This window comes from Aotus nancymaae, unplaced genomic scaffold (genome assembly GCF_030222135.1).
Source record: "Aotus nancymaae isolate 86718 unplaced genomic scaffold, 86718_ANA_hifiasm-v0.15.2.pri h1tg000015l_0, whole genome shotgun sequence".
Classification (NCBI taxonomy): Eukaryota; Metazoa; Chordata; class Mammalia; order Primates; family Aotidae; genus Aotus; species Aotus nancymaae.
Genome location: NW_026988426.1, coordinates 9,313,029 through 9,601,386, shown reverse-complemented (window position 1 = coordinate 9,601,386; position 288,358 = coordinate 9,313,029). Strand labels below are relative to the sequence as shown.

Here is a 288,358-nt window from a genome sequence, read left to right as displayed (position 1 = left end):
TGATGGTTCTGCTCTAGTTAGAGAGGGATGTTGACAAGTCAGAGCTCATAAAAAGAAGGGTGAAGTGTCATTACAATAGTTGAAGGAATTAGGATATTTTGCCTGCAGAATGAAAGCTTGAGAGAATTATGAAAACTGCCTTTAAATATCTACAGGGCTGTCATTTATCTGGATACACTCCTGTATTATTCTGAGAACAGTCAGTGATAGTTCATGCAAGTTATGCATGACCTTAGGTAAGGAAGATTTTTTCTAACAATTTAGGATAAAAGATGGAGTAAATTGCTTTTGCAAGGAAGTGAGTTCCCTGTTCCTTACAGTGAATTGACAGAAGTTGATTGACCATGTGTCTGAGATGTTCATAGAGACATCTCGTCTTTTGTTTTGTCAGCATGCATCCACCCCTTCAGAATTCTGTTGGTTATTGCACCTGACTTTCCTCTTAGAACTCTTGAAAGAACTCCACTTGCAGTTCATCTGTCTCAGATGAAGTGATGTTGACTCCACCTTTGGCTACAGGGACCAGCCTGTGAAGTTCAGGTCTAGCATCACATTCTTGGCTACGGTAATTATTTGGGATGGGCACAGGACCTGATTCTGGCCAAAGAGAACTGCTGAGCAAGGAGCATGGCTTTCTTTCCCCCTGGGTTTGAAGCAGGAAGGATGTAAGTCAGGGAGAGGGTAGCCCTCTTGGCATCATAAAGAGCTTGAGAATGAAGAAATCAGGGAGAGGGCAGAGTCAAGAGGTGTAGAGGGGCCAGGCCTCGATGACCATCAAATCATGCCTAAAGTTAGTGCCCCTGCAGGGCCACCTGGTCACGTGGACCAGCACATTCCATTTTGTGGTAAGACAGTTGGAGGAGGGCGCTCCATAACTGGCAAGCAAGAGTTCATGATAGTTACAAGATGTGCCATGAGGTTAGAGTCTATAACTTTCCAGATGGTGAGTTACAGTATTATTCATCTAGTTATCTCTCAGATGTATCTGTGGAGGAGCTAAACACCATTGTGAGTTTCACGAGCAAGAAACACATTGCAAGTGGCAGGAAACTGAGCACAGAGTTGGAGTGATTTCTCTTAATTGCTTCTGGAAGTGTCTCCTCTTATACTAGAGGTGAAAGCAGAAGTTAAAAAAAAAAGAAGAGCATTTGATTTTAACATCTTTGGGTGTTGCCAAAGTCATTTAAAAGTCTTAGTTCATACTTACTAATTTTGCCAGAAGTGACCTATGTGAGTACATTCGGTGGTGAGGATGGGGGTAGGAGAAGTGACTGTGATGTGGGAGTTTGCAATTGCATCAAAGGAATTTAATGAGCTCAGATATGACAAGAGCAGAGGGCAAAAAGATTATGGTCATCTAAGCCCACAGGTGAAAAAGACGTCCTTGTGGGTTCCAGGCCGACATGACTTATAGTGTGGGTTTAGTACACTGGGGGCTGTGAGGTGCCCTTAGTCACTTCTAAATTCAAGTTCCAATTTCTTCTTTGTCTTTCATCATTGAAAAAAAACCCAACCACTCAGAGTGGTTGTTTATTCATTCAAGAAATATTCTAGAAGTTGCCTGAGCATGTTTCAGGTGCTGGAAATGCTTCAAAGAACACACTAAGTCCCTGCCCCTCATGGAGTTTGCATTCTTTGGAGGAAAGGATACTGAACAAATAATATGAAATATTAATGTAACATCAGTCAGTGTGTTAGTTTCCTGCTGTTAACATAATAAGTCACCACAAACAGAATGACTTAAGACAACACAAATGTATTATCCTGCAGTTCTGGAGGTCAACACGTGTCACATGGGGTTGAAATCAAGGTGTTTGCAGAGCGATGTTCCTTCTGGAGCCTCTCGGTGAGGACCCATTTCTTGCCTTTTTCAGCTTATAGAAGCAGCCCATGTTCCTCAGCTCATCCCTTCCTTGCATCACTTGGACCTCTGCTTTTATCCTCACGTCTCCTCCTCTGGCTCTGACCCTGCTGCCTTGCTCTTAGAAAGACCCTTGTGCTTACATCAGGATCATGTGGCTAATCCAGGATAATCTCCCTTCCCCAAGATCCTTAACTTAATCACCTGTGCAAAGCCCCTTTTGCTAGGTTAGGTAACATATTCACAGGCTCCGGGGTTTAGGATGTGGACATCTTTGGGGGATGTTATTCAGCCTACTAGAAGTAGGGTTTTTTTTTTTTTAATTATACCTTAAATTCTGGGATACATGTGCAGAATGTGCAGGTTTGTTACATAGATAAACACGTGTCATGGTGGCTTGCTGCACCCGTCAGCCTGTCTTTACATCAGTTGTTTCCCCTAAATTCTCCCTCCCCTAGCCCTCCACTCCCTGACAGGCCCTGGTGTGTGATGTTCCCCTCCTATGTGTTCTCATTGTTCAACTCCCGCTTATGAGTGAGAACATGCGGTGTTTGGATTTCTGTTCCTGTGTTAGTTGCTTTACCAGAGGTAGTTTTAAGGGTTATGAAGAAAAAGAAAGCAAGGTGAAGAAAGAGAGAATGAGGTGGGGAGGAGAAGACCCTCTGTGGTTGTGGTGAGGTTTGTGTTGAAACATAATGGAATGTCTTCCAGGTGGAGGGACCAATGGAGGCAAAGGCATGGAGGCTAAGCTTGGGCTGTTTGAAGGACAGCAAGAAGGGCTAGGGTAGAGTGAGTGAGGAGAACGGTGGTGGACGATGGGGTTGACAGGTAGACTGAACCTGGAGTGGGGCTTTGCTGTTCCTGATAAAGGCTGTTGACTTGGTCCCAAGCGTGATGTGAAAGTGATGGTCAAGGAAACGACGTGATCTGGATCAGTGATGGAGAAGGCCACTCTGGCTGTTGTGTGAACAGACCAGGGAGAGGAGCTGAGAAGCTCCTGGAGTTGTCCAGTGGAAGGATGAAGGGCCACAGTGTGGGTGGAGGTGATGAAAAATGGTCGGATTTAAGATGCATTTTGATGTTGGAGCCTTGAATTGCACAGGAACCACTGTGAGATTGGAGGTGAAGTGTGAGGGAAAGACGTGTTAGGGATGACACAGTTTTAGCCTGAAATTCTGGGTGAATCGGGTGCCATTTGCTACAAAGGAAAGCACTGAGGGAGGCGCATATACTTTTAAAAATGGGAGTGAGAAAGAGAAATTGAGAATTTGATCTGGTTTGCACATACTAACTTTGAGATGCCTGAAAAGATGTTCAAAGGGCTATGTTGATGAGAAGTTAGATAATCCAAGTCTGGGATTCAGAGGAAATGCCAGAGCAGAAGATAAAAATCTGGGGTGAGTATATGGGTGGTATTTAAAGCCACAGGGCTGGATGAGGTCATCAGGAGAGTAAGGATAGAAGTTGGAGAGAAGACCCAGGGCAGAGCCCAAGGACCCTTCTATATCAAAAGGTCAGGAAGATCTGGTAGCAAAAAAAAATTGACAAGAAAGTCCGAAGAGTTTATAGAGAAACCAGGACAGGGTGAGGTCCTAGATGTCTAGTGATGAAAGCGTTCCAAGAAGGTGGGGTGTGATCAACTGTGCCATGTGCTAGCAGCACAAGTAAGCATTATGGGGGCAAAGCAGTGGCGACCCATTGGGTTGGTGACACGAGTTGGTTGGGGACCTTAGGAGGAGATCTTTCAGTAGAGTGGAGGATTGGAAGCCTTGCTGAAGACGATGGCAAAGACAATGAGTGGGGGAGGGATTGCAGGTGGCAAGAAGACACAATGTTTTCAAGGAAGTTTGCACTAAGGGAGGCAGAGGAAAGAGTATGGTAGCTGGAGGGAGATGTGGGTGTGAAGGCGGTGGGAGATATTACCATGAGTCTCTATAGGCTTAAGGAATGAGCCGTCAAAGAAGGAAAGGCTGTTCACATAGGAGAGAAAGGGGAGAAATATATCAGCAAAGTCTCTAAGTAGGAGAGAAGCAGCAGGGGTCCCCCAACATGGAGGGTGTCATTGGCTTTAGTCTAAGGATCAGTGGGAATTTGAAATTTGTGGCCTGAAAAAGTTAAAGTGAGACTAGTCATCAGTGTGTGTGTCTTCTGTAGCCACAATGTGAGCTGCTAGGGGTTTTAGGAAGGGACTTTATTTAGGGCTGGGGTTTTGCCAGCAGACTGTGACAGGGTCGGGGTGGGCAAGAAGTTGCTGAGGGTGTCTGCAGGGAGCCCAGTATGAATGCGGCTCCAGGCTGTGCAGACCCAGTGAGTCTCTATTCTTCTAGCCTTCCTCTGGCCTTGTTTCCCACTCCCCAAACCCAAATGCGGCAGTGTTTCTCGTGATGGCAGAAACACCTGATGCTCGTTAAAAAGGCACATTCCTGAGCCCTATCCCCAGCTTACTGAACCCAGATCTTTGGGGACAGACCTAGTGTCTCTATTTGAAACTTTGAAGCCAGGGCCCCAGTGGTCTTAGCCTCCCTGGGGTTGAGAGCCAACGCTTTGGGAGTGCCAACTTGCTTTTATAAGAAATCTTTGCTTAATTTTCTGTTGTAGGTGATATTTGCAACTTGGTTTAGATAAACTGCCAGAAATTTAGATTCTTCCATCATTCTTCTTTCTCATCAGCACTGCAACTTTCCCCTTTAAAAAAAAAATTGTACCTCCCTTCCATCCTGACATGCTACCACTAGGCACTGCCTTTCCAGTGGAAATTCTTGAAAGATGCTAATATTTGGTATCTGAAGGTTCCCGGGGTGTGGTGTGTTTGGCTAAGAAAGCAGAGCTTTGTGGACTTACGAATAAACTCAAAGGACATATTCTTCTCTCCTTGAAGTTTATTTCCCAACAGGAAAGCCATCTGTTTTTCCACCACCACCTCCCTCAGCTCCACAATATATAAAAGCTTGTCTGTCCCTTTCTTTTGGCCATGATCATATTCCATTTGGTCTCACAGAGGTATCCATTACACTCAGAAAGTTACTTCATATGAGATGTAAATGTTTAAAATGAAGGCTAGCAGGACACATGTTCAAATGAACTTGTTCCTTGTCAATGGGTCATGCCAGTTCCTATGAGAATTACGATCTCTGCTCCACAGATGCCCCAGCTACCCTGTTCTGCTTCCAGTTTCGTTTTCTGACCAGGCTTTTCCTGCCCCAGGGCCTGTGCATGTGCCATACGTTCTATCTGCAAAGCTCTTCCTTCCACCCCTATTTCACATGGTGGATCCCTTTCTTTCTTCAGGTCTCTGTTTACGTATTACCTCCTCAGAGACGCTTCTCCGACTACCACAGCGACTGCAGGTCTTCCATCACTACCACCTCCTCCATTTCTTATCTCAGCACCACATGTGTTTCCTTTATTGTTCTTGTTACTGTTCGTAATTGTTTGTTTAATTAATAGTCACCTATATTGTACAATATTTTGTAATTAATAAGAGGGCAGCATATAATCTGCTTTGTCCCTTATTTTGTTCTCAGTGCCTGGCACCTTATAGGTCCTCAATCTGTTGATTGAATAATTTAGATATGTCTAACATGGGGAGTGGTGTGATTAAAACGCACTCTGGTTTGTATTCCTTCTCTTCCAATTAGGATTAGGTTCTGCAGCAGGTGACCCAAAACTAAGAATAGAGGCTTGAACAAGATAGGACTTTATTTCTTTTTCTAATAGGGGGTGGTCCCATGGCAATCAAGGGTTCAGATTTCTGGCAGCTTTTAGCTCTATTTAGCCAAGAGTGTGGCCATTGTACTCAGTGTTCAAGATGGCAGCTAGTGCTCCAGCCATCACATCCATATTCTAGGCAGAAGTTTAGAGGAAGAGGTTAAACATGATGGAAAAAAGAGCCAATGCCAGCTGCCTTTTCAGAAAGTTTTTCAGAAGCTGCTACCACAACGCTTTTGCTTTTATCTCATTGTCCAGTACTCAGTTGCATAGCCATATCTACCTGCAAGGGAGCCTGGGAAATGCTGTCCTTTTGGGGAGGCACATATGTACTCTAAATAAAACCAGAGGTTTTGTTAATAAAGATGATGGGGAATATAGATGCTTGGGTAGGCAATTGTCAATCTCTGTGACATGTTTCCTGCTCAAAAACCTTCTATGGTTCCTCAGTATTTATGTCAGGGGTTATTAATACACAAATAATGAAGTTATTTGTGTATTTGAAACACTTTGGAAACTTTTTCAAAGGCATATGCTTGGACTTCAACGCCTGAAATTGGGTAGATCTGGGGAGGGGTTTGCTGTTAGTGGCTTCAGGGACCAACCATAGGTTTCACTGCCACTGCAAGCCTGAGCTCTGAACCAATTGAGGAAACCACTTGAGGCAAGAGAGGAACAAATGTTCACCTTCATTCTTGATTAGGCTGGTTGGAGAATGCAGCTTTTAGGTGTACTGGCTAATCAGGCTTTTAAATAATTCCACCCCTGAATTAGACAGACTTACCTGGTTGCAGAGTGAAGCCACCATGTGCTTTGCTGTGGGGAGGGCCTTTGCCTTTGATGCCATGGCAGGGTCAGCTCAGAGCACAAATTCTCCGCAGTAGGCAGGTCCTCCGGGGCTGAGCCACCCATGCTCTTTCCTCCTCCCAAACCCATCGGTCAGATGAGTTGTACCTATTTCCCATTCCCCCTCTGAGGTGAGGCATGTGTAAGGAGTGGGGCAAGCGGCTAGGAGGGTTATCCTGGGAAAGAATCAAGGAACAATGTGAAAATCTCTAACCTGCATCATAAAGCCCAAGTTACTTTGCAAAGCATCTGAGCACCTTCTTGACCTGCCTGGGATCTGTAGTTCTGCTTTATGTCTTTCTTCTTCATAGTCTCTCTGTGCCATCTTCCTTCCTCAGTGCCTTTGCTTTTACTGTCTTCCTGCCTGGAGGACGCTGCCTTTTAAACTATGCACGTTAGGCCCCAACTCCCTTTCAGAGTCCAGAGCACATGTCTTATTCTCCATCAATCCCATTATACCGAACCATCTCTCTTTGCTCCTGTTCCCATGGCACCCATGCCACTCACGCTATCTTCTCATTCTTTACATATGCCTCCACGCAGACAGACATGACATGTTGCTTAGCAGGGAAAACAGCAGGAGGGAGGCTTGCATGAAAGGAGGTAGGTCAGTTGGAAGGCAGGGAATGGAGGGAGGGAGAAACGTGAGGCTGCAAAGTGACTGCCCCCACCAGACTAGACCTGTGCTCTCTGCTCACCACATCCTGCCACACACCCTGACTACATCACCTGCCTGGCCCTTGTAGGTGTTGGTCTTGGGATTGGTGTTCTACAGCCTCCCCTGGAGGTGGCTGAGGCCACTTTGCCTGCTCCAGAGACTGAGAAATGCCCTTGTATGGATCAGCCCATTGTCTTGCAAACAACGCCCTTAGTCTTCCTGTAACCTGCACTCAGTGACCCCTGTCCTGTCTCTTGGGGGTTGCACAGATTATTCTGACTGCCTCTTGCATGTGACAGTCCCTTTGACATTTAAAGTTCGACATGTCACCGTTATTTCAATCTCCTCTCAAAAGCCAGCATATCATAACTACCGGTTGTTTTTCTAAGTGATGTTAATAAATGATGTTTTGACTGATTGTTAAATGCCAGCTATGAGCTTTTAGCAAGTGAAGCAGGCCCCGGGCAGCAGAGGTAAATCAGATGTTAGAATTTTATGGGCATTTTAGAAATCTTTAGGCTAGGGATAATAGACATGTGCTCATTTTGATAAGTGGAGAGTGGCTGCTTAGAGCACAGTGTTGGTTCTCAGCCCACATCTGGGTTCACTGGGAAAGGCGCTGGCAAGGATGAGGGATGCTGCCAGGAAGAGGAAGGAAAGGGCGGCGGAGGGAGGTCAGTCATTCGCCATCCTTGATTTTACCTAATTTCAAGGGCTCAGAGAGGTAGAAAAAGTCTCAACTGGAGTAAGGAACAGGATGGGATTTAGAATTCCTGATTTGTGTTCTTCAGTTTTCTTCCTTCTGACCAAACTGCCTCATTGCTGTTGGTGTCTTTCAGGGAAATTCAGATTATCAAGACTTTGGATTGCTGCTGTTGTCTCATTTTCTTACCTCCTAGCTGTTTCAACTACCTCCTCCAGAGCCGATTTTTATGCTAATCTGCCTGTGCATCTCCTTCTTTAGTTAAATAAAAAATTATCATCCTGCTTCTTCTACTGCCATTCTTTTTGGAAGGCACAATAATCAGTCTTTAATGAGCCTGTGACTCTGAACCGAGGTATAATAATTTCAGTGACTCTGCAGCTTCCATGGATGGAAATATATTTATTTTAGAAACTGATGACCTGTGGGAAAAGGCTATTATTCTAAATACCATGATGAGGTCATGGGAGTTGGTGGAGGGCTTGGGGAGAGGGGAAGAGAGGGAAGAGAACCAGTGAAACTAGAATTGCTTATGAATGAAAATAGACTGCTTTCTATTCTGAGCAAGAGATCCTAGTTTTGTGATTTTTTTAAAGGGATATTGAAGTAAAATGTGCAGAGATGGGGGAAGTTTCTTGAGCTTGGCTCAACCCTTTGTCTAGAGTTCCATTAGGTGACATGAAAGATGGTTGGTGAGGTCAGCCTTAGGTCCTAGGGTGAAAGACTAGAGGGTGCTAGGAGCAGGAAGTGGGATGGTTGGTGAACATGCTTCGCATTGCGTTTTAGACTTGTTCCTATATTAAAATTTTACATAAAATACTATACTTTTTAATTATGTAAAAGGTAGAAACAAAAACAAAAAAAATGCATAATTATCCAGAATCCCATCCCAGTCATTACACTAAGCAGATACAGTATGTGTACACACACACACATATGTATATATATATTATACATACACATATATGTGTACATGTATACACATGCATTTTGTAAGATGGGAATCGTCTCAGGCATACTCTTCTTCTTTAATTTTTCAATGTATAGTATATTGTGATCATCTTTCATGGTCAAGAAACACAGACCTGTGATGTTGTATTGGACTTTCATTGATTGTTCTCTGAAAAACGAATCCTATTTTGTCATTTCTTAACAGAACACAGAATTTCCAAGCCAGGTGGTTTGTGTGAGTCATTCTACCCTAGCTCCAGGGTGCACTTTGATTAGCTTTGCCAATCAGCTTATCTTATTACCTAAACCTTGGCAATTGGTTCAGGATGGACATTTGACCCATGTTGGCCAGGTTGGTCTCGAACTCCTGACCTTGTGATCCACCCACCTCGGGCTCCCAAAGTGCTGGAATTACAGGCGTGAGCCACCATGCCTGGCCAATATTTTCATGTGTACCAATTTGGTTTTTAAGTAATCTTATGAGTTAAGTAAGTATCTGGCAAGTGCAGAACTAATGGCCAGAGAGACCGATGGGCCTACCCAAGGTCCCCATCTGTCCCGCGTCATACAGCCAGTTAGTGGCAGAATGAAGTTTTCTGATTTTTGAGCAGAATGTTTTTTAATCGAGCAAAGAGATTACGTAGTCCTGTGAATAGAATTATTCTGAAGGATGAGACCACATTATTAGGTTAACAGTAAGGATATAAAAGAGATTTGCCATGTGAATCAGCTGCAATCTAAGATGTAAGACATGAAAAGGTTCAGAGATTAGGCCAGCAGTTCTCAAAGTGTAGACTGGGGAGGTCTTTTTAGGTTTGTAAGGTCAAAACTCTTTTCATTATAATGTTAAAATGATATTTTCCGTTTCATTCTCAATCTCCACAAGTGTACGGTGGAGTGTTCCAGAGGTTACATGATATGTGACACACAACAGACTAAATGCAGAAGGAAATATGAGAACCCAGTTGTCTTCTAAAAAGCCAGACACTAAAGGGAAGTGCAGAAATTTCAAACAATGCCTCTGTCTCACTATAGACAGATACCGCTGAAACAAAATCTGTTTGAATCTTTAATATCTTTAAGCTGTTTTGAGACCAGAAAGTTTGAGAAGGACTGGATTAAAAAATAAATATGATTTTCAATGAAATTTCTTTCAGAAGACTCATACAAGAAAGTCTAGTTTCCTGTTGGCTTCTAACACCTGGACTCAAGGCACAAAATACAATGTGACTTGGAAACTAGGCAATTGAGAGGTAATAGAATCAATATGGTTTAAACCAATTTGTACCACTTTGGTCAACAGTTCACTTTGGGATCTAATAAATTTCTTGTCTATGTTAATGAAATTGGCCAAAAACTGGCCAATAAACAGAACTGTCTGTCAATTGCTTTGTAGTTTGTAGACATGCAAAGCCACTAGAGTTCTGTGTAGTAAGAGGTCTCTTGCTCACTGACAGAGCACACATCTGTCAGGTTTTCTGGGTGCAAGCAACGGAAGCTGACTCTGGCTGATTGGACAGAGAAGGAGTTTATCGAAAGGATATTGAGAGATCTCAGAATTGTCAGGAGAGATGGAGAGGAAGGCCTGAAGGTAAACTTAAGGAGCAATGAAAATGCTGCTCCATATAACTAGGCTGATGGAGAGCCCATTGCCCCTGCTGTTGTCCCACTAAGCTTCTAGGGCTTAGAAACCACCACTGTTGCTGTGCCAAGATCTCGGCCTTGCAAACATTGTCACCCCAAAAGTCAGACCTCTTGCTGCCATCCTTGCCAGCACAGTGGATCCCTGGAAAGTCTCTTTACTTGAGTTGCTCTCTTAATCAAGGTCTTATAGGAGTGCGTCTGATTGTCCAAACCTTGGACACACTTTCATCCAGTCTGCAAAGAAGGCTCAGATTTGATTGAAGTCTTCTGGGTTTTGCCTTGGAGTAGTGGGATGCGCAGGGCTAAAACTATTCCAAATATAGCAAAGGCATTTAACAGGAGCTGAGAGGTCAGAAAATAGGACTGATGTCTGCTGCATATCGTGTATGAAGTCACAGAGTTACAGTTATGCAGAACGTTTCAGAGTCAGGCAGATTTGGGAATCAGTTTCAGAGCTAGGGTTCTGGCTCTGTTGCTGCTAGCAGCTGTGAGATCTGAAGCAAGTCAGACTCTCAAAGCCTCAATGATATCACCTGCCTCCTTGGGTAGATGTGAGGATTAAGCCAATTTCCTGGAGGCAATAACATGTAATATAATATTATGTATATGTAGTAGGAACCCACTTAATGGTAGCCATGAATATTATCAATTTTCGGACTCTGCCATAGACAGTTGCTTTCTAAAGGGGTAAGAAAGAATCGGGCACAAGGAGTCCAAGGGGCTTGCCTATAATTTAAGCAACAACTCATGTCAGGATATGCTTCTGAACTTACTGATTCTGGGTTCAGCTCCTATCCCAGTTCCTGAGCCTCATTACCTTCTCATGCAATCAAAAGGTGGCAGAAGTGACTGGGCACAGTGGCTCACACCTGGAATCCCAGCACTTCGGGAGGCTAAGGCGGGTGGATCACTTGAGGCCAGAATTTCAAGACCCACCTAGCCAGTGTGGAGAAACCCCATCTCTACCAAAAATACAAAAATTAGCCAGGTGTGGAGGTGTGTGCCTGTAATCCCAGCTACTGGGGAGGCTGAGGCCTGAGAATCACTTGAGCCTGGGAGGTGGAGGTTGCAGTGAGCTGAGATTGAGCCACTGCACTCCAGTCTGGGCAACAGAGTGAGACCCTGTCTCAAAAAAAAAAAAAAAAAAAAGAAAAAGAAAAAGAAAAAAATGGCAGAAGTAATAGAGTAATAAAGAAATGATACATGTCAGCTGGTTATTTTAGGGTAGGAAGATTTAAGGTGAGTTTTACTTATTTTCCTGATTCTTTTCTGTGTTGTTTAAAAATGTTACTGAGTACATAATATTAAAAATAATGTTAAACATTAAAAATTAGCAGTAAAGGTGTTTTTATCTCAGGAAAAACCATCTGTCTCAATTTGGGTTTTCTCAAAGCTGAGCCTGAGACAGAGATTTGGGAGCAGGTAAAAGGTGATCTAAGTCTAAATCCTGTTCTCTAATGTGTATTAAAGGGATTACTACATGAGCGTTTTCCAAGTGTAGATCAGTGATCAAGAGGTTGCTACTAGGGATTACCCAAATAACAGGGTCCATAGTGAAACGCGTTTGGGAGATGCTGGGACAAACAAAGGCATCTTTACTATGAGACTTCTCAGGGCCTTCCCTCTGCTAATGCACATAGAGAGTCTCAGAGAGGGACTCACACAACCAGCCCTCCTTTTCATCCCAGGGGACTTTGTAGGATTAATATTCTGGTGAGCACACTTTGGGAAATGTTGGATGATCTCAGAGGCCACTTGAGGCTATAAATTTGGTGATTTCTATGATCTCATTTAATCTTTTCCCAGAGTAAGCAAGAGGAGAAACTGTGGTCAAAATCACTCATCAAAACCAAGTAGCCAGTTGTTGGTAGAACTGGGGCTCAAACTCAAATCTTTTGAGCCCCCGTTTTCCCCCACTAAACACAGTTTGAAGAAGGCAGGTGTTATGAGTTGAATTGTGTCTCCCCAAAAATATATGTTGATATCCTAATCTCCAGTACTTCAAAATGCGACCTTATTTAGAAATAGGACCTTTACAGAGGTAATCAAGTTAAAATGAGATTGCTAGGGTGGGACCTAATCCAAAATAGCTGGTTTCCTTATAAGAAGAAGAAAGGCAGGTACAGGGCTCATGCCTGTAATCCCAACACTTTGGGAGGCTGAGGCAGGTGGATCACTTGAGCTGAGGAGTTTGAGACCAGCCTGGGCAACATGGTGGAACCCCTTCTCTATGAAAAATACAAAAAATTAGCGAGGTGTGGTGGTGTGCACCTGTGATTCCAGTTACTCGGGAGGTTGAGGTGGAAGGATCATTTGAGCCTGGGAGGCAGAGGTTGCAGTGAGCTGAGATTGCACCATTGCACTTCAACCTGGGTGGCAGAGTGAGACCCTGTCTCAAAAAAAAAAAAAGAATTAGGAGTGAATTTGGATACAGAGGTAGACGTGCACAGAGGTAAAGTAGGGAGAACGCCAAGCGGAAACAGTGGCAGAGCCTGGAGTGATTCTGTCACACGGCGCCTGGTGCCACCAGAAGCTGGAAGAGGCAAGGAGGGATCTCTTACCTACAGGTTTCTGAAGGAGCATGGCCCCACCAACGCTTTGGTCTTGGACTTCCAGCCTCCGGAACTGTGAGACAACACATTTCTGTTCTAAGCCACCAGTCTATGGTACTTCGTTATGGCAGCCCTAGGACACTGATTCAGCAAGTATGACATGAACTTACATGCTCCTTTTAAGCCAGGCCCAAGTCTGAAGTCTGAGCAGAGCAGTTCATAGTCTGCCTGTTGGGAAAGCCACCAGCCTCCACCCTGGGGAGACAGTGCTTCTGTTACACAGCAGGAACAAGGAGAGTGTCCACCCTTTAGACCTGGTCTTCCTGTTCTTCACTCCTCTGCCTTGGAGGTTCTTAAGCCTTTTAAAAACAAGCAGAACCCCTAATGTCCACTACTCCTTGTGTCTGGGCAGGGCTGTTTCTTTGTGCTGGGCTGCCGGGTCTTGGAATGTGACCTCTCTCTGTGGAAAGAGCCAAAAGCAAGCACTGCCAGCAGAGTTGGCAGGTACCGAGCTATCCAGGGTGCAGTCACCTGCTGCTTGAATCTATTTGCAGAAACCTCCTGAGTGCTTACTGCCTACAGGAAGGGCTTGAGCCGCTCGACCACGTGAGTCACTTCTGCATTGTCCTAAGAAGACTTTACAGTTATGTGCCCATCCCAGGTTCCTGGGGCCTCAGGGACACACCAATTGACTTAATGTCTGGACTGACTCTATAAGGAAGGAGAAAGGGAAAGAAAAGAAGGAGAAAGAAAAGGAAAGGAAAGGAGTGGGATGGAAGGAGGGAAAGAAAGAAAAGAAAAGAAAAGAGAAAAGAAACCACTCTTCTTCTTTCTGGAATAATTAGTATGGGTCTCCATCCCAAGACAGACTTTTTGATCCTATGGTAAAAAAGATTTCCTGAGCTAATTCATTTCATTTATTTGTAAGTATCTTGTTTTCATCATGCCATATCCTGCAGGAAATGAAAACAGCCAGCAGCTCCAGCATAAAGAGACTGAGAGGTCCCAGCACAACACCTCAGGACAAAGGCAGAGCATTGCAGATTAAATGCCACCATCTCTGCAGTCACTTGCTCTCACTTTTCTCTCCCTGTCAAAGCTAATATTGAGTGTAGTCTCCCTGCAAGTTGAGCATTCTGCCATCAAAAAGCTCAGTGATGAAGCTTTCCTCATTTTTAAAATCAAGACTTGTCTCCTGTCTTTAATACTGGATGAGTAATACCTAGATTATTTTTAAGGTACAAAATTAATCTGATGCTCTGATTCCCTGTTACTGTGCAACAAATTACCTTAAAAGGCAGTGGCTTAAAATAGCCATTTTATTTTGCTCACAATGTTGTCAGGAATTGTTTTTTAAACATGACAAGATGACAAAGTATGGCCAAGTCAGCAAACATGTGTTGAGGACCCACCACGTCTCCACTATACCCATCTTTCCCACAAGCACACACACAGTCGGGTAGAATTTCTGGTTACATCTGGAGAACTGCAAGTCCTGGGTATGGCTGGAGTCTAGGTTCATGTAGAACCCAACAAGGGACAGTCTGCTGAAGTAGACTGAGGCCAGATCCTCAAGGCCCTTGAATGCCAGGGTAAGGAATTTCAACTTCATCCCATAGGGTATGGGCAATAGGGAGCAATGGAAGATTTCAGCAGGGAAGAGTCACTGTCAGATCTATGCTGGGGGATAGGCAGGGAATAGATGCTTGTATGTGAAAAGAGTGAAGAGTCTGGAACTTTGCCCTCTTATTCAATACCTGAGGGGCTCCACAGTTAATATTCACCTTCAGCAGAGCTGCATTTTACCCTAGCCGTGTTTCTTTGCCGTTGGGTGCAGCTCAGCATGAAGAGTGCACGAGGGAGAGCCGGCACCTCCTTGTGGGAACAAGAACAAGTACTGCCCAGGTTGCTACATTGCTCAAGACGCATTCTTACCCTGAAAGGGTCACAGTCCTTTGCCTCTACAGGGAGTGGGGAATGAGGCTGCCTTGGTGTGGCTCAGAAAACATATTGAGGCTTGGCAGCACCTGAGAACATTCTGAAAACTTCTGCCAGGTTTTATTTGTTTTGTTCACAGGCCCTTAAAGTTAGCTACAGAAATCACCTCTGAGGGCTTGGTTCCCGATGGCTCTCCAGTTCCCAACAGCTGTGGAGGGCCTCTCCTGGCCCATTTCCCTGACCAACCACTCCCTGCCGCTGTCAGGCCCCTCCTATCACAGAGGAGGCCATGGCCACCGGTCAGCTCCAGGCCAAGGCACGGGGTAATTAGAGGCTGCTAAGCACCACCACGATCATAATACTGGTGAGTTAGGGGATGAGTCGCAGATACCAGACACCAAGCTAAATACATGTATCTTCTCATCTAATGGTCAGAACAACCCACAAAGAAGGCATAACTATTTTCTTTGTTTATCAGATAAACTGAGGCACACAGAGCCACTCGCACAGTTGCACAGCTAGTATTTGGCAGAACCTGGATGCAGACCTGGCTCTGATTCCAAAGCTGAGGCCTCTTGACCCTCCAGTCTCCTGTTTCTCAGCGCTTCCCTTGAGGAGCTGCCTCTTCTACCGCCCCCTCAGGTACCCAGCCCCCTGCACCTAGATTTTATCATGTAAGCATCCAGTTCTTCCCATATGCAGCTTCTTTTTGAGGGGAGTCTCAGTTCTGTCATTAGCTATATTAATTAATAGAATTAATTAATTAATTCTATTACCTATTAATTAATTAATTCTATTACCCCGGGAAAGTCCCTTCATTCACCGGGGCCTCAGTTTCTGCATCAGTAAAATGGGGATGCCATTCTGCCTTATAGAGTCAGTCCAGACATTAAGTCAATTGGTGTGTCCCTGAGGCCCCAGGAACCTGGGATGGACACATAACTGTAAAGTCTGCTTAGGACAATGCAGAAGTGACTCACGTAATTCATAGCTCTGACAGACTTTTTTTAAAAAATGAAGACAGTTTGTTTACTGAGATACGCTATGTATACACGTTTGAGCCCCAAGTTCTCTACCAAGTTCAGTTTGTGTCTGGGATCCGGGCGTGGTCAAGGGCAGTAACATGGTGCTGCTTTTGCTCTGCTGCTTTTGCTTTTTGCTCTGATTTTCCCACAAGCTGTTGCCTCTCTGGATATAAAAGTTTCTTGTCTAAAGCCAGGAGTAGTGGCGGGTACCTGTGGTCCCAGCTAACCGAGAGGCTGAGGTGGGAGGATCATTTGAGCCCAGGAGTTCAAGGCTGCAGTGAGCCATGATGTTCTGATAGACTTTTATCTAACTCTGCCATACATTTGGATTTTATGGGCTTTGTGTGCCCCTCCATGCCCTACTGTAATCTTTTTGAGATAAGGACTGGACTTTTTACTTGTGGTTATATTTCATGGTTCCCCACCGCCCCCTCACCAACCCTGCCATCCAGGCTGCATAGAATGCAGGGAGCTTTATTCTCTTCGAGCATCGTCAGGGTAGAGATGCAGGCTTTGGCGAAGTAGATTTCACACCTAGTGATTCTCAAACAGACGAGCGATTATTAAGGCAAGAGACGGTTGAGTCAGGCTATTGTTTGAGCTCCTCTAAGTGTATATATTTCGTTCTCCTCCTCAGCAGAACCAAAGAAATTATGAAAGGATATGGAGAGAGCTGCAAACGTTGAAGAATTCCATGCTATCAATGAAATGTAGGTTCTGATCTTCACTCAATTGCTCTTCTAAGCTAGGCCTGAACAATGTTCTGAGACTCTCTTTTACTAGAATAATTCCACCTAAGAACAGTAAGCATTAAATTCAAGAGTTAGAGCTAGAAGGGAAATAATCCAGCCTGACTCTCCTTAAGAAGAGAAGAGGAATCTGAGGCTTCAAAGGAGTCATATTCAACATCAAACAGAGATCAGGGGTGAATGTGGGACATCCACGAGAGGAATCTGAGGCTTCAAAGGAGTCATATTCAACATCAAACAGAGATCAGGGGTGAATGTGGGATGCCCACAGAGACCTCCTGACCCTTCGCCAGTGCTCCTACCATACAGGGTTAGTTCCTTTGTGCTAGCTGCACTCCTGATATTGTCATACAACACTTTTCTACCTGTAAACTTCAAGTTTCAGTTCTTCATGCATCCTCACTGATGAAATGGGGACCCGCCTCCATGGCCTGATTTTAAGGACATCAGAAAAGATCCCCAACTGCTGTCCACCCCAGTCTTCTATCCTGGCCTGTCACTGGTTCCTGAAATTGCACCATTAGAGACAAGACATTTTACGTTTTTCTTTAGACTAAAGGTTGCAACCCCAATAGCTTATAAGGACCAAGCAGGTAATATAAATGGTGAATTTGCACAGGTGGAATTGTGGGGTCTGAGGGGCACAGGCCATGTCTCCAGGGCCTAAAGGGGCAGCTGCCACTCCACCCCAGCCCAGAGGGGCCGTGTCTTCTGTGTTTTCAAGAGTAGCCAGAAATGTGTGTGTGTGTGTCTTTTTAAATTTTGGTTTTCTGAATTTTAAATATTGGCAACATATTTTCAAAAATTAAAGTACCATCTCGCCAAAAACCAGACCAAAACCTCTATAAGCTGGATTTGATCTTTCACATATGTGTGTAAAGCCATGTATAGATTCTTTCCAATAGGACTTTGGGACATGAGGTGAGAGACATCAAAGAAATGAAGTATTTCCCCAGGGATCTGCATGGAAACCTGGGTTTGAGTGGCATGCACAGAGCCCTATGCAGGGTGAGGAGAGTGAGATGCCAAGGGTGCAAAATATAAGAAGGTGCTTGCTTTCAGGATGGACCTTGACCTTGCATGACCCAGAGGATGAACAGCTCCTTAAATTTTGTGTCCAGCGTGGTGGCTCATTCCTGTAATCTTAGTGCTTTGGGAGGCCAAGGCAGGCACATCACTTTTGCTCAGGAGTTCGAGACCAGTCTGGGCAACATAGTGAGACCCTGGTCTCTACTAAAAATGCAAACAACAACAACAAAAATTAGCTGGTCATGTGGCACTGCCTGTAATCCCAACTACTTGGGAGGCTGAAGCAGGAGAATCACTTGAACCTGGGAGGTGGAGGTTGCGTGAGCTGGGATTGAGCCACTACACTCCAGCCTGGGTGACAAAAGGGATACTCTGTCAAAAAAAAAAAGAAAAAAGAGAGAAAGAAAGGAAGAAAAAGAAAGAAATAAGAAAAAGAAAGAAAGAAGGAAAGAAGAAAGAAAGGAAGGAAGGAAGAAAAAGAAAGAAAGAGGGCCGGGCACGGTGGCTCACGCCTGTAATCCCAGCACTTTGGGAGGCCAAGGCGAGTGGATCACGAGGTCAAGAGATCGAGACCATCCTGGTCAACATGGTGAAACCCCGTTTCTACTAAAAATACAAAAAATTAGCTGGGCATGGTGGCGTGTGCCTGTAATCCCAGCTATTCAGGAGGCTGAGGCAGGAGAATTGCCTGAACCCAGGAGGCGGAGGTTGCAGTGAGCCAAGATCGTGCCATTGCACTCCAGCCTGGGTAACAAGAGCGAAACTCCATCTCAAAAAAAAAAAAAGAAAGAAAGAAAGAAAAAAGAAAGAGAGAAAGAAATGAAGGAAGGAAGAAAGAAAGAAAGAAAAGAAAGAAAGAAAAAGAAAGAAAGAAAAAATTGTGCTTCACTGACTTCACCCTACTCCCAGCCCTGATTGTGGAGGGTGAGAAGTGGAGGGGGGCCCAGGTGAGTTGGGAGAATCATACCTATAGGTCAGTTTGAGTGCAGTATAAAGTAGTGTGAAGATGAAGTGCTGTGAAGGCCAGTTTTGCAGGGTGCATGCTTCTGCTGTGACTTTCCTGCCGCGGAGGAAGCTGGGCACAGTGTGTCCCGTGCTTACAGCCTCACTGTTTGCTTCCCTGATATTTCCACACCCTCTGGAAGACTTGACTCAGTCCTGCCCCAAGTGACCTCAGTGGAAAGTGTGAGAAAGCAAGGAGCAGCAGTTGTTTTTATCCCCAAACCAAGCAAGGAAAACAGTTGTTGACATAATGCCTGACTATCTGCTCTCCGCTCTCCTGACTGTCCAGGGGCCTGGCGCTACCGGAGACCATTCCTGGTGTGCGGGGAAGGGGAGTCAGCTGACCCAGAGGCCCCAGGAGTGCAGCACCAGCCTCTGCCTCCTGTGAACCACCCCCATCCCTAGGAGGAGGGCAGGCTTGTAACCCTGGCAGCGCTGTCCTGGTTAATTCTGAGGATGGGAGGCTGGGCCTTTGAGGAGCACTGGCCTCCCTGCCTCTGGAGTGGAGCTTGGCAGGAAGCTGGAGGGGCAAGATTCTGAGCAGTTCCTCCTGCTGCCTCTTTGGTTCTGCAGCCAAACGCCTGTGGTTTCAGCTTAGTGTTGGAGACAGCTGGGTTTGTTTTGGTGTTCAAACTGGGGTGTAGGGGGAACATGGTTTTAATGTTGAGAAAATAAATTGTTTTTAAGAGAGGGAGAGAAGGCTTCCAGCGGGAGCTCTTGAAGGCTTCTAACCCCGCCTGCTCCCCACTGATGTCAGCGAATAAACGCCTGACAGGAGCCAACAGTTAGCAAGCAGCCCTGGGGATATTGAAAGCAATATTGTGGGAGTGAGATCAATTACCCCTAAGATGTCGGGAGGGTTCACCTTACCTTGGCACAGGGATCCTGGGGACTCCCTGATTTCCCTGGATCCTTGCTGCAAGCTGCGTGCTGTTATTGATACCTGCAGCAGATGTCTGGGGCTGCAGATCCCATGGGGGCTGCTCCTGGGGCCAATGGGGAGGAGAGAAATGTGACAGCTATCTGCAAATGTTGGATGTTGGAGAAGCTGGCATTGGAAAGGGAGCAATAGGCATGTCTGGGACCCCAGAATATGTAATTAGGACCAGGAGCAGACCTAAAGGAGGCACATTTTCCTGTTATTAAAAGCACACACACAGACACACACACACACACAGACACACACACAAGAAAGTGTAGTGATTAGGGTGTCTGCCATTGTGTCTCAGGTCTCAGTCACCACCTCAGAGTGAGCTTTCATCAAAGCTCTGTCTTCCTCCAGCTAAAGTTGATCCTCTTCTCAGTGATTCTGTCTCTTCAATCTGTTTCTTTCTTGCAAATTACTTATCAAAGCTTATACGTATCATGCTTCCTGCCTGCCTCCTTGTTCATTTTCTACCCACTAGTCTGGGTGATGAGCTTCCTGGGGCACAGGCCTTTGTGCCTTGCTCATTACTGCTTCCCCGGTGCCTAGCACAGTGCCTGGCATGTAGTAGGAGCTCCATAAAGATGTGTGGATTGAACAAATGAAGAATGAGAATGAGTTAATACTGCAGGAGGAAATAAAGTCCCCACTGCTGGAGGATTTAAGCAGAAGTTGAGTGGCCAAAATCAGAAAGTCCACTGGCTCCTGCTTTGGTTAAAGTTATGCTTGCTGCTGGGACCAACAGACTATATAATGGTTCAATCATGAAAGAGAGTTAGTTTTGCTCATGTAAAGCTCTAGCTGGGTGTTAATGATGGGTAGGCAGCTCTCCTCTAGCAGGTGGCTCAGAAGCTCAGGCCCCTTTCATCTTGTGCCTCCATCATTTTGTATCTGTGGCTTTTTTGGTCACCATGCTCGATGGTACCAAAGAGTTTAGAAAGGAGGTGATTACAGACCAAGCCTGTAAGAGGTGCATATCCCTTCCACTCACATACCATTGGCTAGAATCCGTCATATCTAATTGCAAGGTTTGAGTCATGGTCCAGAAGGAAGAGGAGACAAGTTTGGTTCATAACCTCCCAGGCTCTGTCCCAGGCTCTGACATACCTGCACTGGGCAGGAGGTGGAACCAGATGGCTTCTGGGAGCCTCTCCAGCATTTGTGTTTAACGTTTTGTGCTTTCCTTCTGCAACAACTTAGCCTCAGCACTTGCAGTACTAAGGAGAAGACACTTGTCACCCCTCTTTCTTTTCTAGCTTTGCAATTCATTTTTTTTTTTTTGAGATGGGGTCTCACTCTGTTTTCCAGGCTGGAGCGCAGTGGTGCAATCTGAGCTCATTGCAACCTCCACTTTCAAAGCTCAAACAATCCTCCCACCTCAGCCTCCTAAGTAGCTGGGACCACAGGCGTGTGGCACCATGCCCGGCTCATTTTTGTATTTTTAGTAGAGATTGGGTTTTGTCATGTGGCCAGGCAAGTCTCGAACTCCTGAGCTCAAGTGATCTACTACCCACTTTGGCCTCCCAAAGTGCTGGGATTATAGGTGTGAGCCATTGCACCTGGCCAAGCAATTCTTCTTTCTTTTGCTGAAGAATTTCCTTCAGTGTTTCTGATATGTCATTATGGATGGTGAGACCATCTGCTTAGGTAACTGCAAAAACGTCTAAGTCAGACAGACCTGTCTAGGAATCCCAGTTCTATCATTCCCTAGGTATGCGGCATTAGGCAAGTTACCCAACCTCTCTGGCTCTCAGCTTTTTCTTCTGGAAATGAGGATAATAGCTATGATAATATCTACTTTGTAACACCATGAGGCTTGAAAGAGCAGAGTTGTGTATCGTTTATGGTGCATTTACTCTAGATTGTCGTCCTTATCTTTATTTCTATAGTTTAAAAAAGTTTTCACAGAAACTCTATGGAGTAGATCTATTATTAGTCCTAGTTTTATAAAGGAGAACACAGAATTGCTGAGAGATTAAGCAGCTTGCTTAAAGCCATGCAGCTAATAGTTTGGGAACCAGGACTTGAATGAAGTCATTCAACCCCACTGCCCACAAGCTTCATAATCGACAGTAACAGTTATGAGGATGAAATGGATGATTTTGTTGTTGTTGTGATTTGCTCTAGAGGCTGAGCCAGTCCTAGGCTTACTTATATATAAGCAATGATTTGCAAAACATTTCACAGTCCACAAAGTGTCTCTATGGCTCTTAGCTTGATAGTTCCTCACAATAAATTTTTTTTTTCTTTTTTTTTTTTAATTGCATTTTAGGTTTTGGGGTACATGTGAAAAACATGCAAGGTTGTTGCATAGGTACATATGTGACAGTGTGATTTGCTGCCTTCCTCCCCTTCACCTATATCTGGCATTTCTCCCTAATTTTGAGTTAGTTTTACTGTTGTGTCCCCTTTATAGGGGATAAAAATGAGCCCTACTTTGGGGGTGGCGGAGGTGGTTGGATCACGAGATCAGGAGATTGAGAGCATCCTGGCCAACATGGTGAAACCCCATTTCTACTAAAAATACAAAAATTAGCCTGGCATGGTTACATGTGCCTATAATCCCAGCTACTCAGGAGGTTGAAGCAGGAGAATCACTTGAACCCAGGAGGCGGAGGTTGCAGTGAGCTGCGATGGCACCACTGCACTTCAGCCTGGCAACAGAGCAAGATGCCATCTCAATAAAAAAAGAGCCCCAGGAGGCATGAATCACTGGTCACTGGCTGGGGTCACAGCCAGAAACTGGTGAAGTTGGCTTTCAGACTCTGACTTTGGACACTGCCATTTCTCTAGTTAAATTCAAGTTAATATTTGTTAAACGCTTACAAGGGTGCCTTCATAATAAGCATGAAATGAATGTTTATTTAAAAACTAAATTAAATAAATAGTATACCTCACTTCCGTCTTCAACAACAATTTCTCTAGTACCTGCTACCACCTGCAAAGTTAGGGTGGCTGTGGCTGGGGCCCGGGTCTCCTCTTCCTCCCACCTTGTGCCCAGCGTCCTCAGATTACCCCTCAGTTTGGCTGGGCTGGCCTGCTCACCTTCTCCCTTCACTCTAGTTGGTTTTTTTTTTGGCCGGTCCCTAAGATCTTGGCTTTTCCCTGTAATAAAACAAATATGGTTGCTTATTATTCTTGCTTTTCAGGCCCCTGCTTGGTGGTTTCATAGGATCATCTTGTAGAAAGGTGTTGTTAACTAACAAAGATCTTATGTGTCATAGTGCCCTCTCCAGTAGTTATTTACCTTCCAACGGGGGGATTCAATTAACCTGAAGGAATGATTAGTGGCAGAATTTCAGGCATCTGCACAAGCCAATAGGAGTGATGGTTTTCGAGGAGAGGGCTTGAAGTCACACCACAGAACTCATGAAGAAGGGAGGGCTCAGCCTGCTCTGTTGTGAAGTCCATTCTGCCTGGGAGAAGACTGACAAGGCTTCTCTCTTACTCTGCCCCCTTCTTAAAAAGCTTTTCTTTAAGTTTTAGAAAATTTCTAACGTTCCCCATCAAATTGGGCTCACAATTGTTTCTAACTCATGTTTTTAACGAAATAGACCGAGAAACTCCCAAACAATGAGGAAATCCAATTGGAAAGCATGTAGACACTTATTCAACAAGTTTCATGGAGACTTTGTTGTATGTCAGGGACCATTTCAGGTGCTGAAGGCAAGGATAAGCAAGCTGGTCAAGGCCGCTCATCTTAGGCTATTTGGGCTGCAATAATAAAAATGCCATAAACCGGTGGTTTATAAACAGTAAACATTAATTTCTCACAGTTCTGGAGGCTGGAAAGTCCAAGACCAAGGTGCCTGGGGAGGGCCCATTCCTCATAAATGCACCTTTTAGCTGTGTCCTCACTTAGTGGAAGGGGAATATGAACTCCCTTAGGCCTATTTTATAACAGCATTAATCCCATTCATAGGATGCAATCACCTCCCAAATGGCCCCACCTCCCAGTATCATCATCTTGGAGGTTTTGGTTTCAACATGTGACGTTCTGGGGGAACACAAACCTTCAGACCATAGCATTTCCCCCTGGTCTTCCAAGATTCATATCCTTCTCACATACAAAATGCATTCATTTCATCCTAATAGTCCCCAAAGTCTGAACTTGTTGCATCATCAAGTTTTAAAGTCTAAGTCCCAAGTCTTACCTAAATATCATCTAAATCAGAAATTGATGAGACTTAAGGTATGATTCATCCTGAGGCAAATTTTTCCCCCTGTGAACTATGGAAACAAACAAGTTCTGTGCTTCCAAAGTACAATGGTGGGACAGGCACGGGACAGACATTTCCATTCCAAAGTGAGAAATAGGAAAGCAGGGAGGGGTAACAGATTTTTAGCAGGTCCAAAACCTTAAGTCTCAAGACTAGTCATTGAGTTCAGGCTCTGCCCTCCAGGCCGGAGTTGGGTCCCCAAGTCTCTGGGAAGCCATGCCTCCATTACCTTGGGCTGCCCTGCTCCTCCACAGCTCTCCCGTGTTGGAGTTGAGTGCTTACAGCTCTCCCAGACTGGAATCTCATGCCTCTGCCTTTACTGGTCTGGGATCTCAGGGGCATCCCCATCCCAATGCCTCCAATGGGCTTTGCCCTAATGAGGTCTCTCTGCAGTGGAACTGACCCTGTTGTTGTTCTCTGCCTGGGCCCATGTCTCTATGGGCATCCTTTCAAATCTAAGTGGAGACGTCCACACCCCCTCGGCTCATGAGCCAGCAGAGATGGCATCTCACATGTATCAAGATTTACCACTTGTACCCTGAATGAGGAGGGGCAGTCACCATGGCTAATGAACAACTGGGTCTGCTGGAGCCAAACCTGGGGCAGCCCAGTAGCACAGCCACCCACCGGAGCAAATCTTTGAAATCCTTCTGGCCCACAGGCCCTGACACACTTGGTCTGTAATAGAAGTGCCAATCTTGTGATCTCTAAAAATGCCTTTGGGGTCATTTTTCCGTTCTTGATGAGTAGCACCTGGCTTTCATTGAAAAGACCCATCATACCAAATTTCCTTATCAAAAAGTCACTTGATGGCAACAGGCTTTCTCATTTTTTCCAATATGAATAGGCTGAGAATCTAAATTTTTATGTTCTACTTTCTTTTTGATTAAGAATTCTGTCTTTAAGTCATTTTTGTCTTCCTGCATTTTACTATAAGCACTCAAGGAAAGCCATTTTGCACCCTCAGCACTTTGCTAAGAAATAGCTTCTGCTAAATATCCAATTTCATTGCTCATAAGTCCTACCATTACATAATGAGGATTGCCTTTCCTCCACTGTCCAATAACATGTTCCTCATTTCCATTTGAAACTTCATCAGAATGGTCTTTACCATCCATATTTCTACTAACAATCTTTCATGACTATTTAGATGATCTCTAATAGAAAATAGAAATCTGAAGTTTTCTCTATTGCTCTCCTCTTTTCTTTCTGTGCTCTCATTATCAGAAAGGGGGCCTGATCCAGAGCTCAAGAGAGGGTTACTGGATCTCGCACAAGAAAGAATTAGAGGGGAATCCATAGACTAAAGTGAAAGCAATAAAGAATGGCTACTCCACAGGCAGAACAGCAGCATGGGCTGTTTGGCTAAGAATATTTATTGTTACTTCTTGATTATATGCTAAACAAGAGGTGGATTATTCATGAGTTTTCTGGGAAAGGGGTGGGCAATTCTCAGAACTGAGGGTTCCTCCTCTTTTTAGATCATATAGGGTAACTTCCTGACATTGCCGTGGCATCTGTACACTGTCATGGTGCTTGTGGGAGTTTCTTTCAGCATGCCAATGCATTACCATTAGCGTATAATGAGCAGTGAGGAAGACCAGAGGTCACTCTCGTTGCCATCTTGGTTTTAGTGGGTTTTGGCTGGCTTCTTTACCACAGCCTGTTTTATCAGCAAGGTCTTTATAACCTGTGTCTTGTGATAACCTCCTGTCTCATCTTGTGACTAAGAATGCCTTAACCTCCTGGGAATGCAGCCCAGTAGGTTTTAGCCTTATTTTACCCAGACCCTATTCAAGATGGAGTCTCTGGTTCAGATGCCTCTGACACTCTCACCAGAGTTGCCCTTAAGGTCTGCTCATAGTAATGTAGGCCTCTTATAGTGTGTACCTCAAAACTCTTCGAACCTCAGCCCATTACCCAGTTTCAAAGCCACGTCCATATTTTCAGATATATCTGTATAGCAGCATTTTCATTTCTCAGTACCAGTATTCTATCTTGGTACTTTCAAATAGCTGTAATAAAAATATCACAAACTGGTGGGCTTATAAGCAGAAAATATTTGTTTCTCACAGTCTTGGTGGCTGGAAATTCCAGGATCAAAGTGCCAGCTAATTCAGTGGGTAGCAAAGACCTGGTCCTAATAGACAGCACCTTCTCCCTGTGTCCTCACATGGTGGAAGGGGCAAATGAACTTCTGTGGCCCTATTTCATAAGGGCACTAATTCCATTCACGAGGGCACAACCCTTATGACATAATCACCTCCAAAATTACCCCACCTCCTAATACCATTGCCTTGGGGGTTACATATGAAGTTTTGGGGGAACACAAACATTCTGACTGTAGCACCTCCCCCAAGAACTTAGAGACAGTCTGTAAAATGTGTTTCTACTTTTCACACTGAAAGTGGAAGCTGCACCAAGCGACCCCCTAAGTTTTCTCTGGCTTTAGGATCTACAATCACGTGACATGATCATAGCCAAAAAAAAAAAAAGACCCCAAGACGATAGCAAACCTATTGTTTTGCTAGTTCAAAGAAGTCCTTTCTTCTACAAGTAAAGACATTATGAAAATGAGGTATGTCTAAGACTACTAATCATATCCTGTTATTCCTTCTTCCATCCTTCTATAGTAATAGAACCCCTGATTTATAGAAGGGCATTTAGCCACGGAAAATAAAGACCATGTTTTCCATTCTCTTATGCAGCTCTTATGCATTCTTTTATGCAGCTGGGGGTGGCTATGTGACTCCATTCTGACCAATGATATGTGAGCAGAAACATGTGTGCAACTTTTGGTCATGATCTTAAAGGGACAGGACATGCACTTCCCACATTTCCTCTTCTTACAGGAAGAGTAAACAGCCAGCATGGCCGTGGGGATAAGGGCAATCTCCTGGGGACAGTGGAGCAACAAGATAGAAAGAGAGATGTAAATAGCTTTTTTTTGCTTGTGGTTTTAAGCTCCTTATATTTGGGGGTCCCCATTATAGCACCCAATTCATTTTATCAGTTAGTGAGAAAGTGAAGTTAAAATGTCCTATGATTTGATTTATTAATTTATTCTTTTGATTCTGTCAACTTTTGTTTTATGTGTTTTGAAGCTTTTTATTAGTATTTACATATTTATAATTACCGTATCTTCTTGATGAATTTACCCTTTGTTATTTTGAAATGTCTCTGTTTATCTCTGATTTATTTTTTTGGTCTCCAAATAGGTTTAATTTAATTTACTATAGCCACTCCAGTCTTATGTTTATTGTGTGCACAGTATACCCATACATACCATGGATGTGTATGGGACATCTTCGTTTTTGATCTATATGTGTGTATGTGTCTAAAGTATGTCTTCTGCAGACAGCATATAGTGTAGTCTTGCTTTTATATCCATTCTGTTAATTTCTGGCTTTTAGCTGGAATGTTTAGTCCATTGTCTCTTTAAAAATAAACTGTATCTTCTGTATCAGTTTTAGATTTGCAGAAAAATTACAAAGATACTTTGGAGAGTTGCCATATATCCCACACCCAGTTTCCCCTATTACTAACTTCTTAAGTTACTAGTCCATTACTTTTTAATATGATCATTGACATGATTGGATTTAGATCTATCATTTCAATATTTGATTTCTGTTTTCCCCTGTGTTTTTGTCTTCTTCTGGATTTTTGAATATATTTTAGAATTTCCTTTTAATTTATCTACTGATTTTTTAGCTATGCCTCTTTGTATTATATTTTTAGTAGTTACTTTATAGGACAACAAGATAATTTTTTTTAATTCTTAGAGTTTAATTAGAACTAATATTGTGCCATATCACACGAACTATGTAACACTTGCAAAAATAAAGTTCCATTTAGTTCTGCCCTCCTACTCTGCATTCTTTATGCTATAATTGTTATATGTAGTCTATCTGCTTACAGTATAAACCCAGCAAGATAATACTGAAATTTTTCCTTAAAACTGTCATATGTATTTTAGGGAAATTAAGGGTAAAAATAGCTTTTATATTTGTCCAGATATTTACCATTTCCGATGCTGTTTTTGGTTATTTGGTTTCCCACCGTATCATTTTCACTAGGTTTGACAAAGTTCCTTTATCATTTCTTGTAGTACAAGTGTGGTAACAAAAAGCTGTCTTCGTTTTCTTTTGTCTGAAAATGTTATTTCAGCCTCCTTTTTGAAGTGGTTGAATATAGAATTTATGCCCCAGAACATAGCATGATAGATTGACAGAGTTTTGCTTACAGCATTGTAAAGATGTTGCTCCATTTTCTTCTGATCACCCTGATTTCTGATAAGAATTTTGTGATCATTTCAGTCATCAGTTCCCTATGTGTAATGTGTTGTTTTTCTGGCTTCTTTGAAGATTTTCTCTTTAGGTTTGTTTTACAGCAATTTAACTACAATGTGTTAGGCATATATATTTTTTATTCCATTTGGGTTCTGATGAATATTTTGAATCTGTACATTTATTTATGTCAAACAAATTTGGATAGTTTTGGCCATTATTTCTTTACGTATTTTTTTCTGTTCTATTATTTTTTCCTCCTTTTTCTAAGAAACGACTTATCCATGCTTTAAAGAAACTACTTATACAGTTCTCTGAGGTGTTGTAATGTTTATTAAAATTTATTTTTCTTTTTCTGATTACATAGTCTTCATTGCTCTGTCTTTAGTTTACCAATGGTTTCCTGTAATTTCCATTCTGCTATTAAAACTCATCCAATAATTTTAATTTAAAAAATCAGATATATTTTTCAGGTTTCATTTATCTCACTTTCATTTATTTCTCTTTCATTTCTCTGACTTTCAGAGTATTTCATTATCATTAAAATATTCATTTTTAATCTTTTAAGAATATTAAAAATGTTTTTCATTTATCTGTTTAGAATTCCTATCTTTAATTTATTACAAGTATTTTTTTCCTCTTATCTCATTTAGCAAGGTTATACTGCTTTGAAGTCCTTGTCTGATAATTCCAATGTCTGGATCATTTTAGAGCTTGGTCATCCCTAGAGAATGATTCATTCTTTTTTTTTTTTTTTTGGTTCTTCGTTTGTTGAGTAATTTTGAATCATATACTAGATATTGCAAATGATACATTATAAAGACTGAATTCTATTATATTTCTTGCAGGAGTGTTGATGTTTTGTTTTAGCTGACAATTAACTTGGTTTGACTCAAAGTATAAACTCTTGCCTGTGATAGCTGACAGCTTAAATCTTAATTTGGTTTTAGCTACCGTAGGGTGCACCCAGAGACTTGGACAGGGTTTTTACATATAATTTGGGGCACCCTTTTCTGGACGTCTCTTTTCTGGGATTTTTCTCTTACTGTCTAGTGGCTGTGCTTGCCCAGTCTCTTCTCTTCTGGTTCTTCTGGCCATAAAAATGGTGGATTTTCTTTGAAGTTTTAGCTGCTTAATGTTGTGCTACTATTGTGCTCTCACCTAAGGCGAAAACTACAAAAACCAGACGCTCAGTCTGTACTGGTCCCTTCCTTCAAGTTTCAATTTTCCTCCAAAATACGTCTGCTTATGTTCATTTTCTGTGGCCCTCTGATAGCTTCCCCCTCCTCACATATTCTCCAGAGTTTATAGTTATTTACAGAAGGGTCAGTCTGTTAGCAGCGTAATTTACCATACCAGAAATGAAACTCTGAATGTATTAACTCTTTATACATATCTCAAACTGTTTGAAAGAATCTAAAAATTCCGAATTTATATTATAGGACATCAACTTTATAGCATATTATGCAGTCATTAAAAGCAATTTAGACCAAATAGCAACCAAGAAACATACGTATGATTAAGTAATATTTGCATAATACCAAATCATATGTTCTCTTTAACTGCAGCTGTGTAAAAGTTTGTGAGTACACGTAAACAAGAATTGGAAAGAAACTTAGAAAAGAGTAAAACTCTTTTGTATTTTAAAGAAAACCTGGAAGAAATGGATAAATTCCTGGACAGTTGCCTCCTCCCAAGCCTAAACCAGGAAGAAGTCGAAACCCTGAATAGACCAATAACAAGGTCTGAAGTCGAGGCAGCAATTAAGAGCCTACCACCCAAAAAAAGCCCAGGTCCAGATGGGTTCACAGCCGAATTCTACCAGACATACAAAGAGGAACTGGTACCATTCCTACTGAAACTATTTCAAATAATCCAAAAAGAAGGAATCCTTCCCAAATCATTTTATGAGACCAACATCATCCTAATACCAAAACCCGGCAGAGACTCAACAAGAAAAGAAAATTACAGGCCAATATCCATGATGAACATAGATGCAAAAATCTTCAATAAAATACTGGCAAGCCGATTGCAACAGCACATCAAAAAGCTTATCCACCATGATCAAGTAGGATTCATCCCGGGGATGCAAGGCTGGTTCAATATACGCAAGTCTATAAATGTAATTCACCACATAAACAGAACCAAAGACAAAAACCACATGATTATCTCAATTGATGCAGAGAAGGCCTTCGACAAAATTCAACAGCCCTTTATGCTAAAAACTCTCAATAAACTAGGTATCGACGGAACGTACCTAAAAATAATAAAAGCTATTTATGAAAAACCAACAGCCAATATCATACTGAATGGGCAAAAACTGGAAGCATTCCCTTTGATATCAGGCACTAGACAAGGATGCCCTCTCTCACCACTCCTGTTCAATATAGTACTGGAAGTTCTAGCCAGAGCAATCAGACAAGAAAAAGAAATAAAGGGTATTCAATTAGGAAAGGAGGAAGTCAAATTGTCTCTATTTGCAGACGACATGATTGTATATCTAGAAGACCCTATCATCTCAGCCCAAAATCTCCTGAAACTGATAAGCAACTTCAGCAAAGTCTCAGGATACAAAATCAATGTGCAAAAATCACAAGCATTCCTATACACCAATAATAGACTTAAAGAGAGCCAAATCAAGAACGAACGGCCATTCACAATTGCTACAAAGAGAATAAAATACCTAGGAATACAACTGACAAAAGATGTAAAGGACCTCTTCAAGGAAAACTACAAACCACTGCTCAACGAAATAAGAGAGGACACAAACAGATGGAGAAACATTCCATGTTCATGGTTAGGAAGAATTCATATCGTGAAAATGGCCATACTGCCCAAAGTAATTTACAGATTCAACGCTATCCCCATCAAGCTACCAATGACCTTCCTCACAGAACTGGAAAAAACCACCTTAAACTTCATATGGAACCAAAAGAGAGCCCGCATAGCCAAGTCAATTCTAAGCAAAAAGAACAAAGCAGGAGGCATCACACTACCGGACTTCAAACTCTACTACAAGGCTACGGTAATCAAAACAGCATGGTACTGGTACCAAAACAGAGATATAGACCAATGGAACAGAACAGAGGCGTCGGAGGCGACACAACATATCTACAACCACCCGATCTTTGACAAACCTGATAAAAACAAGCAATGGGGAAAGGATTCCCTGATCAATAAGTGGTGTTGGGAAAACTGGCTAACCATATGCAGAAAGCAGAAACTCGACCCCTTCCTGACACCTTACACTAAAATTGACTCCAGATGGATTAAAGACTTAAACATAAGGCCTAGCACCATAAAAACACTAGAAGGAAACCTAGGCAAAACCATTCAGGACATAGGCGTAGGCAAGGACTTTATGACCAAAACACCAAAAGCATTGGCAACAAAAGCCAAAATAGACAAATGGGACCTAATCAAACTCCACAGCTTCTGCACGGCAAAAGAAACAGTCAATAGAGTGAATCGGCAACCAACAGAATGGGAAAAAATTTTTGCAGCCTACCCATCTGACAAAGGGCTGATATCCAGAATTTACAACGAGCTAAAAAAGATTTACAAGAAAAAAACAAACAAGCCCATTCAAAAATGGGCGAAGGATATGAACAGATACTTTACAAAAGAAGACATACAAGAGGCCAACAAACATATGAAAAAATGCTCATCATCACTGGTCATTAGAGAAATGCAAATCAAAACTACATTGAGATACCATCTCACGCCAGTTAGAATGGCGATCATTAAAAAATCTGGAGAAAATAGATGCTGGAGAGGATGTGGAGAAATAGGAACACTTTTACACTGTTGGTGGGAGTGTAAATTAGTTCAACCACTGTGGAAAACAGTGTGGCGATTCCTCAAGGACCTAGAAATAGAAATTCCATTTGACCCAGCAATCCCATTACTGGGCATATATCCAAAGGATTATAAGTCGTTCTACTATAAGGACACATGCACATGAATGTTCATTGCAGCACAATTTACAATAGCAAAGACCTGGAACCAACCCAAATGCCCATCGATGATAGACTGGACAGGAAAAATGTGGCACATATACACCATGGAATATTATGCAGCCATTAAAAATGAGGAGTTCGCGTCCTTTGTAGGGACATGGATGAACCTGGAAACCATCATTCTCAGCAAACTGACACAAGAACACAAAACCAAACACCACATGTTCTCACTCATAGGTGGGTGTTGAACAAGGAGAACACATGGACACAGGGAGGGGAGCACTATACACGGGGGTCTGTTGCGGGGGAGTGGGGGGGACAGCGGGGGGGGAGTTGGGGAGGGATAGCATGGGGAGAAATGCCAGATATGGGTGAGGGGGAGGGAGGCAGCAAATCACACTGCCATGAATGCACCTATGCAACAACTTTGCATGTTTTTCACATGTACCCCAAAACCTAAAATGCAATAAAAAAAAAAAACATAGTTTCTATTTTTCATCTTTTAAAAAAGCAATTCTATTATTTGTGCAATAAATTTCAATGCTGTTAAAAATAATTCACTAAGAAATATGTTCTCCCAGCTCACAGATTCACTTTTTATTTTGTTGATTGTTTCTTTTGCTGTGCAGAAACTTTTTTTGCTTTATGTAGTCTTGCTTATTTTTGTTTTTGTTCCCTGAACTTTTGGTGTCATATCCAAAAAAATTATGGTGAAGGTCAATGTCAAGAAGTTTTCCCCTTTGTTTTCTTCTAGGAATTTTATGGTTTTTACGTCTTTAAGTCTTTTAAGTCTTTAATAGATTTTGAATTGATTTTTGGTAGGTGTTAAATAAGGGTTCAATTTTATTCCTTTGTATGTGGGTATCTAGGTCTCCCAACATCATTAATTAAAGAGGTGATCCTTTCCCCTTTGTGTATTCTTAGTGCCTTTGTTGAAAATCAGTTGACTTTGTATATTTGGATTTATTTCTCTTTCATTGGCCTATGTGTCTATCTTTATTTCAGTGCCATACAGTTTTGGTTATTATAGCTTTGTAAATATTCTTTTTAATGCCATTGTAAATGGGATTATTTACTTGATTTTCCTTTTTGGGTAGGTAGTTGTTGATGTAAGAAAATGCTGCTAATTTTCATACAATGATCTTTGTATCCTGCTATTTTACCAAATTCATTTATTAGTTCTAATAGTTTTTTTTTTTTTTTGATGTGGAGTGTTTAAAGCTTTCTACATATAGAATCATGTCATCTTTAAACAAGGATTTTACTTCTTCCTTTTTGATTTGGATGTCTTTCATTTCTTTTTCTTGTCAGATTGCTCTTGGAATTAGATTAAAATATGATACTGAATTTGAACAGAAAAGGGAGATAAATTTTAATTCTGGGTGTTGAGAGAAGTGTCACTGCACTGAGGCTTCCATTAGAGGGGTGGAGAAGCAGAAACCAGCCAGGTTTGGAAATCACATGCACTTTGTGGCTTGGGACTTGGAACAGATCCCCTTTCCTCTGAGGCCAAGTCCTCTGCCCTTAAGAAAAAAGCTAACTTCCTATTTTAAATACAAGTAGCTGAGAGCAACTCCAAAGGTCATGGATGTTAAATGGGCTTTACAAAACATGGTGGTAAGTTTGGGAACTGAATCAGAAACATATGAATTAAATTTTGCCTGAAATTACATAGAGATTTTAACAGACAGAGAAGAACATTCTTAAGAGAACAAGCATGTTTTGGCATTTCTCACTCAAATCCCAAACATTTGAGAGATGCCTTCGAATAATTTCTTTAAGAAAAAAAGCAAAACAAACAAAAAAAACCCTCTTGAGACTCCACTTAAAAAGTAGGCTGAATTATAGCAGTAGTAGCAGTAGTAGTAGTAGTAGTAGTAGTAGTAGTAGTAGTAGTCGTCTTTTCCATGACTTATCTCCAACCACTTTTTCCATATAGTAGAGTATGTTCCTGGTATAATACTACATCAGCAGACATCAAAGGAAAAATCAGGTCCTGCATTCAAGATCTGTCCTCTGTCACTTGTTAACCTCTGGGAATGAAGGAAGTTGTTTTTGTTGTATGATTTAGTTTTCTCATGTGTAAAATGGGCTATTATACCTTCTTTGATGAGATGTAAATTAGACATAAAATGCACAATCTCACTGTATAAAATTTCTGATTCAGTCAACCCTTGATAAGGCCCTGGAAATTGTTATTATTACATTGTTAACTAAATCTGCTTATCCAATGTGGAGTTTTTCTTATTAACACATAGTAGTAGTTACAAAACTTAAATTACTACTTAATTTATTGTTGACATTAGAAGAATAGAGAAGTTTAGGATTTAGTTACAGAATTGGCTAAATATGTTATTTTAAAATAATCAAAATTGGGTTCAAATTCTGCCTCTATTCCATATTGACTATGAGACATCATCAAGGGAATTAACTTTTCTGAGCCTAATTTTTTTCTTTTTTTTACATTTTATATATATATATATATATATTATTGCATTTTAGGTTATGGGGTACATGTGAAGAACATGCAGTATTGTTGCATAGGTACATACATGGCAGTGTGATTTACTGCCTCCATCACCATCACCTATATCTGGCAGTTCTCCCCACGTTATCCCTCCCCAACTCCTTACCCCCCACTGTTCCTCCCGTAGTCCCCCCGACAGACCTCAGTGTGTGATGCTCCCCTCCCCATGTCCATGTGTTCTCATTGTTCAACACCTGACTGTGAGTGAGAACATGCAGTGTTTGATTTTCTGTTCTTGTGTCAGTTTGCTGAGAATGATGGTTTCCAGGTTCATCCATGTCCCTACAAAGGACACGAGCTCATCATTTTTTATGGCTACATGGTATTCCATGGTGTTTATGTGCCACATTTTCCCTGTCCAGTCTATCATCGATGGACGTTTGCGTTGGTTCAAAACAAAGTACAAGTCTTTGCTACTGTAAACAGTGCTGCAATGAACATACATGTGCATGTGTCCTTATAATAGAACGATTTATAATCCTTTGTTTATACCCAGTAATAGGATTGCTGGGTCAAATGGAATTTCTATTTCTAGGTCCTTGAGGAATCGCCACACTGTCTTCCACAATAGTTGAACTAATTTACACTCCCACCAACAGTGTAAAAGTGTTCCTATTTCTTCGCATCCTCTCCAGCATCTGTTGTCTCCAGATTTTTTAATGATCACCATTCTAACTGACGTGAGATGGTATCTCAATGTAGTTTTGATTTGCATTTCTCTAATGACCAGTGATGATGAGCATTTTTCATGTTTGTTGGCCTCATATATGTCTTCTTTTGAGAAGTGTCTGTTCATATCCTTTGCCCACTTTTGAGTGGGTTTGTTTGTTTGTTTCTTGTAAATCTGTTTTAGTTCTTTGTAGATTCTGGATATAAGTCCTTTGTCAGATGGGTAGATTGCAAAAATTTTTTCCCATTCTGTTGGTTGCTGGTTCACTCTAATGATTGTTTCTTTTGCTGTGCAGAAGCTCTGGAGTTTAGTTAGATCCCATTTGTCTATTTTGGCTTTTGTTGCCAATGCTTTTGGTGTTTTAGTCATGAAGTCCTTGCCTATGCCTATATCCTGAATGGTTTTGCCAAGGTTTTCTTCTAAGGTTTTTATGGTGTTAGGTCTTATGTTTAAGTCTTTAATCCATCTGGAGTTAATTTTAGTGTAAGGTGTCAGGAAGGGGTCTAGTTTCTGCTTTCTGCACATGGGTAGCCAGTTTTCCCAACATCATTTATTAAACAGGGAATCCTTTCCCTATTGCTTGTTTTTGTAAGGTTTGTCAAAGATCAGGTGGTTTTAGATGTGTGGTGTTGCCTCTGAGGCCTCTGTTCTGTTCCATTGGTCTATATCTCTGTTTTGGTACCAGTACCATGCTGTTTTGATTACGGTAGACTTGTAGTACAGTTTGAAGTCAGGTAATGTGGTGCCTCCCGCTTTGTTCTTTTTGCTTAGAATTGTCTTGTGTATGCGGGCTCTCTTTTGGTTCCGTATGAAGTTTAAGGTGGTTTTTTCCAGTTCTGTGAAGAAGGTCATTGGTATCTTGATGGGGATAGTGTTGGATCTGTAAATTACTTTGGGCAGTATTGCCATTTTCATCATATTGATTCTTCCTAACCATGAGCATGGAATGTTTCTCCATCTGTTTATGTCCTCTCTTATTTCACTGAGCAGTGTTTTGTAGTTTTCCTTGAAGAGGTCCTTTACATCTTTTGTCAGTTGTATTCCTAGGTTATTTTATTCTCGTTGTAGCAATTGTGAATGGTAGTTCGTTCTTGATTTGGCTCTCTTTAAGTCTGTTATTGGTGTATAGGAATGCTTGTGATTTTTGCACATTGATTTTGTATTGACTTCTTCCTTTCCTAATTGAATACACTTTATTTCTTTTTCTTGCCTGATTGCTCTGGCTAGAACTTCCAACACTATATTGAATAGGAGTGGTGAGAGAGGGCATCCTTGTCTAGTGCCAGATTTCAAAGGGAATGCTTCCAGTTTTTGCCCCATTCAGTATGATATTGGCTGTGGGTTTGTCGTAAATAGCTTTTATTATTTTGAGATACATTCCAACGATACCTAGTTTATTGAGAGTTTTTAGCATAAAGTGTTGTTGAATTTTGTTGAAGGCCTTCTCTGTATCTATTGAGATAATCATGTGGTTTTTGTCTTTGGTTCTGTTTATGTGGTGAATTATGTTTATAGATTTGCATATGTTGAATGAGCCTTGCATCCCCGGGATGAATCCTACTTGATCGTGATGGATAAGCTTTTTGATGTGCTGTTGCAATTGGTTTGCCAGTATTTTATTGAAGATTTTTGCATCTATGTTCATCATGGATATTGGCCTGAAGTTTTCTTTTCTTATCGAGTCTCTGCCGGGTTTTGCTATCAGGATGATGTTGGTCTCATAAAATGATTTGGGGAGGATTCCCCTTTTTTGGATTGTTTGGAATAGTTTCAGAAGGAGTAATACCAGCTCCTCTTTGTATGTCTGGTAGACTTTGGCTGTGAACCCATCTGGACCTGGGCTTTTTTTTAGTTGGTAGGCTATTAATTGCTGCCTCAACTTCAGCACTTGTTATTGGTCTATTCAGGGTTTTGACTTCTTCCTGGTTTAGGCTTGGGAGGGTGCAAGTGCCCAGGAATGTATCCATTTCTTCCAGGTTTACTGGTTTATGTGCATAGAGTTGTTTGTCGTAATCTCTGATGGTGGTTTGTATTTCTGTGGAATCTGTGGTGATATCCCCTTTATTGTTTTTTATTGCATCTATTTGATTATTCTCTTTTCTTTTTTGTTAATCTGGCTAGTGGTCTGTCTATTTTGCTGATCTTTTAAAAAAAACCAGCTCCTGAATTTATTGATTTTTTGAAGGGATTTTTGTGTCTCTATCTCCTTCAGTTCTGCTCTGATCTTAGTTATTTCTTGTCTTCTGCTAGCTTTTGAGTTTTTTTGATCTTGCTCCTCTATTTCTTTCAATTTTGATGATAGGGTGTCTATTTTAGATCTTTCCTTTCTTCTCATATGGACATTTATTGCTGTTTTCCTCTAGACACTGCTTTAAATGTGTCCCAGAGATTCTGGTACATTGTATCTTCATTCTTGTTGGTTTGGAAGAACATCTTTATTTCTGCCTTTATTTCATTGTTTATCCAGTCAACGTTCAAGAGCCAGTTATTCAGTTTCCATGAAGTTGTGCAGTTCTGAGTTAGTTTCTGGATTCTGAGTTCTAATTTGATTGCACTGTGGTCTGAGAGACTGTTATGATTTCCGTTCTTTTGCATTTGCTGAGGAGTGATTTACTTCCAATTATGTGGTCGAGTTTAGAGTAGGTGTAATGTGGTACTAAGAAGAATGTATATTCTGTGGATTTGGAGTGGAGAGTTCTGTAAATGTCCATTAGGTTTGCTTGGTCCAGGTCTGAGTTCAAGTCCTGGATATCCTTGTTAATTTTCTGTCTTGTTGATCTGTCTAATATTGACAGTGGAGTGTTAAAGTCTCCCACTATTATTGCGTGGGAGCCTAAGTCTCTTTGTAGGTCGTTAAGAACTTGCTTTATGTATCTAGGTGCTCCTGTGTTGTGTGCATATATATTTAGGATCGTTAGCTCTTCTTGTTGCATTGATTCTTTTACCAATATGTAATGCCTTTCTTTGTCTCTTTTGATCTTTGTTGGTTTAAAGTCTATTTTATCAGAGATTAGGTTGCAACTCCTGATTTTTTTTTTTTTTTTGCTCTCCATTTGCTTGGTTGATCTTCCTCCATCCCTTTATTTTGAGTCTATGTGTATCCTTGCACATGTGATGGATTTCCTGGATATAGCATACCAATGGGTTTTGACTTTTTATCCAATTTGCCAGTTTGTGTCTTTTGATTGGGGCATTTAGCCCATTTACATTTAAGGTTAATATTGTTATGTGTGAATTTGATCCTGCCATTTTGTTGCTAGCTGGTTGTTTTGCCCATTAGTTGATGCAGTTTCTTCATTGTGTCAATGCTCTTTACCATTTGGTATGTTTTCGGAGTGGCTGGTACTGGTTGTTCCTTTCTGTGTTTAGTGCTTCTTTCAGGAGCTCTTGTAAAGTAAGTCTGGTGGTTATGAAATCTCTGAGCAATTGGTTGTTTATAAAGGATTTTATTTCTCCTTCACTTATGAAGCTTAGTTTGGCTGGATATGATATTCTAGGTTGAAAGTTCTTTCCTTTAAGGATGTTGAGTATTGGCCCTCATTCTCTTCTGGGTTGTGGGGTTTCTGCTGAGAGTTCTGCTGTGAGTCTGATGGGCTTCCCTTTGTGGGTAACCTGACCTTTCTCTCTGGCTGCCCTTAGCATTTTTCCCTTCATTTCAACCCTGGTGAATCTGATAATTATGTGCTTTGGGGTTGGTCTTCTTGAGGAATACCTTTGTGGTGTTCTCTGTATTTCCTGGACTTGAATGGTGGCCTGCCTTGCTAGGTTGGGGAAGTTCTCCTGGATAATAACCTGAAGAGTGTTTTCCAGCTTGGATTCATTCTCTCTGTCACATTCAGGTACAACTATCAAATGTAGATTAGGTCTTTTCACACAATCCCACATTTCTTGGAGGTTTTGTTCATTTCTTTTTACTCTTTTTTCTCTAATATTGCCTTCTCATTTTATTTCATTGAGTTGATCTTCAATCTCTGATATCCTTTCTTCTGCTTGGTCAATTTGGCTATTGAAACTTGTGTATTTTTCACGAAGTTCTCTTGTTGTGTTTTTAAGCTCCATCAATTCATTTATATTCCTCTCTAAGCTGTTTATTCTCATTAGCATTTCATCAAACCTTTTTTCAAGGTTCTCAATTTCTTTGCATTGGTTTAAAAAACGATCTTTTAGCTCAAAGAAGTTTGTTATTACCCACCTTCTGAAGCCTATTTCTGTCAGTGCAGCAGACTCATTCTCCATCCAGCCTTGTTCCCTTGCTAGTGAGGAGCTGTGATCCCTTGGAGGAGGAAAGCCATATTGGTTTTTGGTGTTTTCATCCTTTTTGCACTGGTTTCTTCCCATCTTTGTGGATTTATCTACCTGTGGTCTTTGTGGTTGGTGACTTTCAGATGGGGTCTGAGTGGACGTCCTTTTTGTTGCTGATGAAGTTATTTCTTTCTGTTTCTTAGTTTTCCTTCTAACAGTCAGGCCCTCTTGCTGTAGGACTGCTGGAGGTCTACTCCAGACCCTCCTTGCCTGGGGATCACCTGCCATGGCTGTATAACAGTAAGGGTTGCTGCCAATTTCTTCTTCTGTTATCTTTGTTCCAGAAGTATACCTGCCAGGTGTCAACCTTAGCTCTCCTTTATGAGATGTCTCTTTGGTTATATGTGGGTCAGGGAGCTGCTTGAGGAGACAGTCTGTCCCTTATAGGAGCCCAAGTGCTGAGCTGTGAGCTCTGTTGTTCTGTTCAGAGTTGCCGGGCAGGTATGTTTAAGTCTGCTGCAGCAGAACTCATAACCACCTTTCTTCCCTAGGTGCTCTGTCCTGGGAGGGTGGGGCTTTATCTATAAGTTTCTGTCATTCTGCTGCCTTTTTTCAGAGATGCCCTGCCCAGCGAGGAGGTAGCCTAATCACAGCCTGCCAGCAGAGGCATTGCTGAGCTGTTGTGTGAACTTCCTTACAGTTTTTTTTATAGGGGTATAGTTAGAACTGCCTCAGTAATGGCAGTCTGCCTCAGTAATGGTGGACTGCTTCGGTAATGTCGGTAATGGTGATTGCCTTGGTAATGGTAGACTGCCTCAGTAATGGCGGACTGCCTCTGTAGTGGTGGACTGCCTCAGTAATGGTGGATGCCCTTCCCCCAACAGAACTGGACCATCCTGGGTCCAGCTGTGCTTGCTGTGAAACTCTCAATCCAGAGCATTTCAGATTGCTGGTCTTTGTGGGGGTGGGACTGGCCAAGCCAGATCACCTGGCTCCCTGTTTCAGTCCCCTGTTTTTCAGTTGAATGGGTGACTCTGTCTCCCAGGTGTTCCAGTCATCAGTTGAAATGGCACCCGGATTTGTGTGTTTTTGTGTGGAGACCCGCTGCGCCGGCTGAAACAGCCATGCTGGAGACTCGTGGTGCTTTTCTGCCCAGGAATCAACTGGTCTGTGGGCAGTAAAAATTTGTTTGGAAATGTGGTGATCACTCACCCTCTGCATTTTCACTGGGAACTGCAATCCAGAGCTGTTCCTATTTGGCTGTCTTTCACCTCATTTTTTTTCATTTGTAAAATGGAAGCAGTAGAAGCATTTACCTCTTAGTGTAGCTATGAAGATGAAATGAACAATGGTTATAAATTGCTCAGCATGGTAACTTTATGTAGTAATTGCTCATAAAATGGTAACTATCATCATATCATCATCAGTGGTATATTAGAGGCAAATATTCTCTCATTTCTTTACACCTCCTCACCTTAAATATCCAAATCCTCTTAAATACCAAAGCTCACCATCTAAAATAAAACACTACATGCAAATATCCTGGATACTTAGGTTTTTTCTTTCTTCTCTTCTTGGGTCAACTCTACTTCACATTACTCTTCAAATTTGCTCCCAGGAAGCATTTGCAGCTACATTTTTGCTGGAAAGACAGTGTCTAGCCATAGATTCATTACAATTAAATTAATTACTATCTTGGAATTGCAATTGCAAGATTTTGATGTCATAGTGAATGATCACTGAAGGAACCAATTTCATGCTTCTTAACTTGAAACCTGGGATTCTTGGGCCATAATTCTACAAAAGGAACAGATGACTCTAGGTAAAAATTTACATTCTGTATCTCCTTAAGGAGTAGTCTGTTGGAAGTAATTACAGCATGTAAGTCCTGGAAGACACCTTGGAGGCAATCTTTTGGCAGGTGTTTATCAATCACCTGCTCTAAGCCCAGTATTGTGCTAAATGCAAGGAATAAAAAGAAAAATGTCTAAAGTACAATCCTTGACCTTAGGGAACTCACAATGCAATTAGAGTATTAAAAGCTACTAAAATGCAAAATTTTCCCAAAGGAGTAATATCTTAGACAGGTGACATGAACTAACTTGTCCTAAGGGACAAGTTATTAAGTATTTGACATGAATTATTTCATTTAATTTTTACAATATCTTGTGACACACATACTTTATTATCTTAATTTAACAGATAAAGAAACTCAGACACAGAAATCTTATATAATCTCTTCCATTAAAAAAGTCAGACCCAGACAGAAACGAACCTTCTGTTTTACAGGAAAAAAAAAAAAAAAATAGAACAAGCTTTTCCACTTTGTCTATGTGTAAAATGGGTTGATAGCTACTATCAAGCAAGGAACAAAAGAGACAAAGTGAGATCCTCTATAAGAAGTATATTTTTGGCCAGGCATGGTGGCTTATGCCTATAATCCCAGCACTCTGGAAGGCCTAGACGGGTGGATCATGAGGTCAAGAGTTCCAGACCAGCCTGGCCAAGATGGTGAAACCTCATCTCTACTAAAAATACAAAAATTAGCCAGGCACAGTGGCGGGGGCCTATAATCCCAGCTACTTGGTAGGCTGAAGCAGGAAAATTGCTTGAACTTGGGAAGCGGAGCTTGCAGTGAGCTGAGATTATGCCACTGCTCTCTAGACTGGGCAATAGAGTAAGACTCCATCTCAAAAAAAAAGGAAATAAAATCATATATACATATATATATTTTTTTCTGTGACTGAAATCCTACAAAAATATTATAGTTTGTACTCAGTTTTAATTGCTAAGCTTTTTCCTCTTCCTGTAACAACTACCCTAAATCAAGTTGGCTTGTAAAAGAGTACTCTAAATGTAGTAAAACATCTCACTTCACATAAAACATCATCCAGGCTACGTGCAGATAATTTTTCAAATAACATTTTAGTGACAAAAATCAACAAGTTTCTTGTTGGAACATCTTGGTCATTAAAAATACATTAGCAGCTCATTATTCAAGACACTACTAATTCTACTCATTTCCTGTTGAAGCTTATTAAATACTAAGAGCCTAATCAACCAGAAGTAGGGTTCAGTGGCCACAAAGAGTATGCTCCATTAAAGGAAAAAAAGACTTATGACCAAAATAGTAATTATAATACATTGTATTTATCTGACACTGAGCTCCTCTAATAGGTTGAATAGCTTTGAAATTCACACAGAAAAAGGTTGAGGATGCAATTTATTAAAAAGTAAAATTAAAGAAGGGCATGTGAATGTGTTTACAGTGACAAGCAATGAGGTCTTAAGGGCTTTTTAGAATTCTTCAGAAAACAAAGATGGCTGAAAGTACTTGTGCAATAGATTTTAAAAAAGCTATTTTAGTATCTACATATCTAGATCATCAGAACCAATTCTGCGTCACCTCATAACCAGATTTCTCCACTCTACCACTTATTAGCTGGGCATTCTTAACATTTTGTTTGACCTCTAAGTTTGACAATCAGGTTTGAAGTGTCATTCTCCGGGACTCAGTAAAATCATATCAAAGTAATATATCATACTTTCATGGGTTGTACTAAGACTTAAGATTAATGTATATGGAATACAGGCACATAGTAGAGGCTCCATAAATGTTGATATTATTGTTTTCACCCTGCTAAGTGAGGATTTTTAAGGGCAGGGATTGTATTGTATTCAACTTTGCATCCTTAGCACTAGGACTGTGTTTGGCATACAGCAGATATTCAGTATTTGTTTGTTGCACTAAACTAGAGTCTCAAATCTGGAGCAATGTCTGATCTTTAAGATTCCTCTAAGCATCATGGCATCTTATTCTCTGTGGAAGCCCAATAAATATATGCTTTGGACTAATCAATAAGAATATATTGATTATTGCTTAGGTACTGAGTTCCGTTTTCATGAATGAGCTTATACTTGATTTGGGAAAAGCAAGGTTTATATACATATGAAATAATGGTAGAACAATGCTTACTATAGATTTTCATTCACCTCTGCCCACCCCCCCCCCCCTTAACATCCATTTCCTCTTTTGCTGGCAACAGACCATGGTTTTCCTTGGTGGAATCACCACTCCCACACTCCATGCTCTTTGGAGTTGTTCAGTGTTTTCCAGAAGAAATGTAGTATTAAAAGAATCCAACACTGTAATCGTGTCTGCCTTGTGGCCATGTGCAGCAGCTCAGGTAGTCATGTGACCCAGCCCTGAGCAACTGGAGCATCCCATATCTGTGGCTACAGTGATTGGTTCACAGATGAGCATGATGTCATCAGAAACTTGTCAAAAACGCATTTTCTGAACTTCACTCTTATGGAAATTACAAATTACTCTGACAAGCTCAAAGGATATATTATCGGCAGAATATACCAGGAGACGACAGGCTATGGAATGTTCAGAGACTTCAACTTTTTGAGGGGGCTCCAGTTCCTCTTGGAAGATGTTCTTGGGTTGGTGGTGATGAAATTGTCCCTGTCAGACAAAAGTTTCTATCAGCTTTCAGGAAGCTTTCTGTGAGACATACTATAAAACTTCAGCATTATGGTTGCAAAAACTGACTTTAGCAAGTCTTGTCCATGTCTTAGTTTGCCATTAACGCCATCATGCTACATTGTCCACAAGTCATACAATAAGCACCAAGTGTTCCTGTGCCTGCACTTTAACCATTGGATGATGACACCTATCTCCCAGGTCCAGGAGGAGGTGAGCACAGTGGGCTAACAGACAAGTGACCCAATCAGAGCCAATGAGATTCTTCCTGTGTGGGGAATCTATGGAGCTGCCGGGAAAGAGAGCCCCTGCTTTCAGCTGGGGCTGTTAAGAGGACAAAATTCTACGTGGAGCTGCCTGAAGCCATCTTGCCATCCCAAGGGGGAGACCCTGCCTAAGAAAGAGAGGCAGAAAAAATAGTGAGGCTATCATCCTAGCTCATGCCTGAAGGACCCAGTCATGCCTGAAGTGAGATCTACTCCTGGACTTTTCAATTTTGCAGCTAACAAAAGATTCCTTTTTCTTATTGCTTAAGACAATTTAAACTGTAAATTGTAAATTGTCACTTGCAAGATATAACACAAACAAGTGCATGACTCAGATTACAAATGTGGTGATTTTAGTGAACAAAGCAGAAATTATGCCTAGAGTAACTGGGATAACTTCTTCAAAAACACATGGAATAGAGACTGGTCTTTGAAAACTAGGAAGCATTTTCATAAGTACCAACGGGAGAACCCCACGTGCAGGACAAATTAATACAAACAACAAGGAAGAGGATTAAGTGAAGAAAGGGAATATGGAAGTGGTCTGGTGTGATGGAAAGGGCGCTGGAAAGATAGAGTTGTAGTCCTTGTTCTGCCATCAACCATGTGACCGTGTGGGGAAAGACCACTCTTCCGTTTTGGAACTCAGTTTCTCCTATGTCAATGCACAGAATGGGACTTGTACCGCCTCTAAGACCTTCTCCAACTCTACCATCGGTGAGCCTGTAGAATCTTGAAAGGTTGCTCATAGTCCTGTATATTTAAACATCTCCAGAGTTACTTGCCACCTTTGGAATATAGATTCTTTTTGGTTTTCTGCCTTCCCCTCTACTCCCCATTTCTTATTCACTTGGCAAAGAGTAGTCTTTCCCCTTCATGTTCTGAATGGAATGGAAATGGACAAGCTACATTTACTGAAAAGCTGTGACTTTAAAGCTTTGAAAGCACTTGATTGTGCCCCAAAAAGACTCATTCTGAGTAAAGGTGATGAAAGCAATGCGAAGGGGCCACCTGGTTAATTATGCGTCTGTGAAGATGAAAGAGCAAATGAAGAACTTTCAGGCACTTTGCTCTTTCTTAGCCATCTTTCACTGTCCTATTCCCCTTCAGTGGAAAAGACTTTGTCACCCAGGTCTAAATTAAGATCCAAGATGCACTGTATGCAAATCAGGCACTGAACTAGGGCTCTCACTGTGCAGCCTGTAGCATTTGCTGCAGTAGTGTCCTGTGTCCCCAAAATAAACATTTTTATGTTCACAATCCAATGAAGACCAGACACAAATCTCATCTGTGTTCATGTCCTCAGTTAGAATGTGTTTTGGGTTAAAACCGTTGCAGAAAAACTTATAAAACTAATTTGAAATCTTCACATTGGACTTAAATGGGAGACTTACTCTGACGTATATCACCAAATACCAAATTCCCAAGTCAAGTCATCATCTAATACTACTATGCAAATATATTCATCTATTTACTGTTTGTCACCACGTTGAAGGCAGAAATTTTGTCTTATTTACCACAGTATACACAAGCCTGGCATAGAGTAATTGATCAAAAAATGTTTATTGAATGAGTGAATGAACAAATGTTAAGTAATAAGGGATTTATGTAAACTCTTTTATTGAACCAGGAACATAAATAGGCATCTATCAGAGTTTTTGATCAGTGTGAGAAAACCATAGATACTACACAGAACTGATATAATTTTAAACACGAACAGGTTCTACATTATATATACCTTCACTGAAAATAAATGTGCAGAATTTATCTCACTTTTGGAAATACTGACAATAGTTCATGATTCTATGGGTTCATAAAATCCAGTCTGGGTATCTTTGATCCTTTTAACCTCTATATTTTGGATGTTAGGTATAGAAAGAGATTTGTTTTCTTAGCCAATGCCTGAGACTACCATTTAGAGAGAGTGCTGTGTGTTGAGACGATGTTTGATTGGAAAAACCTGCTTGGGTATGTGAGTTCCTATAGTTCATGCATGTTGGGCAACCTCAAAGCTTCCGAAAAGGGGGCAATGCTGCTGCTCTGAAGACATTTTGGGGGTCTTGGGAGAAGAAGGGAGAAGGGAGAAGAGTTGAGAGAGCCAGATCAGATGGGGTGGGGTGAGGGTGAGGTTGACTGTGTGCTGTGATTCCTCCCATGAACTCTGGAATTGTTTTTAAAGTCACTAAACCCATGGACTCCTTGCACTTTTCCTTTTTCTTTTTCAGATGCATAGGCCTGAGTTTCTTATCTGGGAATGGTGCTGTGGAATGGATAGGGACAGTTCTGTACTTGCAGATCCAAAGTCAAAGACGCCCAGGATAAGGCACATCCTTGAAGATTTAGAGAAATTATGGTCTGCTACTGGCAGCGGATGAGATGATGTCTGAGTCTAGGTTGTTTAGATATCTGAGGGATGGGAGGCTTCAGCTGACACCAGGGTTGCATGCTGATGAGGAAGCTACGGTAACAGGACATTGGTAAAAACAAATGCACTTCGACAAAACAGAAAAGATTCAGGTTCTAGGCCAAATGCCCTGTAATCGAGATCGAATTCCAGCTGTCCTATCCCCATGGCCCTAAGCAAGACAAGAGCCCCTGAGTCTCCATTTCCTCAGTCCTCATCTCAAACGAGAGAATATTTGTGAGCTCTTAACACAGAGCTCGGCAAGTATTGTCATTATTTTGAGGTTCAGAATTTGAGACTTTTTTGCCCAAAGCCCCTAGATCAGAGAGTGTCAAAGCAAGGACTACAACCTGACCCTTCTTCCACCCCGTTGGCTGCCCTTTCCCCAGGGCAGGCTTCTGAAAAGGGGTCAACACTGCTGCTCTGAAGACATTTTGGGGGTCTTGGGAGAAGAAGGGAGAAGGGAGAAGAGTTGAGAGAGCCAGGTCAGATGGGGTGGGGTGAGGGTGAGGTTGAGGGATGAGCTGAAGCTCCATCACTATTTTCCAGGTAACAACTTAGACAGAGGCACCAGCTTTGGGTTTTGTAAAAGCCCAGCTGCTACTTAATAAAAAACATCCTGCCCAATGTGGAGTTGTAAAAGCCAGGACTTGACTATTTTAAATAATAGCAGTGAGTTATGACTTCCTTTGTATTTATTAGGACAACACTATAAATGAGAAATTGTTGTGGTTTCCTTGGGGAGATGGAGAATTTAATTCCATGGGAATCCCATTGTATTCTCCCATTAGGGCTCCCTTTGCTGAGGAGGAATCGCATTTATCATCTGACGTCTAACATGACATTTATAGTCTTGTTTAAGCTGTTTGCAGTGTTGATGGGTTGCGGGCTAGAGTTGTCTGAGCCTGGAGCTTTAGCAAGGCAGTGAAGCAGGGATTCTGGCTGCACAGGGAGCCCAGTTATTTGGGTTCAAAAACCAACTGAATTTTTTAAATGGTCATAGAAGAACCATTTCTCATCTTGGGGCCTCCAAGTCCGTGAAAGCAAAGGGTTTAAAGATTGGGCTTAGACAAATTTCAAAGGTCCTTCCAGCAGGAGCATTATATTATTCTAATAATTGGAGCCTATTTCGTAGCTGATCAAAAGCGAAGTAGGGCCTTTGCTGACATGTGCTTTGCCTGCTCTCTGTGTAGGGCTTCCTTATGTCTGCATGCTGACTGCACAGTAGGCAGCTTTCCATTTTCCACATGAAATTCGAGTCAGTTGAGCTCTCAGTTAACAGCTTTAAATTGTCAGCTTTGTCTGGTCACCCAGGACCCTCCTGCTCATTCTGTCCTCCATCCCTGGGATCTGCCTGGGCCTGTCCAATCAGGTTCAGACTTACATGGAATTTACATTAGGTCTTCATTGAAGATGATAGACTTTTTGGAGCCTCAGTGAGGAAAATGCTGGACATCATGTACAAAAACTTGTACATGTTCTGGATGATGTCATCCTTCTCCCAAGATTTTATTTTATTCTGGCCGGTAGTTAGAGCAGGAACAGATTAAGCTTACCCAGCCAGTGACTGAGATGGTTCTAAGCTGGGAGTTAGTGAGGATTGGTCTATTTCCAGTTTCTCCTTGTTCTTGGGACCCTCCTTCTTAGCATCTACGAACTCCCTCCAAATTTTGTCTCTTTTGCTCTGTGAGTTTTTTTTAGCCCCTATGCAGATGCCCTCCACTTGTTCTTGGCCTCTCATTCTCACACAGTTTAAGATTCAGCAAGTACCTGAAGGTATAAAGTGGAACAAAATGCCAGGCTCACTTCTCTCTGAGTCTCTTTTCTCTGAGATCTTGTGTCCTCAAGCCCTGGCTGCCTTGATTGTTCTCTGATGCTGTTAAAAGACTCTTTTTTGGTATTTTACTTTAATCTAACATGTACACTTGTTTTCAGTGGGAGGATGGTCTGAATCAAGCTACTTCATCCTAGTCAGAAGCAAAAGTTATGGAATGGTTTAAGTCATGACCTTCAAGAGGTGATTCCTGTATGCTATGGTAGAAGAACCTCAGACACATGAAACCTAGCTTGAATATCAGCACCAACTTTCATGAATTTATTAACAAATATTTGTTGCATGCCAACAATATTCTAAGCACTGTGTACTCAGCAGTGGGGATACAATGGTGAACCAAAGGTGAAGTCTTCCTTCTCATAAAGTCTCCTTGGGAAGTTGTATAGAGCACCCTTGACATAAGTGATGCCATCTTAGAAAAAGACTCGATTTTTACATTTCAGAGGGCGTCATGGGAACAGGAACAAGATGTTCACTTAATCAATAGAGATAACATCCAACCAGATAAGGGCATAACCCTTTACTATCAGTCCTCACCAGAGGACTCAAGGGCCTTAAAATTAGCAGGACTTCACCAGCTCAAGATGGTTGTCTTGACAGACCCCATCTGGCTGTCACTCATGATTGGCATTGGCTGTGGAAGGCTCCGCCAAAATTAAAGACTCTTCCTTCCAATACATTGATGACTGTCAGGATCAGGCCAGGACACTTTTCTTGTCCACATCACTCTCCTTGGACTGTTTTGTAAACCCCACTCCCCTGCTTTTTTTTTCCTATTCCTGTTTTCTCTTAATGTTAAATATCACTATTTGGTGTGAAATTTTAATCTCCAACATTCATATATTGATTAAGTATACTGCTATATATGGTTTGCAATATTGATTGACCTTTCAGATGGCTTGAGCCTGTGTGCCCATGGCTCTAATACTGAGTGAACAGGTAGTGTCAAGGAGAATTGCCTCCTTGGAGACTCCATGTAGCTCATGGCTTTTATGATTGAGACAGCATCAACATTCAACAAATGGAAAGACACAAATATGTATGGACCTGGTTATGTCTGACCTTGTGCCACTTACGACAGAAGTCTTTAAATAATGTGTTGATACCGAACTGTCATAAGGTCTTTGAAGACAAAACAACATGGTGCCCAGTCAGAGAATAACAAGGTAGAAATCACTTAGAGGGTGACTGTGGCCAGGAAAGGCCTCTTTGAGGAGTCATTGAGGTTGAGACATGAAGGCTACATTGGAGTTAGCCGAAAGGAGAATATGGGTGGAAGGTAGATGGAGAAGCATTCCAAGCACAAGAGCCAGCATGCGTAAAGACCATGAGGTAGCCAGGAGCTTGATCTGTCCAGACTGAATAACCAAACGTAAGTATGAATGAAGAACAGAAGACAGGGATAAAATGAGGTAAGATTGGCATAGGATTGCTGGCCCTGGCAAAGAGTTTTGGTTTCATCCCAAGAGGAGAAGGGGAGGCTTTGGAAGGTTTTTAAGCAGGGGAATAATGAGATCTGATTTATTTGATGAAGATTTCCTGGCGTTTGTAAGAGAATGGATTTGCATTGGGCTAGGTCAACAGTCAGGGAAGCTTGATCCAAAGTGTTTGTGCTGACGCAGCTGAGACATGATGGGGGCTTGGACCGTGACAGTGGCAATGGAGATGGAACGAGGTGACATACCAAGAAGAAAAAGTGTCAGTAGGATTTGGCTGTGGATTGGATTGGGGAGTAAGAGAGAGAGCAAGGAATAATAATAACTCCCAAGTTTCTGGCTTGAATAACTGAGTGACTGTGTGTGTCCACAGTTATTGCATTAGTTTGCTAGGGCTGCCGTAACAAAGTACCACATACTGGTGGCTTAAACCACAGAACTTTATTATCTCCCTGTACTGGAGGCTGGAGGCTGGTTTAAGGTGCTGGCAGAGTTGGCTCCCTCTGAGGGCTGTGTTGAAGAATCTGTTGCAGGCCTCTCCCTAGCTTCTAGTGGTTTGCTGGCAATCCTGATGTTCCTAGGCTTGTAGTCACACCACCCCCAATGTCTATCTTCATCTTCATATGGCATTCTCTCATCCCTCTGTGCCCAAATTTCCCCGTTTTATAATGACACCAGTTATACTGGATTACGGCCTACCCTCATTACCTCATCTTACTTAACCCAATCATGCCTGCAAAGATCCTGTTTACAACTCAGGTCACATTCTGTGGTTCGGAGAGTTAAGATTTCAATAGATGGGTTTCAGAGGATACAATGCAACCCTAAATAGTCTCAGTTTTTTAACCTGCAGATGGGGAACAAAAATACTTACTTCATAGGGAAGCTAGGAAGAATAAACAGGAGAAGATATATTCAACATGCCAAGGCCAGTATTTGGCACATAAGGGAATTCATGGATTGTTGGTCCCTTTCTGCCCTGTTGCCTAACCTAGAGAGAATGGAGAACTTTAGATTAGAAGGGAGAAGAGGAGAATCCATTAGGGAGGCTGGTGGGGCACCTGAGGTCTCAGGGTCTGCCTGATATAACCCAGTTCTAACAGAGCATGATGCCTCAGGGCTGAGCTAGCCCAAGAGTTGGAGGAATGATTAAATTGTACCATCTGGGGAAATAATACTGGCCTGGGAATTGGGACCCCTGAGTTTGAATAACTGGCTGAGTAACTTTGGGCAAACACCTGCCCCCTCTGGGCCTGAGATTTCCATTAAAAGTATCAAGTCATGCTATGTTGGCTAAGCACATGTTGAATGGCGAAATTATAGAGCCTCTGCTAGGTGCCAGGCCCTGCGCTACAGGGTGTATATCTGAGCTTTAATTTAATTCTGTCATTAATCCTACGAAATGTCATAGGTGGGGAGACCGGGTCTGACAGAGGATTCAGTGATTTGTCTAAGACCACACAGGAAGTAGTGAATTAACATCAGGTCTGGTCTCCCTTACAATCTAGTGCCCTAAACGTCTCCTCGGACATGCTCAAGGCTCCTTCTTGGCCTCTGGTGCTCTGTTGATGAGTGTGGGTGCTGGCACAGCACAGTCATGTGAGGGAGAACCCCACACCTGGCTGCTGCACTGGGGCCTGCTCGATTTCCCAGTCTTACCCGGGAAGCCCACTCAGCATGAAAGGAGCAATTAGAAGCTGCAATCAGAGGCATATGAATCAGAGATTCTTTCCTTTTAAATATTTTGACTCACTTGCCATTTATTTGAGCTCTAATCTGTATTTATGTTTCTGTCTTTCTGAAAGAGACTTCAGAAGGAATGGGAAGTGGGAGGGGAGATGGAAGCTTTTCTTTTCTGGACAATTAGCAAGGATTGTTTACTGGAGGTTGATTTTACTGTTGGGTAATTATGTAGCCCCTCCCTTCTTGTTGTTGCCCCTAATAACGTTAATTATGATTTTAGCTGCCGATATTAGGGCAGCCCCTGTAACAATGAGGAATTGTGTGATGATTCTGAGGCAGCAACCACGGCAGTACAGTTTGAATATTAGAACCTGAAAGTTGCTTGCATGGGGTCCCTAGTACGGAATGTGGCTTTCATGGGCATGCAACCCTCATTGTGCTACTTTCCAATAGTGGGAAGGGAACCATAAACATAACAGGATCAAATAAAAGTGAAAGGACAGTGGGAAAGGGGTAACTCCTTGGTTCTGACCTAGGGAGAATACACCCACAATCTCAGAACTGCCTTCTTAATATCAATAATCATGATTTTTTGAGTTTGCTATAAGGTAAGTACTGTCATCATCCCATTTCATAGATGAAAAAAATGAGGCTCAGTGAGGTTATATAATATGTCCCAACTCACTCCTTGGTAGATAGCAGACCTGGGATTCAATCTCAAGCTGTCTATAGTTAATCTTAAGCTCTATAGCCAGAGCTCATATATACTTGATCACTATATTTACAAGCTCAGAGGAAAAGCCTTCTAAGGCTGCAGGAAAGCTGATGAGCATCTCAGGTAAACAGCACTGCCCTCCCTCAATAATCCTAATCACAGCCACAGCCATGTATCTAGGGCTTATGATGAACCACCTCCGTACTTACTAAATACTTCAATACATTCTTTCATTTAATTCCCACTATGTTTCTAATGAAGTGGGCACTATTTTATAGGTGAAGATATTTAGATTCAGAAATAAAAAGTGATGTGCTCAGGGCATGCTGTTAGTAAGTGGTAAGGCCAGGATTCAAAGATGTATTTTATTTCATTTTCATTACTGCACTCAACATCAATGACTTGGAAATTTCTTTGTCAGCTGGAGATTTAAGTTGAGGGCATTTTCACAAATCTCAAAACAACATTCCTGTTAGTAAGTTTTGCAGTCTTGTTTGTAGGAATATGTTTCAAGGAGCGGATTCCTCTTTAGCGTCTTAAATACTATGGCCCTGATTATCATATATTTCCCGGCAGGTACAGAGCTTTTGCTAACTCTGATTTTCTTCCTTTCTGGGTTTAGTTCACACCATTCTGTCCTCGGATCCTATAGGGGATGATTAATCCAGCATGGCTTAAATGGAGCCCTTTGCTGCATCCTCCTCCGCTTCTCTGACCCGGGCCTTTGCTTCTTGTAAACAACCCTCTTTCCACACCAAACTGTCATCGGATCCCCTTCCACCTTCCTTCTCCAACACTCACTTATGCTCACAGCACCAAGAACCCTAGTGTCTACTTTCACTCCCTGACTTTAGTAGTGCTTCATAAAGAAGCTCTTGGTCCTTTAAAATTATAGTTGAATTATTTCATTCATGCCTGGAGAGGGTCTCCCATTCCTCGCCAAAGGGACAGAACAATATAGAAAAGAAAAATGGCTGAACACCCTGCATGATTATGGATAAAGGGGAAAGTCAGCAAAATCTTTTCCTGATATACACCGTAAAACCTGGAGTAAAAGAAAGCCGCAGAATGTGGGATTCTGGATAATGGAATTTTCCGGATATTTCAGAATTAATCTTTCTACAGTGTACAAGTCCTCTTTCTTGCATCTGTAAGAGTAGCACAACAGTCATAATGACTGTTTCTTGATTGGAGATTTTGCATAGTTGCATGGTCATCGTTCTGGGCAGGCATGGGCTTCTACGGTGACTGAGGCAGACTCAAGGCTGGGATTTGCCTTCCCTTCTGAGATGTCCCACATCCAAAAAGTTTTGTCTTCTTTTTTTATTTCTGGCACCTGGAGGTTCTCTCCTGATTTTTCAATAAGGTCAACACATGTTCTTAAAAATTAAAAATAATATCAGTCTGACATTTCTAATGTTGAAGGGGCAGGGCGTCCTGCCTCAGTTCACACTGCCCTCCTGACTAGATGTGGCTCCTGTGTCTCTACCTAGTGCTCAGATATCAGGGCATTAATAAAGGTGGAGGGCTCTCCTATTTTACAGAATTTGCCCAATACTCATTTAACTGAAGTGAGTAAGAAGAGGTAAGGTAGATGATATGTATGTGATGGAATACTACACAGCCATAAAAAGGAATGAATTAACAGCATTTGTAGTATTCTGGATAAGACTGGAGACTATTATTCTAAGTGAAGTAACTCAGGAATGGAAAATCAAACATTGCCTGTTCTCACTGATATGTGGGAGCTAAGCTAAGAGGATGCAAAGGCATAAGAATGATGCAATGGACATTGGGGACTTGGTGGGGAGAGTCGGAGGGGGACCAGGGATAGAAGACTATCAATATGGTGCAGTGTATACTGCTCAGGTGATGGGTGCCCCACAATCTCACAAATCACCACTAAAGAGCTTATGTAACCAAATACCATCTCTACCCCAATAACTTATGGAAAAATTTAAAAAGAAATCCTCACCAAAAAAAAGAAGTAAGCTAAATGCTTAACTTATTAAGTGCTTAGTACTTATATTTTGTAATCCTTATAACAAACCTGATATATGGGCATTTGTTTTCCACATCTTAGAGCCTGGGGAAACTGAGGCTCACAGAGGTTCCCAAAGTAAGTTGTTCAAAGTCAGCAAGGTAGTGACTAAAACTTAGGATTCTTTGCCTTCAATATATTTGCTCTTCCCGCTAGCCCACATCAGCTAGGATACAGTTCAAATCTGGAAAACCCTCCAACTTGTAGCAATCACTCTTCTTTTAGGTGGTAGCCTTGAGCAAGTGTGGGCCATTGGGTGCCTGGAAAAAACACATTAAGGAGGCTTCATCCTCCTTCAAGGTCTAATGGCACCAATACTGTCATTGGCCCTAATGTAGTGCATCACTCCATTTCTTGAGCTCTTCCACCTGCCCACCTTTCTCCCCAGCAAACAGACATTCCTGTAATGAGGCCAACCTGGGAGCAGTTTTCTTATCATCTCAGATGGGAGATCACTTCCCAAACCACAATGTCTGGTTATGCACCTTGGCCAAATCTGGTAACTTTTCTGAACTTAATTTACCTATCTGTATATAGAGATTAATAATTCCATGTTTTAATTGACAATGTCCAAGCATGTCACCATTACCATGGTTTTATTTTTTTCTCCAGGAAGTTAAATTATGTTTTAAAAAACAGCTCACAGTTATTCAGCACTTTTTATGTGCCAAGAACCAAATCTCTTTACATTCATGTTGTGGTTTAGCCTCAGAACATCTTTATGGAGTAGGCATGTCGTTATTCCCATTTTAAGGACTAGGAAACAAAGATGAAGTAACTCATCCAAGAAGTAAAGGGGCCTGTCTGAATGAAGATCTCAAATCCATAACTTCTACCCTCCGATACAGGGGAATAAAGCATTTCTTCCATTGTTCAGGGAAGAGGACTAAGGCAGGGGGCCCAGAGGTATGGCCTCATCAGCAGAACAAGGATAAGAACCAGGGTGGGCTTTACGTTAAGGTTATGATACAATCCTACATCTCTGTTGAAACTAATAGGGATGTGGAGACTCAGAAATGCAGTTCTGGTAACTCCATGAAACAAATTATGTTTGGATGATGACCCACTTCCCAGCGAGGTCTGGAGGCTGCCCAAGGTCTTTCTTAAAGCAGTCCTTCCTCCTGATTGTCCCTGCTCCTCAGGCGAGTCTGCTGGCTCTGTGCCCACACCCAGACCTCGGAATTATAGCCTGGGCTGCCCTCACAGCCCTGGGGAGACCTCCCATAGCCTCCTGACCCTGGACTGTGGCCTGAGGCCCCATGAACCTGCCTTTTTCAGGAGGCAGTGCTTCCTGCCAAGAAGGTGCCTGCTTGGGGCAGGAGAGGAATAAGTAGAGAGACGACTTGATTCTGTGCCTTGATCTTGGTTAGGAGAGGTCTTCAGGGGAGTTTGAGTCCCAGTGACCAGCCCCAGAAGCTTTCAGGAATTTTAGATTCTTGACTTGGCCCCAAATAACACCCTGCTGGATCTGCTGGTGTCTCCACTGCCAAAAAGCCTAAGGAGGACACGGAGGCCTCCCCCATGGAAACCTCCCACCCGCAGCCCTCTTGGATGTGCACACTGGAGCCTCCTCGCAGGGACATGACCTTCAGATGGCGTGCCTCTCTCGGGAAGGTCGACTGAGGCTGGAAGGGCAGCTTGGGGAAAACAACATCAAACTCCTAAGAGTTGATGGTTCTGTTTTGTACTTCAGCTTTCACCCTCTTTCTTTCCTTCAACTTCTTAGTTCTTTTCTCTTCTCTCTCATGAAAGAACCAGTAAATTCCGAGTTCAAATACCAGCTCCCTTACAATCATCTGTGTGACTGTTGGAGAACTACATAACCTCTCCCTGCCTTGGCATTTTTAAACCTGTAAATTAGGGATGATAAAATTTTTGCAGTTTTAAAAAATCACAGAGTATACCAAATGCCAAATATTTAATAAACAGCAATAATGATGATAATATTTTAGCATACTACCATGTGGCATGGTAAAAACAATCAGCTAAAGGGATTTTATTTTATCTCTAAGAATTCTGTGGACCAAGACTTTTAGGAATAGGTCTGTAATCAAGGTTCAAGAGACTTAAGAGTAAAAATATCGGCATCTCAACTATAGAAAAGTATTGCAGAGGTTGCATAAGAATCCATCTCACAGTCACCTCCATGAGTGTCAAGATCTCTCTGTTAATCTGATTTGTCTGTCTTTCTAGGTTCCCACATACCTGTCCTTGTCTCCTTTTACCTGTCACTGGACAGCATACACACACTCAGAGACTACTCCTGCCTTGGGCCCTTCAACCCCAAAGAGAAAAATGGATTGTAAGTTGATTGCCCAAACTCATGGGAAAGCAAGAAATCTGTTATGATGATGGCTGGGCTTGGGGCTCCTGTCGGCAGGAGACTCTACTGGCTGATGAAGCTGATGGCAGGGCCATGTTGGAGGTACACCAGTCCTAGGGAAGGCGGATGGCAACAGTTTCTGGTGGGTATTTTACTGTCTCAGATTAGAGTCTATCCACACGGGGTTAGGCTTCCGGTTCTCCCACTAAGTGACCGTCTGTGTGTCACTTGCTAGCAACAGGCAACCAGATCCTAAAACAGGGACATCAGAAGCTTAGCTCTGCAAACTGTGGGCCTTTTGAAGGTCAGAGAGGAGGGTGATAACACATCAACTACCCAAAGCAGGAGACGACAGAGGCTGCATGCTCCACACATTCAAGGCTAATTATTTAAGCATGCTTCTAGATTGAGAATGGAGGTAAAAAAATGAAAAAGTAACAACAAAAAAAAAAGCAAGCTTCTTATCTGAAATCGCAGTCCTACCCCTGAAGAAGCACACATCTGGAATTCATTCCCTGCGGCAGTGAGCCACAGACCAGCTCTCTACCAGGACCCGGCCCAGACACCAGGCGCTGGTGACTGAGCGCAGGCTGTGCTTTGCGAGGGGTTGATAGAATTTTTCTTGAATAAATATTCCTGCCAAAGTTAGTTTTTGAGCCATGGCTCATAAATATACAGTATTCCAGGGAAAAAGTACAGAATGTCCTCCTGGGGTTGACAAGCAAATAGTTTCATAAATAACCCTCTTGACACGTGCAAGATGTTAACATTTCTGAGGTTTGGGGCAGGGGCAGATGTGGATTTAATTGCTCGATTCAGTCTGGAGCCACAACTGGACTTGGATGTTACTTCTTGGAGGCCCATGGAAATGTTTTTCTTGGCTTGCGAGCGCTTATCCTGGTTGTCAGCCCTAAGGACAAAGGCTTCCTCTTGGAAGATTCTGGGCCAGTGTAGGGTACTGCACAGGTGAATCTGACCAGACTAACAATCAAGGGGACCAGCAAAGGACATCTGATAGATACAATACTTATTTAACAGGAGGGCAGGGCTGAGCCACAATATCGACTGTTTTAGAGGCACCGACAATGCCCAGCCTGGGGATTGTTTTCATAAGAGGGAGAAAGTTCCAAAGAAGCCTCCTATTTTGATAGTGTTTTTTCTTTTTTTTCTTAAAGGTAAAATTTGGACAGATCCTGAATAGGCTAGATCAAACACTAAGTCTATAGGGATTTCAGTCAAAAGCCCAACTGGATCTTTAATCAGTTACTGGGACAGATTGGGGTTTGTCAAAAATGTGTTTCACACTGACCCTATCATATGTCTAGAATTCTCCTCTGTAATGCATTGAGGTCCAACTTATTTACATGCAGAGTGTTATCTGGGCAAAAGAGATGAAGACATTACACTCTTAAGATGCTTGATAATCGTTTATACAGTGCTTTAACGTTTTCCTAAGCCCTCCCACATCTACAATTGCAATTGAACCCTAGAGTAACACTGTGGCACCTGATCAATTGGGCACCTGCCACTATTCCCATTTTACAGATGGGAAGCAGAAGTCAGGTGAGAGGAAGATAATTGGCTAAGGCTTCTTGATAGTAAATGGAAGAACAAGGATTTGAATTTGGGTCCCTGGCCTTTTGAAGCTATGTCAACAAATGGCTTGGTTTATCAGACAGGCTAGGAAAGCAGAGAGCAGGACCTAGAGGAAATGAGCTCTGGGATAAGAAGATTTTGAGGCAGGAACAATGCGAACAATGAGAAGAGGGCTCTGAGCATTTTGGGGACCCTCTTCTGATGGGAGGCCAACAGCATCTGATTTTTATTATGCCTTAACTAGGCGTCGGGAAGATAATCAGCTACACCTGTCCTCACATGCTACCCTCCTGGGGCTGGAGCTGGTGGCAGACACAATGTCACATGATGTTCCCAGGTGTGAGAAGAACCCTTGCAGGTCTCAATTACAATATATTCACAGGCTGCACGGCAGCCTGATTCTGAAGATGGTTCCAAATTCACCTGCGAAAAGAGGAACTTAAAAAAAAATTAAAATAGGTAAGAAGTCCCTCCACTCTCTCATTTACTAGGTATATTATATTTCTGTAGATTAAGTTAAAAGGTCTCATCAGCCTTCAGTGAAAGTTAAGCTAAAAATAATGGTAATTACTGCTGTCATCTGACTGCTGAGCCATGTACTGGTCCCAGAGGTAAGCTCTTGATATGTGGAACCAGTTTATTGAGTGTACTGAACTCAACGAGGACACAGACAGGAAATGATTTCTCTCTCCCTCCAAACGCTGCACTTCCAAACACTCTGCTAACTCCCTCCAGCCCCTTGATGACATATTGGACAGATTCATACTTTGGTTTCTCATCATTTTAGGTTAACAAGTACTGTTTTTATTCAGAACCAAGTTCGGGTCTGCTTGCCTGGCTTAGTAAAACCAGGTATCTACCCCAAGGTTTGTAGTGTTAGAACAAAAGGCTTTTATTGTAGGTCACCAAGTGAAGGGGACCAAACAGTTGAATATTTAAATCCTGACCTTCCTGATGGCTTGTAGGCAAGGATTTTTAAAGGCAGGGGTAAACTACAAGAAAGTGGAAGTCACGGTATGAATCATAAATCAGTACATGAAGGTTACACATTGGTTTAGACCTAAAAGGGTGAGATATATTGAAATGGAACTTACAGGTCATAGGTAGATTTAAAGACTTTATGATCTGTAATTTGTTAGGGAAGAAAAATTCGTTTAAAAATTTGGGGTCAATGGAAGACTGTTAAGTGGCTAGGGGTGTGACTTTTTCTAAGCCCCCCCCCACCTCCTGAGGAAAAACTTAGAATAAAGAAGGATGGTTAAAGTTTAGTCATTATTTTCTCCTTATCCAAGATCTACAAGTCAATGAATCTGTTCAGAAGGGGTTGAGTTTCTTTTTTTTTTTTTTTTTTAATTTCTTTCTTTTTTAGAGACGGGTTTTCACCATGTTGGCCAGGCTAGTCTTGAACTCCTGACCTCAGGTGATCTGCCTGCCTCGGCTTCCCAAAGTGCCGGGTTATAGGCATGAGCCACCGCACCCGGCTGGGTTTGATTTCTGAAAGACAACTCAAGGACACATGTTAAGATATTATTTTGAGGTTCTGTAGGGAAAGCAAAAGTCTCTTGGACTGTAACTTTCTTAGCTATTAGTTTAGGCTACTATTACTTTTTGTTTAAGAAATTATTTACTTCTGGGACTAGCTAGGTGCCTGGGATTTCCCTGAAGGAAATCAGAATTTTCTTTATTTCCATGTTGGGGATCTGTAGGCTCTTAAAAAAGAGCCTGCAGTCTCACTTTTGTCATTTATACTCAATTTCAGATGTTAAATGGTCTCTCAGGGCTATACCAAACTTCAGCCTCCCATTTGATTCAAAATCCCCCCAACCCCAACCCAGGCTATAGGGATCTGTTGTGGGTCGGGAGGGGGCACATGGTCTCTTTCTTCACTTGCACGGAACTTTCTTTCATGTCTCTGTGGCGGGCTCCTTCAGAGTCAGGGTAGGGTGGGAATTAAGGAAGAAGGGAGTCCCTTGCAAAAATGCTGGACTCGGCCATCGGTGCTACTTTGGGGCAGTTGCCCATTTGCTGGCACTCCAGGGTATACTTGCAGATTCTCAAAAGCCTTGAATGAATATTCAGGCATACCTCCTGGGACACTGCTCAAATCTGCATCCTATTATTTTTTTTCTAAACATTGTCATTTATTAGCTTAAAAAAACAATATCCCAAAGCCCTTATTTGGGTGTGTGTCAGCAGTGGTGGGACCAGAAAAGCTCACTTAATTCACATCTTGTGAAAATTCAATCATACTGGCCTAATTGACAAGCATAAATGGCTCTGGCGAAGGTGAGAGAGCCAAGCGCAAATAACAATGCCATCACAGTTGACAACAGAGTGTGATGAAAGAGCATGCTAGCCAGCGTTCCCTGCATGATGGCAGTCCTCTCACTGATCTCCTACTTGTAGTCAGATTAATAATTACGCTCTACCTGCGAACACAGATTTTCCCTTTCAAAATGCATTCATATCTGTGATCACTTTTATTCGGCCCCCTCAATAAGGCAGTCGCAGCAGGATCTGCATTACTACTGGCCCATTTTCACATCAGAAGATCGAGCCTTGTGAAGATGAAGGCATTCCTGAGCTGCCCCAGCAGGTGAATGGCAGAGTAAGAAATGGAAATCCCATCTCCTCCCTCAGAGTCCTTAGCTCCAGTGAGACTCCTCAATAGTATATTCAAAGATGCATCAAAAAAAGCAACTGTCCTTGGCTGACTATGAAGCTGGGGTTCCTGCTGGGCTGCTTCTGCAGGCAGAGAGAAGAGCTCTTTCCACCTCCCGAGGCTTGCTTTTGTTCAGGTTTCCTGTGTGCACACTCACTGTATGTGTTCATTTCCTTGCATATTTCTTTTTTTTCTTTAAGGAGAAGGTAGAAGACAAACTGAGGGGCTTTCAGACAGATAGAACAATCTTGGTCCTGTCTTGCCTGTCTCTAGAGCACCTGAAGGCACTATCTTCCAAATTCCCTTCCCCCCTTTCTATGAGAAGCACAGAGAGAAACAATAATTTCAGCAATAACATCTATTTGTTGAGCACTTACAATGTGCTAAGTATGGTAGTAGGTGTTTTACATGCCTTTTCTCCCCCTCACTCCTTTCAACTGCTGGAGAAAGAGACACTTTGGTACATATTTTTTTTTTTCCTCCAAAACCATTGAGGTCAAATGTGTTTCAGAATTCAGAATTTCTTTTAGTTTTTAGGAAGGTAACATGGGTTAAGTACTGCACATAGTCTCACATGCTCAACAGAACCTGTAACAGCATCTTGTTATCAAAGACATTCACTCTTCTGTGGTAAAACATAGAAATAGTCACAAAAGAAGGATAAAAGACATAAATAGCTTCAGGTCAATGTAGGTTGACTTTTGCACCCAAGTCAATGCATACCAAACTTAACAAAGAAACTTAACCTTTTGGAGCTTTTTAGACTAGAGAATTGCAGATGAGAGATAGTGGGTCTGTATTCTTATGCTCGTTTTACGTTTGTCAAGTTCGGAGAGTTTCTCATCCAAGCAACATGGCTGCTAAGTGACAGGGCTTGGAAACAACCCAGGACTCCTGACTTCAGCACCTGCTCCCTTAACAACAAAGGTTCCCTGAAACATTCATCTCTGGAGGCATCAGACATGACCATCTCTACCAACAAGTTTAACTTTTATTCTTTGAGGGTGGAGGCAGCAGAACCGTTGAAATCTCTTGATCCAGTTTTAAGAATACATATAATTGACATGTCTGGGCACTGCCTGCTCTAAATCCTTGCTACTAAAGTGTGGTTCATGGACCAGTGATATTGGCATTACCTAGGAGCTCATTAGAAACTCAGGATCTCAGGCCCTACCTGTGACTTGTGAATCAGAAATGCATGTTAACAAGTCCCTCAGGAGGCTCACTGTTGCAGCCCAATTTGAGCAGCTCTTGCCTAAAACTCTTTCCTTGTGTGGTCTCATGTAGCAATCCTCACAGCAACCCCGTGAGACAGGCACTATCGTCATTCACCTTAGACAGCTAAAGCTAGGTCCAGAGAAAGTAAATGGAGTTTCCCGATACAAACAGAGGTCATCTTGATTCCATGGCCTAGATTGTTCACCACCATGCTTTCTTTTTTCTTGCAGGCAGAAAGTGAATCCAGAAATACCCTCAGGGGCTCGGGATGGGCCTGCTTCTCTTGATGGCTAAGGAGAGAGTTGAAACTTAAGTTGCAAATTAGTTGCTGAAAAGGGACCTCCCCTCCACTGTCTCTCCTACATCCTCCCTCAGCTCTTTTATCTGACTATAGTAGCCACGGAGCTGTTTACACCAATTCTGGTTCTCCTCCTTCTGAGCACATGTGGTGATTTCACTTTCTTATTGCATTTAAACACAAGCAAGGCCATGTGATGTGCATCAGCCATCAGCCAATGATAGGGGAGTGAAAGCGATCTGCACCATTTCTGAATATTTAATTGCCAGTGCCGGAGGTGCAGCATCCCATGGCTCCCTGCCACAGAGGTCCTAGAAGCATATGTGGGGATGAGGCCTCTACAGCCTGGTCCCTGAGTGATGACAAGGAGCAGAGCCCCCACCAACCCACACTGGTTGTATAACACAAGGGAGAAATAAACCTTTGTGCTTTTAAGCCACTGAAATCTGGGGGGTTGTTTGTTACCCTGGCATAACCTATCCTATCCTGGCTGATTCTCTGACTCATCTTCCTTCCTTCTGGAGGGACTGATTTACTCTGCGGGAATGCCAGCCAGCAGCTCTGTGGGTGGGAAAAATGTACCTGCTTTTATGTGCCCAAGCTAATAGCTTCTTTCTCTCTACTGCCTGTGAGAGCTCGTCTTTCTCTCCCTTTCTTTCTCAGTACCAGATTTATTTCTGATTTGTTTTTCTTGTTGAACCTCTACAACTCCTTATTTTCCAAGGCTATTTTTAGTGGCTCCATTCTACCCTGAAGGAAATAGTTCACATCTTGGTGCCCAGGGCTTTTTTAGCTCCTTTTAATGGGAGAGGATAGCACATATCAACAATTCTTTAAGCCACCATGTCATTTCCCCAAGAGGCTCAGTGAAGAACAAAATGTCTCCATCAAATGAGTTTTCGATGTTAGTCTCCAGCCTTCTCATTGTGCGTGATCCTCTCTGGTGTGAATAAAGAGATTTTAACTTTCCATTGCTTTCTTCCTTTTGTAGGTTAAGCCTGTTTCTTAAGCCTGGTGATTTCATAGGCCTCCTGAATCAGTCTTTGGGAATGGTGTTCAAAAATCTGTTTTTCACAAGCTCCTCGAGTGATTTATCTACGGACTACTTGAGGACAGGTGTTTGGGAAGTCTTGGCTATGTATTATACATACTGAGCTATGCGTTTGTTGTAACTAATCCCTGCTCATCCAAATGTCATCATTGATAAGAACTATAATTAAAAAATACATTCCTCATGTATGTTTATAGCAATTTTATTCATAATTGCCAAAACTTGGAAGCAACCAAGACGTACTTCAGTCAGTGAATAGATAAATAAACAATGTACATTGACTATGAAATATTCAGTGCCAATATTGGAGCCACGAAAAGACATAGAAGAAACTTATGCCTAAGTGAAATAAGCCAATCTGAAAAGGCTACGTACTGTGTGATTCCAACGATATGATATTCTGGGAAAGGTAACATTATGAAGACTGTAAAATAATTAGTGGTTTCCAGGGGTGTGTGGGGAGGGAGGAATGAATAGATGGAGCACAGGAGATTTTTAGGACTGTGAAACTATTTTTCTGTATGACTTTATAATGTTGAATACATGTCATTATATATTTTCCCAAGCCCATAGATAGAATGTACAACACCAAGAGTGAACCCGTATGTAAACTACGGACTTTGTGATAATGATACATCAGTGTAGGTTCAACATTTATAATAAACATACCACTCTTGTCGAAAGTGTTGGTAGTGGGGGAGGCTGTGCAGTGTGTGGGTGGGCGCTATATGGGAACTCTCTACCATTCCACTTAATTTTGCTGTGCCAGCCTGGGAAACATGACAAAACATCATCTCTACGCCTGCCAAAAAATATAAAAATTAGCTGGGGATAGTGACTCTGGTCCCAGCTATTGAGGAGGCTGAGGAGGGAGGATGGCTTCAGCTCAGGAGGTCGAGGCTACAGTGAGCCAAGATCATGTCACCGCACTCCAGCCTGGGCAACAGATCCAGACCATGTCTCAAAAAAATAATAATTAAATAAATTGAAGTGAACCTAAAAGTGCTCTAAAAACTAAAGTCTATTTAGAAAATGGAAAACCAACCAAACAAACAACATTCTCTTCCATGCTTCTGAAATAAATTATGTCTCCCTGTAAGCAAAGCTGAGGGGAGGAGTTGAGTATTCCAGCTTCTCTATGGATTTTCCATTTGCCATTCAATGTCTTCTTCCTTACTGGAATTGCCAATCAAGACAAAACGTGGATCAGTGTGGAGCTGTCGTTAACTAGGAAGTGCTCAGGCCATGGAGTAGCATAACCAGGATGATCAAGGCCTTGTTTGCACCAGGTTGTGACCCATTTCCTGTCTGGCAATTTGCAGCCAGACTTCTACACTCTCTCATCCTGAGGGAATGTCTGGGGAGCGACAGCTTTGTATTCTCTGCATTTGTTATGCAGGAGCTACAATCGTGATGGCTTGTGGAGATCAGGAAGGAAGCTAGGCTTGGGGAAATCAGACAAAAGGGGCAGCGTGTACTTCAGAAGCATCTGGAGGGGAGAAGGCCAAACAGACTATGGGCAAAGAGTGAAGCAATACACAGAATTTAGAAGGTAGCTGATCAGAAGCCACGTGAATAGACCGGGCCATGGGGAGGAGGCAGGAGCACCTGACCAGTGGAAAAGCCTTTTAGCAACTGTCTTCTTCTGGAGAGCAGATGTGAGATGAAGACAGCCATCCTAGGGTCTGGTGCTGGCTTCGGGAGTGAAGATGCAAGTGGGGTAGCCTGACTGTGATGGGAAGGAAGTGCTCAGAGTTAAGGATGCTACTGACACATCACATGAACACATAAGAGAGTTTAACCAGTTTCCACAAAGTCCTCTAGGAAGTCAGCTGCTGAACTGAGGATTTCCCATCCCTGGGAAGGGGAAGAAACTGTTAAAAGACAGCCAAGGAAGTAAGTGGCTTCTTTAGATCACAACACTTATTGTGCTTATAATTCACACACTCATGTGCTTATAACCCCAAAGAAATCCTTTCCTCTTAGTCCCAATTCTATTTAAATTTACTGGCCATCTAAACCTTTCCCTTTGGTACGGCTTGTGAATATTTTAAGAGAGCATCTGTTGACACTTAAAATAAATGAAAACAAAAGGATCAGCTTGGTTTGTGGATAGCTGTGAAAACATAATTGACAGTCAAGCTTACATTTCACGAAAGAAGCTGAAATTTGTTGGACTAGTGTTTATAGAGTGGAAATAATACTAATGGTAATAGTAGGAATGGTAGTTTTAATAATAGAAATAATAATGATACAAATATACAACTATTGAGCTTCTCTACTAAGGTCAAAGATTTGCTGCTGGGCAGGTTTAGCAAACCTGGATTCTCCTGTGGTTTTCCAGCTTTCTTTCTGTTTATTATAACTCATTTTCAGCATAGGCTCTGGTATAATTTATGCAGTAGCGTAAAAAAATTTCAAGGTCAATGTGATGACTGTTTTAGAGAAAGTACTCTCTGAATCTTCTTTTTCTTTTTCTTTTGAGACAGAATCTAGCTCTGTCACCCAGGCTAGAGTGCAGTGGTATGATCTCAGCTCACTGCAACTTCCGCCTTTTGGATTCAAGCGATTCTCGTGGCTCAGCCTCCCGAGTAGCTGGGATTACAGGTGTGCACCACCACCCCCAGCTAATTTTTGTACTTTTTGTAGAGATGGGGTTTCATCATGTTGGTCAGGCTGGTCTCGAACTCTTGACCTCAAGTGATCCGCCCACCTTGGCCTCCCAAAGTGCTGGGATTACAAGTGTGAGCCACTATGCCCTGCCTCTCTGAATCTTATTTTAATGATAGAATGAATATTTAAATCTGCTGATGTTGGACTTTAAGGTTGAGGGTACAGGTTAGGGGGGTGAATTTGGGGTTGGGCTAATATTTGGGAGGGTACAGCCTGGATGATGCTGGAGCTTGTTAGGGACTCTCCCAAAAGTCCTTGAAATCATTCAAGTGAAAACCTTTGTAAACTGTGAAAGACCATTAGATGCCAAAACAAATTAATTTTCTTATTACAGGTGACCAAGAGCAGATGCTGATGCCAGGGGAAGACAAGAGGGAGCTGGAGAAGTGAAGGCAAAAAGATGAATTATTAACAATTTCTAAGTGTATGAAGCATTAGAGTACAAAAGTTGAGAAACAGCTGTTCTTTATAGCAACCAAAGCCAGAAAATAAGCATTAATGACAGCAGGAAGATATAAAAGATATTAACTGCAGAAGAGGGTGGGAAATAGCTTTTATTCATGCAGTCATACAACAAATATTTATTGAGCATCCACTATGCTGCAGGCATTGTGCTAGGTGCAGGGAGTGTAAAGATCAAAGCCAAATCCTGTGCCCACAAGTAGCTCACAAAGTCATGGGTATGCTAGACTGTAAGCCCCTCCAGGGCAGGGGCACATGAACCAGGTTGCTACATCTGCAGATATGCACCTTCCTCCTAGTAGATGACTAATAAAGATTTGTTGCATAAATGATTGAATTAAGGTTGAGCCAGAAGGAAAGACAAAGATGCCATCTGGTATCACAGATCCTTTTATCTAGCCTGAGGCTGATTTATTTCTGCCTAGTGGCAGGAGGGGAGTTGACAGAGATCTATAGTCCCTTGAAAACGATGTGTCTTTACTCTTCCTTGATGTGCTGTTTTTTGGAGAAAGTTGCCTGGTCTTTGGAGAAGGCCAGACCTGAAAGTCCACCAACCATCCGAGTCAAGTTCTTGGGCTCAAGAGTTTTTATTTAATTACATGTTATCACCACTTATCTGCTGTTACAAGAACACAGAACACTGCTTCCAAAGTAGATACCTTTTTCTGGACATCTACTTCCCAAATCTTGTCTGCAGGAGTCATAAGAGCTCCTGGCAGTGTGACTGACAATTGCACATCTGTGAGTGACACGAGTCACTCAGCTCCCTGTGTGCCCTTGGTGGAAAGAGATGAAAGATGTGAGGTTGTCACAAAGTCCCTTATACACTATTTGCATATGGCTGGGCGTCCACTGGATAGAGGAGGCAGCTCTGTCTGTGCAAATCCCAAACTCTTTTCTGCTTACCCAAAGCTGTGCCCAATTCTCTTGAAGCCCACTGGATGACACCCACACAAAGGCCTGTCTGCTCCAAGGAGCTCCTTCCTGTTGCTTTCCTTCACATCTCAATAAACCCTTCTCATCTTATATTTATCAAATGCGATCACAAAGGGACCACTTAATTAACAGGCTGCCATTGTATGGAGAATGATTTGGAAGCTTAAAGCCATTAAAGAAACCTCACACTGTTCCAGACGACAAAAACAGTGGGATGCACCATCTGGGAGGGAGCTTCCTCCGAAACAGATGCCAGTGTTTCCGTGATAAAGAACCTAATATTATAACATCATAGTATATTGTGCCATTTGGTTAGGAGAGGCAGTCTTCCTCTGAGCGAATGTTCTCAGGTCTCGCCAAATCGTTCAGCACCAAAATATTTGCTCTGGCAAGGGGCAATGATTTATTCTTCTCTTGGGTTTATTTCCCCTATGGAGCCCCTGCAGGGCTGGACGCATTGAAGGAGTGCAAATAAAACTTCTGGAGGAATCTGTTGGCTGTGACGGTGGCATATGGTCAGAGTGTGGTCACTACATGCTATGAAGGAAATGGCAGGTGAATTCAGTTCCAAGGGCTTACTTCAAGACTAATTGATTTTTGACACATAGGCTTGAACTTTGCTTCAAAACGAAATGCTGGATTTGGCCTTCTATCATTCTGCCTCTCCTTAACCCTTATCTCCAACTACTTCATTGTTTAGCTTACTTTTACTGAGCCCCTTACTATGTGCCAGGCATTGTGCTAGGCTCTGCAGGAAGATGAAAAAATAAATACAATATAGATACTGCCTGCAAGCACTTAAAAAGCTTACATGATCCCTTTGATATATAACTGCTTTTATTTCCCCTATTTACACAAGAAACATCTACCCATTATAGAAAACTTAGCCTGGGCATGGTGGCTCATGCCTGTAATCCCAGCACTTTGGGAGGCCGAGGTGGACAGATCACGAGGTCAAGAGATCGAGACCATCCTGGCCAACATGGTGAAACCCTATCTCTCCCAAAAATACAAAAATTAGCTGGGCCTGGTGGCTCATACCTGTAGTCCCAGCTACTTGAGAGGCTGAGGCAGGAGAATTGCTTGAACCTGGGAGGCGGAGGTTGCAGTAAGCCAAGATTATGCCACTGCACTCCAGCCTGGTGACAGATTAAGACTGTCTCAATAAAAAAAAAAAAAGAAAAAAGAAAAAGAAAAAGAAAAATTTAAAAAGCACATACAAGCAAAAAGAAAAAAAATAAAGTTGGCTGGGCACAGTGACTCATGCCTGTAATCCTAGCACTTTGGGAGGCCGAGGCAGGTGGATCACCTGAGGTCAGGAGTTTGAGATCAGCCTGGCCAACATGGAGAAACCCCATCAGGGTGTGGTGGAGCATGCCTGTAGTCCCAGCTACTCAGGAGGCTGAGGCAGGAGAATCGCTTGAACCTTGGGGGCGGAGGTTGCAGTGAGCCAAGATCAGGTTGTTGCACTCCAGCCTGGACAACAAGAGCGAAACCCCATCTCAAAAACAAAAACAAAAAAACAAAAAAGAAAAAAGAAAAAAAGAAAAAATTAAAGTTACCCACAACCCTCAGAGATAAGCCTCTGAGAGAAACCTCTTTGTTTAATTCCTTTTAGTATTTTCTTCTATGTAGGTAGCTTCTGTATTGCTTCTCTCTTGCCATCTTAGTCTCATCCCTACATTGCTGATGACATCTTGCCCTTCTGGGAAAGGTCTCTTCACCTTCCTTCTGGCTATGCATATCCTACTTCCTGCTAACTTCCGGGTCGACCTTCTTCTGGGAGGCTGATCTCATCCTCAGTAGAAAGATCATGGGTTATGGAGATTGTGGTTTGGATCTTGGTTTCGTCAACTTAAGTAACTGTGGACATGGGCAAGTCGCTTAATTTCTCTGAGTGTCAGGTTTCTCCTCATTAAGATGGAGGTTAGAACCTTGCAGAGTTATTGTTTTTTCTTTGCTTTCTTTTTTCTGAGACAGAGTCTCCTCTGTCACTCAAGCTGGAGTACAGTGACATGATCTCCTCACTGCAACCTCTGCCTCCCAGGCGATTCTCCTGCTTCAGCCTCCCGAGTAGCTGGGATTACAGGCACTCCCCACCATGCCGGACTAATTTTTGTATTTTTAGTAGAGACAGGGTTTCACCATATTGGTCAGGCTCTTCTCGAACTCCTGACCTCGGGTGATCCACCCGCTTCAGCATCCAAAAGTGCTGGAATTACAGGTGTGACCCACTGTGCCAGGCAGCAGAGTTATTACTAAACAGAAATGAGTTGTGAGGAAGAAAGAGCAAGGCTCTCTGGTCCTGTCTGGTTCTCTGAATCCCCATGTCACTTGTCCAGCTTGCAAGATGACGTTCCATTGTTCCTAGGATAGTCTTATTTTGTACCCAACCCTCTCTCCATTCTTTATTCGAGTCCCATTGACCTTTCCTTGAGGAGTTTGCCTGCCCTATTCCCTCTGCCCGAAGCACGGCCTCTCCTGCCCCTATTTTGTTACTTTCTTCTCATCCTTTAGATCCTATGCAATTGTCACATCATTAAAGCATTTTGTCCATGTCCTTCAGAATAAAGCAGTCCTAACCTGTCTTCTAATAGGAACACTTACCTGTGTCTGGGGCACCCTCATGGTGGGAATTTCAATGTTATTTGCGTCTTTTTAAAAATTAACCTTGTGGCCAGGCGTGGTGGCTCATGCCTGTAATCCCAGCACTTTGGGAGGATGAGGCAGTCGGATCATGAGGTCAAGAGATCAAGACCATCCTGGCCAACATGGTGAAACCCCATCTCTACTAAAAATACAAAAATTAGCCGGGCGTGGTGGTGGACACCTGTAGTCCCAGCTCCTCCAGAGGCTGAGGCAGGAGAATTACTTGAACCCGGGAGGCAGAGGTTGCAGTGAGCCAAGATCACGCCATTGCACTCCAGCCTGGTGACAGAGCAAGACTTTGTCTCAAAAAAGAAGAAGAAGAAGAAGAAGAAAATCTCTATGAGAGTGGCACCATGTCTATTATTGCTCTCCAATGAATTTCTAGTCCCTATCACAGCACCTGGCACACAGTAAATGCTCAATACATATTGTAGAATAATTATATGAATTCTGTTTTTCAGTTGCCAGCACCAATGGATAGAAGCTTCTTAAAGACCAGAGCTGTGCCTCCTCTTCACATGGAGCCCATTGTAGGCCACTTGGTCCATACCCCAAGAAGAAGTTTACTGCATTAGCCCTAGTCTTGCAAATGGCTCTGGCCTTTCAGGAGTGTCCATGAAGAGCCTGGATGAGGCGCTATGGCATCCACGCCACTTCCTAGTTGTTCCCTTTTCCTCTTCTGCAGAAAGTCTATCAACCAGGGCCAGCCTGAATGCCTCCTCCACCAGGAAGCTCTCCCTGACCTCCCTTTCTCATCAGCAGGGCATTCATTTTGCCCTCTTTGGTACCAACAGAACTGATTTCCCTCTGTCCTTGTAAATGCAGCTGGCTATTGTCTGAGCTGATGGCTCATTTGCCATCTGGCTAAGTCACTAGTCCTCAGACAGGTGCCTGGGGTGACCCGAGTCCCAGCTTCCTGTTTTCCACTTTTCCTCCTTTGCTCCCATTGCTGCAGGTATACTGAATGCTTTTCAGTTCTTCAAAGCCATCATGATCTCTGGCACTTCTGGACTAAGGTACATGCTGTTCTCTCTGACTGAAACGCTCTTCCCACCTCTTCTCCATATGCTTAACTTCTAATTAGCTTCCCAGCCTTGGCTTCAAAGTTACTTCCACCAGGAAATCTTTGCCTAGGTTAGTCTGGGCGCTCCTTCGCTGTGTTGTGTGTGCCTCCAGCCCCCGAATGCAGCGTTTCTCACGCCTTGTGCACCCGTCTTTTCTGCTAGAACACGTGCTCCACGAGGGCAGGGACAGGTCAGCGTTACCTCGCTTACCTGGCGTGTTGTAGATGCTTACTAACTACTTGGTGAATGCACAAAAAATGAATGAAGGCTGCCTTAGTCACCTTTGTAACCCTCTATCTGTCTCCTCTGCCATCATCCTCTGTGCATAGCAGGTGTCGAAAAGATTTGTTGGGTGGAAGGGGATGGAACTGAGTCTCCCCAGGGAAATGCTTCCGGTCATATCTCAGAAAAAGTGCTGTACAGTGAGCTCCATGCAGCGGGACCACTCTCGTCCATCTCTATCACCAGCACAAGCCTGGGCACAAGGCAGGGGTTCCACATTGTTGCAACGTTACTATTTTACTGGGTATATTGAGAGCTCTGCCACGCCTGGCAAGCCCCTTTCCCTCTCTGGACTTAGTGTCCCCATCGCAAAGCAGGGATAATCACGTGACCTGCCTTCAGGGCTGTTTTGAGGGTTAAGTGAATGACGACCTTAGCACAGGTAGGAGAGCGATGAGTATGAGCTATTACTCTCCCCTTTGCCACCTGCCACATCTGTTCCCGCCCCCAGTCGAGGACTGGCTTTGAGCTCCAAGCAGTGGAACCCAGGCTGGGCGGCCGAGGCGCAGACCTCGGGTCTCTCCGGCTCCCGCCGACCCGGTGCCACGGTCCTCGCCGTTTTGCTTTCGAGACACACCTGGCCTCCGCCCCGCGCCCCGGGCGCCGCTGCCCTTGGCCGGGCGGGCACCCCCCCGCCCCGCGCCTTTGTGCGGCCGACGCTCGTGGAAGTTTCCGCGGTGGTGAGTCACTGCCCTTTTTTTAGCAGCTGCGGTGGCTGTGCATCATAATTCACCGAGGCTCCCGAGAGCCCGGTCGCTGCCGCCGCCGCCGACGTCAATGCAGAAGAGCCCGGCGCTCGGCCCGGTGCGAGGGAGGAGACCCTGGCCCGCGCCGCTGGGCCGCTGCCCCGCTAAGGCGCCGCGCGACGCCCTCCCCGCGAGCTAGGGCGGAGGGCGCTGGGGGCGGGGACGGAGGGCGCTGGGGGAGCGCGCCCAGGAAGGTCATCCCTCGGGGGCGCCTTGGCGCCGAGGAAGGGCAGGCTGTGAAGACAGAGCGGGGGAAAAGCCAGGAAGCAGGCATCTGGGTGTCCGTCCACCCATCGTTCAGTCACCTGCTCTACCACTAGCCATTCAGGCTCTCATACTAAGTCACTTAAGACCCTCCCATCCATCCATCCATCCATCCACCCACCCACCCAGCCATCCACCAACCCACCCATCCGCCAACCCATCCATCCACCCACCCATCCGCCAACCCATCCATCCACTCACCCATCCACCAACCCACCCATCCACCAACCCACCAACCCACTCATCCACCAACCCACCAACCCACCCATCCACCAACCCATCCATCCACCCACCCATCCATCCACTCACCCATCGGTTCAATCATTCATCCACCCGTCCACTCTTCCGCCAACCACCTACCTGCCTTGCCATCCGGGCATTTGACATACTAAGTTACTTAAGATCTCCTCTATCCACCCGTCGATAGCACATGTTTATTTACATCCCGTCTCTCTACGTGTCTCGATTCATCTATCCATCCATCCATCCATCCATCCATCCACCCACCCACCCAAACCTTCACTCGTTTAAATTAGCATCTGCTATGCTGGGTGCTGGGAACACAAAGATAATTAGGGCAGCATCTCCACCTGACCCTCTCAGAATTAAAGAAATAGGAGTAATAGAATTCTATTATAGTAGGGTAAGAACTGTAGTAATAGTAATTAGAGTAAGATAAAAATAGTAATAATGTAAGATAATGATAGTAACCCTATTACAGTAGGGTAATAGTAGTAGTAGCTAATATTGATTGAGCATGATTTGCTAAGCAGTGTCCTTAGCCTTCTATGTGCATATCTCATTGGAGACTCACTCCTGCTCTGGGAGGTAGCTGCCATTAATTTTCAGATGAAAGAAACCGAGGCTCACAGAAGTTAAAAAAGTCCAGTGCTTACATAGCTATTGAATGACCGAGATGATTAGAAGCCAGTGCTTCTCGCCACCATTCTGGCTGGCATTTGTTACCTGGAGAGGTTAGCATGTTAAAAGGAGTTCAGTAGGATCAGGTATGCCATCTCTCTGAGCCTTGCTTTTCTGTAAAAATAGGGACATCTTTAGAGATAATGTGTACTGTATATTTAGCCTTGCATCCATTTGCAAGGACTGATGTATCTGAAAAACTCATTATCCACTAAGATTAGAGAATAAGAACAGGGCCTGGAGAAAATGAGGTGTGCCTATTATTATTATCTGTGCTCATTCTAGAACAATTAAAAATAATCAAAAAGAAAATCTCTTTTGATTCCATTATCTAGAAATAACAGTTGCTGATGCATTGGTTTATGTTCTTTCAAATGTTTATTATCGATCTATATGCATATACGTGTACATTATTTTTTCTTTGCAAAATTGATCATATTATATATTTTCAAAATTAAAAAAATTTTTATTTTTTAAAAACATAGTATGACATGAACATATTTCCATGGATTTAACATACTTTAAAGAAATCTATGAAGAGAAAATAAGCTATCACCTTGGTTGCTGCTTCTCCCTTCACTTATTTTCCTCCTCTCCTCCTCTTCTCATTCTTCCTTTTCTCCTCCTCCGTAGTGGTTAGAGGTTCTAATTACAACAGAATCCATTCTAGTTAGTTAAGTAGGAAGGAATTCATTAATAAATAGATTGAAGTGTTTATTATTATTTTTGTTGCTATTGTTAGAGTATTATTACTAAATACTTCATGCAATTGTTGGGTGGGCTGAATAAACAGTCTCTAGGGCAAGCTTCCTGGAAGACAGCTTTGCGAACCACCACACAGAACTGGCCACCAAAGGAGCTGCAGGATGAGGAAACTGCTGTCACAGCAAAACAAAAACAAAATGAAAAAAACAAGCCCCCCAAAACAAAGCTTCTCCGCATGTGAAGCTGTTACCAGCCCATTGGCCAAAGCAAGCCACATGAGAAAATTCAGAATCAAGGAGTGGGGAAATAGATTCTCCCTTTTTTTATTGAAACAGAGTCTCACTCTGTTGCCTAGGCTGGAGTGCAGTGGCATGATCTCTGCTTACTGCAGCCTCTGCCTCCTAGGTTCAAGTGATTCTTGTGCCTCAGCCTCCAGAGTAGCTGGGATTACAGGCGTGTGCCACCAAGCCCAGCTAAGTTTTGTATTTGCAGTAGAGACATGGTTTTACCATGTTGTGGAGGCTGGTCTTGAACTCCTGACCTCAAGTGATCCACCTGCCTCAGCTTCCCAAAGTGCTGGGATTACAGGCATGAGTCACCGTGCTGCACCCCAATTCTCCTTCCTAATGGGATGAGCCGTTAAGGGACCCTGCAAAGGGTGAGGATGTAGAAAAGGGCAAAGTATTTAGGCCAGTTGTGCCATCTGCAACATCAGGGAAGACGTTTTGGTGGAGGTGGTAACTGAACTAGTTGTGAAGGCTGAATTGAGGTTGGTTGAGTGAAAAGTGACAGGTGTGCTGCAGGGAAGGGGTAATGCAGAGAAGATGAGGCAGCAAGTGCAAAAGGCAACAGCCCTATCTGGGAATTGCTAGTGGTTCCGTGTGGTTAAAGGCTAAGAGTGCAAGGGGAGAGCAGCAGGAGATGATGTTGGAAAGGTAAGTAGGGAGCCAGGCTTAAAGAGCCTTGAAGTTATTATACATTAATAAAAGGGATAAACTGCTTTTCTCTATACTCCGAGAACATTTAGGCAATTACGTGAGTGAGTTCCCCCCTTACATTAAGCAATATTCCAGCTCTCTGGTCATCAACTGGGTGCCTTATGATTCAGTTATGACACTAACTCTCTGGAGTTGCACAGAACCCAGAAGTTAAGGGCTCAGTCCTACAGCACCGATGCCTCCTTCAGACAAAAGTCACAAGTCCCCATGATCTATATTTTCTGACTGACTATGAATCGGGTTTCCCAGGACCCCCCTCTTTGGGTTTGACAATCTGCTAGAGTGGTTCACAGAACTCAGCAAAGTGCTTTACTTATTATTAGCAGTTTATTACAAAGAATACAATTCAGGAACAGTCAAATGGAAGAGATGTACACAGCAAGGTATGGGGATGCGGGGCTGTCTGGAGCGTTACACCGTCTGGGCTTGCTGCCTTCCCAGCGCCTTCATGTATTCACCAGTCTGAAAGCTCTCTGAACCCTTGGTTTATGTTTTTTTAATGGAGGCTATATTACATAGGCATGGCTGATTAAATCATTGGCAATTGGAAATTGAACTCAGTCTCCAGCCCTTCTCCCTTCTATGGAGGTCTGGGACTGGGGTTAAAAGTTCCAATCCTCTAATCACATGGTTGGTTTCTCTGGCAACCATCCCCTATCTTCCAGGAGTCACCTCATTAGGCTTATTGTGAATAAAAAGACTCTCATCTCTAAGACTCGGGAAATTCCAAGGGTTTTAGGAGCTCTGTGCCAGGAACCTAGGATGAAGACCAAATATATATTTTTATTATATCACAATATTATAATTAAGGAACCTCTTCTATCCTGATAATGGTGGTGGTGGTGGTAGCTGGAGGAACTTTAACATCTGTATTTTCTTAAGAACACTCTGTGGACAGCATTCAGAATGGAGGAGAGGAGTCAAGATCAGAGGCAAGAACAGCAGAATGAAGTGTGTGGCAGTATCCCAGATAAGAAACAGTGGTGGCTCAAATCAAGACTCCAGTGGCAGGGGTGGAGAGATGTGACTCTATTGGCCACATATGAAGAATCTATAGGATTTGCTCATTCATCGGATATAAGGATGAGAGAAAAGGAGTCAGGATGATGCCATGTTTCTGGCTGGCTCAGTGGTAGGGATAGTCATAGCTCATCTTGGTGGGAAAATGATTTCAGATTTGGACATCAACTGAGTTTTAGGGCGATGGTAGGCTGAATAATGGCTGCTCCCAAATGTCCCCATTCTAATTCCAGGACCTGTGAATATCCTACCTTATATGGCAAACGGGACTTTGGAGATGAGATTAACTCAAGTATTTTGAGATGGGGAGATGATTCTGGATTATCTGGGTGGACCCAATGTCTGGCTTCAGGACCTGTGAATATGTTACTTTATATGGCAAACGGGACTTTGCAGATGAGATTAACACAAGTATTTTGAGATGGGGAGATGATTCTGGATTATCTGGGTGGATCCATGCCCAGACAGGGTATGAAGCTCCAGACAGACCCACATCCCCATACCTTGCTGTGTACATCTCTTCCATTTGACTGCTCCTGAATTGCATCCTTTGTAATAAACTGCTAATAGTAAGTAAAGCACTTTCCTGAGTTCTGTGAGCCAGTCTAGCAGATTGTCAAACCCAAGGAGGGGGTCCTTATAAGAGGGAGGAAAGAGGGTAAGAGTCAGAGAAGGAGATGGACAACAGAAGCCTAGGTTGGAGTGTGCAGGGCCGTGAGCCAAGGAATGCAGGCAGCTTTAGAAGCTGGAAAAAGAAAATAGGTTCTCTCGTGAAGCCTCCAGAAAGGACGCAGCTCTACTGCTATCTCGATTTTAGCCCACTTACCACTTGTTTTCGGGCTTCTGACCTCCAGAACTGTAAGATAACAAACTCGCATTGTTTTAGGCTGTTATGTTTGTGACGATTTGTTACAGCAGCAATGGGACACTAATATGAGAGGCTTGTGGGAAGTCCAGGCAGGGGCAGGTGTCCAAGAGCTGAGGAGAAAACATCTGGGATAGAGATATGGACAGTAGAGTGATAGACACACTCTGCCTGGGAGAGAGCGTATCGTCTGGATGGTCACATCGGATCTCCCAGGAAGATGAAGTGAAGTGAAAGTGGAAGACAGCCGAGAAAAGGTTCCATTAGAATAACCTTAGAAGGAAAATGAGAAGGAGGAAAAACACAAAGAAATCTAGGAAATCTCATCCTGGGAAATCCGAGAGTGGAGTATTAAGGAGGCCCTCCCTCTCAACCACCACAGAGCCATTCAGTAAGGTGGCTCCATGTGCCTGTTAGATTGGACCACCAAGAGTATAATCTTGGTGAGAGCAATTTCAGAGGTGGAGCAGGAGTGGAACCAGCCTGGACTGCAGGGACAAGAATGGGAGGTGAGGAAGTGGAGGCACCAGGGGAGACAACTCAGACTGTTGGCTTTGATGGGGAGCAAGAGATCAGACAGTAGCTGGAAAAAGATAAGGGATCAAGGGAGGGGTTATTTTTAAGATGGGAGAGGGGAGAGATGTAGAAGTTTATTTCTGTCAAGGAGCCAGCCAGAGAGTTGAGGACCGCTAAAGATGGACAGAGGAAGAGTTTATGGATAAGGTCAGATACCTGAGCAGTATGTACCAGGATTGAAACCCAAAATGAAGTGCAGGTGGCAAGATTAGTCTTAAATTCTTAGATTGGAGGAGGGTGATCCTTCCACCAGGCCTGAAGGAAAAGAGGCAAAGATGGGGGTGTTATGGTATAGGAATAGGACAGAGGTGGGGGACAGTTTTCCATGTGCTGGTTAAAATGCTGACATTTTAGGACAATTCCTTTCTGACTTGCTGTAGTAAATTGCCACCAAATCTTCACTACTTAGATTAAGAAAATAGAATGTAGAGGGGAAAAAAGGTACCAGTCAGTGCATCATCACAGAAACAAGAGCCTCAGCTAAAAAAATTCTTTTCTCTTAGGAATCATAACAACATAAAATATAGGAATTGCCATACTGGGACAGACACCAGTCCACACAGGCTGACATTCTGCTGCCAACAGAGGTCCCATGGGATGGGCACCCAGAAGGCACAGTCATGCTGTACCCTCTCTTGATCTCGGTTAATAGACAGAGAAGCCATTTTCCCCATGACGTCAACTGTAAAGGTTAGGTATATCTCAGCACCCATTTATGGCTCTGCCATGCATAAATATACTCAAACTCTCTCACTGCTTGCACCATCCCCCTTGGGGTTATGTGTTTCATTAGTTTATTTTCAACCGTGTGACAGAAAATTTTAAAAACTCTGTTTCTAGCTGATTTTGAGGCTCAAAGACTGGCCATCTATCCCGGTAGGCATGAAACTTAATAATGCAAATGAAATACATGTAGCACATGATAAAACCTGACACATCATAAATGATTCATAAAGATAGTGATGACGATGATGATAATGATGGCATTTTAATCCTCAGTAATCCTGCTTGCTCTAAGGGAAGCTTGTCCCACCCGAGTCCTGCAGGTTGCATGCGGCCCAGGACAAACTTTGAATGAGGCCGAACACAAATTTGTAAACTTTCTTAAAACATTATGAGATTTTTTTGTGATTTTTTTTTTTTTTTTTTTTTTTTTTTTTTTTTTTAGCTCATTAGCTATTGTTAGTGTTAGTGTATTTTATCTATGGCCCAAGACAATTCTTATTCTTCCAATATGGCCCAGGGAAGCCAAAAGATTGGACATTCCTGCCTAAGTCCTTGGCCAGTTACTCTAAATTGCTTTATCTTTTCCATTTTACAGAACGGAAAATGGAAAGGAGGGTCCATTTTAAGGAGGGTCCGTTGAGGTTACATGGCTTGATGACAGGAATCAGAGAAGAAAAAAATGGAAGGTCAGAGAGCAGTTCACTGAAAAGTTAAAGCTTAGGGTACGAGCTAGAAGCTTAAGGAGTGACTTTGAGACACGCTGTCCTTATGCGCTATAACCCACCTACCCAGCCCAGCCCCAGGGCTGCATCTGCTGATCAGCTTCCTTTGCCATAGTGGAGATCTGAACCCAACCCAGAGAGCCTCAGGGCTAACTAGCCTGACGCGAATCCTTTAAGTCTAGTGTGTGAAAGGATCCGTTTTATTTATTCTACCCTCACGATGGAAATAGCCCAAAAAATGCCCTTGTGCTTACTAAGCTACTTCCCAGCCAAAGCCAGCCAGAGAATGTTAATTATCTCATCCTTTCCCCCTCTCCATGATGAATTACTGACGTCCGGAGCATGCTATCTTTAATTGTGAGGTATTCCAGGATGAGCAGATTATCAAAAATGTGCAAAGGAGGAGAGATTTGGTTCAGCCCTGAGAGGTTGCTGTGGGAAAATTTATCCTTATTTATTTACATGGTAATGGGCTGAGATTTCGCCAGCTTGCTAATAGCTTCTTAAAGAGAAACAGGCTTCCTGTGGCCTAATTAGAACGATTGGTTGCCCTGCTGCCACATAAAACACCAAACCAAGAAGGCTATGGCTTCCTTTTTCCAGATTCTTCTTCTCTTTGGGGGACCATCCGCCTTATTTGCCTAGGGGAGGCAGGATAGTAGAGTGGATGAAGCTTTCTCTGGTTTCAAGATAGCTACTCTCCATAGCTATTTTGGCCTGAGATTTAATCTTCCCTCAGCCTCAGTTTTCCTACCAATCAAATGGGGATGGTTACGCTTTTCCCCTAAACCAACTTAGCAAGTTTGTTTAGATGACAAGATTAAAACATTGGTTTTAAAAGAGCAATGATCATATTTTGTATCTCTGAATAGTGCACGTGATTTTCTGGAAAGCAAGAGACAGGTCTTAATCATATTTAAAAATAAACCTTAGCATTTTCTAAGTGCTTGGCCAATTACTCCAAATAACATTCATTCCGGAGGTTGCTGGAGGGGTGAGTCACGTGATGAATGTATTAGCTTGTGGAGCAGCCAGAGACAGGCTGCAGCGTCTCATTCCAAAACCAGGCAGGAAACAGCCCGGGCCACAGATAACCCCAAATCCCTCTTGCAGCAGCCATTGATCTCCCTTTCTTACAGATGCCCGGAAACCTCGCTGAGGTCTTCCTACTTTGTGTTTCCCCTTTTGGCCTTCTTTGTTACTCAATACATGTTCGTTGTGTGCCTCCTACGTACCAGGCACTGGGCTGGGCACTGGGTAGAGACACAGTCCAGGGCAGGAGAGAGAAGAAAAACGAACATACAAATAAACATGTAATTACAAAGGAAGGTAGAACTGGAGGCCTTGAGAAGTTACAGCAAGGTACAGCCAAATTATATGAGAGGGTCAGGAGAGGCCATTACATTTGAACCAAGGCCCAAAAGATGCACGCGTCAGATCAAGAGTAAGGGAAGAGTACTCCGGCCAAAGGGAACAGCACAAGGGAGGGCGCTGAGCAGGGAGGAGCTGGAGGTGTGGGAGGACTGAAAGCAGTGGGGTGGGGTGGGTGTGTGCATGCGTGCGTATGCACATGTGCTCACACACACAAGAATGAATCATGAAGAGAGGGGAGGGTGGGGGCAGGTGAAGTAGCAGGGGCCAGGGAGGCCTGGGCCTAGACCCTGGCTCTGCTGCCTGTTATATGTATGCTCTTGGATAAGCCACATCGCCTTGTGGAGCTTCAGTCCCCTGGTTGAGAGAAATGAATGACAGGTAGCTTGTGAGTCAACCTGAGGCTCAGTGTTCACTATAATAGCTTACGAGGCCTCTCTGATCTGACCCGTGTTAGCTCTTTGACTTTCTCTCCCTGTCCTCCTTAGTTCTAGCCGGCTGTCTCAGGCACACGGGACATGTTCTACCTGGGGGCCTTTGCACTCACTGTTCCTCTGCTCTCAGGGCTCTTCACCTGCAAGTCTCACTCCCTCACTGCCCTCAGGTGTTCACTCAAATATTGTGTTCTCAGAGAGTTCTTTCCTGACCACTTTGTTTAAAAACACCACTTCCATTCTATTCCAAACATTCATCCCTGCTCTCCGCTTTATTTTTCTCCATTGCACTTAGCATCATTCGGCACACTCTGTATTTTACTTATTTTGCGCATTGCCTGCTCTCCTTATGATTATGAGGGCTCCATGAGGCCAAGGAGCATTTTTTCACTGCAGTGTCCCTAGCATCCAAGGAGAGTGTCTGGAATATAATAGGTGCTCAATAAATAATGTTAAAAGTTTGCAAAAACTAAGTAGAACAGTACTTCACACAGGGTAGGCGTTGCATCCCTTTAAGCTGCTTTTTCTTCCTGCTCAGAAAGTTCTGTCCCATTTGAGCCCCCTGGAAGCTGAGCTCCTTTGTTGCCTTGGAATAACTCCCAGCTGTGTTAACTCTGTGCCCTTCCCAATAATCCTTTTCTTCAAGGTCTTTTGCAAGCTCCGCCTCCTCCACATTGTTTTCTTCCTGGCTTCCTTCTGCGGGCCTAAAAGATCTCTCCCTCCTCTGATCACTTCTAAGACTTTCTATCCTTACCTGTTTTTTTTTATTTTTTTTATTTTACTTATTTATTCATTTATTTTTTTGAGATGGAGTTTCACTCTGTCACCAGGTTGGAGGGCAGTGGTGCAATCTCGGCTCACTGCAACCTCCGAGTCCTGGGTTCAAGTGATTCTCTTGCCTCAGCCTCCCTGGTAGCTGGGATTACAGGCACATGCCACCATGCCCAGCTAATTTTTGTACTTTTGGTAGAGATGGGGTTTCACCTTGTTGGCCAGGATGGTCTCGATCTCCTGATCTCGTGATTTGCCCACCTCAGCCTCCCAAAGTGTTGGGATTACAGGCGTGAGCCACTGTGCCCAACCCTTACCTCTTATACAATTATTCTTTTCTTTGTTTGAGACAGAGTCTTGCTCTGTCGCCCAGGCTAGAGTGCAGTGGTGCCATCTTGGATCACTGGAACCTCCGCCTCCCAGGTTCAAGCGATATTGTACCTCACCCTCCCGAGTAGCTGAACTACAGGTGTGCACCACCATGCCTGGCTATTTATTTATTTTTTTTGTATTTGTAGTAGAGACAGAGTTTCGCCATGTTGGCCAGGCTGGTCTTGAATTCCTGATGTCAGGTGATCTGCTCGCCTTGACCTTCCAAAGTGCTGGCATCACGGGTGTGAACCACCACGCCCAGCCCTATGATTTTTATTACTGACTCTTTGTGACAACTTCTGCTCTGTCTTTTAAGCTTTTTATCTTCTAAGTAAGACTCTGAATCATAGATTCTTAGGATTTTAGAGTGAGGAAGGGCCTTAGCAATATTTTCTTCACTTTTCCATAGTTGAGGACGTTCTATAAGCTTATTGAGGCACAGGTTTTATGTTCAATTTCTTTAAATTTCCTTATTACATTATTCAAAAAAAAATATTGAATGCTACTATGTGCCAAGTTATGGATTAGGGACGAGGACATGATGGTGAACCTGACATAATTAGAACTTTTCAATTTTATCATCTTAAATTCTGACTTGTTGGTGCTTTGCAACAATAGATGAATAAATTTGTAATAAAGGAATGAATGCATGAACATTCATAACCGATTTGAAGTTGATTGTGGTAAATTGATTTAAAAACAACAGAGTTGCCTTTATAAATACAGGATTTCAGTCTTTTTTGGAAGGGTAGTGAATACTATTCCATGAAGAGTGGGGATGAGTAGAGGTGTGGAGAATATTTCTGAGTGAAATGAGGAGGTTGAATTAAGATTCAGGCCCAAAATTAACCTCCCTGTGGGAGATCCATCAAAATGTAGAGGAAGAGGAAGGGTAGGTTGAGTGGTGGTTACTATTAGATTAGAGGCAAATCAGCTCTTGATTTCAGTATGCTGGATGTATGCTGGATGAGGGAGGCTACACCCTGGCATCTAAGATCTCCTGGGAAGACTGAGACCCACTAGGGAGGTTCTGACCTCTCACTGGGGATCCCTTCTCTAGAGGACAGAATTCTCTTACTGTCTTGCATATGATTGCTTATGGGAAACAGTTTTATGTTTGGTGACAGCACACACTGTCAAATTCATTTATTTCTCTCCCAGTGCACTCCCCCAGAAGGATGTCGTACTGCCAAGTGGCTCTGCCTACGTGCCAGGGTCTAGTAGCTTCCAGAACCTGGGGGTCTGATTCCAATGATGCTGCACTCCATCACTCAGCCGGAGTACATCTTAATTCAGCACAAGGTGTCACTGTGAGGGTGAAGGCTGCTGAGAGCAACGAGTTGTCAGTGGTAGTCACTGCTGGTTGCAAATGTGGTCAGTCTCTGGGTCTTGGTTCCTCAGAGCCTGCTGCTCATTTGAAGCGTTCTTTATTCTAATGTTGTGTTGTCATTGTCATCATCATCATCATTATCATTGTCAATCATTATCATCATCATCATCATCACCATCATCATCATCATCATCATCACCATCTTCAGGCACCAATTATCCCTTAATAGGAGTAATTTTCTGGCTGAAGAAGCCCTAATCAACAAAATCTCCTTGGTCCTTTAGCAACCTTTAGAAGGTTTTTCAACAGAAAAGATGTTTCTATTCTGCCCAAATCAGACTAGGAATCACAGCTCTGGGAATGATGCTACAAACGAGCAGGTGCAGAAATGAAATGTGGGGGAAAATTTGGAGGTAGGGGTGAGATTTAGTACCAGGGCTAAGAATCAGAAGACCTGGGCTCTAGTCCAGGCATTTCTGTTTTTAACTTGGGGACTCCCATTCGGAGCACCAGTAATTCAGCCCCTTTTGGTTAAGGTCAATGCTTCTAATAACCAGGACCAATGATGCTTGTCCAATTTTATTTTTAACTCAGAAAATTGTGGGGGAAATTGAGTGAGGTATGGATGAACAAGCTTTGGGAGAATAGTAGAAGGGTGTAGGGTGACACGTTATATGTGAAGCATGTTAGATGATACATTCAAGATGTTCTACTGAAATATATTCAAGATGTTCTACTAAATGATACTATCATTTATAACTAAGGGTTCTTAGTTATAAAGGATAGAAACCAAATCCACAGTGGATTAAGCAAGAAAAATGACTTGTTGGTGTACGTAATTAAAAAGTCCAAGATTGGATCTTCAGGCACAGCTGGGCTCAGGACAAAAAAATACTCTAGGACCCTGTCTCGGGACTTGGCAATCCTCTCGTCCGTGTGGTGCCTTCATTCCCAGACTTCATACTGACAAGGTGGCTGGAGCAGGTGAAGAGGCTTGTGGCTTTAGCCTCACATGTTAAAGCCTGGTGGGAAAGTGTGAATGATGCCTTCTTCCTTGCCTTGTAAGTGAAGTCCCACAATTAACTAGAATTGAACCTGATTAGTGTGGCGTGGCCACACATCTATCCTGAACCAAGCACTGCGGCCAAGGAATGGAACTGGCTTAGGCCTGGAAAGAAATGGAAAGCTCCATATGGATCATCAGATGACGTGCACTTCAAATATCCACCAGAGAAACTAACCAGTGAGGAATTCTTCAGAAAAAAAATCTAAATCAGTCATCACTACTAGCAAACTGCAATCTATTAGGCAAAACCTGCTTACTGTCTTCTACTCCTCAGAGATGATACACTCACATCTCACAGACATGTATTCACTTTACATCATGCATTTTCTAGCAGGGATCTAAACTCACCAATCATTTCCTTCTAGAGGCAAAAGCAATCAGGGCTGTAACAAATATCTTTATGCTGTCTCTGTCACACTAATTCAAAGCACTCATTTGGCAATTAACCATGCAGTGATTGAAATATAGTTTGCATTTTTATTTGTATTGTTATCCTAACTCTCAAAACTTTTAAAATATTTTAATGAGTTTGTGGCTCATGTTCTATCCAGATAGTGATTTCCTCAAAGATAGAGACTATATTTCATGCTTCTTTGTCTAATACTGTATGCTCAAAGAGTATTTGTTAGTTTTCTTCAAGTTAAATATTATAATTAAATATTCTTTATCAAAGATACAAACTATAATGAATAAAAACACAATTTAAAGGAAATGTAGGTACCAATAGGACTTTAGGCAAGCACACACACACTTTCACATTAAAATCGTGACCATGGAGGCTTATTTGGTGATTATAGAATGGTATTGTAGCTATTCAAATATCTTTGATAAAATGGCAAAATTATGACATGAGTGCTGCTACTCATCTGTCCAGGTTCATGGCAGGCAGAACTGATGTCATACCACCCTTTTCTCTAAATTTGGACATGGCTTTGGAATTTGTCTCCATATAGTACTTTAGGAGGATATTACTAATTGATTAAGGTGTTAGACCAAGAACGAAGCCTGTTTGGCATCCTGCAGTCCTGTTTTATGCTTTGGAGAGTTGCCCTCTTTAACTGAATTGAGAACTTCAGGTGGCACACATGTGGAGCTAGAAGGGATGAAAGGGACTTTTGCTCAGTTAGTAGTCAATTCAGTTCAGCAACTTGGGTGACAGAGTACAGAGCCAAACCATCCTCACAGTTGACATTAAATTGTATATTCATTTTCTAATATTTTTATGGTATATATTTAAAGTATACAACATGAAGTTTTGACATTTACATACGTAGTAAAATAGTTACTACAGTTAAACAAATAAACATATTCACCATCTTCCACAGTTACCTTATTTTTTTTTTTTTGTAGTAAGGGCACTTAAAGTATACTCTCTTAGCAAATTTTCATTATACATATTATTAACTATAGTCCTCAAGCAGTACATTAGATTTCTAGACTTATTTATTCTGCTTAACTGCAGATTTGTACCCTTTGAATACATTCTAATCCTGAGTGCCATGTAAGAGACACATCTCTGATAGCATCATATTCTCTTTTATAAAGAGATAAGATACATTCACTAATACTAGCATGTCTTAGAAAACTCACTCATTGACAAATCTGAAGTAGAATAAACTACATGCTACATTATTTAGTGAAACTGGTTATGGAGGGAACCAGGGGAGCTTTAGCAGAAGAACTGCCTTTCAACTGATCTTTGCAGGGTGTGTAAATTATTTCTGAGAAACAAAGAAAGTATGTGTGTAGAAGAGGAGGGGAAAGATTGTTGGGCAGAGGATATGATAACATTTTTGTAATATTTGTAATGTTTGCAAAGAAAAGTGCATAAGTAAGGTAAGTGAAAGATAGTTTGTAACTAAAGAATAATGAGTCATCCATTGTGGCTGTACTAGAGGGTTCATGAACAGGTGTGTCAGCAGGTGATGTCCAAAGTATAAAGTGACACCAGATTTTGATGAGACTTGAATATCATATTAGGTAGTTAGGATTTGTCCTATAAACAATCACATTATTAAGTAGGAGAGAGGTAAAGGACTTAGATCACTTTGGCTATAGTGCAGAGTATGGTCACAAGTGGTTTCAGACTAGACAACAGGAGATGGGCAGGAAAGTCATAATAAGGACCTGAACTAGGACAGCAGCCTGGTATAGATAGGAGAGAACGGAATCAAGACAGGCATTAAGTTCGTGAGATGCTTAAGGGACAGGGTGGGAATCAGTGAGATATCGGGGCCTGATGATGCTTTTAAATGAGGAAGAGAACATATGAGGAGGAATGTATTTCCAGGAAGGACCTAGTGTGGTTTAAAGAATGTTGAGGTACCAGCTGCATGCAGTGGCTGATGCCTGTAATCCCAGCACTTTGGGAGGTCAAGGCAGGTGGATCATGAGGTCAGGAGTTTGAGACCAGCCTGGTCAACATGGTGAAACCCCGTCTCTACTAAAGATGCAAAAAATTAGCTGGGCATGGTAGCGCGCACCTGTAATCCCAGCTACTCGGGAGGCTGAGGCATGACAATCTCTTGAACCCATGAGGTGGAGGTCGCAATGAGCCAAGATTGTGCCATTGCATTCCAGCCTGGGTGACAGGGTGAAATTCCAACTCAAAAAAAAAAAAAAAGGAATGTCGAGGATAAGATTTTTGTGCGGGCACCCAAGAGGAGATGTTCAGTTAATTATTGGCTATGTCGACGTAATGTTTAAAAGGCAGGATAGTAAATAGAATTGGCAGTGAATATTTGGAAGTCAGCATAAATAAGATGAAACTATAACAGTGGTTTCATGCATAACTGATCCAGAACAGTGGATCAGTTTTCTTAGAGTAAGCAGGGCATTGAAAACATAACCCTGGGAACAACATCTTATGTCCTGGGTTAAAATGGAAGAACCCTTGTGGAGACAGAAAAAGAATGGTCACAGAGATTGGAAGAGAAACATCATTGTACACTGAGATGGAAGATTTCAAAGAACAAAAAGCTGCTGTTGAGATCAGATTGGAAGAGAAGCAAGTTGATAGGATTGTCAGATTTCATAAGTAAAAAATATAGAACAGCAAAACTGGTGAGGGAATCAATTTGGTGTCAAAAGAAGGTGAGAAATAAAAAAGTAGCCAGGGAAGAAGAGAAAATTAGAGATATTTCTTGTTTTGTTTTAGAAAAATAGGGAAACTTATGTGCTTGTAGGGTGACAGAAAAAGGAAGTGGAGAGAAAGATGAAGGAATAAAACAAGAAAAAGAGGTAATTACTGGAGTGAGATTCTGGAGGATAAAGAGAACAGTTGGGAGGTCAGCCTTAGAGAGGCGATAGAACAGCTTTTCCATGGAGCTGAGAGGTGAGGAGTAAGAATAGATAGTGGTATCGATACATCTAGAAATGCAAGAGGGAAGCTGATGGAGTTTATGCATGACAGCCCCTCTTTTTCTTTGTGGGCTAAGGCGGTTCATCATTTTATGAGATCTGGGCACTTGTGTGAGCAAGATATTGAGTCTAAGGAAAATGGTCAAGGAAAATGTCTTGGGTGCTGGAGAGGAGAGTTTAAAGGTATGGATCTGAGAAAGCAGTATTTGCTACTGAGGCTAAAGCATACTGTAGTGAACAGAAAGGAATGTTTGGTGGGGAAAAGGATATTGTATTTGGAGGCAGTTAGGTCTGGACATAGATCCTGGCTCTGAGCATTTGTGTTCATTACCTTTCACTAGCCCATGCTGTGTAACAAATAGCTTCCAACTCTCAGTGTCTTATAAAAATATTTCTTTCTTTCTCATATTACATAGTGGTGGCTACAGGTCAATTATAGCTCTTCCTCAGGCAGCGGTGGGCTCAGATTCATTTCTTACTGCAAAACCCAAGTTAATGGAGAAGCAGCTTTTGGGACACAACTTCTCATAACAGAGTGAACAGAAGCAATAAACGAAGTTGAATCATGCAATCATATTAAAAGCCTTTGCTTGGTTGGATGTAACCTATGCTGTGTTTGCTAATGGTCCATTGGCCAAAGCAAGTCAAATTGCCAGGGCCGACATCTATGTAGTGGGGGTAAATACCAACATGGGGAGACGGAGGTGAAAATGGAAAATAGTAAGCAAGCTACCACATTGTCTAAAGATTTTGAAATTCTGGGCTTCAGTTATCCCTTGTGCAATATGGTGATATCAACATTTGTTTTCTAAAATTGTTGGGAAGAAGAAATAAAATTAAGGTGCGTATAAAACCTACTATAGTGCCTAGCATAAAATAATCTTTTATGCACATAAGATTGCCTTGCCTTGGTGCTCAGAATATTGCATAGCTCCAATATTACAGGGAATTAAATTAAACTTTCTGCTCCATATTTTTCTTCTGCCAAATGACTGGATGATCTGTAGGATCTTTTCTGATGCTGAAGTCCTCTGTTTCTAAAAATCTTATGCTACAGAATCAAATAGTCCTTTACCCTAAAGGTACCCTCTGGCTTAAGAGGAAACTGTAAGTTTGTCAGAGGTTTTATTTGGCTTGCCTTTCCTCGACCCAGTCAACTACCAGGGGCAGAGAAAAGACTTGTTCAAATAAACCTAAGAAATCTATAGGAACTAAAGTGCACGGCAGACCATCTCATCATCCATTAGCAGCACCGTTTGAGCTTACAGAAAGAGTGACCCTTCACAGAGAAAGGTGAGGATATTCTCACTTCACCTGGAGGAGTTTAGCCACCTTGAATAATAAGCTTTGCTGGTGAGTTGCAAGATCTGACAGTGAGTGAGGAAATTGTGGAAGAGGAGGCATTGAAAATGCCTGGAGACTTCCCAGGTGTTACCCGCTGCCTTGTAAATGTGTGAAATCCTTGGAAAGGTGTCTGGCAGAGCCCCGGAACCTACCCACCATATGTCATTGACTGTTTCACAGAGTGGAAGAAGGTACAGGCATGTCTGAACAATGTTCAAGTGATCAATTATATCAATCAGAATTGTGAGTGGCTGCAAGGTACAGAGACCAGAGGAGACAAGAGGAGAATGTCTTATACAAAACAGGGTTTATTTTATCAGGTAATCATACATCTGCAGGTAGGCAGACACTGCTTCACACTGGTATCAATGGCATGACATTTCTGTTGTGAATCAGTCTACAAGAAGGTTGGTATGCAGAGGTTTACTAGGTGACAAACTGAAATGTAGACTTAGACCCCAAAACTTCAAAGGTGCATTCCAAATTTAGTTTATAGTTTGGGGGAGGGGTGGTTTACCAGATGAATAATCTAAATACATAGAAATTTAAAATTAAACAGAGTTGGTCAGGCGCAATGGTTCACGCCTGTAATCCCAGCCCTTTGGGAGGCCAAGGCAGGTGGATCACTTGAGGTCAGGAGTTTGAGACAGGTCTGGCCAACATGATGAAACCCCATCTCTACTAAAAATACAAAAATTAGCCAGGTGTAGTGGTGGGCCCCTATAATCCCAGCTACTCGGGAGGCTGAGACATGAGAATCACTTGAACCCGGGAGGCAGAGATTACAGTAAGCCAAGATCACCACTGTACTCCAGCCTGGATGATAGAATGAGACTCAGTCTCAAAATTAATTAATTAATTAAACAAAGTTAATTGGTTACATATCTAAGAACTTACCACAGATTCTAGTCTGGCTTGGGTTTGTAAGTAATAGAACAAAATACAAGACACATTCCAAGTTTAAAAGCAAATGAAGTTAATATGCATAGAAAGGAGATTATTACGTGCAGGGAAAAGCTGGCAAAAAAAAATCATGACAATCTTTCTTTCATCTTTGTACAAATCTCTATTATTTCTATTGGAATAGCGATCACTCTCCTGCCTCCCTCTAGTTATTCTAGTCTCCACACAAAGGGATTTTTAATAAATATTAATTAGATATCACTCCTATACCTAAAACACTCCAATACTTCCATTGCATTTAGTGTAAAATCCAAACTCCTTCCTCTGGTGTACTTGATAGGCCCACCCTTTCCCTTAAACCCTTTCTTGCACCACTGTGCCCTTACCTCTCTACTGTAGCCACACAGGCCTTCTTTCTGCTCACACCATGCTAGTTTCTGCCTCACAGCCTTTGCACGTATCATACACTTCACCTGGGCCACTCTTCCCTCAGAGGAAAAGTGGAATCCTTTCAGTGCAAATGTCACTTTCTCAGAGATCTTTTCCCTGATCACCCGATCTGAAATAGCTCTCTTAGTCCTCCTATTTATTACATTCCATTATCCTGTGTTTAAAATAATTACTGTCACCACCTGAATGTATCATATTTGTTTGTGGTTTTTCATCTATGGTAGACTGTAAGCTCTCTGAGGGAAGAGTCTGGCAGATTATACACCCAGTAAGTACAGATGCTCGTTGACTTATAGTGGGGTTACAACCTGACAAACCCATTGTCAGTTGAAAATATTGTTAGTCAAAAATGCATTTAAAGGGAACAGTTCTACACTGCTGGTGGGAATGTAAACTAGTACAACCATTATAGAAAACGGTGTGGTGATTCCTTAAAGAACTAGAAGTAGAACTACCATTTGATCCAGCAATAGCATTACTGAGTATCTGCCCAGAGGAAAAGAAGTTATTGTACAAAAAAGATACTTACACATTCATGTTTATAGCAGCACAATTCACAATTGCAAAAATATGAAACAAGCCCAAATGCCCATTAATCAACCAGTGAATAAAGAAACTGCTACGTATATGTGATGGAATATTATTCAGCCATTAAAGGAATGAATTAATGCTATTCACAGCAACCTGAATGGAATTGGAGATTATTATTCAAGTAAAATTACTCAGGAATGAAAAACCAAACATCACAGCTTCTCATTTATAAATGGGAACTAAGTTATGAGGATGTAAAGGTATAAGAATAATACAATGAACTTTGGAGACTCAGGGGGAAAGGGTGGGAGGGGGATGAGGGATAAAAGACTACAAATTGGGTTCAGTGTATACTGCTCAGGTGATGGGTGCACCAAAATTCTACAAGTTTCCACTAAAGAACTTACTCTTGTAACCAAATATCACCTGTTCCCCCAAAACCTATGGATACAAAACATTTTTTTAAAAAACGCATTTAATATACCTAACCTATCCAATAAATGCCCTAGCTTAGCTTTGACAACCTTAAACATAAGCAGAACACTTACATTAGCCTAGAGTTGGGCAATATCATCTAACACAAAGCTTATTTCATAATGAAGTATTGACTATCTCAGGTAATTTGTCGGATACAGTACACTGTAGCATATCAGTTGTTTACCCTTCTGATGGCACAGCTGACTGGGAGTTGTGGCTCACTGCTGTCCAGCATCATGAGAGAGTATCATCTTGCATATTGCTAGCCTGGGAAAAGATGAAAATTCAAAATTCAAAGTACAGTTTTTACTGCATGTGTAGTGCTTTTACACCATCTTAAAGTTGAAAAACCATAAGTTGAATCATCATTCATTGGGGACCATCTGTATATGCTAAGTAAATACACAATTGAGTGTTTTAGGTTTTCTAATCATTCAGAAAAGAGGGATATTATAAGTTCATGAGTCAGGGAACTCATCATGGCAGAGACAGGGATGGGCCGGGCTCAGAAGAAAGAGAAGGATTTAGATTGAGGGGTACCTAGGGGAAGCCATGGGTATGGTTGGGGTTCAAGAGGCAGGGTCTTCATGGTGATTCTGCTTCTTAATTGACAGAAAGAGTGCCCACCTTTCTGTCCCTGGCAGATCACTGAGAGATCAGCTTTCCTTAAGGAAATAGGACCAAGAGCATGGAGCAAAATACCCAGATGACTTCATCAAAAGAAAACATGTTACTCTTGCATAGACCAAAATAAACTCCCCAGACTGAGGGGGTGGGGCCAAGGGACAGTTCTTGAGCTGAAGAGAAACTCCAGGACCTTCCAAGGCATTCTTTGAAAAATGCTCTTTGGATAAAACTGCAACTTAAAAATAACTTCTGTTGGGTGTGGAGAGGAGAACAACTCAAATATTGGGGCCAGAAAACCAGAGTAAGGGCCAAATTTGGGCTAAGAAAATGCTAGATTCTTGAGATCTTTGGAAAGCAACTACTTCCCTCATTTATTTACAATGAATAAAGTTTCTTAAAAACAAATATAAAAATACAAAAAATTAGCTGGGCATGGTGGTGCATGCCTGTAATCCCAGCTACTCAGGAGGCTGAGACAGGAGAATTGCCTGAACCCAGGAGACGGAGGTTGCGGTGAGCCGAGATCGCGCCATTGCACTCCAGTCTGGGTAACAAGAGTGAAACTCCATCTCAAAAAAAAAAAAAAGATATAAGGAACTCAACAATTTGTAATTTTTAAAGTGTCAAACAAGTATGCTAATCAATAAATAGATTATTTTCCAGTATGATGAGAGAAAATAATAAAGGTCTAAGATCCTAGATAAATAAATATGACACCACTGGAGAAAAAGATGGCATATAGAGAAAGGTCAAGTGAGGTGGTTCTAACCCTTAAAGCAAGAGGTGTATGGCATTAAAATGTAGCAGAGATTGCACCAGCCTGAGAAGCAGGCTCTCCTGGAGGGAGAATCCAGCTCTACCACTCTTGCTATGTGATCTCAGGTAACTTACTTCACTTCTCTTACCTTCAGTTTCTTCATCTTTAAAATGGGAAAATTCATGTCTGTCTCTCAAGGATACTTTGGAGATTAGATGAAGTACTGCAGAAAAACTACTTCCTAGAGTACCTGAATGTTAAAGAGCTTGAAATAATCTTGGAATTCCACTTCTCTCATATCACTTTTAGAGGGTTGGAGAAATTGGAGAGCTTCAGAATTTGACACCTTATGAAAGTTGAGAGTCCTTAACATATTTCCATTAGCAAATACTTGTTAACTTCTATTTGTAAGACACAGTGATGGATAAAATGTAGCACAAGATTCTTGGTTTCCTTATCAAGGAGTGAAATAGTTATTGATTACCACAACAAGACGCAGAAAAAAAAAAACCCACGGGAAAACTTAGGGGATTAAAGTGGTGAGCATTTATTTAGCTTACAAATCTGCAAGTTGGAAGTTTAGGCTGGGCTCAGCTGGGCAGTTCTTCTGGTTTAGGCTCATTTGTCTGGGAGTTGACTGATCATTCATTGGTCTATGGTGACCTCAGTTGGCATGACTATCTGGTCAACATGGCTTTTGTTCTATGTGTTTCACCCTCCAGCAGATTGGCCAGGCCTGTTCTCATGGTAAAGGTACAGGAGCAAGAATAAGCAAGCCCAATTGAACTAGTGCTTTTCAAACCTTTGTGTCACATTTACTTAACATACTATCGGCCAAAGTAAGTCAAGTAGTTAAATGCAGAATCAGTATGAGGGGAATATATACTTGCATGTCAAAGGATATGGATGCAGGTAAGGATAAATAAATGGGGCCATTAATACAATTAATCTATTTCAGGGGAACTAGATAAATATATAGGTAATTTAATTTTATATAAACACATTGAACAAACATACATATATAATTAAATAAGATGAAAGATAATAATTCATAATCACACAGCATTTACTGATTCTAAAGAACTTTCCCTCAAAAACTTTTGGTTTAATTACCCACAAATGACTGGAGAACAGGCATTACTGTTCCCATTTTACAGGTAAGGAAAGTCACAAAGACACTAAGGAGTAAAGCCTGGACTTGAACTTCTGATGACAAGCTTCCCCTTTGCCTCACAGCCTCTTAAACCAAGAACTAAATGAGTAAAACACACACAAAAGAGACAGGACTGAACTTACCTCAGATGTAAATGCATGTACAGCAATGAGTTTCAACTTTCCCACTTCTTTTTTAATATATCTTATGTAGATTTCCCAAGTATTTAAATTGATAAAAAGCTATTTTATATCCTAACTTTATTTTAGATTCAAATGCATAATATTTACCTATTATACAATCAATATATAAGAACAATGAGGACATTCTGGGGAACTCAGGTGTTTGAAATCAAAGACTGATATCAAATGGGGACAGTGCAGTCTTGGGGTCCAGTGTGCTCCTATAATTTGTTTAGCCTGCCCAGTAGAGTGGACTGCTGTTGTGGACCTAGTCCCTATTGTCTACTTTCCACACCTCTCCTCACCCCCAATTCTGGTCATGTAGTTCTGGAGTAGTTGGTCCCACTCCCAGCTACAGAAGTGGGTCTGGGAGGCAGGGTTCAGGAGCACCAGGAAACAGAAGCTGTTCCTGCTGCCTTGAAGCTGGAAGGGCATCAGCCTGGAGTTGCTGGGGGCTATCTCAGCACTACATAAAGGAAGAAGCCTACCCAGGGGAATGCGCTACCAAGACGAGCAGGGCCTCAGGACGACACAGGACACCACTGAAGTGTCTGGATCTAGCTGGAACTTAATCCAGTGCTACCCTTAGACTTCTCTGTTACACAAACCAGTAACATCCCTTTTGTCTTTTAGGCCAGTTTGATTTGAATTTCTATCTTTTGCAACCAAAACATATCTAATATATCCAGTATTAAGAAAATCTGACTCAAATAGATTAGTTGTAATAATAATATGGTTTTAAAAGCAGTTCATCTTGTAATGTCAGGAAATTCTTTAATAAAAAGATAGCAGAAGATTTATTCCAAGATTTATATATACTTCCACACAAAAGTGTGAGGTACATTAATATATATATTAGACTCAAAGCATTAAAAATTGATATATGGCACAGTTGAAGGTATGTTTGTTTATTGCAGATTTTAAAGTGGTTTATATGTATTTAAAAATGAAATTTGAGAATATTTTTAGAATCCCTGAGATACCCTTTAGATCTTTTGGGTCCTCAGGATGTGGTTGAAAAAGTATTGATAAACAGGAAGGGGTCTAAAAGAATATTCGAGACCTCTGAAACATGTCTTTTATCACCAGATCAAAACATGACATACACAGTGACTCTGGGACACATTATTGGGACCTAATTAGCATCCTCAGATGGGATCCATCAGATTATTCTCTCCTGGAATAGAATGGAAAGGGAGGGGCTGAGAGAGAGAGAGGCTAACATCTTCTCCTTTCTCCCTCCTCCAACATCAGAGTTCTAAAAAGTTTTGAATATTTTTGCAAAAGGTAACTGGTGAGAGGTGTTCAGCATAATCCTAAAACTCTTCGTTGTATTTAAGTTTTCTTTTTCTATAAATGGGAAAATTCATTAATGCTGATGATCATATAGGAAATTTTCTCCTTGTGCCAAATATTATTTCATGGTTCCTTAAAAGTATAAGGTAAGATAAAGATAAAAACATGGCAGTTTATACTGTTGACTCAGACTGGGAGTTCATGAAAGCAGCAGCAATGCTTACCTCTTTGGATAGTGTCTAATTCAGCTAAGTAAAAATGGGAACTTCCTTTATAAAACCACTTACATACCTATGATGATGAAAATGGAAGTATAGGATTCCAGTCTTGTTCTGGTGACCTTTGGAAATCTCATATTCAAAGCCTTAGAGGTCTAATCCCCGGAGACTTCTGTTTTCTCAGGATAAGATTAATTAGAGGAAGCTGGGAGTGTTTGGTGGGTCCTTCCTGAACTGTCAAGAGACACCAAGATACTAGAGATGGAAGGGATCTTAAATTTCCAGTCCAGCTGCCTCCTACTACAGGATCTTTGATCTCTTCTTTGCCTGAAATCTTCTTTCATGGCTAAATTAAGTTGAAATCTGTTGTGAAGGAATATGAACCTGTCTCTCCTTTTCTGTTGTGAAGGATTATGAATCTGATAGAAAGCAGAGTTCAGTGGATCACGAGGCAGGCCCTTGTAGGGTAACTCTAGTGGTCTTCCATGCACACAAGGAGAAGCAAGATCTGGACAGGATCCTGTGATCAAGGAAGGATCAAGAGTTCTAGGAGACCTTGGTAGATGAGAGTATTGGTAATATCCTTTTTCAGTTTACCCGATATCCACATAAAAACAGACAAAGAAAATATATAACAAAATTTTAAAAAAATTAATGGCAAGGTACTTCCATGAATCCCAAATACAGACTGTGGGGAGAAAGCAGCAGCTTCTCCAAGACTCACACAGTGTTGATGTCTATGCATACAGATGAAAGGGAAGCAATGGGGTATCTAGTAGACCTGAGAACAGGAGAAACCCAAAACAGGAGCAGAAACTTACTGCAGAATGCATGAAACAATTTGAGAGTGGCAGCTAAAACTAGGAGGCATTTGGCATGAGCCATCAGCTGGGGAGCATAAGGGATCCGAGAAAAAGGTGGAGCATCTGGAGCAATTTAGCCCCTGTGAACTCCCCAAACTGACACCCTGGTCTCTCCCCTTCCAGGACAGGGGTTCACACAGGGAAAAACTGCTGGGATAGAATAAAAATTGAACAAGATGCAGACAACAGAGATGAAGAAAAAGAAGCCCAGTTACAAGCAGAGGGGTAGGGAGGAAGAGTGAGAAAATCCCAGAAAGCAAGCCAGGTAAATTGTAAGAAAAAGAAAGAACTGGCTGGGTAGGGTGGCTCATGCTTGTAATCCCAGTAGTTTGGGAGGCCGAGGCAGGTGGATCACTTGAGGTCAGGCATTTGAGACCAGTCTGGCAAACATGGTGAAATCCCATATCTATTAAAAAATACAAAAATTAGCTTGATGTGGTGGCACACAGCTGTAGTTCCAGCTAATTGGGTGTCTGAGGCACAAGAATCACTTGAACCCATAAAGGGGAGGTTGCAGTGAGCTGAGATCATACCACTGCACTCTGGCCTAGGCAACAGAGAGAGACTCTGTCTCAAAAAAAAAAAAAGAACTGGGGGAGGGGTTGAGGTAGGAATGTATGCCTGTAAATTAAGAGACATACAAGATATATACCAAAGAATAAACTATAGTGTCTAGGGTCACACCCTGGGTGATGAAATGAAAGGAAGTCCAACAAAGTTATTCCCCCAAAAGTCAAGACTGTGGTAACTTTTGGTTGAAGGCTGTGATTTGATGGGGCCCATGGTGGGTTTTGGGATGGCTTGGAAAATTCTATTTCTTGACCTGGTGGTGGCTAAAATGGTGTGTGTCATATAACAACTCATTAAGCCAGACAGTAGTGTTGTAAGGTTTTCTATATCTGTGTTTTATTTTACTCTACAATAGTAATAAAAGGAGTGGAAGGTTAAGGGGACCTCAGATCCCAACTAATACTGAATACTAACACTAAAGCCAATGTAACTCTAGCTAAAATCTATTGAACATGTACTATATGCAAGGTTCTATGTTAAGTCCCATGACAGTAATGTTCTCAGAGTCTAGAGTCAAGTGTCTTGCTTAGTTTCCTTTGCTACTGTGTGAATTTGGGCAAGTAACTCATTCTCTTTGAGCCTCTGTATTCTCATCTCTAAAACGGGGCAATGGTATGTTTCTCATAAGACTATTGGGGTGAGATTTGCATGTGAATTCTTTAGCTCAGTGCCTGGCACATAGCAGATGCTTAGTAAATGGTAGCCACTGTTGTATCTATGTGTGTTGCTGTTATTACTCTCACATTGTGAGTGAAAAAAATTAAGGGTCAGAAAGGCTAAGTCATGGAATCATTCAGTGCTAAACCCAGACTTTCAATCTTTCCCTATGCTTCTCCAACTCATTAGCCTTTTTCCTGAAATAAAAATGGTGCAATGGCAAATGACAGTGGCCTGGTCTGGTTCCACAGCTCTGTTTTGAAGGTTATCTGGGATCTTGCTCCCTCACTTGCCCCAACACATGATGTTGCAATTTTACTCCAAGAAACAGACCTCAGTAGTGCTGTCCACTGAGTGTCTGCCTGGAGCATTCTTGGAAGACAGAGAGCAGGCGGGAAGGATGCAGGCAGCGCAGCCTCTTCTGCAGAGGCATAAACAAGTCCCAGCTCCCAGAGGGGCCAGGAGCCCAGTGCGGCAGCTGGCTGGATGCGTCACACATATCATGCTGAGAGAGAAAATAAGTGGCATTCCTCTGTGCTGAATTTTAAGTGTAAACAAGCAGATTCATGATAATTACCAAATATTAGAAACGTATTGTTCCTTCCCCACTCCCCAGACACTTCTAGGATCTCCAGCTGTGCTAATAACGCTAGGTGCACCACTTTCCAGGCCACAAGTATTGTTCCAAGACAAAGGCTCTTCATCTGTGTTTGTCCTTGTTTTCTATCAACACGTGAAACCTAGTTCACCTATGTTTTATTGGGGTTTCCTGCTTTGTCTGCAAGCAAGGATGACTAGAAGACAGCATTTGAAATGAAGAAATTAGATAAGGTCTCAATTCTCTGATCCCCATCTCTCAAAGGGGAAAGTCATATTTACCTCATAAAAGGACTGGTGTGAAGATGACTGAAGGAGTATATGCCAAGAGCCTTATGTAGAGGTTGGCACACAGTAATGAAGGTGCCTTCCTAGCTGCTAGGAAGGTATGCCGGCATATCTTCAACAGAGAACTAAGATGGCAGACAAAGAACGTACATGCTTCTTTCCCCTGTGGTATTCGTGGTGGACATTATTAACCAATTACGATATTCTTTCCTACTTGGATTAATTTTCTATTGCTTCTATAACAAATTACTGCAAACTTGGTGGATTATAAGAACACAGCTTTATTATCTTACAGTTTTATAGGTCTGAAGTCTAACACAGGTTTCACTGGGCTAAAATCAAGCAGGATTGCCTTTCTAGAACTTCAAAAAATGATCTATTTTCCTTGACTTTTCTTTTTTTAAAGCTTTCAGAAGCCTCTGATCCATGCACATAGCCCTGTATGTCTCAGAGCCAGCAACAACTTGCCACATCCTTCCCACACTTCTCGCTCTCTCTCTCTCTGACCACAGCCAGAAAGTGTTCTTTGCTTTTAAGAACTACTGTGATAAGATTGGGCCACTGGATAATCCAGGATTGCCTACCCATCTCCAGATCCCTAACTTTAATCACATCTGTAGAGTCCCTTTTGCCATCTAGGGGTTAGGATATGGACATCTTTGGGGGCCATTATTCTGCCTACACTGCTCAATGCCTATAGGCAGCCGCTATTAGTGGATCAGAGTTTGACCAGAGTCACCAAATCCATTTGGCCTGTGAAGTCAAAGCTATCCATGCTTTGGAGATTGATCAGGAAAGATACAAAACAAAGCCAGTCAGAGAACAACCGGAAGCAAAAGAAAGCAATTACCATGTGCTGAACACATTTAAAAAAATCAAAGCAGCATTATTGAGATATTGTTGACATGTAACAAACTACATGTTCAAAGTGTACAATTTGATAAGCTTTGACTTATGTTACACCTATGCAACTATTATGACAAACGTCATTATGAACATCCATCCCCACCAAGAGGCTGCTTGTTCTTTATAATCCCTCCATCCACTCCATCCCATCTTCTTCTGTTCCCAGATAACCACTGATCTGCTATCAATATAGATTGGTTCCCATTTTCTAGAATTTCAAATAAATGAAGTCATACAATAAGCCCCCGTTTTTATCTTTTTTTTCAGTCAGTGTAATGATTTTCATATTCAGCGATGTTGCTGTTCATATCAGAAGTTCATTGCTTTTTGTTGAGTAGCATTTCAACGTAAAACACAATTTTGTTTGTTTTTTTTCATCTGATGATGAAAATTTGGGTTGCTTCCAGGTTTGAGCTATTATAAATAAGTCTGCTACACACATTCATGCACAAGGTTTTTTTTTTTGAGACAGAGTCTCACTCTGTCACCCAGGCTAAAGTGCAGTGGCGCAATCTTGGCTCACTGCAACCTCCATTTCCTGGGTTCACGCAATTCTGCCTCAGCCTCCCAAGTAGCTGGGACTACAGGCATGCCTCACCATGACCAGCTAATTTTTGTGTTATTATTATTATTATTATTATTATTATTACTAGAGATAGGGTTTCATCATGTTGGCCAGGCTGGTCTCAAACTCCTGATGTGAGGTGATTCATCCACCTTGACCTCCCAAAGTGCTGGGGTTACAGGCATGAGCCACTGTGCCTGGCCCATGCACAAGTATTTGCATAGACCTATGCTTTCATTTCTCTTGTGTAAATACCTAGGATTGCAATGGCTAGGACAGGTGGTAGGCATATATTTAACTATTTAAGAAACTGCCAAACAGATTTTCCAATGTATTTGGGCCATTTGACCAGCAGCATATGAGAACTTCAGTTGCTTTCTGTCTTTGGCAATATTTACTGTGATCAGTCTTTTTAATTGTAGTCTTTCTAACAGGGGTAGTGTGGTATCTTACTGTCTTATTTGCATTTACTTAATGATGTTGAACATTTTTGTAATGTGCTTATTTGTTATCCACATATCTTCTTTAGTAAAGTGTCATTTCAAACCTTTTATATATTTTTTACAAATGTAAAAGGTTTATTTTTTTTTAGTTGTTTTTTTATTACTGGGTTTGAGAGTTCTCTATATATTTGAATACAATTCTTTGTCAGATATGTGATTTACAAATATTTTCTCTCATTCTTTAGCTTGTTTTTTCATTTGCTTAACTGAAATTCAAAGAGCAAAAGTCTTTAATTTTGATGTAATGCAATTAATCAATTTTTTCTTTCATAAATTGTGCTTCTAGTATTGCATCTAAAAAAAATCTCTGCCTAATCTAGGGTCATGAAAATTTCCTCCTATGTTTTCCTCTGGGAGTTTTATAGTTTTAGGTTTTTCATTTAGGTCTATGACTAAATTTGAGTTAACTTTTGTATATGGTTCAAGAGATGAATGAAGTATTTGTTTTTTCCATACAGATACTCAAATGTTCTGCCACTATTTGTTAAAAAGACTATCCTTTCTTCACTGAATTGCCTTTGCACCTTTACCAAAAATCAGTTGTCCATGTATCTATTAAGTCTGTTTCTGGACTCTTTTCTGTTACATTTATCTGCCTTGACGCTAACATCACATTGACTTGATTACTGTATCTTTATAAGTCTTCAAATCAGATAGTGTTAATCATCCAATGTTATTCTCATTAAAATTATTTTGGTTATACTAAGTCTTCTGCATTTTGATATCAATTTTATAATTAGCTTGTACATTTGTACAGTAAGCTGCAAGAATTTGTATTGAATTACACTAAAACTATTGATTAATTTGTGGGAGATTGACATCTTAATAATATTGCATCATTTCATTGATCCATGAACATTGTATATATTTCCATTTTAACAGTGTTTTGTAGTTTTCAGGGTGCATCTTACACATATTTTGTCAAATACAATTCCTATTTCATATTTTTGATTCTACTATAAGTGACATAGTTTCTTAATTTTAGTTTATTTACTGCCATTAAATATATAAATATAATCTTTTATATTGATTTTCTATCCTGAAACCATGTTCTTATTTACAACTTCTAGTAACTTTTTTGGTAGGTTAATAGGATTTTCTACTTAGATGATTAAATCATCTGAGAGTAAAGGCAGCTTTCTTTTTCCTTTCTATTCTATATATTGTTTATTTCTTCTTGCCTTATTTTATTAGCTAAAACATCATTACAATGTTGAATAGAAGAGATAAGAATGGACATATATTTCTTGTTTCTGATTGTAGGGGGAAGCATTCAACCTTTCATTTAATTTTGTTATTGTTGCATACAAAATAGATGTTTTATGGATGTCTTTTATTGAGTTGAGGAATTTTCCTTTATTCCTAGTTTGCTAAGAAATTTTTTTCTTTTATAAATATACATTTGCATATTAAAATGCTAGGGTGGCAGGCCAGTTTTTTCACTGGCTATGTGAATGACATGCCTGGCCAAACCAATCCCCTGAGCTCTATGCAAATCAAACACCACCTCCTCCAGCCATCAAGAATAGCTGGCTGATATTACCTGAAAGTGGTGTTCTATCTCTTGGCTTTAGAGCGCCACTCCTTCTGTCTCTGTACAAGGGAGCTTCTTCTTTCTTTCTTGCCTATCAAACTCCCTGCTCCTTAAAACTACTCCACATGTGCCTGTGTCATTTTTTCTAATTCGACTTGAGATGAAGAACCTGTTCTCCACTCATCGCATCCATATCAATAATATATTATCCTTTTTACATTCATTGAGATTTGATTTACTGTTTTAATTAACGTTTTTTGCTCCATGTTCTTCAAGATTATTGGTCTATAACTTTCTTAACTTGTAATATCATTTTTAATGGTGGGCTCATGGAATAAGTTGGTAAGTATTCTTTTCTCTTTATCTTTCTGGAAGAGTTTGCGTATTATTTATTATATTTTTGATAGGATTCCAAGGAAGTTATCTGTGCCTGGAATTTGGTGGGGTTTTTGTTTGTTTGTTTTTGTTCATTTTTGTGGGAAGGTTGTGGACTACAAATTCCGGCTATTTATCATTGAGTCACCTTTTACAGATTGTGTCTTTCAATATATTTGTCCATTTTATTTGTTGTCAAATTTATAAGCATATATTATTTATTTATTTTATTGGCATAGTGTTGTTCAAAATATTCTATTATTTTTCTTTTAATATCTGTAGAATCTGTAATTCTGCCACTTTTCTCATTTCTGATCTTTTATAATTAATGGCTTCTCTCCTTTTTCCTACTCAGTTTAGTTAGTGGTTTAACAGTTTTATTGATCTCAAAGAACTAGCTTTTGATTTCAGTGATTTTCCTCTATTGTTTTTCTATTTCATTGACATGTTCATTGATTTTTATTATTTCTTTTTTAATGCTTCCTTTGGCTTTTAATGTATTCTTCTTTTTGTTTGTTTGTTTGTTTTTTCAGGTGGAATCTCAGGTCATTGAGAACTTTCTTTTCTTTTTTTTTTAACTTTTATTTTACGCTCGGGGGCACATGTGAAGGTTTTTTACATAGGTAAACTCATGTCATGGGGTTTGTTTTATAGATTATTTCATCAACCAGGAATTAAGCCCAGTATCCAATAGTTATCTTTTCTGTTCCTCTCCTTCCTCCCACCCTTCACCTTCAAGTATACCCCAGTGTCTATTATTTCCTTCTTTGTGTTCATAAGTTCTCATCATTTAGCTCCCACTTTGCAGTATTTGGTTTTCTGTTCCTTTCCTGTGTTAGTTTGCTGAGGATAATAGCTCCATTCATGTTCCTACAAAGGACATGATCTCATTCTTTTTTACGGCTGCATAGTATTCCATGGTGTATGTGTACTGCATTTTCTGTATCCAGTCTACCACTGATGGACATTTAGCTTGATTCCATGTCTTTGCTAGTGCTGCAATGATCATACACATGCATGTATCTTTATGGTAGAAGGATTTGTATTCTTCTGGGTATATACACAATAATGGGATTGCTGGGTAGAATGGTAGTTCTGTTTTAAGCTCTTTGAGGAATTGTCATACAGCTTTCCACAATGGTTGAACTAATTTACACTCACACCAAAAGTGTATAGGTATTTCTTTTTCTCCACAACCTCACCAGCATCTGTTATTTTTTTGACTTTTTAATAATAGCCATTCTGACTGCTGTGAGATAGTATCTCATTGTGGTTTTTATTTTCTAGTATAGGCATCTAGTGCTATAAATTTTCTCCTAAATACTGCTTTAGCAGCATCCCATAAATTCTGATATGACTTATTATCATTTTCATTCAGTTCAAAATACTTTCTTAATTCCTTTTGATATTCTCTTTAATCCAAAGATTATTAAGCAATGTTTTATATAGTTTTCAAATATTTGGGGGATTTTACAGATACCTTGTGTTATTGATCTCTAATTTAATTCTGTTTCAGTTGGAAAACATATTGTATCATTTATATCCTTTTAAATGTATTAAGACTTGTTTTATGTCCCAGAACATGGTCTAACTTGGTAAATGTTTCATATAGCTAAACACCTTAAATGCCTTTTTTATATTTAATCTTTATAACGATGCTACTATTATTTCCACTTTAATAAAGAACAAATAGGTGATACTGTCCTCCTTATTTTAGAATCAATCAACTTAAATAATGTATTCAGTGCCAGACAGCTATGAAATAGGAAAACTAGAATATGCTCTCATCTGACACGAAAGCCAAGCTATTAACCATTCTTTCATGATTACCCCACCCACATCCATTCCTTACAAACTGGGTAAGACCACTCATTCTAAAGAGGCTGATTTCAGAGGCGAATTTTACCCTCCAAGTCTTGAAATCTATCTCCTAAATTGCTCCTTTTCATGTAAACACAATTGCATCAGTTGCTGATACAGATGTAAAGGTGAGTTCTGTCTGATGGTTAGGAATGTGCAAAGCCCAACAGCAAGTCAGAAACTTGCTGCTGAGCCTTGCCGCTGACTAAGGCTCAATTACCCGATCATTCTAATAACACCCAGGAACAAAGACTGACATTAGGTGTTTTTGCCTCTTCCTAGCAGAGGATGGCTGATTGTCCCTTAAAGCCCAATGATGCTCAGAGAGTCTCTGGATTAGTAGGCTTTATTTATATGTCTGTGGAATTTCCATAATAGCTTTTAAGTCAACCTGTCTTGAAATGGCTCTTTCCTTTCTCTTCTCTTGAATTTAATGGTCAGATATTAGAAGCACTATCTTATTCCTATTATATGTAGTAGCAGTTCTTGTTCACTAGGACTGATGCGGATGGGGAGCCTCATGTTCAATTCAACAAAAGAGTTTTTGATCATCTGGCAACTTCAATTATCTAAGTTATCTAGACCCTTTCTTACTCCAGTTACTCCAGTAATTTGAACAAGCCTGCTAAAGATCCTTCTGCCTGCATCTACGACCTTGCACAATGGGTTATTTGAATAAATGTCCTCCAGGAGCATGTTCCTATTACATACAAAGTCAATTTAGCTTCTACAGTTATTTGCAGGAGCTCACATTGTCAGTGATTGACTACTTCCTAATGCCACTTAGGCTAAAATCAGGAAGGGAATGTGCTGCCTGGGTGAGCACTTCTTTCTGAGTGCCATTTCTCCACAACTTGAAATGCTAAATGGCCAGCACCAAAGGAAGGAAAAGAATTCCTGGGGATGTACTTTAGCACCTAAATCTCTAACCTTTCACTGAAATCGACTGGTTTCTACATGCTTATTATTATCCTGGAGATTACTAAGGATTTAATATTCATGGGAAAGCATATACAGCTACTACCAATCAATCTATGCCATATAACATCTGTTTGTTGAATTTCTTCTGAGAAGTGATGCAACAGGTATAAAATGAAATTGTCTGTGCCAACATTAAAGCCTGAAGAAGCCTCCATTCAATATGACCAAAAAAAATCCACTTATATTTCTGGTTTCTACCAAATGGAAGCTACGTGGTTGAAAAAAATAATAATAATCTGTCCTTGAGACCCTACAAACTTTTGACAAGCCATTAGCCAGGAATGGAAAATCAGTTTTGGTTTATGTGTCACTATTGATTGGCTGGCATTAGATTCTGGGAATTCCATGTTGAGAAATGATTCTGAGGCCTTACCCTCCATCAGTGGGAAAAAGCGTGGTGATTGATTAGTGATGTCTGCTATGAACACAGTAAGGAGGTATGGTGGCATTCCCAGAGTGCTAGACAAGAAGCCAGAGTACCAGAGTGCTAGGCACTGGGAATATAGCAGTGAACAAGACAGATTCAGCTGATGAACTCATAAATCTTAGCATCAAAATGATTACTAGAGTTATTTCTTGGTTTGTTATCCTAAAATTTAGTGGTTCTTGCTCTGCCCACCAATCACTATGAATGGATTATTGTAAAATAGCAGCAACATTCATTGGGACCAGTTCTCTAGCAGAAAATCCCGTAAGTTTACTATGTAGACACCTCTCATGTCTATGTAGACAAAAGGTGTCTACATAACAAGACTTGTATTTCAATCATTGCAATATTTTCTCTTCTTGAGCACACTGGCCAAGAAAAACTTCATCTTGAACATTTCTCCATAGTCATAGACAGTGGTCTTGGCCGGGGTCAACCCTTATTTACAAAGAATGGAAAGTAATGAACAAGAGGAAGCCAAGCATGAAGGTGTATGGGGTAAGGAGTTACTGTCTTTTTTAGGCCCCCATGAGAAGGCAATTCCTGAGACAAATTAATCATACCAGGACAATGTGTGTTCACCTTCTTGCTAACTGGGTAGCAGCTGTTTCCAGATACTTCCCATTTTGGTTATGTAAGCCAGGCTCACTCAAATGCACAGACCTTCTCTATGTAGCTCAGCAGATGCTGTCAACTTCTCTTCATTCTGATGGGATCAGGCTCTGCCTGCAAGGGCCTTGTAATTGCAGCTCTGCAATGCTGGCACCAAAGTCAAGGCACAGAGCTGTCTGGAAAGGCCACCCTCTGTCCACAGATGATGCAACGGGTCAGTGTCTTTCTTACCATGGTGACAGCAGTTGACATGGAAATGGTTGTTTTTGCTTGTACATATTCCCATTATGCCTCACCCAGGCTTACCAAATGATGAAAATATTTGCCCGCCCAGCATTCATTTCTTCTACCTCTAGGAACTGCATCAAGATTATCTTTTGGGAAATCATTCTTGCTGAACTCCCAAACCAGTTGCTTTGGATAGTATGTGTTCCACCTCAGCCCCAAGCTGAGCATGTGATTTATACCTGGTCAAACCAAGTCACAGGAAGTTTTTAGGTATAGACATGTTACCCATTCTGCATTCATGAGTGTCAGCGCCGGGATTCTGCTGAAGTGATTAGGAAAGAGACGGGATTTTGCTGCCTATTGTCAAGCTGATGAAATATGAGCCTGGAGCCGTTGGTGTCTTATCTTTCCCACAAGCAGTGTTGAGTATGCTAGAAGATACAGTTCAGAGAAAAAGCAGAGTTGAGGGACTGAGAGGAACACATTTACACTGATATGATTTGAGCATCTGGATCCAACCTTACCTGTACTTAACTATACTTTTAGATCTTTCAGTTATATGAAAGAATTTATGTCCTTTTTTTGCTGAGGGAAATTTTGAGTTAGTTTCTGTCACTTGTACCCCAAAAAGTTCTGATGAATGTACAGAAAGGTCCTGATGAAATGTTCTTCCTTCACAGAGATTTTCATAGGAATTGGGCAGAATTAGATATAACTCTGAAAGTGCCAGCTTTGAGCAACCAATACCTTTCTAGAAGTACTGTTAGGTATCAGTACATCAGCACATGACAATCAAGAGCTTAACTGCTAAGCACTGTACTGTGTACCATGGTGGGGAACAGGACCCCATCTAGGGTCTCTGTTCTCACTGAGTGTGCAGTCTAGCCAGGAACGCTGAATTAACATAGGTTAATACTTCAAGCAGAAGTTCTTACCTTCATGTCCACAGCACATTGGTGAGTCACAATATATTATGAGTTATACCACAAGGAATTTGTGACTCATGAAGCTAAAGTACCAATGTTGGCAGATGATTTAAAAAACAAACATGAATTAGAGTGAATTCAAGGTTATCGCAATAATAATGTCATATTCATTCACTTGGTTCTCCAGAATGCTTTTCTGAGTGGGAGAGAAAGAGTTGGCGTAACAGCTATGGCCCACGCACCCCTGTCTACCGGAGGGTGTTGTTCCCAAGGATGTCATCTATCATATGTGTTGGGGCACTGATAATAATATCAGCATGAAGCAGGAGGAGGAGCAACAGCAGGAGAATTGCCAATGTTTATTGTGCACTGATGAGGCAGTAGGTACTATGCTGAGTGCATTACAAGGATTGTTTCATTTAATCTACATGAGAAACCTCTATGTACTTATTCTCCTGTTTTGTAATTGAAAGAACAACTAGCTGCTGAACAGAGTGAGTCTGTCTCAAGCACTTCTGGAGTTCAGAAAAGGGAACTATCAGTATAAGCTGGAGTTGTTGGGAAAGGTCCCAAGGAGGATGTGTGACTTAAGTAGAAAGAAGTAGAATCTGTACAAGCAGAAAAGCCAAGGAGGACATTGCAGGCTTTGGTAGAAATCAGACAGGTTCAGTACATCGGGTGCCAGTCTCACCCTCTGGACACCTTTAGCGCTGGTACCAGGATGCTTCATTGGTGTTCATCTGTTGCATTGTCTTGCAGTGGCTATTGCACACATCGCATCCCACCTCCAGGGCTTTGTGGAGGCTGCTGCTTTTATTCTTGCCCTGGTGGCTGAGTAGCTCCTGAATGATACTCTGGACCCTCTGAGGTTCTGTCTACCCTCCCTTGAGAAGAGAAGCTGCTTCCTAGGGGAGAAGCAAAGCAAACTATTTTTCCCTTGTCTGCCAGTTCCTAGGACTCTCCACTGTAGTATCCCTCCGGAACCCAACTCCCGCTACAGACTTGTCCCATGCTTCTCCTTGGCTGACCCCAAAATCTAAATCAGCCTCTCCTGCATGCCAAAGCAATTAGGTTGGTGCTAAGTAATTGAGGTTTTGCCATTGAAAGTAATGGTAAAAATCCCCACCTACTTATGCACCAACCCAATAGCTGCCTTGTGTCCCACTCCCTCAGTTTCCTTCACCAAGCCAGCCAGCTTGTCTGGTTAGCCACATGGCTGGCATCCTGAGACAAGACTTGATCTTACTGCTTCCCATGTCAAAAGCTTTAAAATTAAAAAAGAGCATTTGGTAAATGCTTGGTGTGTGGCCAGCCCTGTGCAAGCAGTTGCATGCATTGCTTTATTGAATCTTCACCAGGAGTCTATAAAATGGGACTAGGATCATCTACCTTTTATAGATGAGGAGACTGGAGTTCAGAGATGTTAAGTAAATGATGTCATGTTGGAAGCAAGGGCAGCTGCATGGTGCCAGACAGACCACACTCTTAAGCATGATGCTCCCCTCCCTGTCACACATCAGTTGTTGTCTTCAGGATAAAATCCCACAGCCTTGAGCTGATAAGCCAGGCCCTCCACCGTCAATCCTGATTTAGTTCTCTAGTCTCCACTTCCCACTGTGCTTGACAACACATTTCAAGTGCTGGACCAGACAAGATGGCACACAGTTTCCCACCTCCGTGCCCTCACTTACGCCTGGTTCTCCACCGGGAATGCCATCTCCACTTGCTGATCCACCCTTTAACATCTACCTTTTCCAGGAGTATTTTCAATTCATTCTCTCACTTAATTGTTGCCAAAATTAAACTCTGCCTCTTCCACGTATGTCCTTCATACTGTTATTTGCATACAGTTACTTTATCACAAACCCCCAACAGGCAGGAAGTGGGTTTTACTTTTCGTAAGTTTCACATGGGGACTTAGATCAGAGCCTTGCCCTCATGGATAGGTTCTGTTTCTCCTCTGCCAGAAAGCAAAAGTTTCTTCCCAGAACTTCCTCACACCTTCCTTCATCCAACGTGGAGTCTTTTTTATTCATTTGTTTGTCAAATAAAGTGGATGGGCTTAAGATAGAAGAGAACCATGGATATACCAGGCATATAGGAGTGAAAAAGGTAAGCACTGTTTCTAATCTAAAGTTTTCTCTCTGATATTCCTAAAAGTTGTATCTTATTTATGACCCCTGGCAACTGCTAGCTTCACATCATGGTGAACATTTTCTTATGCAAACCGAAGGTCCATTGTCCTTGTGAGCTAAGAATCCTTAAAGCTAACGTTTTGTAATGATATTGCATTTTAACAAAGATTCCATTTTCCAAAATGATATCATGAGATAGTTTCTGATATCAGAGAAGGAAGTAGCTTCAGGGGGAAAAGTGGGAGGTCTTTCCATCCCTGGAATTGTACCATAGAGGGAAGTGCCCACCCTGCTTGTGAGAAACTCTGATTTTGTCCAGAGCACCCTACTCCCCCTTCGGTCTGTCTGAGCATCCAAGAAGCTCATTTGAATACGATAGTGAGAATGGTCAGGGAACATCTTGACCAGCCTTCCCAGTTCACAAATGGAGAAAATGCCTTCAACTCCCAAAGAGGAGTCACTTTCCAAGCTGACAAGCACCAGCTAGCCCAAATCCCAGTATCTTCTTACATGTACCATCATGCCACTATATCACTCAGTCTTTCTGGATGCCCCTGAAATGCCTCTGAAAAGTCAGAGAAAAGGATTGCCGCATGAAAAGGGAAAGGAAAGCAGGACCATCCAGGGACTTCCCTGGGACTTACCACTTACGATCCTGTCAAAGTGACTTATGATGGACTTGGCTCTGGTGTCCAGGAATTAGAATGAGAGGAGAAAGGGAAGGTGGGGAAGAAAAGGCTTGATGCAAGGCAGGCAAAGACAGTAAAGGTGGTATTGAGTGGAACAAGGGCCTAAGAATTTGTCTTCCACTCAAGAGACAGACAACAGACTAGGTAAAGCTGCAGCACAGTCCTGAAAAGAATAGAGGGCCCCATCAGGGCAGGCCCTTCCCACTGTACTGGGCACCTTCTCTGGAAGGTATACCTTAGCTTAAAGACAAGGCCAAGTGGTGTGGTTAGTCCAGGGCCACATAGTAGGACGAGGGGGCCTTCTGAGTCCTGGAGAGTCTAGAACCTTCTCTCTACATCCCTACATCTAGGGTGCAATAGTAAATGCTCAATCAATATTTATTGGGTGAATGAGTCCCTTGGAAAGGGTAATATGTTAACATATTATCTACCGCTAATAGCTTTGTGCAAACTAATTTAATATGAAAACAAACCCTTCTTTGGTTCTTTGTATCTTATTAATGTAGCGCATGAGGAATCCCACTTTGTTTCCACAGTAATCTTGAGAAGAGTGCATTTGTGACCTTGAGTACATAATCTTTCTGTGCCTTGGTTTCCCCCTCTATAAAACGGAGCTCTATAAAATAGAACTACTAGTTCCTACCTCATAAAGTCTTTGTTGGAATTAAATGCCATGATACGTGTAAAGCACTTAGAGTCCTCCCCTAGAGACTGTGCCTTCTGCATTATTGGGGCCTGTTTCTTCATTCCTAGAAGGCAGGCCAGTAAGTAGTGCCTTGGGATGCAGAGACCAAGCTGTGGCTGCTATCAACTCTCTTCTCTCTCGCAAGTCACCATCTGGGACTGTGACCCGGCTGTCAGACAGTCTCTCCACAGGACAAGATGTGGGCTGGTAGATGCTTCTGGCCTCACAAGCTAAGTCCAGAATTTTGCTTTAGAAGGCATTAGAGATCCTTTTCCTCGGTTGTTTACCTGTTCCCAAGCATGTGGAAAGCCCTCTGGAACTTTCGGACAGTGCTATCATAGAACTAGAGAACTGGCAAGGGAGAAGGTGGAAGGAAAATCAGAGAAGAGTGCAGGATGGGGACTGAGATGGGTGCTGGTCACCCCTACCTTCTTGCCTTGATGTTTATTCTCTACATTTTTATTTTCTAAAACTTTTTATTTTCATTCTACTTTTATATTTGAAGCCAGATACTTTCCCTTTTTAGCAACATTTAGAAGTTATGCAACATTAATGAATACATTCGGGGCATTTTTTTTTCTGGAGGCACTGGTATAAGCAATTAAGCTACCATATTGCATGGAAAGGGGAAGTGGAACAAAGTAAGGCTGGAAGGCTTTATAGGGACGTGACCATGAAGGAGTCTTAAGATCTGTCAAAAAGTTTATATTTATCATAAGGACAATGGAAAGTCATTACAAGATCTAGTAACATGGCAAGAGCTGCTTTTTAAAATGATCACTCTGGTTAGAGTGTAAGATGATGGAGTCAAGTCTTGCAGAAAAGACAGAAGCAAGGAAATTGTTTCAGACATTCAAACAAGAGAGAGTGATGGCTCTCAAGATCAAAAGGGAGATATAGTATGGAAGTACTAACTTGAGAGCCAACATAGAGGTGAGCGTTGCATCTACATGAGGGGTTCAGAGAGCAGAGGGAGTGTATGGAGAGAACAGGCTCGAGAACGCCAATCCTTAAGGGCCTGGCAGAAAATAGAACTGGTGAAGGAAATGAAAGAGTATCAGAAAACAGGTATACAGGGAGAGTGTGATATCACAGAACCTGTATATTTTATACTTTATTTTTTTTTGGTGTGTGTGTACAACTCTGTAATTTAATTTAATTTAATTTTTTCCAACTTTTTTTTTAGATTCAGGAGGTACATGCATAGGTTTGTTGCCTGGTTATATTGCATGATGGTGAGGTTTGGATTATGGATGATCCCATCACCCAGGTACTGAGCACAGTACCCAATAGTTAGTTTTTCAACCCTTGCTCACCTCCTTTCCTCCTTCCTCTAGGAGTACCCAGTTTCTATCATTCCCATCTTTATTCCATAAGTACTTAATGTTTTGCTTCCACTTATAAGTGAGAACATGAGGCATTTGGTTTTCTGTTCCTGCATCAATTTGCTTAGGATAATGGCCTCCAGCTGCATCCACGTTGCTGCAAAGAACATGATTTCATTCTTCTTTATGGCTGTGTAGTATTCCATGGTGTATATGTAGCACATTCACTGTATTCAGTCCACCATTGATGGGCACCTAGATTCCATGTCTTTGCTATTGTGAATAGTGCTGTGATGAGCATGTGAGTGCATGTGTCTTTTTGGTAGAATGATTTATTTTCTTTTGGATATACATACTAGTAATGGGGTTGTGGGGGTTGGATGGCAGTTCTGTTTTAAATTCTTTGAGAAATCTCCAAACTGCTTTCCATAGTGGCTAAACTAGTTTATATCACAGGCAAGCAGTGACTATCTGGGCACAGGGGTAAAAGAATTTACCAAGATGGTTGCAGGTAAAGAAAGGCAAACTCATTAGAGAGTATGAAAATACATTGCAAGGGGAAATGGGTAGAATCAGCAGAAGCAGGGCTGACTGCAAGGAAACAAAGGCTTGCTGGAGATTTAACAGAATGGTGCTGTGTGCTGAAGAGGGCTTGTGCAGTACCAATAACATCAAGGTTGCCGTGAACTAACTTGCAGTTTGTTGTATTAGCCAAGGGTCTGAGGATAGTTGGGTGCAGGAAGATTGTAACTTGTGCAGGAGGGCTATGTGTCCTGGACCGTGAAGAAAGGCAGACTTGTAGATTATCTGCTTTTTCTTTTTGCTTTCCTCTGCTGCCACCAGCCTGATTTCTTTTCCCAATTAGGACTCCACAGTTTACATTCCCACCAACAGTGTAGAAGTGTTCCCTTTTCTCTGCAGCCTTGCCAGCATTTTTTTGTTTTGTTTTGTTTTTGACTTTTTAGTAATAGCCATTCTGACGGGTGTGAGATGGTATCTCATTGTGGTTTTGATTTGCATTTCTCTGATGATTAGTGATGTGGAGCATTTTTAAAAAATGTTTATTGGCCACTTATGTTTTCTTTTGAGAAGTATCTGTTGATATCTTTTGCCCTTTTTTTAAATAGGGTTCTTTGTTTTTTACTTGTTCAATTGTTTAAGTTCCTTATAGATTCTGGATAGTAGATCTTTTTCAGATGTGTAGTTTATAAGTATTTTCTTCTAATCTGTAGGTTGTCTTTACTCTGTTGATAGTTTGTTTTGATGTGAAGAAACTCTTTAATTAGGTCCCACTTGTCAATTTTTGTTTTTGTAACAATTGCTTTTGAAGACTTAGTAATAAATTCGTTTCCAAGATCTGTATCCAGAATGATGTTTCCTAGGTTTTCTTCTAGGATTCTTATAGTCTGAGGTCTTACAGTTAAATCTTCGATCTATCTTGCATTAATTTTTGTATATGGTGAAAAGTAGGGGTCCCGTTTCATTCTTCTGCCTATGGCTTGACAGCTATCCCAGAACTGTTTATTGAACAGGATGTCCTTTCATCATTGCTTAATTTTGTCAACTTCATCAAAGATCAGATGGCTGTAGGTGTGCAGCTTTATTTCTGGGTTCTCTATTCTGTTCCATTGGTCTACGTGTCCGTTTTTGTACCAGTGCCATGCTGTTTTGGCTACTGTAGCCTTATGGAATAGTTTAAAATTGGGTAATGTGATGCCTCCAGTTTTTTTTTGTTGTTGTTGTTTGTTTTTTGTTTAAGATTGGTTTGGCTATTCAGACTCTTTTTTTGTTCCATATGAATTTTAGAATAGTTTTTTCCTAGTTCTGAGAAAAATGATGTGGGTAGTTTCATAGGAATCGCATTGAATCTGTAGATTGCTTTGGGCAGTATGGCCATTTTAATGATATTGGTTCTTCCAATCCATGAGCATGGAATGTTTTTCTATTTGTTTGTGTCATCTATGATTTCTTTTAGCAGTGTCTTGTAGCTCTCCTTGTTGTTCTCTACATTTTTCTAAGATGGGTCTTTGAAAGGGCCCAGGGGTCTGGCCAAGCTAAGTTTCTTCTCCCCACCCTTTCCATGCCACCCCACCTCCCCAGCCTGGTAAATTGGTCCTAATGCTTTTGCCTCCACTTTTCTTCTCCTCTCCACTAACACTGTGTTGCTGATGTCTGAGCAAGCCTTACAGGAGGATATGACTGAAAACATCAGAGCCAATGGAAGAAGAGATGCAGGACACAGAGAGAAGAAAGAGAAAAAGTAAAATTTTCTAGAAAGTAGTAGAGTTGGGGCATGAGGGGAGATGGGGGTAAGAAGGGAAGATGAGTACTCAGGAGGCAGGCAGAGTGGGTGAGCTATGGAGAGAAACTCTGAGCCAGGAACAATTAACATCAGGGGCTGCAAGTGGCAGCCTGTGGGCTGAACCCAGTCAAACACTAATTTGGGGGCTCACACAGGGTTTCAAAATTGGGAAAAATTCCCCTAAAAACTCAGATTTTCAACTTGAAAGATCTGGTCATGCAAGGTTAACATTTTTTCATGGCAACATGGAATGAAGCCAGGTGGCAGTGACTCCCTGTAGAGGAGGCACATGTCCTCTCAAGTTTGCTGCAGTCCCCACCACTCTCTATTGTCACATTCAGACTGCTTCACTTGCTTAAATTATCTGCCTAGGCCCTATAGGTACCTGGGGTTGAGCACCTTTGCTTATTTGTGTAATTTTTAGTATCAGAATTATCTTCTTCTTTTCCAGCTCCTCTCCAAATCTAGACCTGAGCACAGAGGCAGTAACTAAGAAATGATTTTGAAGGGTGGAAAGGAAGGGTAGAGATGAAAGGGGAAAGAAAATTTGAAAGTGGGAAGGGAAAAATACAGGGAAAGGGAGAGGGAAGTTAGACAGGTGGAGAGAACAGGAGGAATTAGGATTCTCCTTTCCCATCTAGTCCAGCTGGCTCCCCTCAATTTCCTTGAAAATGACATGTAATCTTTGTGGGTCAGTAACTTTCCTCATTAGTGCAAGGTTGCGTCAACACATTCATCATCAAATAATGAACTTTCCGTGGTGCTCCTCTGAGAGTGAATCAGATACAGATTCTTAAATAAATTAATCAACTTATTGTTTAATAACACATTGTTTATATTAGGTTTCCAGGATGATTGATGTAATGTTTATTGAACTTAGAATTCACACTACCATACAACAACACCATTATTGCTTTCTTCCAGCTAGTGATGATTTCACAAAACAAGATATTTGGTCCCAAGTGTTTTTGGGTTAAAGTGTTCATAAAAGGTGGTGGAGCTGTGTGGGTGGGGTAGGGAGAGAGAGAAATGTGAAGTTTATTGTCAATTGTTTCATTAAAACATCAGTCAATCTTAACCACCCTTTAAATAGTTCCTGTCTCCCTGACTACACAATGTTTGCTGGTATCGAAGTTGATTTTCTGTAAAAATGCCAAAGTGTACACTATTTCAGAAAGAAAGCACTCGCATGCTAAAGATGTTAAAAGAGTTTCTGTTTATTTGTTTGGATCTATCAGAATTAGCTCTCTAATCAGCTTTTCCTAACTTACTCAAATTGGTGTAGAAACTGTACATTTCATCCATTCCATTAATAATTCTTAAGCCCCTACTATGTGCCAGACCTTCTTCCAGGCACTGGGACATAACAGGAGAAGCCACTTTGCTCAGGAAGTCCTCATCCTAGAGGGCAGAGTTGGGAATGAAAGAATCCCACATGGATCCAGGGTAATTCTCAACAAAAGCTGGAGCTGTGAAATAATTTAAACCAAGCCAAGTAGAGTGAGTAGGAGAGGGGCCTCTTAGAAAAATGCTCACTGAGGAACAAACCTGTCCTAGCTCCTGAGTGATAGAAAGAAACATGCCCTGTGGAGATTTAGGGACCAGTGCTCCTGGTGGAGGGAAGAACGAGTGCAAAGATTTGGAGACAGGAAGGAGCTTACTCTGTGCAAGATTCCAAAGGAATGGCAGCATTGGAGTTGGGAGAGACGGGCTTGCTGGAACCACTGAGATCAATTATAATATAAAATATTTGAAGGGGTATGCAGTTTTCTTACTTTTAAGCACTAATACTAATTGGAAGTAGGCTAATAAATAACTGTATTGTAGAAATCCTTAGGGAACTTATTTTGATGCATAGAGAATGGTAACTATTTGTAATTATCATAACAGAATTGTCTGTAAAAAAATGCTTCTAAATAATTCCTAATTTGACATTTTACAAACAGTTTGTCCTCTTAAGCAGTTTAAACATACTCTCTCCAAAATGTTAACCTTCCATTTGCGTTCTAAATCTTTTTTCTCTTCTGTCCCTCTTGCCCTCAAATAAGTTCTGAACCACTCTTACGAGCTTGAAGATCTTCATAGATTTTGAAAGTCAATACCAGTCAAGTTCTTATCTGAATTATCATAAATTCTTAACAAAGTCTGAGTTTTTGAGCACTCCTAGAATAATAATAGTTGATAATTATTACATTAGTTATATATATTTTCCCATTTGTCAATTTATGTATTTATTTATTATTATTATTTTTAATTTGAGACAGAGTCTCACCTTGTCACCTAGGCTGGAGTGCCGTAGCATGATCTTGGCTTTCTGCAACCTCCATCTTCTGGCAAGTGATTTTTGTGCCTCAGTCTCCCGAGCAGCTGAGATTACAGGTATGCATCACCACACCTGGCTAATTTTTATATTTTTAGTAGAGACAGGGTTTCACCTTGTTGGTCAGGCTGGTCTTGAACTCCTGGCCTCAAATGATCTGCCTGTCTTGGCCTCCCAAAGTGCTGGGATTGCAGGCGTAAGCCACCACTCCTGGCCAATGAGGATATGTTATTAATCTTATTTCGTAAAGGAGGAAAATGAGGCTAAGAGAAGTTATGTAACTTGGCCAAATTTACACAGCAATGATATAGAGGAGTCAAGATTAAAACCCAGGTCCTCTGGACTACCTGGTTATAAGCATTATAAAAATGTTGTATTAGAAGCCAAGTGGTCTGGTTTCCAGACTCTAGTCTACCATTTACCAGCTGCATAACCTTGGGTTAAGTGCTTAACATCTCTAGGGCTTCGTTTTCTCCTTGGTAAAAGTGCCATTCATGATACCTGCATAGTCTTGTCTCCTACATGCCACGAAGGGTGCTGGTGCTGCAGGTACCATGGAAACAGGATGCAAGAGTTAGCTTCATGAAAATTACAGTCTTGTGAAAGGAACAGACATGATTCAAATGATCCCACAAATAAACGTAAAATCCCAATGAAAGCAGGTGTTGGAAACAGCTACCCAGGTGGGCCTGACCTAGCCTAAAAGTCCAGGGAAGACAACCTGTGGAAGTGATCTTTGAACTAAGACCTGAGATTGGATGGAGTTAGCCAGATAAAGGGGAGGAGATAGTTGTGAGATGGGCAATGTTCAAGGGGTGAGGAAAGCTTTGTGCAAAAGTCCTGTGGAAGGATGGAGCTTGGCTCTGAAATAAGGCCAGTGTGTTTGGGGCACAGGATGTTAGGATATGTGAAAGGGGAGGAAGCTGGAAAAGGAGACAGGATCAACCATGCAGGGGCTGTGTTAGGTCCTTAGAGACCTAACGTTTCCCAGATTTTATGACTCATTTTTGCTGACTCCTATCTTTCTCCTTCTTTCTTAAGAATCTGTTTCCCTAACCCAGCTGCCCTCTTTTCTTTCAAAAGAATGAAAAGACCTGCTCAAGGGGATACCGTGCCAAGGGCATGGGCATTGCTCTGGCCAGCCTGCACTGCTGCTAGCCCACAGCCAGCACATACGTGGCTCTGACCTGGTGTGTGGGTCCCCTGTAACCTGCTGCAGGCCAGTGAAACAACACATTCCTTTCCAAGACAAGAAAGCCTTTGACATCCGTTCCTTGGCAAAAGAACCAGACCTGCCAGGAAGGCCCAGTGGCCAAGGCCTCAGATGCTGGAAAGGAAATTAGTTTCGGCTAAAACAGAGCTGAATGTCAGACCTTTACACTCCCTGCCTCAGATGCTAATCTGGCTGGTGACAGTGGGCTATGAGAGACAAAAGTTATTCAGGCACTTTGTATTGGATGCCCCCTCCTTTTCTGTTTCTGATGGTGTGATGAAGGATTCGGGCTGCTGAGCTCCTGCATTAATCAGATTCATTCCATTTTGTTAGGGAGGACTGTTTTCTGATGTCTCTGAGGAAATAAAGATGATGAATAGAGGGAAGTCTCATACTTTATTAGCATGGATGGGCAGACAGATCCCAGTAGTAATTAATCCCAGGATATTTACAAATTGTTTCTTCTTTGTCAACCTAGCGTCAGGGTTTGCTGTTGTTGGCATAAAGAAAGACTGGAAGCTGAACAATCATGTTATCCTCATAGAATTAGAAAAAGAGATTGCAAAATATTGATTAATCATCCCATGATGCTTAATAGACAGTAGTGTCCTAACTCTCAGGACCCCCAAACTGTAATGTAAAGCAAATTTCAGGTATGTGGGACTCTCGTAGGAAAGCTTAGAAAACTCCATAGCTTAAGCTTGTGTTAACAAAGACCCTTCTGTTTGATACGAAAAAGTGGGATACCTAGAATGTAAGGGCTCCCCACACAATGCAAAACAGCTATAAATGCTTGGAGAAATTGAGTTGTTTCAGAACATTAAGAATATTTCAGAGTATTAAGAGTATTTCGGCATATTAAGAGTATTAAGGGTCAAGCAGAAAATGCTTTTGTTCCAATCCTGGGGTTACTCAACATCTTTCCAGAACATCCAAGTTCTTTCTGGCCTAGTAAGGACTGGAGGATGGCTAAAGGTCAGTTGTACTGGTATGATTTGCATCGTTGTGAGGCTTCGGGAACACTGTTAGGAGCTTCCATTCCTTTTATGCTCTGATTCAAGAATAAGAGATTTAAGCTTTGATCCTGCCCCCATAAATCATGAACCATGTGACCTTGGGTAAGTCGATTCACCTCACCTCTCTGAATTTCAGTTCAGTCATCTGCAAAATCAAGGAACTGTGGCCACACAGAGCTTGAAGTTTCTACATGGCTGAATTTAAAGGTCTATACTAACAGCAATTTTAGCATATTAGGCTGAAGGTATGATCAAACCATGATAGACGCCCTCCTGGTTTCTAAATACATTTTGGATCTGAGGGTATATTTGTGGAGTAGTGGTGGAGGGAAAGGATTTATCCATTAATTAAAAACATATTTTGAAACTTTAAGAATAAACAGCTAATAGCTAATGCACGTGAGGTTTTTAACACCTAGGTGATAGTTTGATAGGTGTAGCAAACCATCATGGCACATGTTTACCTATATAACAAATGTGCACATCCTGCACATGTATCCTGGAACTTAAAATAAAATAAAATTAAAAAAAATACATATGAATTATTTGTAATTGTACACTGAATATATAGGTATTTCTGAAGAGTTCTACAGTGCTTAAAATAGTTTGTTCTCTTTGATATTTTATACTCCCCAAAGTTTTTAGTTGTTGCTTTTTTGTACATATTCTCACCTTGTCTTCAGACACTTTATTCCTCAAACATGGAAAAGTCAGCATCAGCCAATAGCTCGAGAATTTGCATTGTCTGAGTTAAGGAAAGCTGCTTGCATTTTCTGGAGCACTGAGCATCTCATCTTGAACCTTCTTAGTTCTGGGAAGCTCCAAATCCGTTTGCTGAGGCAAGAAGGAAACACAGTTCTTGGAGGGGATCCAAAAGAGAATGAGATGGCACTGCCAATGGTCTTCTGGTCAATCCTGGCCTGTGGGACTCCACGTGGGTCCTGTCCATCACACTCTGCTCATGAGAAAATGCCCAAGAAATACCCACAAGTTTTAAGCAAACAAACTCTGCTTCACTGGAGATATGCTGTTATTTGTGAGACCACCAGGCCAAGCTAATATTGCTGAGCAAAAAGTAAGGAAAGGGAAACTTTAAACAAAGTTTGCTTAAAGATGCAAATTAAGAAAGACCATCATTTTCTCTCTTGAGACTCAACCTCCAACGTGAACCAAAACCTAGAGTTCACCACGCTAATTTTCTAAACCTATTGAACCAGATCAAAATCTCTGAATCTAAACATGCTGCCAGCTGAACCTGAACAGGGCCAATATTTCATTTGGTTCAAATCCATGTTTTTTTGTTTTTTTTCTGCTCGCAGAATTACCTAAGTGATTTGGCAGCTGGCATTTTTTTTTTGCTCCGAAAGCTTTTAGAAATGTGTGCGTGTGTGTGTGTGTGTGTGTGTGCACGCATGCACGTGCACACGCTGGTGATGAAATATTGGTGCTTTTTAAAAAATGAAATACCTATTCCTAAAGTTGTAGTTAGTTCCCTTACATGTTTTATATGAGAAAAAAACAATTTTGTGGATTTAAAGGTTTTCTTTCTTTTCTTTTAATTTTTTCTTTTCTTTTATTTCTTTTCTTCCTCTTTTTTTTTCCTTTTCTTTGGTTAGAAAAACCAACACAACTGCGTGGACTTTCATACATAATAACTCCAGATAGTTCCTGTGTGCCCAGTTCCCAGATAAAAGAAAAACAAAACAAGTGTGGGGCGGTTTATCGTTTTTTGAAACAGGATACATTTTTCCCATGTTCAGATCTGAAAATACTAGGCTGTAATTTAATCTACCTTTATTAGATTACCCAGTTATGTTCACAAAATTGTGGAAACCATCTTAAATTAGTAAGGTCAGGGAAGAAGCAGGCTGGATGTGAGAATTCCCGCTGCTCTCATCTGACGTGTCTTCCAAACAAAGAGGCGAGTTGTGGGTGAAGCACTTGGTTCACTAGGGACAGCAGAGCTCACCACCTCTCCGTGTCCCCAGTGGGAGTCTACCTTCTGCTTCTTCCACAGTGACTTCTGAGCAACCCTAGTCCTCAAAGTATGGTGTATAGTTGTAGAATAGGCCAGAAATGACCAAGCTGGCAAAACTTATCCTTACTTGTCAAAAAACAAAAAATGCCTTAAGCTTATAAACTCCTACATAGCGTTGCCAAAAAAAAAAAAAAATACACCCAATTAAATTTCAATTTCAGATAAAGAGTCGTTTTTCAGTATAAGCATGTCCCAAATATTATGCAAAATATACTTATACTAAAAATTATTTATTGTTTATCTGAAATAGAGTTTTAACTGGACATCCTATACATATTTGCTAAATTTGGCAACCAACATCAAGTCATACAAAAAGGCCAGGATAGCATTCATAGTAGCAAAAATAAAATGAAGTACATTAATTATCCATGTAGTAGGTATGAATCTTAGGCCATAAATACAGGTATATGTATGATATATCATCTCCTTCATTTTTCAAAGAGAAACCTATTCTGCCTCTCAGTGTGCAACCGAGCAGGAAATTTAACCTCAGCTGTGATAGGGCCCTGCACCATCCCAGGGTTCCGTCTGAATCCAGGACTGACAGGTAATGTCCAGAGGACAGGGATGGGATCCAAACCCTATGCTATTATCATAGCCAGTGATGTGCTCACAGGCTGGGGCTCAGTGGTCACTGCAGATATGAGGGCTCTATTTTGAGTATTTTGAGCTCCCTATGGGGCTGAAGGATTTTTTTTTTTTTTGAAGATAAAGCAGCTCTGCACTTGGGAGCCATGTTTGGGTGATGATCTCCCCATCCTAACGCTAATCTCTTTTTAAATTTTGCAAACTGCCTTCTTTTCTCCTCTGGGTAACTTCAAAGCAGTTCTCTCATTTCTAGTTGACCTCAAAGGTACAGTTTCTTCAATAATTTCTAAGCTCTTATGAAAGACAGGAAAAGTTGTTGCCTTCAGGTAATTTCAATTCCTCTTCTGCGTCTTCTACATAACATAATCCCCAAGGAAGTAATTCGTTATGGGTCTGACTACCTGCTTGAAATGAAAGAAGGCAAAAAACATACTGTAGTAGATTAGATTATTGTTCAGTAAATATTATCTCCCTCTCTTCCCATCCCACATCCAGAAGAGGAGTCTTCTTTCCCCACCCATTGATGTTGAGCTTTGCCATGTGACTGCTTTGTTCAATGAGATACTAATGGACCTGACCAAACTAGGGCTTCAAATGTGCTTATGTAGCTGGATGTGCCCTCTTCCACCTCTGCCATTGTCGTTGCCACTTGTCCAAGGAGAGTGAGACATGTGAAGCAGTTGTGGACCATCTCACGGCTTGAAGGCAAACAGGAACAAGACTGGTCTAGACCTAAAGAATTCCAGCCATCCCCAGACACATGAATGAGAAATATATATTGATTATTGTATGCTACTGAATTTCAAGATGGTTTGTTATTGCAAAATAACTAACAGGTACAGGTACAAATGAAAATTCCTATTTTGGTAGGTTAGTAGAATTATCGATCTACTTAATACTCAGCTGTGTTTTTTTTTTTTCTTGAGACAGAGTCTCGCTCTGCCATCCAAGTTGGAGTGCAGTGGCAAGATCTCGGTTTACTGCATCCTCCACCTTCTGGGTTCAAGCGATTCTCCTACCTCTGCCTCTTGAGGAGCTGGGGTTACACGTTACCTGCCACCATGCCTGGCTAATTTTTGTATTTTTAGGAGAGACAGGGTTTCACCATGTTGGCCAGGCTAGGCTGGCCTCAAATTCCTGACCTCTGGTGATCCACCCGCCTCGGCCTCCCAAAGTGCTGGGATTACAGGTGTGAGCCACCACACCCAGCCCAGATATTAAAGTACTTATTGCATTCCAAAATTACAAGGGATGAGGCTGAGATCCTGTGGTTAGCAGGCTCTTTCTCTCCATAATATCTGGCATCATTCTCTAAGTTATTTATTCTTTGTAATAGCTGGTATTTATTGGATGTCTTGAAGTTTGCAAAGTGCCTTCATATTCATTATTCTGTTAGATCTGTTTTATTCAATCTTGAGGTGAGGTTGATAGCAATGGCCCCATTTGATGAGAAAACTGTGCCTTAATGAGATCAAGGTTTTTCCCAAGACAGCAAGTCAGTTTTGAGCTCTGGATCAGAGTTAGGACTCTAGTCATGTCCTCCCGCTCCTCTAATCACAGCATGATTGCTCTCAGAGCCTCCAACACAGGACTGAGCCCTTTGTAATTCTCAGTAACCACCTAAGAAGCAATGGAGGGACCAAAACTTTTAACCAGAGTTATCAATGTAAAATCCAAAACTCCCAGGCAGCATTTCACTAGAGATTTCTCTCCATAGCCCTCTATTAATGCTTCTCAAAGTGTGTGTTAACAGGATTTGGGGTACTGAATGGGGCAGGTAGGGGGATGGAGATAGAGAAAAGATGCTATTTTAAATATGTCTTAGAAATTCTGGTTTAAGCAAATTAAATGTCTTTACTGCAAGGCTTTTATTGCATGTGAAAGGCTTATTTGTATGACTTTCTAGATGAGGAATAGAATGTACTTCATTTCTCAAACTTATTTGACCACGGGACCTTTTTATCAGATATCATCGTGCTGAACTAGTGTTTGCGGAAACCGCTTCAGGCAATACCAGCCTATGTCACTGAACTGCTCTGGTTCTGCCCTTTGACATCTTTCTTTTGTGCCATCCAGAGCTGTTTGTGCGGTAGGCACCCTCTGGGCCCTTTGAGTTTTTGTTAAAAACAAAACTTAAGGGGATGATAAAGTGGTGTTTTAATTAAGGTTCTTTTAGTAGCAAACACAGAAAGAAATTGGCTAACTTACTGGAAGATATCAGAAAAGCTCATAGAATTATAAGAGTTGCCCAAGAATTAGGATTTGAAAAGAGCCAAAACCAGAGCAGTTTGGGGGATTTCAGCCCTGGGAGTTGTTGGAAATGCCACTCAAATGACTCTGCTGCAGAGACACCCCTCTGCATCTTTCCACTTGGGTTTTAGGGTTTCAGGTTCCTAAGAGAGAATCTGATTGTTCTGGCTTGGATCAGATGTCTCTGGTTTATTCAGCCATGAAGACAGCAGAGAAGGTGCCACTGAGGTAACTGCTGTGATCTGGGCAGCCATTCCCATTCATGTCTCCTGCATCTGGCGTGCAGGAGAGTCACATCTTTTTTGGGGTTGGTTTGATGTTGGAGTATATAGCTAAAACTACCCCTGAAACCAATTAGCAGTTGCTCAGGGGCAAGCAAAATGGTAGGTGGCCTCGCTTGAACTTTCCTGGTCCTCTCTAGCTACTTCTCTTTTGCCAAATGCACGAAGCTGAATTCATGTAGTCAAATGTGTATATGATGCAACTCCATTGTACACAGAGCTAGATTAATATCATAGCCCTAAACAAATCTAAGGAGTAAGAGCCTTAACAATCTCTTTGATTGTTACTAAGAAATGGAAGTGGTCCTCAGAATGGTGTCCCGGACAAAAAAGGAGCTTTAGGGGCTATGTTTTGTACATTGATTCAAAGGCAATCTAAACTTCTACTTTTTTTTAAACAAGTCAAAACTGAGGTTTATTTCTGCCTTCTGAAATTTCAAATTCAGACGCAAATGAGGCTTAAAAAAAAATAAGTCCCCCAAGGGCACCATCACCTACTACTATGTTGTACTGTGGGGCTTTATTTGAAAATATTTTGTTTTTATTACTTTGTTCTCTTTTCTCGCCGTGATTTACAAAGCAGTGTGGGAAAATGGTTAATACAGAATAAAAGTTAAAATTAAAACCACTTTTTCCACTATAGTGCTGTCTCCTTCCCACTCCCTCATCCCTGGGGGCCTGTTCAGCTGAATTTAGTAGCACAAAGGCTACTGAGTTCTAGAACTATATTCATAATCTACCTAAAATGAATTGATTTCCTAGCTCTGGAGCCAGATACGTGATTAGTTGACTATGGTTGATAATTCGGAGAGAATTGACAATAATGCAATAAACTCATTTTAGTGTGCCTGAGAACTCTGGAAATTTCTGGCGTTTATTAAACTATTCAGATTAGCCCAAATAACTTTATGTTTGAAAATGACACTGATTTGGGTCCGAATAATCCCCAAGGAGGACAACTACTATTGACAGCCTTTGCCATCAGATTTGTTAGATTGAACAAGAATAGGAATGGCACAGGAGAACTCTGTCTCTCCACTCACCTGAGGCATGACACCTGAATCTTTGCACTTTGTCAGAAAAATACTTCCACCCAAACCAGTGACCCAGCCGAGGCTCTTACATCACTCAAATCTTTGTTGAGTACTTACAATGTGTCAGGCTCAGTGTTGGCTGTTTTTATACACACTATTTGTTTAATCCACACAACTTTTTTCTTTTCACAAAGCATGCTAAAATTTTATTTTACATATGAGAATATTGAGACTCATGATGATTAAGAACCTTATCTTAGTCAGATAATCATAATCATCATAATCCCAATCATAATCATCTTAACCACCATCATCCAAGTGAACAGAAAAAAGGTCTCTCAGAATAGGAGATAAATGTGGAAGATTGAACCAGTGCACATGAGATAAATGGGTAAGTACAATAATAACGGCATATTAAAGGCATGGTGCTATGCATCTTTAAGTACCATATTTAATTTAATCATCATATTGATGATATGAAGTAGGTAGGAAAATGAGCCCTGTTTTAGAGGTGGGGAAATGGAGGTCTCAGGGAGCTTAAGGAAATCATTGGCAACTGAGCACTGGGCTTCAGCCCTCGTGTAGGCACAGCTTATATAACAAAGCACATATCAGTGACAAAGGGCATTGAAATAAGTCAAAACAGCTTCAGACTGCAAGTAATCAAAAAGACTCTGAGTGGGACAAAAGCTCTTTTACTTAACAAGTATGCAGGGCTGTAACACAACATCCAAATGTTTGGGGATGTGAGTAGGAAGTTATCTCTGAACCATGACTCTAAGAAGTTGAGGACAAAAGGCTGAGTGGTTGCCATCAGTCAAGAGCTTTTCTAAGAAGAATGAGGTGCACCTCTTCTCTGCCCTCATGCACAGGTGCACTTGACTAGGGGCTGTCTAGTGCCAACCAAACTTCAGTATATTTATGGGGAAGTCAGGAATCCAAAGAGGGTTTGAGGATGAAGTTACCATTACATCTGACCTTCTACTCTGCTGTCTTCTGGCTAACAGAGGGATTCTATTTCTAAGTCAAACTGTGCATTAAATATCTCTCTGAAACACAGCTGTGTTGAATATTTAAAGGGAATCAAAGCCTTTCAATAAGGAATGAACTTTGATGAAACACCAGATTGGCACAAATTGAGAAAGGGACAGGGGGATTTGGATAATGTCTCTTCAAGGTGCTGGAACTTACTGAGACAGATGATAGAATGTCCAGCAATTTCCTTAAAATATGTGGGGGTAGCAAAGCTAGCAGAAGACAAGAAATAAAAATGAGAGCTAAATTGAAGGAAATTGAGATAAGAAAAATAATTCAAAAGGTCAATGAATCCAGGAGTTTATTTTTTGAAAAAAATTAATAAGATGAATAGGACACTAACTAGACTAAGGAAGGAAAGAGGGAAGACCCAAATAAACACAACTAGAAATGATGAAGGGAATGTTACTACTGACCCCACAGAAATAAACCCAACCAACAGAAACTACTACGAATGCCTCTATTTACACAAACCAGAAAACCTAGAAGAGACAGATAAATTCTTGGACACATACACCTCCCAAGACTGAACTAGGAAGAAATTGATTCCTTGAACAGACCAATAATGAACTCTAAAATTGAATCAGTAATAAATAGCCTATCAACCAAAAAAGGACCCATACCAGATGGATTCACAGCTGAATTCTACCAGATGTACAAAGAAGAGCTGATGCCATTCCTATGGAAACTATTCCAAAATATTGAGGAGGAGGAGGGACACCCCTTCAACTCATTCTATGAGGCCAACATCATCCTGATACCAAAACCTAGCAGCAGAGACACAATTAAAAAAGAAAATTTCAGGCCAATATCTTTAATGAACCTTGATACAAAAATCCTCAACAAAATACCTTCAAACAGAATTCAGCAGCACATCAAAAAGCGAATCCACCATAATCAAGTAGGCTTTATCCTTGGGATGCAAAGTTGGTAGAGCATACACAAATCAATAGATGTGATACACTACATAAACATAATTAAAGACAAAACTCACATGATTATCTCAATAGATGCAGAAAAAGCTTTCAATCAAATTTAACATTCCTTCATATTAAAAACTCTCAACTGGGTATTGAAGGAACATACCTCAAAATAATAAGAGCCATCTATGACAGACCCACAGCCAACGTCATACTGTATAAGCAAAAGCTGGAAGAATTCCCCTTGAAAACCAGCAAAGACAAGGACGTCCTCTCTCACCACTCCTATTCAACATAGTATTAGAAGTCTTGGCCAGAGAAATCAGGTAAGAGAAAGAAATAAAAGGTATCCAAATAAAAAGAGAGGTGGTCAAACTATCCCTGTTTGCAGATGACATGGTTCCATAGCTAGAAAACCCCATATTCTCAACCCAAAAGCTCCTTCAGCTGATAAACAACTTCAGCAAAGTTTCAGGATACAAAATCAATGTACAAAAAGCATTCATATGTGCCAACAATAGCCAAGCTGAGAGTCAAACCAGGAATGCAATCCCATTCACAATTGCCACAAAAAGAATAAAATACCTAGGAATACAGCTAAACAGAGAGGCGAAATATTTCTACAACAAGAATTACAAAACACTCCTCAAAGAAATCAGAGATCACACAAACAAATGGATAAAATTTCATGCTCATAGATAAAAGAAGGAATTAATAAAATTAAAATATCTATATTCATGAGGGATATTGTTCTGTAATTTTCGGCTTTGGCATCAGAATAATACTGGTCTCATAGAATGAGTTGAGAAGTCATCCTTTTTCTAGAATTTTCTTGAAGAATTTGTAGAGGATTGCTCTCATTTCTTTAAATGTTTGATAGAAACCACCAATAAGGCCATCTAGGCCTGAGCTTTTTTTTTTTTTGTGGAAAGATATTTTAGTCACCAGTTTAATTTCTTTACTTGTTATGGATCAGTTCAGGTTTTCTATTTATTCTTGTGTCAGTTTTGGTAATCAGTGTCTTTCTAGGAATTTGTTCATTTTATATAAGTTATCTATTTATTGGTATAAAATTATTTTCTTACCTTTTTAACTTCTGGAGTTGGTGGTATCACCTTTTCCTTTTTGATTTCTTTTTCTTGATTAGTCAAACTAAAGATTGTCAATTTTGATGATCTTTTCAAAGAAATCAACTTAAGATTAACTTTCTTGCTTTTTTGTTTTATATTTCATTGATTTCCATTCTAATCTTTGCTATTTTCTTTCTTCTCCTTACTTTGTATTTAGTTTGTTCTTCATTTTCTAGATTCCTAAGATGGAAACCTTGGTTATTGATTTTAGATTTTTCTTCTTTTTTAAAACATAGTCATATAGAGCTATACATTTCCCTCTAAGCACTTTTTTTAGCTGCACCCCATAAATTTTGATGTGTTGTGTTTTTATTTTCATTCAGTTAAGATTTACTCTGCAGTTTCAACTGTGATCCATGGGTTGTTTAGAAATGTGTTGCTTTATTTCCAAGTATTTGTGGATTTTCCATATTTCTTTCTGCTGTTGATTTCTAACTCAATTCTGTTGTGTTTGGAGAACATATTTTATATGATTTCAATTTTAAAAAATGTGTTGAAACTTATTTTATGGCTTACTATGTGATCCATCCTAAAGAATACTTTGGAAGTGCTTGAAAAGAGTGAAGGCACTGATGAATCTTAGCATTACTGAAAGTGGGACAACCAGAAATTATGTGCCCTGTGATGTAATGCAAGAGGTGGTTCACAATATCATCTATATTAGACAAAATAGATTATACTGCAATGAAAATAACCCAAATCTTAGTAACTATTTATCTTATCTACTAAGGGCCCAGGCTGATGGGAGTCTATCTTGACATGCCCTCTCATTTTCCTTCATGGCAGAGATAAAAAAGCAGGGTGAGTTTTGTAAGAAAATACCCATATTTAAAAAATATGCATGCTTAGGTATATAAAGGTAAAATTGTATCTGTAATTTATAACACTTAAAAATTCTTAAGCAAATAAAAACGTTACAGATGAAGCAAATGTGGCAAAATCTAGGTAATTGTGGGATCTCAGTGGTATGAATATTAGAGCATGTTATGTTCTGTTTTTGTATATGTTTTAAATTTCTTTAAAGAAAACGTTTTTCAAATTTAATCTAATTATGTCATTTCTTTGATTAAAACCTGTATATTGCCTTTTCTTTTTCTGACAAATTTCTTTTTTCTTTTTCTTTTTTTTTTTTTAAGAGATGGGGTTTCACCATGTTGGCCAGGAAAGTCTTGATCTCTTGACCTTGTGATTCGCCCGCCTCCGCCTCTCAAAGTGCTGGGATTACAGGAGTGAGCCACCGCGCCCGGCCCACAAATTTCTACTTATCATTTGGATCTTGGACTGTTAGCATGATTACTGTCTTTCTTTCTTGGTAACATTTTTATTGGGTACTTAGCATTTGCTACGGACTAGGTTAAACATTTAGCCTCTTTTATGTTTTTAATATTACAACTAGCAGTTATTTGTCATCTGCTTTTTGTAAATGAAAAAACTGAAGTACAGAAAACAGCTTGTCCAAGATCAGGCAAGTGGGTTGGGAAACTAGGATTTGAGCCCAGGAAGACTGACTCTATCACCTGTATAATTAGCCCCTTGGTTTCATGGCTGCTCAGTATTTCTCTCTCTTGTGTCTTTTGAAATTAGTATGGTGCCTAGCTCAAGGTAAATGCATAGAAATTTTTTTTAAATGTAGGTTGATAGCTGGGTTTTAATCGTTTTTTCATTGTTCTTTATCTGCTTATTGATTTGCTCATAAACAGTCACTGTCCCCTTGATATTCTAATTATGTCATGATGATCCATACATACTTCCTGAAAAGGAGCATTCCAAACCCAGAAAAAAAAAGACCAGCCGTGTCCTCTCCCAAGCACAGCCTTTTCTACGTCTTTACTTGGTGCTCCCAATGACTATTGCTTTGAACACAATGTAATGTAATAGCTTGTTTATGTAAGCACCTCTTGTCTAGTCTGGAGCTCAGAGAGTTCGGAACCCTATCTGATGTATCTCCCAATCTTCAGTGCCTAACACAGTGATTGATATGCCTTCGGTGAGTTCGTATGTTTATCAAACACATAAGTGTACAAGAGCTAGTAATGAATTTCTCTTCATTTTAAGCCAGCCCCTTTAAGCCTACTTCCGATGTTGTTTCCATAAAAAATTTCCTAGTCCCTTCCAAAGTTAATCAGTCTCAACTTTGTGATATTGTACCTATGTACACATTTATAATTCCATTTATATTGTACCGCACATTATTATTATTATTTTTATTAGTGCCTGTTTATCTCTCCAACTAGATGTGAGCTTTGCAAAGTCGGGACTGTGCTTTATCATATCTGTCTTTCTGACACATAGCAACATACCTGGCCCAGCATAGAGGCCTAAAACAAATACAAAACCATCAAAACTTTCCAAATCATCAAAATGCAAGACAATCAATATATTCATATATTGTCTTTAGCAGATATTACAAATAAAGGGATGTGTGACATTCTGGACCATAGGAAAAGATTTCTGAGTGACTTCTGATGTAATTAGAAAGTGGAGGTGCTCCTTAGTAGACTAACACTACCACCACCATTTCAAGGTCTTCTTATCACTTTCTGTCACTTGCCTTTGAAATATAAGTTAGTCATTGCCACTTTGTATTTATGTTGCCTTTTCTCTGCTAAGACTGCAGTATTCCACAGGGCCAGTAATTTAGTTTTGTTTTCCAAAATTTTCTAGGTTTACCATAACTGGGAAAATAAATGTGGGGGTAGAATAAAGCAAATGCCTATGGTATTGTGGAAAGACTTCCCTCTATAACCTCAGACAAGCTGTTTCCCTACTTGGGGACTCAGTTTCCTCACCTATGAAATCAGATCTCATTAAATAATGCATGAAGCCTCTTCTGTGTTCCAGAATCTATGGTATCTTTGGCCAGGGGATCATCTCCTATAAGAAGAGAAATAAACAAAATCTATTATCTGGCTGGCTCAAGACCCATGTTGCAATTTGTCTTCTTATTTAATGTAGGATGGAAAAAACCTGGAGCAATGATTCACAGCCATCCTAACCACCAGGTTCACCACGTAAAATAAAATACACCGTGGGATAAGTAGAAATTCAGGGCCTGTCTAGGAAGAGGGACAGAGAGTACAGGTAACCTAAAATTTTACCTTCCCATCCCCACCCCTGTTATAACCACCTTGTTGGCCTAGAATTCAAGGTTGGCAAACACGTGGCAGACAGGCCTCCCATCCTAAATGTTGTCCATGGCAGGTATTGCTTATTGATGATAGCACTATTTTCTATTGAGGCTAGACTGGGAATCTTTCTCAATATAGTGCTTCTCCAAACACCAATGATTGATTGGCATTGGCATGTAAGCTGAAATCTATTTACAACTTGGGCTCAAATTGCCTCCTGATTCAAGCAGAGAAAAGTAATTAAAAAAAGATTTGTGATTTAAAACAGATAAAGGACTTTGGGCAGGTTACCTACTTTGGGTAGGTAATGGAGAATTTCTGGGGCTCCTCCATTCAAGCATTCTGTGTTTTGTGTATTCTAGACATTCCTATCCCTTTTTGAAAAATGGGGCACCTATGTAATACTGTTATCACAAATCTCCGGCTTCATCATGTATCAGGATTCAGGTGACGTTGAATGTGTCTGGACACATCAGACATGAAAAGCATTAGATGTTCACACAACTGCAGGAGCTATGAGGTATCTTTTGTTAATCCTCTCCAACTTCCAGACAAGTTCTCTGGGGTTGGAACAATCAGATTAGGCTTGAGTGAGGCTTGGCTCATAATGTCAAGGAAAACCTAACAGGGCTGGCATCTGTTAGCAGTCATTACTAGCATCTTTCTTTGGCAAGAGACTACTTTTTCTTGTCTTGTTTCAGGCTTAAATTGCTTTTATTTTGTCTTGGATACTAGATCAATGATCTCAATCTCTTCTCTGTCTCCCTCTGTCTCTCAATTTTTCTGAAATAAAGTACTACTTTTTTGTGGTGGAGGCAGAACTACAGAGGTTGGAAAAGGAGGTAAGAATGTTAATAGAAGGAATAAAAGATAATATTTACTGGGTACTTTCTGTGTGTCAAACATGGTGTTAACACATTTAATCATGACAAACTATGACAACCTATTAATAATCTTTTATAGATGAGAAAATTTAGGCCTAGGGGATTGAATAATTTTTTGAGTCCTGCAGTGAGTTTGTAGAAGAGGAAAATCTGTGGGTCACGTCTCTTTCTTCTTCCACCACGCCACACTACTTCTCTCAATCCAGCACTGCAGGACTTTTCTCAAATCACCCCAAGGCATTAGCTAAGTCTTGTTCAGTGTAATTAACAGAAGACTCATCATGAGCAAGCTGTTCCTCTTCTCTAGTGGCTCTGCTTTCTACTCGGTTCTCAGTTCCTCCCTTCATGGTGGGAAGATGGCTGTCATCAGCACTAGACTTTGCACCAATTCCTTCAGCAACTCCAATAGGAAAAACAATTCCTCTCTTCTATAGCCTTAGTAAAAACCCAAGATTGTGTCTTTTTGGTTTGGCTTGCATTAAATGCCCTACCCTGAGCTATCATTAGGGCTAATTAGAAAGAAATGGTTTGATTTTCTAGACCTGGGACAGCCACCCACTCCTGGAGCTAGTGGGAAAAAAACTATCTAAACCAAAAGGGCCGAAAGTTGAGGGAATAGTGCTATAAGCAAAAGTCAGGTCTGGTGCCTTGAAGAAAAATAGATGACAATAGACATCCACTCATTAACATCATAATATTCTCAAAGAACTAGCCTCATGGTCATGCTTTACACATCAATTAGAAACTTTGTCCTGGTCAAATTACAGAAGTTTAGAATGCTCCCTGGTACTTGTACTGGAGCCCAGGTCTAGTGTGTTAATATTGTCATCCTGGGCCATCTCTCCATTGTCCATGCTTTTGTGTCGCAAGCCAACCCTTCACAAAGACCCCACAGCCATCACAGACAGAAGCGAGAGTTGTTTTTCTTCCCATTTTCTAAAAGTTTGCACTTTTGCCCAAGAAAGCTTTAAGTACTGCATCATCATCTACCAGGTTAGGAAGCAGGGAGGACCCTGACCTCCCTGGGGTTCTCTTGGCTCTCAGATTAACATAATTGTTCTTCAAATCCTATTTGTAGTTCAAGGCCAGAGTCTCATCCACCTTTTCCACGAAGCCTTTTCTAGTCCTTCCACTGTAGTTCTGGCAAAGGTTCTTTGTTGACCAAACATTAGTCAGCCTCCTGAACCTTCTAAACCCACTGTGCACTTCCTTGTAAAATCCAGTTTTAGCAAACACCCTGCTAAATCAGTTTAGCAAGAAATCCCTATCCTCCATATCCGATCACTCTCAGTACTGATTAGGCTCCTTATCTTCCACCATCCCTTAGGTGATGTCTGATCACACTGGCCTGTCTTCAACAAAAATCCTGTTAGAATGGTTGAGCCAGAATCCCTGTCGCTCCTGATGTTACCTCTCACTGATTCTCCATCCACTGGTCCCTACCTTTCTCGTTGGCTATAAATTCCCCTTTGCCCATGTTGTAGTCACAGTTGAGCTCGATCTCTCTCCTTCATGGACAAATCCCATTGCAGTGGTTCTTATACCTATTGGGATGGTCCTAAATAAAATCTCCCTTATTGTGCTTTAGCAAGTTTCATTGAACTGTTTTTCCTTAACAGAACGTATCTACTATATCTTGTGATGCTGGATTTTCTTTCTTTAAAAATATTTTTTAAAATTTCAAAATTATTGATACATATAAAAGAGCATTTGCTATATACATATATATATAACTTATAAAGCATAATTATAAAACAAATGCCCATGAACCCACCACCTGATGTAAGAACTTTCCCTATTAAGGTTACATATGTGTTATTTTCCAATTCCAATCTCCTCCTTTATCCCAGCAACTATTATGTTGAATTTTTCCTTTATATGATCTTTATTTTAAAAAACATTTATTATGCATGTATATTTATCTAAATAATTCAGAGTGTACTTTTGATCATGTTCATTTTTTGAAAAGTTACACTTTATGTAGTCTTCAAGAAGTTGCCTTTTTTGCCCAAAACTATTTCTCAGATATATCTGTGCTGTGTGTTCATTCATTTTCACTGCTGCATACAATTTAATGTGTGGACATACAATAATTTATCTATTCTCCATGAACAGATATTTAGACTGTTTCTACAGTATTGTTACTACAAATGTTGAAGCAATGAACATTCTTGTACATGTCTCCTGGTGTGTATGTAAGAGTTTCTTTAGGAATTCTGTTTTAGGTGGTGTTTAGAAATGCAATTAATTTTTATATATTACTCTTATTTTCAGCCACTTTCTTAATTACTTTTTATTCATTATAATAATGGTTCCATACATTATTTTGAGGTGTTTTTTTTTAGCTAATCATATTATCTGTGAATAATGGCAGATATTCTTTCCTTATAATTCTTTTTTTTAACATATCCATAATTATATTTAATGTTAATGGTCTTAATATGCTAATTAAAGACAGAAATTAACAGAGCAGATTTTAAAGCATGACCCAATTAGATGCTACCTGTAAGAAATTCCCTTTATTTATTTTTTGTTTTGTTTTTTTGGAGACAGAGTCTCACTCTATCCCCCAGGCTAGAGTGCAGTGGTGCAATCTCAGCTCACTGCAATCTCTGCCTCAGCCTCCCAAGTAGCTGGGATTATAGGCATGCACCACCACGCCCACCTAATTTTTGTATTTTTAGTAGAGATGGGGTTTCACCATGTTGCCAGGCTGGTCTTGAACTCTGGGATTACAACTGTGAGCCACCGTGCCCGGCTAAAAATTCACTTTAAGTATAACAATACAGGCAGCTTGGAAGTAAAAGGATATCCAGACACGGTAGCTCACACCTATAATCCTGGCACTTTGGGAGGCCAAGGTGGGCGGATCGTGAGCCCAGGAGTTTGAGACCAGCCTGGGCAACATAACCAAACCTTCTCTTTACAAAAAAACACAAAAGAATTAGCCATGTGTGGTGGCGCCAGCCTGTGATCCCAGCCAGCTACTTGGGAGGCTGAGGTGGGAGGATCACCCAAGCCTGGGAGGCAGAAGTTGTAGTGAGCCAAGATTGCACCACTGCACTCCAGCCTGGGAAACAGTGAGACCCATTTAAAAAAGAAAATAAAAGAAAGAAAGAGAGAGATATATAGAAAGACAGAAGAAAGGAAGGAAGGAGAAAAAGGGAGGAAGGGAAGGAGGGAAAAGAAGAAAAGAAAAAGAAAGAAAAAAAAAGATTATTGCTTGAGCCCAGAAGTTTGAGACCAGCCTGGGCAATATAGTGAGACTTCATCTCTACAAAAAATTTAAAAATGAGGTGGGAGGGGAAGCGGAGCAAGATGGCTGAATAGGAACAGCTCTGGAGCGCACTTCCCAGTGAGAGCTGTGCAGAGGGTGAGTTATCGCTGCATTTCCAAACGAGGTACCAAGTGCATCTCAGTGGGACTGGTGGCCCAGTGGGTGTAGCCCAGGAAGGGCAAGCCAAGGCAGGGTGAAGCGCTGCCTCACCTGGGAAGTACAATCCCCGGAGGACACCCTTCCCTTCCCAGTGGAGGCCATCCGGGGCTTTTCCATCCCCTCCAGCACTCCGGCTCAGATACCGCGCCTCTTCCGCAGTTTTTAACCACCCACAGACCAGGAGATTCCCCTGGCCAAAAAGCACCAGAAGTTTACAGCATGGCTGTTTCAGCCGGCACTGCAGGTTTCTGCACAAAAACTCACACAAATCTGGGCGTCCGTTTCAACTGGCTCCTGGAAAGTCTGGGAGACAGAGTCACCCATTCAACTGAAAAAGAGGGTGCCAAGCAGGGAGCCTGGTGATCTGGCTCAGGCGGGTCCCACCCCCAACAAAGACCGGCAATCTGAAATGCTCTGACTTGAGAGTTCCACAGCAAGCAGCTGGACCCGGGATGGTCCAGCTCTGTAGCGGGGAAGGTCGTCCGCCATTACCGAGGCAGACTGCCACTACCAAGGCAGTCTGGTCTACCATTACTGAGGCAGTTCGCTGCTACTGAGGCAGTTCGCCGCTACTGAGGCAGTCCGGTCTGCCATTACTGAGGCAGTTCTTCACTACTGAGGCAGCCCGGTCTGCCATTATTGAGGTAGTTCGCCACTACTGAGACAGTCTGGTCCGCCATTACTGAGGCAGTCCGCTGCTACCTAGGCAGTCCAGTCTGCCATTACTGAGGCAGTTTGCCACTACTGAGGCAGTCTGGTCCACCTCTACTGAGGCAGTCCGCCGCCACCTAGGCAGCCTGGGCCGCCATTACTGAGGCAGTTTGCTGCTACTGAGGCAGTCTGGTCTGCCATTACTGAGGCAGTTTGCCGCTACCGAGGCAGTTCGGACCGCCATTACTGAGGCAGTTCCTCACTACTGAGGCAGTCCGGTCTGCCATTATTGAGGCAGTTCGCCACTACTGAGACAGTCTGGTCCGCCATTACTGAGGCAGTCTGCTGCTACCTAGGCAGTCCAGTCTACCATTACTGAGGTAGTTTGCCGCTACTGAGGCAGTCGGGTCCACCATTACTCTCCTCATAATTCTTATGATTTTTCTTGTCTTATTGCATTGGCAGTGTTGACTTCCAGACAACACTGAATAGAAGTTGTGGTGATGGGGATCTGTGATGGCTGCCATTATACACTGACTAGATAAGAAATGAAGGATTCATGCCTGTAGCTACTGAGAGTGCTACCTGAAGACAACGCTCAGCTTTAAGCCCTTTCTGGGGATCATCTTGCTTGAAAAAACCTGTCTCACACAACATATGCCTTCTTCTGGGACCAACCAGCATCCAATGACTGATTGACATAAGGACATAAAGGCCTAGCCTTCATTTCCCAATTGGGTACAATTCTAAAGGGCCAGTTCCAGAACCCTCCATGAGGTTGGCTGAAGTCCTCATTGGAACCGTGTCCTAGCTCAACTTCTTCCTCTGCCCAAGCCAGCTTCCTTCCTCTTTCTTCCACATACATCAATCCCAGGAGAACTTCTGAGTAAGCATTTTGTTTCCCAACCTCTAGCTTGATGTCTGCTTCTTATAGAACACAATCTATGACAGCACCTTATGCAGAGCCTCATTTTCAGAAGAGAATGCCTTTACTGTATCACCATGAAGAATAAGTTTGCAGTACAGTTTTTAATAGACAGTCTTCATTTGGTTAAGGAAATTTCCTTCTATCTCTCATATTCTAATGTTTTTTTTTCCTACAATTATGAATGGGTCATTTTTCTCTCCTTGAAACACAATAGATCTTTGATGAGGGTCTGCTAAAAGTAAACTCTCCATTTATCTGAAAGTGTGTTTTATTTTGTCCTTACTCTTGACAGATAGCTTTTATAAGCATACAATTTTAGCTTGATAGTTAATTTACTTCCATGCTTTGAAGATATTTACTGAGAAATCAACATCCATCTATGTGAGGAACATGCATTTTTTCTCTGGCTGCTTTTAAGATCTTTCCTTTGTCTTTGATTGGTGTTCAGTATCATTGCACTATGTCTAGACATGAGTTTCTTTTTATTGAATACATTCTGCCTTCTGTATCTATGGATTTCGGTTGGATTTGGGTTCAGACTCACCTGAGCTTCAAGTAAATGCAGCCACCTGAGTGATTCCAGACAACAACAAGTGGAGCAGAAGAACTGCCCCCTCTAAGCCCAGCCAATCCATAGAATCATGACAAATAATAAATCATTATTGCTTTAAGCTGCTAAATCTTGGGGCGGTGTGTTGTGAAGCAATGTATTTATGAGACAGTAATATTCAGAGTATTTATCCAAAACGTTGCTGGAAGTAAAGTCCTATTTGAAGTTTCCACCTGGATTTGTATGTTCATTTCATTAATAAATGAAAGCCTAAGCCTAAGCTTCTGTCCGTTAGAGTAGAGTTGTATGGTGGTAAATATCACAAGCAGGATTTCCATTTTGGATTCACCCTCAATAGGTTTGTGATCTTAATTAATATTCCTTAACCTCTAGCTTCAAAATTTTCATTTATCAAATAGGAATAATATTAGTGTCTATATCATAAGGTTATTAGATGGATTATATATCAATACATTTAAAGCCATTATTCAGAGTCCAGCTCATAGTTAGTTACACACTTAGGAAATGTTTCCTTTGTTATAATCCATCTTGGTTTTTTTTTTCAATGTCATATCTTCTAGGTGATTGTGATATTGCGATATAGTAAGAAATATTGATTTGGTTTCTGCTCCTGCTTTCTGGCACATACTAAGAAAGACCCTTGGCCTCTCTGGAGTGACAAAAGTCTCTTTTGTGTGCCAGTGAAATGACCAGTGGCTGGGGGCTTCTGGGCAGCCTTAGTATAGGGGCTACTTGCCTTGGGAACCAACCAAGTGGTTAGAAGATTGAATCTTTAAACCCCACCCACCACCTCTGGGAAGGAGAGAGAGGATAAATGTTGACTTGATTGCCAATGGCTAGTGATTTAATCAATCCTCCCTATGCAATGAAGCCTCTGTAAAAACCCAAAGAGAATGAATTCAGAAAATTTTTAAGTTAGTAAACGAGATGACATTCATGTGCTGAGAGGGTGGCACCCCCCAACTGCTTGGGTCTGGAAGGTCCTGCACTTGGAGACTCTTCTAGCCTTGTCCTATGTCTCTCTTTATTTATATTCTTTAAAATATCATTTGTAGTAAATGGGTAAATTTAAAGTGTTTTCCTGAGTTTTGTGAGCTACCCTAGCAAATTAATTGAACCCAAGGAGGAGGTTTTAGAAACCCTAATTTATAGCTGGTTGGTCAGAAACATGGGTCATGACCTAGGGCTTGCAATTGGCATGTGAAAAGGGAAGAGGATGGCGGGGGGCAGTCTTGTGAGATTGACCCTGAAGTCATGGGATCTGATGCTATTTTCAGCTAGACGGCGTTAGAATTAAATTAAATTATAGGACACCACTTGGTGTCCACTGGAGAAGCTGGTGTCAAAAATGTTGTGCTGAGTGACTATATAAGAGAGTAGAGAGAAAAAAAACCAGTTTGTTTTTCCTTCTGAGTGCTAGATAAACACTCTTTTTTTTTTTTTTTAAATTAAAGCATCAAGGAATTTATGGATGAATTTCTTTGAGTTCTCTTCAAATCACAGCTGCTCCTGCTTCACTATGATTTATTATTGTTTCTTCCTGCTCTAGGGCTTGCCCCTTCCTGGTCAAGACACTCCAGCATTAGAATCAAGCCATCATCCAGTTTTTGTCCCTGATCTTTACTAATTTCAGAGTTGAACATATTTTAATCAGGGGTCAGATCAGCTCCTTGCAGAGAGGAATTTCTATCATCCTTTTTCAAATGTACATCCAAGGGCAGAGTTCACATGAAGACACAGGCAAAAAAATGCTCTTCTGGCGAGTTCTCAGGTCAAGAATCTCATTCTGGGAAGAGTCCTGTGTAAGTAAGAAATCTGATTCTGCTCGTCAAAAAACGTCATTCAGATCTCATTCTCCTTTAGCATGAGGCCTGGTGAAGTGATGATTATGCTGGCTGTCTAAACACTCATTTTTACAATTTTATAATGGAAGCCTAAGAAAAATAACTCAGTGGAGTAAAGAAAAAGCAAGAGATAATGTTTTTGTAGACAATGTAAATGGGGTGCAGCTATTTTGGGAGCATTTAACAATTGCTGCCTGTCTGCTCCTGGACGTTTGGATAAAATGTGCTCCAGCATTGCTCTGAAAGGACACAAGAGAATCTGGCCAAGTTGCTGATCCATTTTTCAATGGGAAACTGCTCCACGAGGTGGACACCAAACAGACGCCATCTCAGGATGGTCAGCAGGGGTGGAAACAGTAATGAGATGGTAGCATTTTGTTTTTGTTTTATTAACCACAACCATGATGTTTGCTTGGAGCCCATAGATCCTTCTTTATCTTCAACCCAACCCTATGTTAACAGAACTCTGAGCTGATTGCATCAAGTAGTGAGGATTTGCTTCTCATCTTCATTCTTTTGCTTGGCCAGCATTTTGCAGGATTTGGCAAAGCTTCTTGGTGCGCTCTCTGGAGCTGAGTATGTAGTAACATCTTAAAGTCAGTTAGTTGGCTGAAAATGGCTGAGTCTTAGGCAGTTCTTGTTCATTTCGTACATCTCAGGTAAGAGGGAAGGAGCGGTTCTGTTCAGCTGGGAATGGAATCCCACCACTTAGAAGAGAGGGAGGAGGATGTAGGAAGAAGAGAACAGGGGCATAAAAGAAAAAGGCAACAAATGGCCAAAGGCCACAGTTGGGCTGGGCAAGAGAAGCAGCAGAGGGTAGCGGTTTTAGTGAACAAAACTGTGTTCCAATCCTGTCTTTGCTACTTACTGCTTCTATAATTGAAAAGGAATTGTTTAACCCCTCTGAATCTCCTTTCCCCTTCTACAAAATGGCATCATTTGGTTTTTGTAAGAAAACTACTGTACATAGCACGTAGTGATGCCTCAGTAAATGATTATCTGTGTTACTATTACTAATTTTTCTTCTAGACTAGGTCTGTGTGTTATCTACACGTCACAGATATCAGTATTGTCATAGGGAGTTTTGTATCATTTGAGGAGTTGGAAAGACCATCATGTGTACCACATTGCTCCTGGACCAGCCTGGCAAGTGGTCCCTGAAATTCCAATCTTTGGAGTTAATCCAGAAGGCGGTAATCTTCCTCTTCTCTTACCTGTCTCTCATTTAATGTGAATATATTACTCGTGAGTATGTAGTAACATCTTAAAGCCAGAAGTCTTGTACCAGTGCATGACACAATCATGGTCTGTTATCTTTGTTTCTTTTATGAGGGAGGAGTATTTTTCTGGTCACTATCAGACAATATGAAGTACCCTGATCACTGTAATTCCTGAAGTTCAGGCTCACTTAGTCCTAAGATGGTCAGAAGGTCAAAGCTCCTACCTTCACTCATATTTGTCATCTGCTGCACCCTCTACTAGCAAAGAGGACCAGCATTGTTCTTTCCCTATCCTCTGTCCCTGCCCACCTGCTCCTTATGGCCTGTGTCTGGTCCACATGAACTCTATGGCTCTGGAATATTCTGGGATTTCAAGAATACCCAAACACTGCAGCCTCTTCTTAGTTGGTTACAGACTCTAAGCAGCCCATCTCTTGCCCTTCAGATTTCAGTCTCTGTGCAACTGTCAAACCCCCAGCTGCCTTGGACAGCTCCTGTCACCAGGCTATAGTGAAATGGAAGTGAGGATGAGACTCACGGCACAGCCCTATCCAAAGAAATCATCTCCATGAATCCTCTCTCCCAATCCTTTTATACCCTCGCTATGGATGAATGATTCGCAAAGGAAACGTCTGCCTTTCGGTCTGCCACAACTCACTTTAGCATTTAATACCTATTGTGTCTTGGTCCTCAGTTGACACTTCTAATTTAACACCTTGTTATGTAAACTCATTTCCAAGGGTACGATGGTAACTGTGATGTATCTTTTTGGGGCATGAATTTTGCTCACCAATTTGTGGTGAGAAGGACAGGTGATGAAGGGAGTGTTTGTAGGACAGGGAGTTTGAATATATTAACTGATAAGAAATTCAAATAAAAGATTAAACCAGATTAAAGCAAAATTGAATACACATTAAAGTAAAACATGAGATGTCAGATAAGTATTTTATTTAGAATGGCTTTTACAAGCACTCCCACTTCCCTTCACCACTAGAGTAAATGTTCACACTTATCTCCCATTAGGAGAGTGCTGGGGGGAGGAGGCATTTTTTGAAGCTCTGCACGAGGACATTATCAGCTATTTACAAATTGCAGTGAAGATAGCAATAAGTCACTCAGTAGCTGCATCGACCTCCTGACATTCATTATCACATCTTTTACAGACTTATATGCTAAATTATCAGGGATGAGGAAACAGAACAATAGCATGCTGCTATGTGTTTTCTGGCAGAATCTAAGGAGTAGGTGTAGAGAAGAAAGAACCTCTTAGGGCCGGGAGTGGTGTTTCACGCCTATAATCCCAGTATTTTGGGAGGCCAAGGCAGGCAGATCACCTGAGGTCAGGAGTTTGAGAGCAGCCTGGCCAACATGGCAAAACCCTGTCTCTACTAAAAACAGAAAAAATTAGCCTGGCATGGTGGTGGGAATCTGTAGTCTCAGCTACTTGGGAAAGCTGAGGCAGGAGAATAGCTTGAACCCAGGAGGCGGAGGTTGCAGTGAGCCGAGATCATGCCACTGCACTCCAGCCTAGAAGACAGAACAAGACTCTGTCTCAGAAAATAAAAACAGAACCTCTTAGAATTGTGCTGTCCAGGATGGTAACTCCAGTCACATGTGGATACTGAGCTCTTAAAATGTGATGAGTTCAATTCAGATGCTCTGATATCTAAAAGACAGTCTGGATTTCACAGACCTAGATATCTCATGGATACATTTTTTTTCATATTGCTTACATGTTGAATTGACAATATTTTGTATATATTGAGTTAATAAAATGTTCTTATAATCAATTTTACTTTTAAAAGCCTGTTAAAAATGTGGCTCCTAGAAATTTAAAATCACATATATGGCTTACATCTGTGGCTTGCATTCTATTTTTATTGCATGGCTTTGTCTTTAAATCAATATCAACTATGTTTATATTTATATCAACTATGGCCTATGGATCCAATCCAGCTATTGTTTGTTTTTGTAAATCAAGTTACATCAGAATACAGGTACATCCATTCCTTTGTATGCTGTTTATGGGTGTTTTCAAACTTTAATGGCAGAGTTGAGTTGTTACAAAAGAGAATGTTTGAAGCTCGGCATATTTACTATTTTTTATAAACTAGAAAAAGTTTGCAAACCCTGATAATCCAACTCTGTCTGTATTTTGCAGGGGAGAAAGCAAATCCCAAAGAGGGAAAACGACTTGCCCAAAGACACATAAACACTCCAGAATGGGACAGGGTTTCACTCTGTACCTGCTCCTTACACTATACTGTACCTCAGTTTGCTCAATGGGACTGAGACAGCAAAAGACATTCTACCTATCAGTGTGGGCTCAGCCTCCATTTCACGATGAGTCACTTAGCTTCACCCAAGGGCACAAGAAGGCTCCGAAGAGAGGGCACAAGGAAAAGGGTCACAGAGAAGGCCAGGACACACCTTGGTCGGGCGGGAGGTGGGAGTTTCTATGGTAACCAGCCTACCGTATTATTTTCTTACACATTATTTCAGAAATATCTGCACTGGGTCACAATTTAATGCTATGTTCACTACATTTCAAAGGGTTGATACAAAAAACTCCCTTTAAGCAATATTGCTGAGTTTTTGCAAAATCCTTTTTAAACACATTGGCCATTATATTACACAATGGTCTTTCACAGGGATAAGTCACATGATTTCTTCTAGGACTCAGTGCCAGAAAAAATGTTGCCCTTTATGATGACAGTCTTGCATAGTGTTTTTAAATCATATAGTGAAAACTCTACAAGCCAACATGTTGCTTGGCTTATTGAGTTTGTGAGATCTGTGCTTAATTTTGGTAACCAGCTTATCTAAGGGTTCTCCCATATTTGTACCCTTCCTTCAGTCTCACTTAGCTTTAAACTTTTATGGTAATTGTTCAGGTTTAGCAATACATTTCTTTTCATACTTAAGTGCTACCTTCTTTGCACTTATTCAACAAATATTTATTTAGGACCAAGTAAGAGCCATACCCTTGAGATCAAAAAGTATTAATTTCTGTTCTCAAGGGATTCACAATATGAATGTTGAAGTGAAAAAAAAAAAAAACTTATTGACTGGACAGGTGGTCAATAGGGGCCACCTATCCTTTGAGTGGAATGGTGATACGCTGTACATTGTGATTTCATGAACCCCTAAAACCTCTCTTTAGTACTCCAAATATCATTTTCCTACAAACTACAATCAGGATGATAGGTACATAATTTGTATATGACCAATCTCAATTTCTGTGCCCATGGCAGACGTCACTAATGTACCACAGCATTATTTTATACTAATCGATTATATTCGGGTTGTGGCATGAAGCACACAGCCATCGCCAGTAAGTCAGAAAAGGATTTTGAAACAAATCCGTATGTTATCTCCTAAAAATCCACATGTAGAGGATTATTCATTGGAGTAGAATTGTAGCTTCCGATTAAAAAGTATGTAATTGTGGGAGGAGCAAAACTAGATGGAAAGTGATTAACACTTTAATCGTTTAATTTAGGTAACTTAGTTGATGATCAGTCATTAACACTTTAGTGTAAATTAAATGACTTTTCTTTTCTTGGCAGCAGGCTTACATAAGTAGTTTGATCTTAAGACATTGGCATCAAGAGCTGACAAAGAAGCAGAAAGGGAAAGATTTGAGGAGGGTTTAGAACAACAAACCTTTGCCTATTCTACCATTTTGCATGTCAATGATATTCTACCTGGATAATAAAGAATCCCTAAACTCTCCCTTGGGCCTCAAGGGCAGGATTTTTACCTCGAGCCGCCACTTGGTTCCACTTCCCTTAGCTTTCTGTCTTCTTTCTCATTATACATTCTTCCTAACTGTAATACTCCTGAACACATGTGTATTTAAAGGAGATTAATCATTCAAATACCATAATTAGTTCAAGAATTGTGTCTTTTTGAGATGGAATGAGCTAATTAATTTTTTTTTTTCTCCCAGGGAACCTGCTCTCAGATGTGAGCTAATTAGTGAGCTGCACATCAAAAGAAGTGAAGTGTATCTTGTAAATAGGATTTCATTTAAAACAGATCAGAGAAAGATTTACTGAATCACTCCTTCATCCACTGATTTCTCCAAGCATCAGGCGGACGGTGAAGAGAACAACAAGTCACCAGCATGATAAACATAGCTCCGAAAGAACAACTGTGATGCTCAAGTCAAATATTTATTTATTTATTTATTTATTTATTTTTGAGACGGAGTTTCGCTCTTGATACCCAGGCTGGAGTGCAATGGCGCGATCTCGGCTCACCACAACCTCCGTCTCCTGGGTTCAGGCAATTCTCCTGCCTCAGTCTCCTGAGTAGCTGGGATTACAGGCACGCGCCACCATGCCCAGCTAATTTTTTGTATTAGTAGAGACAGGGTTTCACCATGTTGACCAGGATGGTCTCGATCTCTTGACCTCGTGATTCAAGTCAAATATTAATGAGGAGAGAGAACCAAATATATCCAGGGGAGGAATCTACCTCTTGGGACATTCACAGTTGGGTTTCTGATGTAGGCTAGGAGGGCAATAATCTATGTTTGTGACCCAGTCTACTTCTAAAACTACAAGCTTGAAAATACGGTCTCTAGACTCTGTTCTGACTGCCTGGCTGTGTGACCTTGGGCAAGTTGCTTAACCTCTCTGAGCTCACTTCTCTTATCCATAATGTATAAATCCCAGTCCTTTCTCTACTCACTTCCCAAGAGACTTGTAAAGATCAAGTAAGTTGATTAATGTGACAGGGTTTGGAAAAAATTTAAAATGGCTATACAAATGTGAAGCATTTTTGGCATTATTAACGAGGTCTCCATAGGCAGAGTAAATTAGAAGAACAGAAACGTTTCCCAGATGATTTTGGCCAAAATTCCAGCTCCTGAGGAAAATAGCATCCCAGTGGGCTGCCTGTGCAGATCAGATTTGCAGCATAATTGCTCAAGCCCCCTTTCTCCTGTGATTACAGTTAGAAATTAGCTTCCAAAGAAGAAACGATTAAAACTGAGAAAGGAGATGAAAACATCTTTTTGTTTTCCTTTGAAGTTCCAGATTTCTGAACATGGCAGATTTGGAAAAAACAATCTTACTTGTCTTTCTAAAGTTTATTCACATTTCCTCCAGCTTAGAAGGACAAATGGAACCAATCAGCTGGTGATTGACAGTGAGAAGTGTCCTTTGACTTGAATTGAAAATGCAAACTGATGTAAAGGTAATCAGTAAATACAATTTTTGTTACCAAAATAACTTCATGTTATTTTTCTGGTGGTGGTTGTTGAACACGAAGAATTTCAAGGTGGATGAGGAAGTAGGTAGGATGTTTCCTAAAGAAAAGCCCTACACAGAGAAACAAAGGCCAACTTACTCCTGCAAGCAAGAGCATGAGCACGTTTAGAGAGAGGTACACTTGGATCTGGGCATCTTCTGGTCGGGGAGGATGTGGCTCTAGGCACCGCTGGGAAGGCCTCAGTCCCTTTGCATATTTATTATACTTGGTAACAGTAGCAACCCCGAGCTGAGGACTAGGTCCATGGACACTCTTAGATCAAAGACATGAAAGTGTCCTCTTCCTTTTCTGAGCCTCACCAACCTAGGAAGGTGTACCTCTTCCTAGAGGGAAGATCACATAAGAGATAAAAAGGGGCCTGAAAGTAACCCTCCCACAGCTTCAGACAAGCCAGAAGGTCCAGATGAAAACAGGGGCTGGAGCGAAGAGGAGGGAGTCCTATTCAGAACAGTGGGACTTCAGGCACTATGGCACTTGGCAGAGGTAACTGTTTTTTAACTTTTTTTAAAAATTAAGGTAAAATTTATATCATATAAAATTAACCATCTTAAAGTGTGCATTTTGGTGGCATTTTAATACATTAGCAATGTTGTGCAACCATCAGCTGTAATTCTCAAACATTTCCATCACCCCCAAGGGAGACTATACCATGAAGCAGTCACTGTCATTCCACTTTCTCCAGAGGCAATGTTTTTATCGGGATGCTTTCTGCCCTCCCTACATTGTTCCCCAAATCATACTCGGGAGTCACTAGGTGCCGTCTTCAAAGCTGGTTGCAAACCCTCCATCCGTGTGTCTGTGTAGACTCAGCATTTGCTTCTCTGGGCAGTAGGGTAAAGTTGGCTTAGGCCACAGGAGACTCCCAAGACTCTGTGCTGAGTGCTGTCACAGGTGCCTTTGCCCAAAGGCCCACATCTCTAACAAAGGCATGCCAGGCCTTTGGGAAGGCATCTGCAGGTGCTTGGCAAGAAGCATTCATAGCACATTTAAGGCTGGCTCTGGATCCAAATCAGAAGTGGAAGCATTTTTTCTTTTTGACCAAGAACAAATTTTCAGCTGGATACAAGTCCCTTGCCCCAAATTAGTGCTTCAAGAGACAGTGTCACATCTCTCATTATGTCCCCAGAAGGCCAGCACAATATAGCTCAGTCAACATCTGTGGAATTGCCCACTTGGAGAGAAAGTGTTGGTTGGCATGCTGGTAAGAGTCTGTCCGTGAAGTCGGCCTGATCTGGGTTGGATTTTTGCTTCTGCCCCTGTAATATTGATCTCTGGTTTATCTGAGCCTCACTGTCCTCATTTGCAAAAGAAAGTTATGATAACACTTCTCTTTTAGGGCTATGGTGAGTATTACACGAGCCAACAGTAGATGTAAACAAAGTGCTTAATACAGTTGGTCCAATGTTGGAGACCTCCACACATCACAGGAAAAATATTGTCTCACTTGCATGACTGAAAAAGAGGGATAGAAGACACATAATGTTGTTGGTAAAGTAAGGAATGATCTTGGCTGGAGAGACAAGACTAGAGGGTCAACTAGACGACAGCAGGATGGTTTCAGGCCAACTAACAGGAAGCAAGACATCACTTGTGCTTCTGGCTTGCTGAGTCCCAGAGATGATTCTTTCAAAACTCTTTTCACGCAGCTGGGGGCCAAAGAGCAAAACTGATGGGTTTTGTCCAAACAACCAGCCTAGCCTTTGGTCCCATGTGTTCTTGCAAAACTAGAAAAATGACCTTTCTCGACTAACCTCCTACAATAGGACTCAAATGTCCCACAGAGGTCCTGTCCCTTGGCATCCCAGATAAAAGTCCCAGCCTGGGGTGTGAGAACAGAGTCTGTATTAAGCAGCAAGAGGCAGATTCCCAAATACCAGGAGGAGCTTGTTTTAAGATGTGGAGTTACATTCCCCGCTCTGCATATCTGCATTCCCATGGGAGGCGGGACACATTTCTCGCAATCCATATATGCCCCTGAATTCTTCCTACAGCAAGCTAAGCAAACTGGTGACATGAACCAAACTGTTTCTGCTTCACCCAAGTAGATTGTTTTCTGGGGCCGTGGTGCTCCCTGAAACTTGCCATGTTGGGCAAAGAAAAGTAGTCTATTTTGGAGCTATGATGGATTTAGTTAAGGTAGGTCAAAGTTATTTCCCCTCTTTGTTAGAGAATTGCCTTTTGTCCTGATTGAATTTTGTTAAATTTGGGTAGGACCAGTTTTACCAAGTCTATCAAAAACAGAAAGGGAAAAAAAAAGGAGCTACAGTAGCACTAGAATGTATGTGTGTGTGAGTTTATATTTACCTTGAACTTTTTCTTATTCTAAAATTTCAACCAGTTCTGTTGTTCATAATCTAACCGGCAGCAGCGGAAGAGTGACGTTTTGAGACACACCAAGAACTCAGTTATTATTAGCCCCTCCACTCAACATTAATCGAACAGACATGGGTGGCCTTTATGACAGGCATGAAACTTGTAGTATAACTGAAACTTGAATGACAGAGTCAGGATTGAATATCTTTTTTAATGTTGAATTTTCTTTTTTAAATTTGTGTGGGTTACAAAGTAGGTGTATATATTTATGGAGTACATGATTTTGTTTCTTTTTAAAAATTTTTCCATTGGTTTTTGGAGAACAGATGGTGTTTGGTTACATGAATAAATTCTTCGGTGGTGATTTATGAAATGTTGGTGTACCCATCACCTGAGCAGTGTACACTGTAACCAGTATATAATGTTTTATCCCTCACCCTCCTCCCACCTTTTCCCCCGAGGTCCCAAAGTCCATTATATCATTCCTATGCCTTTGTATTCCACTTTCGAGTGAGAACATCCGATGTTTGGTTTTCCATTCTTGAGTTACTTCACTTAGAATAACCATCTCCAATTTCATCCAGGTTGCTGCAAGTGCCATTATTTTGTTCCTTTTTATGGATAAGTAGTATTCCATGGTATATATATATATACCATTTTCTTTATCTACTTGTTGATTGATGGGCATTTGGGCTGGTTTCATATTTTTGCAGTTGTGAGCTGTGCTACTATAAATATGTGTGTAAGTATTTTTTTCATATAATGACTTCTTTTCCTCTGAGTAGATACCCAGTAGTGGGATTGTGGATCAAATGTTCGATCTACTTTTAGTTCTTTAAGAAGTCTTCACACTGTTTTCCATAGTGGCTGTACTACCTTACAATCCCACCAACACTGTAAAAGTGTTCCTTTTGCACCACATCCACGCTGACATCTGTTATTTTTTGATTTTTTGATTATGGCCATTCTTAGAGGAGTAAGGTGGTATCGTATTGCAGTTTTGATTTGCATTTCCCTAATCATTAATACTGTTGAGCATTTTTTCATATGTTTGTTGGCCATTTGTATATCTTCTTTTGAAAATTGTCTATTCATGTCCTTAGCCCACTTTTTATTTGAGTTCCTTGTAGATTCTGGATATTAGTCCTTTGTCGGATGTATGGATTGTGAAGATTTTCTCCCACTTTGTGAGTTATCTGTTTACTCTATTGATTCTGTCTTTTGGTGTGCAGAAGCTTTTTAGTTTAAGTTCCATCTATTTATCTTTGTTTGTTTTTTTTTTTTTTTGCATTTGTTTTTGGGTTCTTAGTCATAAAGTCTTTGGCTAAGCAGATGTCTAGAAGGACTTTTCCAATGTTATCTTCTAGAATTTTTATGGTTTCAGGTATTAGATTTAAGTCTTTGATCCATCTTGAGTTGATTTTTGTTTAAGATGAGAGATGAGGATCCAATTTTATTATTTTACATGTAGCTTATCAATTATCCCAGCATGTTTGGTGATAGGATGTCCTTTCCCCACTTTATGTTTTTATTTGCTTTTCCAAAGACCAGTTGACTGTAAGTATTTGGCTTTATTTCTGGGTTCTCTATTCTGTTCTATTGGTCTATATGCCTGTTTGTATACCAGTACCATGCTGTTTTGGTGACTATGACCTTATAGTATAATTTGAAGTTGGGTAATGTGATGCCTTCAGATTTGTTCTTTTTGCTTAGTCTTTCTTTGGCTATGTGGGCTCTTTTTTGGCTCCATGTAAGTTCTAGGATTTTTTTTCTAGTTCTGTAAAGAATGATGGTGGTATTTTGATGGGAATTACATTAAATTTATAGATTGCTTTTGACAATATGGTCATTTTTACAATATTGATTCTACTCATCCATGAGCATGGGATGTGTTTCCATTTGTTTCTGTCATCTATGATTTCTTTCAGCAGTGTTTTGTAGTTTTACTTGTAGAAGTATTTCACCTCCTTGGTTAAGTATATTCCTAAGTAGTTTATTTATTTATTTTTTTGCAGCTATTGTAAAAGTTTGAATTATTGATTCTCAGCTTGGTCACTGTTGGTGTATGGCAGAGCTACTGATTTGTGTAAGTATCTTGCAACTTTGCTGAATTCATTTATCAGTTCTTGGAGCTTTTTGGATGAGTCTTTGGGATTTTCTAGGTATACAATCATGTCATCAGCAAACAGCAACAGTCTGACTTCCTCTTTACTGATTTGGATGCCCTTTATTTCTTTCTCTTGTATGATTGCTCTGGCTAGGACTTCTAGTACTATGTTGAATAGAAATGGTGAAAGTGGGCATCCTGGTCTTGTTCCAGTTCCATGAGATGTTTTAATGCAGGTATGCAATGTGAAATAAGCACATCATAGAGAATGGGGTAACCATCCCCTCAAGTATTTATCTTTTGAGTTATAAACAATCCAATTACACTGTTGAACTTATTTTAAAATGTACAATTAAGTTATTATTGGCTATAGTCACCCTGTTATGCTATCAAATAGTAGGTCTTATTCATTTTTTTTTTTTTTTTTGAGACAGAGTTTCGCTCTTGTTACCCAGGCTGGAGTACAATGGCACAATCTTGGCTCACTGCAACCTCCACCTCCTGGGTTCAGGCAATTCTCCTGCCTCAGCCTCCTGAGTAGCTGGGATTACAGGCACACGCCACCATGCCCAGCCAATTTTTTGTATTTTTGGTAGAGACAGGGTTTCACCTTGTTGACCAGGATGGTCTCGATCTCTTGACCTCATGATCCACCTGCCTCGGCCTCCCAAAGTGCTGGGATTATAGGTGTGAGCCACTGTGTCCGGCCTTTTATGTCTTTTTTTGAGAAATGTCTATTCAAATCTTTCACCCACTTTTTGGTCAGATTATTAGTTCTTTTCCCTGTGGAGTTGTTTGAACTCCTTATATATTCTGGGTATTAATCCCTTGTCACATAGTTTGCAAATATTTTCTTCCATTCTATGGGCTGTCTCTTCACTATTTGTTGTTTCCTTTTCTGTACGGAAGCTTTTTAACTTGATGTAATCCCATTTGTCCATTTTTCTTTAGTTGCCTGTGCTTGTGAGGTATTGCTCAAAAAATTTTGCCTGGCTCAATGTCCTAGAGATTTTTGCCAAAGTTTTCTTGTAGTAGTTCCGTAGTTTGCAGTCTTAGATTTAAGTCTGTAATCATTTTGATTCTATTTTTGCATGTGGTGAGAGGCAGGGGTCTAATTTAATTGTTTTTCATATGAATATCCAGCTTTCTGAGCACCATTTATTGAAGAGACTATCTTTTCTCCAGTATATATTCTCAGCACCTTTGTGAAAAATGAGTTCACTGTAGATGAGTGGATTTGTTTCTACATTTCTTATTCTGTTCATTGAATGTTTTTATGCTGGCACCTTGCTGTTTTGGTTACTATAGCTCTGTAGTATAATTGAAAGTCAAGTAGTGTGATTCCTCCAGTTTTATTTTTGTTGCTTAGAGTAGCTTTAGCCATTCTGGGTCTTTTATGGTTTCATATTAATTTCAGTTTTTTTCTATATTTGTTATGAATATTGGTATTTTGATAGAGATTGCATTGAATCTGTAGATTGCTTTGGATAGTATGGGAATTTTAACAATATTGATTCTTCCAATCCATGAAAATGGAATACTTTTCCATTTTTTGATGTTCTCTTCAGTTTCAGAACTAGAGAAATTACATTAGTTGACTTCAAATTATACCACAAAGCTACAGTAACCAAAACAAAATGGTACTGGAAAAAAAATGGACACATAGACTGATGGAACAGAATATAGAACCCAGAAACAAATCCACAAACCTACAGTGAACTCATTTTCAACAAAGTTGCCAAGAACATACACTGGGGAAAAGACAGTCTCTTCAATTTATGGTGCTAGGAAAACTGGATATCCATATGTAGAAGAATAAAACTAGATCCCTATCTCTTGCCATTATACATACCTATATATGTCAGTTATTTATCTGTTCTTTGAATTTTATCTTGTTTCAATCTTGGTAGATTGTATGTGTCTAGAACTTTGTCTATTTCTTCTAGATTTTCCAAATTATTGGCATATAGTTGCTGATTGTGGCCACTAATTATCCTTGGAATTTCTGTAGTATCAGTTGTAATGTAGGCACTTATAGCTGTAAACTTTCCTCTTAGTATTTTTCTTGCATAGGTTTTTGTATGTTGTATTTTCATTATAATTTTTTTCAAGAAATCTTTCAATTTCCTTTTTGAGAAAATGTCTTGCTATGCCTTTCAGGCTGGAGTGCAGTGACATGATCATGGCTCACTGCAGCCTCCAACTTCTGGGCTCAAGCAATCCTCCTGCCTCGGCCTCTCAAGTAGCTGGAACTACAGGCTTATGCCACCACACCTGGATAATTTCTGTATTTTTTTTTTTTTTTTTTGTAAAAATGGGGTTTTGTTATATTGCCCAAGCTGATCTCGAACTCCCAGTTTCAAGCAACCCACCCATATTGGTCTCACAATGTGCTGGGATTACAGGCAGGAGTCACCATGCCCTACACTTTCAATTTTCTTCTCAATATTTTCATTGACCCACTGGTCATTTAGAAGCATATTGTTTAATTTCCATGTATTTGTATAGTTTCCAAAGTTCATCTTATTATTAATTTCTAGTTTTATTCCATTGTGATCAGAGAAGATTCTTGATATTGTTTCAGGTTTTGAATATTTTAAGACTTATTTTGTGACCTAACATGTTGTCTGTCCTTGAGAATAATCCACGTGCTGAGGAAAAGAATGTGTATTCTATAGCCACTGGATAAAATATTCCGTATGTGTCTATTAGATTCATTTGGTCTATAGTGGAGATTAGGTCTGATGTTTCTTTGTTAATTTTCTGTCTGTCTAATGCCGAACAAAAGTAGGGTGTTGAAGTCTCTAGCTTTTATTGTATTGGGGCTTATCTTTCTCTTTAATATTTCCTTTATATACATGAATGCTTCAGTGTTGGGTGCATATATATTTAAAATTGTTATATTATTTTGCTAAATTAACCCCTTTATCATTATATATTTACCTTCTTTGTCTCTTCTTACAGTTTTTGTTTTGAAATGTACTTTGTCTGATATAAGTATAGCGATTCCTGTTCTTTTCTGGTTTCCTTCGGTATGGGATATCTTTTTCCATTCCTGTAATTTGAGTCTATGTGTGTCTTTACAGACGAAGTGTGTTTTTGTAGGTAACAAATCAATGGGTCTTTCTTATTGCTTTGTGGTTTTCTCTTTCTTCTTTCTTTCCTTCTTTTTTCAGTGAAGGTTATTTTATCTGGTGACATGATTTAGTTTCATGCTTTTTATTTTTTGTGTAATTATTGTATGTTCTTTGGTTTGAGGTTACCATGAGATGCAAATATCATCTCATAACACATTATTTTAAGCTGATAGCAACTTAACACTGTTGGCATAAACAATCAAGCAAAAAGAAAACTAGTAAGAACTTTACACCTTACTTCGTTCTCCTGCTTTTTCTTTTTCCCCCCTTTTTTTTTGAGACTGAGTGTCACTCTGTCAACCAGGCTGGAGTGCAATGGCTCAATCTTTGCTCACTGCAACCTCTGCCTCCTGGGTTCAAGCGATTCTCTCACCTCAGCCTCCCAAGTAGCTGGGATTACAAGCACAGGCCACCATGCCCAGTTAATTATGCATTTTTAGTAGAGATGAGGTTTCACCATGTTGGCCAGGTGGTCTTAAACTCCTGATCTCAAGTCATCTGCTCACCTTGGCCTTAACGTGCTGGGATTACAGGCGTGAGCCACTGCACCCAGCATCTCTCTGCTTTTTAACTTTCGGTTGTTTCTATTTATATCTTATTGTACTGTCTATGTATTTTGTCTACAACAATTGTTGTAGTTATTGTTTTTGATTGGTTTTTCATTTAGTCTTCCTACTTAGGATAAGAGTAGTTTACACACTACAGTTACAGTGTTATGATATTCTGTGTTTTCTTGTGTACTTACTATTATCAGTGAGTTTCGTACCTTCAGGTGATAATTACTCCATTAATATCCTTTTCTTTCTGATTAAAGTACTCCCTTTAGCATTCCTTGAATTTCAGATTTGGTGTTGATGAAATCCCTCAGCTTTTGTTTGTCTGGAAAAGTCTTTATTTCTCCTCATGTTTGAAAGATATTTTCATCAGATACACCATTCTAGGGTAAAAGGTTTCTTCCTTTAGCACTTTAATTATGTCATGCCACTCTCCCATGGTCTGTAAGGTTTCCACTGAAAAGTCTGCTGCCAGACATATTGGAGCGCCATTGTATGTTATTTGTGTCTTTTTTCCTGCTGCTTTTGGGATCTTTTCTTTATCCTTGACCTTTGGGAGTTTATTAAATGCCTTGAGGTAGTCTTCTTTGGGTTAAATCTGCTTGGTGTTCTCTAACCTTTTCAGACTTGGATAGATTTTTTTTCTATGTTTGGAAAGTTCACTGTTATTATCTGTTTGAATAAATTTTCTACTTATCTCTTTCTTTACCTCCTCTTTAAGGCTAGTAACTCTTAGATTTGCCCTTTTGAGGCTATTTTCTAGGTCCTTTAGGTGTGCTTTGTTGTTATTCTTTTTCTTTTGTCTCCTCTGACTGTGTTTTTTCAAATAGCCTGTCTTCAAGCTCACAAATTCTTTCTGCTGCTTGATAAATTCTGCTGTTAAAAAACTCTGATGCATTCTTCAGTATGCCAATTGCGTTTATCAGCTACAGAATTTCTGCTTGATTCTTTTAAATGATTTAAATCTCCTTGTTAAATTTATCTGATAGAATTCTGAATTCCCTCTTTGTGTTATCTGGAATTTCTTTGAGTTTCCTTAACACAGCTATTTTGAGTTCTTTGTCTGAAAGGTCACATATCTCTGTTTTCTCCAGGATTGGTCCCTGGCACCTTATTTAGTTCATTTGGTAAAATCATGTTTTCCTGCATGGTGTTGATGCTAGTAGATGTTCTTGGTGTCTGCGTATTGAAGAGTTAGGTATTTATTGTAATCTTCACTATCTGGGCTTATTTGTACCTTTTCTTCTTGGGAAGGTTTTTTAGATATTTTAAAGCACTTGGATTTTGTGATCTAAACTGTATCTGCTTTAGGGGGCACCACAAGCCTAGGAATGCTGTGGCTCTTATAGCCTCATAGAGGTGCTGCCTTCATGGTTAATATGGTTTGGATATGTGTCCCTGACCAAATCTCATGTTGAATTGTAATCCCCAGTGTTGGAGGTGGGTCCTGGTGCAAGGTGATTAAATCATGGGGATGGATCCTTCATGAATGGCTTAGCACCATCCCCTCAGTGTTGTTCTCATAATGGTGAATGAGTTCTCATGAGATCTGGCTGTTTTAAAAGTGTGTAGCACCTCTTCCCTCACTGTCTTCCTCTTACTCCAGCCATGCAAGACATGCCAGCTTCCCCTTCACCTTCTGCCATGACTGTAAGTTCCCTGAGGCCTCCCTAAAAGCAGAAGCAACTATGTTGTCTGTATAGCTTGTAGAAACATGAGCAAAGTAAATTTCTTTTCTTGTAAGTTGCCCAGTCTCAGGAATTCCTTTATAGCAATATGAGAACAGACTAATACAGAAAATTAGTACCAAGAATAAGTTATTGCTATAAATATACCTGAAAATGTAGAAGCTACTTTGGAACTGGGTAACAGGCAGAGGTTGGACAAGCGTGAAGGACTCAGAAGAAGAAAGGAAGATGAGGAAAAATTTGAAAGTTCCTAGAAAGTTGTTAAATTGTTGTCATCAAAATGCTGACAGTGATATGGACAGTGAAGTCCAAGCTGAGGAGGTCTGAGATGGAGATGAGGAACTTATTGGAAACTGGAACAAAGGTCACTTTTGTTACGTGTTAGCAAAGAGGTTGACTGCATTGTATTCCTGCTCTAGGGATCTGTGAAACTTTGAACATGAGAATGATGATTTAGGGTATTTGGTGGAAGAAATTTCTAAGCAGTAAAGTGCGCAAGATGTGGCTTGGCTGCTTGTTACAGTGAGCATACAAAAGCAAAATAAGATGACCTGAAACTGAAACATATTAAAAAGGAAAATAGAGTGTAAAAGATTGGGAAAATTTGCAGCCTGGCCATGAGGTAGAAAAGAAAAGCCTGTTTTTAGAGGAAGAATACAAGTGGGCTGCAGAAATTTCCATAAGTAAAGAGGAGTCAATACCTATAGCCAAGACAATGGGGAAAAGGCCTCAAAGGCATTTCAGAGACCTTAACAGCAGCCCCTCCCATCATAGGCCCAAAAGCCTAGGAGGGAAGAATAGTCTTGTGGCCCAAGCCCAAGCTTTCACCACCCTGCACAACCCCAGGACATTGATCCCTGCATCCCAGCCACTCCAGCTCCAGATTTGGCTCAAAGGGGCCCAGGTACCGTTCAGGTCACTTCTTCAGAGGGTGCAAACAGAAAGCCTTGGCAACTTTCATTTGGTGTTAAGCCTGTGGTTGCAGAGTGCAAGGGTTGAGACTTGGAAGCCTCTTCATAGATTTCAGAGGATGTATTGAAAAGCCTGGATGTCCAGACAGAAGCCTGCTACAGGGTCAGAGCCCTCATGGAGAACCTCTACTAAGGCAGTGTATTGGTCTGTTCTCACACTGCTAATGAAGAAATATCCAAGACTGGATAATTTATAAATAGAAGAGCTTTAATTGACTGACAGTTCCACATGGCTGGGGAGACCTCAGGAAAATCACAATCATGACTAAAGGCACCACTTTACAGGGTTGCAGGAGAGAGAATCAGAGACCAGTGAAGGGAGAAGCCCCTTACAAAACCATCAGATCTCTCAAGGACTAACTCACTATCATGAGAACAGGATAAGGGAAACAGTTATTGAACTAACTCACTATCATGAGAACAGGATAAGGGAAACATTATTCAATTATCATGACTCAATTATCTTCACCTGGTCCCTCCCAGGACACATAGAGATTATGGGAACTACAATTCAGGATGATATTTGGGTAGGGACACAGCCAACCCATATTCTTCCACTCTTGTCCCCTCCCAAATCTTATACTCTCACAATTCAAAACACAGTCATGTTCTTCCAACAGTTTCGCCAAATCTTAATTCATTCCAGCATTAACTCAAAAGTCCAATTCCAAAATCTCATCTGGGACAAGGAAAGTCCCTTCCACCTAGGAGATTCATAAAATTAGAAGCAAGTTAGTTATTCTTAGATATAATGACGATATAGGCATTAGGTATATATACCCATTGAAAATGGGAGAAACTGGTCAAAATAAAGGCATCATGCAAGTCCAGAATCCAATAGGGCAGTCATTAAATCTTAAAATTCCAAAACGATCTCCTGTGACTCCATGTCTCACATACAGGTCACGATGATGCAAGAGGTGGGCTCCCATGGCCTTGAGCAGCTCTGCCTCTGCGGCTTTGCAGGGTACAGCCCTACTCCCAGCTGCTTTCACAAGCTGGTGTTGAGCACCTGCAACTTTTCCAGGCACACAGCACATGCTGTTGCTGGATCTCCATTCTAGGGTCTGGAGGACAGTGGGCCTCTTTTCACAGCTCCACTAGGCAGTGCCCCAGTGGGGACTCTGTGGGGCCTATGACCCCACATTTCCTTCTGCACTGCCCTGGCAGATGTTCTCAATGAGAACCCCACCCCTGCAGCAAACTTCTGCCTGGACATCCAGGTGCTTCCACACATCCTATGAAATCTAGGTAGAGGTTCCCAAACCTCAATTCTTAACTACTCTGCACCCACAGCCTCAACATCACATGGAATCTGCTAAGGCTTGGGGTTTGCATCTTCTGAAGCCATGGCCTGAGCGTACCTTGGCCCCTTTTAGCAACAGCTGGAGCAGGTGTGATGCAGGGCACCAAGTCCTAGGCTGCACACAGAAAGGGGGCCCTGGGTGGGGTTCATTAAATCATTTTTTCTTCCTAGGCCTCCAGAGCTGTGATAGGAGGTGCTGACACAAAGATCTCTGACATGCCCTGGAGACATTTTCCCCATTGTCTTGGAGATTAACATTGGGCTCCTCATTACTTAGACAAATTTATGCAGCTAGCTTGAATTTATCCCAAGAAAATGGGTTTTTTCTTTTCTATTTCATTGTCAGGCTGCAAACTTTCCAAACTTCTATACTCAGCATCCTCTTAAATGTTTTGCTGCTTAGAAATTTCTTCCACCAGATAACCCTAAATCATCTCTCTCAAGTTCAAAGTTTCACAGATCTCTAGGTTGGGGACAAAAATCCTGCCAATCTCGTTGCTAAAGCATAACAAGAGTCATCTTTGCTCCAGTTCCCAACAAGGTCCTCATCTCCATCTGAGACCACCTCAGTGTGACCTTTATTGGCCATATCACTATCAGCATTTTGGTCAAAGCTATTCAACAAGTCTCTAGGAAATTCCAAACTTTCCTACATCTTTCTGTTTTCTGAGCCCTCCAAATGTCTAGGAAGTTCCAAACTTTCCCACGTTTTCCTATCCAATTCTAAGTCCTCAAAACCATTCCAGCCTCTGCCTATTACACCGTTCCAAAGTGGCTTCCACATGTTTGAGTATCCTTACAGCAGTACCCCACTCTCTGAGGTACCGATCTACTGCATTAGTTCATTCTCACGCTGTTATAAAGAAATACTCAAGACTGGGTAATTTGTAAATAAAAAAGGTTTAAATGATTCACAGTTAAACCCACATGGCTGGGGAGGCCTCAGGAAAATTACAATCATGGCAGAAGGCACCTCTTCACAGGGTGGCAGGAGAGAGAATAAGAGCCCAGCATAGGGGGAAGCCCCTTATCAAACCATTAGATCTCGTGAGAACTAACTCACTGTCATGAGAACAGGATGGGAGAAACCACCCCATTATTCAATTATCTCTACCTGGTCCTTCCTATGACATATGGGGATTATGTGAACTACAATTCAAAATGAGATTTGGGTGTGGACACAGCCCAACCATATTAGGCAGTGTGCAAGGGAAATGTGGGGTTGGAACTCTGCCTAGTGGAGCTGTGAGAAGAGAGCCTCCAGCCCTCCAGAATGGTAGATCCACTGGCAGCTTGCAACTATTGACTGGAAAAACTGTAGGCACTCAGTGCCAGCCCATGGGAACAGACATGGGGGCTGTACTGTGCAAAGCCACAGGGGTGGGGTTGCCCAAGGCAGCCTGAGACAGGGAGTCAAAGGAAATTATTTTGGAGCTTTAAGATTTACTGACTACCCTGCTTGGTTTTGGACTTGCATGAGGCCTGTAGCTCTTTTCTTTTGGCTGATTTTTTTCTTGGAATGGGAGAATTTATCCAAGGCCTATACCTCCATTGTATTTTGGAAGTAACTAACTTGTTTTTGATTTTATAGGCTCATAGGCAGAAAGGACTAGCCTTGTCTCAGATGAGATTTTGGACTATGGACTTTTGAGTTAAGACTGGAATGAATTAAGAATTTACAGGACTGTTGGGAAGGCATGGTTGTATTCTGAAATGTTAGAAGGACATGAGATTTGAGAGGGGCCAGGGGCAGAATGATATAGTTTGGATATGTGTCCCCGCCCAAATCTCATGTCGAATTGTAATCCCCAGTGTTAGAGGTAGGGCATGCTGGGAGGTGATTGAATCATGCGGGTGGATCCTTCATGAACAGTTTCGCACCATCCCCTTGGTGCTGTTCTCATGACGGTGAGTGAGTTCTCACAAGATCTAATTTAAAAAAATGTGTGACACATCCCCACTTGCTCTCTTCCTTCTGTTCTGGCCATGTAAGAAATGTCTGCTTCTGCTTCACCTTCTGCCATGATTGTAAGTTTCTTGAGGCCTCCCCAGAAGCAGAAGCCACTACGCTTCCCGTATAGCCTGCAGAACTGTGAGCCAGTTAAACCTCTTCTTGTAAATTACCCAGTGTCAGGCATTTCTTTATATCAAAGCAAGAACTGACTAATACAATGGTCTTGGACAAGATTTGGGAGAATTCTCTGCATTAGCAGAGACTCTTGTTCTCTTCCCTTACTTTCTCCCAAATAAACAGAGTCTCTCTCTCTATTCTGAGCCACCTAAAGCTGGGGGTGGAGTGACACAAGTACCACTGCGGCCACCATGACCTTGACTTTGTTGGTCAAGCATGAAGCCAGCACAACACTGTGTCTAACCTAAAGTCTCCTGTAATTACTCCCTGGCTACTGCCTATGTTCACCAAAGCCCTGGAGCTCTATCATAAGCAGGTGATGAAGTCAGCCAGGCTTATGCTCTTCACCATAGGGCAGCAAGGTTTCCTAGGCACTAGGTGGATCCAGAGGTGCCATCTTGGAGTCAGAGATTAGAGGCAAAAACTTTACAAGGCTACCTGGTGTTCTATTGTACTGAGGCTAAGCTGGCACTCAATCACAAGATGCAGCTCTTCCCACTCTTTCCTCCTCTTTCTAAAGGCAGAGGAGCCTCACCCTGCAGCCACTGCTACCCCAGGCTTTCCAATACATCCTCTGAAGTCTAGAGGGAAGCTGCCAAACCTCCTTCATGTTTGCATTCTGTGTTCCTGCAGGTTTACCACCATGTGGAACCCTCCAAGGCTTATAGCTTGTGCCCTCTGAAGTAGTGGCCTGAGCCGTACCTGGGGTGCTTTAAGCTGAAGCAGCTGGGCCTGTGCAGGACAGTGGGGCCCTGGGTCTGGCTTCTGAAACTATTCTTTTCTCCTAGGCCTCTCTCTGGGCCTGTGATGGCAGAGACTGTCCGGAATACTTCCGAAATACTCTTGAGGATTTTATTTTATTTTTTGAGATGGAGTCTTGCTCTGTCACCCAGGTTGGAGTGCAGTGGCATGATCTCAGCTCACTGCAACCTCCACCTCCCAGGTTCAAGCAATTCTGCTGCCTCAGCCTCCCAAGTACCTGGGACCATAGGTGCCAGCCACCACGCCTGGCTAATTTTTGTATTTTTAGTAGAGACGGGGTTTCACCATGTCTGCCAGGATGGTCTCTCGAGGCTTTTTTTTCATTGTCTTGGGTATTAGCAGTTTTCTCTTTTTAGTCATGCTAATCTCTCTAGCAAGTGATTGGTCTACAGCCCACTTGAATTCCTCCCCTAAAAATGCTTTTTCCTTCTCTACCACATGACCATACTACAAATTTTCAAAAATTGTATGCTCTGCTTCCCTTTTAAATAGAAGTTCCAATTTAAGTGCTTTATTTGCTCCTGTATCTGATCCTAGGTGGTTAGAAGCAGCTTAGAAATTTCTTCTACCAGATACCCTATATCTTCAAATTCTCAGGGCATGGACTCATTGTAACCAAGCTCTTTGCTAAGGCATAGCCAAGAGCAAGGGTGACCTTTGCCACAGTTCCCAATAAGTTTCTAATTTCCGTCTCAGACCTTGTCAACCTGGCGTTTACTGTCCATGTTTCTATCAGCATTGTGATCACAACCACTAAACAAGTCTCTAAGAAGTACCAACTTTCCCTGATCTTCCTGTCTTCTTCTGAGCCCTCCAAACTCTTCCAACCTCTGCCTGTTACGCAGTTCAAAAGCTGCTTCCACATTTTCAGGTATCTTTATAGCAATGCTTCATCCCCAGTATCAATTTTCAGTTAGTTCCTTCTCGCATTGCTATAAAGGAAATACTTGAGGCTGAGTAATTTATAGAGGAAAGAGGCATATTTGGCTCATGGTTTTGCAGGCTGTATAGGAAGCATGGCTCTGACACCTGCTTGGCTTCTGGTGAGGCCTCAGGGGGCTTTTACTCATGATGGAAGGTAACGTGGGAGCAGGTGTGACACATGGGGAGAGCAAGAGAGAGAGAGAGAGAGAGAGAGAGCCACTCTTTTAAACAATCAGATCTTGCATGAACCCAGTGTGAGAAAGGAATTCAGTCATTACCATGAGGAGGACATCAAGTCATTCATAAGAGATCTGCCTCCTTGACCCAAACACCTCCCACCAGGCCCCACCTTCAACATCATTTTAACGTGAGACTTGATGGAGACATCGAAACCGTAACAAATAGCAAACCCTCCATCATCTCCCCCATGAGATCCTCAGTAAATTCAACATTGCTCACTAATACTTTGATGCCAGAAGATTCCTTGGGGCGAGCTCCAGGACCATGAAGTGACTGTTAATGTGAGAGTTTTATACACACCCATGTAGGTATCTACCTCTGCCTGTGATTCCAGTTTGATATTTTTTCTTTACTATGTAGTGTAACTTTTAAATGATTTTGTTTAATATGTTCACTAAATATTTGAGGACCCTGGAGGATGCTGTATTATTTATGAAGGTAGAGAAAAATGGCCATTTAATGTAAAATGTATTGCAGAAAAGAGAGAAAGAAACACAAAACAAACAAGAAAATCCAACAATTTACCATAATTGCCAGAGGGAATGATTTGAGTGATATTTACTATCATTTTTGAAGCACTTTAAATCGTATCTACAATTTAATGCATTATTTTCTAATTTTATTTAAATTTTACATTTCAACTCTCTTTTCCCTGCTCACTTAAAAATACTACTTTATATAAGTTCCTTCACATTTGTCATTTCACTGGCTCCTGTAAATAACTCTCCTTTGAGATGACTACAACAGCTATGTTTTCAACTTCATATTTTCATATCCATTTTTTCATCTGCTCCATCTAACAAGCTATGAGGACAGCAATGCTCCTGTTATTATTCCCATTTGACAGACAAGGGCACTGGGCCCAAGAGAGATCAAGTTACCTGTGTGCGGCAACCGTCATGGAGAAAAGCCTAGAAATAAAATCTCTTGGTTCAGAGAACTAACAGAAAAAAAAAAGAAGATCAAGGTCATTATATTTTTAAAAAATCTACTTTTGGGAAAAGACTGGAAAGAAACATGAAAAATGAAATGAGTTGCATATGAGGGTTGTGATTATGGGTAAATGCTTATTGTTTAAAATCTTTTCTTTAATGTTTTTATAATAGTGGTTTAGATGTGAATAAAAATTGGAAAAAGTAAATAGAAAGCTTCTTGGGGTTGAGTGGAAAGTGATCTTGTCTTACATTTTCCTATTAAGAGGCAGACCATTTCATTTGAGATATTTCTGGAGTTCAAGACTCAGCCCCTTGTGATGTTTATACTTGTTAATCTGTCAATTTTGAAAAAAAATCAATAACTAACATATATTGATTACCTGCTGTGTTCTAGGCACTGGGTTAGGTGCTTTACATGGAATTTTATTTTTTTTTGAGACAGACTGTCACTCTGTCACCCAGGCTGGAGTGCGGTGCAATGGCACAATCTCAGCTCACTGCAGTCTTGATCTCCCAGGCTCAAGTGATCCTCCTGCCTCAGCCTCCCAAGCAGCTGGGACCACAGGTGTGTGCCACCACATCCAGCTAATTAAAAAAAAAATTTGTATAGATGACATTTCACCATGTTGCCCAGGCTGGTCTCAAATCCTTGAACTGAAGTGATCTGCTTGTTTTGGCCTCCCAAAGTGCTAGAATTACCAACATGAGCCATCACGCCAGGCCCAACATGGATTATTTTGTTACCTCCACAGCAACTTGATGCAGTTATTAGTTCTATTGTACAGATGAGGACATTGAGGCTTAAAGAGTTTAAGTGGTTTGCTTACAGCGACATGGTTTGGAATGATAGAACTGAAACTGGACCCCAGCCAGCTTGACATCAATAGTTATGTCCATAATCACCATGCTGTGTCATCTCCAAGCTCTTCTGTTTGTCACTGTTAGACGAGTCTGAAGACATAAAGCTTACAATATTTCCATGGAATACGGATTTGTCCCTTTCTCCTTGTGCCTACTTATATTACCCCCTTCTCACATCTGTTTAATTCTTTTCATGCTCAGAATGAAAAGTAGGTGTCATCTCTACTGCCACCTCCTATGGATTAGCTGTGTCTGTTTGGAGTGTGGTATTGACAAGGATTCTAAGGCCACAAGAAAAATTGCCATGATTGATTTGCAATGTCTGCCATGGGCACAGGAGGGAGAAGTGTAGCCAAATACAAGCAATTTACCTTCCAGCATTTGAAGGTGGGCAAGAGAAGCACATGGATTGCAGGCAAAGGACCCCTGCTTTTTAAGCTTTACAAGTCATTCAAGGGGAATAAAAGTGGTTTTAATTCTAAATCACTTAAAAGTGATTAGAGAGAAACCATGAGCCCCAGGTGAGTGACAGGGCCCTATTGCATAGCAGGACTTCCATTGCTCCTGCCCCTTACTAGCAGCAAGATCTGCCTCCTTTTCTCTGTCAGGTGCATTTATTTATCCAGCAAATTTTAAGGGTCTACCATATGCCAAACATTATTCTAAGTAGTGACGAAAGAGGAGAGAACAAGATGGACAAAATCTCTGCTCTCAAAGAGCTTATATTCTAATGGGGAGTGAAGCAATAAACTAGTAAAGAAGCAAACAGCATAACATTTCAGTGTTTGGTGCTGCGAAAAAATAAAGAGATCCAGAAAAATGAGATTGGGGTGGTGGGGTGGAGGCTTTAGGTAGGAGACTGAACAGGGCCTGGCCATCTCCTTGTCACCTCTGCAATGACACCAACCTATTTGCACATTCAGGCTCAGCTGCAGTCAGTTGTACAAAAACATGTGCCGTTTGGTGGAGGTGATGTTTTGGTTCCCAAATCCTCTCATTTCTGCTGTGTGGTCTCTAAATTGTTTGATAGAGCCATACCCCTTCAAGTGTCCCTGTCTTTGCCTGTGCTGTTGTCCCCACCCCCACCTGGAATATGTTTCCTATTTATGTCATGAAGAAGACTCATCATTCTTCAAGGTCCAGGTTGAGTTATCCCTAACCCATTCAAACAGAGTCGAGCATCTCTTTTTAAAGTTGCCATGACCCAGTGGACATTGCTTTTTGGGTTTTCTCAGGACAGCCACTGAAACTACCAGCCTTTTGACTTCAAGGCATCATCCATTCATTTCCAGCTTTACCTGTGCCAGGAATTAGTGTTGTGGGGGCATGGCTAAGGTCCCTTTGTAGCCCAGTGTCTCATGGGCTTGGTACATGGTAGGAACTTGATAAGTAAACAATGGAGGAGAGGATGGGCTGGACTGATGGATCTGTGGATCTGACACAGGCTCTCTGCTAGGCCTTCCACAGGTTACTTTAGCTCTCTGAGCTACAGTTTTCCCATCAATAAGGTAGAGATGGAAATATCCAATTAAAAGGATGGTTATGATGGTTATACATAAAACATGAGATTATTCCTGCAAAACAATTTGTGAAATACCAGGCACAAAGTTAGCCCTCAATAAATGATAGTAATTAATAGTAAATCTCAAACTGAGTCATTTATATTTGCAATAGTAGTAGGATAGCTGAGAGTTAATGAAATATGAATGAATGAAATGATAGATGGATGCTTTTGCTTTCATGATTGCACTTGAGTTGGGATGACTGCCCTATCCTAAACTCATCTGGCTTCATATTATCCTTCACCCTGGACTACCTAGCACCCCTTCTGTTTCTAACTTTTGCCTTAGGTACCCTGGTTGGGGCTTAAAAGCCTGTAATCTTAATTCACCACTGCTCATGGGTTTGAGTGACACCCAGAGATTTATTGAATATGGAACTGACATATGCATCACATACAGTTGTACTATTTTTACTCTTTCCATCACTTTCTCTCTTTCTCATCTACACATCAATAACTAGTCATTTATGTGGCATTTAATGCTTCATAAATGTTATGAGTCTTTATACAGCACTAACTGGGAGGGAGGGATACAGTGAAATGAGTTTATTGGTATTTTAAAGCTAATTTCTCAATGTTATCCTTGTGTTTCCCCCTGGTGGCTTGCATATTTAGGCCTAGAACCCTGGGCTTTGCCAAGCAAATTGTTATTGATGTGTGGCGTTAAAAAGGCAGGAACAAAAGGTTTCTTACTGTGCTAAATGGTAACTCTGCATGCCTTAGAATAAATCGTGCCTGGAGCAGCTGAGCCGTCCTAGCTTTATGCTTACTGATCTGTAACAGAGGTTTGGGCCTTTCCCTGAGCGTGTCTTACTCCCAGCCTACCGGCTGCAGAGTCCGGGTGACAACTGCTCATGGGCAGAGGGACACGAAGAGCAAGATGGCCTCTGCCTCTGACATAGTCACTTTCCTGCCTAAGAAGCTGAGTTGTGGCATGAGCTGATGGGGACTGTGGGACTGGTCTCTAGTCCCTGACCACCGAGACAGAGGCCAGGGAACACAGGCAGAGGTCAAATTTGCTCTTACGGCCTTTGGTATCCTTCCTGGCTCCAGAGCAGAAGGTGAAATCAGGAAAGAGGTAAAGCACTAGGAAGCTCACAAAAGTTGGATGGAAAGACACACACACACACGTGCACACACATGAACACACACATGTGTGCATGCAAATTATATTGCTGTTAAAATTATGGTTTCAAAAATACTTAATATAGAGGAATTCATATTATTTCACATAGGGGAATAACACTATGTTTAATGCAGTGTTAAATGAAAAAGGAGATAAGAAACATATACAACTTTACATGTGTATATGTACATGATTTAAAAAGACTGGATGAAAACAAAAATAATAATAATCTCAAATTTGGCTGTATTATATGCAATTTTTTTCCTTTATGGTATCCTTTCACATTTTCCAAATTTCTACAATGCTCTAATATTATTTTTTTAATTATTTTTTTTTTATGGTAGGCAGTATTATAAGGTACAATCAGAATGAGAGATGCTGGTAGTAGAGGATTTTAGACAAGTTTCAAGGAATAGGAACTCAGCTTAAACTGGCTAAATAACAATTGAGATATACTGGGTCATTTAACCAGGAATCCAGGAGCCCTAGGTTCAGACATGGCTGGATCCAAGGGCGTCACAACATCCTGGAAACCTAGGTCTTATCTTTTTCCTCCTCCTTCTCCTTGGTCAGTACTATTAGAGGCAGCAGAGTAGAATGATTGAGGACGTGGGCTCAGCAGCCAGGCTGCCTGGGTTCAAATTGTGCTTCTCCCACTTAATAGGTTTTTAAACTTTGAGTTACTCAACACTTCAGTGTGTCAGTTTTCTCCTCTGTGAAATGAGGATAGTAATAGCAATAATCATTATAAGCATAATAACAATAATCATAAGGTTTGTGAGGATTAAATGAGTTAATATACTCTAATTGTAAAGCACTTAGAGTAATTCTTGGTATATACACAATACTCAATAAATGTCTTCTGTCATCACCACCACCATTATCGTCATCACTTGTTGTTAACCTCGACTTGCAGATAAGATCTCACCAAACGGCAAAATGGTTACCAGTAATCATCCATCTACAGCCTTCAAGCTTAATATCCTCAATGGAAAGAGAATTTCTCTTTGTGTCCAAATATTAATTGTAGGAGACTCTAATTCTGTTCCCAAACTTGAACAAGTCACTGTGGTCCAGTACATAGATTGGCCAATCTGGGTCACAGGTCTTTTCTGTATCGGGGCTGGGACACTAATTCCTATTTCCCCAGGGCCTGAGAGTATGGAAGAAGAGTTTCCTTAGAGAAAAAATAAGACTGAGAATAGGTAATTTAAAAAATTATTATTACCAAGGAAGGCTTTTCTCAAATTGAGTTTCCTAAACCTCTTGCTCAGCTTCAATTTGGATTGTATAGCCCCATAACTTGTAGCAAAGAAGGACACTCTATTCCAGGATGAATGAGGACATGCAGGTTGGGGCAGAAAGGACACGTACATGTAACACTACCTAAGTCACCCTGTGCCCATTGGAGAGATAGGCACTTGGCACCTAGATACCTGGAAAGGATACCTGTACTTGTTTATCAGAATTATACTGTTACAATTTGGACAAAGGCACTGGAAATAAAAGAATGAATTACAAATTATCAACTATTTTAAGAGCTCTTCATTTTGTCTCTAGTTCAAGCACAGGAAAGATTTGGCAGACAAGATGTGTTGAATCATGCCCTCCAGCCCTTGATGAATGTGAATGTCTGGTGTCTTGTGTGGAGCTGCTTAGGCTTTGAAGCTAATGTAATAAACTTATACATGCATTAAATGATACATTAATGACTTGGGTAATTACGCAATGGCACGCTTCTTTAGAATGAGAAGCACCTCATTCTACTTACAGACATACCACCAACTGGCGCCCTTCACTTATCTTCTACGCAGTGTAGCATGGTAAATTGAGTGCGAGGAGTTAGAATCAGAAGTGAGGTCTGGAACCCCAGCTGTACCTCTCACTACTCTTTGGGATCCAAAGAAAAGCATATTGTACTAAAAGTTACTGAACTTAAATGAGGATTAGTAAACATCCGAAAAAGACATGCTCAGATTATTTCTGTCCCATGAATGTTTATTACTTTAGTGGGAGGAATTTGTACTTTCATTATCCATGTTGCCATTAAAAAGCATTTTTTGTTGCCTTCAAGTTTTATTTAATTATTCATTTAATATGTACTGATTACTTACCATGTACCAGGCACTCTGATAGAAAACAGCTATAGCTATAAATAAGACCCAGCTCCCACTCTCCTAGAGTTCACAAGCTGGTAGAGACCAACAACCAAGCAGGCAGTTACCCAGAGAATGGTGGGCTCTATGTCGACCAGGTGTGGCCGGACCCCTGGGCATCCTACTGGCTCTCAGTCTGACTATTCTTCAAACTGATGTGTGTTTGACATTTATTTGGAGGAGATACTGAGTTCTGGGTGGGGTAGTGGTGGAAAAGGAGTATGAGGGAGGACGAGAAAGCCATGGTCAGTTTCGTGCTTTGAGAAATTTATTTGAACTGGAGTCAGGGCAAGGTGGGAGTAAGGAAAACTAGTTAGGAAGCCACTACTTTCATCCAGATGAGAGACTTCAGTGTTCCAAACCAAAGGACATGGACAGATATGAGAAGATAAGAGGGTTGGCTTAACAGGATTAGGGATGGGAGAAAGGAGAGAGAGGAAATAAGATGGTGCCCGTATTTTTTCTCTTTAGTTAAGTGTTTGAATGAGCATCATTCAATGAGGTGGAAATACATGAGGAAGAACAAGTTGGGAACAGTAGGGAAAGGTGATGAAATGAAGCCATCAAGCCCACCCACCATCAAGTGGTACCTCAACTCCTTTTCCCAGCAGACTCTGGTGGCAGCACTGCTCAAAGAATGTTAGATGGACCCTGGTAGTTTCTACTTATTGACATGAAAGACTGAAGACAACTGTTTTGTAAGCAAAACACACTCACTCTGGCTTTTAAGATCACAAAGCATTTCTTAAGGTGCATTTGCAAGCTAGTGAGTCAGTGGCAAAGACCCTGGGCCTCACAATGCATTTGTAACGTTTCTAAACCTAGAAGAAAGTCTGCACAGTGCTTTAGTGATCAACATGATCAGCTCAAACAACCAATTTGTTAAGAAGTAATCTGTGTAAATTATCCAAGTGAGAATATTTTCTATGATTTGTGGTTTAGCAGAAAGCATTTTCTTTTATTATTTAATGCCCTGGGCCCTGGGGAATGGTTTCTGTAGGCAACAGATGCTGTGTTTATTTACAGGACCTATTAGAAACAATACCACTTTGCTCTCTTCTTGGCTTGGAGGCTAAAACAATGGGTGAAGAATGCAAATCTGGAGATTCTTGAGAAGATTGGAGAACATGCGAGTCAGCACATAACACTAAAATTACATTCCCAAGGCTTTTTAAGATTCATGCATTACTTTTAAATATGAACATTTTTTTCAAAAGGCACAAAAATATATTCTAAATTAGTGAGTCCTAATTCTTAGGGATGTCAAAACCCTTTGAGAATCTCATAAAAATTACAGAACCTACTCCTAGAATTCACATGCATGCGTATGCACGTTGCATACAATGCAGGAAGAGCTCATGGATTGCCTAATGTCTGCCTGTGGACTCCAGGTCAAGGAAACCTATTGCTATGGTTTGAATATTCATTCCTTCCGAAACTCAAATGTAGTAGTATTGAGAGGTGGGACCTTTAAGAGGTGACTGGCTCATGAGGTCTCTGCCGTTATGAATGGATTCATCCATTCATAGATTAATGGATTGATGGTTATTTGGGAGTGGAACGGGTGGTTTTATAAGAAGAGGTACTGGGCACGTTGGCTCACACTTGTAGTTCCAGCACTTTGGGAGTCCGAGGAGGGTGTATTGCTTGAGCCCAGGGGTTCGAGAACAGCCTGGACAACATAATGAAACCCTGTGTCTACAAAAAATATTCAAAAATTAGCCAGGTGTGGTGGTGCACACCTGTAGTCACAGCAACTTGGAAGGCTGAGGTGAGAGAATCACTAAGCCCAGGAGGAGGGGTTGCAGTGAGCCGTGATCACACCACTGCACTCCAGCCTGGGTGACAGAGAGAGACTCTGTCTCAAAAATAAATAAATAAGTACATAAATACACATACACATATATGAAGAGGAAGAGAGACCTGAGCTAGCATGCTCAGCTCCTCACCATGTAATCCCCTGCACCATCTCAGGACTCTGCAGCAATCCCACCAGCAAGAAGACCCTCACCAGATGAGGGCCCTCAACTTCTAACTTCTCAGCCTTCCTAGCTGTAACAAGTAAGTTCTTTCTCTTTATAAATTGCCCAGTTTCAGGTATTTTGTTATAGGCAACAGAAAAAGAACCTACTGTGAATTTTCATGGCCTCTCATTCCTGTTGTTTTTTATTTTAATTTGGGGGAATAAAAAAATAAACAACATGGCTCCATTTGTATAATGTATATTTCTTACTTGTCCAGAGATAAGTACACAGCAGCCTAAATCTTCAGAACATTCTGATAACCCAGAAAGAAGCGAGATAGGAGACTCAGGACGACCACACACTAAAGTTAATGCATTTTATTCCAAGAGACACTCTGGTGCCCTCTAGGAAACTCTTACCTCTTGTTTGTCACAAAATTCTAATAAGCTCAGTTATCTGCTTTCCTAGATACACGCGAATCAATCAGAAAACAGAAGATGGGCTGTTACTGACAGGAACACTGATCACTTTAGGAACTCAGCTTATGGAAAACTTGACAGCAAGGAAAGAGAGAAAAAAAATCTCTCCACATATTTATGGAAGACCCACTCTAAGCCTGACATTGAGCCTGACACTACGCGTAGAATGGCGAATAAATTTTACAGTTTGATTTAGGAGCTGAAGATTGGTAAGGAAGAAATAATTACAATAAAATACGGTAAATGTCCCAATAAAGATATATGCTAATTGCTACACTGAGAATAAAGGAAGAGATAACAGGCTCTGACTGTGGAGCTGAGGAAGACTTTAGAGCAAAGGGAACATCTGAGTTGGTTTTTAAAGGATGAGGAAGAGTTGACCAGGCAGTTCTAGGAATGAATGAATTTCAGACCAAGGCATGGAGTTGTGTATGAAAAAGTGTGTATAGGCAGGTGTCAAAGGGCAGAGGTGGCTAGACAGGTGTGGGAGGGCAGGTGTGAAGAAACAGGTGTGGATTGGTAGGTATGGATGGGGCTCAAGTGAATTGGTATTGGTAATGGAGGAAGCCTCACTGACAAAGAACACTGGTATCACTCTATAACAGTGATTGAATGCTATGCCAAGAGGTTTGGAATTTTCCCAACAGGCAATAGAGAATTTTCTCATAGAGAAGGAGCCTGAGGAAATTAGGCTTGGTTTATGAAAGTTAATCCCAGCAGTTAACTCCTAGAGAATGGACTAGAGGTGATAGTGACTGGTCTGGCAAAGAAAGCAGTTAGGAAACTGTGACCATGGCCTAAGTGAAAGATGACAAGACCTTGAACTGAGGCAGTGTTGGTGAAGATGAATAGAGAAGAGACTATGTGTGTACATGTGCAAGATGGAGAGAGAGGGAAGGAGATGGAAAAATATCACATGTGTACATGTGAGCAGGACATATCTATGTGCTGGCTGAAAGATTTGTGTAAACTGAGATCTTCAGGCCTTAATGAGGGATGAGAGGGAGGAAGGAAGAAGAAGGAAGTGAGCATGTGATAAGTCAATAATCCTGTTGCCTGTATAAGCAAAACATTTACATCCTCCCCCAAACTTGCTAATTTAGATCCCTGTCAGTTTAGAAAATTGATTTATTTGGATGGGGCAGATCTCAAGTTTGCCTTTGATATATCCAGAAAAACTGTCATTACCAATGCTGAACCATGGCCATCAGAATCCCCTGGGGGTCTTTGTTAAAAACAGAGATTCCTGGACACTTAGCCCAGGCCTACTAAATGTCTCTGAGTGGGATCCTAGAGGTCCACAGTTTCAACCCGCTGATCAGATGATTCTGCTGGGCAGCTGTGATTGGGAACCACCAGTTTAAACAGGTCAACTAACAGTCAACTTGAAAAAGGATGGAAAATGTTCACAAGAGCAAACGATTCATGTACCATTTATGCAATGCATATTCTACTTATATTTTCATTATTTAGAAAGATACAAGGCCCTCCATTTGATGCCAATTTTGGTGGGGGGTCATCTACTTAAGGAATATGCTTAAGGAAATACAATGAATTATTATTAAGCATATGAATAACTGTACATGCCTATATGCCTAAGAATAATTTATTGCATTTCTTTAAGCATATTCCTTAATTAAGTCTCTTTAGTATTTTACTCTCAGTCTGCTGCTTTGATAAATAGCAAAGAGTAGTAATAGGCCAAACTAAAGCTAAGCAGCCTACAAAAAATCATCAGCTATGGGTCCCACTCCGTTTCTCCTTACTTCCTGCCCTAGGTGAGCTCATCCGGCCTCATTGCTTAAATACCCTCTCTATGCCCATGACTCACACATTTTTTATCTTTAGCGTAGGCCTCTCATCTGCACTTCAGGGTCATATATTCAACTCTCTCCCTGTCACCTTTACTTGGAGTCTCACACGAATCTCAATTTTAAGGAGGATGAAAAGTACTGACCTCTTAAATCACCCACCCAAACTTCTCTTTACCCCAGTCCCTGTCTTCCCAATCTCGGCAAATGGGACCACCCAGGAGCTCAGGCCAAAAGTCTGGGAGGGATCATTCTTGACCTCTCCTTCTTCCTAACCACCTCTCCAACATTTAATGTATTTCTAAATCCTGTCAGTTTACCTCTCAAATCTGCCTATGACTCTCCACTGGTACTGATATGAACTTGACACAAGCCACCAACATCTGAAGGTTGCAAGCTACTTTCACCACAGTGGCCAGAGTGCTCTTTAAAAATTACATCACAACATGCTCCTGCTTACAGTCCTCTAGGAGCCTTCCAGTGCACTCAAAATCTTATCCAAATCCCTTCCCCGGATCCAAATTACAAAGTTCTGAATAAAATGGCCTTCCCTCCTCTTCCATCTCATCCAAGCCCTGTGTCCTTCCATCACCAACCTCCAATCAAACAGACCTTCCTCCAGGTCCTTCAACACCCACATTTATCCCCATTGTAGGGCCATCACTTCTTTCCCCATCAACTCCAGGGTACAAAACCCCTCATCCAGCTAAAATTCTCCTCTAGATCTGAGCCAAACCTCATCTTCTCTGAGAGGTCTGCCCTGACCATCTAAGCCAGGAGTTGGCATACTTCTTCTGTAAAGAGACAGATAGTAAATACTTTAGGCTGTGCAGGCCATGAAGTCTTTGTCACAACTACTCAACTTCAACTCTGGCATTGTAGCAAAAGCAGCCATAGACTATATGTAAATGAACAGATATGGCTCTGTTCCAATAAAACTTTAATTATAAAAATAGACAATGGCGTGATTTGGCCCTCAGCTGTCATTCACTGATTCCTGATCTAAACCAAAGTATGACTTCTCTGTTATTCCTGTGCAGAGCTTCCTGTAATTCATAAATATGTACCCACTGCTGCCTGCTAGATCTATGAGGGCAGGAAGGAACTTGGACTCTTAAGGATCTGCCAGAATATAAAGCCTGGTAAAGTGCTGGCCATACAGTGAGGCTTCAGCAAACATTAAACATAAAGGAAGAAAGGGAGAGAGAAAGGAAGAAAGGACGAGAGGATTTCTTCTTTAAGCCCAGGTACTTTTTGTTAAAAGGCAGCAAGCACAACTGGCTCATGTTTTTAACTCTTTCTCTTTGTCAGGAGAGTCCCAGGGTGAACGAGTTATCCATTTACTGTTGTGTTCATTTCTTCGTTCCTTCAGTGTCGCAGCGTTTACTGTCTTCCCTATATTGACCTCAGCAGAGGTCAATGCTGAGTGCTGTGCAAGGTAAACAGACCCTGGCCAGGCCCTTCTGAGCATCCAGTCCTGAAAGCCGAGGGCTCTTCCCACATTTCTGACCCCAGAGGCCTTTTTTTTTTTTAATGTGTTGTTGTTGTTGTTGTTGTTGTTGTTGTTGGGACCCAAGGGAAAATTCAGGGTTTGTGAAGTGAAATTGAGAGGCACGAAGCAATTAGCAAAGAAGCCCTGCAGAGGCCCTCTCCTCCAGGAGGGAGCCCTGCCCTCTCCTTCCTGCCTCATTACTGTGAAACAGCCCTCCATGGAACTCTCCACTATGAATTCCTCCACTTTGGTAGATGAAAAGCGAGTAATTGGGTACCCCGAAAGTTTAGCAGCAGCATTCCTTTGAAAGAGACAAGCCGCCTCCCTGTGGATACAAGTTCCACTTCACTTCTTCCTCCCTCAGTCAGCTCCCACCTCCCAGGCCTCCCCCAAGCTAACTGCAACACCATCTAAGAAGCTGAGAGCTGGGCAGTCATTAAAGATCATCAGCTAAAGAGCTCTTCACCGGGCCAGGATTATGTTTAGCAGACAGCAAGACTGTTCCTGCCGGCTCCGTTAAGTTTCATCAAAACTGTGCCTAATTAAAACCTTCAATTTAATTATGCTCCTCTGCATTACAAATTGTGATCAAATTGGTTTAATTTGGTACAAGGAGCTATGTTCGTTTCACATGCAAAGTGAGCCCACCCTGAAGCTAGGCTCCCTGTCCCCAAAGCCTCTCACGACCCTCTTGTACTATCAGGATTGCCCCCGCCCTCCTGCGACCCTGGATTTGGAGAATTGCCCGAGGCTTGGGAAATTGGCAGTTGTTGCTCTGCCCACATCTGCAAGAGCTGTCCTGAAGCCACACTGAAGCTGACAGCTGTCTTCCCCCACCCACCTTCCCCTCCCAGCCTCCCTTTCCTCCTCTGCTTTTGAAACACCCTCATCTCGGGAAAAATCGCACCCAATCTGTCAGTGAAATATGCTGTGGGATTGAAGCTCTGGCAGTCTGTTTCCACCCAGGAGAGAAATCTCAGCCTGCTAGTGGCCCTTCAGAGAACTTTCCAAAGTCCTTTGTTTATAGAATCCCAAAGCAAAGGGCTCCCCGATCACCCAGTCCCAGGCATTCTCCCTGCCTTCTACCCATAGTCAACAGGCACTGCCAATGCTGGGCTTCCCAGCACTTCTTTATCCCTTCTGGGGTCCTTATCCCATCCTATAGAACCCCAAGACGTGATATCACCCAGGTAACCCCTCCACCTTATACCCTCCTGGCAAGCAGACATTTCAAGGTGGTCTCGCCTTCATCGAAACCCCTGGTCTGGGGTTCCATTCCCTCTAGGGCTTCCCTTGCTAACTTCCCAGCTCATCTGATGGTGGGATTCCTGTTTCTTACTGAATGCCTTGTGTCTCAAGCTGAAGTGTTAGCCTCTTCTATGCATGTGTGCCCAGAATAATTTATCCTATGTGGAGCCACAGGCTAAATGCCACCTGTCATGCCGCAATGTCAGTTTTACTCAAAGGTAATTTAAAATCATATTTATGTATTGTGGAATAGAATGAAAAATTCACAGGATGTTTTAAAACAAGAGACTTCAAAGATAAGCGGCTGGGAGTTGCTGCCCAGACCCCTTGGGTCTTAGTCAACTTTCTCAACCTTGGGCAAAGAAGTCTAGGTAGTCCTGGTGAAGTTACTAACCCTCACAAAATATTTGTCCGAAGACTTTTATTTAAGGGGTGGTCATTCCTCTAGGAAGGATGCCTAAATCTACTTCTGCCTGTCCTCTCTCTTCAACTCCATTCCCGAATTGCCAACTGCTTGATTGGACATTTTACTTGCACACTGTGCCTTGGATGGCCCTGAAATTAACTTGCTCACGACTCTAAACCTACCATGTCCCACCAGCACCATCAGGCCTATTCTCCCTTTTCACTTTCCAGCTTATCTTAACGGTGCTCCAGTTTTCCCTGGCGCTGGGTTTGGAAATATAGGAGATACTGTCAACATTGGCCATAAGTAAACAAATAAGTAAATACATAAATTTCAGATTTTAGTCATTTTTTTAAAATCTGCTTTTGGTTACTGATTCTATTTGAATGTGCACTCCATAATGGTTTAAGGCTAGATGCTTCATCCCAATTTAATAATCTTCTATCCCCTCTGCAAGGCCTTTGTCACCTTCTTCGGTACATAATACAGGCTCAGCAAATGTTAGATGTTAATAGAATTAATAATAGATAGAAGTAGATCATGACACGGTGAGATGTTACTGTGTGGTATATAACTCACTGCTGTGTGAGTGAGAACAGAAGGTTGCAGTTGGTCAGGAGACAGTGGTCTCCCCGTATGGTGTGACAAATAGTCCAGGGAGATTTTGAGAGGTGCCCAGGGGACTCTAAGGCCTGTTTGTGAGACAGACAAACCCGCTTTTCCAGAGCTCATGGTTTATGCTGCTTTGGCCAGATGATGCTGAGTGGAGAGAAGAAGCCGGTGGAAGGGGGAGAGACAGGCACTAGGGCAATGGCTGGTATGGCATGAAGCCAGAAAGACACGAAATAAAAAGCAGGAAAGGCATCACAGAGCAGGCATTCAAGTATTTATGTGGTGAATTAATTATGGTAATATCATAATGGCTAAAACATTTATTGTGAGCTTGTTCTGTGCTGAGCAGCATGCTCTAAGTGCTGTGCGAGCATTACCTATTTAGTCCTTGCAACAGTCTTGAAAAGGACATGTTATTATTCCAATGGTATAGGTTAGGAACTGAGGATCAAAAAGGGAAGGTAATTTATGCAAGGTCACTGAGGTAGTAAATGGTGGAAGTAAGATTTGACTCCAGAGCTTGAGTGATTCACCATGACATTTTTCTTCCTCTTACTCAAAAACCTGCTTTATTATTTAAATATTTCTTTTTTTTTTTTCTGAGAATGTTCCAACTCCACACTCAGTAAACTCTTAGAAGGCAGAGGTAGGTTCTCAGAGTTCTTTGAATTCTCAATTCTTCACCCAGTGTCTTGTGTAGTAAATATTTAATAAACACTATAAATTTATTGATAGAATTATTTGTTAATGGATCAATGCTGAGAAAACCAGGCACTGTAGCAGACAAGGAAGAACTTTCTGGAAAGGAGCACTCAATGCGGACAAGGAAGAACTTTCTGGAAAGGAGCACTCAATGCAGACAAGAACTTTCTGGAAAGGAGCACTCAATGCTTATGAAGCCAGTGTACTGTCACCTGTTCACCAGTCTCTTCTCACTCACACAGCTGTACTGGTTCTGCTGCCTGGAACCCTCTTTTCTTGCCTTCTCACTTCTCCTGGTTTATTGCCTCCTGTTCTGTAGGCCTCAACATAGATGCCTTCTTCAGGAAACCTTTCCTGATGGCCCCGAAATTTTAGTTAGAGGTTTCCAGAGTCTTAAACTTCTCCCATCACAGCATTTATCCTACTGGATTGCAACTGCCTGTTGACTCTTTAGCCTTTTTCACCTAGATCATAGGCTCATTGAGAATTGGGTTGGCCTCAGCAAAATATATACATGGTAAATATATATGCATATATATAACTTCTTACAATGAGCTCTCCCACCCAACCCCAAATCAAAGTTCATATTCCCCAAATCTTCAAGGAGCAATGAAGGAGCAGTGAACATAAATTTCCATACCTCACGGTTTTGCCTACACAGGGATTGACATTATCTCAGGGTATGATTGAGAGAAGCTGAAAGAGGTGAACATGGCTTATGACCTCATCCAACAGTTAGCCCCAGTTACGAGGGCATTGCGATCTTGGGCAAGTTCCATAGCCCCTCAAACTTTAAGGTTAAAAAGTGACGAACCACTCTACCTCTCTCGTAGCGTTGTTGTAAAGATGCTTTGAGATGTAAAACAGTGTTTGGCACCACATACATGCCCAGTAAGTGTCAGATGCTGTATATGTTATAATTATATTACGTTATTATATTGTTAGCATTATATGGTGTTGAAGTGTGAGATTTTTCATTTCTGTTCACATAGAATAACTCTGCTGGAGTACTTTAGCATCATTGTATATTATTAAGCAATTAATGTATACAGATATCACAGATGCAATTAATTAGATATACCGAGATGCTCAGGGCTTGGAAGCAAAGTCAGACTCCGGAAGTGACAAATTCCAGCCTCAGCTAACTGAGCAGGAGTGTGGCATGCAGCACCCCAGACTGGATGGAACCAAAGGACCCATCAAAAGCCTGAGATGTCTGGCTCAGCAACATTTCTCACTTTTCAGCCTACTGCCAATTCAGTCCACATGGTCAAAAATTGAAACAAGTTGTGAAGAACCATAACATTTTGATGCTGATGAAATGTTCTCTAGTTTTCACAGCCATAAAACTTCCCATGACAGCAGAGTGTTGAGTAAGTTTCCCTCTAATTTCCTCAGCCATGAACAACAAACAATGCAGGCTATACATTCAAGACCAAAATGTGGAATTGTGATCAAATGAATTAACAACAAAGCAAACCTGACATATTTAAGAATAAATCTTATTATTGTGTTGCATGGTAATTAGACAAAATGAGAAGTTTATATAATAGCTGTAATTATTTATTCATTTACTTTCATATTGTTAAAGCAAACTTTTATAGATTTTCTCTTTTCACTTTGTTAGTCATTCTGCATTTATAAACAGTCTCTGTGTTAACTGTTTTCTCCAATGCTCCTTAAGATTTAAATGGAATCCTCATTGCACAAAGGTATAACTAGGGGCAAGCACACTCACACACGTTAGCAGACAGAGACCGGGGGTTGGAGTTTCCGTGCGCTGAGTTCTTACATCTATCCATGCTCCTTCCCCTCTCTTTAGCTCCTGGGATGACCTCTGCCTAGAAAATGATTCCCAAGGCTTCCCCTGCACTTCTCATTCTCTCCTGAGGTAAGAGGTTCTAGATAAGAAAATCTACTAGTCCCTTTTCTATAGAACAATTATTAACCACCTTTGGTGACATTGGCTCCTGTAACAATAGATCTTCCATTGTGAAATGGCTCAAACATAATAGAAGCTTATTTTTACCCACCTATAAACCCAAGGCATGTGTTTCTGCTTGACATGAGATTCTCCTCCATCCAATGATATGATGACCCAGGGCTCTTTCTATCTTGTGGTTCCACGCCCTACTAAAGGCTTGTCTTCATCATTGGCACTAAGGTGACAAAAGAGAGAGCATGAACAAGAACTCGCTGCTTCATAAAAACCCTGAACTGAGAATCATACCCATCTCTGTCATTAGAATTCAGCCACACAGTCACATATACAGCTTCAAGGGAGGCTCAGAAATGAGGTCAAGCTGTGTGCTCAGGAAGAAGAAGAAGAAATAGGTTTTTGTGTACAACTGGTCATCTTTGCCCTTTCTGAAATCATTGTGGAAAAAAGGAAGTAGAGTTAGCAAACCAGATATAGACTGGAGATGGGTGGGTGGAGGGAATGAGATGAGGTATCAGAGAAAACAAAACAAAACAAAAACCTATAGCATTCATTAGATAATTAGGGATATGGTCTTTAGAGTAGTAGTATATTAATGCTTAATTTCCCGGGTGTGACAATTATGGTGATGAAATTGAATGACCTTATTCTTAGATGATACCTTCAGAAATGTTCAGGAGTGAAGTGCCAGGATGGCTTCAACTTACTCCCAAATGCTCTCCCAAGTGCACATGCACCCACATGCACACATACAGGGGAGGATGAGGAGGAAGTGATTGTGCTAAAATATTAACAATTGGTGAATCCCAGTGAATTGTATCCCAGGAGCAGCGGTCCCTAGGTGTGAAATAGCATGATGTGTGCTGAAATCAGGAAGTAGAACTGGGCTTCTGGAGCATAATTGCCCAGCAAAGAGGGCAGAGATGAGCCCAGAGAATGGTAATGACCATGATGGGGCTTGTATAGCATGAAACTTGACTTCATTCTGAAGGCCAAGGGGAGCCACTGAAGGGCGGGGCAGGGACAAGGTCTGGTGGGTATTTTAGGTAGAATGTGTTCAGGGTGGATTTCAGGGGAACAAGACTGGATGAAAGATAAGTGTATCAGTCTGTTTAATGATGCTTATAACAGAATCCCTGGAACTAGGTAATTTATAGAGAAAACAACTTTATTTTTTATGGTTCTGGAGGCTGAGAAATCCAAGGCTGCATTTGGTAAGAGCCTTCTTGCTGGTGGGGACTCTTGCAGATTGCCAGGGTGGCACAGGGCATCACAGGTGAGGGGCCTGAGTGTGCCAACGTGCTAGCTCAGGTCTCTCTTCCTCTTCTCATAAAGCCACCAGTTCTACTCCCACAATAACCCGTTAATCAATTAATCCCCGAATGTATTAATCCATTCATGAGGGCAGAGCCCTCATGAATTAATTGCCTCGAAAAGCCCCACCTCTCAATATTGCCACATTGGGGATTAAGTGTCAACATGACTTTTAGAGCATTAATTCAAACCACAGCAGTAAATTATTTAATTCACACAGTAATTATTTGTACTTTCAGAGGCCAGGCCTGTGCTAAGGGCTGTGGATACGCAGAACCGGGGTAGCCACTGGGAGGTGTCTAAGAGAAAAATCAAACTTGGTTCCTGACTTCTTGGAGTATAGGGTCTGGTAAGCAAATATATTTATAAAGTAATAATTATAAGAACAAGTGTGAAATTATAGCTGTGATGAGTTAGGAAGGAGACATTCATGGTACCCTAGGATCCCATGATGACTATATTTGATTTTTGGTCAGGGAAGGCAGCATTCCAGAGAAAGTGATGTTTGAGCTAAGATTTACAGGATGAATAGGAGTTATTCACCAAGCAGAGGGAATACCATGGATAAAGACTTTCTAGTTGGAAGCAGTGTGGCATGTTTGACAAACAGAGAGATCAGTGTAGCTGGGAGGCAGTGAATGAAGGAGAGTATAAAAAATGAGATGGGAAAAGACAAACAAGGACCAGACTTTGTAGGCCCTTGTAAGCCATGACCATGGATTTGGCCTTTACCCTATGTGCACTGGGAAGCCATAGATGGCTTACAGGCATGTGAATGCTGGGGACGGTGAGTGGCATAATCCCTGTAGCTGTAGAGTGCAGAATGGATTCAGGAGCCCAGGTAGGAGGCTGCTATAGCCATCTCAGAGAAATGATAAAAGAGGGAGACAGGGGATGGAGTCATGAAGTCTTAGATCACAAAATGGGTAAAATTTGGTGTTTGATTTGAGACGCCAAGGTCACAGGGTTGTGGTTGACAACAACTGGCCAGATGATGGTACCCTCAAGTGAGAGAGAGAATTCCAAAGAAGAATCAGTTGTAAGGAATGTGTTAAGTTCAAATTGGAACAGGTTGAGTTTGGAGTGCCCGGGGCAGTTATCTAGCAGAGAGTTAGATAAATGAGTCTGAAACTTAGGAGGTAAGCCTGGGCTTGAAATAGAAACTTGTGAGCACTCAACATTTAGATTTAGATTTGAGATGATGTCAATAGTTAAACTATATCTTCGTTTGAGAAGAGGTCAGAGAAAGAGAAGCCCACTTCAGACACAGGGAAGCAAAGGTCGAAGAGAACCTGAAGATTGTGGAGTAGCAAGAAGCCAGGAGTTTTGACTTTTAAGATTCCACACATAAGTGCGGTCATGTGGTATTTGTCTCTCTGTGTCTGGCTTATTTCACTTGGCTTAATGTCCTCTAGGTCCATTCATGTTGAAAATGACAGAATTTTTTGCTTTTTAAAGGCTAAATAGTACTCTGTCATGTACATAGATTCACACTTTTCATCCACTTATTAATTGATGGGCACTTCAGTTGTTTTGATATCCTGACTATTACGAGTAATGCTGCAGTAAACATGACAGAACGGACATAATTTCAACATACTAATTTCAATTCCTTTGGATACATACCCAGAAGTGGAATTGCTGGATCATATTACAGTTCTTTAGTTCTTTATTTTTTGAAACAGAGTGTCACTCTGTGCCCAGGCTGGAGTGCAGTGGTGCGATCTCGGCTCACTGCAACCTCTGCCTCCTGGGTTCAAGTGATTCTCCTGCCTCCGGAGTAGTTGGGATTACAGGTGCCCACCATCACACCCAGATAATTTTTATATTTTTAGTAGAGATGGGTTTTTGCTCTGTTGGCCAGGCTGGTCTCGAACTCCTGACCTCAGTTGATCTGCCTGCCATGGCTTCCCAAAGGGCTGGGATTACAGGCATGAGACACCGTGCCTGGCCCATATTGTAGTTCTATTTTCAGCTTTTTAAGGAAACCTCCATACTGTTTTCCAAAATGACTATATTAATTTATAATATCACCAATAGTGTACAAATATTCCCATTTCTCCACTTTCTCACAAACATTTTTTATCTTTCATCTTTTTTTACAATTGCTGATCAACGGGGGTAAGGTGATATCTCATTGTGGTTTTAATTTGCATTTTTCTGATGCTTCAAGATGTTGAGAATTTTTTCATAGATCTGCTGGCCATTTGTATGTCTTCTTTCAAGAAATGTCTATTCAGGTCCTTTGCCTATTTTATAATAGGGTTACTTGTTTTCCTATTGTTGAGTACTTTGAGTTTCTTGTATATTTTGAATATTAACTCCTTATTCTATAAATAGAAGGTGGTGGGAGGGTGTGAAGGGGGACAAGGGAGATGTTTGTCAAAGGGTATAAAGTTTCCATTAGACAGGAGGAATAGGTTCTGGTATTCTATTATATAGCATGGTGACTACTGTTAATACAATGTATTGTATATTTCGAAATAGCTAAAAGAATGGATTTTAAATGTTCTCCCCACAAAAAACATAAGTTTCAGTAATTAGTATGTTAATGAGCCTAATTCGATCATTCCACAATGTCTCCATGTATCAAAACATCACATGGCACCCCATAAATATATACAATTATTATTTGTCAACTAAAAATAAAATAAAATACTTTTAAACGAAGGTGTTAAAAAAAAAAAGAAGCCAAAGGGGTAGTGAGATTCAGGAGTTGTCAGATGCTCAAAGGGTCACTTGAAGATAAGAACTGGAGAATGTCCACGGACTGTAGTCATTAAGGATATCACTGGGGACCTTGGTGACAATAGTTCAAGCAGAGCAATGGTGCTAAAGTCAAAAGCCAGTGACATGAGGGTATAGAAAGAGAAGACAGTGGGTGTCAGTCACACTTAAGGGGAGTTTGGATGACAGATGACAGAAAGATGTTCAACAGCAGTCATGGGGATTTGGGTCTCGACTGGAAGGGCTTCATCCCTCATCTGTCACACTTGAGTGTATTTTATCTGACAGTCACTAAATAAACACATAAGAAATTAAAGCAGTGTTTTGCCCTCAAAAAGCATGTGCTCTGAAGCTATTTTCAAACTCCATTTCATGGAACCCTGGGTTCTAGAAACACCATTAGGAGAGGGGAGCAAAGGGAAGGCTGAGGCCTTGGGACTCTGACTGCTATCCCTTCTCTGCACTTATCTTTTCCATGGGTTTCCACAATTAAAATATTCTTCACAAACATGCATTCTGTTGCTAAGGAAACAAGTTTGTAAAGTGGTGTATTACAGGATACAGCATCCTACACCAGAGGTTGGCAAACTTTTCATCTGCAAAGGGCCAAATAGTAAATATTTTTGACTCTGCAGGCCATATGGTCTCTGTTAGAGCTACTCTTGCTGTTGTAAGGTGAAAACTGCTGTAGAGTATATTAACGGGTGTGGCTCTGTTCCAATAAAACTTTGCAAAAACAGGCAGCGGGCTGTAGTTTGTTGACCCCGGTTCTAGATGTTGATGAGGTGCAGCAGGGCTCTTTCAGCCTATTCTTTCTGAAGGTATTTCTATAAGACATAGCATACCATAAAAGAGTGACTATTCTGGCCAGTCTCAGTGTTGCTTAGTTCTCAGGATTCTCACCCTTAGCTCCCTGACTTTGGTTTCTCCCCAACTGGAAGGCGGACCATCTCCCATCCCCCAGTGGGGACTGCTAAAATATTAGTCTTTTTCTCAACCCTACCTTCCGTCTTCATCTTTTTACCCTCTGGTCTATTTTATTCTTTCTCTCAATTTAAAAGAAAGAAGTTTAAAAAAAATTCCTCAAACCAAGCAAAACCAATCTTTAAAAATGTTGGCTGAAGACAACTCCCTTCACAGAACAAAAAACTCATGGAATGGGTTCTTATTGATATTTCTTTAGGGAAGCATCAGCCTTGCGAATTCTAGCATTATGAGCTGAATGTCACAGCAGAAATCAGCAAACAGAAGAATAGGGCTCCAAGGGCCAGGCCTTGCCCAGGAGGGAAGCTGCCAACTCCCTGGAAAATGAACTGGAGGCATTAGGAAATCTAGGTCGTGATCTCAGATCTGAGGCTGGGTAATAGGATGAAGAAAGGTCAGGGGAAGGAGGCTTTTTCTATGCAGAAAGGAAACACCCTGTTTGCTTGCTTTGGAAAGCAGAGGAGGATAGGAGATGACAGAGGACGAAGGAGTCCAGGAATTGGCCATTTGGGAATCAGGCTGTCAGGCATGAGGACGTCCTGGCCTGGCTTGTGATGGCTCCACAGGCTAGGGGAAGGGGCCCTTGTCCCACAGTATATTCTTCACTGACCTGGGACAGATGGATATTCTTTTATTGGAATTTCTCTAGGAATGCTTCATAAAATGATAAAAGATCTGCTTAAAAACAAAAGCTGAGACTTGAGAGTGCTGGAAACTGTAACTGGCCCCTTCATGTGAAGTTGGTTGGGGAAAGTCAGCTTGAGCCCTGGCAGGAAGGAAATGAGTTCTGATAGAGGAAGGTGAGCAGAGGGCAAAGTCTTCAGGAGTATGTGGTTGAACAAGGCAGAGAGGAGACAAAAAGAGTTAATAGGCTAGAGGAGAAGGAAGGGTAGAGGAGGGAGTGCGGAAGGAGAGAATCGGGCACCAAGACATTTTTTTTTCAGGGCCAAAAGAAGTAGGAAAGAGGCCTTCAAGCTCACATTCAACTCTGAGACCCCCAGCCTTTGTGACTACCATGCCCAGTGACTCCTTCACTTTTAATATGTTAAGAATGATCTCTGGCATTATTACAATGGCAAATTCCCACCCACCTACAGAGATTCTCATTCAGGAAGGAGCCCCAGTGTTTTTCCATTTCCCATATGCAGCTGGTGATTCTGAAAACCACTGCCTTCCAAGCCACAGTGACTGTGTTCAGGGAACCAGCCTTTGCATTACAGCAGATGTCTTTTGATTTATTGAATGAAGGTATTTGGGTCTGGGGATTCTGAGTGTGAGTTTGCCATCATTACATCCAAGGGAATAAAAATACAGCTTCTCTATAAAAAACATCGCGACTTCTAACATGTAATGTTTTACAAAGTTATTTCTCATTTGTTCCTCATAACCCAATGAGGTAAGCAAGGCAGGAATTATAATCCCCATTCTACAGATGAGGACTGAGCCTCTCAGAGACATTTGCCCAAGATCATATGGCTAACAAATGATGGAACAAGGAATGGTCAATGAACCTTCCCATCCCTCATCCTTTATCCTTTCTTTCCATTCCCTGCTTCTCACCCCATTTACCAGAAGCTCATGATCGGCAGACAGAGGCCACAGGATGAGCAATTAGCTGACTTGGAGTTGCAATTGGAGCTGAGACTTTCAGACTTAACTAATATCGCATTTTAATGCAGTAGTAGCAGGTTAGACTCATCAAAGTTCTTGTTCAAAAATACAAATTTCCTGACACCAGCTTAAATGTGCTAAATCAGAACCTCTGAGGGCGGAGCCCAGAAGTTGTAATTTTATAAAAGCTCCCCAGGTGATTCTGATGTGCAGAGGTTTGAGAAGCGATGTAATAAACCAAGCAAAGCAACCACAGAGACCGCCTAGTTCAGAATTGACTCTCATCTATTCCTGGACTCATTACCTAGGGAATGGACTACTCAGTGTTTAGGTTCTGCCCTCACTCCCACCTCTGCCTCCAATTCTACATTTTCCCATTTTGGGGGTTCATTAGCAACATCTCTTAAGGGAAGAGAGAAACAACACAATTTAGATCAGTCTTTCAGTTTGCGAGTACCTCTGATGGTTTCTGTAAAGAAGACTGAACTTCCTTTCCCCACCCCCAAATCACAGGCAGTCTGCTAGAAACCTTAGAGGGTAAGAGTGTGGTTTTGAAGCCTATTTCACAAATGGCAATAGATGCTTCAAATACACCTGATGCAATGGCTCATTCTGTAAGGGTTCTGCATGGAAAAGATCAACTCGTTCTCAAAATAGAATCTAGAGATACAAAGGAATCAGCAATAGCCTCACGTATTTGTACACAATGCAGTTTAGCTTCTGGTATTTTTATTACCAATCAGAGTAGGCTTGTCACCATCAGCCATCTGCTTGAGTCACTGCCCGGCTGCAACGGCCGTGGCTTTAGAGAAGGAACACTGAAATCAAAGCCCCAGCTCATGGAAGAGTCGCAGAGCAGGGAGTCATCTGAGACCTGCAAATGACATCCTGCAGTATCCTGAAGGACCCAGTCACATTCTACGTCAAGAAAACTCACCTACATACTTGGATCCTTAAAGAGAACAGTGACTATGACTTCAGGTGGAAGCTATTATATTCATTCTCATGGAGGTGTTCAATATTTCAAAGTGATCTTTGCAGTCCCATTAAAATTACAGACTTCTTCCCCCCACCCCTGCTGCTTTCCACATTCTAATACAGGCTTCTGGGGAAAAAAAATGTGAGTGAGCTGGCATGGGATTTGTCTCCAGAGAGTCAAAGGAATCCTGACTCTGATTATTGCCCTTACATCCAAGGAATCAGCTTATTTTTTGTCTATTTTAAAAAAATCAATATACAAAATCCTTTCATGCAGACAGAAAATTTTCTGAATCTGAGATTATTGTTTGACTACCAAGTTAATAAGATGCTTTAAAATTTTTATTCCACATCTAAACCTGACACCGGAGCTTTAGGAAGCAGAAAATAGTCTCTTGTGTCAGAGGCTGCATCAGTGAAAAGCTATAGCCTAAAATCAAGGCTCTAAAAAAACAAGATTTAAAAAAATCAACTAGCATCAAGAAGAAAGATGTTTGGAACTAGGGGTCACCAAAAAAAAAAACCAGATTAGGGAAAAATTATTTTGTGTTCTGGAAACAATAATGAGTAGGCCCCAGAAAGGGGGGAAAAAAAGTATGAGTTAAATTCTGATAGCTAAAGAAAAGAACAAATGGCTGGTGTTGATGAGAGCGTAGTCAAACTCTTACAAATACAGCCTGCCATGGAGAAGAGCAATGATGATCTCAGAGGGTCTTCATTCATCGTGTAAATGTTTCTTGGTATTTATGCTGGTTAAACCAAGGACAAAATAGGTGGGGGAATATAACAGCTATTTCTCTAGAAAACTCTCCTAGATTTGTGGGAGGAGGTCAAGGAACAGACAGAGGGTAGATCCACTTCAGGAAAACAGCCAGCCTTGTACTAGAAAACACACCATTGACAGAATCTGTCCTCAAGCCAAACTTGGAGCCAGGCAAAGAACTTGAACTTGAAGATGGCTGGGCTTGGACCAACAACTGTAGCGGCTGTTTCTTTGCTTCTCCAGGCCATCACAGCTAGAGGTGATCAGAACACATCACACTTGTGTGGTCGTATCCCTGAAACATTGTACCGCCAGTTTTCTATTTGTTTTCCTTTAGGGGAAAAAAAAATAAAGTCTATTTCAAGTCAATAGCCAGATTTAATCTATTATTATTATTTCTTTGTGGTAGTCATCAAGAAGCAAAAGATTAGAGGTGCAAAATATCAATTGCGCAATTTTAACTGTTTTCAAAGGAAGACAAAATAAATGTCAGGTCCAACAAGGTCATGTGGCCTTCAGTAAATAATTATCTCCACGAGCCTCTTTTGATGTATTGAAACTAAAGTAGATTGTAATGCCTTTCATTTACAGAGGAGAATTTATGCCTCTGCAACATTATATAGTTTAGAGTCCAAAGCAAGCCCCCCAGGCCTTAGTCACCCTTTCTGGGTATTCATCTAAAAATAGGAATGGTCTTTCCAGCTACCCTTTGTAGAATACCAAAAATGGTATGATAGAGGTGACTTCTAGGTCCATTTCATAGACCCTCTGACACTATTTCTTTTCTCCTTCAAACGTTCATGTTTTGGGAGAAGGAAGAATCTCACATTAAAGTTTAGAACATTGGGCTATGTTTCCCAACTTGTATCTTAATCAAGACTCTTTGGTTCTGTGTAAACAGAAACTCACTCAGACCAAAATAAAAAAGAAGGAATTTATTACAGGAGTAAAGAAACGAGAGCTGGGTGTGGTGGCTCATGCCTGTAATCCCAGCACTTTGGGAGGCAGAGGTGGGTGGACCACCTGAGGTTGGGAGTTCAAGACCTGCCTGACCAACAAGGAGAAACCCCGTCTTTACTAAAAATACAAAATTAGCCAGGGGTGGTGGCGCCTGCCTGTAATCCCAGCTACTCGGGAGGCTGAGGCAGGAGAATGGCTTGAACCCGGGAGGCAGAGGTTGCAGTGAGCCAAGATCATGCCATTGCACTCCAGCCTGGGCAACAGGAGTGAAACTCCATCTCGAAAAACAAAATAAATAAATGAAAAGAAAAGAAAAAAGAAATGAAACCCCAGGCAAGAACACATGGGCTCAGTGGAACCAGCAATGGCTTTTCAGTGGAAAGCCACTGAAAACCAATGTTACTATTTGTAGCATGCAATTAGGTTGGTGCAAAAGTAATTATGGTTTTTGCCATTGACAGTAACGGCAAAACTTCAATTACTTTTGCACCAGCCTAATAATTCTCTTGTGTCTGCACCTATTTGCAATAGATTCATCCTTTGACTAGATTTCATCATTCACTATGCCAAAGATGCTGTTCTATAGTCCTCAACCTCTGGAGACTAACTAGTGCCTCTGAGTATTCTAAATTCCTTGTGGAGAAAATATAATGACTGAGGTGAGGATCAGTGTCCACTCTGTTCCAATGACTAGGACAAAGAAATAGAGTTGTGTCGTACAACCATGGCTGCCAGAACCCACCAATGTAATGTGTGGCAGAACTCGAGAAGGGGGCTATGGGGTAGGTAGACACCTCCACATGCACCTACTACAATCTATTACTAATTTCTCTCCTCCAAAAGGAAATATTGAGACCTGTTCATGTGCAGTAAATTCTAAGAAGTTCTGATCTCTAGTCAAGAAGTTGACAATGGAAAGAGGGGCCAACGCACACAAGAAAATACAAGATTCAGGCAGTGTGAAAAGTGCTATAGAGAAGGGTCTTTCAAAATGCACTCTGGGCATTTTGCACTGAGTAATTCTTTGCTGTGGGCTTGGGGTGGGGGTGAGGGCATTGCCCTACATATTGTAGAATGTTCAGAGTATCCTTGGCCTCTGCTCATTAAATGCCAATAGCACACTATCTTTCATGTCAGTTATTACAATCAACTATATCCCCATACATTGCCAAATGTCCCCTTGGGAGGGGGCAAAATTGCCCCTTGGTGGGAACGACTACATGGAGCAATACGAATCACGGAAGAAGGCACTAAAATCAGACCTAGAGATCCAGAAAAGGTATCTAGAGATCCAGAAAAGGTATCTAGAGAAGAGGTGCTGAAATGCAATATTGAAGTTTTGAGAGACAAATAGGAATTAGCTACCAGGAAAAGGTTTGCTGGGTTGGTAAATGACAATGGAAACTCCTGTTTTCTAATTCATAGTTGAACATTTTGCTCACTGCACCAGTGTTTTCAGAAGTGTGTTACTCAGGACACTAGTCCTTCAAAGTCCTCCTAAACATTCGGTGAATAGAGTTCTCTGATCAATCATTTAGATCCTTCTCTTGGAGATTCCAGTGCATTTTATTTTAGACAATACATTTTAGTACAGTAAAAGGTATTGTCTAAAACAAAATGCAATGGAATAGGCTTTGAGAAGTCCTGAGACAAGGCACTCTTTTTGCGGCACTCTTTGAAAAAGAATGTAGGCTCTGGAAAGAGATTCCCTTGATCCGTGTTATGATTTTACCACTGACCAGTGGTATTGTCATGGGATCCTTGGGGTGATGCTTTTCCGGTTGGAAACCTCTGTGGCCAGTGAGACCTTTGCCTGAGTTTTTCTTGTGCCCACTGAGCTTATTCTGCCCACTCAGCCTGACAGGCTGTGCTTGGCTTGCACCACTGGCCTGGATCCTATGCCTGCCAAGGGTAAAAGGAATAGTGAGGCATGTGTGAGCCAGCAAGCATGGGGTCTGGCCACTGCACACAGCCAGGCATACTGACTGAAGTGGGGCAGGCAGCTCTAGGTGCTGGTGAGGGCACCAGCTCCCTGATAGGCTGTGGCTAAACCAGGTGTTCAGCAAGCAGCTTCCACCACTGGCACCGGGTAATGCGGTGACACCCAGAAACTTGGAGACACCAGGAACTGCAGAGATCCAAAGAGGATGTCACAGCCTTGGCTTGAAGAGCTCCCAGGTCTAGGCTTCCTGAATGGCCACAGATCTTCCCTCCTTCTTCTTCTCTCCTTCTTGCCACCTGCAACCTAGTGAGCAAGGGGCATGTTTCAGCCCTGTTTGTGATACACCTCTTTTCGCCCTGCCATTCTTTGGGTCCCGAGTTCTTGTCCTACATCCAGGAAGAATGAAGTACGAAGAAAAGTGGAGGGTGACAAGGCGAAAAGGAGCTTACTGAGCAAAGAACAGCTCAGAGGAGATTTGCAGTGGGTAGCTCCGCTCCACAGGCAGGGTGTGTCCTGATGAGTACTTAGCTCTCAGCAGAAAGAAGACCCTGGAGTGGGTAGCTCCTTTCCACAGGCAGGTCACCCTATTGAGCATTCAGCTGTCAGCAGAGAGGAGACCCGGGAGTAGGTAGCTGTTTTTCACAGCTGGTCATCCTGTCATCTCCCTGAGTCTGGGTTTTTATGAGCTTCAGAGGGAAGGAAGTGTGTGCTGATTGGTCCATGGGCAGCCATGGGCGGGCCTGAAAAAAAGCACCATAAGTTCCCACTCTGGTCCACAGGACTGGCAGCCTGGCCCCAGGCTTTAGGCCTTCTTGGGCTTGAAGGTGGGGCTTCACTGGGGACTCACCCCTTTCTGCCCTGGAGCCTGTCTGCCTCCTGTGGCTGTTCATGGCACTCAGGCAGTTCGTGCTAAGGAGTACCTGCAGGCCAGTGCCAAGCTGCTGTCAGCACGCTCCCCCCTACCAGCCTCCCTCCCATGCTCACTGGCACCCAAAGTCTAGAGTCCGTGTTGCCCCAAGTGTGCGTACACCCAGTGCAACAGTGTTCAAACTTGACCTCAGCTTTGCTCCAAGATTGGAGCAGATGCCAGGAGTTGGGAGAGACCAGGCAGCAGGAGCAGGCACTTCCAAGCCTGCAGGGACCAAGGGATGGGGTGTGCCTTTCTGGGCCAGTGAAAGTCCAGAAATGCCTGGGTCTGCAGCCACAGCATGGGCAGCTGGAGCTGCACCTGGAAGGATGAGGCTCCTGCCTGCTCCTGGCCCCCAAGAGCACAAAGATGCCTGGGTCTGGAGTCATGGCTGGGCAGCCATAGTTGCACTCAGGGAGCCTGAGGCTCCCATCCTGCCAACTCGGAATTGGGTGGGACTTCTGCCTGTTCCCAGCTCCTGACGGCTTTGCAGAGCTGCACCTCCTCAACTGTAGGTGGTGTCATGGCAACCACCACTCCACATGAGCCACTGCTGCCGTCCGTATTTCATTGAAAAAGTTTTTAGCATAAAGGGCTGTTGAATTTTGTCGAAGGCCTTCTCTGCATCAATTGAGATAATCATGTGGTTTTTGTTTTTGGTTCTGTTTATGTGGTGAATTACATTTATAGACTTGCGTATATTGAACCAGCCTTGCATCCCCGGGATGAATCCTACTTGATCATGGTGGATAAGCTTTTTGATGTGTTGTTGTAATCGGCTTGCCAGTATTTTATTGAAGATTTTTGCATCTATGTTCATCATGGATATTGGCCTGTAGTTTTCTTTTCTTGTTGAGTCTCTGCCGGGTTTTGGTATTAGGATGATGTTGGTCTCATAAAATGATTTGGGAAGGATTCCCTCTTTTTGGATTATTTGGAATAGTTTCAGTAGGAATGGTACCAGTTCCTCTTTGTAGGTCTGGTAGAATTTGGCTGTGAAACCATCTGGGCCTGGGCTTTTTTTGAGTGGTAGGCTCTTAATTGCTGCCTCGACTTCAGACCTTGTTATTGGTCTATTCAGGGTTTCGACTTCTTCCTGGTTTAGGCATGGGAGGAGGCTACTGTCCAGGAATTTATCCATTTCTTCCAGGTTTTCTAATTTATGTGCATAGAGTTGTTTGTAATAATCTCTGATGATGGTTTGAATTTCTGTGGCATCTAAACTAGGTATCAATGGAACGTATCTCAAAATAATAAAAGCTATTTATGACAAACCGACAGTCAATATCATACTGAATGGGCAAAAACTGGAAGCATTCCCTTTGAAATCTGGCACTAGACAAGGATGCCCTCTCTCACCACTCCTATTCAATATAGTACTGGAAGTTCTAGCCAGAGCAATCAGGCAAGAAAAAGAAATAAAGGGTATTCGATTAGAAAAGGAGGAAGTCAAATTGTCTCTATTTGCAGACGACATGATTGTATATCTAGAAGACCCTATCACCTCAGCCCAAAATCTCCTGAAACTGATAAGCAACTTCAGCAAAGTCTCAGGATACAAAATCAATGTGCAAAAATCACAAGCATTCCTATACACCAATAACAGACTTAAAGAGAGCCAAATCAAGAACGAACTGCCATTCACAATTGCTACAAAGAGAATAAAATACCTAGGAATACAACTAACAAGGAACATAAAGGACCTCTTCAAGGAGAACTACAAATCACTGCTCAACGAAATAAGAGAGGATACAAACAGATGGAGAAACATTCCATGTTCATGGTTAGGAAGAATTAATATCATGAAAATGGCCATACTGCCCAAAGTAATTTACAGATTCAACGCTATCCCCATCAAGCTACCAATGACCTTCCTCACAGAACTGGAAAAAACCACCTTAAACTTCATATGGAACCAAAAGAGAGCCCACATAGCCAAGTCAATTCTAAGCAAAAAGAACAAGGCGGGAGGCATCACGCTACCGGACATCAAACTCTACTACAAGGCTACAGTAATCAAAACAGCATGGTACTGGTACCAAAACAGAGATATAGACCAATGGAACAGAACAGAGGCATCGGAGGTGACACAACATATCTACAACCACCTGATCTTTGACAAACCTGAAAAAAACAAGCAATGGGGAAAGGATTCCCTGTTCAATAAGTGGTGTTGGGAAAACTGGCTAGCCATATGCAGAAAGCAGAAACTGGACCCCTTCCTGACACCTTACACTAAAATTGACTCCAGATGGATTAAAGACTTAAACATAAGACATAACACCATAAAAACACTAGAAGGAAACCTAGGCAAAACCATTCAGGACATAGGCGTAGGCAAGGACTTTATGACCAAAATACCAAAAGCATTGGCAACAAAAGCCAAAATAGACAAATGGGACCTAATCAAACTCCACAGCTTTTGCACGGCAAAAGAAACAGTCAATAGAGTGAATCGGCAACCAACAGAATGGGAAAAAAATTTTGCAGCCTACCCGTCTGACAAAGGGCTGATATCCAGAATTTACAATGAACTAAAAAAGATTTACAAGAAAAAAACAAACAAGTCCATTCAAAAATGGGCGAAGGATATGAACAGATACTTTACAAAAGAAGACATACATGAGGTCAACAAACATGCTCATCATCACTGGTCATTAGAGAAATGCAAATCAAAACTACATTGAGATACCATCTCACGCCAGTTAGAATGGCGATCATTAAAAAATCTGGAGAAAACAGATGCTGGAGAGGATGTGGAGAAATAGAAACACTTTTACACTGTTGGTGGGAGTGTAAATTAGTTCAACCACTGTGGAAAACAGTGCGGCAATTCCTCAAGGACCTAGAAATAGAAATTCCATTTGACCCAACAATCCCATTACTGGGCATATATCCAAAGGATTATAAATCATTCTACTATAAGGACACATGCACACGAATGTTCATTGCAGCACAGTTTACAATAGCAAAGACCTGGAACCAGCCCAAATGCCCATCGATGATAGACTGGACAGGAAAAATGTGGCACATATACACCATGGAATATTATGCAGCCATTAAAAACGAGGAGTTCACATCCTTCATAGGGACATGGATGAACCTGGAAAACATCATTCTCAGCAAACTGACACAAGAACACAAAATCAAACACCACATGTTCTCACTCATAGGTGGGTGTTGAACAAGGAGAACACATGGACACAGGGAGGGGAGCACTATACACGGGGGTCTGTTGGGGGGAGGGGGGATAGCGGGGGGGGGTGGGGAGTTGGGGAGGGATAGCATGGGGAGAAATGCCAGATAGAGGTGAAGGGGAGGGAGGCAGCAAATCATACTGCCACGTATGCACCTATGCAACAACCTTGCATGTTTTTCACATGTACCCCAAAACCTAAAATGCAATAAAAAATAAAATAAAATAAAATAAAAAGTTACTTAACCTGTCAAAATCTTGGGTGGCTTATCTACATAAACAAGATCATCATAACAGGACCTACGTTATCTGCTTGCTGAAAGGATTAAGTTAGATAATACATCTAAGGCATCTAGCACACCTCTTGTCTTATAAGATGCTCAAGTGCTATATGTTTTAAACATAACATTTCCTCAAAAGAATTTAACTACAGAATTAAGAGTTCATTCTGAGAAGCATTTTAGAAAGCTTTGTAGAGCACTCTGAGCCACTCACTTACTAGGGTCTAACTTTACTTATTTGTAACACACAGAACACATATGATTCCTTGGGTGGCTCTAAGAATGGGATTGGATAGAAGGGAAAATAGCTCAGGGAAAAGAACATTACATGACGTTTGTGGCAGACACTGTGAGAAGCCCACCCAACAGCCATTTTCAACTTCCTCCCTACTAGCAGAATCTTAATTTTGTTCAAGGAAGTACTTTTTACCGCTTGAAGAACTAGATCACGGTTGTTTTAAGCCAAACTTGGCAGTCTTTCACTTTTACTAATCAGCTTTGTCTCCAGCTTTACTTGTAAAGCTGTGAGACCCAGTTCGGTCTAGTTGTGTACAGTTGACCTTTGAACAGCACAAGTTTGAACTGTGCTTGTCCATTTATACACGGATTTTCTTCTGCTCTGCCCCCAGAGACAGCAAACCAAGCTTCTTCTTTCTACTCCTGCTTGGCATATTCAATATGACAATGATGAGGATGAAGAACTAAATAATGATCCATTTCCACTTAATGAATAGTAAATATATTTTCTCTTATGATTTTTTAATGACATTTTATTTTTCTCTAGCTTATTTTATTGTAAGAATATGGCATATAATACTTGTAACATATGAAATATGTGTTAAGCAACTATGTTATCAGTAAGACTTCTGGGGAACAGTAGGTTATTTGCAGTTAAGTTTTGAGGGAGTTGAAGGTTATACACAAATTTTCAACTGCATGTGGATTAGTGCCTCTCACTCCCATGTTGTTCAAGAGTCAACTATATATACAAAAGTCTGCCGAGAGTCTTTGGGGGCAATAATGTATTGTTTTTTTAATGAAAGATACGAGTGAATGAAGAGTTTGTTGGTGCTATCTCTTCTTTTTTCCTGCCTTGAACACAAATGTGATGTCTAGGGCTGTAGACATCACATTTTATGTAACAAGTCAATGAACATGAGCACAGCACCAACAGTTAAGGATGATTAAATAAGCAGAAATTTGTTAAATCTTTAGTGACATTGTTGAGCTAAGAACTAGCCCACGAACTGCCTACCTGCAGGCTCCTTGCTCGGTGAGATAATAAATGACTTTATTGTCTCAGCCACTGTTCATCCGGTATTCTATTATTTATGGACAAAAGCATCCTAACTGAAACAATACAAATATGAGAGCTAATTATTATAACTTTTCTCTAGGAATTCCTTTTAAAGTTGTGAGTCTCTACAAATTGTGGCTTGACAATTGTAAATTACTGATAAGAGTGCTTGAGGCATCCTAGGAATTCTCAGCATGTATGCATATGAGGAAAGAAATACTGTTTCTTCCACAAAAGTCTGAATAACCAACAAAAATTAATTTCCTTCATATTCTTTTTCTCCACATCATCTATGTTCTTTCTCTATAATTTTCTGAGGCCAAAGGCCATTGTGCAAAATGATATGTATGTTCTAATTGTTGTTTTCTCTGAATTTTTCAGGAAAATTTTTATTTCTATCAGCTCCTCTCCATGCAGCTGACTTCTCAAGCTGCATGCACACTGGCATGAGATGTATACTTACAGAAGAGGCCTGCTTCCTCAGGAACTGTGTTTGTGAATCAGAAATGGAGGCAGAACTGCATTGAAAATAGAAATTTTTCTTGTTTTGGCTGTAAGATTAGATTTCCTGAATTTTATATTATTAGATTCAGTTTGCTAGTATTTAGTTGAGAATTTTATACCCCTATTCATGAGAGATATTCATCTCTTGTTTTCTTGTGATGTCTTTGTATGGCTTTGATATTAGGGTAATACTGACTGTTTTCTTTAAAATCATTAAATAAATACTTGAATTTCTAGAAAATATTTAAATTTTTTGAAGATTTCTAAAGAAACTGTATTAATTACTCTTTAAATGTTTGGTAGAATTCAGTAGTAAAGCCACCTGGACCTGGGCTTAACTTTGTGGGTAGGTTTTATTGTTTTTATTATTAATTCGATCTTTTTACTTATTATTATAAGTCGAGTCAGATTGTCTAATTCTTGAGTAAGTTTCAGTCATTTCAGTCTTTCCAGAAATTTATCTATTTAATTTAAGTTATCTAACTTATTGGCATACAATGATTTATAATATTTCTTTAAAGTCCTTTTTATTTCTCTAAGGTCAGTATTGATATCCTCTCATTTCTAATTCTAGTACCTGAGTCTTCTTTTTTTCTTGGTCAACCTAGCTAAATGTTTGTCAATTTGGTTGACATTTCAAAACAATTAGATTGGCATCATTACCCTTTCTCTATTGGTTTTCTATGCTCCATTTTATTAATGTCCACTCTAATTTTGAGTATTATCTTTCTTCTCTTTTCTGTAGGTTTAATTTGTACTTCTTAGTGTCTTAAAGTAAAAGGATAGGTTATTGATTTAAGATTTTTCTTCTCTCTTAACATAGGCATTTACAACTATGAATTCCCCTCTGAACATTGCTCTAGCTGCATCCCATAACTTTTAATATGTTTTGTCTTAATTTCATTCATCTTGAAGTATTTTCTGATTTTCCTTTCGCTTCTTTTTTAATCCACTGGTTATACAGGAGTGTATTTTTTAAATTTCCACCTATCTGTGAGTTTCCCAATTTTTTTCCATTATTAATTTCTAATTTCACATGGCATGTGATCTATCTTTGAGTACATTCTTTATATACTTGAGAATAATGTATATTCTGTTGTTTGGGGTAGAATATTCTGCAGATGTCTATTAAGTCTAGTTGGTTTGTAATATTGTTAGGAGACTCCTATTTGCTGTTGATTTTCTGACTAGTTGTTCTATCCATTATTAAAATGAGATATTAAAGTTTTCAACTATTATTATTGGATTATCTGTTTCTCTCTTTTTTGTCAGTTTTTGCTTTATGTATTTGGTGCTGTATTATTAGGTGCATATATACTTATGACTTACATATTTGCCTGAAGGAGTGACCCATTTATCATTATAAAATATTTCTCTTTTTCTTCAGTAACATTTCTCATTTTAGAGTCTATGTTGTCTGATACTGGTATAGCTACTTCAGCTTTCTTGTGGTTGCTGTTTGCATAGTACATTTTTTCCATTCTTTTTCTTTCTTTTTTTTAAAATTTATTTTTATTGTATTTTTTAAATTGTACTTTAGGTTCTGGGTACATGTACAGATCATGCAGGATTGTTGCATAGGTACACACATAGCAATGTGGTTTGCTGCCTCCATCTCCTCATCACCTACATCTGGCATTTCTCCCCATGTTATCCCTCCCTGACCTCCCCACCTCACCACTGTCCCTCCCTTGGCCCTCCAACAGAACCCAGTGTGTGATGCTTCCCTCCCTATGTCCATGTGTTCTCATTGTTCAATACCTGCCTATGAGTGAGAACATGTGGTGTTTGATTTTCTGTTCTTGTGTCAGTTTGCTGGGAATTATGGTGTACAGATTCATCCATGTCCCTGCAAAGGAAGCAAACTCATCATTTTTTATGGCTGCATAGTATTCCATGGTGTATATGTGCCACATTTTCCTTGTCCAGTCTATCATCCATGGACATTTGGGTTGGTTCCAGGTCTTTGCTATTGTAAACAGTGCTACTATGAACATATGTGTGCATGTGTCTTTATAACAGAATGATTTATAATCCTTTGGGTATATACCCAGTAATGGGATTGCTGGGTCAAATGGAATTTCTGTTTCTAGGTCCTTGAGAAATCGCCACACTGTCTTCCACAATGATTGAACTAGTTTACACTCCCACCAACAGTGTAAAAGTGTTCCTATTTCTCCACATCCTCTCCAGCATCTGTTCTCTCCAGATTTTTTAATAATTGCCATTCTAACTGGCGTGAGATGATATCTCAATGTGGTTTTGATTTGCATTTCTCTAATAATCAGTGATGATGAGCATTTTTTCATATGTTTTTTGGTCTCATATATGTCTTCTTTTGAAAAGGCATAGGCAAGGACTTCACGACTAAAACACCAAAAGCATGGGCAAAAAAAAGTCAAAATAGACAAATGGGACCTAATTAAACTCCAGAGCTTCTGTACAGCAAAAGAAACAATCATTAGAGTGAACCAGCAGCCAACAGAATGGGAAAAAAAGTTTGCAATCTACCCATCTGACAAAGGGCTAATATCCAGAATCTACAAAGAACTAAAACAGATTTACGAGAAAAAAACAAACAAACTCATCCAAAAGTGGGCAAAAGATATGAACAGACACTTTCCGTTCTCTTTCTTTTGATTTTTTTGTATCTTTGAATCTATAATGTGCCTCCTATAGATAGCCCATATTTGGATCTTGTTTTTTATTCAGTCTAACAATCTTTGCCTTTTGAAAGATTGTTTAATAAATTTACAATCTTATTGATATAGTTGATATAATTGGATTTATGTCTGGCATTTTACTTTTTATTTTCTACGTGTCTTGTGTGTGTGTGTGTTTGTCTTCCTAGTCTTCCTTCACTACTTCCTTTGCATTGAGTGAATAATTCTAATTAAGCATTTAAATTCCTTTAATTATTTTTTTACTATTTTTTTGAGTTTTTTCCAAAGTGAATACCCTAGGATGTACCATATACATTTTAACTTATAGCAATCAGATTCAGAATTATGCTAGTTTAGTTACAGTGACACATAGCAATGTTTTTGTACATATGTAGCTTGATTTCCCTTTTTGTGATGTTATTTTTATTTATATTGCATCTTAATGTTAGAAATCCCACACTACCTTGTTATAATTACTGTTTTACCATCTGTAGTCATTTCTTTTGCCCAATACAGCTGTATTGCCACTCATCTCCTTTGTACTGTATTGACAAATATATTACAAATATATCACATTTCTGTATGTTATAGACCCAATAATATCTTATATACATATTATTTGTACATTGCATCAGTTAAGAGATGAAAAGAGAAAATATGCATTTATACTGTTTTTTTATGATTACATAACCTTTATCAGTTCTCATGTGTGTGTGTGTGTGTGTGTGTGTGTGTGTGTGTGTGGTGTATTTGAATTAACACATGGAGTCACTTGCTTTCAGCCTGAATAACTTCCTTTGGTGGAGAGAGCTTCCTTTTGCATAAGGTGGGTCTGCTAGCAACACATTTCTCTCTGTATTTGTTTATATGGGAATGTCTTTCTTCTGCCTTCATTACTGAAAGTTGGTTTTGTTAAATGTAGAATTTTGGTTGACAGTTCTTTCCTTTGAGCACTTTGAATATGTTATCCCCTTGCCTTCTGGTCTCCATTGTTTCTGCTAAGATGTTAGCTTTTAATTTTATTGTGATACCCTTGTAAGAAAGGAGTTGCTTTTCTCTTGCTACTTTTGAGATTATTTCCTTGTCTTTGACTTTCTGCATTTTCACCATGATTTATCTGTTTGTGGATCTCTTTGTATATATCTTATTTGGAGTTCTTTGAGCTTCCCTGATGTGTAGGTTAGCGTTTTTCAATAAAATGGAGGCATTTTCAGTCAGTATTTCTTCAAATAATTTTTCACACCTACCTCCACTGATTTTGAGAGCACCCATAGATCTCAATTTCTTCACACTCTGTGGGAAGAAAAGTTGATTTTTTGGGGAAGACAGAAGCAGCTATCTGTAGTGTGGCTTGTTTCTGCTCCAGGCAGTTTCTGAACCAGAGCTCTGGAGCTGCGAGTGGAGAAACTTTAGGAGCTGAGCATTCAGTGAAGGGGGTTCAGTAAACTAAAGTCTTCTTACTTGCTTCTTCTGGCATGGAATCTCCAACTTACAACCCAAGGCAAGAGCAATCAGGGCTCTAGTATTCTCAGCACATTGTGTCCAAGCTAGACCCTCATTCCATGAGTGGGAAATGGGTAGAACAAGGGAGCTTCCCAACTCCTTGACCACACTACCTTGGGACTTAGCCTTAGTGATAGGTAACTGAGGACAAGATGAGAAATGCTGATGTCTTGTTTCACCTGGATAAAGCCCCAGACAGGGAGCTGGGGGTAGAGGGTGCCTTGTGTATTGACTGCACCAGTCTGGAGTAGAATTGCCACCTCACTGAGTTGGGAGAGAGGATAAAGGAAGTAGTCTTGGTTCAAATATCAATACTGGGTTCACTTTTCTTATTGAATTTTCATAGATTGTCTTGAACAGATGTTTCTTCATTTGTTACATGTCCTTAGGGCCATTTTCAGAGGCTTTAAATGTTTGCTTTAAACAATTTTCACCAGTTTCACTAGGGAGTAGGCCCACAAAGCTTTTTAAACTGTCATTCAGAAATCAATTTTATGGTCTGCATTTAAGATCTTTAATCTGATAGCTTTATATCTGTGACTTGTGGTATTCCTGGTCATTAGAGAAGACTTACACCGATTTTCAAAGAATGACTGACACTATTTCATTTGAAAATTGGTGTTTATTAATATAAGCTAGAAGTCTGAATATGCCTTTCATGGTTAGTGAGATTTCTGGTTCTACCAGCAGTTCATTCATTCATTCATTCAACAAAGTTATGTCAAATGTCCAGAAATCCCTAGCACTGTTCTAGGTGCTGATGATACTGAGTTAAACACATACACACACACCCATACACACACACACACATGCACGCACTTTTTTTTCTTGGAACTTGAAATCTAGTGGGTGAAGACAAGTAATAAATAAATAAAGAGAAGGCCAGGCATAGTGACTCACACCTGTAATCCCAGCACTTTGAGAGGCCAAGGTGGGTGGATCACCTGAGGTTGGTAGCTCGAGACCAGCCTGGCCAACATGGTAAAACCCCATCTCTGCTAAAAAAATACAAAAATCAGCTGGGTGTGGTGGCATGTGTCTATAATCCCAGCTACTCGGAAAGCTGAGCCAGAAGAATCGCTTGAACCCGGGAGGCAGAGGTTTCAGTGAGCCAAGATCGCACCACTGCACTCCAGCCTGGGTGACAGTGAGACTCTGTATAAAAAAAAAAGCAAAGAAATACATAAACAAGGTGATCAGAGATGATGATAAATCCTATGAAGGAAGCAGGATCACCTAATAAATGTGAGGCTCTCTAAGGTGGTGCCCTAGGAGCTGAGACTGGAAAGACTAGGAATCAGTCCTGCAAAGAACCAGAAAAGAGCATTCCAGGGAGAGGAACTAGTGAATGCAAAGGACTTGAGTCAGGAGAAAGTCTCGTATGCTGAAGGAACAGAAACAAGACCAATATGGTTGAAGAATAAAGGGGAGAGTGAAAGAAAAAAGGCTGAGAAAGCAGATGGGAGCCAGATCAGTCATGATACGGAGTTTGAGTTGTATTCTAAGAGCAATGGGAAACCATTGGAAGGTTTTAAGCAGAAACATGGGGACAGTGACATGAGAGATACTGTGGGAAGCAGAATTCAGATGTTTAAAATTCAAATTTTCAACACTGACCTCTACCCTCAGTTAAGATCCACATAAATTTTTATAGGTTCTTGACCCTGTTTTCTAAGCATCCTTCTCCTTAATGTAAGTTGATCTGACTATTTCTCTAGTCCACCATCAGAGCCAGATGTACATTTGACTTCTTCCTTTTGAATCTCCCACCTTAACTCTATCTTAGGTTCCTCTCTGCTCCCAGGAAAAGAATGCCAGGTGTACCTCCATTTTTGTAAAGGATGCCCTCTTGAATTTTCCCTATGCAACTCAATTTTCTTTCCCTACTACCTTGTACACCTGTAGCTATTCCTGCCTGGAAAGCAGCTACCAAATCTACAATTACAGAATGGCTCTCTGGCTCTCTTCCAAACAAGAGATGTTTTATCCTGATTTCCCAATGATTACTGTAGGTTAGAAGTTCCCTAACACTCTGGTTGAGTTTCTCTGACTCTGCCAAGCCCCAAAGTCAAGTAGTAAATTCTGTGAAAACAAACACTTAAGTGATCCCTGTGGAGCTCTGGTTTTGAATTGCGTTCCTGCTGCAAGAAAACACATCTGTTTTATAGCTTCAGATTTTCCTTTCTATGGCCTTCTTAAAGAAAGGCATGCCCTGAGCCAGCATTTTCTCCCTGCTCGATCCCATGATAATAGTTCCCAGTAACGGAGGCTGCAGCGTCATGGTTCAGAGTGTGATCTTGATTTCTTGGGTTCATGTCCTGGCTCAGTCACTTCACAGTGGATATGGACAAGATGACTTCTCAAAGGTTTCTATCCTCTGTCTGGAAACTGTGGATAAAATGATACCAGCCTCAAAGGGCTATTGTCAGCAGTGAATGATACAATGCCTAGCACATAGTAACCACTCCGTAAGTGTTGATATTACCCTTACATAGGACAAAGTGACTAGACCAGTTTATTGACATAAAAAGATGCATAAACAGAAAGAGAGACAGAGAGAGAAAGAAAAAGCACAAATCACCACATTCTACCCCAGTGTAATGCCATGGCTTTGTCTGGGAACTAGGACAACAGAGTTTGAGGACAGATGCCAAGGCTGGTAAGAAATGAAATTTAGGGAGACTTGTGGAAGCTCTGAGATGCATCTTTTACCTCAAGCTGCAGGCAGACTACAAAACTGGGAAGTGCAGCTCCTTCACGCTCTCTAGAAACCTCACCCTCAATGTCCTTACCACCCAAAGGGACAGGCTGCACAGGTAAGTGAGCAGTCCAGACATAGGCTGAGATGTACTTATCACACTGTCCAAAGAATATTCTCTATTGTTGGATTTGGCAGTGAAATTTGGAAGTTATAATGGAGAAATAGCACAAGGTGGCAGATAAAGCAGTAGACTCATCATGGGCATCTGAGTCCCAGTCCTGTCTCAGGCAGTAGCTGGTGGGAAGATTCTTCAGAGCTCGCTTTCCCCTGCTTGATTAGTTTTCTCGTGTGTATAATGGGGAGGTAGGATAGATGATTTTGAAGGGCACCTCTTCAGTTGCAATATTCTACAATGGCAAAGAACATAGTCGTACCTATTTCTAAAATTCTCTGGAAGAGGGTTATATAGTTTGGATATTTGTGCCCTCCAAATCTCATGTTGAAATCTGATCCCTAATGTTGGATATGGCGCCTGGTGGAAGGTGTTTGGATCATGGGGTCAAATCCCTCATGACTGGCTTGGTGCCATTCTCATCGGACTGAATAAGTTATCACTCTTAATTACCATGAGAACTGGTTGTTGAAATGAGCCAGACACTCCTCCCCTCTCTCTCTTCTCCTCTCTCTCCATGTGATGTCTGCTCCCCTTCACCTTCTACCATTAGTGGAAGCAGTCTGAAGTCTTTACCAGAAGCAGATGCCTGCACCATGCTTCTTGTACAGCCTGCAGAACCATAAGCCGAGGAAACCTCATTTCTTCATAAATTACCCAGTCTCCGGTACTCCTTTATAGCAACACAAATGGGCCAAGAAAGACAAAGAGGAGGAGGGGGTTGGGCTACCTAAAATAGGGAATTACTTAGTAAAAGTCTTGCATAATCTTGAAATTAACTCCTCATTATTTGTGTTCACCCTAGAAACACGATGACTAAAATCCTAACAAAAATTCGAGTGGCCAGAATGAAAGACAATCAGTACCAAATGTTGGGAAGAATGTAGAGAGACTGGCACCCTCATGCACTGCTGGTGGGAGTGTAAATGGTACAACTAGTTTGGAAAACTGTTTGCCAATGTCTGCTAAAACTGAACCTTATATGTACTGTAAGACCTAGCAATTCCACTTCTAGGATTATCCCCAACAGAAATGCCCATTCATGTGCACTAAAGGACATGTACAAGAGTGTTAATGGCAGCATTCTATGCAGTAGCCCAACATGGCAAATAGCCCAAACACCTGCTTAGAATAGAGTGGATAAATCCTAGCATATTTATATAATGAAACACCTACAGCCATAAAATGAAATGAACGATAGCTATGTGTGAAGCCATAAATGAATTTCATGAACATGATAAGCAAAAGAACCAGACATGAAAGAGTATGTTTTGATTGACTCCATTTGTATGAGGCTTAAAAACAATAAAAACTAATCTGTTGGAAGTCAAGAGATGATTACCATTTAGGGGGGATTAGTGATTAGGGGGGCACTAAGATTTCTGCAGTGCTAGTAATGTTCTTTTGCTGTGGGTGCTGATTGCACAGGCAAGTTTACTTTGTGAATGTTAATTGTGCTATATACTTTTGATTTGCATATATGTTATACTTCAATAAACTTACCAAAAAATAAGAGCTCAAATATGCAAATCATGTTTGAGCTTATTTCCCCTCGAGGGAAAGAAAAGAGTCACATTCTTGCAGCAGGTACATATCGCCGTGCTCAACCTTGGAGAGTTAAGAAAATGCCACTTTTGGCTCTCTACACTGAACTTCATTTGTATTCTTAGTCCCTCTTCTCACCCTGTCCTCCCATACACATCCCCCATTCTGCCAGCGATAGAAGCAATATCAGTCAAGCCTGTTTCTCTCTCACCTCCATCTCCCTGGATTGATTAGAGCTTTAGTGGTCCTGTACTAACCAGAATAGGCTGAAGAGGGCTGATCTTGGTGCCATAGCCTGGCACTCAGGTGACATGCACGAGAGGCCCTGTCCTCATTAACCTCTGGCTATTTGCCCACACAGGTTACTGCTTTGTCCTCTCTTCCCATCATAAGACCTCTTCAACTTTACTCGGTAGACTCAGAACCAAGACCTGACTTGTGCATTCTTCCAAAGCAATGAGAACTGGCACCCACCTGTCCAAATGTGGCACAAAGGGGAGGAAGGTTGTGGTTACGGAAAATACCATGGGAAAACCACAGGCCAATATTGTTAAGTTACAGTCTTCTCACCTTTTCATCTGATAAACATGGTGTTCATTTTGGTAGCCTGTATGATCTATTTTGTGAGCAGATTTCCCAAAGAAGAGGAAAAAGAGGGTATTCATGGTAGAATGGGGTGGAAGGAGAGGGCAAGTTACAGACAGGGTCACTGCACTCATTTCCTAGGGCTGCCATAATAAATAACCATAAAGGGGGTGACTTAAAATTTGTATTATTCTCTCATGGTTCTAGAGGCTACAAGTCTGAAATCAAGAGATTGGCAAGATTGGTTTCTTCTAATGAGTTTAAGGGAGAGTCTGGTTAGTGCCTGTCTCTTAGCTTTTGGTGGCTGCTGGCACTGCCGGGCATTCTTTGTCCTGTAGAAGTATCATTCCAACCTCTGCCTCCATTATTACATGGCATTCTTCCCTATGTGTCTCTGTGTGTCCAAATTTTCTTCTCTTATAAAGACATAAGTCATTGGATTAGGGCCTACCCTAATTCAATATGACCTCATTTTGACTTAATTACATCTGTTTATTAGTTTGCTAGGGCTGCCACAACAAAATACCACTAAGTGGGTGACTCAATCAACAAAAATTTATTGCCTTGAAGTTCTGAGACTAGAAATCCAAAATCAAGCCGTCAGCAGGGTTGGTTCCTTCCAAAGGCTGTGAAAGAAAGGTTTCAGGCTCACTCCTTGGTTTATGGATGGCTGTCATCTTCTTCATCTCTTTATATCACCTTTCTTATGTGCATGTCTGTCTCTGTGTTCAAATTTCTTCTTTTTATAAGGACACCAGTCATATCAATTTAGAGCCTACCCTGATGACATGATTTTAACTTTATTACTCTACTTACCACTGTAAAAACCTTATCTTCAAATAGAGTCACATTCTAGGTTATCAGAGGTTAACACTCTATATCTTTTGTGGGGACAGATAGTGAGGGGGACACAATTCAACCCCTAATAGGGGTTGCAAAGATCCTATTTCCAAATGAGGTTGCATTCACAGGTCCTGGGAATTAGGATTTCAACATAAGTTGTTGAAGAACAAAATTCAACCTAAAATAATGAGCTCCTATGAATCTCTAATAACTTGCAGAATGATAACTTCATAATCCCTCAGGTCAGGATATGATTCTAGGAATCCTTTGACTGTGCATGCCCTGAGGTCCCCCAGGACTCCACATGTACCTCTAGCATAGTACTTACTACATCATATTGAAACTTGTGTGACATCTGTTTAGGTTTCTGTCATCAACCCCCCTACACACACTGCTTAGAACTGCAAGCTCCTCTAAGATAGGGACTAAGTCTTACCATTCATCTTTGCATTCCCAGCTCAGCGCCTGGCATAATACAGTGCTAGACAAGTGTTTGTTGAACAGAACTGACTTGTTGGCCTGTAACTTATCAAAATTGTCTTGTTTCATACTTTGCCATCAGTCACGAGCAAATAAGCAAGCCAAACATGCTCTTGGATGATTAGGTAAATTATACAATCACAGGCTGTCAGAATTGAGGGGGAGCTCCTAGAGATTTTCTAATCTAAGAATGGCAGATAACTAACATACATCTCACCATTTCCAGCTCTGCACCTATGGCAGACATCACTATCTATCATGGCATTCTTTCCCACTGAACTTGGATCAAACTTCAGAATTGTTCTTAACTCCTAAAGAGAAAACCAAATACTATTTCTTGGGAAGTTTAACTCCATGCATTCCAACAGATGAGAAAATTGAGACTAATTATAAGGAAACATATCAAAGATGACCCAATGATGGTGGTAGAGAACTAGAAGCCCCATCTTCTAATGTGTAGGGCCATGTTTTTTCTTCCCCACCCCCCAGGTTTTCCAAAATGTTCTAGTAAAACTTGCATCATTGATATATAGCTGCATTAAATGACATTGACTCACACAGTGAGAAAAATCATCCTACTTATTTTTATTATTTCAATCGTTTTAGGGGAACAGGTGGTGTTTGGTTACTTGGATAAGTTCTTTAGTGGTGATTTCTGAGAATTTTTTTGCACCCATCACCCAAGCAGTGTACACTGCACCCAATGTGTAGTCGTATGTCCCTTACCCACCTCCCAATCTTCCTTTTCAAGTCCCCAGAGTCCATTATACCATTCTTATGCCTTTGTGTTCTCATAGCTTAGCTCCCACTTATAAGTGAGAACATAAGATGTTTGGTTTTTCATTCCTCAGTTACTTCACTTAGAATAATGATCTCCAGCACCATCCAGGTTGCTGTGAATGCCATTATTTTGTTACTTTTTATGGCTGAGTAATATTCCATGGTATAAATACGTATCACATTTTATTTATTCACTCATTGGTTGATGGGCATTTATGCTGGTTCCATATTTTTGCAATTGCGACTGTGCTTCTATAAACATGTATGTGCAAGTGTCTTTTTCATATAATGACTTCTTTCCTCTGAGTAGATACCCAGTAGTGGGACTGCTGGATCAAATGGTAGATCTACTTTTAGTTATTTAAGGACTCTCTATACTGTTTTCCATAGTGGTTGTACTAGTTTACTTTCCCACCAACGGTGTAAAAGTGTTCCCTTTTCACCATATCCATGCCAACGTCTTTTTTTTTTTTTAAATTATGGCCCTTCTTGTAGGAATAAAGTGGTATCACATTGTGCTTTTGATTTGCATTTTCCTAATAATTGGTAATAATGAGCATTTTTTCATGTTTGTTGGCCATTTGTATATCTTCTTTTTTTTTTCAGAGTCATAAATGTTGCTGTTTATTTTTTTATAAATGTAATCATTATTATTATACATAATGAGAGACCAGCATAATAGGAATTATTACAGTCATTTTAAAGACAAAGTAATTCAGGTTCAGAGATGTCCTGCTTGATTCTTTACTGTCCCATTTCTATATTAGCATTGCTGGGATTTAGACCTTGTTCTGTCTAACCTTAAAGCCTGCACTTCCTTTTTTTTTTTTTTTTGAGAGAAAGAAAGAAAGAGAAAGAAAGAGGGGGAGAGAGAATAGGATTCTTGCTCTATTGCCCGGGCTGGAATGCTATCTAAAAATAGGTATTAAAAACCTCTTTTATACTGATAATTGTGCTTAACAACGGAGACAGGAAGGAATAAGGGAAGAAAACAACAAACAAACAGCCAACCAATATTTCATTTAGGTCTGTGAAATGCTATGAAAATGCTGAAGAGTGATTTACTTCCAATTATGTAGTCACTTTCAAAATAGGTGTAATATGATACTGAGAAAAATATGTGTTCTGTGGACCTGGGGTGGAGAATTCTATAAATATTCACTAAGTTTACTTATTCCAGGTCTGAGTTCAAATCATAGATGTCCCTATTAATTTTCTATGCCGTTGATCTGTCTAATATTAACAATGTGGTGTCAAAGTCTCCTGCTATTATTGTGCGGGAGTCCAGGTCTCTTTATAAGTCATTAAGAACTTGTCTTATGTATCTGGGTGCTCCTGTATTGGGTGCATATATATTTGTGATCATTGACTCCTGTTGTGACATTGATCCTTTTACCATTATGTAATGTCCTTCTTTGTTTCTTTTAGTCTTTGTTACTATTAAAGTTTATTTTGTGAGAGATGAAAGTTACAACTCCTGTTTTTTGTTTTGCTCTCCATTTAATTGGTGAATCTTCCTCCATCCCTTTGTTTTGAGTCTTTGTATGTTGTTGCTTGTGAAATAGATCTGGATACAGTGTACTGATGGGTTTTGACTTTTTATTCAATTTACCTGTCTGTGTCTTTGATTGGGGCATTTAATCCATTTGAATTTAGAATTAATATTAATATTTGTGAGTTCAATATTGTCATTTAATGCTAGCTGGCTATTTTGCCCATTAGTTGATGTAGATTCTTCATTATAGAGATAGTCTTTACGTTCAGGGTAAGTTTTTGGGATGACTGATACTGGTTGTTCCTTTCTGTTTGTAGTGCTTCTTTCAGAAGCTCTTGTAAAGCAGGCCTGGTGGTGGTGAAATCTCTGAGTGCTTGCTTGTTCACGAAAAATTTTCTTTTTTCTTCGCTTGTGAAGCTTAGTTTGGCTGGATATGAGATTCTGGTTTGAAAAATTCTTTTCTTTGAGGATATTGAATATTGACCCACACTCTTTTCTAGTTTGTAGGGTTTCTGCTGAGAGATCTGCTGTGAGTCTGATAGGCTTCCCTTTATGGGTAACGTGACCTTTCTCTCTAGCTGCCCTTAGAATTTTCTCCTTTATTTCAACCCTAGTGAATCTAGCGATTATGTGTCTTGCAGTTGCTCTACTTGAGGAATATCTTTGTGGTGTTCTCTGGATTAGCTGGAGTTGAGTATTGTCCTGCCTTACTAGATTAGGAAAGTTTTCCTGAATAATATCCTGAAGAATATTTTCTAGCTTGGATTCATTTCCTTCGTGACATTCAGGTACACCTATCAAACGTAAATTAGGTCTTTTCACATAGTCCCATATTTCTTGGAGACTTTGCTCATTCCTTTTTACTCTTTCTTCTCTAATCTTGTCTTCTCGTTTCATTTCATTAAGTTGGTCTTCGACCTCTGATATCCTTTCTTCTGCTTGATCAATTCCACTGTTAAAACCTGTGCATACTTCGCGGAGTTCTTGTATTGTATTCTTCAGTTCCATTAATTCACTTATATTCCTCTCTAAGTTGTCAATTCTCATTAGCATTTCGTCAAACCTATTTTCAAAGTTCTTAGTTTCTTTATATTGAGCTAGAACATGTTCTTTTAGCTCACTAAAGTTCCTTATTATCCACTTTCTGAAGCCTAAATCTGTTATTGGAACACACTCACTCTCCAACAGGCCTTGTTCTCTTGTTGATGAGGAACTGTGATCACCTGTAGAGGAAGAGGCATTCTGATCTTGGGTATTCTCAGCCTTTTTACGCTGGTTTCTTCCCATCATTGTAAGTTCATCCACCTGTTGTCTTTGTAATTGCCTACTTTCAAATTAGGTCTCTGAGTGGACGTCCAACTTGTTGGTTCCCAGCGCTGAAATCTGAGCAACCCACTGCACTGGCCAAAACAGCGGTGTTAAGATTCATGGTGCTTTTCTGCCCAGGAATCTCCGGTCTGGCTTCCCTCTTGAGTCCCTTCTTCAATCAGGTAAATGGGTGACTCTGCCTTCCTGGAGCTCCAAAAGGGGACCCAGTCTTATTTACTCTGCACCAAGAACTGCTGCGCCGGGGCACCCGCAAAACCACGACACCAGCCACAAGAGTCGCCCTGGTGACCCGTGGGGCTCCTCCACTGGGAATCTCCCGGTCTGTAGGTAACAAAAATTTGTCTGAAAGTGTGGCGTCCTCTCGTTCTGTGCACTTTCTCTGGGAGCTACAATCCCGAGCTGCTAGTTAGTGATCAGCCATCTTGGATCTCTCTCCGGCCATTTGTATATCTTCTTTTGAGAATTCTCTACTCATGTCCTTAGCCCACTTTTTGATGAGATTATTTGTTTTTTTTCTTGTTGATTTGTTTGAGTTTCTGGTAGATTCTAAATATTAGTCCTTTGCTGGATGCATAGGTTAAAAATATTTTCTCCCATTCTGTAAGTTGTCTGTATGCTCTGCTGATTATTTCTTTTGATGTGCAAAAGCTTTTTAGTTTAATTAAGCCCCATCTATTTATCTTTATTTTTTTCTTTCTTTTTTTTTTCATTTTCTTTTGTGTTCTTGGTCATAATATCTTTGCCTAAGTCAATGTCTAGAAGGGTTTTTTTTGATGTTATGGTCCAGAATTTTTATAGTTTCAGGTCTTAGACTTAAGTCTTTGATCCATCTTAAGTTGATTTTTGTATAAGGTAAGAGATGACAATCCAGGTTTATTTTTCTATGTGGAGCTTGCCAATTATTTCAGCATCATTTTGTTGAATAGGGCATCCTTTCTCCACTTTATGTTTTTGTTGACTTTATTGAAGATCAGTTTGATATAAGTATTTGGCTATTTTTTTCTTTGAGATGGAGTCTCGCTCTGTCGCCTAGGTTGGAGTGCAGTGGTGTGATCTCAGCTCACTGCAGCCTCTGCCTCCCAGTTCAAGTAATTCTCCTGCCTCAGCCTCCCAAGTAGCTGAGACCACAGGCATTCATCATCACTCTCAGCTAATTTTTGTATTTTTAGTAGAGACAGGGTTTCACCACGTTGGCCAGGCTGGTCTTGAACAAAGTGATCAGTCCACCTTGGCCTCTCAAAGTGCTGGGATTACAGGCATGAACCACTGTGCTCAGCTAAGTATTTGGCTTTATTTCTAGGTTCCCATTTCTGTTCTGCCTGTTTTTATACCAGTACCATGCTACAGTTTGCTAACTATAGCCTATAGTGTATAGTTTGAAGTTGCCTCCAGATTTGTTCTTTTTGCTTACTTAGTCTTGCTTTGGCTATGTGGGCTCCTTTTTTGTTCACATGAATTTTTTTCTCTCTAATTCTGTGAAGAATGATGGTGGTATTTTGATGGGAATTGAGTTGAATTTATAGATTGCTTTTGGCATTATGGTCATTTTCACAATATTGATTCTACCCATCCATGAGCATGGGATGTGTTTCCATTTGTTTGTGCTGTCAATTTATTTTAGATACATTCTTAGGTATTTTATTTTATTTTTTAATTTTTTTACAGCTGTTATAAAAGGAGTTGAGTTCTTGATTTAACTCTCAGCCTGGCACTGTTGGTGTATAGCAGTGCTACTAATTTGTGTACATTGATTTTGTATCCCTAAACTTTATTGAATTCATTTATCAGATCTAGGAGCTTTTTGGATGATTCTTTAGGGTTGCTAGATATACAATCATATGATTGGCAAACAGTGACAATTTGACTTCTTTACTGATTTGGATGCCCTTTATTTCTTTCTCTTGTCTGATTGCTCTGGCTAGAACTTCCAGTACTATGTTGAATAGAAGTGGTGAAAGTGGGGGTCCTTGTCTTATTCCGGTTCTCAGGGAGAATGCTTTATGCTTTTCTCCATTCAGTAGAATGTTGGCTGTGGCTTTGTCATGCGTGGCTTTTATTATCTTAAGCTATGTCCTTTCTATGCTGATTTTGCTAAGAGTTTTAATCATAAAGCGATGCTGGATTTTGTCAGATGTTTTTTCTGCACCTCTTGAGATGACCATATAATTTTTGTTTTCACTTCTGTTTATGTGGTGTATCACATTTATTGACTTCTGTACGTTAAACCAAGCCTGTGTTTCTGGTATGATACCCACTTGATCATGGCGTATTATCTTTTTGATATACTGCTGCATTCAGTTATCTAGCATTTTGTTGAGGATTTCTTTCATCTGTGTTTATCAGGGATATTGTTCGGTAGTTTTCTTTTTTTGTTATGTCCTTTCTGGGTTTTGGTATTAGGGTAATACTGGCTTTATAGAGTGATATAGAGAGGCTTCCTTCTTTTTCTAAGTTTTGGAATAGTTTCTGTAGGATTTACACCAATTCTTCTTTAAATGTCTGATATAATTTAGCTATGAATCCATCTGGTCCTAGACTTTTTTTTGGTCGACATTTAAATATAATTTCTGTTTTAGTTTTGCTACTTGTTATTGGTCTGTTCAGAGTCTCTATTTCTTACTGGTTTAATCTAGGAAGATTGTGTATTTTCAGGAATGTATCCATATCCTCTAGATTTTCTAGTTTGTGTGCATAAGGGTGTTTATAGTATCCTTGAATGATCTTTTGTATTTCAGTGGTATTGGTTGCAATATCTCCCATTTCATTTCTAATTGAGCTTATTTGGATCTTCCTTCTTCTTGGTTAATCTCACTAATCTATCAATTTTATTTATCTTTTCAAAGAACCATCTTTTTTGTTTCATCGATCTTTTGTATTGTTTTTTGTTCATTTGTTTCTTTCAATTTCATTTAGTTCTGCTCTGATCTTTGTTGTTTCTTTTCTTCTGCTGGGTTTGGGTTTGGTTTGTTCTTGTTTCTCTAGTTCCTTGAGGTGTGACTTTAGACTGTCTATTTATGCTCTTTCAGATTTTTTGATGTAGGTATTTAATGTTATGAAGTCTCCTCTTAGTACCACTTTTGCTGTATCCCAGAGGTTTTGATAGGTTGTGTCACTATTATTATTCAGTTTCTTACTGGTGGAGGGTGTCCAGGTTCTTGGCATTTTGGACAAAGAATAGGACAAAATGCACAAACAAAGCAAGGAAAGAATGAAGCAACAAAAGCAGAGATTTATTAAAAATAAAGGTACACTCACAGGGTGGGAGCGGGCCTGAGTAAGCAGCTAAAGAGCTGGGTTACAGAATTTTCTGGGGTTTAAATACCCTCTAGAAGTTTCCCATTGGTTACTTGGTGTATGCCCTATATAAACGAAGAGGCTGAAGTGAAGTTAGAAAGTTATTTACTTGGTGTACACTCTATGCAAATGAAGGTGATGAAGTGACATTGCAAAGTTGTTTAGTTGGTGTACACCCTATATAAATGAAAGAGGATGTTTCCTGTCTTAGCTGAAATGAAATTACAAGTTATTTACTTGGTCATAGAAAGTTGGGGTTTCTTTGTTTGATTTAGTTCTAGGAAGTCCTTGAGTTCCCTGCCCCGAGACCCTATGCTCTTGCCTCAAATTCAAAGAATTTTAAAATTTCCATCTCAGTTCCATTATTGACCTAAAGGCCATTCAGGAGTAGAGTATAATTTCGATGTATTTTTATGGTTTTGAGGGTTCCCTTTGGAGTTAATTTTCATCTATGTTTCACTGTGGTCTGAGAGAATACTTGATGTAATTTCAATTTTTCTTAAATTTATTGAGACTTGTTTTGTGGCCTATAATATGGTCTATCTTGGAGAATTTCCATGTGCTGATAAAAAAAATGTATTTTCTGTAGTTGTTAGGTAGAATGTTCTGTAACTATCTGTTAAGTCCATTTGTTCTAGGGTGTAGTTTAAGTCCATTGTTTTTTGTTGACTTTCTGTCTTGATGACCTATCTAGTGCTGTGAGTGAAGTACTGAAGTCCCCCAGTATTTCTATGTTGCTGTCCATCTCATTTATTAGGTCTAGAAGTAATTGTTTTATAAATTTGGGAGCTCCAGTGTTAGATGCATATATATTTAAGATTGTGATATTTTCCTGTTGGACTCATCCTTTTGTCATTATATAATGTCCCTCTTTGTCTTTTTGAATTGTTGCTTTAAATAATGTTTTGTCTAATATAAGAATAGCTACTCCTGCTCATTTTTGGTTTCCATTTGCATGAAATTTCTTTTTCCAATCCTTTATCTTAAATTTCTGTAAGTCCCTATGTGTTAGGTGAGTTTCTTGAAGACAGCAGATACTTTTGGTGGATTTTTATCCATTTTGTCATTCTGTATCTTTTAAGGGGAACATCGAGGCCATTTACATTCAACATTAATATTGAGATGTGAGGTACTGTTCTATACATCATACTAGTTGTTGCCTGAATACCTTTCTTTTTTCTATTGTGTTATTGTCTTATGAGCTATGTGAGATTTATGCTTTAAGGAGGCTCTATTTTAGTGTATTTTGAGGCTCTGTTTCATGATTTAGAATTCCTTTTAGCATTTCTTGTAGTACTGGCTTAGTTGTGGTGAATTCTCTCAGCATTTTTTTGTCTGAAAAAAACTTTATCTCTCCATTTATTAAGCTTAGTTTCACTGGCTACAAAATTATTGGCTGATAATTGTTTTGTTTGAGGAGGCTAAAGATAGGACCCGAATCCTTTCTGGCTTGCATGGCTTCTGCTGAGAAAGCTGCTGTTAATCTGATTGATTTTCCTTTATAGAGCCTTACAGCTCTTAAGATTCTTTCCTTCCTCTTGACTTTAGATAACCTGATGACTATGTGCCTGGGTGATGATCTTTTTGCAATGAATTTCCCAGGTTTTCTTTTAGCTTCTTGTGTTTGGATGTTAGATCTCTAGCAAAACCAGGGAACTCTTTCTCTATTATTTGCTCAAATAAGTTTTCCAAACTTTTAGATTTCTCTTTTTTCTCAGGAACACCAATTATTCTTATGTTTGGTCATTTAACATTCTCCCAAATTTCTTGGAGTCTTTGTTCATTTTATTTTATTTTTCTTTATCTTTGTCAGATTGGGTTAATTCAAAAGTATTGTCTTCAAGCTTTTAAGTTCTTTTTTCTACTTGTTTGATTTTATTTTTGAAACTTTCCAGTGTATTTTGCATTTCTTTAAGTGGGTCTTTCATTTCCAGAAGTTTTGATTTTCCTTTCTTTATGATATCTATTTCTCTGGAGGTTTTTTCATCCATATTCGTATTTTTAAAAAATCTACTTAAGTTGATTTTCACCTTTCTGTGGTACCTTTTTGATAAGATGGAGAAAACTTAATAATCAGAAGCTTTAAAAATTCAGAAGGTTGATTATTAAGCTTAATAATTGAGACTTGTTTTGTGGTCTATAATATGGTCTACAAATGAAGAGGATGTTTCCTGTCTTAGCTGAAACGGAGTTACAAATTATTTAACTTGGTCATAGAAAGTTGGAGTTTCTTTGTTTGATTTGTTAAGAATTAAGAATTCTTAAGAATTCTTAATCTGGCAATTCAGAGATTTCTTCTTGGTTTGGCTCCACTGCTGGAAAGCCAGTGTGATTTTTGGGGGTTGTTATAGAATCTTATTTTGCCATATTAACAGAATTACTTTCCTGGTTCCTTTTCATTTGGGTAGATTGTTTCAGTGGAAAGATCTGGAACTCAAGGCTGCTGTTCAGATTCTCTTGTCCCATGGGTGATCCCCTGATGTGTCTTCCCCTAGGGATGGGTCTTCCTGAGAGCTAGACTGCAGTGATTGTTATTGCCCTTCTGGATGTAGCCACCCAGCCAGGCTACCAAGTTTTGGGTTGATGCTGAAGAATGTCTGCAGGGAGTCCTATGATGTGATCTGTCTTTAGGTCTCTCAGCCATGGATTCCAGAACCTTCTCTGATGGAGGTGAAGTAGACTGTGGAAGTCCTTGGCTGTAGTTTTGTTTAGTACACCAGTTTTCTGGAATGCTGGTTATGCTAGCAGTGAAGTTGTCACATGGACAGGCTCAGGACCTCTGGTTAGCCAGAGTGTTGGAAGCAGTGAAATTAGCTATTGTTTTTTCCTTTTTCTGGAGCAGGGTTGTTCTGTTGTGAGTTGCTGTCGTGTCTTGAGTTGGTTGAGCTTCAGCCAAAAAGTAGGGCTTTCAAAAATACACCATCTGTGGTAGTATGGGGGGATACAAGCTTGCCCTAAGACTCCTGGATAAGTATTTGGGTTTCTCAGGCAATGGGTGGGGCCATAGAGCTCCCATGAGTTTATGTCTTCAGCTAGTAGGGTGGGTAGAGAAAAACCATCAGGTGGGGCCAGGGTTAGGAGTGTCTGAGCTCAGATTCTCCATGGGTGGGGCTTGCTATGACCACTGTAGGGGATAGAGGGTTGGTTCTCAGGCCAATGAAATTATGTTCCCAAGGGGTTATGGCTATCTCTGCTGTGTAATGCAGGTCACCAGGAAAGTGGAGGAAAACTGGAAGGAACAGACCTCACCCAGCTCTCACACAGCCAATCTAACTCCCATTGTGCCCCACCAACAGCACAGAGTTTATATCCAGGCAGCCAGTGAGTAGGGCTGAGATATTGCCCCAGGCTATGAGTCTCCCTAATGAGAAAGTAAGTAGGGCTCTCAGGTTTTGCCCTTCCCTGCCTGCCCACACAGCTGCACTTCCGCACTTGTATCAGCACTTCCCATTCACACTCCAAACCTCATCCCCCAGATTCTGCTCAGAAAAATTCATGCTCAGTCAAGATTATTACAGAGGAGCTTCTCTGTGGCTCCTCCCCAATTCCTCTGGCTGCCTTCCATAAGAAACCCTGTGAGATAAGGCCAGAAATAGCTTCCCTGGGCTCAAGCTGGGGGCCAGGAATACCTAGAGGGCTCTTCCCACTGCTTCTTATACTGTTACATTTTGTGAGTAGTCGCGGGGCAGGTACGCACGCTCGCAGCTCGCTGGCGGAGGTCGGCGGTGGCGGGAGTGGGCTCTGGAGAGCTTGAGAGCGCGGTGGGGCTGGGCGGGAGAAAGTGGCCGCCCGGAGGACGGTGGCGTTTACGTGTGGAAGCGGAAGAGTTTTGCTTTTGCCGTGCGCGCCTTCGAAAACTGTGCCTGCCGCTGACTGAGGGGTCCGCCCGAAACCTCCCCTCCTCCGCCCGCAGCCCAGCGCCGAGCTCGCTGGCCCGAGCCAGCGTGGGCGAGGTGGAAAGTGCGCCCGACACGCGCCCGGAGCCGCGCCGCCGAGTGCCCATGGCTATGCGGGTGCTGAGCATGAGCGCCCGCCTGGGGCCCGTGCCCCAGCCGCCAGCGCCACAGGACGAGCCCGTGTTCGTGCAGCTCAAGCCAGTGCTGGGCGCCGCCAACCCGGCCCGCGACGTGGCGCTCTTCCCCGGCGAGGAGCTGAAGCACCCGCACCACCGCCCGCAGGCGCAGCCCGCGCCCCCGCAGGCCCCACTGCCGGCCCAGCAGCCCGCAGCCGGTCCGCGGCTGCCTCCCGAGGAGCTGGTCCAGACAAGATGTGAAATGGAGAAGTACCTGACACCTCAGCTTCCTCCAGTTCCTATAATTCCAGAGCATAAAAAGTATAGACGAGACAGTGCCTCAGTCGTAGACCAGTTCTTCACTGACACTGAAGGGTTACCTTACAGTATCAACATAAACGTGTTCCTCCCTAACAGAACTGGCCTCTACAAATCCCAGAGACCCTGCGTCACACACATCAAGACAGAACCTGTTGCCATTTTCAGCCACCAGAGTGAAACGACTGCCCCTCCTCCGGCCCCGACCCAGGCCCTCCCTGAGTTCACCAGTATATTCAGCTCACACCAGACCGCAGCTCCAAAGGTGAACAATATTTTCATCAAACAAGAACTTCCTACACCAGATCTTCATCTTTCTGTCCCTCCCCAGCAGGACCACCTGTACCAGCTACTGAATACACCAGATCTAGATATGCCCAGTTCTACAAACCAGACAGCAGCAATGGACACTCTTAATGTTTCTATGTCAGCTGCCATGGCAGGTCTTAACACACACACCTCTGCTGTTCCGCAGACTGCAGTGAAACAGTTCCAGGCCATGCCCCTTGCACATACACAATGCCAAGTCAGTTTCTTCCACAACAGGCCACTTACTTTCCCCCGTCACCACCGAGCTCAGAGCCTGGAAGTCCAGAGAGACAAGCAGAGATGCTCCAGAATATAACCCCACCTCTATCCTATGCTGCTACAATTGCTTCTAAACTGGCAATTCACAATCCAAATTTACCCACCACCCTGCCAGTTAACTCACAAAACATCCAACCTGTCAGATACAATAGGAGTAACCCCGATTTGGAGAAACGACACATTCACTACTGCGATTACCCTGGTTGCACAAAAGTTTATACAAAGTCTTCTCATTTAAAAGCTCACCTGAGGACTCACACTGGTGAAAAGCCATACAAGTGCACCTGGGAAGGCTGCGACTGGAGGTTCGCGCGATCCGATGAGCTGACCCACCACTACTGGAAGCACATGGGCGCCAAGCCCTTCCGGTGCGGGGTGTGCAACCGCAGCTTCTCACGCTCCGACCACCCGGCCCTGCACATGAAGAGGCACCAGAACTGAGCACTGCCTGTGCCACCCGTCCCAGGTCCACTGGGTTCCCTTTCAAACGACAAACCTAACTGTTCCTATTAAAAAAAAAAGAGAGAGAGAGAGAGAGAGAGAAAACAACAAAAACTGGAAATGTATATTTTGTATATTTGAGAAAACAGGGAATACATTGTATTAATACCAAAGTGTTTGGTCATTTTCAGAATCTGGAATGCTTGCTGTAATGTATATGGCTTTACTCAAGCAGATCTCATCTCATGACAGGCAGCCACATCTCAACATGGATAAGGGGTGGGGGTGGAGGGGAGTGTGTGCAGCGTTTTTACCTAGGCACCACCATTTAATGTGACAGTGTTCAGTAAACAAATCAGTTGGCAGGCACCGAAAGAGGGATGGATTGTATGTCAAGATTTTACTTGGCATTGAGTAGGTTTTTTTCAATATTTGATAATTCCTTAGAGGTATTGCCAGGTATACCTGGCAATTCACAAATAGCCATCGAACAAATGTGTGGGTTTTTAAAATATATATATATATATACATATATATATATATGAGTTGCCTATATTTGCTATTCAAAATTTTGTAAATATGCAAATCAGCTTTATAGGTTTATTACAAGTTTTTTAGGATTCTTTTGGGGAAAAGTTTCTTTTGAAAATAACTATGAATACACTTACAGTTAGAATTTGTGGTAAGATACCTCTCAACATTACCAAATTCATTTCTTTAGAGGGAAGGAATAATCATTCAAATGAACTTTAATAAAGCAAATTTCATGCACTGATTAAAATAGGATTATTTTAAATACAAAAGGCATTTTATATGAATTATAAACTGAAGAGCTTAAAGATAGTTACAAAATACAAAAGTTCAACCTCCTACAATAAGCTAAATGCAGTGTCATTTTTAAAAAGGACTTATGATGAAGTTTTCACATATGACAATGTTGCATTTATGATGCAGTTTCATGTACCAAAATGTTGAATTCATGATGCAGTTTTCATATATTGAGATGTTCACTCGTGCAGTACTGTTGGTTAAATGACAATTTATGTGATTTTGCATGTAACATACAGTGAGACACAGTAATTTTATCTAAATTACAGTGCAGTTCAGCTAATCTATTGTTAATACTGACTCAGTGTCTGCCTTTAAATATAAATGATACGTTGAAAACTTAAGGAAGCAAGTGCCACATATATGCAATATAAAATAGGAATGTGATGCTGATGCTGTTAACCAAAGCGCAGAATAAATAAGCAAAATGCCAAAAGGGGTCTTAATTGAAATGAAAATTTAATTTTGTTTTTAAAATATTGTGTATCTTTATTTATTTTGTGGTAATATAGGAAGTATTTTTAGAAGACAATTTTCATAACTTGATAAATTATAGTTTTGTTTGTTAGAAAAGTTGCTCTTAAAACATGTAAATAGATGACAAACGATGTAAATAATGTTGTAAGAGGCTTCAAAATGTTTACACGTGGAAACATACCTATGTGAAAAGCATAAATCGGTTGCTGTTTTGCTTCTTTTTCCCTCTTATTTTTGCATTGTGGTCATTTCCTATGCAAATAATGGAGCAAACAGCTGTATAATTGTAGAATTTTCTGAGAGAATGAGATGTTTAGATATTAACGACATTTTTTTTTTTGAAAATAAAAAGTGCCTAAAAGAAAAAAAAATATTTTGTTCAACTCCCTAAATCCATGTCAGCTCTATGTAAGGTTAAATCCTTCCATGATCTGGGTTTTCAGGTTCCCCAGTGGAGATGTGTGTATGGAGGCAGACATTTCCCCCGCACACTTTGGGAATTCACAGTTTTTTGGCTGTCTTGTGAAGTTTGTAGTAGCAGGCTGCTTCTTTCAAAGGGTCTGTCAACTCTTTGAGTTTTCCTGGTATGTTTCCTGTGGTGATTCTTGAAACAAAAGTTCGCAATGTGAGTCTCCACATGCTGTTCTGTCCATCCAAGTGAGAGCTGCACGTTGGTACTGTTTCCTATCCACCGTTTTCCAACTATCTCCAAAATCAATCAAATCACATTCTTTTTCAAACTTTCTGAAAATATCAAAGAAAAACACTGAATTTGATGATATTATGTCTTCAATTCTCTATTTTTCTTTAAAGAAAGAGTAGATGAAAGTCCAGTCTTTAGTAGGTTGTAGTATCTGGTTAGAATTTATTATCAGCACAAGATTTTTTTATTTATGCTTAGGATTACCATCCAATTATGACAAACTTTTCACATGTGACAGTGATAAAACATTCCTTTTAAAATAAATTTATTTACATTTTTCAAAAGTCAGTATAAAGAAAAAATATTAACTGAATATAGTACAGGTAGCACACAAATGTGGCAAAATAAAAGATGTGGGAAAACATTGTGTAGCACTGTGCACACATCCTTAGTCAGTGGTCCTTGCTACTCTTCAAGACAAATAATGCTTCTTCCCTTTTTCTCTACTGGAAAATGATTTCTTTTTGCTTTGTCTCCTGCTTCTTGTTTTCCTCCTGCTCCCAACCCGCCTCCTCCTGAGGTTCTTGCCTGCCAGCCCCCATACCTCCGCAGTTGCTAGACTCTGTCATTTTCAGCATAGCTCCCTCCATCTGCCAAAACCCAGTCCAAGTCTGCCTCTGCAAACCATATGGCCTGGCAGACAAGGCGGGCTCAATGTTGATTCAAGAGTCGAAAGCAAATCCACTTTAACCCGCATCCTCCCTTCTTAGCAGGAGAGGAAGCAAACTTTGTTGTCCTGCCTCTTCTACCCTCCAGCTTGAGGAAGGCAGACCTCAGTTAGCTGTGTGATGCCTGGACCTTCCAGTCCTGGATTCCTGCTGCCTCCCTTCTCCACAGACACTATTCTTAGACTTTTCTGGTTTTTATCTTAGAAAGGAGCATTAGCCAGGTACATTGGCACATGCCTGTAGTCCCAGCTACTTGCGAGGTCGAGGCAGGAGGATTGCTTGAGCCCAGGAGTTCCAGTCCAGCCTGGGCAATATTGTTAGACCCCCATCTCTAAAAAAACAAATAAAAATAAAAAGGAGCATTTTGTATTCACTGGATAATCCTTGAGTAAGCAAAGCTTCCTTGAGTCAGGAGGAAATAGGCCAGTCAGCTTCCCTTGTAGTGCTGGGAAGTGAAGGCCCACAAAGGCTGGCTAAAGACAGAACATGGACCTATGGGCAGGACAGGCCGGCTGAGGGTCTGCATGCACAGTCTCTGAGGACACTTGGCAAGCCAAGAAGCTGGCCCTGGAGGTCAGCATCACCATGTATCCTCTCCAAAGTGAGGTAAAGCCACACCAGCCACTGGAGAAAGAAAAAGAAGAGAGAGAAGAGAGAGGAGTGACTGAGAAAGAAGTAAGGGAGAAGGGGCATGTGGAGAGGTTCTACCTGAAACTAGTTGTAGAGTGTTCCAAGATCTAATAAAAGATATCATAAAAGGGCATCCTAAATTATAAGCAGGTATAATTCATTCATACACAAAGCCTCTGTGATGGTAGGAAAAAGTGCTAACTGAGCCCCACTGTGCACTGGCTGGCTTTCATGCAACAAATATCAAGTGTCTGCTATGTGTTAGGTGTTGGAGCCACAGCAGTGCATAAGACTCACTAGTCCTTGCCCTCATGGAGCTGACACTGAATGGCTTAGTAAGGTCACAGTGAGTACATGGGCATTACGATCAGACTGCCTGAGTTGAAACTTGCTGTCTTGCCCCTTAGCTCTGTGACCTTGAGTACCTACCTAAGGGAGCAAGTATTCTTATCCGTGAAATGGGAATAACAAGAGCCCTACTTAAAGGGTCTTGGTAAGGATTTAAAAATATAATTAATATATGGCATAGTAGGTATATGGTGGTATCTCATTAATTTTTGTCTTTTTTTGAGACAGGGTTTTACTCCTGTTGCTGAGGCTGGAGTGCAATGGTGTGATCTCAGCTCACTACAGCCTCCACCTCCCGGGCTCAAGCAATTCTACTGCCTCAGCTTCCTGAGTAGCTGGAACCACAAGCCAGGTGCACACCACCACATCCGGCTTATTGTTTTGTATTTTTCTTTCTTGCGATGAAGTCGCACTCTGTCATTAGGTTGAAATGCAGTGGCAAGATCTCAGCTCACTAAAATCTCTGACTCCCTGGTGCAAGTGATTCTCCTGCCTCAGCCACCTGAGTAGCTAGGACTGCAGGCGCGTGTTACCATGCCCAACTAATACTTGCATTTTTAGTAGAGATGGGGTTTTACCACCATGTTGGCCAGGATGGTCTCGATCTCCTGACCTCATGATCCTCCCGCCTCAGCCCCCCAAAGTGCTGGGATTATAGGCGTGAGCCACCACACCTGGCTGTTTTTTATATTTTTTATAGAGACGGGCTTTTACCATGATTCCAGGTTGTTCTCAAACTCCTGAGCTCAGGAGTTCTACCCACTTCAGCCTCCCAGAGTGCTGGGATTACAGGTGTGAGCCACTGTGCCTGGTCTCATTGATGTTTTAATTTGCATTTCCCTAATGATAAATGATGTTAAGCATCTGTTTATGTATTTATTTTCTATTTCAATATCTTTTTTTGGTAATGAATCCATTCAAATATTTTCCCACTTTTTATTGGGTTGTCTGCCATATAACTAAGCTATAAGAGGTCACTATATAATCTGGATATAAGTCCTTAATCAGATGTATATTTTGCAATTCTTTTCCAAACAATGGCATTGTCTTTTCATTTTCTTAGTGGTGTCTTTTGAAAAGAAAAAATTCTTAACTTCTATGAGGTCCAATTTATTACTTTTTTCTTTTATAGATTTTTGATAGCATATCTAAGAAATCTTTGCCTAACTTAAATTTCATAGGCTTTGTTTCTTTCAATTAAGCCTATGATCCATTTTAAGTTCATTTTCTGTGCATGGTGGGAGATAAGGGCCAAGGTACATTTTTTGCATATGAGGAACAATAATAATTTATAATTTTCATTGTACAGATGAATGAGTGAGGCCCAAGGAAGCCAAGTAAGAAGGCTGAAGACGTACAGCTTAGCGGCGACTGACTGATCATTGAACCCAGGTCTTATGACTCCAAATAAAGTGCCGTTTGCATGTTGCCTCCAATGTCTAGGTGCCACATTTTCTTTAAGATGGTGATAAGCTCCAGGTTTGGGGCAGATAAACACTTTTCAACTTCTGGCTCCTCTGCTTGCCCTGGGCAAGACACTGAGACCTTCAAAATCTTCATTGATTTTTTTTTTTTTTGAATTTGTAAAATGAAGCTAAAAAGAATACCTTCAGATGAGGCTGTTGTCAGGACTATTTGAATAATGCATATGCATATAAAGGGCATAGACAGGCCTGGCATCTAGCATGTGCTTCATATAAGTCAGTGTGATGGAATGGATTTTTTTCATCTCCTCAGGCTTTCCCTTGCCTGGGGCCCAAACCCATCTCCTTCTAGGCGGCACACTCTAAACTGACACTGCAGAAGATTTGGGGTACACTGAACTAAGGGGCAGGACCTTCCCCTCATAATAATTCACTGGGCTTGTCTTCCATGAGTTGTTTTATCTCAACACTAGAGCAGTATATTTGTTTAATAGACATTTACTCTGAAGATGTTTTGGCAATTTCTCCCATCCCTGTCCCCAGGCTAGAGATACACATGGATTAAAGAATAGAAGTTATGACAGACCAACCTGAAGATGGTCCCCCATCATCCTAGCCTCTGGTATTCATGCCCTGTGTAGTCATCGCTTCCCCTTGAATGTGGGTGAGATCTGGGACCTGCCTCAAACCAAATAGAATATGGCAATATGACTCCAATGTGAGTCACTTCTGCAATTACATTACATAAGATTATAACACTTATCTTATGAAAACGACTCTTGCAGGTTTGATGAAGCAAGTAGCCATATTTGGGAGGTCCACATGGCAAGATCCTGAGTACAGCCTTTTCCCAACAGACTAGAAACTGAGGGTGGCTTCCAGCTGTCAGCCAGCAAGAAACGGAGGCTTTAGTCCAACAGGCCACAAGGAATTGAATTCTGCCAACAACCACATGAGTCCTAAATCCCCTCGTTTCCCAGTGCAACCTGGAGATGAGACTGGAGTCCAAGCTGACACCTTGATTAAAGTCCTGTGAAAGTTCTTAGAGCCAGAGACATGCAGCTAAGCCACGCCTAGACTCCTGATTACAGAAACTGTGCAATGGTGAATGTGTTTTTTTGAAGTCATGAAGTTTGTGGTAATTTGCTATGCAGCAATCGAGAACTGACACTGAAGTCAAGATTAAAAAGAAGCAGAATGCTGGAGAGAAGAGCAGAGGAGGTGAAAGATCAAAGCAGAGGAGGGAAATGATAGGGGCAGGACTCCCTTCATGCCCATCTGAGGTGTCTCCCTCTGTCCTTCAAATACACTTGGTGACCCAGATGGAAGCTCAGCAGGCCTATGACTCTTGGGTCACAGAAAGCCCTACTACCACCTTAAATAGCAAACATGGTCTCATTTGGAAGTTAGGATGCCTAGTCCCTTGTAGTAATCAAAACTGGACTGTAATGAGACTTAAATTTTCTCCTTTCTCTCAGGTAGGGCCAGCCTCCTGCCTGCTGAGCAAGTGTGGGGTCAGCTTCTCATTTATTTCCCTACTTCTCCTTCCTCAGCTTGCAAATAGTGGCTTCTGGTCTCCCCACTATGGAAGCATGAGAAGATATGGAATGGGTGAGTGGAAAGAATAAGGGAAGTACTTATCCGCCTGGCACTATTGGGAGATGGCTCTGGGCTCTGGGCCTGGCAAGGGTGTGGAGCTGGCTTTTCATTTTCTGAACACTTTGGGGTGACTTCAGTGGCTCTCCTGATGGATCATCCTGTCTGCTATTCTCACGATGCAAGCAAAAGTTCCCGTTTGTGTGAATTCTTCCCACTTCTCTCGTCAGCCTGTTTGTTTTCTGAAAGGCCACATCTTACAGCTTATTCTGTTGGAGTAACTTGCCTTCTGGCAGAATCCCTCTCTAGCAGGATTTTTTTTTCATTTTTACTTTTATTATTATTATTATTATTATTATATATTTTTTATTGCATTTTAGGTTTTGGGGTATATGTGAAGAACATGCAAGATTGTTGCATAGGTACACACATGGCAATGTGATGTGCTGCCTTCCTCCCCATCACCTATATCTGGCATTTCTCCCCATGTTATCCCTCCCCATCTCCCCACCCCCTGCTGTCCCTCCCCTAGTTCCCTCCAACAGACCCTAGTGTGTGATGCTCCCCTCCCTGTGTCCATGTGTTCTCATTGTTCAACACCCACCTATGAGTGAGAACATGCAGTGTTTGATTTTCTGTTCTTGTGTCAGTTTGCTGAGAATGATGGTTTCCAGATTCATCTATGTTCCTACAAAGGACACAAACTCATTGTTTTTCATGGCTGCATAGTATTCCATGGTGTATATGTGTATTTTTTTTAAAACAACTCCATGCTAACATTTCTGCTATGGATTCAGCATCTGGTACCCAGTATTCATGCACTTTTTACCTGCCTATAGAGGGGAGATAGTTACTCCTCAACACAGCAGTATCTCCATCTTCTTCTGCCTTGCCATCTATGGTAGAAATCCTTCAGATTCCCACAGAGTGTATCAAACATCAGTCTCCCACAGCCATGCCCATCTGCAAGGGGCATGCATCACAGGCTGAGTGGCTTTCTGATAAAGCTCTCTACAGTTGAGAGGAGGGGCAGACCACTCTTCCTTCTCTTCATGGAAGATGGGTCTTACAGAATAGCAGCAGATACCCAAATACAGTTTGCTACAAATTCTTTTTCAAAATTAAGTATTGACGATTTATGTTCTAAAATAGTTTTTTAATTGTATTTTGCTTTATTACCTTACTTTGTAATTTTGTACTCATCATGTTTTAGCTGAAATGGTTTCAGATTAACATCTTGTTATATGATATTATTGGTCTCATGGTCTCCCCAACAACCCACCCCTTTTCCTCTTTGGCTAACTGGAGTGACCAAACCTATGTTACTTTGGCTGTTTGGCAGATACTAGATTCTTCTTAGTGTCTGTTGGTAGCCTCTAGATGCAGGAGGGGGAGGGGTGATATGTTTATTTTCCTGCAACTTTGCTCCAAGGCAGTGTCTTAATATGAAAGCAAGTCTCAGGCCAAATTCCGTCAACCATACACATCATTTTTTAGCAAGCAGGCAAACACTCACTTGTATTTTGGAAAAGACTCTCCCTCTCTCTGCCTTCAGGTTCCCTGACATGCCCCTTGCAGGAGCAGTTCCCTCAGAAACAGGTTTCCTAAAAGTATGATCCAAGGCCTCATCACTGGGGCAGCCAGAGGGATCCTCTATGAAGTGGGAGGATGTAGGGTCAATGGGCTCCAGAACTTCCACCTCTGGTACTGATGGCTGAACATGCACATTTCTTCTGCTCTATTCATGCAGAAGTAGTGGATCCTGCTACCCCACTCCTAAGTGATCTTACACACAACAATTTCATCAATAAAAAATTATTTCTAACGCCCCATATGCCAATTAACTAACTCAAAAGTATTGATTCAGGTAAGGACTCTTCATATACTAATTAACCACTCTTTGCTAGAGTGTTGATTAGTGTTAATTCGCACACATACACATCACACCACTTGTACTGAAGTATTTTAAAGTAAATTACCATGCACACAATACAGCACTAATGGAATCCTGATTTTATTTGAGCTGCCAAGTACACAGCCCTGAGAGATAAATCATGATTGCTCTTGCTAATTCAATCACAATACACTTGGCATTTTTTGTTTTTTTTGCAATATACTCACTTTTCCAGCCTTTACTTCTGATCATAGGTAGTCACATGACAGAGTACTTGTCTATGAAAAGGAAAGGAAGGTGTACTGAGAAGTGCTTTCCTCCCTGACAAAGAAGACATAAACAAAACCAAAGACAAAACCACATGATTATCTCAATAGATGCACAGAAGGCCTTTGACAAAATTCAACAACTCTTTAGGTTAAAAACTCTCGATAAACTAGGTATCGAAGGAACGTATCTCAAAACAATAAAAGCTATTTTCGACAAACCCACAGCCAATATCATACTGAATGGGCAAAAACTGGAAGCATTTCCTTTGAAATCTGGCACTAGACAAGGATGCCCTCTCTCACCACTCCTACTCAATATAGTATTGGAAGTTCTAGCCAGAGCAATCAGGCAAGAAAAAGAAATAAAGTGTATTCAATTAGGAAAAGAGGAAGTCAAATTGTCTCTATTTGCAGACGACATGATTGTATATTTATAAGACCCCATCGTCTCACCCCTAAATCTCTTGAAACTGATAAGCAACATCAGCAAAGTCTCAGGATACAAAATCAATGTGCAGAAATCACAAGCATTCCTATACACCAATAACAGACTTAAAGAGAGCCAAATCAAGAACGAACTGCCATTCACAATTGCTACAAAGAGAATGAAATACCTAGGAATACAACTAACAAAGGATGTAAAGGACCTCTTCAAGGAGAATACGAACCACTGCTCAAGGAAATAAGAAAGGACACAAACGGAAAAACATTCCATGCTCATGGTCAGGAAGAATCAATATTGTGAAAATGGCCATACTTCCCAAAGTAATTTATAGATTCAGTGCTACCTATGACCCAATGATTCAATGCTACCTAAGATCCCCATCAAGCTACCTATGACCCTCTTCAGAGAAGTGGAAAAAGCCACCTCAAACTTCATATGGAAGCAAAAGAGAGCCCACAAAGCCAACACAATCCTAAGCAAAAAGAACAAAGCTGGAGGCATGTTACCTGACTTCAAACTATACTACAAGGCTACAGTAATCAAAACAGCATGGTACTGGTACCAAAACAGAGACATAGACCAATGGAACAGAACAGGGACATCAGAGGCAACGCCACACATCTACAACCATCTGATCTTTGATAAACCTCACAAAAACAAGCAATGGGGAAAGGATTCCCTGTTTAATAAATGGTGTTGGGAAAACTGGCTAGCCATGAGCAGAAAGCAGAAACTGGACCCCTTCCTGACACCTTAAACTAAAATTAACTCCAGATGGATTAAAGACTTAAACATAAGACCTCATACCATAAACACCCTAGAATAAAAACTAGGCAAAACCATTCAGGACATAGGCATAGGCAAGGACTTCATGATTAAAACACCAAAAGCATCTGGCAACAAAAGCCAAAATAGACAAATGGGATCTAATTAAACTCCAGAGCTTCTGTACAACAAAAGAAACAATCATTAGGGTGAACCAGCAACCAACAGAATGGGAAAACATTTTGCAATCTACACATCTGACAGAGGGCTAATATCCAGAATCTACAAAGAACTAAAACAGATTTACAAGAAACAAACAAACAAACCCATTCAAAAGTGAGTGAAGGACATGAACAGACACTTTTCAAAAGAAGACATATATGAAGCTAATAAACATATGAAAAAATGCTCATCATTACTGGTTATTAGAGAAATGCATATCAAAAGCACATTGAGATACCATCTCACGCCAGTTAGAATGGCAATCATTAAAAAATCTGGAGACAACAGATGCTGGAGAGTATGTGGAAAAATAGGAACACTTTTACACTGTAGGTGGGAGTGTAAATTAGTTCAACCATTGTGGAAGACAGTGTGGCGATTCCTCAAGGACTTAGAAATAGAAATTCCATTTGACCCAGCAATCCCATTACTGGGTATATATCCAAAGGATTATAAATCGTTCTATTATAAAGATGCATGCACACTTATGTTCATTGCAGCACTGTTTACAATAGCAAAGACTTGGAACCAACCCAAATGCCAATTGATGATAGACTGAACAAGGAAAATGTGGCACATATACGCCATGGAATACTACGCAGCCATAAAAAACGATGAGTTTGTGTCCTTTGTAGGTACATGGATGAATCTGGAAACCATCATTCTCAGCAAACTGACCCAAGAACAGAAAATCAAACACTGCATCTTCTCACTCATAGGTGGGTGTTGAACAATGAGAACACATGGACACAGGGAGGGGAGCATCACACACTGGGGTCTGTTGTTGGGGAATAGGGGAGGGACAGTGGGGGGTAGGGAGGTTGGGGAGGGATAACATGAGGAGAAATGCCAGATATAGGTGACAGGGGGATGGAGGCAGCAATCCACTTTGCCATGTATGTACATATGCAACAATCCTGCATGTTCTGCACATGTACCCCAGAACCTAAAGTGCAATAAAATATACATATTTAAAAAAAAAACCACAGGCTAAGCCCATATTTAGGGGATCAATGAAGCAAGATCACCAGTTTCTTGAAATAAGGATTTGGCTTTTGATACACACACACACAAATGTGTATATGTATAGATAATATATAAATGTATTTATCAAAAGGCAAAAATAAATAAATAATAAAACAAAAATGAAGGCCAGATTAAGATATTTTCAGAAAATTAAAAACTGAGAGAATTTATAATCAGCAGACGTGCACTGTAAAAATACTTATTAAGAAAATTTTTTTCAGGCTGAAGGGAGAATGATGCAAATATAAGTCTATATCTGTAGGTAGAAATGAAAAACACTGAAAAGGAAAAAAATTGTATATAAATATAAAAGAACATTTAAAAAATTTTCTTTATAACACTATTGGCTATTTAAAACATAGGTAAGAATATATTCTCTGGTTTATGATATATTACAAGTAAAACATATGACACATAGCACAAAAGGTGGAGGGGGTGGGTAAATGCCATTGTACTGTTGCAAGGTTCTAACATTGTTCATGGATTGGCAAGATAATAATTTAAGGTGGACTGTAATAAATTAAAGAAAAAATATTATACTAATCTCTATATGAGTAACTACTAAAAATAATATAAAGAAGCATACATAAATTTCATCAGATTGAAGGGCGTGTGTCCAAAACTAAATGTCCTGATTTGAGCCTAGAATTAGAAAATGTAACAGGAGAAACAGACAGTAATTCGCCCCTCTGAAAATGTCTAATACATGCTTATGCATTTGTCTGTATCTGGCCCGTAGTTTTCTGTTCACTCTTTCTTCCTATGCCTCTTGCTTTCCTTTTCTCTTTCTCTTCTTTTATTCTCTTTACTCTCTCTCCCACTTCCCTTCTACAATATATGCTTTCAAGGTATATTTTTAAAATTTATTTTATATATCGAATAATGGTATATATTCTCTATCCTTTTTTTTCTCAGAGAGGCAAAATATCTTACATTTTCTTTCTAAAGTGGATTTTTTACTATGTGAGCCATCCTTAATTCTTCAAGTGAGTCATATTGATCTTTGCTATAGGATTACACATTACACTAATGGCTTCTTTCTGAGTGAACTTAAGACTGTGTATATCTTTTCTGAATGCGAGCAAGTTTTAAGCTCTGTATTACAAAAAATAAATTTGTAAATTCCCCTAGCTTAACCTCTGAGTCCAATGCTTTCTGAAATGTCTGAGTGAAAGTAAAAGGACTAGGAAACAGAATGCCTGGAAGTGGGAAAAAGTCTTATATTTCTCCAGGGAATGCATTTGAGATATATTTCAAATAGCTGATTCATATATTTGGAAGTTCTAATTGCTTGTTCATTTTAAATAAGTTATCTGGCCATGCACCCATGCACATGCACACAAACACACACTTTGCAGGATCTTTCAAGGTAAACAGCCAAATATGTCTTATAACAAATTATTTCCTGTAAATCAGAACCATTATTACCAATATCAATTCGCAGTTTCCAAAGAGGGTTAACTTTGCTTGGCCACCACATTTTCCATAGACCCAAGGCTGTTCACACTGGTATTCTCTGCAATCAGGAAATGAGTAGATCTGACAATGAGGTGACCTGCTATTCAGGCAACACACAGGCTGCTGGATGTTCTTATCTTTCTGGCAAATTCACTGGGGGAACATTTGACCATGGCCACTCCACAGCACAGCTGCTGTCACTCCAGCATAGTATGCATGGAAGAATCCAAGTGCACAACTTGTTTGCCTGGAGACTTGCCCACAGTTCATTACCAGAGAGTCCAGTTTATCTTATCTTAGCCAAATTAAGCTTTAGGAAGTGTTCATTTTGTGGTGAGTTCAACTTTTCTGTCTTTGACCCTTATTTCTCTCAGAGAACCAAAGTAGAAAAAGCTTAGCTGTTCATAAACATAGCATATAAATTAATCATAATTTGGGTCCTGAGTTTTTTTTTTTTTTTTGCAATAGTAAAGGTCAAAGCAAATGCCACTATGCAGTTTGTCTTTCTATAATAAACAGCTGCTTTCCTAAGAAAAGTTGCACTAACAAAATTTATCCTGTAATAATTTCTGTCATTTATTGACTGCTTATTATATGTTAGACACTGTGCTGAGGCCTCACAAGATTATTTCATGGACTGCTTATTATATGTTAGACACTGTGCTGAGGCCTCACAAGGTTATTTTTATTTCATAGCCCTAAAGATAAGCACCATTATGATCCTCATTTTACAAATGAAAAAACTGAGGCTGAGTGCTTAGGTCATTTTTACACTATTCTTTTTTTTTTTTTTTTTTGATTTTAGGTTTTGGGGTACATGTGAAGAACATGAAAAATTGTTGCATAGGTACACACGTGGCAGTGTGATTTGCTGTCTTCCTCCCCTTCATCTATATCTGGCATTTCTCCCCATGCTTTCTCTCCCCACCACCCCACCCCCTGCTGTCCCTCCCCTATTTCCCCCCAACAGACCCCAGTGTGTAGTGCTCCCCTCCCTGTGTCCGTGTGTTCTCATTGTTCAACACTTGCCTATGAGAGAGAACATGCGGTGTTTGACTTTCTGTTCTTGTGTCAGTGTGCTGAGAATGTTTATCCAGTCAACATTCAAGAGCCAATTGTTCAGTTTCCATGAAGCTGTGCGGTTCTGAGTTAGTTTCTGAATTCTGAGTTCTAACTTGATTGCACTGTGGTCTGAGAGACTGTTTGTTATGATTTCTGTTCTTTTGCATTTGCTGAGTGATTTACTTCCAATTATGTGGTCAATTTTAGAGTAGGTGTGGTGTGGTGCTGAGAAGAATGTATATTCTGTGGATTTGGGGTGGAGAGTTCTGTAAATGTCTATTAGGTTTGTTTGTTCCAGGTCTGAGTTCAAGTCCTGGACATCCTTGTTAATTTTCTGTCTGGTTGATCTGTCTAATATTGACAATGGGGTGTTAAAGTCTCCCACTATTATTGTGTGGGAGTCTAAGTCTCTTTGTAAGTCATTAAGAACTTGCCTTATGTATCTGGGTGCTCCTGTATTGGGTGCATACATATTTAGGATCGTTAGCTCTTCTTGTTGCATTGATCCTTTTACCATTATGTAATGTTCTTCTTTGTCTCTTTTGATCTTTGTTGCTTTAAAGTCTATTTTGTCAGACGAGAATTGCAACTCCTGCTTTTTTTTGCTCTCCACTTGCTTGGTAAATCTTCCTTCATACCTTTATTTTGAGACTTTGTGTATCCTTGCATGTGAGATGGGTTTCCTGGATACAGCACACCGATGGGTTTTGAATTTTTATCCAATTTGCCAGTCTGTATCTTTTGATTGGGGCATTTAGCCTATTTACATTTAGGGTTAATATTGTTATGTGTGAATTTGATCCTGCCATTTTGATGCTAGCTGGCTGTTTTGCCTGTTGGTTGATGCAGATTCTTCATTATGTTGATGCTCTTTACCATTTGGTATGTTTTTGGAGTGCCCAGTACTGGTTGTTCCTTTCTATGTGTAATGCCTCTTTCAGGAGCTTTTGTAAAGCAGGCCAGGTGGTGATGAAATCTCTGAGTACTTGTTTGTTCACAAAGGATTTTATTTTTCCTTCACTTATGAAGCTTAGTTTGGCTGGATATGAAATTCTGGGTTGAAAGTTCTTTTCTTTAAGGATGTTGAATATTGGCCCCCACTCTCTTCTGGCTTGTAGGGTTCCTGCTGAGAGATCTGCTGTGAGTCTGATGGGCTTCCCTTTGTGGGTAACCCGACCTTTCTCTCTGGCTGCCCTTAGCATTTTCTCCTTCATTTCAACTCTGGTGAATCTGACAATTATGTGCCTTGGGGTTGCTCTTCTTGAGGAATATCTTTGTGGTGTTCTCTGTATTTCCTGGACTTGAATATTGGCCTGCCTTACTAGGTTGTGGAAGTTTTCCTGGATAATATACTGAAGAGTATTTTCCAGCTTGGATTCATTCTCTTCATCACATTCAGGTACACCTATCAAACGTAGATTAGGTCTTTTCACATAGTCCCATATTTCTTGTTGCCTTTGTTCATTCCTTTTTACCCTTTTTTCTCTAATCTTGCCTTCTCGTTTTATTTCATTGAGTTGATCTTCGACCTCTGATATCCTTTCTTCTGCTTGGTCAATTCGGCTGTTGAAACTTGTGCATGCTTTGCAAAGTTCTCATGTTGTGTTTTTCAGCTCCCTCAATTCACTTATATTCCTCTCTAAGTTGTCCATTCTCGTTAGCATTTCATCAAATGTTTTTTCAAGGTTCTTAGTTTCTTTGCATTGGGTTAGAATAAGTTCTTTTAGCTCACGAAAGTTTTTTATTACCCACCTTCTGAAGCCTGATTCTGTCATTTCATCACATTTATTCTCCATCCAGCCTTGTTCCCTTGCTGGTGAGGAGTTGTGATCCCTTGTAGGAGGAGAGGTGTTCTGGTTTAGGGTGTTTTCATCCTTTTTGCACTGGTTTCTTCCCATCTTTGTGGATTTATCCACCTGTTGTCTTTGTAGTTGCTGACTTTCAGATTGGGTCTCTGAGTGGACATCCAGTTTGTTGATGATGAAGTTATTTCTGTTTCTTAGTTTTCCTTCTAACAGTCTGGCCCCTCTGCTGTAGGATTGCTGAGGTCCACTCTAGGCCCTGTTTACCTGGGGATCACCTGCAGCAGCTGCAGAACAGTAAGGGTTGCTACCAGTTTCTTCTTCTGCTATCTTTGTCCCAGAAGGATACCCACCAGATGTCAGTCTGATCTCTCCTTTATGAAGTGACTCTTTGGATATATGGGGGTCAGGGAGCTGCTTGAGGAGACAGTCTGTCCTTTATAGGAGCTCAAGTGCTGAGCTGTGAGCTCTGTTGTTCTTTCAGAGCTGCTGGGCAGGTACATTTAAGTCTGCTGCAGCAGAACTCATAAACCCCCTTTTTTTCCCCAGGTGTTCTGTCCTGGGGAGTTAGGGCTTTATTTATGAGTTTCTGTTGTGCTGCTGCCTTTTTTTCAGGGCTGCCCTGCCCAGTAAGGAGGCAGCCTAGTCACTGTCTGCCTACAGAGGCTTTGCTGAGCTGCTGTGGGCTCTGCCCAGCTGCTGTGTGAACTTCCCTGCAGTCCTGTTTATATGGGTGTAGTTAGAACTGCCTCGGCAATGGTGGCCCACCTCTGTAATGGTGGACTCTCTCTGTAATTTTACACTATTCTTGATGGTGCCTAGGTTCAAAGTCTAATTCAAACAAGTCTAATTCATAGTGCTTTTTCCTAATCACTGTGCTCAACCACTTCCCATTTAAAACAAATTTAAAAATTGTTGAAAAGAGAAAAAAGAGTTTAGGAGTTAGAGAGTTTCTTTTATACAGTTTTATTACTTTTGCTCCTCATTGTTAGTGCAAAATGAAAATAAGTTATAGCACAGTTTACAACTACAAATGGTCAACAAAAGTAAACTCACACTGAGAAATCAATCACCCTTACAAGTAGCAGTGTGTTTCTTTGCTTTGGAAAACCAATTTTTCTTATTTAAGTGATGACAGTTATACAGTGGTTGTATCAAAATGCTAATGTTCTGCACAGTTAAAATTGTATGCCTTAATTGGTCAATGCCACTACATCTAGCTTGCATTCTGAAAATAAGCTGTTGGAGAAATACCTATAAATATAAGGTAGCTTTTTCAGCTATAAATAGGCCAGATTTATTTTTATTTTTTAAGACAAAGTCTCACCCTATCATCCAGGCACCATCATAGCTCACTGCAGCTTTGAACTGCTATGCTCAAGTGATCCTCCCACCTGACCCTCCTGAGTATCTGGGACTACAGGTGCAAGCCACTAGTTCCAGCTAATTAAAAAAACAAATTTTTCTTGTAGAGATGAGGTCTCATTATGTTACCCAAGCTGGTCTTGAACTCCTGCCCTCATATGATCCACCTATATTTGGCCACCCAAAGTGCTAGGATTGTAGACATGAGCCTCTGTGCTCAGCTAGGTCAGATATTTTAAGAAGACCCATGTTTATTTCTTATCACATCTGAATTTTTAAGTTTCTCATCATATGGAACAAACCACTGACCTCATCGTATTGGCTTTTTTTAAAAAAAACTAAATGTCTACAACCATCAGAGAACTGGGGGCCTTGTGTTCTGAGAAATAGCATAGCTATGTAGACTTTTCCTTATGTCCCATACTCTACCATAGTAGATAGATAGCTACTCAGTGTATTAGCAGATTTCTGCAGTAATGATTCTATATAGCAACAACCCTCCTCCCAAACCTTAATAGCTAACAAAAAAAATTCAAATCAATGTTGATAGGGATATAGGTTGTCTGTGAATTGGCTTTGCTCAGCTGGGCTAGGCTAGACTGCAGTCTGTGGTTTGGATTTGTGCCTGCTTTATACATCTTTATTCCAGGACTCAGGCTGAAAGTGTAATGGTTACCTGGAACATACGCCTTATACCCAAGGTCAAAAGTTTGAGATGTCTGACAGAAATTTGCTGTCTCTTAAAGTGTCTGCTCAGAACTGGTGCATTTTCATTTTACTTCTGCCTATATTCATTGGCCAACACAAGTCACATAGCCTAGCCCAAGTAAGTAAGTGGGGGCAGGCATGCATATTTTGGTTACTATTGTGACAGGCACTAGAAGGTATGTGGCAGAGGGTCTGAGTGTATAATCCTTTATGGAAAGGAATAACAGGTTGAAAACTATAATTCAATATAATCAGACTGAATATTTCCTGCAGTATGTTGCTCATACATTTTTATGGGACCCATGATATTTTATTACAATTGTGCTTATATAAATATATAATTCTTCAGTAGACTGCGACTAAGTTTTCACTCATTTCCAGCCCCAAGGACCAGGACACTGCTTCTCACATTAGTAGATATTCAATAAATATCCAAAGAATGAAGGTACAAATAAATATACTTAGAAGCCAGTTACTATGAACAAACACAAATTATTTAATTCTCAAAATAAGATTATACCAAGGCATCCTCTACTGGAAAGTTGATAAATTACTGGTATAGAAAGTAGTTATCTACAAGAAAAGTCTTATTTTGAAATATTCCAACTTTGTATCATGTTATCCGTTTGTTGGGTATATATTTTTGAGTGTCAACTATGTGCCACGTACAAGGATGTGAAAGTGAATAAGATAGACTCAATTACCGCCCTCACCAAGCTACTGGGCAAAAGAGGCAAACAATAAATTATCACATCCATGATTATGGAAGTGCAGGAGCACCTGACCAGTCCTGGGAGACCAGCAAAGGCTTTCTGGAAACCATGACTTTTAAGCTAAGATCAAAACAATAAGTAGAAAGAGAAGGGGAAGCAAGAGGAACATTCCAAAAAAAACAGAAAAGAAAACTGTATGTGAGTAAGAAAAAACAAGGGTAAATCACAGGTTCAGATTTAGGTAGCTGGTTGAATGGTGTTACGATCATATTTACTAAGAAGAAATACAGGAGAAAGAGAGTGTATGTTTTGGTTAGGGTGATGGGGTGGGGATGGGGATTTATTTACGAATATTGATGGCTTGGAGATACAAGTGGTACCTCCTGAAAAAGACACCAAGGTAGCAGTTGTATCTGAAAGTCTCAATTTCAGATGAGAGGTTGGAGTTGAGATATAAATTTGTGATTCATATATATATGTGTGTGTGTGAGATTCATACATGTATATATATGTGAAATAATAAAGAATATAAGAATATATCTGGTCTTTGTCCCAGTTCCTGGCACAAAAATTTTAAAACCTTGAGTTACAACAATATCTTTACTATGCCAATGGGATGACTCAGGGTGGGTTCCTAGATAGCTTTAGGATGGGGGCTGGTCACCAGAAAGACCAATCACGTGATCAGAGGGTTAGAACTTTAGGCTGCCAGCCCAATGTCAAGTGAGAGAAATGAGGCTAGAGATTGAGCTCAACAACATGGCCAGTAATTTAATCAATCATGATTTAATCAGTCATCAACAATCTAATCAATCAACCATAATGAAGCCCCAGTGAAAACTCTGGAAACCAAGACTCAAAGGAGCTTCCTTGTTGGTGAACAACTGATGTGTTGGGAGACAAATACGCCTGGATTCCTAGAGGAGAGGGCAGAGAAGCTCAGTTTCCTTACCCCTCCCACGATCTTGTCTTATGTGCCTCTTCTGTTTAGCTGTTCCTAGGCTGTATCCTTTATAATAAAACTGTAATGATGAGAATAGCACTTTCAGAGAGTTTATGAGTTGTTCTAGCAAATTACTGAACCTGAGGGAGTCATAGAAACCCCTGAATTTGTAGCTAGTCAGTCAGTGGCTGACTGAGACTGATGTTTAGTTTCTAAAGTGGGGGCAATCTTGTGAAGGATGTTGTTCTTAATTTGTGGGATCTGTGCTAACTCTGGGTAGTGTCAGAATTGAATTAAATTGCAAGACACCAGTTGTCATCAGAGAATTGTTGTTGGAACAATGAGGAAATCGAGGTCATTTGCTGTTGATGAGTCCACCTATGGAAAGCATATGAAAAGACAATCTAGGGCAGAACCCCAGGAAATATGGGCATCTATGGAAATGTTTCCCAAAATGTCATTTCAATACCATTGGTGCTAAATTGAGTTTAGACTATATAGAAGTATGCTTTTATCTAATGGCTATGTATTTATTGTAAATATGTTGAGCCATACCTTTCATAAATAGTAAATCATACTGTTTTATTTTTCCATTATAACAGTGAAATGAAATTTCCTTATAAGGAAATTAATTTAGGTATATAAAGTGGCATGGTTTGGATATTTTTCCCATCCAGATTTCATGTTGAAATGTGATCCCCAATATTGGAGGTGGGTCTAATAGGAAGGGTTTGGGTTATGGTAGTGGATCCCTCATGACTGGCTTTGTCCCCCTTTGAAGTAATGAGTGTGTCCTCATTCTATTAGTTCATGAGAGTGATAGTTGTTTAAAGAAACTAGCATCTCCTCCTCTTTTTCTTGCTTCATCTCATGACATGTGACACCACTTGTTCCACCTTCACTTTCTGCCATGAGTAAAATCTTCCTAAGGCCATATCAAAAGCTGAGCAGAAGCTAATGCTATGTTTGTACAGCCTATAGAACTGTGAGCCAAATAAACCTACTATCTTTATAAATCATTCAGTCTCAGATATTCCTTTATAGCAATGCAAAACAGACTAACATAAAAAATTGGTACCAAAGAGTGCAGCATTACTATAAAAGTACCTGAAAATGTGGAGGCAGCTTTAGAACTGGGTAATGGGCAGAGGTTGGAAGAGTTTGGAGGACTCAGAAGAAGACAGGAAGATGAGGGAAAGTTTTGAGTTTCTTAGAGACTAGTTAAGTGGTTGTGACCAAAATGCTGATGGAAATATGGACATTAAAGGCTGGGCTGATGAGGTCTCAGATGGAAATGAGAAAGTTACAGGGAACTTGAGCAAACATCACCATTGCTATACTTTACCAAAGAACTTGGCTACATTGTGTTCATGCCCTAGGAATTTATGGAAGGTTGAACTTAAGACTGATGACCGTGGATATCTGACAGATTAAATTTTTAAGCAGAAAAGCATTCAAGAGGTGGCAGGCTGCTTCTAACAACCTAGATCAGATATAGGAGTGAAGAAATGACTTAAATTAGAACTTATAATTAAAAGGGAAGCAGAGGATAACCACTTAAGAAATTTACTACCTGGCCATGTGGTAGATAAGGAGAAAGCATTTCAGGAGAGAAGCGCTGTAGCACAACCACTGACTAGAGAGATTCACATGACAAAAAGGCATGACTAGAGAGAGCTCAAGAGAGAAGTGAGAAGAGAAGCTGAGCATTGTAGATAATTCTTGTCAGGAGTTTTCTGTAAATGGAAGAAAGAAATGGTGGGAAGCCAAATTGAGGACAGGGGTCAAGAGAGGATTTCTTTTAAGCTCAGAGAAATAGTAGTTGAGTTGTGTGTTGATTGGAATGGTTCAATATTGGGAAAAACTGATGATGCAGGTAAAAGGAATCAGAATGTGCCACCTCAAGACAGGCCACTTTTGCACAAAGATTATTTTGAGCTGAAGGCAACTGAGAATCAACAGATGCAGGGAAGTTTTCTGCCCTCCCCTTATCAACCTAAAAAACAGGGAATACATTTCCCATTGGGGAAGGTGCCCCTTCATGCCAGGATGACAAGGGCATACTTATCACCAGAGTTGCAGAGTCAACACCAAAACAAATGTGTATAACTAGATCTTACTAAAACAATCTTTATTTTCCATTAATTTCCCCATATATTTCTTAGTCACTTTTCTATAATTTATTATCCCTTGAAGCCCAAGCCTCCTTACTTTTGATAAAATGGCATATAGGCCCCTGCATGTAACTGCTTTTTTGAGTTTCACTTCTTTTCTGTGAACTCCTGGGCAAGTAAATATTAAATAAAAATTGTACCTTTCCTTCTGTTAATCCCTCCCTTATTAGTTTGATTCACTGGTCCCAGACACTGAATCTAAGAGGGTATAAGAAAAAGATTTTTCTCCCTGACACAGGAGAAAGAACAGAGATGAAAAAAAGAAAAAGGGTGCAAAAAGAGACAGACTTAGGAGGACCAAATACCAGAAGAATGGGATGCCATGGAGACCAGAAGAGAATTTCTAGAAGCCTCGAGGAGTTAAATGCTTCTCAGAGGTCAAGTGAGATCAAGGGTGAAGACATATCCACTGGACCTTGGAACAAATATGTCTTTAGTAACCTCAGAGAGAGGAATTTCTTACAATAATGGAAATAGACAAAGAATTGCTGTGTTGATCCCTGAATGGGAGGTAAGGAAGTGAAAACAGAGTATGGATACTTCAAGAAGCTTGGCTGTAAATGTCAGGAGATAGAATCCCGCTACTGAGGGGCTGACATCAAGTCAGTGGTGTTATTGTCTGGTGTTTAATATGGGAATGGACTTAGCATCTTCAATATTTGATGTGGTTTGATTCTGTGTCCCCACCCAAATCTCATCTTGTAGCTCCCATAATTCCCATGTGTTCTGGGAGGGACCCAAAGGAAGATCACTGAATCATGGGGGCAGGTCTTTCCTGTGCTGTTCTCATGATAGTGAATGGGTCTCATGAGATCTGATGGTTTTACAAATGGGTTTCCCTGCACAAGCTCTCTCTTTGCTTGCTGCCATCCATGTAGGATGTGACTTGTGCCTCCTTGCCTTCTACCATGATTGTGAGGCCTCCCCAGCCATGTGGAACTGTAAGTCCAATAAATCTCTTTCTTCTGTAAATTGCTCAGTCTCAGGTATGTCTTTATCAGCAGTGTGAAGATGACCTAATACAATATTGATGGAAGATACCAACCAGGACACAGAGGTCAGGAATATACAAGATAAGTGATACTTACTAGAAATCAATTGATCCAAGACAAGGGAGAAAGGGAGGTGTTTAGAACACAAGTGGGAAGATGTGTCCTACATAAGGAGAGTGTGGCTTCCATTGGAATAGATGTGAAAAGCCTAGTGCAAACTCAGTACTGCCAGCTATCCCAGGGAGAAGATCACCTTCATGTTTCCAAACCTACTTTGTAGGCTCAAGTACGCCTCAGGCAGCTACCCGACAGCTACCCAAGGGCCTCCCCGCTTCACTGACCTCATTCCAATTACTTCCATTCTTTCTTTATTCTCCTGTCCTATTTGAGGTCTGGTATCCTTCAGTCTAGTCCCCCTAATTAGCAAAACAGCTCTACTCATTTGCATTACTTAAGCAGCATTTTCCTAGAAAGTACTGAAAGTCATATACTAATCACAAGAACAGTCTTTAGATACAGGTACTGAGGTAAAAGCACTATAAACTAATTCAACCTCATCTAGTTTGTGGCTCTATTGCTTAAATACTGCTTTCCAAAGTAAACAAAACAAAATCAACACAGAATGTTATTGCCAGAGGGAGTTCAGGAATCCCCTTGAACAGTCTGTATCAACCATCCTCACCAACCTCAAGTTCTTTTAGCTCAGAGGAGCAAAGTATTCTAAAACCACACAGCTTCTTGATAACAATTATCAAGAACTTCCACTTTCCCTCCAAACTTTTAAAACTTCTCCATCAGTTTTACTAGGGCACTAGAGTGTATTGAGAAGAAGACTGGAGTCCCAGGCCAAAAAGCTGGAATTTTTCTTTTTTTCTTGTTGAAACAGTCTCACTCTGCCACCCAGACTGGAGTGCAGTGGTGGAATCTCAACTAACTGCAACCTCCACCTCCTGGGTTCAAGGGATCCTCCTGCCTCACCCTCCTGAGTAACTGGGACTACAGGAGCATGCCACCACACCTGGCTAATTTTTGTATTTTTTGTAGAGACAGGGTTTTGCTATGTCAGCCAGGCTGGTCTCAAACTCCTGACCTCAGGTGATCCACCCACCTCAGCCTCCCAAAGTGCTAGCATTACAGGCATGAGCCACCATGCTTGGCCAAAAAGCTTGAATTTTTTTTTTAATTGTACCTTTATTTTAAGCATCATACAAATTTTGTACCATCCCCTATATTTCTGTGTTTCGTGGTGCTTTTAATAAACTCACCCTGATTTTGTGTACAATTGGAACTCCTGGAGAAAGAATCATGTTTAAGTTTCTTCTATTCCACTATTTCAATTTGAAAAAGCCAGCCAGCACTAGATGGTGTCATACTTGATGATACCAGCCCATTTTGCACACTTATCTCTAATAATTAGTACTGAATGGAACTTGGGTCTGCTTGCCTAGTGCACAGAAAAAGCCAAACAATGACACCAGGATTTGCTGCAAGAGAAAGTGGGCCATTTATTTCAGGGCATCAAGCAGGAAGAATCAGGCAGCTGATGATTATGACACAAACTCCCCATTTACTTACAGGGAATTGTTTTTAAAGGTAGGGCTATATTTCAAGAAAGGAGAAGTTACAGGGAAAATTAAAACTTGATGCCCCTTGGTTATACATTGGTTTGGTCCAAAAAAGGGGAGTATCTTTGTAACCACCTAAAGGGTTCACCTTACCCACTGCCTTGACAGAGCCAATTTATCAAGACAGGAGAATTGCAATAGAGAAAGAGTAATTCATGTAGAGCTGGCTGTACAGAACACTAGATTTTTATGATTACTTAACTCAGTCTCCTGAACATTTGGGGATGAGAGTTTTTAAGAATAATTTGGTGGATGGGGTGCAGCCAGTGAGTCAGGAGTGCTGACTGGTTGGGTTGAGATGAAATCACAGGGAATCGAAGCTGCACTGAGTCAGTTCCAGGCAGGGGTGGGGTGCAGAAGGTAGCACAAGATCAGATAAACTAGTTTATTAATCTGGGTGGTACCAGCTGATCCACTGAGTGAAAAATCTGCAAAATATCTCAAACTCTGATCTTAGCCTTATAATAGTGATGTTATCCTCAGGAGCAATTTGGGAAGGGTCAGAATCTTGTAGCCTTCAGCTACATGACTGCTAAACCATAATTTCTAATCTTTTGGCTAATGTGTTAGTCCTACAAAGGCAGTCTACTCCCCAAGCAAGAAGGGGGTTTGTTTTTGGAAAGGGCTGTTATTGTCTTTGTTCTAAACTATAAACTAAATTCCTCCTAAAGTTAGTTCAGCCTATCCCCAGCAATAAAAAAGGACAGCTTGTAGATTAGAAGCAAAATGGAGTGGGTTAAGTCAGATCTCTCTCACTGTCTCAGTTATAGTTTTGTCGTGGTAGTTTCACCTTGAAGTGAGAGCTTACAGGTCATAGGTAGATTTTTTTGATTTGCAATTGGTTAAGGAAGCAAAGGTTTGTCTAAAAACTTGGGGTCAGCAGAATGGAATGTTAAGGTTTGGCCTATGGGTGTGACTCTCTCTAGGCTCCTTAGGGAAAAAAAAGATAGAACAAAGAATGGTAGTTGGAGTTAAGTACTCAGTTCCCAATTTTCTGAAGTCTACATGATAGAAGTCAACATTTTACATCTGGTAGGAGGGTCGAGATTTCTGAAAACAACTCAAGAACATATGTTAAGATGTTAGCTTTTGTTTCTATAGGAAAGCAGACATCATGTGACTCTAACTTATTTGAGTGACTATTGTTTAAGCTATTATTACCTTCTTACTTAGTGGGTTATTCACACACTTCCTTAATTGCTGGTGGCAGGGCAAGCTAGGTACCTAGACTTTCCCTTGAAAGGACTCAAATCTTTCTTTATTTTCATGCTTTGATGGGGGTGGGGAAACCCAACAGGCCCCTATAAGGAGCCCTGCTTCATCTTATGATCAGTAAAACAAGTCTTTTATCGCTGCTGTTTCTATATGTAATTCTTAACTCCCTATTCAATTATAAAATCCTATATGCAGATGTACTGGATACAATGTTTAGTCTTCCTAAGATTCCTCTCCTTTTTTTCTTTTTTTTCCTGAGACAGTCTTCTGCACCTTCAACCCATTCCACTTCCACAGTTATGGTGGAAGCTGTTCTCTTAGTACAACACGGACCACCTCAGGTCACAGCTGATTGACCTGAGTATCTCCTCCACTTCCATCCCCACCATAGTTGATTGTTCCAGGGATAGGCACCTGATTTAGGTGAGACCAATCAGAGAATTTCCATAGGCTTGGAGGACCCGGAATGAGGAAGTCATTTTCTCTCCCATGGCCAAATAGAAATGATACGATCAGGAAACATTGGTGGACATTTTTCTACCATATGGAGAATGAGCCCAACAAACAGTAAAAAGCAGATGTGAGATCTAAACAGAGAAGACTACTGATCTTGTTGGAGTTCTACTTCTAGTTTTCCCAAGGCCCAGCTGTGGCCCTGCCTTTCCTTTGACTTGATAATGCATTCCGGGGTTAATAAATTCTTCCTTTGCTTAAGTGACTCTGACAAGGGTGTCTGTTACTTGCTACAGAAGGAATAAAATGTAGTGTTCTTCAGAAAGTCTGTGGTGCTGAACAAAGATCAGGGGATTAATAAGTCCTTGTTGATTGCCTGCTTGCCATTTATTGGCTTAAGTCTTGCTGAGAGATACCATCCTGAGAAAATATTGACTGCCATAGACTCCAACCAAGAGATGTAACACAAGGCAATTCACACTTGCAGTACTTGTGAAATTCAAGACCACTGACCAGCAGGGAGAAAGAAAGTGAAAACAAATGAAGAAGCCCCTGCTGGGAGGGCAGACAGAGTGATGGCTTCATCCCAGAATAACACACTGGCAAGGGAAAAGAGCAGGGAAATCATCTGGGCTGAGGATCAGAAGACCTAAACCTTCATCCTGGATCTACTGCTGACTAGGTGTAAGACTTTGGAACAACCATGGAACTTTTCTGGGCTTGTGTTTTCACATCTATGAATGAGGAAGTTAGAGAAGAAAATTACCAATAAGCTTTTGCGATAGAAAAGCTGAGGCGGCCAGGTGCAGTGGCTCACATGTGTAAGCTCAGCACTTTGGGAGGCTGAGGCAGGAGGATCACCTGAGGTCAGGAGTTCACGACCAGCCTGGCCAATATGACGAAATCCTGTCTCTACTAAAAATACAAAAATTAGCAAGGTATGGTGGCGGGTGCCTGTAATCTCAGCTACTCAGGAGGCTGAGGCTGGAGAATTGCTTGAACCCATGAGGTAGAGGTTGCAGTAAGCCGAGATCATACCATTGCACTCCAGCCTGGGTGACAGAGCAAGACTCCATCTCAAAAAAGAAAAAGAAAAAGAAAAAGAAAAGCTGAGGTTTCCCCTCCTGTCATTGTCTGAATGTTGTGTCCCCCTAAAATTCATACAGTAAAATCTAATCATGAAGCTGATAATATTAGAAGGCAGGGCCTTTGGGAGGTAATTAGGTTATGAGGGCTCTGTACTCATGAATGAGATTAGTGCCCTTATTGAAGAGCCCCAGAGAGCTGCTTTGCCCTTCCATCATGTGAGGACACATAGAAGGTGCCACCAATGAGGAACAGGGCCTTCCTAAGCACTGAATTTGCTGGTGTTTTGATCTTGGACTTCCCAGCCTCCAGAACTGTAAGCAATACATTTCTGTTGTTTATAAATTACCCAGTCTAAAGTATTTTGTTTAAAACACAAATGGACTAAGACATTTCCCCTTTACTCATGGGGCCTTCTAACACTTGTGCCCTCATATTAAGGAAGTTGTGGGATCTCTTCACAGTCTCTCCATGGTATGCCAAGTCCTGCTACAGACACAGATCTACCATCTGGAAAGGGTAGAGAAGGTCACTGGGAAGGTCCTTCCTTAAATGGAATCTTGGACATCACCAGTCTGGACCTGAGACTGTAGGAGAATCTAGGCTTCCAAATCAAGGTGGCAGAGTGACATGCCTGCAGGGACAGAATACTGTGCCAGGTAGAAACAGGAGCCAAATGGAAAGCAAATGTCTGCTCCTGTTTGGTGTGTGATAATGAGGGCCTAGGAAACCTATATCTTCCATTTAAAAAAACACATGCATACACACAAAACCAGAAATTGCATTGTCATGTAAAATTTCATTGTTTTAAAATGTGAGTGTCAGAAACAAGCAAACCAACCAACCCACTGTGAGGGCAAAAACAACACAAAAGTAGTGAAAAAATAATTTTTTTGACTCAATTTGACCCATGACCTCTGCACAGTGTGGTGTAGGTGTTCAATTATGACTCTGAGTCTAATGATACTTTATCATATCAATCCAGTAAAGCTGCCAATGTCCCAGTGAGTGCCACTGCATAGCATCAGGATCAACACATTAGGATTGCCTGATTTGTGTAAATGTAGTCTGATGGGTGGGGGTGGTAGAGCCAGCATGCATGCTCGTCATATCCAGGAGGATTTACCGAGTATAAGAGCCCTGAGCTTCCATGACTTCATGACACTTGCTTCCACTGTCCTGGTGCTTGAAGGTGCAGTCTTGGACTGGGAACTCTGGCCCTCATCCAAGATCCCATCCTCAGCACTGGTCTAGGTGGCTTCTGAGCAAGAGAGCATCCAGAACTTCAAGCCACACCCACATAAGCTGTCACAGTACCCTGTATAAAGATTGGGGTGCTGTGGCCTCTTCCCTCCCAGATGAACGTGTATGTGTCTATGTTGTGGTATATCTTAAGAAAAAGTTTGGTTTAATCAGATTAGATAGTTTCATGTTGGATAATCTTTTGTTATGTCCAATAATTTTATAATAAATTTGAGTCATTTGGAAAGCCCATCATTTGTCGGTTTCCACTTATTATCCCAAAGCCATGCAGCAAATGTAATATAATCCACCGATGGCCTTAGACTTCCAAACTTAAACAACGAACCTTCCAAAAATGACAAAGAGGGTATGTTTCTCAATGGACACTACAATTCCTAGTTTCCTGCTTTTTTTTCTTCTTGATCTCTCTCTTTTGTGAACACAAATCTATTTCCTGGCTGCTCCAAGGTCAGAAGACCCAAAGGAGTCCAAAGTCATTAACCAAAGTCTTTCTTGTGCAGATAAAGTGGTAGCCTCATAAGGAAACCAAAACGACATGAAGTAGAAAGTCAGGGGTGAGGATGCTAGAATTAGGTCACTCATCTATATTTAATTCTTTTGGCTCTTTATGCAGCTTAACATTTACTTTCCATTTACCTCTGCTTGTTTTGCTGACAAGGAAGCAAAATTCAGACATTTTAAGTGCCTAGAAAGGAAGGATCTTCCAGTCACCATTTTCGATAAGCCTCTTCGACACGTAGACATATACCTCGAGCTTAGTCCAGTGGAAAAAGATCCAGGATTTTCACCACTAAGTCCCCAGTGTTAGGGACCCCTAGCTCTCATCATCTGTCCTGTTGGTTGTGCTTTGTTTTTCGCTTTGTGCTGCCTACAGCCAAGTTGGCACAATGTCACAGTTTCAGTTTGGGAAATAAGGGAGCGTGTGAAAGCGAACTTATGGGAAACAGCATGTTGGAAGGAATCCTCTGGAAACTTACCCCTGCTTCCTAAAGAGGAGCCACTCCTGTCCTCTCCTCTGTGGTCAAGGAACACCCAAGGACATCAGCCTAGGCGGATAGTGAGCTGTACAACCTGCAGTCCCAATATTCCATTTGAAAGGTGTTCTAGACTCCTCTTTTCAACCCAGGGCTGAAAGCCATCTAAGAGATGTAGAAATGCATCAAACAAAGAAGTAAGATAGGAGCCTTACAGCCCAGGAGATCCTAAAATTATCTCCATAGCTTGGAGGATGAAAGGGAGCACCATTCATACTCTTGCAAGGACAAGAGGTGCCCACTGACACTGTCCAGTGTGGTCACCTTCTTATGAACCAAGGAGACAAGCAGTTCTAACCCTGTTTTGATCTTGAGTCCCTTTGAGAATGGGATAAAATAAATGAACTTTCTCCCTGCACATACCTACCTATATGTATACAATTTTACATAAATATTCAGAAGTTTCAGGTGCCCCTTTAATTCATCCATTGATCCCAAGCTGGAAAACCCTTTATAGTACAGCTAATAATCATGGTCTATAAAGCCACTTCTTCCAAAGCTTCCAGTAACTAATAGCAGAGAAAAAGTGGAGGCCCCAGAAGTCTGTGTGTTTCAGGAAAAAACTCTATTCCTATCTCACCCCTAAATATTCTCTGCCTTGACATCATTAGGTCAGCGCTAATGTCTGTATGACTCTTTTCCCAGTTTTCTTCAATCATTACAAGACACTCAATGTTCCCACACCAGTCCTTATGTCCCAAACTTCCATCCTCATGCAGCTCAGGGGCAGCAGGAAAATTACCCCTGCTCACTCTGCCATTACCTAGCACTGTTGTCCAGCTTCATTTTTTCCAAAGTACTCTATGTAAGGCCGGGTGCCTCGCCGGGAACTCGGACACGCACCCCACTCCCTCTGGGAGCTCGGCCACGACCATCCCTCTCCATGCCTAGAAACTACATCATCACCCCGTGCCCACTTCTGCACTTGGCACTAGGCTTTGCACTCAGCGCCTAGCCAGCCATTGGAAAACCCCGCCAAAATGCAAAAGAAGCCTTGTAAATCTGCCCAATAGCATTGTGCATCCCGCTTACCTGCCAATGGCAGCTTGCCCCGCCCACATCCTGCTCTCCCACAGCCAATCGGAATGCCTCCACTCCCTATAAAACCCCACATCTGAGAGGAGTCTGTGCGACTTCTCTGGCCCCTCCTGTCGGACTGCAAAACCTCTACTGGGAGCTGAATAAATTCGCATTGGATCTTCTTGTGCTGGTCTCAGTTTCCTCATTTTAAACTCGGCAATAACCCTTACACTCGACACCACTTTATATCAGTTGTGTTTTACTTGTTTGGCCCTGTTAGAATAAAGGTAGGGATTCCTATCTGTTTGTGCACTGCTTTTTCATACATATCTAAAAATGGTTCTTGGCATGTAACAGGCATTTCATAAATGTTTTTTGAGTGAAAACCTGATGAATGGAAAGCTAACAGTTATTGAGCTCCTACTAAGTGCCAGGCATGCAAGTGCTTTTACTACACTATTTCATTTTATCTTTGCAACAACCTAATGATGGAAGGACTATTATTATTATTATTTATTATTTTTTCAAGACAGAGTCTTGCTCTGTCACTCAGGCTGGAGTGCAGTGGCGCGATTATGGCTCACTGCAACCTCTACCTCCCAGGTTCAAGCAATTCTGCCTCAGCTTCCTGAGTAGGTGGGATTACAGCTACCCACCACCATACCCAGCTAATTTTTGTATTTTTAGAAGAGATGGGGTTTCACCATGTTGGCCAGGCTGGTCTCAAACTCCTGACCTTGTGAACTGCCTGCCTCAGCCTCCCAAGGAAGGACTATTATTACTTTCATTTTACAGACAAGGAGGCCGAGACTTACAGAGGTTATGGAAGGTCCCCAAAGACAGAGAGCCAGTGAATGATGGAGCCAAGATGTAGACCCAACCATCTCATTCCAGCATCTGTGCTCTTAAGCACTGGAATCTTATTGTGGTTTGAAGTCATTACATGAAATATTCTAAGTCATGGTTTATTCTGTATCACAGATGGATGTCTTGACTTCTGTTTTCTTTCTTTTCCTGAGCTATGTTTTCTGTTTTTCTAACAGATTAAGAAATAAACCTTAGCTGTTTCTCACAAACACACACACACATACATACCTCATTTCTTTTCATAGCAAAATTGTAATGAGATTTGGAACACTGGACCTTGAAATATTTGATTAGAACAAGCATCTCCATGAAACTACATGCCATTACTCACTTTCTACCACCCCCGCACAAAAAATATCCATTTGATGGCAAGTCAGTTTGGAGAAACCCAGTGGTTGCAATTGAGCATTCACAGCATGTTTGGAGTGTAAGCTGGGGAGCTCAGCGCACACTCAGAATGATGCATTCTGCCTGCAAGCATGCAATAGCACATTCATTTCTCATTCATGGGGAGAATGGGACACTTCTAGAAAGAATGGGTCTGGGGCAGGTGACTGAGGATTGACCCAAAAGCAAGCACATCGTCAACTTGAAAGGACAGACTCACCTTCTAAGATAGAGTTCTCACTGCCTCTAAGATGCTGCTGCTGGGGTAGAGATGCGAGTGCCTAAATCACCAAAAAAAAAAAAAAAAAAAAAAAACCACGTATGAAAAACCTGCTTTAACTTCCACATTCTCAAAAATACCAACTGTGTATGTGCTAAGTAGTCATCCCTTGCTTCTTTGTATTAGTGAGATTACTGAAGGTTCAAATTCAAATGAGCCCGTTCTCTTTTCCCCAAAGTCCTAGCAGGGCTTCAAAGGGCCGCATTAAGATATTAAAAGTTTCTGATAAAATTCACTCATTTGGTATGCATAGACATACCAAGAATTAAGAAAGAAATGAAAAGAAGAGAAAAGAAAAGAAAACCAGAGCTCTCATCGTCCTGGGGCTATACTTACAATACAGCAGTTATGCTTTCTACAGAGCATACTGCGAGGTCATTAGTGCTGAATCAGAGCAAGAGCTGCCGTGCTGCTGAGCCATCCAATAGGACCTGAGATGCAGAAGTGGATGCCCCAAAGCATCTTCGCTACATCAAGTCCGATGGCAGCATTTTTTTAGTAGGACCTCAGAAGTTGTGTACCTCTCACTGGCCCTAGAACCTGGGACACTGGCTTACATGCAGATTCCTGGGTCTCCTCATGTGTTTATGAAATTAGAATCTCTGAGAGTGGGGCCCAGGAATGTGCATATTAACAATCTCCCCAGGAGATCCTGATGTTCACCTTCATTTGGTCCCTGGCCTAGTGATCACTGCTTTAGATCCCTAGGCCTACAATGAGATTAAAGGGTTCATCTTGTTACTCTATATTGTTTTCACTTTGGTGATTTTTCTCATTGTGCTAGTTTAAAACCATCTATTTAGGAGTTAGTAGAGAATTTATTAAGAGCTTGGGATTTACAAATCAAAAAAAAAAGGTCAGAATCAGTACTTAGTATTTACAAGAACCTTGGACAAGTTACTTAGTTCTTTAAGCCTCAGGCAAGTCATGTTAGATGTGGAGTGATACTTACCTCTTGGTATCGTTGAAAAAATTAAATGTGATAAAAAGTGTAAGGTGTTTAGTCCAGTGATAGGCATGAAATAAGATAATGACAAGGTGGCAGTGGTGGTGACACAGAGACCCAGAGCTGGAATGAGGGGGGCTGACAGATTCACGAGGAGTCCTGGTGTTTAGAATCTGAGAACTTGGCAAAATAAGATAAGAGAAGGGATGAGTAAGTTCATGTGAGGATGTTTGTCAGGGACAAAGCAAACACCCTAGTTCCAGCAGCTCTAAAAATATATCCCTTAGAACAAATCCAGCCTGCTATCTGTTTGTAAATAAAGTTTTGTTAGCACACAGCCACACCTATTTAGTTATATATGTGCTATGGCTACGTTTAAGCTGCAGTGGCAGGGTTGAGTTGCAAGAGACATCGTCTGGCCTACAGGGCCTAACATGTTTACTAGTTGGTCCTTTTCAAAAAAAAAAAAAAAATCTGCCAATCCCTACCCTTAGTGAACTGCCAGAGGAGCTTTTATTTTATAGAGGAAGAGGGGCCCAAGAGAAGAAACTGAATCATGAGGAAGACAAAAATGCCAGCTCTGCTGCCTTGTGCTGCCAGCAACACGCCACATACACACACTCACACTCACAATACACCTCCATCACAACCTCCACATGCCCAGGAGACTTCAAGGATTTGTTCGGTGTCCTCCTTCTAAGGGTTTCTCAGGACACCCATCCTCCAGCCTGGCCAAGGGGAAGCGGCAAGAGGATGAAAGCCACTACACTTAAACCCAGACCTGGCCCTGCCACTAACCAGCTCTGCAACCCTGGGAAAGTCATTTTGTCTTTCTGAGCTTCAAGGTCCTCATTTGTAAAATGAGGAGTCTGGAGTTGTTTGAGCCATTTACTAACACTACACGTAGCCTAAGTTCAGGCCTCCCCTGAAGGGGTTATCTGTTTTAGTGTGCCTGCCAGAAATCAAGGAGTGGAGAGGTAAGAAGTTGATTTCGTTACTGGATATCTCTTGGTCCCCTTCCACATCAAGTTTCAGGCTTATACACTGGGAGTGACATCCTTAATCTCTACCTAGTTTTGGACCTAGTGGCCAATAAATGAATGTTGATTTATATTCATTATGTCCCCTACTCGCCCTCCTCAAATTCCTGGCTTAAAGCCCTATTCCTCAGTGTGATGGTATTTGGAGATAGGGATCTTAGAGAGGTAAGGTTAAATGAGGTTATAAGGTGGTGTCCTAATCTGATGGAATCAATGCCCTTACAAGAACAGCATACATTAGAGAGCCCTCTCTGTGAGAGACACAGCGAGAAGATGGCCATCTACAAGTCAAGAAGAGGGGCCACAGCAGAAACTGACCATGCTGGCACCTTGGTCTCAGACTTTCAGCCTCCAGAATTGTGAGAAAACAAATTTCTGTTGTTTAAGCCACCCTGGTATTCTTTTATAACAACCTGAGAAGATTAATACAATTAGATTCTAGGTGGGGTGACTTTGTAAAAAATAACATTTGCACCATCCTTTGCTCAAAGGGCTTCTTCTGCAGATAAGGATTAGAAAGAAGTAGTGGCAGACACTGAGTATCACTTTGGCCACCTGAATCTTTCCATCTCATCTAATCTTTCTTTTGCTTGAAAGTTTGTTTTTATAAAATGAGAAACAAAAAAAAAATGGACTGGGCCAGGCGCGGTGGCTCATGCCTGAAATCCCAGCACTTTGGGAGGCCGAGGCGGGTGGATCACGAGGTCAAGAGATCGAGACCATCCTGGTCAACATGGTGAAACATCGTCTCTACTAAAAATACAAAAAATTAGCTGGGCATGGTGGCGCATGCCTGTTATCCCAGCTACTCAGGAGGCTGAGGCAGGAGAATTGCCTGAACCCAGGAGGCGGAGATTGCGGTGAGCCGAGATCGCGCCATTGCGCTCCAGCCTGGGTATCAAGAGCGAAACTCCGTCTCAAAAAAAAAAAAAAAAAAAAAAAAAAGAATCTAGCTCATAATGCTATGCAATATCACAAATGTAGCATTTGAGAAGGCAGTTTTGCTGGTTATCTTTTGTTTTGTAACAAATTACCCTAAAACTTACTGATTTAAAACAAAGTTTAGGGACTTAAAACAAAGACATTATTTTATAGTTTCTTTGGGCCAAGAATCTATGCATGGCTTAACTCACCACCTCTGGCTCTAAGGTTTCTTACAAGGCTACAACTAATGCATTGGTCAGGGCAGCAGTCTCACTCTAAGTCTTGACTGTGGGAGGATCTATTTACTCACATGGTTGTTGGCAGAATTTGGTTTCTTGCTGTATTGAGGGCCTCATTGTCCTGCTGGCTCTCTCATATTCCTAGTCATGTTGGTTTCTCCATAGGGCAAATCAAAACATGGCAGCAAGCTTCCCAGAGAACTAACAAAAGAGAAAGAATGTCCAAGATGGAAGCTATAGTTTTTTTTTGTAATTGAACCTGAAAAGTGATATTCCATGAACTTATACCACATAAGTCTGGCACGTACTCAAGGGCATTGGCATTACCAAGGATGTTATCAAGGGAATGAAGACCAGGAGGTGGGGATCCCTGAAGACCATCTTAGAAGCTGATGACCACAGCAGGGTAAAGTGTGAAGAAGAGTAAAAACATGCTCTGGAATAAGACTGTAGTCAATCCTCCTTATGAATGGAATTTCCCTACAGGCTAAAATTTATTTGTAACTTTAAAATCGACACTCCTGGCACTTTTGTGTTCACTTGCAGGATTCTTATAGCAGCAAAAAAATTGAGTCACTCAACACTCAACACAAGCATTACTAGCTGAGGTGGGACAACAATGTGATCCCCTGCTTTCTCGTTTCAGCTCTCAGACTGAGAACAAGTGTCCCTTTTGTGGTCTATTTAGTGTCCCATATTTTTTTTTCTCATTTTTATGCTTTATATTGGTGATTTTGCTGTTTAAAATGGTCCCAAAGCATAGTGCTGAAGTGATCCTAAGTAGAAGGCTGCTGTGTGCCTTACAGACAAAATATATGTGTAAGAGAAGCTTAATTTGGGCATGGGTCACAGTGCTGTTGGCTATATGTTCAATGTTAATGAGTCAAAAGTACATATTGAATAAGATGTGTTTAAACAAAACACAATTAAAACAGATTACATATTGATTGGAGGCTCAAAGGAATCTAACCATGTATTTCCTCTAGGAGCAACTGTTTAATATTCGCTAATCCAGTGCTCATAGCCACTTTACAGAACATAACTGCCACAAATAATGAGAGTTGACTGCACTTGGGTAAAATCAACTCCACCACTTGCCCAGCTGTGCCATCCTGGGAAAGCTTCTTAACCTCTTTGTGGTTTGTCTTCACTAAGAGAAAAATAGGGATAACCATAGGACCTACAGCCAACGGCTTTGGGGAGGATAAACTGTGATGATCCTGGTACAGTAACTAGCACACAGTAAATGCTTAATAAATAGGAGATATTTTTATAATTATTGTCTGAGCTCTGTTTCTTCAAGATCATAGCAAATTTTCTGTAAGTGTACTTTCTTCTATTCTGGGACAGTGTCTGGTGCAGAGTAGGCACTCATGAAAGACATGTTGAATAAAATAAGAATTCTCTGATCATATTAGGTGGAAGATCTAAAGCTGGAAGAAAGCAAGTTCCTGTTTCTGGTCTCTGGGCTTGATATTACCATTGTGGCTAGCGTGGGTGGGAATGTGTGAAACATTGTAAGAACTCTTTCATTAGAACCCACATCAAGACACTAAATCCATAGTATTGGCAGACTGTTGACTCACCTCCCCCAGGAACCCAGAGAATGCCCGGCAGATGGAAATGTACCCAAGACACGGAAGCAGTGGTATTTTCCCCATGTCACCAGGCGTGAGGCCAGGAGCTGATTCGGCAGTGGTATACAACGGGATTAATCATCTGTAAATAAGTCACCTACATTGTCTTGGAGATGATTTTTTTCATCTCTATGTGCCAAGTCATCACCATAAGAACCGAGGTGTGACACCCATATGGCTCTGGGCTACGTATCTGACCTTGCTTTTGCAAGTTGCTCTTCAGGCTGTCTTTCCTCAAAATGGAAAGCATTTGGGAGCTGTCCACTATAGACTATCTCAGGGAGAGGGTGCAGGTGGATTTCAGGGGCTACCACTAAAAGCCCTCTCTTAGGAAGCCAGAAATTATTCAGGAGGTTATTGGGGGCACAGCTAAAGGAGGGTATGCATTATATCCTGTTTTCTTCAGGGCATCCTGATGAAGCTGTGTGACTCAGAACCAGTTAATCTCTCTGAGGTTTAGTTGCCCTCATCTGTGAAATAGCATTTATTTTGAAAGCCTATGGAAACTCACCTGGTTGAAGGAGAAACTTAAGTTTTTTCTCAGTGGAGTCATATCACCACCTATCCCTTCTTCTCAGGGTTTAGTAATAGCTACTAACAATAGTTAACTTTAATTGAGCACTTATAATGTCCCAGACATTATCTCATCTACTCTTCCCTAAACACTATTATTTACATTGTACAGATAAAGAAACTGAGACACAGAGATATGAAGTAACGTGTCCAAAGTCACATAGTTAACAAGTAGGGGAGACGGAATTTATCCCCAGGTCATCTGACTCCAGAGTCTGTGCTAACATCTAGCAGCTTCCATTGAAGATATCTGTATTTTCACAAGGGCATCTCGGCAATAACAAGATGCACGCTGTAAGTTTCAGGTGGTACATTCAGCTAGTGAGAAAGATACCTGCAGAAGACAGGCCCTGCAGCACACCTCTCCCATGATTATCTTCCTCTACTTGAGAGCTGACCACCTAAAATGAGATTGGAAAATTAATCTCACTCATGATTTCTTCCTTCTTAAATAAAGAGCTGTGACTAATTTGGTGTATTAAGTTGCGATTAACTATGAGACTTTAGGGTCTCAGAGTTTATAGAGCTGACGTGCAGAGGGCAGAAGTCCCCCAAATTCCACAGACCCTCTCCCACTCCCCAGCTTCATTTTTCAGTAATGCACCATTTATCCAATACCTGCTCAGTGCCAGGGACTAGACTCAGCATCTGCTGGACCTTGTCACTACTCTTCCCAAGAATTCCTAAGCTAGCTACAAAAAATTTCTGTTTTACAGAAGAGAAAGTGAAGGCAGAGCAGTTACATGACCTCACAAGATAGAAAACCAGCAATAGATAGAACTGGGGGTTCATGTCCAAGTCTGCCTGGCTTCAATACCAGACCTCCCTTTCCTTACATGGTCACCCCAGAAGGCTTCCCTGATGCTTGAAACCTATGCTTTGTGCCAAAAGGCTTTATTAGTCTGGCTGCTGAAATTGTGGAGTGTGAAGTGTGGCTATGGAGAGTGATGGGAGATGGATGTGCCACAAAAAACAAAATCCTCTCTGGAGACAGAGAGAAGATGTGGCCTGGAACACCAGCTCACATATATTAGGGGCTTAATGTGACTTGGGTTGTAAGTTACCTTTTATTACACCAAGGAGAGATAGAACTGGAAAGGTTCTTGTGCCAGAATTCCTACCTTGGATGTCAACCACAGTTTTGAAGAATGTTTCTTATCCACCTCAAAAAGGTCAACTTACAGGCCAGCACCACAAAAATCCTTTCAAACATGGAAATCTTTTAAGCATTAATATCTTGAGCTGGAAGCAAAAGAGTTGTTTTGTTTTTAAAGACATAGGACAGATTCTGACACCCAACCCTACGGCAATTTTGTGCCTACTGAACCAAAAATGGCTGCAGCAGCACACACTGGTCTAAGTATAAATGGAAATAACATTCTGGAGGACAATTTAGCAATATAGCTCAAAGAGCTTAAAAATGTATATAGTCTTTTATCCAGCCATTCTGCTTTTAGGATTACAGTCTAAGGAAACAATGAGATATATGCACAAATGAATTCATCACAGCATTATTTTTGTTTTATTTCTCTGTAAGTTATTGGGATACAGCGGGTATTTGCTTATATAAGTAAGTTATTTAGTGGTGACTCATGAGATTTTGGTGCACCCATCACCCGAGCAGTATACACAGTACCATATTTGTAGTCTTTTATCCCTCACCCCCTCCTACTCTTCCCCCCAAGTCCCCAAAGTCCATCGTATCATTCTTATGCCTTTGCATCCTCATAGCTTAGATTCCACTTGTTAGTGAGAACATATGATGTTTGCTTTTCCATTCCTGAGTTACTTTACTTAGAATAATAGTCTCCAGTCTCATCCAGGTCACTGCAAATGCTGTTAATTCATTCCCTTTTATGGCTGCATAGTATTCCATTGTGTATGTATATATTACAGTGTCTTTATCCACTCGCTGATTGATGGGGTTTTAGGTTGCTTCCACAATTTTGCTATTGTGAATTACACCACTATAAACATGCGTGTGCAAGTGTATTTTTTGAATAATGGATACCCAGCAGTGGGATTACTGAGTCAAATGGTAGTTCTACTTTTAGTTCTTTAAGGAATCTCCAGTGCTTTCCACAGTGGGTGTACTAGTTTACATTCCCACCAGCAGTGTAGAAGTGTTCCCTGTTCATCGTCTCCATATCAACATCTATTGTTTTTTGATTTTTTAATTATGGCCATTCTTGCAGGAATTAGGGGGTATCACATTGTGGTTTTGATTTGCATTTCCCTGATCATTAGTGATTTTGAGCATTTTTTTCATATATTTGTTGGCCATTTGTATATCTTCTTTTGAGATTTGCCTATTCATGTTCTTAACCCACTTTTTGATGGGATTGTTTGTGTTTTTTTCTTACTGATTTGAGTTCATTGTAGATTCTGGATATTAGTTCTTTGTCAGGTGTATAGATTGTAAAGATTTCCCCCACTCTGTGGGTTGCCTGTTTACTCTGCTGACTGTTCCTTTTACTGCATCACAGCATTATTTTGAAAAGAAAAATAATAGAAACAATCTACATGTCCATTAATAGGGATTTATTATATTACCCATTGTGATTAAACTAGACAGGTGCTAAAAGCTCCTGACTTTCCCTCTCAATCTTGCTTCTCCTCCACAGCTCCCAATGTGGTTGATGACATCCTCATCCATGCAGATGCACCAGGCAGAAACCTGGGTGTTCCTGAACACCTCTCTATCCTTACTTCCCCTTCCCAAATCAGCCACCAAGTCCTGTCCCATACAAATGCTAAAGAGACCTCAAATCTGTCTCTTTTTTTCTGTGCTCACTTGACACAACCTGAGTCCAAACCACCAACCCCTGTATCCTGGATACTCTTAGGTGTCCAATATCCATCCAGAGTCTCCACTTCTAATCTCTACATACTTCTGTAGCTAGAGTTCTTTTAAAAGAAAAATCTGATGATTTCTTCCTTGCTTTCCTCTCAAAGTCTTCCCATTGTACTTGTGGTAAAAGAATTGCATCATATGCTCAACCACAAAACCCCATAGCAGGGGTCAGCAAAATTTTCTGGAAAAGGCCAGATAGTACATACTTTAAGCTTTGTGGACCCTACAGTCTCTGTAACAACTATTCATCCCTGCCAGTGTGGTGTGAAAACAACCTCAGACATTATATAAATCAATGGGTGTGGCTCTGTTCCAATAAAATTTTATTCACAAAAACAGGTGGGGTGCTGGATTCGGCCCCTGGGCTGTTGTTTGTTAATACTTGTCCTGTAGGATCTGGCTCCTATTTTTCTTCCTAATTTCCACAAAGCCACTTCACCCCCATCTAGTCACTGTCTCCTCATCAAGACCTCAGGCAAGCTATTCCCCAACCACCAATTTTCCTTTCTATTCCCAGCCTGCCCTACTCTACCCCTCTAGGACCAGCACATTGACCTCTGGCCAGCAGTTTCTCATTATTCCAGCCTCACCTTCAGAGTTTTTCTTTTAGTACTCCCTACATCCAGGTTAGGTTAGGATGCCCCATTCTTCCGAAAGACTTCATACTTGTTCTTTGCTGAGCTTGTCAAATTTGAGATTAAATAATTCTTAATGCAGTTGTGTGTTTATATGTCACTTCTGCTAGACTCAAAGTTCTAGGAGATAAGGAATTATGCAAATTATTGAACACAAGTATATTCTTAGTGCTTGGCATGGTGTCTGACACATACAAAATGCATTAAATATTTGTGGAAATAAATATTTGTCGACTGAAAAAAATGATCACAAAACTAGAAAAAAAGACATGAACAGATATACTGAAATATTAGGAGGTAAGTGTGTAGGTGATTTTTATTTTTTTCTTACACTTTCTTCCATTTTTCAAATGTTTCACAAAAAGCATATATTATTAGTCTACTTAGAAAAATAATTAATGAATGGAGAGAGAAAGAAAGCCCTGCTTCTGTGTTCAAATAACCTGTGAAACAAGCCCATTTTTGGCACACTCTACATATTGAACCATCATCCTTTCTCTGCTTATCCAGAGCTGCTTAATAAGCCCCTCTACTTCCCTTCTTATTGCCTTTATCTGGTCATTCTTCATTTCCTATAGGTCGCTTCCTCAGATCCAGGAGCATCTGTGTATCTTGGTACTGATCTGAATTGTGCCACTGCTTCTATTCCTGTGGCAGACGGGCACTAGTGAACATATACCCACACAGCCTAATTGGCCATCAAGGGCTTTCCAATGCCAAGTTTAGGAAGGGGTTAAGAGATTAACTGCTGCCGTGTGAAATGACAAGCACCGGTAGTTTTGCAATGCAGAAGCTGTCCATGCAGATGGGAAGTGGAACAGCTAACTTATTTATTTCACTCACCAACAGCTCAGCTTCCAACATCTGGTCATTTCCATGCCAGGCTGGTCTCCAAGTGGTACATGGGGGCAGCAGGCCACATGGCCACCATGTTCCAATTTACTCATCCAATAATTCCCTCTGCATTCAAGAGGAAACCAATGAAGATGAGACTAATTATTATCTCCAAATAGAGATAGCATTTTGGTCACCTTCCAAAAAAAATCTATGTGGGTAGAATAAGAAGGGAGTCAATGATTGACAAAAAATGTGTGGGTTATGTAATGGATTATGGGCCTACAAAGAAGAAAAAGATCACTGACTTTGATTTTTTAAAGTTCCAGATTGGATGCATATTCAACATAATCCAAAGAAAGATAAGCAACAACACAAGGTAAGATAAATAGTAGCCTTAATTGTCCAACAAGTGATAGTGACAGTTAGTGACATGGCAGTCACACTTCCTCCAGTTCTGTGAAAGTCAAGGCCATTACTTCACATTCTTAAATTTCATGGCATATCTGAGTGTTATTGGCTATAAGTAACAGAAAATCCTGACTTTAGGGCTTAAGTAAGAAAGCAAGTATCATTTTGTATTTGAAGTCCAGAAGTAGGGCAGGGGTTGGTAACCTAGCAACTCACAAAGTGATCCTGAATCCTGTTTTTTCCATCTCTTCACTTGGCCATCAAAGATCGTTTCAACCTCATATGTGGAATTAAAATAACTGCAGCAATTATAGGCATGACAATCCTTTCTTATGGTTTTCTGTTTGGAATGAGGAAACCCTTTTTGGAAATCCTCCAGCAGATTCCCCTGATGTGTCATTGGCTGGAGTTGGGTCATTTGCCCCATGAGCCAATCTCTGGCACAGGGATAAAGATGACCTGTGGACCCATTAGACTCACCAGTGGAGGTGGCTGTAGGGTCAGCTTCTCCTGAAACATGTAGTTACATGGGAGATGGCTTTTGCTAGAAAGGAAAGAAAATGAATTCTAAGCAGTCAACCAGTACTGTCTATCACTTATGGATAATTTCAAGGTGAGAAACATTTTACACCTGCAGAATCTGGTATTGCAATGACCTTTCCAGCTTCATCTCTCACTATGTAGGTCCCCATCAGACACCCTAGACTACTAAGCGGGCTGTGATTCCCTCAATTCTTCAAGAGCAATGTGCTTTCTCAAACCACTCTGGAATGAATTACTTCTGTTTCTCAACTTTAGGCTAATTATACATTGTTGTTTGCCCAGAATCGTCCTGCTTTACACTGGTTATCTTTGTATTATTACTAATAGTGACCCCTTTTCACAAGCCTTCCAATTTGGATAAGAACATGAAAAATATTTAGGAAAGAGAAGGGAAGTGTTCGGGGATTGGTTGTGGAGAGTCAAGGAAAGAAAGTAGTTTAGGATGACTCTCAGGCATCTGACTTGGGAGGTTGGGTAGGTAGAAATAGAAGTTATCAAAACAGGGAGTCAAGGAGGGGAGATTATTTTGGGGGAGATGTTAATAAGTTAAATTTTGGACTTAGGACATAACTGGGTACAGATGACCAGGTAAATGTTAACTATGTAAGTTCAGAATTCAAGAGAGAAAGACATTATCTGGTGATAGAAATGTGTGAAATAGGATCACCCTGTAATCCCAGCACTTTGGGAGACCAAGGCGGGTGGATCACTTGAGGTCAGGAGTTTGAGACTAGCCTGTTCAACATGGTGAAGCCTCATCGCTACTAAAAATATAAAAATTAGCTGGGTGTGGTGTTGTGCACCCATGGTCCCCACTGCTTGGGAGGCTGTGTGGCAGAGGTTGCAGTGAGCTGAGATTGTGCCACTACCCTCTAACCTGGCCAACAGAGCAATAATCTGTCTTTTAAAAAAAAAAGAGACAATGTGTGAAATAGCATCCAGATACCTGAAGAAATAGTATCTAGATACTTGAAGTCATGAATATGAAAGAGATGACCCAGAAGAAATGCAGAATTAGAATGTGCCCATGGTAAGAGTCCTGGTAAGACCAACATTTAGAAGTTGTGAAAATGGAGAGAAAGGAGTGATGCAGACTAGGAAAGACTGACCAGAGAGAAAATTGGGGAATCAGGAAAGCAGAGACATGGAAACCCAGGAAAATGAGAATTTCAAGAGGAAAGGAATGGCTGGTGAAGTCCCTAGTGTTACAGAGAGCTCAGATAAGGTAAAGATCAAAAAGAGTATATTGACATAGGAATTCATTGGCCACCTTTCCTGGAGTATTCAGAGAACAGCATAGAATTATATCATTTTAGTATGAAAGACAACATCATTAATGACCTAGTTTGTTATGAGAAAATGCCATTTTCACAAGGTTAGTTAAGATTTAGTGGCAGAGCCTAGACTAAAACTGCCAACACTTGATTCATCATTCATGGAGTTGGCCTATCACATTGTGCTGTCCCTTTCTGTGTGCGGAAACTGCGGAGATTGGTGAAAGTGGGAAGCAGGCAGGATCAACACAAATCAGTCTCCAAGAATCTGGACAAACAATGTGACTTCCTCTTCTCCCCATCTTCACTACTGCTACCTTGGCTGCAGCCACGATCACAACACACCTGGACTGCTGCAGTCGCCTCCTGACTGATCTCCCTACTACTTCCAGTCCACCCTCCTCACGTCAGAAATGCATCATAGTACTTCTCTGCTTAAAACACTTCAAGGAAGCACCAAGGCAATTCAAAGAGAGAAAGGAGCTGGCACAGAAATAACTGGATAAACATCTGAAAAAAAAAAACAACTAACCACTATAGTGGCCAAAAATACAATTTAAAATGAATCATAAATCCAAACATTAAAAACAAAAAGTGTGCTGTGCTCTTTCTATTATAAAACTTTCAGTAATTCATAACCTTGGGAAAGGCAAAAATTTTTAGATGCAAAACAAAAAGCATTCATCATTAAAGAAAAAAATATGGACTTCATCAGGATTAAAAGCTTAATGATCATCAGTTAAGAAAATGGAAGAGGCCAGGCGTGGTGGCTCATGCCTGTAATTCAGCACTCTGGTAGGTCGAGCTGGTGGATCATGAGGTCAGGTGGTTGAGACCAGCCTGGCCAAGATAGTGAAACCCTGTCTCTACTAAAACTACAAAAAGTAGTCAGGCATGGTGGCACACGCCTGTCATTCCAGCTACTCAGGAGGCTGAGGCAGGAGAATCACTTAAACCCAGGAGGCTGAGGTTGCAGTGAGGCAAGACTGCACCACTGCACTCCAGCCTGGGCAAGAGAGCAAGACTCCATCTCAGAAAAAAAAAAAAGGAAAGAAAATGGAAGAAAGTCTTAGACTTTATGTAAAATGTTATTATACATATATGCTTTTATTCCAGAATATATAAAATCATTTTACAAATCAATAATTAAAAGACCAAAACCTCAATTAAAGAAACTTTACAAGACACATCACTAAAGAAGACATATGTAAGGACAGAAAGCAAACAAAAAGGTGCTCTAAGTCATTAATTATCAAGGAAAGGTAAATTAACATTTTAATGAGCTACTGTCTACCCTAATGGCTAAAATTAAAAAGGACAGACAATCCAAGTGTTGACAGGGGCTTTGGAAGCAGCTGGAACTCTAATACATTGCTGTGTGGAGGGTAAAATGACACATCTACTTTGGAATGCTGTGGGAAGTTTTTTATAAATATGCACCTATCAGAAAAAAATAAACAAAATTAGAAGACTTATACCACACAATTTCAAGAATTACTATTGTAATCAAACAGTGTGATAATGGTGTAAGGATAGACATATACAAAAATGAGACAGAATAGAGGATCCAGAAATAGAATTACTGTATATGGTAAATTGATTTTTGATGAAGATGTGAAAGAAATTTAATGAGGAGCAGAATAGGCTTTTCAATAAATGGTTCATGAACAAGTGAATATACATATACAAATGTGAACATCACATCATATACAAAAATTAACTCAAAGTGGATCATAAATCTAATCATAAAACTAAAATGGTAAGACTTCTAGAAGAAAACCTTGTGACCTTAGGTTTGAGAAGGATTTCTTAGGACACAGGCATTAACCATAAAAGAAAAAAAATGATAAAGCAGACTTCAGCAAAATAAAAATAAATTGCTTTATAAAATATACCATTACAAAACTGAAAATATATGCCAAAAACTGGGAGAAAATTTTGGCCAAACATATCTCTGATAGAGAGGTATGTTTGTATACAAAATACAGAAAGAATTTTCAAAACTCATCAAAAAGAAAGTAACATAATTTTTTAATGTAAAAAGATTTAAGCAGACATTTCCCCAATCTATCATTAGTCATTAGGAAAATGCAAAATAAAACCAACTGAGAAAAATGGCAAAGTAAGCTTCTTTGAAAATTCTCTCCTCTGTAAAAGCAATGAGAAAACTCTTACATACTGCTGAGCATCTAAGAAACCATGTGCATGGCACTGTGCCAGGAAAGGCCTGCGAAGGCCCTAAGCTCTCACTTCTTGCTGTCCATGAGGCTCTATGCAAGAGGAAATTGAGGGCTGAGGTGGAGCTGTCAACTGTCTTGCTAAGTGTTCAGAGCATGTTCCTGTATTCACACACAGCTGCTTTGCAAAGACTGGGTGACTTATCGGTTCTAGGCACTTAAGACAATATTTGCACAGTCATTAGCTGTCCAGTAAGCTAATTAAGCAGTGACTTCAGTGGCCACCCTCAACAAAGAATGCAGATTTGATAGAAGTAGGTCATTAAACAAACAATAACTACAACAGAAAGCAGCAGCAGCAACAACAACCACCCTAGAAAGGGAGAGAAACTGATTTCCAGAACTGCTGCATTATGTTATTTAAAATATATGGTTTTCAACAAAAATCATGAAATACTTAAAGAAATAAAATATGACCCATATGCAGGGAAAAAAGCAATCAATAGAAACTCTCTGAAAAAGCACAGATATTAGACTTACTAGACAAAGAATTTAAATCAGTTATTTTAAATGTCTTTAAAGAACTAAAATATGCCATGTCCAAAAAAACTAAAGGAAATTATGAGACTAATCTCTCACCAAATAGAAACTATCGCTAAAGAGAAATTATGTAAAAGAACCAAATACAAGTTCTGGAGTAGAAAAGTATAATAACTAAAGTGAAAATCCACCTGAGGGGATCAACCACATATTTGAACTGGCTGAAGAAAGAATTAGCAAATATGAAGATAGGTCAATTGAAATTACCCAGTCTGAAGAACAAAAGAAAATAGAATGAAGGAAAATCAACAAGACATCAGAGACCCATGGGATAACACCAAGCATACCAAGAGATGCAAAGTGGGAGTGGGAGTAAGGTAGGTAAGGGATAGAAAGAGCATTTGAAGAAATAATGGCCAAACTTTCCAAATTTTATGAAAAAAAAAAAACAACAACATTAACCTACATATCCAAGAAGCTCAACAAATTCCAAGTAAGATAAATCTCAAAGAGATTGACACTTAGACAAACCATAAGCAAACTGTCAAAGCCAAATCAAATAACATTCTACTACACACTAACTAGAATGGTCAAAATTTATTTATTTTATTTTATTTTTATTTTTAGTAGATATGAGGTCTCTATCGCTCAGACTGGTCTCAAACTCCTAGGCTCAAGCAATCCTCCTGCCTTGGTCTCCCACAAAGTGCTGTGATTACAAGCATGAGCCACTCTGCCTGGCCTAGAATGGCCAAAATTTTAAAAGTCCCCTGGAACTCTCTGGCATTGCTAGTGGAAATGTGAATTGAAAAGCTACATAGGAATATATTTCTCACTTTCATGTAAGTTAACATATACTTAGCACATAACTAAGCAACTTCAGTCTTAAAAATTATATTTAAATGTTTATAGCAACTTTTTTCATAACAGCCCCAAACTGAAAACATCCTAAATGTGTATCAACTGATAAATGAATGGATGAACAAATGGTAGCATATCCATACAATGGAATACTACCCAGCAATTTAAAGGTATGAACCAGTAACACATGTATCAACATGGATAAATATCAAAAGCATTATAAGCAAATGAAGTGAGACATAAAAGACCACATAACCATATAATTTCATTAATATATGAAAGTCTAAGAAAGGTAAAACTATGATGACAGAAAGCAAATCGATGACTGCCAAGGACAACAAGTTGGGGAAGGACATTGATTGCAAAGAGGCATGAGAAAATTTTGGGGATGATGTAAATGTTCCATATTATGATTGTGGTGATGGTTACACACTGCATGTATTTGTCAAAACTCATCAAATAATTTACTTAAAATAAGTGAATTTTATTGTATGTAAATTATCTTAATAAAATTAATTCAAAACATAAAAGGAAATAATAATATACCTACTTGGTGATTCAGCAATTCCACTCCTAGTTATTTACCCAGGAGAAGTCCTCAAAAAGACTTGTATAGAAACATTTATAGCAGCTTTATTTATAATGGCCAAAACCTTGGGGCTGGAGGAAGCCCTTCAACAGGAGAATGGATAAGCCAATTATGGACATTTATACAATAGAATGTTACTTAGCAATACAAAGGAATGAAGAACTTGGTTGAATCTCAGAAACACTGTGCTGAGGGAAAGTGAGACACAAAACAATACATGGTGTATGATTTTATTTATATGAAGTTAAGAATAGGCAAAACGTATATATGGTGATAGAAATCAGAAGAGTGGTTGCCTATTCTGGGTGGTAATTGATTGGAAAAAGGCATGAGGGAACCTTCTGGGGTGATGAGAATATTCTATGTTGTGACTAGGGAATTTATTGTAAGGCATATGGATTTATCACTCCTGGTAGAATGGTACACTTAAAATCTGTACATTTTGGCATACGTAAATTTCATAAACTCCAAGTGATCCTCATTACATTTAGAATAAAATCAAGACTCTGTGGAGACCTTCAAGGTTCCAGCCTACCTTTCCAATTTACTTTGTCCTACACTATCTTTCCCTCCCCATTCTCCAGGCACATCTAGCTAGTCCCAGTAATCACGGCCTTTGCATGTGTTGTCTTCTTTGCCTGGATGCTGTCCCCTGCTTCTTCACATGGTCGGGCCATCCTCATACTTCAGGTCTAAGATGAATCCCAGCTTGTCTGAGAGACTTTTCTTGACTATACCTGAAGTAGCCCTGCTTGGTTGTCTTTGCCCTTGGTTTGTTTCTCTCATGGCATTTATTATAATTCTTGCTATTTTTTGGCCAGTCTACTTACTTGTGCCAGCCCACAGAAGGTAAGTTCTCAGCTCTGTGAATAGTTTAGTTTAGTATTTTGCTTTTCTTTGTAGACTATGGAGGTTTAAAATTTGTTTTTGTTTTTGTTTTTTTTTTTTTTTGAGACAGAATTTTGCTCTTGTTACCCAGGCTGGAGTGCAATGGCGCGATCTTGGCTCACCGCAACCTCTGCCTCCTGGGTTCAGGCAATTCTCCTGCCTCAGCCTCCTGAGTAGCTGGGATTACAGGCACGCGCCACCATGCCCAGCTAATTTTTTGTATTTTTAGTAGAGACGGGGTTTCACCATGTTGACCAGGATGGTCTCGATCTCTTGACCTCGTGATCCACCCGCCTCGGCCTCCCAAAGTGCTGGGATTTCAGGCGTGAGCCACCGTGCCCGGCTAAAATTTGTTTTAATTAAAAAATGACATTCATCACTTTTTTTGTCTAAACCTGTCTTAAACACTTCATCCCTGTTGGCCCTGACTTTCCAAATTAAATTAAAAGTTTCCAAAGGTAGGAGTCAGAGTAATTTATTTCTAAATGGGACTCCCTAGACACTTACATGGTTTGATTTGATTTGCTACAAAAGCCTTACCCACCCTCAAATTGTTGAGCTCACCTGTTACTATATCAGAACATCAGAATCTTCAACCTTAGGAGTCTTTTTCTAGGTCAAAACAAAATATCATTAGAAGACCCCTGTGGAAATACAAATATACTCTCGGGGGTGGACTAAAATGTTGTCATGTAGGTATAATGACACACTGTGAAGTTTATGTCCCCCTAAAAATTCATAGGTTGAAATTCTAGCCCCCAAGGTGATAGTATTAGAAGGCGGGGCATTTTGTGAGGTTCCACCCTCATGAACGGGATTGTTTCCTTATAAAAGAGGCCCAAGGGGGCTTGTTTGCCCCTTCCACCATGTGAGGACTCAGTGAGGAGGCACCATCTATGAATCAGAAAGCAGGCCCTCACCAGACACTGTATCTGCCAGCATCTTGATCTTGGACTTCCCAGGCCCCAGACCTGTAAGAAATACATATCTGTTGCTTATAAGCTACCCAGTCCATACTATTTTATTATAGTGGTCTAAAAAGACTATGACTATTATTAATAACTCAGCTCTCTTTTACTCTCAAAATTGTCCAGTTTTGGATACTAAATTATATCCTACCCATCAGGAAATCTGATACCCTACCCATCAGGAAATCTCGTTGGCATAGTGGCACAGAGGAGAAGGGAACTTTGGTGGGGGCTGAGGGACAGCTACGCTTGGAGAAGTGACAGGCACATAAAGCTAATAGGAGGTGTCAGGTGTTCAGAAAGACACAGGAATGGAAATGGTGGGTGGCAAAAGAGACCTCAGAAAGGGAATAGGGGATGTTCTGGAACAGGAGTCATCAAGACAAACTTTGCTACTTAACAATTTTGTTAGGTGCCAGTTCAGCCCGCAACACACACAACACATTTACCTTTCCTGGAGGCAAAGGTGATAACTAGCACCAGACTTGTCCAGAAGAAAGTTAATACATTTTAATAATTTATATTCAACCCACAATCCTTGTTTATTCTAGCAAAGGAGTTAGGAGCATCTATTCCAACACTAATTCTTTGGCTGAGTCATTTTCCAGCAGTAGCTGAAACTGTGTACAAGGTAAGCCCTGAGGGATGGGCTGAGGGGAAAATCCTCCATGGAACTGGGTGAGCACTGGTTCTCAGGACAAAATGTTGGCTAGAGAATCCCAGTTTCTTGGTCCCTCAGGGAAAGTTAGTGCAATTCTTATTAATGCTTACCTCAAGGTTCTCTGTTCTGACAACTCACTGTGAGCATCTCATAAGCAGAGCTGGTCTATGGGGAAAAACTCCTTTTCAGATTTACCTTTCTCCAAGCCTGGAAAAGATTCCCCCCTTTTTCTGTCATCTCCTGTCATGGCTGTTGGCTGATGTAAAACCCAGGGCTCATCACCGGGTAAAATGTTCACACGTTTCCAATCAAGGTCTGCCAGAGGTTGAGTTTGCCTTTTTTACCCATTCCCTGCCAGAAGCCCAAAGAGCAAAGGCAATGTCACCATGAGCTGTTTTACACCATGCTCATCATGTATCATGCCACGGGGAGAAAACAGTCATGGTTTTTGTGAACTGTAAAAACTTACACCAAAAATGTGGTCACTTGGCAGCTTTTTGGATTGCCTTACTTTTTCCTCCCCAGCTGAGCTTTTCTTCAGAATTGTTTTCCCAAGTGGCAGCTTGTGTTTATTCTACTGGGCTTTTGGAGAACTTAGGAAAAGGAAAAATCAACAAAGTGTAGTCATGCACATGGAAAACCATATGCTTCATAAAACTGCATATGTGCTGTGTTTAAGATGTAAAGGAAGATATGCAAAAACGGCCACCTGCCAACTTCCCAATCCACCTCAATTAAAAAACTCAGAAAGCCCTTGTTCATAGTCAAAAACTACAGTGGTGCCTTAAATTCCACAGACTGTTAAACCTGAAAGCTGAAAGAGCTATTCAAGGTTGCAAATTCCAATTCCTACAGGGAGTACGCAGGTAACAAATAAGTGGACTGAGCCAGAAGGGATGGTCAGTGTAGAACTGGGAGTGAGGGTTGCCTTTAGACAACAAAAAACACAAAGAAAGCTAGAAATCCACATTATTTTATGAATTTTCCTGAATTTTTCAATGTTACTAAATTATTCAGATTTAGTCTAAAACATTCTGTAGACTAAACAACATACAACTCCACTAAGATTTGATCCACGGGTTTCCAGTGTGAGACTTCTATTCTAGAATAATTTCACTCACTCTGTCACCCAGGCTGGAGTGCAGCGACAAAATCATGGTTCACTGGAGCCTTGACCTCCCTCCCCAGGCGCATCCGATTCTCCTATCTCAGCCCCCGAGTAGTTGGGACTACAGGTGTGTGCCACCAGGTCTGGCTAATTTTTTTTTTTTTTGTAGAGATGGGATCTTGCCAGGCTGGTCTCAAACTCCTGAGCTCAAGTAATCCATCTGCCTCAACCTCCCAAAGTACTAGGATTACAGGCATGAATAACCATGCCCGGCCTCATTCTTAATTAATAATAAAGAAGTTTGAGTAAACAAAGATACTTTCTCAAAGTCACACTGATTGTAAATACCAAAGGTGCCACCAGGGCTCAGCTCTTCTAACTTCCTGGTATTTTCCTCCTAATTCTGGTATTGCACTACCTGCTTTAACTTGCAAGGTTTTGCCTTTGTCCTGATTATTTTTCTTTTGCCCTTCCAGATCCATTCCGCACCCTTCTTGATCTGCGTTTCAGGAGCCTGGCCTATGTACACTAGGTCGAAGAACTTCTTTGCTCTCTGGCTTTTAGCTGAGGCTAGCCAACGGGAGCTCCCAACAGGAGTTCAGAGGGAAGATGGCAGGGGAGTGAAAATGGTGTGTTTATTCTCCTAGCTTCTTTCCCATTTCTTTCCATTAAGGGCTGCTCCATGGAGCTTATTTCTCCGAGTTTCAGTAACGGCACCCTCTCCTTGCCCCTTCAGACTTGAGGGTAGTAAGGGAACAAAAGTTCACGATGTGCGTCTCCACACTCTCCTCTGTCGCACACTAGGTGGTAATGGCTCCCTGTTGTTGTTATATTGTTTGTTTCTTGCTGGTTTCCCCAAACTCTGTCCACATGTTTGTAAACAATCTCTTCATTTAAATCTCCTTGGTTACCCAGTGGAAGTAACCTGACCACCACTTGCTTTGCCTAATGAGTGTCTCCCTTAGTACTGAGAATCTTGTCTCCTAAGAAATCCCTCAGTGCTGGGCAAACTAACTTATGCATGAGTCCTATTTATATTTATATATTCCTTTTTTTTTTTTTTTTTTGGAGACGGAGTTTCGCTCTTGTTACCCAGGCTGGAGTTCAATGGCATAATCTCGGCTTCTTGTGTCATACTACTTCTTCTCTTACATCTTTAATAATTTAAAGTGCTCTTATAGTCTCATAAAGATAATTCTATTATTTTGAATCTTTAAGGTGCTAATTATCCTTTTGAGGCATCTTGTAACTCGTCCTTATGATGGTAAATTTCCAGCTGTGAATCCTTCATGCCCTGATTTGTAAAAATGTCCCAACAATGCAGTTTCGCAATCGCCCCTATTACATCCTAGGGTTTTCATAGACGTAGGCAATCTGTGCTAAATTATCACTGGTATACATTTAGATACCATGCCCATATGTGGCCCAGACCTGGGGTTTTGATTTTTTGGACACAGCTTTTTCTTTTTCTTTTTTTAAACTGGGGTTCTAGATGGGCGGCAAGCTTATTTGCTTCTTTCCCGGACTCAGATGTGGCGTTTTTGTAGTCACCATCCAACGGACAATGCATCGTTTCAAGGCTCATGGCTTTATGCTGAGGCTCAGTTCTATTTTCCCTACCTAGCAAGGGCCTGAGGCCACATTTCCTGTACTCCTGTGGGTGTTAAATCCCCAACCTTCAGCTCTTAGCGCTTATATCTGGGTTAGAAAATTTTGCTGAAATACCAACTCTCCATTACTGCCCTGGCTTTGATTTCTCTCTTTAATTCTTGTACCTGGGGATTTTTTTCTATTATGCCAGAGTATTTTTAAAAATTCTATTTCTATTTTTTATTCATCCTTTCTACAAGTTTGCTCTGCCATATTATCAGAACCAAAGATCACTTTGAAACACTGCAGTTCATGTCCAGCATAAAGTTGAGGTAAACTATGTGGTCCTGCTTCTTTCTGTCTTGCATAGTCACTAACAAAATTCAGCTGACAAATTAAGGCCAAAATAGAGTGAGTCTGAGGGGCCTAGACTTGGATACCTAACAGAGTGTGAGTCACTTCGGATATTAATCTAGCCTCATTTATAGTGATTGGCACCAGGAGGCAAGGTGGAAATGAAATATTCATTGCCCATTCAATATTACCTAATTTGTATGTCTAAGTGTTGACAAAAGAGAAGCCTTTGCTGTCTACTTTATGAGTAATTGTAAATTAATATGCAACCCTGCACCCATTCCAGGGAGAAGAGAAGCACTTGGATTTGCCAACTGTTCAACAGCACGGCCTGGTTTTATCCGCAGATGTCACCCATCCCACCTCCCACTGTTGGAAATCAGCTGGAACAGAGAGACTTCCTAAGAGAAGTGCCTTTGGATAATGTCACAGAATCTTGAATCTAAGAATCTTAAATAATCCAGATTAAAAGCAACATTAAAGATTATGTTTTAATTTGATAAATGAGGAAGATGAGGCACAACTTGTATTTCAGGTACAGATATATTTCCTCAAATTCTTCCAAGCACTTTTGCAGCACTGCCAAACATCGCCATTTTGCTCCTGCAATTATATTCTTGTTACAAGGCTTGATGATATTTTTGTTTTCACTTGAAAAGTTGTATTGAACAGATCTTTAAACATTCAATACCTACATAGATGTAGTAGGCAGGACTGAAGTGCTATATCCATCAGCATGACTTACAGCCCAAAGACAGTTGCTTTTTCTTCATTTGCTTAATACATTGGACCCTGAGGTTTCATAGGACTTGGTTAGAAAAGAAATGCTCAGGGCTTTGACACTTTGCAAATGTCAACTTGAAGTTCCAGACACTTCTCCAAGCACGTAGGCAGTCAGCATAAAAACCAGGGCTCCACAGCACAAAGCAGGCATCTCCACCAGAGAGCGTGGGGCCCTCTCTAGGGAGATTCAACTCAAGTTCAAGGCTGGGCGTGGGAGGCCCTCTCTGAATCTAATTTCTTCATTTAACAAAAAGGGCAGGGGCCAGTGGGAGAGGGTCTCAGAGGAATAAGCCTATGTGGGGGTTAACCACAAGGGAAAAGAATTAATGTAATTGGAAAAGAAGAAAACGGTCATAATAAAACTAGTATCATCCATGCCCTTCTCATTTATTATGTTATTTTATCATTATCCCAAAAAAGCGGTGAGTTAAGTACCAGTATTAATCCCATTTTACAGATGAACAAAACAAAGGCACAAGCAGCTCAGTAGGTGGTCACATAGCTGGTAAGTGGCAGAACCAGAATTTGATTCAGACATTCCTACTCTAGAGACTCCAGTGTTAACCACTATGCATGCCATGTCACAGATTCCGAGGAGCACCATAATTCAAATGCAATGCTTATATGTTCCATTTGCATTTTCTTAAGTCTGCTCCCTTCTTTTATAGTTGTAGGTTTTGTTAACAATAGTCACGAAAATTTTCCTGTATAAAAAGGCAGCAGGGTAAATACTTTACATGAATACATTTTCTTATTTATTCTCACAACCCTATGAGGCATTATTAACTGCTGAAAAAGCTGACACTGAAGGTTATTAGCCCAAGGTCATACCGGTAGTAAATGGCAGAGACTAGACTTAGAGCCAAAGCTTCTAATTTCAAAGTCTGAGCTCTCATTACTATGACAGTGAACTTCAAACTCTATACCCTAGGAATCTTTTAGGAAAGCAAATTCCAGGCCTCTATTCACAAATTCTGAATAATAAGTCTGGGTAAAGCCCTGGAATCTAAATTTTTTTAAAAAAGAAACCTTCCTGGATAACTCTGATGCCAATTGCCTGAGGATTCTGCTTTACCAAACCCTCCCCACCACACTATTATTAGGACTATAATAGGTCAAGCATTACCTGATCAGCTGTATTTTAGCTGTAACAAAGTACTACTGCTAAAGCGTTGGAGCAAGATGCCTAATTCCTTCTCTCCTGTACTTGTTGGGACTATCCAAACCCAACAGGTTCTATGCTATTGCTCACTGAATTTGCTCCCTATATTGCGGGTGTCTCTTTCTCCTCTCTCAGCCTGTCACCCTGAGTATCAAGGTGACAGTGTTAGGACATTTCTCATTGCAAGTGACAAAACCCAATTAAAATCAACTTAAGCAAAAGAGGGAATTTACTGGCTCATTGGACTGAAACATCCAGGGGCAAATCTACCTTCAGGCACCATGTTCAAGGAATTTCTCTCTCTCTGTGTCTCACTTTTGTTTTCCTTTATGTTGCCTTCATTTTCAGGCCCAGGATCTCCTCAAGAGTTTATGGCCACCTGCAGCTTCAAGCTTATATCCATGCAGTTTAGTGACTCTAAAGAAAAGAGAGAGTCTCATTCTTAATTGTTCTGGCAAAAATCCTGAGGCTGATTTTCATTAGACTGTCTTAAGTTCTCATTCTTGAACCAAATACCGTAGCCGGAGGGTGTAGAACATTCTGGTTGGCTGAACATTGGTCAAGTGCCCACTGTGGGTGAGCAGGTCAGCCTTACCATTACCACATGGAATGAGAATGGCAGACAGGTGGTTCTCCAAAGGGGAGAGCTGAAAAAAATTGAAAGAAAGGATAACAGGCAGGGAAAACTACCTAAGTCCAGCACATTGGAACAAGATGTCTAATTCCTGGAGCAGAGATAGCCATGCTACAATGTATTCTCTTCCCAGATGATGACCTGGCAGGATATTCCCATGCCTAACTGAATTAGGCTGGCTTGGGGACCCTGATGCTCTGCACTAGCAAAACAAAACAAAAGTTGGCCCTTTACAAACATTGTAGAACACGTCATAGAATTTTATGGTTGAAAAGGACCTTATCGATCTTCCAGTCCAGCCATTTAATTTTGACATTTTAAAAAATCAACAGAATTAACCATTTTGAGTCAGAAAATTCAATAAACCATTCACTGAGCACATAAGCAAAGAGTGAGCATGTTCTTTTGTGGAAGCATCACTAGAAGGTTTTGGAGTCTTGGGTTCTGGTTGCAGGAGGCGGCAAGTCCCTTCAGCAATTTGGTACCTATCTTCCTCCATCTGGAGATTTCTAAGGCTTTTCTCAGTGATGTACTATTAGAGTCAGGACTAGAACCCACGTCCCCAAGCCTAGGACTCTTTCTTTCAACTCTGCAGTTCTTTGTGGGAGGTATCTCCTTTTCTTACCTTGGTTGTATTTTCTTCCCTCCTCACTGTAATTTATGCTTTCCACCCGTCAAAAGTTTGCATCGCTCCTTCAGCCAGCCTTTAGTGACTGCCCTCCAAACACCTAACTTTAGTGGGAAAGTAGCAATAGGTGAGACATGGTTGGGGCCCTCAAATTTATAAGATGGGTGTCAAACTTCTTGAAAAATACCACTTTCCTGCCAGCTTACCCCTTTCTGCCACATTTTTCCCTTCAGTCTCAACAGTTCAGAACCCTCCCCAACCTTTCTCATTGCCCCAGATCTCCTCCTCAGGGAGGCTATGTGGACACAGACTGACTGTTCACTCTTCCACCCCACGGGCCCTGAATAATCTTTCTTGGAGCTCATTCTGCACCACTGACACCCTCCGTTAAAATTTAACGGCAAGCCTAGTAAAAAGATGATGCGCATTACTGGCAATTCAAATCAGGTTATTGGGCACCATCTGCCTTTCTTCAAATTAATGGGAAGAAGGAATGGATCCTTTGGGCTTTGTTTATTTTTAGATTATCACAAAGGAACCCAGCAAGCTGCCTCTAGACCATGTTAATCCCCACTGTAAATGAGGCCAAAATACTGAGGGGCAGCGGGGGGTGGTAATAAGTGACGGTAAACAGATCTCCATTCACATGCAGAGATCATGGGAAAAGCAGAGGAAAGTATTCCCGTCTTCCTGCCTTCATCGTGTCATTTCCCTTTCTGGTGTTAGATATAGTGAACCTCAAGTTTCTCTTCAAAGAATCTATATGTAGGTATGTTCAGCTCTCTTATTCTTTAATTCTCTATTTTAAAGTTTAACTTCCTTGTAGTTCCAGTAAACAACCTTCTCCACTGGTTCTAATCAGTAGGTCACATTTGTTCCCCCAGCCCCCAGGCTCCATCCTGACTCATCCCAGTCACCTGCTTCAGTCACCTGCTCCAGTCACCTGCTCTGTTCACCTTCTTTGACCTAGGTCACCCCTGGCTACCTGCTCTGATCCACCCATAACCACCCTTCCCACCAAACCACCCACCCTGCCACGCCAGCTCGGACCCCTGCTCTCTTTAAAATAGTCAATCAGGATTAATCTAGCTTATGTGGTCTAACCCTAGCCAATAGGGGAATGACAGAGCAGTAGGGGCAACCCCCATCAGGTATAAGTACCCCTTTTCCTCCCTTGTCCAAATGTGTAGTCACCATTGCTCCATCCATGAGATGTACCCTTCTATAGAAGTAAACTGCCTTGCTGAGAGGATTTATCTTCAAGTGCTATTTTCTTTGCAGCACTGAAATTTTACTTATAATACTGGACCAACTGGGAAAAAAAGCCAACAGATTTATAACCCCAAGGAGGTAGCTGATTGAGACTGCCTGATTAACAGAAGTGTGGCAAGAATGTCCTCTCTTCTGCAACCCGTATCAAATTCAGGCCAAGCTGGTGCTTATGTTTCATCTTTGATTTCAGGTCTGGAGGCAGATGGAGCTCCAGAGACCTGGAAAATACTAGACAGATCAACTTTGGACTTGACCAAGAAATTCCCTCCACACAGTGCCCCTCCCTCAGGCTGACTTTCTAAAGCTCTTCCCCTCACAGGCACTGGCCCAAGAAGGCTCCAGTTAAAAAGCAAACAGGTTACCCAGGAGATGAACAAGTAACTCATTAGCAACTGCTATCCCATCAGCACAGGTTCCTGAGCAGATGGCTGCACTGCACTCTGAGGGAAGAGCACTGGGCTGAGAAGGGTGGGTAGGCTACAAGACTGAACGTGAGTCTCCTGGGAGCAAAGACAGAGAAGAAAGGGAAGATTCTGGTGGGAGAGAGAGATGAAGATATGATACCTAGGTTCTAGGGAGCTTGGAGGCAAGGACGGAGTATTGAAAAGAGGAAAAGAAAGTGATGGAGAGCTAGAGAAGTCACAGAAAAGGGCAAGAAGATTTCAAATATAATTTTTGCTAAGTGTATTGTCCCAGATTGGAAGGAATATCAGAGCATTTGGTTTTTCCATCTTTGATACAGTCATAGGTATTTCTGGGGTGGGGGGCAGGGGGCAGGGGAAACAGAGGAGGCTATTTATTTTAGTAATCTGTACATTGATGTATTAATAAATTAAAATGATCTTATTGCTGTAATTTGTTTTGTTTGTTATAAAATATAAGAACACCCAGCAGCAATTATTTCATTTGGGAGTATTTTTTGCAATAGACTTTAGTGCACAATTGTCCACTATTTTACAACCTCCTATTGACGTCCTGTCAGTACCTCATAATTATAAAAGTATTTCATCATTAAATGTGCCTGGGAAATGCTGAAATCCACACTCTCATTCCTTCTGTTTCAAGTGGTCTTTGTTTGCACACACCCAGCAATGGAGAATGCCATGCCACCAGCAGTGGCAGCTCATTTTGCTGTTGGAAAACTCCACTGGGTAGAGTAATCTTCTTATGTCAAATCCAGTGGTTCTCAAACTTCAGTGCACGTGATAATCAGTGTAGAGTTTGTGAAACCTGCCTTGCTGGGTCTTATCCTCAGAGTTTCTGACTCAGTAGATGGAGGGTGGGGGCCATAGAATTTGCACAGGTGACTTAATCCCATCCATCTCCCTATAATTTCCACTCCCTCTTCCCTGTAATTCCCAGAACGACCCAGCAAATCGAATTCCCTTTCTAGTGTGCAGAACTTCAAACACTTAAGCCCAGCTTCCCATTGCAATATAAGCATCACCAGGACAGGGATAGGGGTCAGTACTGGTTTCCTTGTCTTCTTCCCAGTGACTTAAATGGTGTTGACAACAGTGTGCACGTAATGAAAATCTGTTGAGTGACTGGAACAGAGTAACCATTATATAATTGTTGCTTGTCATTATTACTTCTGAGGAATAGAAACCTCACAAGACAGATCTTCCTTCCAGAGGGATCCAAGTTAAGCTGCAAATGCACTCTTATCCCATCTTCTATGTTTCTAAACCTCAATAGGGCCGAGAATCAAAGAGTGTGCTTTTGCTTTGGGTAAGTGATTTCTAGGTTTTTCCTTGCACAGACCTGATGTTACATTATATCTTTTTAGAGAATGGGCTTACAAAAAGAGTGACACGGTGGATATTTTCACCAAAGAATTATCTTACCAAGTGGAAGGAAATAACAGAATAATGAAACTTGGCAATTGGATGGGAAATGGAAGAGTAAAACCAGTCTCCTGTAGTGGATGTGCTCCAGACCTCCTGGTAGTAATTTACCCTCATATTAAAACCCCATAAGTGGAAAAGAGCACAAAAGTGGGCATGCCAAGGGCCTGGTGTGAGAGCGGTAGGTTCTTACTCCTGGCTTTTCCAAGGGAATGGATGTTTCTCTGGTCTATTTCATTATTATTACCATCCCCACCTTGGGTATGGTGTCCCTCCATCGGCGATGAAGCTGTTTTGCACCTGTAGCTGGACTCCTTGCTTCCCCAAATGCCTGCAGGGCCAAATGGCTTCAGTTTAAGGGAGAAGAAATAAAAAGCCTTTGAAATGAATCATCCAAAAAGCAACTCATTTTTTCTTTTAGGGCATAAGTGGGATATTTGAGAGCTGACTGGAAAACTTCCTTTTCAGAGCCCTTCCCGATCTCAGGAACAAGTTTTTCCAAAGCCATCCCAAGCAATCGTCTCAGCAAAGAGACAAAACCAGAAGACACTATTTCTATAATTACAAGTAATTACAATCTCATGATTCCATTTAATCTCCACATAAGAAGTTCACCAATTGAAGAACAGCATTGATCCTCTGTGCCTGAGCCAATTATATATTTTGGTCCAATCCGAATGGTTACCCAGCCTTTGCCAGGATGAATTTGTGTTTAGAATTTTATTTTTATAGCCTCTGAGCCATCCCAGATTTTAAAGGGACACTGGAAACAGCCATTTGTTCATGTCTGCTCCAGCAAGATCTGCATACTTCAAAAATCATTAAGAAGTTAATACTGAAACCCATTTCACCTTTCTCCCCAATAACAAGATTTTTTTCTAACGTTGAAGTGTTTAGATTTCCCCGAGAAAAAATTAAAATGATTCCTTAATACCTTGGAATTTTGATCCGGATAGTCTAGGAGAAAAGAGATTACAAGTGACATCTCAATTTCAGGCACCTCATTAGTCAGGGACTTGATTTCCGATGATTGCTCTGCTAATTGACTCGCGAGCTGACTGCTGCTCTCTGGAGAAAGAAGTCTGTGAATCCTGCTTCCAGGCCTCCAGGGGTTTGCAAACTCTTGCCTTTCACCATCTGAGAGTCCCTGGGCCTCCAGAGAAATCACAGAGGCAGCGGAGTCTCTGTCATTTACCTACCCTGAAATCCAAGGCAGGTTATTTATCCTCTCTGACCCTCCTCTTCCTTGGAGTATAGAAAAAAGAAAATGCTGCCAGCCGGAAAATTTGCTCTAAGGATGAGAGCATGTATTACTCTAGGAGCCACGCACAGAGTCAGTGCCCAAACAAGATCACTTATTTGTTTCTTCACAAGAGTGGACGTGCAATATCCAGGCCCTGTTTTCCTGTCCGTTATAATCTGATGAGGAAAACAGATATGAATCAAATAATCCCCCAAATTATTTACAAACAGAGATAAGTGCAATAAAGGGAAAGAATCCAATTTTGTGAGAACTTACAGCACAGCAACTGCTAGCTTGGTGGAGATGGGAGAAAGACTGAGGTCAGGGGAGGGGGAGGAAAGATGGAGGACGCAACATTGGACCTGAGCTCTGAAAGTAAGAGTGTGGGGAGGAATCCACACTGTAGTCACTGAGGGGGAAGGATCGGGAAATAGGCTGCTGGAGAGAGCAAGGAGTAGCATGGCAGAAACGGGGCTGGATTAATCACCAGCAATTTTACATAAGTTATTGGCAAGCTTTATCCCATGTAGGCATACAGTGAAGTCCTTGATTAAATGACAAAAATTTCCCAGTATATCTTAAGAAAAAACTTTTAATCTTGCTATGAAATAGGACTTGACAGAAATACTTCCTGATCAGGTTACTGATTCCTCTGAAAAATGCTTAATTTATGTGAAAGGAGAAAAAAAGGAAAAATATATAATTATATATAGCTATATAATTATATATAGTAGATAGGTAGAAAATGAATAAATGAATGCATTATAATTTGTAATAAGGAGACAGATCTGGAGTTGGCAAATGATCTGAGATACAGGCTCAACCCTGATCACTACTAGCTATATTACCTTAAGCAAATGTGTTATCATTTACTCAGAATTTTCTCTGTGACAGGCATTGTGCTAAGTGGTTACACAACATGTATCATTGAATTTTTGCAGCCAGCCAGTGAGCTACCCAAAGTCCTCCTTATCATCATCATTATTATCATCTCTACCTTACAGAAGAGACAGAGGCTTCAAAAAATTAAGTGACATGCCCACTTTTACATGTGTGATACATAAAAATCTTGGCATATGAATCCCAGCCACTGGCTCCAGAATCTGCATTTTAAAATCAGAGCATCATTTCCTCTGTCCAGCCAGAAAGTGGTTCTGAAGATGAAACAGTCACAGAAGACCTTTGTAAAACCCTCAAGGCCTCACCAGTGGCAGAGGCCGCCAGGATAAACAGCTCTGCCTGCTTGCCTTGAGACCAGACCCTTTCAGGTTCACTCTGACTTGATTCCAACTACCCAATCTGGGTCTTCAGAAGGAGTTTCCATAGTAGGGTGCTTCACCTGCCCAGGGGCCCATGCCTCAACCGTAATTGCCGGTAAGGTACCACATGCATGTGCACATGTGCACTTTTTTTGAGGTTGGTTACCCAAAATGTTTATTAGCTTCTGGGAAGAGGAATCTTCTCCCCAAATTCTGAATCAACAGCATTTACTCAAAACAATAAGGGATTGAGAAGTTCAGGAGAGATTGTTAATTCAGTCTGATCTCAAAGAGGAGTCACTTGCTCACTAAACATTTTAGGTGGGTGCATGATGTGTCAGTCCAGACGTCTAGCCATGGCTGGACTCCTTTAAGAATTATTTCCAGTTTACTCAAAACAAAATGAAAAACAACTTACTTACTCCTTCTTTGTACATTTAGGAATTAAATAACTTACAGAAAAAAAAATCTAAAACACATTAAAATCGGAACAATCTGTATCCTTCAACTTCTGTACAACCTTCACCAATGTATACTGAAAATGCTTTAGCAGAGTTGCAATTAGTACACATAAACGTTTTCATGCATTGGCATTGCCCAGGTTCTTGCTATTTTAATAACCTGATAGTATTTCATTCTGTTAACATTTCTTGAATGCATTTAAGTTAAAAAAGAAACTCAATTTTTGATCTTTGACTCCTTGATTTTTGCTTCAACATTTTAAAAAGCTGATATGAAAAATGCTAACAATGCATGACTTAAGGGTTTCAGAGGATAGGCTTTGGAATCCAACAGACAGATGTCTGAATACCATTTCTACCTCTTACAAGTTATTTGACCTTGAGCAAATCACTCAAGCTGTCTGAGCCCTAGTTTCCTCATTGTAAAACAGGGATAATAGCAGTATTTTCCTCCTCAAATTGTTGCAAGATTAAGCAATGTAATATGCTTAAAGTGCTTTGTAGAGTGCGTGGTACATGCTAAAAGCTTGGTAAATGATAGTTCTTGGCATAATAGACAGGAAATAGAGAGTTGTACCCACCTAAGGCATTTTTCTTTAAAAGGGTGAAAATGTTATTTTTCCAAGGTCATAAAGGAAGGAAATCAGGGGAAATAAGGAAGTATCTGAATTGACCACATGTTGGTGTCAATTTACTTGCCAATTCCAAGTTTAGGTGTCTGAAATGAACATTTTCAGTCCTAAAATGAGGATGGCAACCCGGGGCTGGTGAACATGAATAAATATGCGGGAGATGTGCTTGGAATTGGCCACAGTAAACCTGCACCTTTAGGTTATCTTAGTTTCTCGGCTCTTGTAGGCTTTTAAATTGTCTGCCCTGCTTAGAGCCTTCATGAAACAGAGAAAGGTTTCAAAAGTAGAGTGGTGGTAGGTGGGCACCTCCCCTACTCATGTTTGACCCAGGAACAGCCCTGCCCAACAGAGCACTGGACACCTTTCTGCAAAGCAGGTTCTTCCACGCCAAGTCAGCCCTCCACCACCACCACCATCAAGGAGAATTTTCTGACACCTTCCCCAACCAATTGTCTGAACATGTAAGCTAGACAGAATCATGACAATTCTCCCTTGTCCAACTCATTTGCTTTATAGATCAGAAAATGCAAGGCTTAGGCAAGTAAATGAATTTCCAAGGTTGCATATCTACTTGATGTACAGAATCTGGTCCCTTCTAATCATCAACCCACAGATTTTCTAATCAGTCATTTGTGTTTCACCTTGATGATATTATACTGAGCCGTGAATCTCCTAGACTATTATTGACTTGATCTTTAATTTTTTGTTCCTAAAATTAAATGTAAAAGGAAACATTATATAACTAAATATTAATTTATCAAAATAGTATTACCAATTAAATAAAAGATAGTCATAAAATAAATAGCAGAGCTATAATTAAACTCTAGTTAAAATGCAATGATTTATCAAAGGATCAGAGATGGAAGCAAATGCTTTCATCCACAAAAGAAGAGAAAGGAGGGAGGACATTGCAGGCAAAGGTACAAAGCAAGCAAAGTGATAGAGGAAATACCCAGCACTGAGTGACAGACTCCTTAACACCTGATTAGTTGGCAACAGGGCAGCAGGGTCTCACATTTCTTAGCTATAATTTTCAGAGATCAATGATAAACTCTGTAAGGGAAAAGTTCCTCCACTCTTAAGGGTGGCATTGGGTAGAAGGGGAGCTTTCACCAAGGATGCTTTAAGTTTCAATTGTGTGCTTGAGAAAGTCCTGCAATTGGCATGGCCTAGAAATCAACACAGGGGCAGGAAGCTTTCAGTCAGCCTCAGTGCAGCAGAGAGTGAGGAAGGAAAAATGTACTTATTAGGATTGTTGGCCTGGGAAACCTTGAGGTATACCAGTGAGGTAGGAGCTTAGGAAGTAAGGCTTGCTCCTCACAGTTAAGTGCCAAGTGCTGTAAATGACTTGGGGCTGGCTCATTATGGACCTATTTCAGCTAATCCTCCACAGGCAACAATCCTCCTCTTTTCTGGGACTGTTGGAAGCCTGGGGAAAACCACTCCTTTTCCAGTCAGGCTTGAGAAAGAAGAGCCATCCTTCTTTAATAAACCTCCAAGCTCACAGGATTCTTCTTACTATAGCTAGTGCTAAAAGGTGTAGAGTTTGCAGGTCTCTGAAACATTCAACACCCGTTCTACTCCTTCCCTATTACACAACAACATTAGCATGTCTATTAGACATCCTATCCATCTTCTCTATTAGATGCTATGTTTCTAGAACAGTTATCCATATAATCACTTATCTGTGCATTAATCCAATCAATAATCGAGTGGCTCAATGTACTCACCCCTATTTTAGACCAAAAAACTTTATTGTACTTATTTCTATTGGAATCTGGCCATTATCTACATCTCCAGCCTCATCTCCCACAACCCAGCACCTAACACTGTAAGCTTCAGCCACATGGACTCTTCTTCCTAGACAGGGAGCTGGGCCTCCTCTCTCCCACCATAAAGCATTCCGATGTGCTGAAACTTCTGTATAGGCATGGAACAAATATTCTTTTCCACCTTCCTCCATCATCTAATTAGCTTCTACCCACCCTTCAATCTCAAGTCTCACCCTGCCCTCCCAAGCCCAACTCCCAGGCTAGACCAACTTCTTAAATCCCAGGCAACTGAACATGTGCAGTCTGTAAGTACAATGAGGCAAGGGATCTTGTCTGGTTTTGCTTCCCAGCAACTAGCACGGTGTCTGGCCTAAAGTAAGTACTCAGTATGTGTTTGTGGTTTTAATAAATGAACAAATGTGTCCTTTCCCTCAGGGTTCTGTCATATCCTTGAGGGCCATGATAGCATCTCATATTCTTAGTGCATTGCACCATGCCTGGCATATGAGCACTTAGTAAATGTTTGTTGAATGAATATGAAACTTCCATGTGCAAGTCTCCACTTTAAAGCACTATGAAGGACCACAAATAAAAAGTTACATGAACAACAAAAAGCCAAGCACATAAACATACGGTCCCAAACCTCAGAGAGTTTTCAGCAAAATACAGGAAACGGGATAAGTACATGATAATCATAATAATGGCGAGAAGAAATAAAGGGCACAGAAGGAGTACAGACAAAGGGGCTAAGGAAGTTCAGAGTAAGGGAGATCACATCTGAGAAAGAGTATGGACAGGTTTTAGGGAGGAAGCCCTGAGCCCAGCAGCTGTCTTAGTCTTTATCTGGAAGCCATGTGTCCAGTGCTCTGTTGGGCAGGGCTGTTCCTGGGTCAAACATGAGTAGGGGAGGTGCCCACCTACCACCACTCTACTTTTGAAACCTTTCTCTGTTTCATGAAGGCTCTAAGCAGGGCAGACAATTTAAAAGCCTACAAGAGCCGAGAAACTAAGATAACCTAAAGGTGCAGATTTACTGTGGCCAATTCCGAAGCACATCTCCCGCCTCACAGGCAGAGGCAGCTGTTACTCAACCACTATCAGTTGTCATCCTGTGTGAGTATTAGCCCTGTGTAGTGATTTTTATTCCCCAAGAAAATACAGAGATCCAGATTCCTAAGTGAAATCTTCCAGTTTTTAAATGTTGGCAACTAATTCAATTTTTAGGCTCAAAAAACACTCTTTAGGTCTGTGGATGGCATCCAGACTGCAGACCTCATCCAGTCATGAACAGCTGGCTTACAACCTTTGGCCTAAACAGATTAAACCTATGAAAAATTAAAGCCACCATTTTGTAGCCATGTGATTAGCAGATGTTAACAAATTTGATCAAATCAGATGTTGCCAAGGACGTGGAGCAACAGGAACGCTCATATTCAGCTGCTGGGAATGATGATTGGAACAGCAGCTCTGGAACACAAATTGGCATTATTGTGTAAAGATAAGGACATGCATATCTTATTACCTAGCACTTCCATTTTTGGTATATCCTCCGGGGAAATTATTTCAAATGTACACAAAGAAACATATAACATATAAAGAACATACAAGAATGTTCATAACTGCATTATTTACTATGGCAAGAAACTGGAAACAAATCAAATACCAATTAAACGAATAGATAAACTTTGGCATAATCACAGAACAGAATAAAAATAACTAAGGTGCTATCAATTAACATGGATCTGGTGTCTTGAAGGGTCAGTTACAGCCTTCTATGTAAGATCTTTCTTCTAAGGTCTCTAAGATCTTCTCATCTCTAATGTGAAACAATCCTAGATATTACATACCCACTGTTAGTGTACCTTTATTCATTCAGCAACTATTTACAGAGCATCCATATGCCAGATATTCAGCTAGATGCTGAGGATACTATGACAAATCAGATATGGCTTCTGTCCTTACAGTGTAGTAGGAGAGACAACATTAAACAATCAAATAAGCAAATAGAGATGTATAAATGGTGAGAAAAACAGGATGCTCTGGGAACATAATGGAGGAGGAACATAGCTTAGATGAAATAGGGAGGAATATGAAGGGTTACAAAGTCCTCTCCTTTGTAACAATTAAGTTGAGGTCGGTGAAGTTAGCCAGGAAAGGAGAAAAGAACATACCAGGTAGAGGGAACAGCCCTGGAAGGACCCTGAGCATGCAAACAGCTTAACCTGCTCAGAGGGATGGAAAGAAACTCAGTGTGGAGCATAATGCATTAACTCTGGAAAGCTTGCCTGCAATGAGGAAAATGTTTGAGTTCATCCTTCCACCCAATTTTCAAGATGGTTGGCAAGCAAGTCAGAATGATGTATGAAATCTAAAAGTCAAAACAAACTGAATATTTCCAAAGGCTCTTGCTGTATGAACAAAACATTCTACTAAACTACAATCCATTAGAAGAAAGGGAATATTAAGTTCAAATGTTTCCCATCTGCCCACGCTGAAGGACCAGAGGTTAAGACCAGACACTCAGAGGATCAGAGTTCATTACCCAAAATATTTTCAGATATTAAAGCTAGACAAATTCATGTGATCTGCTCAGCTCCATGCAAGAAAGTATTATAACCATTCAATGATTGCTTTTCTTGTGGTTTCCAATTCACAAATTGTTGCCTCTCTATGCCATTTCCATATATCTATATGTGGGTGTATGTATGTATATATATATCCACACATACACATATACCACATAGACATACAAATATTTCAGAATCTAACTTAAAATTTTCTGCCCTTGCTGTTTGATCCTTGGTGCCTTGGCCAGAAACCCCAACTAAGCACAGCTCATATGCTACAGTTAAACTTTTTAAAAATTTTTATCTCTTAGGTAATTATGAATGGGACAGCAACAGGGGCTCCGGCAATAGCCCACTAGCCAACAGGCAAGCAGTATTTTAATTTCAATAATGGTTTTTGCCAAAAGCCCTCTATAACTAATTTTGCAGTCAGAGTCCACAAGACCTATTTAGTGTTTGGCTAAACCTTATGGAACATCTCGTTTCCCTTCAGTTTTTCATTAGTTTGGATTAAA

The 288,358-nt window shown here is 41.0% G+C and overlaps 1 protein-coding gene and 1 long non-coding RNA gene across 2 annotated transcripts; both read left to right on the top strand.

Annotated features, from left to right (window-relative positions):
• Positions 1 to 148,512: 148,512 nt before the first annotated feature.
• LOC105723184 (uncharacterized) lies at positions 148,513 to 274,208 on the top strand. Its single transcript, XR_001108770.2, has 7 exons — positions 148,513 to 148,693; positions 171,762 to 172,011; positions 174,895 to 175,021; positions 179,866 to 179,934; positions 181,536 to 181,645; positions 261,943 to 261,998; positions 273,870 to 274,208. It is a non-coding gene; the product is annotated as an uncharacterized LOC105723184 (long non-coding RNA).
• Positions 218,838 to 220,688, top strand: LOC105717693 (Krueppel-like factor 5). Its single transcript, XM_064376498.1, is given in 2 exon segments — positions 218,838 to 219,666; positions 219,669 to 220,688. Coding segments are annotated over 2 exon segments (1,356 nt in total). The 3' UTR covers positions 220,196 to 220,688.
• Positions 274,209 to 288,358: the final 14,150 nt, after the last annotated feature.